General features: G+C 46.6%; 6 protein-coding genes across 7 annotated transcripts in view; 5 read left to right on the forward strand and 1 right to left on the reverse strand.

Annotated features, from left to right (window-relative positions):
- The first annotated feature begins 27,559 nt into the window (after nt 1–27,559).
- On the forward strand, nt 27,560–163,900 carry TANC2 (tetratricopeptide repeat, ankyrin repeat and coiled-coil containing 2). The gene is made up of 28 exons (XM_066336714.1): nt 27,560–28,270; nt 36,813–36,912; nt 49,920–49,991; nt 54,015–54,194; nt 70,177–70,284; nt 87,499–87,647; nt 94,266–94,452; nt 102,236–102,499; nt 105,967–106,092; nt 108,878–109,159; nt 111,895–112,028; nt 119,463–119,694; nt 120,962–121,128; nt 122,149–122,756; nt 134,120–134,228; nt 138,499–138,621; nt 139,649–139,885; nt 141,732–141,917; nt 142,808–142,901; nt 145,923–146,056; nt 146,647–146,770; nt 149,008–149,183; nt 149,955–150,087; nt 150,641–150,670; nt 151,557–151,648; nt 153,133–153,279; nt 154,264–154,364; nt 156,310–163,900. The coding sequence occupies exons 2-28, from the start codon at nt 36,846–36,848 to the stop codon at nt 158,297–158,299; spliced, it is 6,252 nt and encodes a 2,083-aa protein (XP_066192811.1). The 5' UTR covers nt 27,560–28,270; nt 36,813–36,845; the 3' UTR covers nt 158,300–163,900.
- A 993-nt stretch (nt 163,901–164,893) lies between these two features.
- On the reverse strand, nt 164,894–166,619 carry CYB561 (cytochrome b561). Its single transcript, XM_066337002.1, has 5 exons — nt 166,404–166,619; nt 166,127–166,225; nt 165,953–166,056; nt 165,712–165,869; nt 164,894–165,107 (listed from the first exon to the last, which is right to left on the reverse strand). The coding sequence occupies exons 1-5, from the start codon at nt 166,603–166,605 to the stop codon at nt 164,909–164,911; spliced, it is 762 nt and encodes a 253-aa protein (XP_066193099.1). The 5' UTR covers nt 166,606–166,619; the 3' UTR covers nt 164,894–164,908.
- A 9,551-nt stretch (nt 166,620–176,170) lies between these two features.
- Nucleotides 176,171–193,100, forward strand: ACE (angiotensin I converting enzyme). Its single transcript, XM_066336977.1, has 25 exons — nt 176,171–176,410; nt 179,717–179,884; nt 181,184–181,271; nt 181,514–181,657; nt 181,914–182,105; nt 182,250–182,347; nt 182,881–183,053; nt 183,316–183,539; nt 184,880–185,024; nt 185,330–185,428; nt 185,614–185,736; nt 186,255–186,466; nt 186,963–187,099; nt 187,386–187,544; nt 187,945–188,032; nt 188,237–188,380; nt 188,608–188,799; nt 189,140–189,237; nt 189,490–189,662; nt 190,082–190,305; nt 190,541–190,685; nt 190,884–190,982; nt 191,385–191,507; nt 192,037–192,224; nt 192,463–193,100. Exons 1-25 carry the CDS (start codon nt 176,201–176,203, stop codon nt 192,657–192,659), a joined length of 3,843 nt encoding a protein of 1,280 aa, XP_066193074.1. The 5' UTR covers nt 176,171–176,200; the 3' UTR covers nt 192,660–193,100.
- A 7,834-nt stretch (nt 193,101–200,934) lies between these two features.
- On the forward strand, nt 200,935–232,984 carry KCNH6 (potassium voltage-gated channel subfamily H member 6). The gene is made up of 16 exons (XM_066336931.1): nt 200,935–201,016; nt 204,080–204,310; nt 212,129–212,284; nt 214,852–214,961; nt 216,699–217,011; nt 218,539–218,750; nt 222,942–223,370; nt 224,094–224,493; nt 224,714–224,913; nt 226,919–227,171; nt 227,597–227,790; nt 228,586–228,685; nt 228,919–229,206; nt 229,561–229,741; nt 231,119–231,317; nt 231,669–232,984. Exons 1-16 carry the CDS (start codon nt 200,941–200,943, stop codon nt 231,954–231,956), a joined length of 3,630 nt encoding a protein of 1,209 aa, XP_066193028.1. The 5' UTR covers nt 200,935–200,940; the 3' UTR covers nt 231,957–232,984.
- A 775-nt stretch (nt 232,985–233,759) lies between these two features.
- On the forward strand, nt 233,760–250,627 carry DCAF7 (DDB1 and CUL4 associated factor 7). The gene is made up of 7 exons (XM_066336923.1): nt 233,760–234,378; nt 240,709–240,867; nt 241,172–241,283; nt 242,318–242,436; nt 243,001–243,210; nt 243,784–243,901; nt 244,410–250,627. Exons 1-7 carry the CDS (start codon nt 234,241–234,243, stop codon nt 244,580–244,582), a joined length of 1,029 nt encoding a protein of 342 aa, XP_066193020.1. The 5' UTR covers nt 233,760–234,240; the 3' UTR covers nt 244,583–250,627.
- Nucleotides 250,628–255,361: 4,734 nt separating this feature from the next.
- MAP3K3 (mitogen-activated protein kinase kinase kinase 3) overlaps nt 255,362–284,311 on the forward strand; it is a 34,985-nt gene continuing 6,035 nt past the window's right edge. For both annotated transcript variants that reach the window (XR_010745466.1, XM_066336905.1), the window contains exons 1-16: nt 255,362–255,605; nt 262,238–262,359; nt 262,863–262,952; nt 265,759–265,799; nt 268,782–268,881; nt 269,469–269,582; nt 272,527–272,647; nt 275,739–275,872; nt 276,665–276,726; nt 277,121–277,188; nt 277,416–277,508; nt 278,338–278,529; nt 280,078–280,226; nt 281,973–282,104; nt 282,767–282,896; nt 283,599–283,776. Coding sequence is in view for 1 of the 2 variants with exons in the window: in XM_066336905.1 (XP_066193002.1) it covers nt 255,602–255,605; nt 262,238–262,359; nt 262,863–262,952; nt 265,759–265,799; nt 268,782–268,881; nt 269,469–269,582; nt 272,527–272,647; nt 275,739–275,872; nt 276,665–276,726; nt 277,121–277,188; nt 277,416–277,508; nt 278,338–278,529; nt 280,078–280,226; nt 281,973–282,104; nt 282,767–282,896; nt 283,599–283,776 (1,730 nt within the window). In the remaining variant the exon portion in view is untranslated. The remainder of the gene's footprint in view (nt 255,606–262,237; nt 262,360–262,862; nt 262,953–265,758; nt 265,800–268,781; nt 268,882–269,468; nt 269,583–272,526; nt 272,648–275,738; nt 275,873–276,664; nt 276,727–277,120; nt 277,189–277,415; nt 277,509–278,337; nt 278,530–280,077; nt 280,227–281,972; nt 282,105–282,766; nt 282,897–283,598; nt 283,777–284,311) is intronic.

Genomic DNA, 284,311 nt, shown 5'->3' on the forward strand with positions numbered 1-284,311 from the left:
AAGAGAACTAACAATTTCTGTGTCCTCAGTCCTTTGCTGCTGTTGTGCTGTCCTTCCTGGTGGATTGTGCAAGGCAGCCTTGAGAAATGTTTTCCTCTTTAACTGGCTATTTTCCTGTTTAGAAACACAAGTCTCAGAACTGAAACCTGCAGTAGGTTTTGAAGGCAGCCAAGAGGGAACTTAATGGTTCTAATGGATGCCATCCAAAACCAATTCCCCTAACTCCATCCTGTAAAGCCCCACAAGCTATTTCCAGGGACGTTGCAGGTAAGGGATGATAATTGGAAGGTCTGCATTAGTAATGCTTTTGAAAGGTGACATTAAAATTTTGAAGTGTAACCTTTTGCTGTACAGAAAATATATCTAAATCTCAAACTTATTGTGTCAGTTCTTTTATGTGTTAGCTTGGGCCCAGCTATTGTACCCTGCTCTGTGTCTTCCCAGATATTCTAGGACCCAGTCATTAGGATAGACATGTCCTTTCCCAAAGTGTGAGAATGCTCTGACATGCTCAAAAATGTAATAAATGGAAAAATATTTAAAACTCTAGCAAAAACTGGCCCTGTTTTTTCCTTGGTCCTCTCTCCCAGTTAATCCAGCTTGGGCTCCCTCAACTTCCTTCCAGGGTCTCCCTGTCCTGCTCCAGCAAAGGAAAATCATCTCCTGCTTCAGTAAATGACTGTTTTCCAGCTGAGTGGGGGTTTTTTTTTGTGGGGTTTTTTGTTGTTGTTGTTTTTTGTGGTTTTTTTTCTTTTTTTTTCTTTCTTTCTTTCTTTTTTTTTTTTTTTTTTTAATCTGAGATGATTTTTACATTTATTTATTCTACAATATACTGAAATCACAGCCTATTCCAAATAGGAATTTTCTAGTTCCTGCCCAAATAGTGCTTAAGTACCATTTCAGGCTTCTTTCTTTCAGGACCACCTTAATTTTTTTTTTCCCTTGAAGTTAAGTGTTCTACAATTGATTTAACTTTTATCTACTGCACTCAAACTTTTTCAGGGGAGCCCTGAAGTTCTTGCTCTGAAAGATGGAGGATAAGGTTACTTGCGCCCATCGGGTCACAGTATTGACACTTTAAAAAGTCAATCATTAACTCAGTATTAGAAGGCGAGGCCCTTCTGTGAAAATGAGTGTCTGGCAGTAGGACAGCTCAAGAGGCGGCATAGAGACCTGCTGCAGGCACTGCCCACAGCAGGGTATTAATGTTCCAGAGGGCTGTTCTCCTGGGTCTCCGATGTAAGGACTCACCCTGACCAGCTCAGGGTCTCGTTTCCAGTGGCCTGGGCCCTATACCTGCTGCTCTGCAGCACAAGAGTCTTCTCAGCCTTTCCCTAACACCAGGGGTTTATACATTTCCTGTTTGGTTTTGCCTTGCTCTTGCCTTTTCCCCTGTTCCAGACTCTGCCTTTGAGCTGGGCATGTTATCATGGAGTTCATTGTTTTGATACAGTCAGCATTCCCTGTGCATACAAATCAAGAGTGCTGGTAAGGACAGCCGGGGCAGCTCGATGCTCCTCTCCCAGAGCCTGGATGCTGCAGTGAGAATGATCTCCACCCCCGGTAAAAGTCAGTATAACAACCCAAACTGTCCCGGGAATCTGTAACTGTGCCCATTCTCACTAGAATAGTGATTTTTTTTTAACTCTTTATAATGACTTCAGGAATGTTCCCATGGTGATACTGGTCATGCCAGGCAGGGAACTGCCATGTGAGCAGAAGGCTGCATGGACTTGTCTGTAGAGGCTGGTGCTGGTGGTGGGGTTGCCAAATACCTTCACCCAAGAGCTGAAGCTGCTGCAGCTCCTTTCCCAGGTGCATCAAGTGCACAGGCAAGCAGGGCTGGGGACCTCATTAGGTCCCTGAGGCTCTGCCTGTCCATCTCGCTCTGCAGCTCTCTTTCTGTGTGAGATGAGTGTTCTATAATGCTCATTTTTACAATGTGGAATAAAAAAGGCCTTTGCCTTTGACAGGATGAGAGGTAACTGTCTCAAGTTGTGCCAGGGGAGGTTTAGATTAGTTATTAGGGAGAATATTGTCATAGAAAGGGTTGTAAAACATTGGTGCAGGTTGCCCACGACAGTAGTGGAGTCACATCTCTGGAGTGCTCAAAAAACATGTGGATGTGGCACTTGAGGATACGGTTTAGCCGTGAACGTGCTGGTGCTGCTGGGCTGACAGGTGGATTCAATGATCCTAGAATCATTAAAGCTGGAAGACCTCCATGATCATCAAATGATCTGAGAGGTCTTTTCCAACCTTAATGATTCCCTGGCTCTGCAATTTTATCACCTAACCAAACAGTGTCTGTGCAGAGATGCAGAGCTGTTTGTGTAAGTGAAAAGCACTTGCTCAGTCCGTTGCCTGCTGTATCAGGGTATCCATGGTCAGAAGCACGACAGTAAATTCCTGGCTGGAATTGCATTGCCCAAAGAGTTATGAACCCCTGGCCTTTTTCATCTGCTCAAGTCACTCTATAACCTCCAGCAGCTCTTGCTGCCTCTCTGCTTAGAGAGATCCAATCACTTATTGAAAAGATTTAGTGGAAGAGTCAAGAGCTATGTGATCACTGCACATACACTGAAATCTTTCACAGGAAGGGGCTGTGGAAGCTCGAGCTATGCCAGGAGCACCAAGGACCCAAAGCTGACCAAACGTTTTCTGTGCTTTTTTTGCTGTGCTTTGCTTGAGTAATCAGGACAATTCTCTGTTAGGCATAAAATGAAAGTAAATTATTAGAATAAAGATGTGCTGAGCTACATGACAAGGTTTGAATACAGGGTACAGAATCTGTGGGTGTTTGGCACAGCCCCAGCACTGCAGATATTTTAGCTCCTGCTTATTTTTGATTCTGTTCAAATATGATTTACCTTAAAAAAATTAGCTGCTAAGTATCTGCTGTTACACAACAGATATTCATAAAAAAATGGCATACCAAAGCTCTAGGCATGAGCTGGAAGGTTCCAGTGGTGGTCTGAATTATTCTGGCTTGAACTCCTTCTAGAGGGCCAGGCAGTCCTCGTTTGTGTACAGAGTGGTTTGGTCTATCACAATCACTCTCCTTCAGGGAAGAAGCCCCGCAAAAGGCTCTGGAGTGGCACAAGCCACACAGCCACACTATCACCAGCTCCTGTCACTTACTGTCCTCTGTGGACTTCAAAAGCAACAAGGATGGGTTGCTGAGGAAAGCAATATTATTTCCATAGGGATTGAGGGAGGTAGAAGAGTATAGATTTAGAGGAAAACATTGCTGGAGGATTTCCCTACTGTAATTTGTTGTTTAAGTGCTTGTTGCACTGTTTGCTGCTATGCCGCTCTCCTGTGAAGGCAAAACCCAGCGACTGCACTGACAGATGATGTGGATGACAAGTCTGCATTCACTCTGCTCCCAGCTTCATTCCAGAAACTTGGCATCTTGTTCATCGGTTCTGCTACAAATATGCATAAAACCTGAACCAGAGCTCTCTCTGGGTTTCATTAACACTTCCTAGGTAGGATTCTTTCTATTGCAGTTTATTTCTCGTACAAGTCATTTTCTTGACTCATAGCTGAAGATTACCCCGTTGCTTAATTTATTTGGTGATTAATTTGGCACTGTAGACAGATGTGATGTAAAGCTCTTAAACATTCCAGGGTGAGATGGAGGCAAGCAATGCGCACCCAGAAGGTTTCATGATGCATCCATCCCAAGGGAGTGGAGATAATTTAATTAAAGGGAACATTTTGTACTGGACTAAAAAGATTATTTTGTTGACTAAGACATAAATTTTAGTTTTTGTAAAGGGAAATACCCAGTGAAAACCTGAAATTCTGTTTACCATATATTTTTATTGTGCAAAAAAAAAAAAAAGTTTTTCGGTTTGATGAGAACCCCGGATTTCTGTCAGTTACATTTCATTCACACGGACAATTAAGCAATACCAGGATGCTGACTGGATTTCTGGTTTCAGTGGGTACTTTACACTATTTAGGTAACTTAAGTAAATGTTTATATTAGCTTTAACAGGTAATACAGCATTTTCTGTGTGTTCCTTGTGCCTCTGGTCTTCAATTGTGATGATCAGTAAAACATTTTGGTTTCCAGTTATTATTCCCAGAACTATAATTTCTTAAGAACCCATGGAAGTCAGTGAGAGTGTTGCCACACATGAAGAGGTACCTGGAGGAGGACACGGGCACCAGGGTCATCGTGTTCCATCACATCATCACGCCCAAACATCCCTCTGGCAGCCCTGGCTGAGCAGTACCTGCAGGAACAAGTTCAGTCCTCAGACATGGCTTTGGTGCGTTGGCTCTGTGTGATGCTGACAGAGCCTGGAGCTGCCAGAAGCCTGGTTCCTGGCCCCTGGAGCTGCCCTGGGAAGTGTTTCCTGCTCCTTGCCTTGTGGGCGATGCTCCCTGCAGCTCACAGGATCATACAGTGGTTTGGGTTGGACGGGACCTTGAAGACCATTCAGTTTGAAGCCATTCCCCCCTATCCTGTCACTCCAGGCCCTTGCAAATAGTGTCTCTCTATCTTTCTTGTAGGCTGCCTTCAGGTAGTAGAAGAGGCCATTTGCTCACCCCCGGTTTCTTCTCCAGGCTGAACAATGCCAATTCTCTCAGCCTTTCCTCAGAGCAGAGCTGTTTCTCCCCTCTAATTATCTTGGTACCTTCCCTGGACTCCCCCCAACAAGTCCATGTCCTTTCTGCGCTTGGGATTCCAGGGCTGGAAGCAGGTCTGCAGGTGGGGTCTCACCCGAGAGGGGCAGAGGGGCCCTGGACCTGGACCCGGACCTAGTTGCAGAGGCCACTCAGGATACACGAATCAGCTTTCCGGGCTGCGAGCGCACATGGCTGGGGCACGTCCCGTCTCCCACTCACAGCTGCCGCCGCGTTCCCCCCTCCTCAGCGGATCCCGCCCGGCTGCCTCCGGCCCGGCACCCGCCGCCGCCCCACGGGACCCCGCCTCCCGCCAAAGTTTCTGTCGCTGGCCGGGCACGGGCGCTGCTCTCTCGCTCCCGGCCGGTGCTGAGTACAGGCGCCAGGGTGTCAGCGAGGCGCATCCCCGCCGCTTCCGCAGCCGTGCCAGGTACGGCCGGAGAGGAAGGGGTGGGGAGGGAGAGGAAAGGAAGGAAAGGCAATGCGCGCAGCATTGCGACAAGCAACCGCCCTCAGCGCAGGCTGTGCTCTTAGAGGACTGTGGCGCGCCTGTTTTGTATAGCCGTGCCCTCGTCATGAATCCGCGCTTGGCCGCGCCCCTCCGTGCGCTCATGGGGGGTGGTGGGTAGGGAGCCCCGGGAGCGCGCGCGCCAGTGCGCCGCTTCCCTTCCCCGCCCTCCGCGGGTTCCCGTGAGGCGGCGGCGAACTCGGAGCGATCGAGCGAAGGAACCGGGGCAGGGAAGAGGAAAGGGGCAGGGGAGGACCGGCGGCTCCCCGGGGAGGCGGCGGCGGGCACGGACGAACGGGCGGAAGGGGCGCTGTAGCGGGCGGTGAAGGAGCCGCCGAGGAGGGGCGAGACCGGCCGCCCCCCGTCCCCTCCCCTTCGGGCGCGCGCTCGCCGCGGCGGCGGCGCTTCCCGGCGATGCGGTGAGAGGGAGGCGCAGCCGCGCTCTGTAACGGGCCGCCGGGAGCCTCCCGCGCCAGGTAAGGGCCGCCAGAACGCCGGGCGTGAGGGTGCGAATGAACCTTGCGGCCACAGAGGGGGGGTGGGATGCTGGGATACGACGGGGACATATCGTGAGGGGGCAACGCCCGGCGGTGTGGCGGGGGCTGGCGGGGGGGGGGGGGGGGGGGGGGGGGATAGAGAGAGATAATTCGATTCCCGCCACGCCCCTCCCGCGGGCGGGGATCAGGGCCGAGGGGACCGCAGCAACAGGGCTGAGGGCTTCCTCCCCGCGATTCCCGGGCAGGGCGAACCGGCGCCTCGCTAATACGACTGGGATGAGGCGGCGGCGAGCGCCGGGAAAGGCGGGGTCGGCGCCAGCAGCGGGTTTCCTAAAATTCTGTTTCTGCAATGAGAATTTGACTATTTTGTTTAAAATGAGATGGACTGTTTTGTTTAAAAAGAAAGCGGCGTGCATGGGTAAGTGATCGGTGTTTATTCCGCCCTGCGGAATGCCGATCCGTCCCCTCGGGCCCGGAGGAGGCTGTAGGGAGGCCGTTTTTCTCGCACCGTGTTTAGCGGGAGGTGCCGCAGGTACCGCACTCGTGATGCGAACACACACCGCCCTCGCCCCCGATGCTGCGGGGACCGGGAGGGTTAAACCCCCTCCCTCTGCGCCCTCGGAGGGGTGAGTAAGGCGTGTGCAGTCTAATGACACACTGTATCTCTCCGTTACAGGCGTGGGTTGGTTGGTGGGGGCTAAAATGCAAAAAAGCAATGCGAGATGATGAGGCAGACGGCGCTCAGATGGGTGTTTTGGAAGAAAAAGGCAGATTCTCATCCCCATTTGTGTTGGGAAGTTCCGGAGCTAGTGTTGGTGAGCCGGTTTAGACAATGATGAGCCAGTGTGGGTTTTAGGCTTTTATAAAGGTGAAAAATATTGCAAGGAAAATGAAATATCTAGAGAATTTAAATAAATTATGAAGGCTCATTAGCACTGCTGGGGAGTGCAACATAGCTACAGTATAGGAACGAAGACAATTTAGTGTTGGCTTGGGAGGAGAAGAAGGAATACTGCAAACGTGCTGTGGAGAGGAACAACATGGCCAGGATACCCTGCCAGCAGCATTGCTCGGGCTGGAGCATGGAATGATTCCTCTAAAATGCTAAAGGTTGGGTGTTGTCTATTTTCCTTCTTTAATCCTGAGAACCTAATTTCCAAACCTGCACCTGGAAACATCCATTTGTTTGGTGTGAATTAAAAAGGAAAAAGGAACTGGTGTAATATATATTAGTGCCTTTTGGTGAGAATGTTTTGAAGAGGATTTGCTGACGACAGTCGCATGAGGCTTTTTACTGCGTGGTGAGACACCTTAGATTATGGGCAGTTGGTGCGGAGGAATGTTTACCTAGGAAATGCATGATAGACCTGTGGTTGAATGAAGAAAATGCAATATATTGCTAGTTGCCGCAATCAAAATCTCGTTTTTTGACTCTGCAAACAAACTGTTGGTGGAAAGAGAGTGGTAATGCTTAGGCAAAGAGCATCTTCACCAGTTTGCCTAAGGGCATCCTACACAGTGAAAGACTGTGTTCTCAAAATTTACCCCAATTTCATTGGAGAGGCAGCGTCATATCCTGTTTGGATCTCTGCTGTGGCCGTAGAGCATACTGGCCTGCGATGTAGACGTGTAATTGCCATGTGAATTACTGGTTACATATTCAGGGTAACTGGATGTCTAATATCATTTTATAAAATAAACTCCTTATCAGTATTGATTGCCTTATAGCAATTCCTCTCTTGTTCTTATCTTTCTGTCTTTTCCGTTGGTTTTCCCAGGATCCTGTGTGAGATTCTGAGTTGTTTTAAGTTTCAGGTTGCATACACTAGATTTACTTTCAGTTAAACCTTTAGAAATATGAGTGGTATGTATGTTGATGTTGAGAAATCTATGAGCATACCTGTTATGTGCAGGGAATTTTTTACAAGACTAATTTTTTTTTGATATTGACAAGCATCCCTAACTTCCTGATTGCAAATTGACACTTATTAATATTAATGACCATAAATGCAAATAGTTTTAGGCCCAAATATGTATCATGCACAGCATTATGCACTCTGTACTCTGAGTTTTGCAAGTATGGGTTTATCTATATTTCCAGAAGAATACTTTGGTGCCAGGCCTGCTTGTGACACATTTAAGTTATTTATACTATGTATTCATTGGTTTATAATCTTGTAATTTTTTCATTTCAGGATGCTTGTTAAAATTCGCAGTAGTATATATGTATATTTTTTTTTGACTGCAAAAGAAAAACAATAAGAAGGAAGCCAGAAAACCAAGACAACTCCTTGGTACATTGAAAACAAACAAGTGGAGCTGTGACGCTCCCAAATTTGTGCGTGGTTTTTCTCATTAGAAAAAGAGAAGGATTATGTCCTTCCTTATATTTTATCAAGGTTTGCCTTTTCTAGTGGTGGTTAAACATCAGATCAGCTGACAGCCTGGTAACATCTGTAATCCCATGTTTTGCAGTAATAAAAAAATCCTCTGCTTAGAAATTTTTTCGAAAGCAAAATCCTTATTTCTTGTCTCTTTGATGTATAAGCATTGATTCTTTCAACTTTTGAGGATGAATTTTCTTTAGAGCACAATGGTTATTTCCTTTGACAGGGTAGTTTCCTTTGACATCCAGACAAGCAAATGGCTTTGAGTATTGTTTCCTGATGAGGTTAGGCAGATTTGAAGAGGTGATACTGAATCAGTAACCTCCCATCCCTGTTCCCCCACCCACAGCGTTATGTGCCGTGTGCCATGTGCTGCGTTGGACTTTCGAGCAGCTGTTGTGTGAATGACAACTATTTATTTTGTGGAGTTCATTTCATGCTGGGTCAACAAATTGAACTTGACCTGTGGAACATGAAAGTGATGGGAGGGGGATGCAAGAGTAGGATATGGTGTGACTGAGTCTGTACTTTATGGCAGCCATGAGCGCTCATGACTGGTTGATGCTGGTTGGGAACTTGTGTCTGGTGTATCGCACAAGGCCTTAAAATGGCACCTTTTGCTGTAGAGGAAGTGAATGGTTTGTATTTAGTACTCCACAAACATTCATGGTCTTGCAGCCTTTGCTACCAAGGATCATTGGTTATAACCTTCGCAGTCAGCCTGATCAGTAATTTCAGGTTGTCTTGTGCTTTGTTTCCAATGTGATAAATATGTGCCCATCTCTAGGAATTCTTTCAGCATCCTTAGGACATGTGAGGCTCTGTGGTGACACAAGACATGGTGACATTGCCAGTAAGGGTTTTGGGAGGTTACCATGGTCATCAGTGGTAACAGAACTGAGCCCACTGGTTATTTTTTGACTCTTGTGGTTTGAGTCTTCAACCAAAACATGGCCCTGTGTGAGCTACTGTGAAGAAAATTAGCTCCAGCCCAGTCCAGAATGACTTAATTTTAACTTGAAGGTGGAGAACGTGCCTGTTGCACTCACTGGAGATGAATTAGTGTTTGGAGCTCACTGCACCCGCAAATACTTGATCCAGTGAACTGGGTCATTTGTCTCTGGTTTATTTTCCAGCTAGACTTTATGAGCTTGGAAAAACCAAATTCTAATTATGTTCCTTAGAATGGTTCCAGTACCATTATTGTATGGGGTTAAAATGCAGTTGTTTGTTTTACATTAATTTAAAAAGTAATTATTTTAAATACAAACCCTACATTACTTAGAGGAAATAGTGCTTGTTTTATGGACTTGCATTAGAAAGGGAGAAACTGGGAATTTAGAGTACAGTCTTGTGAAGCTGTCGCATCTCAGGGTCCTCAAGTTTCTACTTCAGCAGCCTGTGATGAAAGGATGTAGTTTAGCAAGGATGATGGACACATTGGAGAGGAATTTAGCATGGAATTGCCTGTGGGATTCTGATGAGCAGAAGTTACTTTGCTAGGTTGTCAATAAAAATGCTGTATTTTCTGGGTGCTGTGGTAATGGGTAATGCTGTGGTATTTCAGCTCCTCAGGAAATCTTTGAATAATCTGTTGAGTTCCCTGAGCAGCCTGGCTTTCTTCCTGCGTAGTATTTATTCCCTTTCTTTCCAAAATTCATCAAATAACAGAATTTATACTGTGGCATGAGAAACTCTATCTTGAAGAATACTCTGTAAGAGAACATTAATTAGTAATGATAAAATGTAAAAAGTACCATGGGCTTATTTGTGCCATGGTGCATCATTATTTGATTTTTAAGGAATCATTACTTATTCATGGCTTTTATAAAATGTATGTAATTGTTGGGTTTCTATGTATTCTGCATAAAGCAAACTTTTATCTAAGTTTTGCTTCCTCAGTAATTTTTGGAAAATTTTGGTAACGTGTTTTTCCTTCTCTGAGTGGAGGGCTTATTTACTAAAAATGTTGCTTTTTTTGAACTTAAAATTTGAGTAGCTTTTTTTTCCCTTTCCTCTCCCATCCTTCCTGTTGTAATGTAAAGATGAGCATTGTTTAGCTTTACTGGGGAAGTAACCTGCGGTAGGAATCCTTAGGAGCCAATTTGGCAGAGGCACATGTAGATGCTTGAGGAACATAGAGGATCCCCGTGAGTTCACCTTACTATTCATGTTACTGTTCCTATATGAGCGGGTCTCTGCATGCTGCCGGAACCCTGGTGCTGCTGAGGGGCGATGTTGTGTGAGCTAATGGCAGGGAAGTAATCTGGGAGAGTGGTGTAGCTTGAACTGGCATCACTAATGAACAGTGATGAATCGTGCATGTTGACGCTTTAGCTCTTACCAGTATTTGTTATTTATTTGTCCTTTATGAAAAGAACGTATTTGTGACCGAAGGAGCATCTTCCTGAGCAGACTGGGAGCTCTGCAGGGTGAGGGCAGGCTTGCTGTTAATTTCGCTGTTCGGCTGTGGAGGGATTTGTTGTAAGAGATTTTTGAGACATGTAATTTCAGAGTCTTGGAGCAACTTGATGCCCATTAGTTGTTCACTTGTACTTACTGAGAAGGAATCCAGTGGTATGTCCGGAGTGGAGGTCGTGGGGTAGATGAATGATCCTTTCTTGCATCACAAACAGTTCCATTCATGGTGCTCCATTTCACAGAAGTTACTGAAAAGTCATCTGATGAGCATTTGTGACCTTACTGTGCCGATCAGCGAAGGAGCAGGCTCAAAGCTGTGTTTGTTCCTTACTGTGCTGCAAATGTATGCAAATACCAAATGTGTGTTTGCCATTATGCTGGCCTTCTCAGAGCTTGGAAGAATGGAAACAAGCCTTCTTGCTGCTCTTTCCTCGAGTTTTTAATTTGTAAATTTGTGATCATTTCTTTTAGAGTAGGTTGCATGTGAGACAGCAGAGGTCTGCTTGTCACTCAAGATAGTTTGTCTTTACATCCAGATTTCGGTATGTTATGTTTTCCTGCCATTGGAATTAGCTGACTTGGTTTTCAGAGATCAGATTTGCAGATTTCCCTTTGTAGATTTCCAGTGTGTAAGAGTTGAAGCTCATATCATACCACTAATGAAATTCAGCTAACTAGTTGAACTACTCTTTTACCGTCATGTGCAGGGAACATTCTTAAGATTAAAATTCAGAATAGCTTGACAGTTGAGGAAAAATTCCCAAATAACAATGAACAGGGTCAATGCATTGCTTTTCTCTGAGCTCCTCACTTCGTTGGTGAATATTCAATTGTACTATTTTTGCTTACATCAGCTGTAATTGCTAATTATGGTTAAATTGTAGTGATCTCAAATTTAAGGTTTGTAATGATCTCATTAATGAAAGAAGTGTTTTGGATAGGTGAATCATTATTTGCAATGCAAATGACACTGAGTATTTGTTATTATTTAAGAAATGTGAGAGAGATGGTGAATTTATATTTTATTGATGGAGAGCTTCTTGCTTACTTACTTTCTTTTTAAATATTTTGGGTATTTATTTGATTTTCCCCTTCATGTCTGTATGATTTCCATGGCAGGTACAATAATATATGACAGATTGCTGCTGGTTTTCCGTGTTCAGAAAGCATTTAAGCGAAATGCTTTTATAAAGAAATCAGTAGGAAACACCTCTGCTGCAATTTATATTTTTTATATGCCTTAATGAATAAGGCTTGTATATGAGTGTGAATGATTTCCTCCTTTTTTGTGTTCTCTTCAGGTGTCTTTCTTAAAAATTTGTGTTTCCTTCATAGTTTGGATGAGAACCTCGATGAGCACATATGAAACAGAGAAGCCATCAGTGCATATGAAAAATACTAAAATTAAAGAATTTAGTGTGTAGAATATCCTTCAGAATGGGAGGTTAAATATTTGTAGTGTTGGTGGTTCAGAAAGCAGTTCTGCATTGCCTCTAATAGGCTGAAAAGCATTAACTGATATTCTTGAAAGTGTCATACTGTGTTTAATGTGGAAACAGTTATGGTCTGTTCTGTTCCTGCCTTGTTGGTAATCCGGACTTCCCTGGAGGTGAATTTTCTGTCCTTGGATTGTGGAATGTGAAGCTCATTGAGTTGGATCCTGTGGTCAGTGTTTTAAACTTGGCTTAAATATTGGTAATAATACAAATACTTTATTGATGGACTCTGACGCCATAAATTGCCAGTGGCCTGCCTCTGGCTGAGGTTATGAAATACTATTTCCAGTGAGGTTAAGGAGAAAATACAAGGAAAACTGGGAGATGACAATGGAGAGAAACAAGTGTGAATTGATTCCTGGTCCTGTATCTGGAGGTGTAAATATTGGAGGATGTATATTCTTTCTGCATTTGTTAGATTGAATGTTGCCTATTGGCTTTATTATTTTAGAGAAGCAACACGAAAGAAAATAGGGCTTATCTTTTATTGCTCTTTGAGGAGGTTTTGCCTGCCCTGTCCCATCATCCAGCTGGTGATTCCTGGGGAAAGCTACTGGTTTCTCACCTGTGCTGAACCAGATGTCTGGGTGTAAGGTAAAAAGAATAATCACATTTTACTGCCTTCCTCCTGGTGTTCTTGCCCTGAAATTGCTCACTGATAGGGCTGATCAAGTGGAATTGACAGTCCTGTTTTGTCCCACCAGCCTGGCACAGGAGATTCTGGTGCAGCCTTTTTCCATCAATAAAAGTGAGCTTCTGCCGTTTTAACTTCTTGGTTCTCCTATAGTTGGCATTTTTAATGAAGACATATAAGAAAGTGAAAGAACAATGTGCAGAGAGTGTGCTGAACAGTGAAGTGTGCATATTCCAGTGGCCGGTCCTTTTCTCTCCCCCTTTAATAACAGATAATTTTCCCTTTTGCCTCATCCTCCATTGTCTTGTGTAGGATTATTCTCCTACTAGAAATGATTTTTGATAGCAGGGTATTTCGATAGTAATGGTCCAGATAGCGGTGTGAAGAGGCCTACTAACAAGAAGATAAAGGTAAAAAATGCTATTGTAGAAACGAGTTCCATGTTTTTAATGCTGAGAGGTATCAGTGGGAAAGCCCGTACGTTCTGTAGTTCACCAGGAGTGGAGGATGGCAGCATGTATTCATTTATTTATTTAGGGTGCTTGAAATTTGAAATTGGTCAAAATGAGTTGATTTTTCTGGCCTAAGACCCATGTGCTACTCCTGTTTCTTCGGGCTCCTTCAGAGCAGGCATATTCCTGGTTGCCTGTCTCAGCTCTGCTCAGTGTCTGAGAAGAAGATCTGGGAGCAGAAGGGGTCAGTGACTGAGTAGATAATTGGAATGGGCTTAGCCAGGCTGTTCCTGCAAGTGCTATAGAGGAAAGTCTTCGGCAATGAGCAGTTTAGCAGGCAAACAGATAAACAACTTTCTATCCTTCAGAGATTTGATGGAATAGAATATGGAAGGGTTCTGAGAGAGGGAAAACCAAAGTGGAATAGTGAGGATAGATTTTTAGAAACTGGTGATGCTTGGAGAAGAGAGACAAAAGGATGTGTGTGTGTATGTATGTAACTTTCATGAAAGTTGTTAAACTGAGCCTATGGAGAGATGCAGATGCAAGTGGATAGCGTAATTTGAATGATCAAAATAGATGCTTGTGCGTGCAGATTTTGCTGCCTTATCCCAGCTTGTGGGTCCTGGTGTTCTTCATGTGACTTTATATGTGAGGATATTTGCAAAATAATCTGGGTTATGGCAGGTATTCTGTGTGTGTAGCTGTGTGCTGCTTCATCTGTTACTTTCTGTCCAAGTTGGGGTCTAATGCTGATTCTCTTTCCCAGCAGCTTTTGCAGTTTGCATAATCTAAGTTTAATAGATAATTTATATTTTATTGAGGGACAAATCCCCCATTTTCTTACTTAATGGGTTTTTCTCCTTTACTCAAATGATTTTCCTTTTTAATTTTCAGTGTAAGATTTGATTAAAGTACCCCAACTCAGTTTCCGGCTGCTTCACACAGTTGTTAGTATGAGATACTCAACTTCACAGCCAGAACATCTGTGTTTGTTTGAAATCTTTCTGATCAGCTTTTCATTGGCACCAGCCTTTGGTTAATACTTGCGTGGAGGCCATGACATCCCTTGTTTTCTTGTCTTCAGAAGCGGGGATTTAGTGTAACAAGCACCATGAACGAAAGGACTATTGTCCTTTGAAGGCAGAAACTGTAATGGAGCTACATGTGGCCACCTGCTTTCTCTTCAGACTGGTAATATCATCTCCATCTTGATTTAGAGAAAATGAAGAAGCTGTAATGCTGACAGCAGGCAGTGCTGCTCCACCTCCTCAGCAGAGGTGGAAAGGACCATCTGGCACTACGTGGGTAGCAGTTATCCCAAAAAGTAATAACAGTGGGAGTTCTTGCCAGTTACAAGTTGTGATCACAGGCCAAACGGTGTCATTCTAAATTGGCGTACCTTTTCAAAGAGAAAGAGATGTGAGTGTTTATTTTTGCCAACTTGAGAAGTATTTTCAGTCATGGGGGGCTCTGCTGGGGTTTTAGTTGCTGGCATTTGAGAGAGTGTGTGAGGGGAGTAAGTCAGAGGAGTATGGCTGTGATGCCTGCTAGACCACCTCCTAGGCGCTGAAAAAAGTTGGCTTTTTTTGTATTATGTAAGCCTCAACTTGATTAATCCACGAAACTGAGGATTTTTTTTAAAGGCTATGGAATGGAGTGGTCTGTTGATCTGATTTAGACTTTGCCCAATGGGGGCTGAAGATCTCAGTCCTTATCTTTAGTGCTGTTGACTAGTCTTGAGCAAATTGCTGCTCTAAAATGATAAGAAAACTTTGTAATGAGATGAAAACTCTCTGTCTTGCTTTTAGATGCACTTTAATATGGTGGCCTGTGGTATTTTTTGTTCAAAATGTTGGATGTGGCATAACCAGAAGTGCTGTACAGTGACTGCAGAGCTGGTTAACAGGTGCTTAGTAACCTGGATGGAGGAATTGAGAGTGTACTGGTAAAACGTGTGGATGGCATTGGCTTTCAAGGGATAGGAAGAAAGGATTAGATCCAAAGGTGTCTTGAAAACTGGAAGCTTAGAGTATGAACAAGGTAATTTCTCAGCGTTTATTCTGAATAAAAATGGTCAGCACTATAAATACAGAAGAACAGGAGCAACATGAAGCGCTGTAAAACATTGGAAATGAAAATGGAAAAATATCATTTGCATGTACACAGAACAAGGGAAATTTAGGAGGAATTTGTGAATTTGTGCCCTTTTTCAGACCTGGGTTCTTGTTGCAGACTTTCTCAGACTGTCAATACTGTACATCAGTGTGGAGAAAATTTCTGCACAGACAGAGGGCTTTGGTCTCTATCAGATTTTCTGGATAGATGTAGCTGCTTGTGGCAATGTCACACAATGTCAGTGTACGTTGCCTGAGCACAGGGACTTTGCCAGGATCTTTCTGGCCCCTGCATAGCTGTAGCCACAGGAATCCTCATGAAGTGTCTAAGCTTTGCTTCGGGTTCTGATTTCGGTGATTACTTTGTGCTTTTCGTGGTTTTGTTGTTGTTCTTGTTTTGGGTTTGGGTTTTTTTAACTGCTTCTGCCTTTGTAAATGTCCAGAGAGCCAGCTTACCAAATTCTGGTCAACAAAGATTCTGTCCGAGCCTATGGAGTACATCCCTATTCCTTGCACTGAGTCAGTTTTCCATGTTGTGTTACTGTTGTTTGTATCTTCGAGAGTAGAAATCAGAGTTGAAATTTGTAGATACATGTGCAAATTTTTAAAGTGAGTTAACAAATATTATTTTGTAAGTGTGTGCATGTAGTTGTTTGATCTGTTTACCAAATTATTTCTATTAAGAAATAGTTCAAGAAACAGTTAAAGAAACAGTTTAAATCAGATATGAAGGTACCATTTTGGAGTAGTCACCTAACTTAGTTAATTTTTGTGACAAGTTTCAGCACTCACATAAACCAAATCCATGGTGCAGCTCGTTAGGTACCTGATGTAACTATATACTGTGTGTTCTCTAATGTTGCTTGGTTACAAATAAAATTTTGCACTAAGGAAGCCATTATAATTAACTGAAACTTTTGTGCTGCTTTTGTCCTCACAGACAGGCAGCCGAAAAAGCAGATCAGGCCCTACGGCGAGCTGGCTGTCACCTTTACTGGTGACATGTGCAGGTGTTTTTGTATAGTCAAAGTTTTTGACTCCAGGATAACCACTAAAGATCAGATGCAAGTAAACATTCTTCATGAAAGGAGGCAAATGAAAAACCTTTCCAAGTTTGGATAAAACAATCTTTAAAGGAAGATTAAATCATATACCATAAGCTTATTTAGTGGTTCATCTTTATCTGGAAACTGAGCAACCATACAAACCTTCCAAGTGATGAGTTCATCTTTAGGTACCGTGTGCTCTGGGTTGGTTTTCCTCAGTTTATGAGTAATGTAATATGCAGAATAATCTTGTAGTATTAATGATTACTTGTTTAGCTGCAGATGCAGTAGAGCTGAGTGTGCATGTGGAGGTTTATTTACCCTTCTCAGATGTCACAGTCTGCCACCTGTGCTCTTGTGTCTGATGGACGTGAGTGCTGGCTGCAGTGTGAAGTTCTGGAATTTAGGCAGCTTAAACCTCTCCTGTCAACCATCTATACTATAAATTCCCAGATTTATATCTGCTGGCACTTTGCTTGTAGTCTATACACTTGTGTTGAACTTCTGTGTAAAGCCAATCCTGCCTGCTTACATTCAAGAAGCATCTTTCTGTATTGTATTAAGAGCTTATCCATATGCTTCAGGCTTGGAGCGCAGGAAGTCTGCTGGCAGCAGGCCTGCTGTTCCATACTGCGCCCAGGCTCTTTGTGAAAAGTCAGGAAGAAAAGAATAAAAAAACAACCGTAAAGCATGACAAGTTGTTGGCTGATGAATTTCTAGGTAAGTTTTGCAAGAAAATTTGAATAAATGTTAATATTAGGTGTAAGAAATGTTGTGGTGTGGCTAGTTGTGGTGTAAATGGTGGGATATGGTTAAAAATGAGATTGAGCAGTGTATAGGAGCTGGTTTGAGACAGAACAGTCTCCACCTAGGCCTCATTCATTGTGGTTATGGAGCAAACAATGGCTGTTAATTGGAACAGGTTTCAATGCCATGAAAAACTATATATGTATATATTTCATTTTTACACTGGATATGCTTGGTCATTTATCGTTTATCATTAAAAAGAGCATCTGGTCTTGATTTTTACAATTAATTTGGATCAAGAGCTATTTTTTATATATTGTTCTATTTTGGAACTTTTTATGTACAATACGTAATGCTTTTTAACAAAGATTCTGACTTTTTTACCTCCCAGACTCTCTTCTGAGAAAACAATAATTTTGGTTCCACATAAATTGTATATAGTGACTATATACAGTTCTCTATAAGAAAAAACCCGAATCTCCTTGAAGCTGAGTCTGTCAAAGCCTTGGCTATAATGAAGTACTTGTTTCCTGACTGTCAAGGCTGGCTTTGTTTGTGAGGTTTTCCAAACCTGGGCTGAACTTTCAAATGCTTTGGTTTTCTGAGAATCTTCATGACACACCAGCAAATAGAATATCCAAAAGAATATCCTGAATTTTGTAAGCAACAAGAAAGGGAATAAATTCTGGAGGCTTTGCTAACTCTCTGCAAGGGCACAGAGTCAGGCTCCGTCACTTTGGCGTATAATAGACGCGACTAGACCAAACTCAGAAGAAGTTAAAAAATAAGCCCTCACTAACACACAGAATTTTATATATAAGTTAATCTTTGTGGGTTTTGGGGGAGAAATAGCTTTTTGTTTGATACAGTCCATCCTTGTGTATCTTAAGGCAAACAGCGTCTTTTCAAATGTTCTGGAGGGCCTGTGTTGGAAGAGAAGTTCAGTCTCAGCCTGGAATTATTTTGGATAATTCAAAGGAACTACCAAACTGTTATGTAGGATGCCCGTTGTATTTTTAAGATGCTCTGTAACACATCATTCACATATTCATCAATATAACTAGGGAAAGCCCAATAAAAAGCTCTTTGTTTCCATTCTCCCTCTTCAAAAAAACCTGTGTTTCCATTCCTGGTGTCAAGTTGTTGAATCTGAAGTGCTCATGCTAGTGATGTTTGATCCACTGGGGTGTTTTTTTTTTTTTAATTATGAAACCAAAACGGTGAATGATTTTTGAAATTATAAATACTTCGTAGGATTGAATTGTATTATTTTCTTCCAAATAAGAAACCAGTTAAAATATTAATCACTTCAGTCACGTGTTAATGTGCCTAATTTGATGGAAAGATGCAATATTTATAGCTGTTTGCCTTTAGATAAAGATGTTTCCAGATTTGATATTGTGTTACTTGTACCTTTGGGAATTCTAGATTTTTCTTGAGGAGATGCATTTTCTGTGTGCAGCTTGCTAGTAGAGATTTGCTAAATAACATGTAGAAATACTGTAGGCAAAATGTGGAAAACCCTGGAAATATTGTAGGAAAGCTCCAGAAAGAACCTGGTATTTTTTCAATTGTGTTTTGTTTGTTTTCCTCCAAAAGTTGTTTTTACCCAGTATAGATATCAGATGGTGAGCTTTTGCATGTTGCTCATTAGAGGAACATCAGCGTGGTTTTTCCTTCCTTTATTTGTGCTCTTCCTCCTCCTTCCCCCTTCTCATCCTGCTGTTTTATCTTTGTAGCAGTGTTGATTGAAGTAGCAGGGCCAGGAATTGATCTCTGGTCTGTCCCTTGGGTGCAGAGCGAGTTGTGGGTGGGCAGCAGAGCCTTGGGCAGGACCTGCTTGCACAGACACCATTGATTTCCCTTCTGCTCATGTGTGCTCAGATCTTCTGAAGCGAAACCATTTGTTTAAAGTGAACACCTCTTCATGCTTAGGTGATTTTTATAATTCTGCTCGTTAGTAATGGGAAGGATTGAAGTAAAGAGTCACACAGAGAGAAGCTCCTTCCCACTTTCCTCTTCCATCAATGTGCAAACTTTTAAACAATTTTAAACAGCCATGGGAAAGTGTTTCTACCTAGTCTCGAGAGATTTACACGTATGTGACAATTAAGTAAGTGCATGAGAAATTATTCTGCTTCCAAAGGGTACCAGTCTGTGCTAGTGTTCAAGACTGAGAGTCCTTGAGTGGTGTGTTTGCTATTTGCAGTATCACCTTCAAAACACCCTTGGGCTGAGCAAATCTGCTTGTCCTTCATCCTGTGAGCTCTCCCAAAAAGATGTCTGGTTGGCATCCCTATTCTACGAGTCTGTTTTCTGGGAACTCCAGCTTCTGCTCTGTGTCTTCCAGTAGGCTGAAAGAAAATCTTTTTCTAGGATGGCAGTATCTGTATTTTTCCAGCATCCCTGGATACTTTTTCCCTCCTGAAATGTCCTGCCTGTCAAGATGACCAGGAGCTGCCTGTGTGTGAGAGTAATATTATTCTCCCTTGCTGTGAATTGCTCCTGCAGGTGCACGTCTGTAAATATTTCTGACTATTGTTTTTGTGCATCCTGAGGGTGAAGGAAGATGAGCAAATAAATTATTGGAGAACTCAGGTAGTGAGGATGACATTGAGGGAGAGAACAGCAACAAGATCTTTTTTAAATTTGTAAATGTGTTTCCTGAATAGATAATTGCATATAAATAAATATGCGGATGGGCTGGTGGGAAGAGTAACTGGGAAGTGGTGAACTTAGTAATAATGTATTTTGAAAAGCTTGTGTGAAAAGGCTCCCAATCTCCTAATGGAGATTTTGAGAGAACAAAGTTCACCTGAAGATTCAGACTGACTTGGTTGACTGTACGAAGTCAAACACGATTTTGACACATTTATACTGTGCTACAAATGCCGGTCAACATCCTTCTGAACAGAATGGATCATTCCACTTGGGGTGACTTGCTATCAGTGACGACTGAGTGTGCAGCTGCCTTTTCTCCTGGACTGCACATATATTGCCCTTTCATGGCAGCTTGGATCAAAGGTTTTAAATTTATTATTATTTTCAAATAAATGTGAGGAAAGGAATTTAAATTTTATTTAATATACTTTTCACAAGAATTGTTAGCATTATGTGTGTGGAGGAGCGTTTAAGGGGGTGGGTGCTGTTGGGACTGAGCTGTAAGGAATGTAGTTGTGTATTTTTTTCAGATGAAAACTGGCTGGTGTTACAGATGCCTCCGTCTTATACACAAGGCAAGAAAGGCTTGAGACCGAAATTGCAGTGAAAATCAGCATTATTTTTCTAGACACCCTCATAGTAAAGATTATAGGTACCTTTTGCTCTAAGCAGCATCTTCTCAGTGGATGTTTAGTGGGTTTTCACATCTTTAATTCATTAGCTGAGTATTGGAAGCTGGCAAATTTTCATGACGCTTTGCCCCCAAGGTTCTTCTGAATTTACCGTGCTGTTTATGATGTATTTGTAATAAGGTCTTTAGGATTTGGTGTCTTGTTGACTGCAACCTTTAATAATAGAGAATTCTATATGGTTTTTCTTTTCTTAACAATTTGATATATTCCTTAAAATCTTTCTGTGTGTGTTATAAATAGGCCAGGAGACAAGCTCCAGAGCGATTTCAGCCTTTATTAAAATAACAGGCTGGGGAGGGGGCCCGGCGCACACCACCGCTGCTCCCAAGACGACTCGGAGGCAGTCAGTTCTGTGGCTCGGCGTCCCGATACGGCAGAGCTGGGTTTTCCCAGCTCCCGGGAGCCTTCAGGGTCTGGGGTAGTCATGCTCAACTCGTGGTGGCGAGGCAAGGAGCTCCAGCAAGTAGCCCGTTGTTTTTCCTGTTCACTGGTGTAGTTTGGAGTTCTGTCTGGGTAATGGCTCGCTGGCTCTAGGGGTTTTTAGGTGTCCGCTCCACTTCCTCTGCGCACTGTGGTCCGTGGCAGTTCTCTGGTTCGCCTCGGGCGGTGCCGTCGCCGTTAGGGGCGGGCGGGGAGCAGCGGAGGCAATGCCCGACGGGGAGAAAACGGTTACAAAATGGATGGCGCGAGGGAATGGGGGATGAGGGAGAGGGGTAAAGGTGTACAAATGAACTTAGTCAACAATATTTAACGAGTGAACTTGGAACGATAAGGGATACAAATGAATAAGTCTGTAACTTAGTAAACTTGGAACAGTAACTTATGCCGGGTACGGAGTGGATGATGAACAACTAGGAGCATTAACAGTTGATACAAACATTTACAACCGTGAGCAACAGTGATGACTTAAGTAGACACCTTAACTCGTGAAACATTTTAACAAACAACTATGTAACCCAGCATTAAAGCACGTCATTAACCCTTTGAAACTTTATTTCCTACAGTGTGTATGTGTGTGTATGTGTTTACAGCCATAATTTACACTCTGCAGTAGTCTGGAAAAATGTAGCAAGAGTACATTTAGAGAGGACTGAGTAGCGTTTCTTAGCTGGTAGTGGGGAATGAGGTAAATTACTCTTCAGTATTCAACATTAATCTAATTGCTGCCTGAGTTTTCTACAGATGTTTTAAGGCAAGCTAATAAAATGTGCCCTGACACAAATGGTTTTATACAAACAAATATAATTGAGAGTTAAAGAGGAGGGGTGTTGTTAATAATATTGAAATTCATTCCTTATCTTCCTCTTTTAATTACTTCAGGGTTGTAGTTATTTTAAGTTTACTTACATGGATTAAACTAAGCATGCAACTCAGTTGGATATCCAATATAGTGTGAGTACTTAAAGCAGGTGGAGTTTGTAGCAAAAACAGCCTGTGAAGAAATTTCTTCCTGAACCTGGTGACAGATCTTATTTATTAACTGTTGCAGTAGTCATATAGTAGTGATTCTGTAGCAGTAATAACTTCCTAGAAGGATTTCAGGTTCAGACTCTAATTCTCTACTGCCAAATTACCTAGAACTAATGCTGAATCTGTATTATATTTCCTATATTGTTACATGATTCAAACTGTGTTGGAAAAGTAGGAAGCCTCTTTATTCTGGTGCAAGTGGAAGAATCCTTGTTTTTCTTTAATGAGCAGCATAGGGACTACAACGAAACATCACTATTTGTGCCTGTGTCTATTAGTGTACTAAAAGTAATTATTATACAAAAAGTCATTCATGAGCAGAGTAACCTTTTAACAAAAGAGACCTCAGCTTGACACTGAAAGAGTAATTTTAGGTTCACTGTTGACTCAGTTGAGATTTTCTTATTTTAGTTTATTTTTTGGTCATTGGTGCTCTGTGAATCTCTCTTGTAATGGGCTGTGGGAGCAGTGGAGGAAATGGACTTCATATACCTGGAAGACCAAAGACGAGTATATGCTATCGGCTCTGCAGAATGAGCATGCTGGGAGAAGGAATATTTTTGGGTTTTTTCTTCAGGCTTCATTTACTATAATCTTAATTGCCTGGGCTTTATAGAGGAGAGAAATGATTCTTAGTCATCATATTTCCTATGTTTTCCCCTTATTATTTAAATAGTTTCACCTTAAAGGACTTTCTGAGATCTATATCAGTTGTTACGGAGGGATGTTGTAGTGGCTCAGTGGTTTGGTTAATAGAAAATGACTTGTAAATAAACTAAACCAAGAAATTTCCTAACCGTCACTTTTGTTCCTTTTCAGTTGTTTTGTTGGAGGTTCAATGCTTAATGAATTCAGAAAAATTCTGCATTTGTGAGAAAGTGCACAGTACCACCAGGTACTGTAACAACAAGACAGTAACAGCTCCTGCCCAGAAATAGCTGGGGAAAAGATGGTAAATAGGTATGTTTGTAAATTTTGATAAATATGATTAAGATGCTGAAAAGTGCAATCCTTCCTTAATAGGTCGGACCTATTTTTGAGCAGAAAAAAATGGGAGCTCCTTATAATTTCATATAAAAGCAGAAGTCTTGAGTTGTTAAGAGCAGAATGTGGATGTCATCTAGATTTAACACACAGGGTGGCTTTTTAAGGCACATGTGATAAGCAAAAAGATCTCAATTTAATGCATGGTCAGTTTTCTGATTTTTGTAATTCTGTTGAGGTCTGGATGCTTTCCCGTAGTTATTTAGAGTGATGACCATGAAGAAGCTATTGCCAACTTAAAATATGGTAGAGTGAATGCTGTTGAAAATCAGCCAAGAAGTATCTAATTCTGGACTGTAGTGTTATGTTCTATGGTTTTTTTGTGGAATTCTTGATTTATCAATGGTCTACATTCCTGTGTAATGAATTGTGTAAGTACAGTCATGATGTATGGTAACATATGATTTAAATCTTAGTTTTATTAGAGAAATATGAGGTTAAGAAGACAAAATCCTTGTCAAGATGAAAACAAAGACTTGTTTTCCAGATAGTCCCCAGTAAAATTAGGTCAGTCACAACAGTTACTGACAATAATTTAAAGAATGTTGTCATTTTCCTGATCTGTGATTTGTTACTTGACAGACATCATTAAACCAACATTTTGCTTAAAAATTATTTCAGACAAGTTAGAGTGGAATCAAGATTATTTTAGTCAGTATGTATTTTGTTTCCAGCATGTATATGTGCAAAGAATTTTAACTGTGATTTGATTTTAGACTACCATCCAAGCTTATTCAGTTATCAGATGAATACCAGCTGGTACATCTGACAGCCAAAATTAGAAAAATAACCTCATTTAAAGATGGAAATCCCTATTCATGAGACCATTTCAGAGCCTTTACTTTCCAGCAGGACTGGTTGAGCAGCATGTTCTGATAATTGGTGTTGTTTTGGTTTTCAAGACAAATGGTCACTGTGTTTAATGTCTGTATATTAATAATATAATAATGTTGATAAAAGTAGGGACTAAGTTGATAATTCTCTGGGAAAATATAATTAAACTGTCAAGATCAGGATATGTGTGACCTGTGCTGTGTTTGGTCCAGAGGCTTCAGATTCAATTAGCTTTGCAAATTATGTGAATTTTACCTGCTTGCTTGGATAGAGGGGAAGAAAGTTCCTTTGTTTATTCTAGGATGAGTAGAAAACTAGTCTTATTTAAAACTAGCCTTTTATTTGGATGTTCTCAGATTCAAGAGTTTCAAATATAGGATAGGTGGTATTCAGCTCAAGATATCTCAAAAGACTTCTCAGACTTGTTGCTGTGAAATCAAAACGTTCTGGTATGATTTCAGACTACGTAGTCAAGTTGCTGTGGATAGCAGCTTTTCTGGATTTGCCTTGAATCTTAAAGCTTTAAAATCTTTTTTTCTTCATGGATTTTAGCCTAACAGGAAATATTGCAACTACAATGTGTGTGTGCTGTAGCTGAAACTGTTAATTCCTTATATAGGCAATTTTCCATATTAGAGGGACAGGAGGGTGCTTAATTCTGGCAGCTGAAAGTGTCAACAATATAGGGATTTTCTTTTCATAAACCATTTTTACCTGTTTCAGTAATTCCTACATTAGGTAGGAGCCCCTCTCTTGGGCAGTCACTCAGCTGGCTTTGATTTCATGCTTTTTCTTTGGTGCATTCATGCACTAGGATATTTTAAACTGTGTTAATTTTCATGCCATGTATTTAAAGGCCATAAGAAAAGGTCTTTCTAAGAAATATTTGAACATGGATATGAACGATGTTAGAGGGGTGGCAAATGTGCAGCTTTTTGCTGTTTTACACTTCAGTTGTTTTAAACACATTCTTCTGCAGAAGAACTCAGTGGTTATTACCTACCAGAGGTATATAAGCAAGAAATTATTTGGAATTGCAGGATGACTAGTTTGTGTCTGAGTTACTTAACTACCTCCTCTCCCGAGTGTGTAGTTTTAATGTGTTTGCTTACTTGGCTTTGTGTCATTATTACAACTTGTACTCTTTAATCGAATTTTTTTGTTCTATCTTACTCTGGAAATTATATAATGTCGGTTTATTCTCAACTGTCTGAGTAGCTCTGTCCATGATAACTTCATTCAGAAATTGTCTGAAGCAGTGAAAAGGTCCCAAACATAGAGAATTATCAAAAACTGTTTAAATTTCATTTCTGTTATAGTGATGGATGTGAATGAAGTGACGGATGCACTGAACAGTAAACATGCTATAAGGAACGTAAGTTAAATTGATTCTGTTCAGGGCTGAGGAGTGGTTCAGAAGAAAAGGAATCACCAGTTGATAACAAAGTCAGTAAAAGGATCCATGGGCGAAGTGTGTTTTCCTGCTGTTCTGTATCACAGGAGGGCCTTGTGACACTCAGTGGGTTTTCTTTCTGTTTGTGTCGTTCCTGATGTAATTACCCAACTCTGTTGGCAAAAAGCATTCATTATATTATTGTCTTTATGGTAGACTTGGGAATATTCCTATTCCATGTCATGTTATACATTTGTAAACCTGGATGGCAATTTGGAGTTGAGCGCTGGCAATTTCTAGCTAGATTTTGTGGGCAAAAATCCTGCTTGGCAGCAATTGGCTTCATGGGCAAAGGCAGAAAGAGTCTGAAGACCATAGCAGTTCAGCAGTTGGCAAGACAGTGCCCAGCAAGGGACTGTGTTGTCCGACATCCACCTTGTGCCTGGGAAAGAAACCAGCAGAGCAGAGAGCTAACTTGTCAGTTAGTGTTTTGGGAGGGAAGAGTTAAGATGTTGGACTGTTCGTTCTCCCTGCCAAGTCTAACAGAATGTGGGAAAACAGTGCTGATATAATAAAAAGGAGTATTTTTTTAATGTTTTTTTAAAAAAATATTATGACTTGCAACCATGTCACAGTCCAGAGGTTTTAACCCTCCAAACTTATAATTATCTTCAGAAAACCCTGACTGTATGTTGCTTCTGATGGAACCATGACAGTTGATGATGTGTGTGTTTAATCAAGAGGGAATGATTCTAAAAGTGATTCCCTGCCACCAAAGCTGTTTGTATATTAGTCTCTAAATGTATTTGTTGTGATACAAGGTGTCAGAATTTATAACTTTCATACAGTTCAATAGCAGAATTTACAAATATTATTAGAGGGGTTAAAGGCATTTAAAGAATAAAAGCACTTTAATGACACTCAGTTTTTATTGACGGCCCACTAATATCTGCTGCATTCACATAAAGATTTCTAATGTAATCCTGTGAGCAAATAAAAGCTCTACTTTTTAAAAGCTCAGTGCAAAGCAGATTTGGTGGATCCGCTTGTGGAATGCAGATGAGGAGTTCCTGAGCAGATGATGGGTTGTAAGTGCTTGTTTGCAGCTCACACATCACAGGCCATTCCTGCTCTTTGTTTTACAGGCTATCACATTAAGAGCTGTATTAAGAAGATAGATGGCAGTAAACTGAAACATTTATGAGGAGTTATTTGTAGTTATTCCATTAATGCTTTCCGCTTTCCAAAAATTGTAACATTGCTGCTTTTGAAAGAAAAAATTCTTCACTCACCTGAGGTGTTGGCAAGTACCCAGATTTGGACTGTTGCGGAGGATGCCAAATATATATTTTATGATCTAGGGGTGTTTTTTTGTCTACTTAGGATGTAAGGAATAGAGGGGTTTTTAGAATCAGAGAATCTCAGAATGGTTTGGAGTGAAATGGATCTTAAAGCTCACCCAGTTCCACACACTACCATAGGCAGAGATACCTTCTGCTGGACCAGGATGCTCTGAGCCCCATCCAGCCTGGCCTTGGACACTTCCAGGGATCCAGGGGCAACCACAGCTGCTCTGGGCACCTTGTGCCAGGGCCTCACCATGCTCACAGGGAACCGTTTCTGCCCAGTATCTGATCTAACCCTGCCCTCCTTCAGCCTAAGGGCATTCTCCCCTTGTCCTGTCACTCCATGCCGTTATGAAAAATCATCATTTAGGTATTTAAATCATGTAAAGTAGTATCTAATAAAACTCTTGCTTGAGCTGAACCTGTTTGGTTTTAGGTTCCATGCTGGTCTTGTGCTCTATGATGGTGATTGGACACTGAGAAATTTGTAGCTGAGTCTTTCTGACCAGATAGTTTCTGCCAAGGCTAAATGCTTGGGCATTCAGGAAATATGGGACACAGGCAGTTTGCAGAAGCCAGGAAGGGAATTTGAAGAAGGAACACCCTCTCGCAGAGCAGCAGAATGCAGTCGGTGGGGCAGAGCCCAGGGCAGGGCTGTGCGGGAGCTGCGGTCTCTGGCAGAGGCTGTGGACCTTCCTCCTGTCACAGGGATCCCCATTAGTGCTGCAGGATGAGCTGCTTTGGAGGTTTTCTTGCTTGACTGAACAAAACCTCCCTGCTCCCATGAAAGGCTTGTGCTGCTTTCTGGCTCTAGAGTTGTTTTTCCAGAGAAATGAAAAACTAAAAGCAGGGAGGTAATTGGCAGCCCTGAGAAATAAAATAAGATAAGATTTTTGATTAATTTATGGAATGCTTTACAGTTCTACATACAACATTATTAATCTAAGACCATAGTAGAAGTTGCTGTTAGGGTTCTGGGAGCACCATGAATCCCAAGTAAAGCTGTCGATTACTTCTCAGTATCCTCTTGCAAGAAGACAAAAAACCTGACTGATGCAATTGAACACTTACTCTACTTTGCTTTAAACTTGCAAATACAAAGTGGCCTCAATTTACTTTGATTCTTTTTGTTGTTGGATGACAAATGAGATATGTCTGTATTTCCTTCTAGTTGCTGGTTCTCAAATGAGATTTCTGAAACAACAGATTGGTGAAGGCTGTAATACAATATCATCAGCACAAATAAAACACAGGCTGGGAATAAAATAGCTGCTCTCATCTTTTTCAGTAAGTGGCAAGAAATATTTCTTGCGGCTTTTTGTTGATGAACTTCATGTACATGATGACAGAGCAAAAGGCCAAGTACTGAACTCTTGATTTAGTGCTGGATCCCTCTTGGGAGTTACATTTATGTAAGGATTGAGTTTTAAAAAAAACACAGTGGGGAGGTTGTAGGATTTTAGCATGAGAACTTGATAGGATGAAGGGAAAGACACTTGTTAAATCATGTACTATATGAGGTGTGTCAAAGAGCGGTATATCTGCTTTTCTTCTCCTCCCATCTGAAAAGTGGTGAGAAAGAAGAGGCAAGTGACCGAAGTTAGTATCGGTTAACGGTGATTTAAAAGCAAGAACATTCACTTTTTAAATGTAAGGATGAAGAATCTGCCTGATGCTTACACAGTAATATTCTGGAAAAGTTGTGGGTTTATTCTTGGGATGGGATTATTGTAGCTCTGTGTGTGCATTTGGACAGGGTGGGGCACAGAGGGTGCTGAGAAGATGCCGCTAAATTCTGTTGTGTTTCTTTATGTCTTTCAGGAGTTGCAGTGAATGGAGGAGGACACTGTTTGCTGAAGATCTAACTTGTCAAAAGATATCAAGGTAGGATATTTTTTCTTCCTACAATCCCTTCTGTTCTTTGCAGGCATGATTGAATTGTTTAAATAGAGTTACAGTTGTCTTCTGTTGTTTCATTGTTAATGTGTGATCACCTGAAATTGGAACAAGTACACTGTCTTTCTACAACAGTTTTACCAGTTCTTAACCTGATTGTATTTTAGAAAAAGATGTAAGAGCTTTCAGATATTAGTGTTCAATCATTCTCTTTTCCTACTGAAGGTAGGAAAGGAAAGAGTGAATGAGTGTAATAAAACAGTATGTGGGCTTTCATGTTATTTCTTGAGTTCATTCTAACTGCTAACTAAAATATTGATTCTTTTTTGTAAATGCAATGTGTAACAGTGACACTGCATTCTGTAAAAATGTACTTTGGTATTTTAATTTTTTAAGGTTGGCTTTTTTTCAATATAAAATCCAAAATATTCCATGTTCTGAAAAAATCTCCAGTGCTTGCCAATGGATTGCCTATCTCCAGTTTCATATTAAATATTGTTGCAACTTGAGTAAGTTTGCAGAAACAGCTTACAGCAGCTCCTTAATTAGGTCTGTATTTTAAGATGTATTTTTGATTATTTAAAAATAAAGAAGTAATTGCAGTTTCCCTTAATCTCTTGGAATAGATGAGTGCTATAACATTTTCTGACTTTATACATTGCCCATTTTTTTTGTTGTCATTTTCTGTTGTACCAGTTAATCTTTAAAAGTAATTTCAGATTGATAGGAGCCTCAAGCAGAACATCCAGTGTGGGGATGGTGTGATTTTGAGTGACAGGTTTTTGGATCCTCCATGTCACAGCCAAAAGCCGAAAAGCAAGAAGCTCTCTGCACTTCAGTCTTCTGGTGGTTTGGGGCAGAATCAGAATGATGGATCCTGGCGCAGTGAAGTTTGTTGATTCAGCACAGGAAGGACATGGAACTGAGTCCCAAGGAAGCGCCAAAATGATCATAGGGATGGAGCAGCTCTGGTCATAGGGACGAAAGGCTGGGAGAGTTGGGATTGTTCAGAAAACAGAGGACACCGGGGTGACCTTATAGCAGCCTTTCAACACCTGAAAGAGGCCTGCAAGAAAGATGGAGAGAGACTATTTACAAGGGCTTGGAGAGACAGGACAAGGAGGAATGGGTTCAGTGTCAGAGAGTAGGTTTGATTAGATACGAGGAAGAAATTGTTCCCTGTGAGGGTGGTGGGGCCCTGGCACAGGTTGCCTAGAGCAGCTGTGGCTTTCTCTACATCCCTGCAAGTGTTCAAGGGCAGGTTGGACACTGGGGCTTGGAGCGATCTGGATAGTGGAAGGTGTCCCTGCCCATGGCAAGGAGTGGGACCGGGTGAACTTTAAGGTCCATTCCAGTCATGGCCATTCTATGATTCCAGCTGTAGGAAGTGCCCTGAAATTTCTTTCAAGACAGTTTAGCAAGCCTCAGCTTGTGCACAACTGTGCCACATTTTATTTCAAGCTTAAATTCACATTGGTTGTTGATGGAGGCAGCTACTCTTAATATTTAAAGCCAAAGCAATAATTTTAACAGTTATGAGCAACACAGAAGACACTAAAAGCAGCACGGGTGAATTGATGAAAGTGAAATGTAGAGGGCAGTTTCCCCAGGGAAAAAGAGAGCCCTGGAAAAATGCCTTGAGAAACCCCATTCTTAGTGCCATAAGCAGAAGGCTGATTGACATGCTAATTGTTACCAGAAAGTTCTCAGTTCTCTGTGTTATCACAGGTTGATTTTTGGTGCAGGAATTTTGATATTCTTAATTGCTTTTCCCCATTGGACCCTTCCTTCAGACCCCACCTTAACTTCCCACCCACACTGGGGTGTATAACTACCCCTCTCTGCCCCTAGACTCCGCCTTTGGCCTCATGCCTTTTGCCCCTTGTTACTGCTTTGTCTGGTTGGGTCCAGTACAGTGGACGCCTTATTGTTTGTTGTTTTTGTATTATTAAAAGTACTTTTCAGACAATTGGATCGAAGCTGTCTCTTTCCAATTAAGTCACCATTAGGCTGAGTCCCCAGGAAACTCAAAGGGGGCTGCTAGTATGGGCCAGACTCTAGGAAGTTTCAGTGAGGTGATGGCATTTCTAACTTTTGGTTGGTTACCATTTTTCTCCACGGCTGGATAATTATGACACTGTATATAGAGAATGGAAGTGTCCTTTGGGAATTCAGTCTGTATCATTAATCTAGAATTAGAAACCAGGTTATGCAAAATGACAAAGCCTGGTTCAAATTAAATTTTCTGAATTTCAAGGTCATCACGTTTTCATGTTGAGGAGAGAACTGACTTTTGGCTTTCTCCTAGTGAGTGATTGCATTCTTCCTGCAGTGTTTCTGATCGCATTTCAAATAGGTGTTAAATGTCTTAAACAAAGAGTATTGCTGGATAAATCTTTTTCCTAGAAAAGTAAATTCAAATGTTGACTGAAAAGTTACGGTTACAAAGTCTGTTAGCTAGTATTCTGTGGCTGGCCGGGTTGTCTGATGAAGATTGTTACTGTTTGAGAGTAGTGAGTTTCTCTGGATTCAGAGTCAGTCATAAGCTGTCTGTCAGTGCAGTCTTTCTCTGAGAGCAGCCGTGCTTTTATTCTCCTTTGTCCTTTTTTGAAGTATGACTGTATTCCAGACAAAAGGAGAAACCATCTCCTGTTAGCAGAAGGGGAAGCTTGAGCCTGGGATTGAGCATTGCACCTTCCTGGTGGTGTACTTGTGCCTCACAGCTCCAGGTACAAACAGCTTCACCCTCTGGAAGTGCTGTTTTCCAAGCATAGCACCAAAATTAGCTGTTCCTCTGCTAAGTTATGTAGGTTTCCATAATAATACAGTGCCTGTCTCCTTCTGCCCAGGCTGTAACTGTATAAAAATTACCTCTGAACATAAATGCCACGGACTTTGAGTGAACATAATTTTCAGAGACTCATCAAGAAATTTGTCTGGCCACGTCACTTTAGGGATGTTGTTGGGAACTTCACAAACAAAGAGGTACTACTTTGTTACGCTCTCAAAATTGCTTTTTAACTGGAGCATTAACAGCTGCTTCATTTGATAAAATAAAAGCACAGATTGAGGCCAACCTCCTGCTTCCTTGTGAAATATTACATTGACCTGCTGCACACATTTTTCCGGTGGAAATACTGGTAGGTGTTTTACAGGTGTATTTTATGTACTTCCATCAAAGGTAGTTGGAGAAGCAAAGACAATGGGGTTGTATCAGGAGGACAGGAGAGAGCACAAGTACAGGGTCTCTAGGATTATGGGAGTCAGTGCAGGGTCTGTAGGAAAGGCAGCCCAGAAATCTCCAAGTATTTTGTTTAAGAGCGATTGGCACATTTGCCTTCATGTCAGGCCCCCCATGGTGGTTATTAGTGGTCAGGCTTTTGTGGGGAAACATAACATCAAACAATTAATTTTGTTGTTCTAAAGCCTATTAGAAAACTCTGTTTAATAAACTCTTAATTGCTTAAAGACCTCTACTTGGTAGGTTTTAGTGCTTCTAATACCTTTGTTGTTTTCCTATTTCCAAATAATCCTAGAAGTTCTTGGCAAGCTTGCTGGGTCATGACAGTGCTGTTTTCATTTCTAAAGTTCCTGGAAATATTTAATCTCTAAACTTAATCTCTAAATTCTATTGCTCTGTGTTTAAATGTGCCCTGACCAACCCATGAATAAACATTTCCTTTGACTTCACCGTTGTTGTAATAACTTATTCCTACCCCTATATTAAGTCAGAGTTCTGGGAGGCAGAGTTTAATGGATTTGATTGTCGTGGAGTTCATGGAGCTTATGCTACTTCCTGACAGATCCCAGTGATGACTGTGGCCATCCCAGTCCTCCTGTGAGCATCGAAGTACCGCTTAAGCCTTCTTTAGTCCTCGTCATCTGGCTGTCTCTCGAAACATCCTCTGGAATTTCAGGGCAACTTGAAATAAGAGTTCAGGTTAAATTTCGAATAATTAATTGAGGAGCTAGAGAAGTTTCAGTCTGGCAGTAGTTACAGGCAAATGTGGAACACATATGTTTACAATACCCATTATATGCATGGAGTAAATGTTTGAAAGTCAAGCCCTGTTGTGTGTTTTATTTTCATTTTTCAATTAATTTCATCGTGTGATAATTAGTTTTATAAATCTGTCACTTGTGTAAAAGAAGTCTGTTACCGCTTCCTTCTTGAAACTTAAATGCTCTTTGAAAATGGTTTCACTAATTTCTGAAAAGTTAGGTGGTTTTTTGTTCACAAAATAGTCTTTTAGGCTTTACATGTCATTAAATCCTGAAAACTAATATTCAGAAAGGATCCTTTTTCTGGCATATACTTGTTACACGCACTTCTTAATTTCTACTGTAGTGAGTTCAGCTTCTCCCATGAAAACAGCTAATCTTGTGCTACCGGGAACCTTTGAAATAGAATATTTTATGAGTGCCAAGCTTTTCTGTTACTTTGCACAACTGAGTATATTTTCCTTCAAAGGACTTCTGAGTGGTTTTTTTTTTAAATGACCCTTTAAAAACAACTTTCTTTCCATTGTCCCTTTGGGAATTCAGGGAAGATGTACTGAAGGAATGTGATGCATCAGGGTCTTCTGAGATGGAAAGAAACTGATAAAGGGATAAGCAGTGAGACTCATATTGAAAAATGTGCTTTAATTGAAGTTTGCAAGTACTTCTACTTTGTAACATTAAAATTATTTGTAACATTATTATTTATAACATTATATTTAATCTATTAACATAATGTATTGAGATTTTTTCACTCCGTAGTTTTTCACTCATAGCTCATAGATTTCTGCTGAATATTAAATAGTTTCTGGAAGTAAATTCTGTCTTAATTTGCTGCTACCTGACCCAGAGAGTGGGGTAATGGATCTACGAGCTGGCACAGGCTTGTACTTCACTTTGCAACTACAAATTCATACCCAAATAGGTAGCTGACAGAATGATTGAACCACCTCCAGTTTGGCAAGATGTTGTTTTTCTTTTTTCATTTTTTGGGGGGTTGTCTTTTTCACCTGTTCAGTTAAAGCTCTGCAGTGGCCACACTCCGGCTGTGCTGCTGAACCCCGTGAGCATCACTGTGGTGCATAGGAAGCCTGACTGCTGTGTAGCGCTGTCTCCTGACTGAGATTTGGTACAAGGATAAAGAACTTTGTTTCTTTTAAAGTGTTTGTTTGTAAGACTGAAATGTTTGCTGTGGTTTAATTTCCTACAACCAGTTTTTCCAATGCTTGTGCCTCTACATGGGTATTTTCACTGCAGAGGTGAGGAAAGAACTGAACACTTGAAGGGGAAATTATATTCTTAAGAGATGTGCATTGCACATATGACTTAGGATGCACTCCCCTTCCTCCTTTTCTCAGAAATTTGTCTTATTGGAAGAAACACGGAATTCTAATCTTAAGATGTACGTTTAATAGCTTCTCACTCTGATGTGCGTGAAATGTGCCAGCAATGTTTGTACGACTCACTGGACATCAAACACTCTTTTGAACAAGAGCTTAGCTTTGCTAATCAGCTTTATATACAATTATAAAATTTAATTTTTGGTGGGGCGAACAGAGAGGAGGAGAATACAGGGATCTGGTTGTTCTACTGGTTGTATATAGGCAAAAAAAAATTGCTTTAATCTCAAAATTCTGTGTGTAACAGACAATATCTTTATAAAAAGGAGCAAAACTGATTTCTGTGGGCTATAATAATGTGTAGCCACCCAAAAAGTGAAGTGGTGCTTGCAGCCTGTCTACAAACTCTGTCTTAAACTTAAGAAAACACTGAAATAGGCCTTAGTCTTCCCAAAGAATTTAATGAGATGTTGCTGATTTGTTCAAGCTTAGCATTTGGTGTGAGTTTGCAGCTTGCAGAGCTCAGTCTACCTCTACTCCCTCCACTTTACCTTTTTCTCCTCATCATATTTGTACTACTGCCTTCTCATGCTCCAGAAACTTACTAATGCTTGTGTATTTCATTGAAATTTAGTTTTGTTAGAAGATCAGACAACATGTGGCAGAGTGTCTGGACATAAACCAGGAGATTCTTGAGCTGTTTTTTCTAAAAAGGCTACATAGAGATTATACCTTTTTTCTTAATCTGCCGATACTGTTTGGAGCCTTCTGCTCATACAATGTCTTCATTTTGTTTGGTAAATTTACAAATGACAAGATAAAGGACAAATCAAGTGTACTAACTCTTGGTTGCCCAAATTGTTGCTAGAAGCATCATGTGTCAGTGGTGGTGTGAAGGATCCCCATCACATTCCTGCAGCTTTTGCTTCTGCTGACAGAGCTGCTGCTGATCCTGGAAAAAGGCATCAACGTGCATTAAAAAGTTCACAGGGTTAGGATGAAAAATTGTCTGCTCCAGCTCTTCCTAATACTGTAATTCTGTTTGCTGTTTAATGCTTCTAATTCCATGAACGAATACAGCCAACAGGATTTTTATTTAGAGTGCTTATTCCTAAATATTACTTCTGACTTAATGGTGTTGGCTGAACAGAGGAAGAGCTGTGACCATGTTTGCCCAAAGCCACAAAGACATGCAATTGTGCATGAAAAGGAATACCAGCAGCTGATTTTGGCCACCTGCTCCTATGTGATGTGAACACCTTAACTAATCAGGATATAAGTCTAATGAATGCTTACACTTAGAATACATCAATATTGTGTATGCTACAACGAGGAACCGTGTCAGGAATTGCAGCTGAAGTAGAGTCACAGAATCACTGAGTGGCATGGGTTGAAGGGATCTTAAAGACCATCTAGTTCCAAATCCCCTGCCGGGGGCAGAGTCATCTTCCTGTAGTCCAGCAGTCCCTTGACAGCTTGGAATTAGTCCTTGGGATCTCCCTTGGCTGGTGACCCCAGGTCTTTATGCAAGACATCAGTTCTCTCTCCACTCTGGGGGTCTTAGGAGCAAATTCCTGGAGGCCCTGTATGTGCCCTATGCAGAGCCTTAATTCAGCCCTAGTAGCAGCACAGCACTTCCTAGCCCTGTTTGCCATGTGCAAGATACAGGTAAATATAATTATTATCAAACTATCAGGCTCACCTTTGACGTGGCCTAGGCACAGGCTAGGTGATTTCTTTGACAGAATTGGTTGAATTCAGTTGTAGCTCAGCACTGGTGGCATAGCTGTGCGCAGTTCTCTCTGTAGTGCAAGCCAGCATGGGAAAGTCCCTAAGCAATTGTCTGTGTACCCAGATGGAATTTTTTTTGATAGTAATGTTAACAGTGGAATGCTCTGAAGGGGTTCTGAGCCTCATTGGGAGTGAGCCTGAGCACCAGCTCCTTGTGTTTTGGTGGCAGAAGGGTGCCAGGGGATGCTCAGGTGATTCATAAATGCAAAGGAAATACCAATTCCACAATTTAATATCCATCCACGCATGCCCACAGACTCCCAAATCTGTTTGTGGAATCTGGTAAGTGAATGGGAACTTGTGTCAGGAAAAGCTACAGTTGCTGTCATCCCTGTGTGCCTACTGGGGCTTGGAATGTGTGTGCTCTGATCTGCTGCCCTGGAATGCTGGTGTCTCAGTAAATGAGTAAATCATATTAAAAGGACTTTTAGTGCTATATAAATATGTGTAAAGCTCTTTGACCTGGACATTATTGTATTGTTAGACTTGAAAATATCAGACAAATGTGAAGAAATGCAAAATGGCATTTACTGAGCATCCTCTCCAAGAGGAAACTAATATTGTTACAGGAAAAAAAATCATTATTTATTTTTACAAGATTAATGTGTTACCTTGTAACTATGGAGTATCATGTGTACAATAGAAAGAAAATTGTGGTTTATTGTATGTACTGATCAAAGACTCTTTACAATTCTTTTGGTCTGGTTTGTACTGCTTTTGTTGTAGGTGTTTGGATGCTTTACATACTTTAATAAGTGGTTGTTCCCGAGCATAGGCTGTCAGTGTGGCTGGTGATCCCAGACACTCTTTTATCTTCAGCAATATTCAGACAACCTTTTTTTCCCCCCCAAGACATATACAGCAATGAAAATATAAGGATAATGTTTCTGTTTGATTTTTTGCATCAATTGCTCTGGGTTTGAGTGATTTGTCTCCTCATGACAATTTATTCAACTTGCAGGAGAATTTGACAGTCAACCAGCCCAGGAGCCGCAGAGCATCTGAAGTTGTGGCTGGTGTCAGCAGGGTTGATTTTCTGAGCAACAGGAAGGGCAGGAGCTCCTTCTGATGGGTTTGGCTTTAATAGCAATGGGAAATGGAGGCAGTTTGCTAAATGCTATGTCTTTCCCGCTTCTGTGTGATGATAAATTATTTGGCAAAATAGGTTGGCTCTACCACCAGCCCTGGAATTGTGTCGTCCTGGAAATAAAGTCTGGATAACTGAAAGCAAACTTAATGCTAGGCTTTATGTGGATGTTGTTGTTAGGAATTGCACTGGCAAAATAGTTTTTCGTCATTTTATCTTGGCAATAGTGCTTCTTTACCTCTTCTCCATAATGGCTTCTTCTTGTCCAAATGGGAGTGTTGATTTTATATGTCTGTTGTTCTGCTTTCTGTAGTGTTCGCAATAAACCAAGTGGAACAGGATAACCATGTTTCGAAACAGTCTCAAGATGCTTCTTACAGGAGGGAAGTCAAACCGCAAAAACAGGTCCAGTGGTAAGTAATTGTCACTTCCTCATGCATGTGGAATACTGGCACTTTTAAACCCATTCCTTTTATGTGTGTTTTGGTTTTAGCAGGACTTTCTTCTTGTTAATGAACAGATGTACTCAGTTGATGATCTTGTAGACTCCAAACATCATTATGCTTCATTTTAATATCGTGCTGTACTTTTAATTTGAAAATAAATGTATAGTTATTTTAAAATGTATGTAAACCATCATCTGGTTTTATTGGGGAGATAAGACGCAGGGAAAACCAAATAAGAGTTCTACATAATCTTGCAGTAAACAAGCATCAAGGTTCGCGTTTTGTTTATGGAAAGTAAGAAAATTTTCTTTCTTCTGAAATGTCTGTCAAAACTTGTGCCAGTGAAACCTGCTTGATTACAGCCAAAACTTGTGAGAACAGCAGCAATTTCTTTTAAGCTTTTATTTTTAAACAGGAGGGAGAGAGTGGAATGGAAATAGTGGAAATTAAGAGAGAGATTGCCTTAATTTAGTAGTCATTTATGTCAATTTTGTTTTTCCACCATCTCAGGAAAGGAGTTTACGGTTAGTATTGGTTCCTGTGGCTTGGCCTGTTTCATCCACGACAGAGATTGGGGGAGATTGCAATTGTAAAACAAAACATTGCAAAAATATTGATAGGCTTTAAAAACATTTTTTATTTAACTTCCATAGTTTTTTCCAAAACTGAGTGTTGGCAGGATAACAACTTTTAATTAGACCTTTCGTTTTGAATTTTAAAGCCATCTGGCAGCACATCTTAAATATTTTGGGATACAGTGTCTATTTGTGCTCATGCATCTGTGTTAATGTGGATATTTATGTTATGAATGTTCATATGGATGTTCCTTGAGAAACCACAGGTGAGGATGGGGAGACAGTGGTAAAGGCAAGTGGGGAAAGTGAGCTCTTTTCCCTTGGTTTAAGGAAGTTGTTCTGTGTTTCTCACACAGCCAGAATTTGGCCATTGTTAATATCTTCCTTTCCATGTTGTATTTGGGGGAGAAGGTTGTGGGGGGCTTTGCTGTGGGGCAGCACTGGTGCCTTAGGCAGCAGTGGTCTCTTACTCCAGTGTCGGGTGACAGTTGCAGGGTGTTGGTCGATCCTGAAGGTGCTTGTCCTGGGAAGTTCAAGCATGCATCATGGTGTTGTAGTTGGTGCAGACCTCAAAGCAGGTAAAAGTCTGTTTTGCAAAGGCACTGTACACATTCAGGCCTGAGGTGGTGGCTGTTCGTTGCTTTCATGAAGAAGATTTCCTTCCCATGGGAATGCCTCAATCTCTTGCAGCAGGAGTGGTTAGTGTGAGGGAGGTATTCGCATGAAAAGACAGGTTTGGGGAAAGACATGTGAGCAGATGGCTCCATCCTCTTGTGATTTGTGTCACATTTACTGTTTGAAAGTACAAGTCCTTTGATGATACCTTTAGAAAACTGTACATAGACAAATCATCTTAAATTGCCATTTCTATACGGAGCCCTCTCTTTGTCAGATGTGCTGCTAACAGGCCGTAGTATTCCTTTTGGCTTATCTCCCAGAAGCAATATTAAGGATTTTGTATATGCCAAGCTCTGCAAATACGTGTTTCTTCTTTTGTGAATGAAAAATGTCAGTTCTGAAGTACTGAGATTTGACAGTCTGATTTTGGGCAAAGCAGAAGAAGAGATGGGTTTTCTTATTCATATATTGAAAACTAATATGATGGAATTGAATTGATGAGGTTCTCTCTAATCCCTAGTGACTTAACTATATGTTTATTTACTGCAATTCTGCCCTTGAAATAAGTTGCTTTCTTGAGAAGTTCTGTTTGGCATCCTTCAGGGCAAGAGAGGGAATGGGAAAATGAAATTATCAGGTTTGTTATATTGTTTGTGACTAAGTGGCAAACATCCCTGCATAATAATTTTTCACATAGTTGCTCATCTTCCAAACTCTTGCATGACATTAGATGAATTTAATGCTTTCTAGATTTTTTTAAGATAAATGTATTTAAGTCTGTATTTCTTTGCAACACAGTAAGGAAAAAAAATCAGTAAATCTTCTGTGTACGTTTCTGTGGTGCACGCAGTACTGTAAGCCTGAAACTTGCTATATTTATTTGCTTTGCAGTTCTGGCAAACTACGAATTTGGTACTTTCAAAGCAGATTAAAAGGACAGGAAATGCCTTTTCTATATTATTACCTAATAATATAGAAAAGGCATTTGTCACCTTGTTGCTGACAGGATCTTGATGAATCCTGCCATCCCCTTGAATAAATCCCAGAATGGTTTGGGGTGGAAGGGAGCTTAAATGTCTAGTCCCATCCTCCTGCCATGAACAGGGACACCTTTCACTACACCAGATTGCTCCAAGCCCCATCCAATCTGGCCTTGGACACTCCAGGGATGGGGCAGCCACAGCTTCTCTGGACAACCTGTGCCAGGGCCTCACCACCCTGACAGTCAATGGAACTATCTTTCAACAGCTGGGTCCAGATTGCATTCTCTTGGACATCTTCACATGGTCAGTGCTGTCCTTCAGGTCCCTCCAACAGTGTTGTCTTCACTGGTGGGTTTTGTCTTGGCAGTTTCTACAGGGACATAGGTGGGACGCTGCAGGTTTTGGACTACCGCTTATTCAAGCACTCTGAAAAGATTATATGTTTATTGAAATTAAAAATTTTGGTTATCATTAACGTGATTTAGAATGCTAATGAGAAACTGGAAATTAAACTTCCCTGATGGTTTTGGTGCTCTGATTTGTCTCATGACCTCAGAGCTACACTCATCTCTGAGAACTGTGAACAAACTCAAAATCCTAAGATCTGTGTTGGGAAAATCATCTACTGGAGGTTTCAGGTGTGCCATGTACTGAGTGTGAGTCTTGTGAGTTGGTGACAGTCCACCTAGATGTCTCTGTGAAATTGCACTGTGTCTTCATTTCCTACACTCCAGCCATTTTGCATTCCAGTGTGGGAATAAACCTTTGAAGCAGGGTTAAAGGTATTGTGTTCTTTTCTTGGGGAATCCAGAGGAGTGCCCTGGCCTTTGAAATTCCTGTGCTTTGCTGTGTCTTACATTTGCAGTACCACTTGACAAACAGGAGCAGTGGAGTCAAGCTAATGATTCCTAGATGTGATGTGGTTTTGGTAATTCTTCAGGATTAAAGAACACTGGTAGTGATAGCGGTAAAATGCCTTCCTAATTTTCCTCCTTTAGAAACTGGTGAGCAACTTCTCTGAAAACTGTGGTTAACATTTATTTTACCTCTGGCAGGGTGAGTTTTCCCCCATTGCTGTTACTTACATGCTACATACATTGCTGTTACATGCAGTTTCTACTGCAACATCAGCCTGTGTAATTTCCTGTGATTAATTCTGGGTGTCTAGGTGTCCTTTCAGAGCTCCAGTGCTGGGGTTTCGCAGTATGTGCTCTGGACACAGAGTGCTCAGTGCATATATGTGTGCACATACTTAATGTCTTAAGAAAAATTCTCCCACGACTCAAGAGCACTCAGAGTGGTTTCCAGTAATGCCTTGAGGACACAATATGCCTGCAACAGTGTTTTGATTAGGCTGGGGTTTTTTTCTGATATAAATGGATATTCCATAAATCTGCCAGATAGCAGCATCTGTGGTGCTGAAATGGGATCTCAGTATAGTTACAGATTACCTTTGTTTTTCCAGTGTAAATTAACTCAGAGATACGCAGACATACAAGCTTTCTGATTCATTTATATCCAGATCTATATTGTGTAGGACATGTTCATTTTGGAGTGAAAAAGGACTGTGTTTTTCTCCATCCTGTTATTCCTTCTAGATGAAGATCCAGCAGGATTGTTGTGGCCAGAGCCCTATGGCCAGGCCTATCAGGTGTATTAACCTGCAGATAGGCAAACCTGCTTCTGCTGCTTGTAAGAGCTGTTTGTGGCTTCTTCCCCCCTAATTCAGTTCCTCCAGGACAGTTCTGGTCTCTGAATCCAGAGACTAAGAGGTCCTCTGCTGCTTTCACTTGTTTTTGTCAAGGACCTGTCTCATATTTATCTGCAGTTTTCTTGCTTGTATTAATCATTCCTTGGTCTGGCTGTGTATTGAAGTCATGTACATCAAATCAGTCCACTTGTATTCATTCCAGTATCCTGATAGAAAAATAAGTCCGTAAGTAATGGATCCAGTCATTCCACCTGTTACAGTTATCCTTGCTCTTTTCTGAGCAGATAAACTATTTCCCCTCTTACATTATCACATTAAATTAATGCTGCTGTAAGAATTTGGATTCCCTTTAGAACCTGGTAAAATTCAACTGCAAAACTGCATATTTTGTTTAGTTTTGTATTTCCCTTCACTTTGAGAGGAGTAAGCCCAAGAATTTGTGCTGTTTATTTCTGACAGAGGCATAGATAAATGTAACAGTAAACAAAACCAGGGGAAAAAAAACAAACCAAAGAAAAAATATCCCAAACAAACAAAAAACGCCCCCTCACACACAGAAAAACAAAACCAAACCCAAAATAAGTACTCTAAAATCTGAGTATATGAGGCATTTAATCCTTAGGCCAAAGGGTCTGCTTTTCCCTTCTGAGTTAGTTAGGAATTACATCTTGCTTGTTCTTAACTATGAAATGCACAATTTTTATCTGGAGTTTCCCAGCTAGGAGCCCACCTGTTATTCAGAATATTTTTGGTGCAGGGTTTTAAAAACCTCTTCTTCTTTCCTGGTTCACAGAAGACCCAATTACTTCTCACTTGCAATGTATTTATAGGGCTTTTGGGAACCTGCCGCTTTATATTTTAATTCCGGGACTGAAAGGGTCCCTGTCAAATGCTCTTCTCCTTTGATTCCTGCCTCTCAAAGCTAAAAAGCATTTCTGTGAAGGTTTCATTTCTTCTTGGCCAGATCTCTGTGCAGTTTCTCATCAGTCTCCTCTCTTGTGGAAGTCTGAGGATAACTTTTAACCCAGAAGAGTTTGAGGGTCACAGTTGCTTTTTCAATTTCATTTCTGAAAGAAATTGCTGAGTGGTGAGATCCAGCTGGTTCGTCCTATAGATGTCAGGTAACTTAATTTAAGAAAGTGCTAGAGGTATTAAAAGACCCATCAGGTCTTATGGTCCTGAATACTGTATCCACATGCTCAAGGTATTCCATTCCAAATAATAATGCAGATCCCGTTCTTCCACAAAAATGGCTAGTTTTTCATAAATCCATTTTTAACAAGGCTTGAGTATGTTGGCAAATCCTCTGACTATGGTAAAGTTTGTCCTTGAGTTTGTTTGAGCATGAACTGGCCTTTCCTGAAAGTTTGTTTTGCATTTATGTAATTCAGTGTTGTCCTTCTGAGGAAGGCAATGTATTGGTAAGATGTATATGCACACAGGCATGCTGTTTCATTCCTAGTATTCTGATTTATTTTGATCAAAATGTGTCTTGTTCATGTATCAAACTCTCTTCCCAGACAAATACAAGATGTTTGGACAATGAAGCTTCTGCTTCTCTCCTGCATTACTATTGCAGAGGGAATTTTAGCAGCCTATATTAGAATAAATGTATTTATTTCCTTCTGATTCACAAATACCAGACAAGATTTTCATATGTGTGACCATCACTGCTTCTGAGAACACGTGCAGAGCCAGAAGGTCCCCCCAAGCTTCCTTTTCTCCAGGCTAAGCCCCTTTCCCAGCTCCCTCAGCTGTTCCTGGTGTTTCAGACCCTTCCCAGCTCCATTCCTTTCCCTGGGGAAAGGACATGGTCTTTCTCACATGGTCTTTCTCGTAGTGAGGGCCGCAGGACACAGGACTCGTATTTTGGACACGTGGGATTTACTGACAGATTTGTGATGAAATATTGGTGCCTTACTGGGGCAGAGCCAGTAGAGGGAGCAGGAGTTTTCCGTCAAAGCCCACCGAAATTCCTGTGCTGATGTGCAAAGGAGATGAAGTTGTATCTTCCCACATCAAATGACTTTGTCTTCTCTTATTCAACATAAAAAGGTAGTCTCATATACAATTCAAAGAGAATATGCACACTACTTTCAAAGGAAATAATATGAATTTGAGGGATTTGTTCAGCCAAACTGTCGGGAAAGTGGAATGTTCCTGTTCACTCATATATGTGGTAGGAGCATTCCCAGACAAAATGAAACAAACCCTACTTTACGTGGTGTGTGTTACCAAGCTCCATTTTCATCACATTCTCCTCAATATAATTAATCCCTGTTAGTCCTGATGTGCCTTTACTTAAATCTCCACCCAAGATGTGAGATTTTTCCACATTGTGTTTTTCCTCAGTTCCTCAAGATAAATATTATTTATATTCAGTGTTGCTTGTCCCTGGGAAGTGTTAGTGCAGATTCTTGCAGTTGTTTATTATATTGACAGAAGTTGAATCCATGCTGATCCATTTTAGGATTATATTCCAGGTATGACTAATTTTTTTATTTTTGAGGCGTTTTTTACGATCGGCACTGTATATGTGAAGTGACTGTGTTTCCAAGACACGTGTTCCACTTGGTTCACATGAAGCATTTCTTGGCTGCAGGAAGTACTTGTACCAGGTGTGAGGGATGACTCTGCAATTCCATCATTAAATTCTCTTTCTGGAGTTGCAGTTTCCCTTCCATTTTTCTTCTTTTCCTTAAGGAAGTGAAAATATCTATAACTTGCTAATACTTTAAATGGAAAAAAATCATCTTTTCTTTGTGAGAGGACTGACTTTTAAGCTGCACCTTTTCAAGAGTTTGTCCTCTTCAGCCTTTTCTACTGCTCACACAAACTTCTCCTCTCATCATGTCTGTGAGGATTATTTTTTTTAGTATCAGATATATTTTTAGATAAGTCATGGATAATTTTTGCTAGAGCTTCCATCTATAACTGACCTATTTGAAGGAATTGTGGAAATTTTTGCTGCAAGATCTTTCTGAAGTAGGAGGATTTATGTTTCCTTTTATATAATTTTCTTTTTGAGGATGGGATCAGTATAGAAGCCGACCCATATTCTCTAAGCATACGAAAAACCCTCAAAACCTAAGCAAGTTATGGATATGATTTTATTAGAAGCTTTGATAAGGTGTCCGGATCTCAGCAGAACATACTTTTTTGTCATCTAAATAGGTTTTAAAATTAATGAATGAAATAAACTGTATAATTTCAAAATACTATTAGCAACACAGTTTTTATTCCATATGTTTTTTTGTAATGATGTCATCTTCCCGCATCAAAATAAAAAAAAAGGAAGGGTTGTTGGGTTTGATTTAGATACTCAGTATAGGTGTCTCTGGATGAAAGTGTCACTTGATGTTAATAGAAACAAGGGTGCCGCATTTTCTATATGAAATAGGTGAGGTGAATCAAACCCCAGATTAGAAGTACCTGCTTTTTTTCCAGTGGCAAATAACAGCTTCTGTGATGATGAAGGTACAGATCTGTGTCACTGATATCTGAACATATTTAGGATTCATTCTGCTTGAGAATAACTCAGGTGTTGGTGTATATGATTACCGATTTCGCATACGTGCCAGGGGAAAAACCCTGTTTTACTTGTGTCTGAAATTCCTGGGCAGGAATGCTGACAATGTCTCTTGTAGGAATAGGACTTACTAAATTTATTATGACAAGGGTATTTTCTTGCTGTGTTTTTTGTACAAGCTGCCAACCCAATAGGGCCTTAATGGAATGGAGCTGGGAAGTGTCTGGAGCCCCAGAGTGGCTGAGGGAGCTGGGAAAGGGGCTCAGCCTGGAGAAGAGCAGCTCAGGCGGAATCTTGTGGCTCTGCACAACTCCCTGACAGGAGGGGACAGTGAGGGGTTCGGGCTCTGCTCCCAGAGAACAGGGACAGGAGGAGAGGGAATGGCCTCAGGCTGGGCCAGGGGAGGCTCAGGTTGAACATCAGGAGGAATTTCCTCACAGAAAGGGTTCTTAAACATTAGCAGGGGCTGCCCGGGGAGCTGGTGGAGTCCCCATCCCTGGAGGGGTCCAAGGAACAACTGGACAGGGCACTCAGTGCTCTGGGCTGGGTGACAAGGTGGGGGTCAGTCACCGACTGGACTCGATGATCTTGGAGGTCTTTTCCCACTGTAATGATTCTGTTGTAAGGGATTCAACATGTTGGAAAGTGATTGGGGAGCTGAATTTTAATGATACACTGGTTAATAACCCAGGTCTGTGCTATAGTTGCATCAGTAAAAATATTCCACCCTCAACACCCACAACCATTCCTGCATGCCTCCCCTGCACCCTGGCACTCCTACGAGGGAGTTATTTTCATGGGGGTAGATGTTTTATTCCATTTGTAATTTAATGCAGTTCTGTAATATTTTTAATTATCATAATTCATATCATACTGATTTTAATCATAACACTGCAATAAAGCTATTTCTAACCATAAGACCCATTTTTACCACAATAATAATTTTATAGCAACAACAATAATAATAATAGTTTTATAATAGAATTAATCATATAATAATAATAATAATAATAATAATAATTTGTGATGGTGGTGCATATTGTTTTCTGAGGCAGAAAATACTAACATACTAAATAATCAGAAAAGACTTTTGATTAAAATAATTGTTTTCAGTGGCAGAATAGGCTCGTTCTTCTCTCACGCTCTGTCTGGGGAACACTTTGCCCCTTTCCAAGCACATCTCACCCTGGGAGAGCAGCAGGCAGATCATGTGGCACATGTCATTTCTTACCAGGCTGGAATCCATCGGGAATGCTGAGAACAAGATTTGCAACTCCCTCTTCTACGCCGGCATCGCTGCAGCAAGTTCCAGGGTCGGACTCAGCACCGGCTCCTGCAGCAGCAGTGCTGGCAGTTTCAGGATCCTCCTGGTGGTCTCTAGCCCTGGAGCTGTTTGATTTATTTATTCTGAGGGTTTTTTCCCCTGTGTCTCTATTTTGGGAGCACAATGGCACTTGGGAGCCGCATCTCCAGATGCTGTGCCGTGCACACAGGGACACTTCTGCATGGATGCTAGGCTGGGCTGGATTCAGAACCTTCCCTAACGGCTTGACTGGCTTTGTGTGAGTGTTCCACTTTTTCCAGATACAGTTTTGATACGGTATGGATTTAAACTATTGATTTGTCAGCTCTTGCGGTGGAGTATGGTCTGCCAGTTGATGTGAGAGCAGCAGCATATCCAATGCAGTTGGTTCCTGCTGCAGATTCCCTAGCATGCGTGGAGCAGCCTCACCTACCCTTGGATTCTGCTGCCTTAAAAACTGCTTTGTCAGATCAGAGATCTTGAGAGAGATTTAGTCACAGTGTGGGTTTTAAATGCCTTTTAATTAAAGAGGAAGCTAGAAATATTGGAGTGCTGGCACTTGATATTGTATGAAACTTGTTATGTTTGCCTTTAACGAGAATACCTGGCAGAAGGTGCTGACAGAGGTGATGACAGAGGTGCTGTGAGATTTACTGACATCAGATGTGCTGGTGCAGATGTATCTGACTCCTGATTGCAGCCTCCTTATGCTAATTGTGGTGCTTTGTGCAGGTGATTTGTTTAGGAATGCTTAAACCTTGAGATTTTCTTTCCCTGTCAGAGCAGTGGGTTCAAACAATCCAGCTGTGTGTATTGGGGAGGATTTGTTATGTCATTGGTTTTAATGGAGAATTGGTGGAATGAGATGAGGGGAGGAGAGGAAGCAGGAGTGTTTCTCAGACCTGGCTACATCAGAAGAGGCTGCTCCGCTGATCTTGTGACTAATCACGATCTTCGAGATCCCTTAATCTCTTTGTAACTGAGAGAAAGAGTTAATAGCCGTGACTCTTTACTTTGTTCTTGCCACAGAATCAGGCACTCAGAAGCCTTGTCAGGTTTCTGACCTGTGTCCAGCATCCCAGAGGGACAGATGCTGAACACTGATGGGACAGCGGCTTTCAAAAACTAAAATAATGTGTAAAGGTTAATGTATTTTCTCAACACTGAGATTTTTTAAAAGATCACAGAAGTTTTTCTCCCTTTTGTAGTGAGATGCAAGGGAATATGAATTACTGAGTCAATATTTACAATATTATTCACTTCCCTTGTGGCATTTGACTATTTTCTCTTTTGCATGACAACTTCTGTAAAGCTCCTTAAACAGGTTCATCTCGGTCTGTGCTGCTCTTCATTTTAAATTAACACAGCTAGCTGTGTTCTTTAGCAATGATTTTACAACTGATTTACTTCTGGTGACCTCTTTTAGCTGTTGCATTGAAGGATTGTCAATAACTTTGGTGTTTCACCACACTGGCAATCATTACAGCAACTGAGTTGATTGAACTGCAGAAGTGATACTGTCCACAAATGTTGTCTGAATAGTAGATCATGTCTATAAACAATAGCTATTGCTAAAGCAAATACTAACAACTACCTAAAATCACACATAAAACATAACTAGGGAGTGTTGTCACGATGACAGGGTCCGATGCACCCCAGAGGGTGGATGTAATACAAGCACTTGGAAGTATCAAGAAAATATGAGGATTAATATTCCCTCAGAAACACTACATCTCCCATTTTTTGCATGTACAGTGACATAACTTCATAATTACATGTGGTACTGTTCCCTGCCAACCTTGCTCCTCCACTGCTGGGAGCAAATTGTGCTCAACATTTTGATTTGTAGTGAAGAGAAAAAGAATAAATAGTTCAGTTATTCAGCTTACTGTGACTATTCCCTTCATCCTTCGTTTCCCCCAAGCTCCTCTTGCTAGCAGCCATATCAAATGCAGCAGCAGTTGTGCACTGCCGAAATTTAATATCTGCTGAGTCATCTGATTTATTTTTTCCTTTCCTACCCACTAACTGCATTTTGGAAATTATTTTACTGTGAGCTTTCTTTCCCCCTTAATATGTTGCATAACTTGCAGGGAGATCCATCCTAGACTCTTGACTCCTATTCCTCTTCTCCAACCCAATGGCTTTGGCAGCCTGTTGCCACCGGTTTGTGTCCCACCATTGAGTGCTAGAGCTTTTTGGGGAGCGGACCTGCTGCCATCAGCCCCCTCACCCCTTGGCCATGACTTGTTCTCAAGGAAGGGTTTGTTCTGCCTAGGTAACTGTACAGCAGAGGTGTTGTCTTTCCATGGATTGATTCATAGGAGGAGGTTGATTCATAGAATCATCAGAGATCTCAGGATGGGTTGGGTTGGAAGGGACCTTAAAGCTCATCCAGTTCCACCCACCGAGCCCCATGTAGCTTGGTGTTGAACACTTGCAAGGATGAAGAACTTTCAGGGAGGGAGTTTGTCTTTGCTGATGATCCTGTGTCTTTGGATAAATACAGGGGTTAACTCCTGATTTTATACTGAGACTTTCTTGTCTTTGAAATGTTTTGTCTTCACAATTATTTGTGTTTAGATTAGGTTCACAGCTCAAAAGGATTTTATTTTCTCTGTGACTGAGCTTGTCTAGGGGACTCATAGCCAGGGCCATTAGGGATGATGATGATACTGATATCCATGTGCACAGCCAGTGGCCAAACCAACAGTGGGTTTTTCTAGCATAAATACAGCCAGGGCTCGCTCTGTTAATGCTGTTGGAAGATTCAGTGCAGCTAATTCCAAGAGGGCATCTCCAGGCTAATGAAAGCTCCTACAGGCATATCCCGGGTGCAGTTGTATTTGCCAGTGTATTTGCAGACATCCTTCTGGCAACCAGAATGCAAAAGGGAACGGGCAAGTGTCATGGTCTGTGCCTCTCTGGCACCTGGGCAAATGATGGCTTATCGGGGCAGGTGCAGCTCATTTAAAATCAGGATTATGGGCTACTATGGCCAGATGACCTTTGCATGCCAGCTACTGTGTCTGCAGGGGAAGGATGCAAAGGTAACAGAAATGGCCTGGCTGACATCTGTTCAAGGTTACCTGAGCATTGCTTCATGAAAACTGAGGGTTGGGAGCTTTTCACCAAGGGAAAGAGGGAACAGAAAAACCTCCTGCAGCCTGGCCTGTGGTTTCTCTCCTTTTGGGTGTGGGGATAGGCTGAAATTTTTACTCTCCATTTTAGTTCTGATCTTATCCTGCAACTCACAACTTCCCATCAAACCAGACATAGCTCACATGTAGCAGGAGTTGATAAAGTTAAATTATGGCATAACAGGCCCCTCCGACAAATAACTTCTATAGAGCTATCCAGAGATACAAATATATCAAAATGCAGTTGCTTTTACTATTGTCGAAACACATCAATCCTAACCAGCTATTGAGTTTTTAAACAGCTATTTAAGAATTCAGTTCTTTCAAAACTACTTTTAAAGATTTTAAAAGCTTCCCCTTCCCTGCCATAAGGGGTAAGAACTGCTGAAATATAGCCTGCATTTGAAATCCCTGGGCTTGCTTTTTCCCAATCTGCAAAGATGGACTTCTTTTTACTCTCAGCTGCCAGAAACTCCATGTACTCAAGCATCTGTATTGATGGGTGTATCTATTGTTTCTAATCTGGTCAGTTGATCAATGAAGAGCAGCCTGTAATTAATTGAATAATACTGTACACAAATTCCCACTCTGCATTTACCCAGATGGATTGGGGATTTGTTAACTGTAGCTGCTCTCCTAAATAATTTCAAGAGGATGTAATCAGAGGTTTTGTTCTTCCCAGCCTTCCTGATTTTTAGTGGACAACTTTAAAGGGGCACAATTTCAAATTTCATATTTCAAATATTTTTTGCTTTTTTTCTGGATCTCTTTATTCCAATGCTTAATATTTTATATTTTGATATAACAGTCCAAAGGGAAGGGACTCTTTGAAGATGCACAACTTGGTTTTTATCTCATTCAGATGTCTGTGGGATCAATAGGAACAAGTAAAACCTTCCTTCTATCCTGAGGACTTCATGGATTTCATTGCAGTGAGCTGGGTCAAAGGTAGAAAGAGCAGCAGCGTCAAGCAGCAGTTTCCACAGTTTCAGTCTGCCAGAGGGACCTTTTGTCCTGCTGTTCCTCTGAGATAGGTGATGGGACTGAAGGAAAAGTTGCATCTGCCTGACCTGTCCAGTATGATGTTCTACTTGTGCTGTTTGGTTCTCATGCAGATGGAGGGAACGAGGAGCCACCAGACCGAAGACAGGCAAGTGTAGACTCCCGTCAGAGCCGAGCTGGGCAAGGTAAAACCTGAGTATTGTTCTGCCTTGGGGACTCCTCTCGTTTGTTCACCTTTGATACCTCCCACATGTTGTGTTCCTCATCAAACTGTGTGACCTTACAGACTTTGTAGTCATCGTTACTATCCACACAGCTGCCAACGTACTGAGATTCACAAACCAGACAATCTTTGAGTGGCTGAAGGAGTTTAACCTAATTCCTGGCACAGCAGAGGGGAACCTGCAGAGAGCACAGCCATAAGGGACAGTGTTCTTCTGTTGGAGCTGGTGGTACTGGAATTCTTGAGCACATACCAGTCCAAATCAACATTGGGTTTCCAAGTTTCTGCTTGCCTTCCTCCTGATGTCAAAGGGGCAACCTGGGCAGGTTCACCATAACCAGGTTATCCTTCCCCAGGCCCTGGGATGCAATGGAAAAAGGATCTGTGTGTACCTGTCTAGGGGCTGAACAGCCCTACATTAAATCTTATGCTTTGGTTTGTTTCATCCCACAGGAAGAAGACAAAAGGTCCAAGGAAGGAAGTACTAAAAACAGGGTTTATATTCTTTAAATAACATTCCAACAGCCTCTTTTGTTGAGTATCCATCACTCAGAGTAGGTTTGATGGTTGGTTAACACTACACAGAGCCCTGTAATGGGGATTTGTGTCCCTGATAGCAGCAGGTCTTACATCTGTGCTGGCTTACGTTTTATTAGAAACCGACAATCTAAGCAGGTTTACTTAGTTTTAAGCATTTTCTCATTTGTGAGGGTTGTGAAAATGCTATATTCTCACACAGCTTTGAGACTGAGCAGTGTTTTTTGGAAGTCGGGCTCTAGTAGGTTCTGTGCACATTGACTTATTCTCTCTTTGGGATTGCAGCAGTAATTCTCCTTTCATTAAGGCTCAAGCCCGTTGTTGTCATGGTGTCCTAATGACTTATTATGGGGACATTTTCTCCAGAGAATTGTCCTTTTTTGGCAGTATTCCAGTGTTGCCTGGGTGAGATGATTTTGAGTGATTGAAGCTGATCAAAATTAGGGGGATTAGAATTGGTAGCTATAACCCTGAGGCTCTGAAGTGTCAACTGCTCTTTTCACATAGGATCTTTCAATTGCTGTATTTAAATTTATTATTTTGAATTTTATTGTTTTAAAGTAGAGTCAAAGTAAAATTAGGAAGTAACCAGGGAATTTTTAGATGTACATACCCCACGGCAGCTTGCATATAAAGAGAAGTGCTTTGCTGTTCAAAGGGTGGTTGTTCTTTCCCACTCTGAGCTCAGAAGAAGTTGTTGCTGTGTAACTGTGTGCTAGAGGCTTAGCTTTGTTCTGCTGTGGATCTCTGGCATGTCCTTCTCTGTGTTTGGGTTGTGTCCAATTGTTTCTTGTGATGGGACAGAGCAGCTCAGATGCAGCCACTGCTGGGAGCTACCTGAACACATTCTATTCTCTCAGGTTCCATTTCAACCCGTCTATTGTGGATGTCTGCTGCTGTGGAAAAGGCATGGATTTTGGCAAAGGAAGAGGGGACTTTTTGGTTTTTTGCAGATCCTTGCCAATACAATAATCACCCATCTGTACCTCTTCACTTTGGTGACTGTAACTAAAGGAACTGCAATAACTAGCAAGGAGTTTCAGTGTTAGAGAAACTAGAAAGGGAAAAGTTTGAAAAGTTTCCAAGTTCTTGGAGCAACAAGCTTCTGAGCTAAGTATTTCCATTTGGATCAGTGGATGCAATTGTAGAGGCAGGCTTTCTGCAGCATTGAAGGAGAAGTCTTTCTGCTCTGTAGAAGCATTATCTCTAACTTCTCCCAGCTCTGTGCTCATCACTTAAAATCTGTCTGCACATGCTAATGGGTATTTTTCATGATGGTGGATTAACGAAGTTAATCATCCTTGCATAAAGCATCCAGCTGAAATGGGACGGTTGTCTTCCTGCTGTCTCACCTTCCATGCTACCGTGTGTGATGCCCAAGTGTCTTCAAAGCTTCATTGGCAGGACAAGAGGAAACAGCCTCATTTATTAGTTCAAATATGCACTTCGCAGTGACATTTTATTTAAATGTATTGTATAAGCAAACTGTTAAAGTTCCAGTTCAGCCATCAATGTACCCTAATTACAGGGTTTGATAAGCCAAATATTCTTTCTGATCAAAACAAATTTCAGACTGTTTCAGGGGTTTTGTTTGTGTGTTTATTTACTCTGCCAAGGAAGAGAGAGAATTTTTGATATGAGTGAAATTAAGGTAGTAACTTGTAGATGTTTTGTGAGTTCACTGTGTTTTTGTAAAGCATTTGCCATTTAAGAGGGAAAACTTTGCCAACCTGTAATTACTTTTATTTCTATATAAGATACTTTCTTTGATTTTAAGTAGATTGATCAAAGACACTGGGAACTTACACGTCAATAACCAGTGAAATGTCGATAGACTTGTAAGTCTTTCCCAGACTTAAAGCTGCAGGAGATGCCCGTGGTTTATAGTTCCCTAAAATTTAACCTGAGGCAATTGAAATTATTTTTAAGAATCAAAATCATTGGTGGCAAATCTTTTCTTTCATGCCTGATGCCAAATGTATTTTAAAACCCATCACAGGTTGGCTTTTTGGATGCTAGTTCAGGATGCCATGGTGGTTTGTCTTTCCTAACAGTCCCAGTGAGCCTGGCGGGGCTGGCAGAGCCTGCAGAGAGCTCATGGTAACTGGTGAGTGATGAGCAAGCAGACACTGAGTTGTGTTTTGAACTGTCAAAACCAGTGTGGGTGTGAAGGGAGTCAGTGCTTATTTGGCTTTCATGTAAAGAGCAATACAAACTGCTGAGAGACATTCCTGAATGCTGGCATCAGGAATGGATGAATTTTAGCCACCGGTGCTGCAGCCTCCTAGAACCCTTCAGGAACTGGTCCAAGATTTTTGACAGTTATTTCCACATGGGTTTTTCTGCTGATCATAAGCAATATGTTGGGTTGTTCACATTGTACTTTGAATATTGGGAATACAGCTTGTCCATCGTCTCCTCTGAAGTACCATGCATTTGAGGCTCTTACCCTTCTGTCTTATTCCCGCTCTTGTCCATCTCCCTTTCTGTCTGGTAAACATTTTCTCTTTTAAACACACTCTCACAAGCCACTGAGGACAGCACAGCTATCCAGTGGAAGTCCAGTGAGGAATGTCTTTATGGAGGGAAAACATCGGCACCCAATAAGTGCTAAAATCCATCTTGTAGCAGTGTGACACAAGTCTAGCCTTCTCATATTATTGAAATATTAATGAAAAATTAGTGAAATATTAATGCTAACAGTTTGGGTTGGTTTTGCATATGAATTATTGGTTGTCTGGGTTAGGTTGTTCATCTTACTGACAAGATTGGAGGTCCAGGTGTCCTTGACCCCAAGGTTTCCATATCTGCAGCTAATAGGAGGAACCTTACGATTCCTGACTCTTGCTGATCTGAAGCACCATCTCTTCAATGTTCATTAATATTGAATACAATTAGCTACGAGTCCTTTTATTGCTCTATCTTCACCTTTTCTCATGCTATTCCATGTATTCCATTGTGGATCTGTAGTGATGCAACCCCCACACGAGCTTTATGTGTCCTGTGGAAGAGTTGGAGCTGGTGGCTGTTTCTAGAGGCATTTGTTCTTCATTTTATTTTTTTTTTTTTATTTGGGGTTTGCAGGGTTTTTTAGGCTAAAAGTCCTCCTATTGAAATTAAATTTAGCTGGGAGGAATTTTATTAGAAACCGACAATCTAAAAACTATGGTCATTATATTGAAAACTGATGACTGTAAGACTCTGAAAGACAAATTAAGAACATGGAAAGAAATTCTTCATGGTTCTGCTGGTCATCATATAGAGAGGGATACTGAGAGCCTCTTTTAAATTTCTTCAAGGAATGTGTCACGAGTGTGCAAAGGGAACAAGCAGTTGGCAAGTCAGCTCCACACAGGTCTCCCTCCAGCCAGCCCTTTTGGAATGATGGAAGCAGGATTCTTTGCCTTGCATTCTATCCAATTAATTTTTATTTTCCTCTCCTCATCAGGCACCTCCACAGAGAACGACTGTGCTTTTGAACCTGACTACGCTATTCCACCACTCCCAGTGACCGAAGGTATGCAGCACATTCGGATAATGGAGGGCATGTCCCGCTCCCTTCCATCCTCCCCCTTACTCACACATCAGTCTATCAGTGTTCGGCTCCAACCTGTGAAGAAGTTAACTGGTAAGGACTTAAATAAAGTTCACTGGGGCTTTTGAGGTCCATTGGTGCAAAAATCTGTAAGAAAAAGCTTTGAACAGTTTCTGTATCGAAGTCATCCCCTTGTTTATTACAGCATCTGCTTCTGTCAAACCTGGGAATGGATTGGAATTTTGTGTTGGCAGAGATATCTTTCTTTGCTGAAAAGAGTCTCTGGTTTACAAATACGCTCTACTTTTTGAGAAAGTTCTATCAGAATGTGTTTTAATTCCACTTTGTGTTGCTGTTTATGCACAGTGGAAGCATTACAGTGATTTTAAAGAAGATGATGCTTAAATTTTGAATGTTGAGAGAATATCAGGGAAATTATGAACTTCTATAGCAAAGTCTTTTTTTTTTTTTGGTTCATACATATCTTTAGATACCACTTTGCTTATCTAATCTGTCAGGACTGTGGTATGAATACCTAGAGATGGTGCAGTAGTGTGATTTTCAAAAGCACATGGCATCCAACATCCATATAAAAGCCTGAAAAAAAAGTATACTGCTGGTAACAGATTTTGAGAAACTTGCTTCTTGCCTAAAATCTGACTGCGCTCTGTGCCCTGGTTTATGGTCAGCCAGGCTCCTGTGCTTGTGCTGAAGGAAACCTCCAAAAACAGCTTTTACTGGATATAATCTGACCTATGTGTACAAAAGGGAGCTTTGACTCACTTGGTGCCTTTTGTTTCCTTTGCCCTCTGGTGAAAGGAGAACTTGGAAAGGATGCGGGGGAGACATTCTGAGTTGTGACAGAGTTACAATTCCATAATTGGGCAGGGCTGCTCTTTGGAGCCTATCACTAGTTCCTCAAAAGTCCTGGAATTCCAGCAATGGCCATTGCAGGTGGTAATTTAAAGAGAGAGACAGGAATTCCTACAAACTTCAGAGGTTGGGAGCTCTCTAGAGCCTGCACTCAGAGCCACACTGCAGGTGTTCACCTGGTGAAAATGCATATTCCTGTCAGTGTGGTTGGGAAATTATATGCCATGAAATCTAGACCTGAACAGATTGGGTACAAAACAGGATGTCAATAAAATGCTGATAACTGTTATTGCACAGAAGCAAGAGAAGAAAAGCGTAGTTTTGTTCAGAGGTTTTGTTCAGAGTTTTGTTCAGAGGTTCAGTTTGGGGTCACGCAAAACTCTTGGAAATGGACTGGGAAGGTGACTACATTTGTCTTGTACCTGCAAACTTTGCCTTTTCTATCTGCTTTGAAAATCCTGTTCAGCTGGACCTAGTCCCATACTCCAGGCAAACCCCTGCTCATGCTTTGCACATCCTTGTCTTGATGACTCCAGAAAAGCTGCCACTTAGAATTCAGGACGTGTTTCCATACATTGGAGGAGAAGATTTTTTAAATTATTAGTTTAATTTACTGTTGGTATTGTAAACAAAGGTGTATATTTATACATCCTCCTGAAATCATGGTATGAATTTGTTTACTTTTATTAAGGTGACATGGAAAGGAGCTGGAAGAGCAGTGCTTCTGCTCTTTGTAATTCACAGCATTTATCACATTTCCTCAGCTATTCCTGTTGTCTGTCTTTTACTACGAATCTGAGAGATTTAAAAATAATATCCCTCGTCAGCAGAAAAAATCATTAAAGCGTGGAATATCCTGAGTTTGAAGGGACCCTCAGGAATCATCCAGTCCAACTCCTGGCCCTATACAGATAGCCCAGAAATCCCACCCTGCCTGAGAGCTGTGTCCAAATGCTCCTGGAGTTCTGGCAGCCTTGGGGTCATGCCCGTTCCCTGAGGAGCCTGGTCAGTGGTCCACCCTCTGGGGGAAGAACCTTTTATCCTGGTATCCAGCCCAAACCTCCCCTCACACAGCTCCAGCCATTCCTTCAGGTGAGAGGAGATGGCTGTGAAATGACTGGCCATTACTATATGAGCAAATAAAAGGTTGGGTTTTTTTTTTTTTTGCTAGGGGACATTGACTGGCAGTTGGTAAAGATCCTCCCCATTTTAATTCTTTAGTAAACCAGCATATTCTATAAAACAAAGAAAAATTTGAGTTAGTACTAGGTTTGTGAAGACAACTTCACTGCGTTTTGCTATTTTTTGATGTATTCCTGGCCAGTTTCACCCAATAACCCTCTCTGGTTTACAGAAGCCTTGTAAATGCTTGTCACAACACACTGAAAACCTGGCAGAATTGAGATGTGACCTGATTCAAATCTTCACGTGACTGTGGAGCTTTCACATAAAACCAAGGTACCAGGAGCTGGACAGTGAATGGCCAGAGAGATTTCACCAGGGCTTGCTGGCTGTGAGGATCCTTTTGGGTCCCTTCCTGTTCAGGATATTCCATGTTTTCTATAATTCTGTGATGACTTCCTCCTGTGCTCTGTCTCGTTCCACTGATACAGTCCAGTGGTTAATCATACACAGTAACAGCAGTGATTTCTGTTGGAAAAGGGGTGAAGGTGATTTTGGACAGCTGAAGTTAAAAGAGAGGCTTTTGTCCAGCTGACAATTGCCACATGGATTTTTAAAACTGACCTTTAGAGCATGAAGATTGCTGAGAAATTACCTAAATGTTGGGGCTTTTCATCTCACAGGGACCATTTGCTTCACACAGACATTTGTGTGAAACTACCCTGTTCCTGTCATAATTCCGTATCTGCAAAGCGGTGGGTGAGCAGATGTGACCCCTCATCCTTATTTTAATTATATTAAAATTATTATCATTTAATTTATTTTTTTTTTACTAAAATTTATGTCCTAGGACCATTTAGTAGATACTCAGAGCAGTCTTCCAGTATCTGAAGGAGCCTACAAGGAAGCTAAAGAGGAACTTTCTGTTGGGAAGTGGAGTGTCAGGACAAGGGGGAATGGGTTCAGACTGTAGGAGGGAGATTTAGGTTGTATATGTGTAAGAAATTCCTGGCTGTGAAGGTGGTGAGGCCCTGGCACAGGGTGCCCAGAGCAGCTGTGGCTGCCCCTGGATCCCTGAAGATGTCCAAGGCCAAGGTTCGACATTGGGACTTGAGCAACCTGGGAGAGTGGAAGGTGTCCCTGCCCATGGCAGGGGGTGGGCTTTCACGTCCTTTTGAATCCAAACCATTCCATAATTCTATGATAGTATTTTAAAATTCTTAATCTATCTGATTTGGAACCAGGCAGCTTTTCATCCACAGAAAAGTTAAATGTCCATTTTTGGTAAAAAGCCTCAGGAACACATTCCAGAGTGAGAGTTTTCTACTCAGAGGAACTAAGGTCACTCACATGTTGATATCTGGGTTTGCTGGGTGTGAAGACTTGGCTGGATTCAGAGGGTGATAAATATTCCATGTGAGTGCAGCTTCCACTCTGCAGAATAGTCTGGTGATTAAGAAAAACTACGATCATTGTGGCTCCAAGGAGTGAAGTAATAGTCAGCTTAAGTAATCAGGTCTCCCCTCCTGCCTGTGTCACTTCTTGTTTAGCACTGCCTGAAAACATGCTTAAATCAGCACGTTCAACCTCAGTTTGTGTTATTTAATTTTTTTGTAGTAGCGGCTTTATTAAAAGAATAGTATGAAAAATGTGTAATAAAGGAAAATCTGCCACTCTCTCCGTTCAGGATAAATAATGGAAGACACCATTTTTATTTGTGTCTGCAGTAAGATTAGCCCTTAAAAGTACTGTTCTTGCTGCACAAAGAGCAACTGCTGTTTAAACAATGAACTTAAATATGTTACTGTACATCAAGGGTGTGTTATTGCTGACTCAAAGCCATAACTGTGATGAGAATAATTCAGGTGCTCTGTATACTTGCCTTGAGGACAGCAGTGCTTTCCAGGAGGATGCTTAGAGATGAATGTGTATGTAAGTGCTTTTGGGAATCAGTGCCAAAAATGCATGCATTAGGTAATAAAGGAGATACTGGGCTGAAGACCCAGCTCAGGATGCTTTATTCCACTCCTGTGGAACCCACCATGTGCAGAGGGTTTGCACAAAGCCCTGTGCTGCATCCCACTCCTCCTCTAGAAGGAGCGTTCATTTACATATGTACATTTATATGCACAGGGATAATTTTATTCATCACTGTACTTGGCTGTTGCTATTTTTTCTATTGAATGACAGATTGCAAGCATTGGGATTCTCTTAGAGCACGTGTGTGAATGCCTGGCAGAGAGTGAGGAGGGGAGAAATTAGCAAGAAATTTAGGAAAGAAATCATATTTTTCTAACAAGAAGCTGGCCTGATGTTTCGGTTTGGATTCTTAGAGGTCTGATTCCTGCTGTATCCAGTGTGAATTAGCTGCTTCAGTGTTTTCAAAGACACGGGCCTGGGGAACTGGTTCATTGCAGATCCCCTCTTTGAGAGTGTTCCTCCCTGATGTTTGGGGAATGTTATTCCCTAAGAATAAAATTCATATCAGTAGGAATATTCCTATAAATCAGTGGGTCCAGGCAGTTAATAGCAGCCTCTTTCCTACAGAAAATGGAAATTTTTTCACTAGATCTTTCAGAGATGGTAAGAACAGGGCTGAGCAGGATGGAGGCTTGCTCGTCTCAGTGGTGCCAGTAAGGACCCACCACTGTGGTTTTCAACATCGTCCAGGTTCATCTGGGCTGGGGACCTCACACAGAACATTCCCTGTGCCACCATCACCCCTGTCACTTGCAGTGCTGGGGAGAGTGCCATGAGAGATGGGGAGAAGACAAGACCCCATCCCCATCTTGCATCTCTTGGGAGTAGCCACGAGGAGTGTCACATCTCCCTTCTCTATATCTTCAGCAAATGGTTAAATATTCTTTGATGATAACTGTAATTGTTGGATCAAAGAGCTCAGATCTCTCTACTTGAAGACTATTGTTTCTTGTTTAGTGGTGATGAGTCCAGATTAATGATTGCAGTCCCCAGGACCCCTTGTTCTCTCCAAATTGTACCAGCTCAGCTGGGTGGGAGCGTGAGAGATGATGAGGCACAGCTTTAGGGTGGGAGTGCTGGGGGGAAGCTGTCAGTGCTGGCACATGTGGGAAGTAGTGAAGTCACTACTCCTGGATGTGCTCAAAAAATGTGTGGCTCTGGCACTTGACTATACGGTTTAGTATGGAATGTGATGGTGTTGCAGGGTTGATGATTGGATTTGATCATCTTCAAGGTCTTTTCCAACCATAACAATGGTTCTGTGATGTGAGTGTGGTGAGGCCCTGGCACAGGTTCCCAGAGAATCTGTGGCTGCCCTGAATCCCTGGAAGTGTCCAAGGCCAGGCTGGATGGGGTTGGAGCAACCTGGAACAGTGGAAGGTGTCGTGCCTATGGGTACGGCAGTGGCAACTGGATCTGATATCCCTTCCAACCCAGGCCATTCAGGGATTCTGTGTTTAAAAATAAAATAAATCATAAATGGGAAGGATTTTTGATTGTTAAAGTTTCAGTCGCTGAGCCCAGGCTCCAGCACTGCGGTATTGTGGTTTTGCTGGGTGCCCTCATTGTGTATTGTCTGCTTGAGCACGTGCATTAAGTGAAAAGTGGCTGATGATGGTTCTGGTGAATAATGTGTTTTATCCCAGTGTTGCACATGGAATACAAACCTTGGCCTTGCTCACACTTGTGATGGCAGTGTGTGTGAGCTGGATTTCTCTGCTCTGCCATACCTGAAGAGGCTGTGGGGGCTCTGCCAGCCTCCCTTGCCCGGCAGTGCCTGGGTTATGGGTTAATTTGGGGATGTTCTCCTGTCTCTGGGAGGCCTGGCAGGATCTGTAGTGGTGTCAGTGCTGCTCAGGCACTCAGCCACCTGATGGTGCTGCAGTTTGGCTCATCTCAGCCTCGCTCTGTAAAGACAGAGCTCCTCACCTATGTGGGGCTGTGCATACCTGGGGGTACTCTGTTTTCACAGGTGTTAGTTTGGGTCCTTATTAGTGTCCAGCCGTTTCCGTTAATAAATTATTTCAATTATTTCAATTCCAGTTATTTGCAGACACTGCAGAATCATGTTGTTTTGTTGCAGCTCTCCCGATGCAAACGTGTCCGGGCTGGATGCAATCCCATCAGAAATTTGTGCCAGCTGCTTCCATGTGAACAATGAAACCTGTCCCCAACCAAGGGGGTGCTGCAGCTTTAAAGCATCCTAGGGCTTACAGCCTTTCGGTATAAATTGTTCCCAGAATCCATGTCACAACTCCTTATATGGTGCTGCCTTTTTTTTTCTTTTCCTCTTAGTTGCCATGACAACAGCAGCACTGCACCATTCATCAGCTCTGGTCCTGGGCTGCATCACCAGCCCCTCAGCTTACTCCAAAATGTTTGGGAGAGCATCCATGAGTCAATCACTCTGGTCTCCTGATCCATTATTGCCCTGTTCTTTCTGCAGTTTGCTCTAGGAAAGGAGCAAATTAAGCTGCGCCACAGAAAGAAACTGTAAAAAATCCTTCCTTTTCCCCCCAAGGGAGACGTAGAGGCTACATTTGCTGCAGCGTTCTGGTAGGAATTACAGCAGCTCTATAACACTGGGAGATTTGACGAAGAGGGAAGGCTGTGTGTCTGTAAGCTTCTCTGGAATCGTCCTGGAGACCGCCTCCTGGCACCCAGAGGATGTTCAGGTGATCCTTGTAGGGGCAGTGGGCGCTGCAGGGAGACGTTGCTTGTGATTTTGGGAACAGAGCTTGACATCAGCAGCGGGAGGTGTCACCTGTAACATCACCCTGACGTGGGAGCAGCAGGATGGAGCCAGCGCTAGGGAGAGGGAGGGATCAGAGGAGGATCTGTGCCAGAGTGCTCTCCAGGCAGCGGTAGCCCTGAATTCCCAGCCTGGCTGACTGCACTGCCGGGCTGCATGCACAGGGGATGGGAAGAGCAAGCAAAGCCTTGTAAGTATGTGGACAATGTGTCGTGCATGGTCTTTGATTGGGTTTTGTTTGGCATTCCTCATCCTCTAACTGCAGAAATCAGTGTTTCAACAATAAGGGATCCTGGTGCTCCTAGTTGGTAAGGAATCCATTACTAGGAGGGAGTTAGTGTCAGATAGAATGATGCTGCTGGTGTTTATTGTCTTTTAGTTCTTGCAGTAGTTTTACATAATCTGAGTTTGTCATCTCCTTCTCAGATGTGCCGAATTTTCATATGAGATGTGAAATGAATGTACAATGAAAAGAATCAATTTCTGAGCGTAGCTGAAATAGAAGTGCTGAGGAGTGAGTTGAAAATGCTACAGACACCAGGTTGTTTGTTTTCAAAATGTTAGAACAATGGGATTGAGGTAATATTTTCCTTCTGTGTTCCAAAATGACCACAAATTGATTTGAGTGGGTTATAAAACCCCTTTGTGCTGAGGGAAGAAATACTTGCTTTTCATTGGAAGACTGAGCTTCTGGAAATAAAAGTAAATAAGCAATCATTACCAAAGTAGAATTTGAGGAAAAGCTGTTGAAGTGCCTTATTGCTCATGTTGAAGCTAATTTTTGAAGGATATTGTGCTTAAAATTGTTGGTGTCAGGAGAGACTTTTTAATGTATTTTTATGCCATAGTGCTTGCAGTAGGCTTACATTTCTTTCATTGAATTCTGTCATGCTGTCAGCATGACACTGATCTGAAATTCCTGTTCTGTGTAGGCGTGGAGGTTGGGTGGGAGGCACTTCCTGTGTCTCAGAAGGCATAGCAGTGCCAAGGACCCAGTTACCTGGAAAGTGACATTAGATTTGGCGAGTTTCCAGGCGTATAATGTATTTTTTCTGGGCCAAACTAGCTTTTCATTGAAGTTTCCCTGATGCCTTGCAATCTCTCTCTGCCTAGAGGTTTCATGAGTAGAAAACTTGTGTTTTGTTACAATTGCTGACTTGTCCCTCTTTAAAATATTACCTAAAATACATACAGCATTTCACTGCGGTTAGGCATCTGGATTTTCAGTCCTGTTCTATGCTCTTAATGTTGCAAGCCCCAATGTCTCGGGAAGAATTTTTTCATGGAAACGGTGGTGAGGCAGTGGAAGGAGCTGCCCAGGGAGCTGGTGGAGTCTCCATCCCTGGAGGTGTCCAAGAAATGACTGGATGTGGCACTCAGGTGCTCTGGACTGGTGACAAGATGGGCATCAGGCACAGATTGGACTTAATGGTCCTGGAGGTCTTGTCCAACCTTAGTGATTCTGGGATTCTGTCTCCAGCAATGACATTTGCTGGAGAAGGAGGATCTTTGTTCAGTTGCAATAACATATGCTGAGTATTTTTTTCCTTGTCAGTTCTTAGTCTCCATTTTGGGGATTTTCATCCATGATTTTGGGACCTTGTGATTTGTTTTGACAGGCATATACTCAAATGGAAACCATTTGGGCTTACAGAGATGAAACAAGTGGATGAATGTGTCCCTGCATACTCACAGATGGACTTCTATCTCTATTAAACAATGTAACTCTTCATGGGAAAGGGGAAAATTGCTGATCTAAATTTTTTGGAGCTGCAAAACTCCCTGAAATTTATGCAGATAAATAGTGTGTCTATTTGTAATTTTTGGAATTAACCAAATCCTGCATTGAAGGGTTTTTGTTTGCTGGAGACTTGTCAAACTCATGATGTTTCTGCATTAGTTTCAGGACAGTTTGGAGGTAATTTCTATTTTCTTAAATAAAGGGAAGGAAAAAAAACTGGCATATCATATTTATTGGCTTTTGAAAGACCCTTATCTGTTCTAGCATGGATTCTCTTCAGTGCTGTTTTCAAGACAAACCCTGTCTGTCTTATTTTGACACCCAGCTGTCTTTCATATTGACAGAGCAGAAATGCAATGAGAGATACGCAGGAAGTCAATCCCATGTTTTCCCCTTGATGCTGGTGTGAGATTGTTGCAGAACCATTAGAATTTGCTCTTCTCAAGGATATTTTATTTGCATTGAGGCTCTTGGACTGCTCAGCCTTGCAGAGGATGTGGTAAACATGTCATCACAGCAGTGGAGCTGGGAAAAGGTGATAATGGCTCTGCATTTCAGATAATTGTGTAGATGCTTCAATGGAGGGAGAACCCCACAAGTTTCTTAGTGTAGATTGTGTTTAAAGGCAAAAAAATTACCTTGAAACTCCATGGGTTTCAGAGGACTCAGAGAAGAAATTGTCCTTATTTCACACTGGGGCTGCACAAAAATGGAGCATCTGTCACGATTACACTTCTGGCGTGTGAGAATTTTTAATTTTTAGACATAGCTAAGAGGTTTCTATAGCAGGAGGAGGTGGTGTAGAAAGCCTCCTGTGGAGTTAAATCAGGGCATCACTCTTCCCTTGCTATGTCTTTCCTCCTACTCCTGGAACGTGCCTTCAGAGATGTCCTGTGCACTTGAGAGGAGAAAGGCATTCACAGGATAATCATTGGAATAAGCCCTTGTGTTCTCCTGGGTTGCTCGTTTTTTTAAGGAAAAGCCCTCATCTTTAGCTGGGCATGTTCTCTGGTCCTCTCCTACTTCTGTCACAAACAGGACACCTCTCTTGGAAACTTCTTCCTGTGTGAAGAAGGAATGACACATGGGGGTGTTGGATTGGGTCACTTCCCGAAGACTGGGCATTACTTTTACAGAAGTTAATTGTGATGTGATTTGTACCTGGCTGGCTCTAACCTTGCAGGAAGCTGTGATCAGGTTCAATTAAACTCACGGTCTTATCACCAAGCTGGGGATGACGCCATGCATGAGACATTCCAGCACAACATGAACAGGGTCCTGTGGGTTCATTGCAGGGCCACATGTCAAGTTTTCATCATAGATCCCTGACCGATGCTCAACCACAAAGGAGGTGAGGATTGGGCTGGATCTTTGGCTCTGGACCATTGCTTTGGCACTTCTCTTTCCTTGCTCTGTGGCAATTTTTCCTGGTATAGCTGTTGATGCTCAGTAATTCCTAGATAGCTAGGAGCTAGATAAATTCCTAGATTCCTAGATAAAGGAGCTGCAAGAAGATGGAGAGGGAATTCTTACCATGGCTTGTGGTGGCAGGATAGGGGAATGGCTTTAAACTGGCAGAGGGTAGGTTTAGATTGGATATTAGGAAGAAATTTTCTTCCCTGTGAGGGTGGTGAGCCCCTGGCACAGGATGCCCAGAGAAGCCGTGGCTGCCCCTGGATCCCTGACAGTGTCTAAGACCAGGTTGGGTGGGGCTTGGAGCAGCCTGGGACAGTGGAATGTGTCCTTGCTCATGGCAGGTGTGAGACTGGGATGATTTAAAGTCCCTTTGAACCAAACAATTCCTGTGATTCTATGATATATTCCGTTTTAAGGCTATTAGAGTTCTGTCAGAGATATCTTTGGCCCAACCTCAAGCTATATTCCAATATACTTCTGCACCTGCTGTTGCCAGAAACTTTCACCAATGGTTCTTGCATCTCAAAATATGCTACAGTATAATCTATCCCTCTTCCATGCACTTCATTAAGAAATAGCAAATTGTTTCTTACCAAAATATGATTCATTTCAAGTACATATTGTGTGGATACACTTCTGAACAACCTGCTTTCTTATTCCAGCAGCGTCATCTTCTTTAATCGGCAGAACAATCTCCCTCTAAGCACCACTTTGTTGAGTGCAGCTGATGGCCTGAAGTTTAATGCTGCAGGTGGAGATGGGCATTTTTTTTGTATCAACAGAGGAAGAAACATCCTACAACTAAACGAAATGAGAAAACAAATTACCCAAACTAGTTTGAAACAGTGGTTTCACTAAAGAAAAAAAAAATCCTCATTTTGAATATTTATTTGGTTCAGTATCTCAGTATTTATTTAATCAAATATTAGGGTCCTGACATATGCCATGTCTTGACTGAACGTCACATATCTGACAGAACCCACAGGTATGGACTGTCTGTCATGGTCTGAACCCTGATTTTTAAAGGATTCCTGTGGCTTGTTTGTAGCTCTGTGTGTGACAGCACTACAGATGGCACTGAGCCTAGTGCCTCACCAGGTGCTGCTTTAGGTCTCAATAGTGAATTATTCTTCAGGAATTTTAACACCCTGTCTTAATTTCCTAATCCCCTTCCTCCATCCCCCCAGTCAGAAAAGAGGCTTTCGGGCTAGTGTCCCATATCAGCCTGGTCATACAAGCAAGAGACAAGGCAATGGGAATGAAGATATTCTGAAAGATTGAAACATTTCTAAAATCTTTTTTAGATTTTGGGGGTGGTGTTGTTGTCTACACAAGAGAAATAAATAATAATAATGTGAGGAAGGGCAGTTGAGGGTGCAGTGGGACAATGCTCTGCAGCCAGTTTTGAGTCAAGTGCATGTTGCAGGATTGCCTTGTGAACGCAGCCCACTCTGGAGTTCACTGACAGGCACCTTTATGTCTGATACTTCCATTGTAATGTCCTTCTCCAGAGTTTTCTGTGATGGGGAGAAAAATCCCTCCGCAGAGCAATGAGGAGCAGCCGCCACGCCCATGGTCTCCAGCAGCACTTCACTGTCAGAATTGGACTGTCGCTCTTAGATTACAGGCTGATTTTTTTTAATTTTACTTCTTCTTCCCCTGCTTTAAAAGTGGCACATACTGGAGTTTGATTCTTCTCAGGCACACAGAGTCATCTGAGGCTGTATTTTTGTAAGTCCAGGTAGCCACCAATGTGATGAGACTACGATGGCTGCGTCATGGAGCCATCAGGGCCCCTTTGGTTGTGGGATGTTTGCAGGTTGTGGAAGGCTTATACTTGAAATTCTACAAGCATTTTCTCTGCAGAGATGAAGGCAGGATTAGGAAAATACAGGATTTACCCTGTTATGCTTTTCTTTTTATCTTCTCAGTCATGGAAGTGAGTAGGTGTAAGTGAGAAAGTTGTTTTTGGAAGGGAAGTCACCAGATGGGTGTGTTTCTGTCAGTGACTGGTCTGGCCTGTTGCGTGTGTGCTGTTGCTCTTTCAGCTTGGAAAGGGGTCCTGTGAGTGCTGCCTTCCCATTATTTGCACTTAAAGGACTAGACCTGACCCTGGAACATGGTGCTGCCACAGGATTTGTGTGCACCAAAGCCTCAGAGAGGTTTTGGGTCTTAAATTTCCTCGTGATGATTAGCATGGCACTCCCGTGTCAGTGACAGTCTGCTCCAACCATTTGTGTTCACACAAATAATCACGTGGCTATTAGATATTTCAGTTAAATCCTTGAGGCATGCTACATGTCCTTGGCCCTGCTCCTCTGTGGAAGGTAAGGATGATGACCCAGTCATCACTCCTAAAAACAGAAAGTTCTAACGGCTCCTTGAGTTTTGCAAGGAAATGAAGAATTGGAAAAGCAAATAAATTACTGAAAACTACAGGTGACTGAATTAGCAATTTTCTTAGTTAAAAGCCACCTTGTAAATGCAATTAAAACAGAAATAACATCTCAGCCATCAAAATTGAAGTTCCTACTTCAGTAGTAGCAAGTCAGTTCCTATATGATGTCAACATTGTGTATGTCATCAAGCCATTGTGCACAGGACTGGCCTGTGAGGTGGACATAGATCATGGGCTGCAACCATCGGCTCCTGGACTGTCCTCAGTCACAGGTGGTGGGACCCCAGGAATAAGGTTCTGACCTTAGGCTCCAGGTAATCAATATATTTTCTGAATTAAATGCTGGTTTTGCAGTTCTAGAAAGCCAGCGTTGCTAGTGACTGCCATCTTTACTCACTCTATTATATTTTTATAACTGGTTAGTGCAGACATCCTTTTTACTGGTGTTCTTGGAAGATGTAATTCTCTCTGCTCTAAAAAACTGCAGTTGTGTAACAGGAAGGGCTATTTTCATGCTGTTTAAGGCCTGGAGTTCGTCAGTTTCATACAGAAAATCCTTACAGGAATAAGGGGCCTAAAAGACTCAGCAGGTACAGAATACTTCAAATAATTGTTTCATGCTTTTGTTAGTTTTTGTAATTTGTGCCAGAAGCGCATCCCATGACTATGATCATAAGATTTGCCTTTGCTCTCAGGGAGGAGTTCAGGACCAAGAAAAGCTATTGTGCCTTGAAAAGCCACTTTTATGAAAAAATCTGTGTTAGCCATTAACATTTGGCTGTAGAGTGTCAAAACAGATTTGAGAGTTTATGACGTTTCCATTTGTTATTTATTCCAGTAGAAAACTAATGCCCAAATCTGAATCTGTCAGGATAATCTTCATTTGAACATGAGTCAGAGGTGCTTAATTCTTGTACGTGAAAATCCTCCTTTCTTGTAATCGGGTTATGGGTGAGTTAAGAGGAGTTTTTGTCTTTTCCACATTGAGGATATTTGTAATAACAGAAACTCTTCCTTCTGTTACCTTTCGCCACCTGTATTTACATGGAGACGATTTTATTGACTTGAGCCTTTTAAAGTAAACTGTTGTCTGTGAGTCATGGTGACATGATGTGTCTTGGCTGGTGGAAGGCGTGTTTTAAAAGCTCAAGTCATGCTTTTGAGGGAACAAAAACAAGATAAAACAGATGCCAGGCCAGGCTGGACAGTGCTCTGAGCAACCTGGTATGGTGGAAGGTATCCCTGCCCATGGCAGGGTGAGGAGCTGAATGAGCTTTAAATTCCTTTCCAACACATCCCAGTCAGTGATTTTGTGATGCCATGAAATGCATTAAAATTATGTGTATGGTTGAACTTGCAGTGTATGGAGATTTCCACTTTGGTGATATGATGTTCTTTATTGCCCTCAAGGAAAAAATGCTGGATCAGTTTGTTCAATCCATGAGCCAGTCATGTCTGTTGTCATCAGTCCATTCTATGAAGAAGGCAGGAATTAGTGGGGCAGTGGGCACCTCAGTGAAGAGTAAAAGAGATACAGAGTAAGTGTAGAAATAAAACCTAATGGAATGGGAGATTGATTCTGTCCTTACAGGTGAGAGATAAACTATTAAGTGCTGATCTGTCAAAACATGCAGGTCCTGCATCTTCCACAGACCTGTGTCCACACAGCAAGTGGTATAGTGATCGCATTGCCCTCTCTGTGTTTATTAAAATTCTCCTTCCTCTTTTTAAAAATAATCTTTAGAGTAGAACCTTTTAGTGACAGTCCCATCAGTCATTAACATTCCTTGAACTATGAACATTCTGTTAGTTTTGTATTTTAGAACACAGTGAGCACTGCCATGTGCATGGAATGATATAGGGTCCTGGTGTCTGCCAGAAATTATAAAGAAAGACAGGCTATTTTAATAATATTATAGAAATGACTGTTATTGCAGTCAATGAGACTGTGGTAAAATGTATTTATTAAAACTGCAATTAGAAATGAAATATTAAAGGGCTGACCAGTGCAGAATTATTATTCTAAACAATTTTCAGGCCCTAGCAATGATCTTCTCAATATTAAAATGTTTTCATTACATCAGGATCTGGCACAAGATTGTTACTGGGAGTGATTTTTCACAGGTGTTGGCCAGTCTGTAGCTGTGGGGTGTTTGTGTGTGCACGTGGGATTTTTTCCAGGGGGGATTATATAGAATTGAGTGCAGGCTTGTGGTGTTTAACATCAGATTGTATGTTTGAGTGGTACTGCACATCCATGAGCATCATGGGGTGAGGGGAGAAGGGGCTCCAGGCTGTCCTTATCTTCCTGAGTCTTTCACATTCCTCCTGCCTGGCACGGCTCCTGTTACATTGGCCCTGATGGGCTTGTAGGGAGTGTGCTGGCAGTATGCCTCATAGTCATTCAGGATTTTTGTGTGTAAAATGGAAATGTGGTACCTGTTTTCCCTCAGCACATCTCCTGAGATGCATCATGAGGGGGCAGAGAGGAGGGCTTTTAGCACACCTGTTTTGGTGCAGAGGTGGGGGTTGATTCCTTGCCTTTCTTTTGCTTCACAGGGACTTTCTATTGGAAAATGGTACCCCAATCTTCCTCTCTGTTTTGCACACTTCTTTTTATGAGAATTATAGAATTGCTAATGTGTAGCTCTGATGTTTAGAGTGATCTGGTTGTGCATTATCTGTCAGGCTCCCCATCCTTGGACCTTCTCAGCCTATCTCAGCACTATGGCAACTCCCTAAAACCAAGAGAGAGATTGCTCCCTCAGAGATCATTCTCTGACTTGTTGAGCTTTTATTACAGGAGATACAAAAGAACAACTTCCCAATCTTTAGTTGCAGATCCCAAAGTTAATTAGCAAGATGGAGAACTATAATTATAAATTATGTAAATGGAGGGGCAAATGCCACTGACCCCCAGAATCAGTGCTGAGGGGCTTTTAAATTAGCCTTTCATTGTAATGAGCCATGAGAGTTTAACTTGGAAATGCAATATGACAATCTCTGTATGTAACTTATTCTCTAGCTCTCTTTCTCCGGTCTGGAATATATTTAAAGACTTTTACTAACCCATTTTATTAATTTTACACCAAAAAATGTTGCACAGAATTGCATGTCTTTCAGAGTTCAGACTGTTAAAACATGGACAAAAATCCCATTTTTCTAGCACTAGTGGTCAGTGCTGCTTTGTTACAGACACTTTTACCTTTTCCAATACTCTATTACATCTCTTGATCTTTTATGGATTTGGAAGGATAAAAGTGGGTGCTTCTTTTTGGCTTGGACAGTGTTAGCTTTGCTCTGCTCTTTGTGGTGAACATCAAACCTGTTTGGTCCAACATTTAGACTGTCTCAACATTGAAATTTTATGTTCAAGGAAACAATTACTGAACATAGCATTTATGTGTTCAGTTCAGATATTTACAGTTAAATATCTTAAAACCTGATGGGCTCTGTGTATCTCTCTATGATTTGTGCTTTTCCACAGTTGCTGAATCCAGAGTCATTTGCTTCCTGTAAATATTTTTTTAAAAGTAGGAGGAAAAAATGTTTTAGAGTATAAGGAATGTGTCTCAGTGTTCACACACTTTAAAGTCAGCCTGTGCAGTTTGAAAGTTTAACCAAGAGCCATCTCCTTTGTAAAGAATGCAGATATTTTTTTTCTGGAGGGGAAAAAAAAAAAGGTAACCTGATATGAGTCTGACAGTGTAGTTTAGTTAAGTGCTTCCATCTGTTGCTTGCTATTTCCCTTACTCATGACCTCTCTTTTTCTCTCTCCTTACTTCTCCTTTAGCCCCTCTGAGGAAAGCAAAGTTTGTTGAGAGCCCTCGAATCCCAGAGTCTGAGCTTGGCTCCCCAACCCTCTCTGCCCAGAAGCTGGATGTTGATGCATTCTGCCCTGGTAAGCTGCATGCGAAGGCTCTGTGTGAACAGGGGCAACAGGCAAAAAGTTTTTTTTAAATGTATAATATGGTTCCTTTGGCTAGATGGCTGGTTGGACCTACTCTAGCCAAGTTTCACTGTCTTGGAAAAGTGAATAAGTATTAATTTCTGATAATTGCCATTTATGTTTGTTTCTTGCAATATTGCATGTGGCTGCTCTCCCCACAGAATAATTTAGGAGGTCTAGAGAGCTGCTTTTGAGAAGATAAAAATGAGCCAATAAACATACTGCTTTAAATTTAATTTTTAATGCTGGTCTGCAGAGAGGCTAGAATAAAACCACATCTCAGAAACATAAATCAGCTAAAGCAAAACTGAGGGACCTTGTTACCTGCTTTCAAGAATATTGGGGTTTACTTCTATTTTGTTTTTAAAGAAATACCTTCTAATTTGTGTATCCTGTAGTAGCTGCTCTGAAATGTATACATGTTGCTTGAGGCCTCTGGTTGAAAAATAAATAGAAGTGGGTCATGTCTCTTCCTGGCTCTGTTCATGTCTGTCAGCTTGGGCAGGCGTTACCTAAAGCCCCCAAGCCCCAGCAAACACAGCACATGTGAATGCCTGGAATCTGCAGCTCAGTATCATTTGTCAGATTCTTCCTCGCTTGGAAGTGGCAACCTGGAGAGGGCTAGAGACTATGGAGGTGCTGCGAGAAGGCTGAAAGCAGCAGAGTTTTCATGGATTTTGTGCTGAATTCTGCAGTTTCTTCCCCTGATTTTCCTTGATTATGAACCAAAGGGATCCATACTCACTATAGGCTTTGGATGGAAAAAAGAGTGTTTAATATGTTGAAACGGTGTGCAAATGTGTGACATCTGCCTCTGAAATCTGTAGCCAAGGTGCTATTAATAAATGATAGTGAAATCAGGATGCTGCTTATTTCTGTGTCTGATAAACCTGAAGAAGAACTTGTAGAGTACTCAAGATTGGAGGGATTAATTGAATGTTGTCCAGATTTTGAATGTGGACTTTCTTGAATGTGTTTTGTCTGAAAGAGAAGTTGTCTCAGAAAAAGACAGTTCTCATGCTTGGCAGTGCCTAATTTGAGACCACAGTTGCCTTGAAAAGTGCTTCTCCTTTATCAGTCATTATGAACTACAATTAAAATTGTGCTGCTGCAGCCCTTTTTTCTAACTGAACGACTTCAACTGTCATGTTTATAATTGTTAATAATTATAGACTTATTATGATTGTATCCACAGAGAATTATGATTGCATTGTAACATTAAAAAAACCATAAATTCCACATTCCCACACCCAGACATGTGCTTCCCCTCCACCAGAGCTTTGGAGGGCAGGACCCCTGCCAAGCCCAGGGATGGGCTCTGACAATGGGATCTTCAGTTTCTTTAATTTCTTTTTCTGCTATTTGATCTCCTTCTCTTGCTGATAGTTTAGTGATCTGAAAGGAAAAGTGGAGTTTTGTACTGCCTTGAAGTGTCATTAAAGGAACACAAAGCGTCATTAAGGAACAAAAAAACGACAATGGCAGAGTTGTCACAGTGGTATCATGGCACCAGTAAGGTTGGAAAAGCCCTTTAGAGCTACTGAGTCCAACTGTAAACCCAGCCCTCCCAAGGCCACCATGAAACTATGTCTCCAAGTGCCATCTTGGAATAGCGAAATGAGATAAGAACAGAAGAGTACATGCCAGGGAAGAGCACGGACTTGGAGTCAAGGTAGAAACTTCAGGCTAGGGTATCAGGTTGTTTCAGTTGCCTTAAGTGTGATCCCAGGGAGCTGTTGGGGAGCCGCTCTTCATGTGTGCTCAGGTCCGGGGACTATGGCCAGGTTTATGTTGGCAACTGGGACAGGCAGGGGAAGTGAGGAGGATAGAATCCATTGGGGAAGGATTTCTGAAACTGTTCATGAAAGAAACTGCCCAGGTTTCTAGATCCTTCCATGAAAGCAGCAGTAATGTGGGGGCTGGAGATTTTGCTGGTCTGGAAGGCTGGATTAAAGGAGCTGGAGATATGACACCTTGGAAGAAGTAGGTGGTTGGGAGAGGATCCTAGTGTAAAGAGGGAAAGAAAGAATGAACAAAGCTGTGGTCAACTCATGGGGACCAAAGGGGACATAGCACCCAGCTCCTGATGGGAAAGTGGAAGAAGAGTCCTACTTTAGATCATAGCAAAGCTTCAGGCGCTACCTGGAATCAGTTTTCCAAGGAAATGCAACTCCTCTCTTCTGTGCTAGGCTTACATTAGCTCTCTCTAAAACGTGTATATCCTGTGAAGGATATAGCACACAGTGCTAAATCCTGAGCATTTCCAAGAATAATGGTGTGAGTTGAAAGAAGGAAAAAAATAAGGCTGATGATCTACCTGGCAGTGGAGGGGAGGTGGAGTGGTTTTTAATGTGATTCCTGACAAAAAATGTAATTAATTACACACTTGAAAGCAGTTTAAAGCACTAAATAGCAAAGAAAAGAGAACATTACCAACTCTGCATATGTAGGAATAACAATTTCAATTTGAGATGCTGAGAGGTGAAATTTTGTTCAGTATCAAAATGTTTATTTTAAGGCTTCAGGCAAATTTCAGCACATTCCAGGGAGGTGGTTTCCTGAGCAACTGCAGTGCCACTGCTCAGCCCCTAATGCTGCTGGGGGGAAGATTTGCTTGTGACATCTTCAGTGTGAGTCAGTGTGGGGGAGTGACATGCTCCGACGTTCCTCCTCTGAGGAAGGAGAAGAAGACCACGATTCCAAGTGTCTTTTGAGTGAAGTTCTAATACCAAGCATGAATAGTAAAGTTTTAAGCTTGGTCTTTTTTGGTTTTTTTAAATTGCATTCATTGTATAGAGAAAAGAGTGTAGATATTTAAAAATGAATCAAATCTTACATGAATTTAGAAATTGGCCCATATTTTGTAGTTGTTGCAACTAGATGATGGCAAAAAAAGCTGTTTCATGGCTTTGAAAAACCTGTTTCTACCAGAATTATCGCAGAATCACAGAATAAGCAGAGTTGAAAGGGACCTACAAGGATCATTGAGTCAAATTATGTTTCTGTAGATGTTTTTGTGGTTCCAGAGTTTGTTCAGGTTTCAGTCCAGCACTTCTTGACTTGAAGTGTCCCTGGTGGATAAAGAGTTCTTCCTTGTCTCTTCTCTGTGTGGGTAGTGAGGTCCTGGCACAGGTTTCCCATCCATGGAAATGTTCAAGGATAGCTTGAAGGGGCTTGAAGCAACCTGGTCTAATGGAAGGTGGATGGTGGAACTGGATGAGCTGTAAGTCTCCTCCAACCCTGACCATTCTGTGACTCTGTGACTTTGCAAAGACTTTGTAACAAGGGTCTTGGAAGGTTTCTGATCCATCTTCCCGTCTTGTGTCTGCTCCAGTCCTGCAGACGCTGTTCAGCAGAGGCATTTGTGTTTTCCCTCTTGTCAACCTTCTGAAGGCAGGGAGGCTGGATATGACACCCTCACATGCATCATTGCTCTTCAAGGAGGATAACGTAGAATAGCAGGAACTGACCTTCAGACCTCTTTTGTTCAACTGTCAAAACGTTTTCTGCAGTGATTCTGGTGACTCAGGTTAATATGTAGGGGTTTTCCCTCACTTTATCACACCTTACTCCTGCCAAGAGGCACTGCTTGTGTGCTGTCCTGGCTTCTTGGTTCTTAGTTGTGGTCACAAGGGCATCTTTCTTTGAGCTGGTTTTGTTTCTCATGGTACCTAAAACATGTTTTGACTTCTAAGTGCTCAGAAAACCTATTGGAAACTTTCAGAGATGGATGGTGCTTTCAGGTAATGACTTTTTGCTGCAGATTAATGTTTGCAAGTTGCATTTTATGTAATTTATTTCCTTGTCGATGTGTTCTAAAGGCTAAGTCCGTTATGACATTATCTTATAATTTGATTAACTCCTTCTTCAGAAATTTTGGGACACGAATCTTGAGTGTCTGGTTTGCTTGTTGCACATTAGGCTGGCAAGCATCTGTTTTCATCCTTGATTGAGTTAGCAATCACTGCAGTGCTCCCACCACAGACAGGGAGGGGAGTGATTTACCATGGCAGCAGCACTTGTGTTCATCTCATCATTCCTTTTTCTCTTCCTTTGGTTAAAGAATTGCTGAGCTTGACATCTGCTTGCTGCTGCTTCTCTCTATCATGTAAAATGTGTATTTTTCATTTTACGCTATCCACGTGTTTCTCCTAAGCACAACAAGATGCTTCTCATGTCTTCGAAAAAGCCCTTTAAGAGGGAATGCAGGAACCAGCACTGCTCTCTGATTTTTCATTGTGAAAATACAGCTGCTGAGCCAAAAAAATCCTACAAAACTCCAAACAAATTTAGCCAGCAGGATTCTGGTCCAGCCTCTGTCATATTAAATGGTGATGAACTGGGTGGAAGGAGAGGGAATAATCAAACCAACTGTGATCTGACAAAAGATTTTACTGCTGAATCTTGTGGTTGTCTCAGCACTGTCAAGCCTACTGACCTGAAGGGAGTGGGAAATCATTGTGATCAGCCCTAATTGCAGAAGAGCCATAATTTGGCACATCAGTTGCTATGGAAGCGATTGACTTTTCTTGCACTGTTCCTGGGAGGATGCTGCTGGTTCCTTCTGCCGTATCAAGAGATGGAAGCAGCTTCAGAATAAACTCCTGTATTACCAAATGAGCCCCAGTCCGGTCTGAAATTCTGGATCAGAGGGAGGAATGCTGAAGGCATTGCTAGATTTCCAGGTGTGAATCCGTTTGGGATTGACCAGTTGCCATTAGGTGTCATCGAGTTTGCTTGAACTGAAAGTTGCAACTTGGAGAATAGTGGCTGTGTGCAGAGTTTGGGGTTTATTGAATCTTCTTACCAAAGCCAAGTTGTTCAAGATTAAAACTAAAAATAATATGAATCCCATAGATTATTCCATTAAAACATAGATATGTTTTAACTGTTAAATAATTGGAGATAACATGCTTTTCTTGAAGCTTCCTGGTGCAATCTATTAATAACCAACCCTTAAAACCTAGGGTTTGGGTTCATGTACCTGGAAGAGAAGAAAAAAAAATGGAAAAAAGGGGAAAGGCTGTAAATTATCCAAATTCTGTTTTGTGATGAACTGCCCAACTTTTAAGTGCTGTGACTGCTTTCAAAGATGTAAGCTAGATGGCTCCTGAGCTGTGTTTCACTTCAGCAGCAGCAGCCTAGCACTTCTGCCTGCCCCATCCGGATGGATCCCAGGGAATCTAAGGAGTTGTTTTGCCTCAGGAAGCAGCAGTGCGTGTTTTCAACTGGCCTGTTGGGAAACAGTAACATTTTGTGCTAATACTTTGGCTTTTTGGATATTTATAGCTTTCTGCCAGTGAATAAATATATACATAAGGAAACCAACCCTGATGGTTTTGAAGTTGTCAGTGATGGGTCTGTGAGGTTCAGCATAAAACCTTTTCTTCCACATCTGAGCAGGTGGGGCAGATTTCTTATTGATTGAGTGACTCTGGCAGAGGAGTTTCCTCTTCTAGTGTATTATTTTTTGACAAGAGCAGCCCACACTGATTCTCTCGAATCACAGCAGGGTTTGGGTTGGAAAGCACCTTAAAGATCATTCAATCCCTCCCCAACGGCGGTAGGGACAGCTTCTACTAGAACAGGTTCCATTCTGCCTGTCCTTGAACACTTGCAGGGGGAGGCAGCCACAGCTTCTCTGGGCAACCTGTTAGGAAGTGTGTGCTATCAGGCACAATCCCAGCAAGTGTCCATCCTCTGCTCTAAAGAAGTGGAAGTTTTTGTCATAAAAACATAGCTGGAGGAGAGGGTAAAGAATGAAAGCCAACTTTTTCAAAATGCTGAGGCATTTTAGCAGTTCAGTCAATGGCTGATGCTTCCCTGGATCCATGTTGCAGCTCCCTCAATAAACCAAACAAATCTGTAATTGTTCACCTTGGGTAGTTCTGTTCCTTCTCAGCATCTGTCAGGCTGGATTAGCTGTGTGTTGGCACTCGGTGGGTCCCAGCACAATGACAATGGGACCTTGTCAGTGATAGCACCATCCCAGTTGTGCTTGGGCTCCTGCTTGTAATGCCCTTGATGTCTTTACACAATCTTCTTTCTTCATTTCCTCTACACAATTTTCATTCCCTGTTTTCTTTAGGAGGTCTTTAGGTGGGGTTTATTTGAAGTTAGCCTTTGCCTTGTGTTTATGCCTGCCCTGAGTGGAAATAGAGGTATTGTAAACAAGGCAGGGAAGGAGATGGTGGTTGCTGGAGGTGTTGCTCATGGTTCTGCTGATTAGTGACTAGAGTGACTAATCAGTCCTCCCTTTTTCCTTCTGGGTCAGACATTTATTCCCAGATACTTTAGAGTCTAGAGGAAGAGATCGATATTTCTACTTCTTTTTTCCTACAGTGTTTTGGAATGCTGTTATTTTGTTTCACCTCTTTATGGAGGCAACCCCCTCAGTATTCATTTTACCATTATTGTTAGCTGTAACAATAGAAGAAGGGTGGCTGCATTTGTAGGAAACTGCTCCGTTCTTTATAAGCCTGGTTTCCATGTCCCAGAGCCTATGAATGAAAGTCCTTGAATTTCAGTGATGCTATGGAGAGCTGCCCATAAGTGTAAATACGCAGTGCTCTGAAAGCCACATCATGACTTGGGCTCTCTTGTAAGTTGCTGTGACTTCCTCACCCTCCCCAGGACTGCAGAACAAGAACTTCTTTATTCTTATCCAGCGTGACTGTTGTTCCGCTGGTGAAATTGGCTTCAGTCGTCAGCATTCCCTCTGCCCCATCTGCTCTGTTCTCCAGGGCAGCACAGCTGCCCTTGGACCCTGAAGAAAGAAGATCAATTTGCGCATAGCCTCCTGTAGTGCAATAGATTTTCCGCTTCATTAAGCAGAATTTTTGACGCTTTATGTCACTAATTTTTTGACTCCAAATCACTAGAAAATAATTACCTTGAGTCCAAACATGACTATTTTGGTCAGCTGCCAGTTTGAAAGTGTAGCCTTGCTTGGAAGCACTGGTTGTACCAGCCTGGCTTCAAGTTCCTCCAGTGCCCTGAAACTTAGTGCAGGTTCCAAAATCCTTGTGTTTGGACTGAGACTGTAGCAGCCTTCCTCCCCAGCTCCTGTACTTGCTGGTTTTGTTTCCTCAGGGTCAAGTCCCCACTGGCTCTTCCATATGTTCTCATGAGGAGCCCCATCCTTGTGGGGAAGCTTTGTCCCACCACATATGTTCAGCACTTAGAGCAGGTCACTGCTGCTGCTCTCCACTCCTGGCTGCTGGCAGAGTCTGCCTGGGGTAGCATTCCTGGGCTCCCTGCTCTATTCCCATGTATTTTTGGCATCTGTCTTGCCTGTAATTTCATCCATAGAATGCAGGGGTGAGAAACACTGGAGTACTGAAGGGGGCAGATACAGGTGACAGACATGCAGTTAGCTGCACATTTCACCAGAGCTCCTCTTGCCTGCTTCTGCCATCCCGGCGCTGCTCCGAGGTTCTTGCTGCAGCCCGTTCCGCCACCCATCCCGCCCGCCATGGCCGTGTGGAGAGAGGCAGCCATGCTGGCGCCACAGCGCCCCTGCAGCCGGGGCATCACTGCACTGCCCCACAGCCACAGCGCCCCTGCAGCCGGGAGATCACTGCACTGCCCCACAGCACAGCGCTCCTGCAGCCGGGGCATCGCTGCACTGCCCCACAGCCACAGCGCCCCCTGCAGCCGGGGCATCACTGCACTGCCCCACAGCCACAGCACCCTGCAGCCGGGGGATCGCTGCACTGCCCCACAGCCACAGCCACAGCGCCCCTGCAGCCGGGGCATCACTGCACTGCCCCACAGCCACAGCGCCCCCTGCAGCCGGGGATCGCTGCACTGCCCCACAGCCACAGCGCCCCTGCAGCCGGGGGATCGCTGCACTGCCCCACAGCCACAGCGCCCCCTGCAGCCGGGGGATCGCTGCACTGCCCCACAGCCACAGCGCCCCTGCCGGCTGTGCCGGGAACTGCACCAAGGAGGAAGGTGCCTGCAGCTGGGAGAAGGCCGGGGGGCTGGGCTGGTCTGTTTGGTGTTAACGCCATAGCTGTTCTTTGTTTGCCTTCTTACACGCACACACTAGTAAAGAGCTGCTGTTCCTTTTCCCATATCTTTGCCTGAAAACCCTGTAATTTCAGAGTTACAATAAATTGGAGGGAAGGGGGTCACATTTGCTATTCCATGGGAGGTTCCCACCTCTCTTGGTAAACACCCTGTCTTTCAAACCAAGACACATGCCTAATATGGCAAAATAAAAACGGGATTTAGCAAACACATAGTATTTAAGGAAGTGTTTCTTCTTCTTTTTGATAGTAAAAATGCCTTCTGCATCAATAAGAGTGTAATACACTACTCTCAAACTTGTCTGGAATAAAAGGTCAGTTTAAGACCTAAAAATAAACACAAACAACTTTACTTATCAGCCAAGGCCTTTGATCAGTCAGTGTTGGCGGTCCAGAGCTGGAGCACAGCTCCATATTAATTTTTTTTAGCTGAAGTGCCAAAAACTGTAAAGGAAGACCCAATTTCATCTCTGCTTTCCGTCAGTGGGAAAATTACTGCTTCCGTCCTGGTGCCTTTGATTTTCTTAAAGAGCTCAGGAATATTTTCAGGGATCAAAGTGTAATCCTGCTTCCATGAGATACTCCACATGTCCAGGCTCATATTTATGATAACTGGCCTTTTATATGTATATGTGTGTTCAGTAATGAGTGCTCTCCATTTCCCCCATTCTTTTTTCGTTGGTCCTTGATAGGGAGCTCAGTTCTAGGAAAATTCATCCCCAATGTGCATGTGGGGTTTTAATTTGAGAACATGAAATGCAGTGAACCAGGTCCTATGATAGTAGTGAAGTTACACTCATTAGCTGCTCCGGCTCAGAAGGGTTTGAGATTAAAAAATAACTTTCTGACCATCCATTTGAAGGAACATTAAAGAACATAATCAGGAAAAGCATTGGGAGGCAGTAGTGTTTATGTGCTGTGCTGAGGAGAATTTCTTTTGTTTGAGTTTCTTAGAGGAAATGTCTTTGGAAGGGGTGCAAGAGGCTGATGATGTGGGATTAATGGTGGAAATTTGTGCAGTTTCTGGCAGAAATAAATGGATGGAATGGGAGGCACTGAGGGGAGCTGTAGGAGCACAGGTCAAATTGGAGGTGCAGATTAGCACCTCCACAGTTTGGTGTGGGGTTTTGGCTGATGAGAAGGCTCTGATGTCATCTGGGAAGAATATATTTACTTTGCCACTTCTCTGTGGTGGGATTTACTTTAGTGAGACCATTTTCCATTGCTGCCACAGATTACTAATACTTGATCCACAGAATTGTTCAGGTTGGAAAAGACCCTTAAGATTAAGTCCAACCGTTCCCTCAGCACCACCACCATGTTCACCACTAACTGTGTCCTCAGGTGCCACATCCACACATTTTTTGAACACTTCTGGGGATGGGGATTGCACCACTGCCCTGGGAAGTCACTGGACAACCCTTTCCATGAAGAAAATTTCCCTAGTATTCAGTCTAAACTTTTCCTGGCCCAGCCTGAGGCCGTTCCCTCTCCTCCTGTCCCTGTTCCCTGGGAGCAGAGCCTGAACCCACCACTGTCCCCTCCTTGTGCAGAGGGAGTTGTGCAGAGCCACAAGATCCCCCTGAGCCTCCTTTTCTCCAGGCTGAGCCCCTTTCCCAGCTCCCTCAGCTGCTCTGGGGCTCCAGACACTTCCCCAGCTCCGTTCCTTTCCCTGGACATGCTCCAGCCCCTCCTTGTCTTTCCCAAAACTGACTCCAGGATTGGAGGTGCAGCAGTACAAAAATTGACATTTATAGAGATGCATATAGGGCAGCCTTCATCCCTTAGTGGTTAATTTTTTTTAAAACTCTTCTTGATGTAAACAAGACTAATGAAAAAAATCTTCCATTAATTCTGAGATTAGGGGGATATGCAGAAATGGTCAAGGACATTTTCCAAATACAGCTCAAGTGTATCCAGAATAATTTAAAGCAGATGTACATAATAATGGGACAGATTCAGGTCACACGGATGGAGAGGGCTTGTTAGATAAAATTCTGCAGTTATGTAATTGAAGATCAGGATCCTAAATGGTATCATTTATTTCTGGCCTTCCATAGATGCTCGCTCTTTGCACATAATATTCCCTCTTTTTGCTTGCTAATTCAACAATTTTTGATTTCCTTAAGGTAAATCAGTATCAGGCAAATTCAGGGACAGGTGCCACTAAGGGAACTGTTACCCAGTTCACACACTCACTGAAATAGATTTCAGATGTTTTGAAAGTAAAAGTACAGCCATTAAACCAAAATATTCTGTGAACTACAGATGCATTGTTAATGTCTCCCAGGGGCACTACCCTCTCTCATTTATCTAAAATTAGATGATGGTGGCTATCAAACCAGTCACAGAATTACCAAATAAATCATAAAGAAATTTCATTTGCTTGTAATCATTTTCAGCTGAAATACGTTGCAGCTTTCATATAGGAATTGAAAGGAGGTAACAGAAGCACTATTTGAAAATGACAGTATAAAAACATTGTAGGTTTTGAATGGTTTCTTGAAAAGAGCAAACCTAATAACTCTGCTGTAAAATTATATATTTGGTTTTCAAGGAATACTCTGAGCATTAATGAGCACTTATGAACTGCATCCTGCTGCATGTCATGCCAACAGAGGTGATAGAGTTGACCCCTTCAGAAATCCAAAGGGTATTTGCAGATAAGACATCTGAGAAAGCTGCCAGGCTATATGAAATTGCTCCTAAATGGCCTAAATCAGCTAAATTCCAGGGTGAATTGCAGAGATCTGCTGACGTATTTAAAGTGGGTTGAATTTTTTGAAGGGACGATCAGAGGTATTAAATTGCTTGACAAGCTTAGGTTGTATTCTCTCCAATTTGCATTTTTGCGGTTCAGTCAAAGAAAAAGTCATTAACTTTAAAAGGGGCAGAAGTAGATGGAAAGCATGGAGGCGTTCACTGCTGAGATCTGCTAAAATTGGTTAAAATAAAGAGAAAAAGGTATCTTTGTGAGTCTTAGGTACCATCACTCTTTCTGAAATGTCTAAATAATTGAATGTTGGATTTAATTATTGGTACTAATGACATAAGTGTAATATTTGAAGTTTGCTCTTGCCAGTATCAAACAGGTGAGGGGCACTTGGGGAGGCTCATGATGGAGCTGCTCCGTGCCCTTCTGCATCCTGGAAGCCCCACTGGTGTCACTGTTCCCACCCCTGGTCCCGGCTGATCAATCCATCGATCTCTCCCGTGTCTGCCTCATCGGGCTTTCCAGCCTGCCCTGCCTTAGGCTGCACGTGCTCACCTTGGAGCAGTGACCTTCTAGCATTCCAGGCCCCTGATCTAATTAACCTTCTGCCATCTCCCTGCCCACCCAGTCCTCTTGTGGCGTCTGTTCCAGTGTAATTCAATCCAGAAGCAAAATAGACAGTCAGGAAAGAATCATCGTTCTCTCTTCCATGAGGAGTCATGTCCTCAAGGGCTAGAGCTGGAGAAATCAGATATTCTAGTTTCTTTTACTTTCACAGATCATGGGATGCTTTAGGTTGAAATGAACCTAAAGCCCACCCAGTCCCACTCCCTGCCATGGGCAAAGACACCTTCTGCTACACCAGGTTGCTGCAAGCCCCGTCCAGCCTGGCCTTGGGCACTTTCAGGTATGGGGCAGCCCCAACAGAGCCCAGACTCACCTTGTCTATAATCCCCTTTAGCCAGAGATGAAACCACTTCCAGTGACATAACCTTTGCACACACTGTTGCATTTACTGATCTCACATGGAAAAGGCCTTGTCTAAACCTTACTAAAAATAATTTAATATAAAAACTTTTCCCCATTTGGAATTCATTGTGGTTAATTGGAAGGCAAGTGCTCCAAACCTGCAGTCAACAAGTCAGGTACTGAAGTCAAAGATTTATGAGCTCTTTGCAACCAGTCCAAGGACTTCCATCACAGATACAGCCTGCAGAGCACAAACAGATTGCAGTGAATTGCTTATTTCTAATAACATAAATAAAAATCCATGAACAGCTCCAAGACAGATGAGTCTCCCAAGCTGCAGTCTGGTTGGAAGCAGAGGTAATTTGTCCAAGAAGCATAGGGATTTTTCTTTTTTTTTTTTTTTTTTTTTTTTTTTTTTTTTTTTTTTTTTTTTTTTTTTTTTTTTTTTCTTACAATTTTAAGAAAAATGTAAGCAATCAGCGTTACTTTGCACTGCAAAAACAAAAGAAATCAAAAATAAGACATTTAGATTATTTGTAGTGAGCTGTACAGAAATTAAATGTATCTTCTGAAAAGTGAAAGGTAGTACTCAAAAGATTACATGAAATTTGCAGTCAAATTTTAGGTAGTCAGTAATAGCTGTGCTTCTTTCTTTAATCCTTAATCTTCAGAAAAGCCAGGTAACTGCAGGATTGCATGTCAGAAGAAGCTAAAAGTTCTCAGAGAAATGTGAAACAGGCTGTCCTTTCAGAATAAAATACTCCCTGTGTTCAGGTTATCTGGCATTTTTATTAACAAGAGCATTAAAATGCTGGGAACAGGAACTCAATGGATGCAATGCTGCTGCATGCAGAGATGATTAGGAAGGGGACAGACAGCAGGAAAACCAGGAGGGTGAGAGCCAGGGAAGAGAGGGAATCACAATCCAGCCCCAGCCAGTGGGCTCCAGTACCTGTGCACAGCACTTCTTTAGGAGAAATCCCATCTTCGTGATAATGAAATAGTTGAAAATCCAACATAAATGTGACTTAATTCTCTGATGGCCTTTGAAGCTCCCTTCCAACCCAAACCATTCTGGGTTTCCCCTTGGGGCCAGGCCACATACCATTGGGTGCAAGGCTGGATCACACTCTGGTGGCTCTGGTGTCCTTTCCAGTGACATTTTACTGCAGAGGGGTTTGACATTAAGCTCTCTTGCTGACAACCAACCAAGGCTTGTTGGGGTCCACCAGTAGAGGGACAGAATGGGCTCTGTTCTACTGGGCAAAAACCAGAGCACTTCAGTATTCGAAATTCCGTCATGCCAACAAAAAAAATTGCCTTTTTTTCATTTTCCCTATAGAAGAATTGTTTCCCCTGTTTCATTAGGAGCTGAATTCAGCCATCCCTGCCATGGTTAAGCTGGTACGTAGTGGCTTTAACAGAAATTTAGAGGTATATTCAAGATGTGTCTACTCTAAAGCAGTTGAAAGACCTGGACAGGCAAATGTAGCTGACTTGGAGATGTGACAGTGTGCTGGGATACAGCGTTTACCTGGCTGCAAAATGTTGGGAGATTGGTACTGAGTGATTCCATGAGACATAAATGACAGGAACAGCCAAGTAAAGCTGTCAGCTGGTGTGAAAACCCAAGTTACATGGTTTGGTGGCCAAGAGGAAGCTGACAGAGACCTGCCTTGGTGGGTAGCTTGTGGGGGGGTAGCTTGCTACCACCAACTGTGGTGGTAGCTACAGTCACCTTCCGGCACAACAGCACACCAACTCCCAAGAACCCTTTTCCTCCTGTTGCTTTGTATGTTTTATATAAAAATATAAGCTTTCTGCTGGACATAAAGGGATATCAAGTTAAACAGCTCATAGAACTCTTTAAAATACTAGTGCACATAAGCTCATGTAAGTGCAGCAGCTTCAGAGCATCAGCATTTGGGCTCTCTTTAATCCATTGTTTGGCTTTGGGTTTGCATGTACACAACTGGGCAGTGTGTTACGGGTTATTGATATACTCTATTATTGGAGTTGACTGGGGGGTGTGTTAAAACTGTTGTAGCTGGTTATAGCAGTGGTGTCAAAACAGTTAAAAATATCTCAGGCAATTTCTGTTATCAATTCTGTACTCGAATTTCCTGGTGAGAAGGGAGTGTGCTGAAGTGAGTGTAAAGTGTGGTTGCAGCACCAACTGGATAACATACGTGGGAAGGGAGAAAAAGCCAGTTATGCCCTTTCACTGAACTTAGGAAGGGAGTATTAGGTCTTACTGTCAGCCCTGAGAGGCAACTTACAGCTTTTTTCTATAATACCCATTCACAGGCACCTCAGAGCTGCTACATCTGTTCTTTGACATTCCACCTATGATTCCACCTATTTTTTAAGACTTAAGGAAGGGATGATCCAGTACAGTGGAGCTTTGCTTAAGTTCAAAGTTATCTGTGCTTTGAAAGCCAGGTTATAATAAAATAATGGGTAGTTCTGTATGAAATATGGGGGTCTTACAGCTCCAGTGCTGTGGTTCAGCTGGTGATACCTTGTATGATGACCAGCATCTTGCAGGGAATGAGCATGGAGTAACAAGACAAGGCAGAAGAACTTTAGCTGAAGGAGGTCAGAGTTAGATCAGATATGAGGAAATTATTCCCTGTGAGGGTGGTGAGGCCCTGGCACAGGTTGCCCAGAGAAGCTGTTGCTGACCCATCCCTGGAAGTGTCCAAGGCCAGGCTGGGTGGGGCTTGGAGCAACCTGGGATAGTGGAAGGTGTCTCTGCCCATGGAAGGGGGGACTGGATGGGCTTTAAGGTCTCCCCCATGCCATCTCCCCATGCCAAACCTTTCTGTGATTCTGTGAATTGCAATCACAGACTGGTTTGGGTTGAAGTGACCTTGAAGATGATGTGGTTCCAATGCCCTGCCAATAGGACCATTATCTAAGCACATAATTATTATCCGCACTATCTTCAATGTACCTACACAGTGACTTGGGGTAAGCTTGTAGTTTTCTGTATTTTACAGATGAAAGCCAGGTTCATGCCCCTTGGAGATGTTTTAGGGGTAGTTTAAGAGAAAGGGGGTGGGGTTAAGGGCAAGGTTAAGCTCAACCTCCAAGGAATGAATTTTGGTTGGGAGTTGTTCCTAGCACTAAGGCAAAGGAAACTATTTGTGCCCAGTGCCCTGCAGCTACCTCGCCTTGGCACTCCTAAATCCTAGCAGGTGAGCAATGCAGAGGTAGATCCAGCTGTTCCTTTCTGCGCAGATGTGTAAGTCAGCATCACTTGAATATTTTTAATATCGTGGTTGTGAAGACAGAGTGGGGAATGCACAATAAGCTGTGAAGCTGATGCCCTAAGTTTTAGCTTTCATATTTCCAGATTCTGTACTGCATTAGTATATAACTCTGAACTTCATATAAACAAACCTTTTCCAGCCCAAGAACCGAGGACACCCTTGCAGCTTCAGGCTCAAGAAGTGTAGACAATAGCAAATTGAGGAGGGCAGTCTGGGAAGATAGGACTTCATAACCTGAAGCTGTAATTGGACAATAAACCCCAATATGTAAATGGACCAAAACTTATAAAAATGTAAAAACATGTGACCCATTGTCCATCTTGGGTGTATCCTCAGTCGGGCTCTTGTATTGCCCAAGGTGTGTACTTTGAAGGCCTTTTTAATAAATACCTACTTTATTCCTTTAACACTGTCTAGGCTCTGTTCTAGGTAACTTCTCAAGGCATCAGTGCTACATCCATGGAATGGCTTTTACCAAAAAAGTCTACCTTTAAAAAGGTAGTCTTTCTTTTCAAAGAAAGAAACAACCCTGGAAATAAAAGTCTCTAGTTTTCATTTTACATAAATGTCTGTTCTGGCTTGGGCTCCTAGAGCCAGTAAATGCCCACAGATTGACTGTGGGTGGTCAGCAGTTCCACAAATTGGGCCATCCGTCTAAATTTGTCTCAAATCTATCGGATTCACGTTAGCATTGGTTCAAGCAGTACAATGGGGATTCAGTAACTTAGACAGTTTATGTGGACCTACTATAGCATCCATTTTCATAACAGTGGAGCCGCTGTGGAAGCACAGCTCCAGATGCTCAACTCCCAGAGCTGATGGTGCTTAGGAATGCAGCCATGGTTGCATGGGAGATGCTCCCAGGTTTTTAATTTGCAGTAGTGCAGATGAGACATCCAAAAATTGCTGTAAGCTTCTGTGAGCTGTAAGCTCTACGAGTTTAATGGGAATTTCTGGAAGCAACTGGCTTAAATTTTTTGATGTTTTGTACATATCCCAGATTCCATGATTTGTGGATTTTGGTTACAGTTACCAAAAAGCAGTATTTTATTGGAAGTAGCATCCTTTTACTGCTGCTGCAGGCTGAGTGCTGGAGGAGCCCAAACCAGGACAGACCTGGGAAATGGAGATGGGCTCTTTTCCAGATTGTACATTATCAGATGAATAATTAACTGTCGACTAATTGCAAATCCTAATTAGTCTCCTATAACTGCACTAAGCACAGTATTACTTCAATGTAATGTGGTAAGAACTTGACCTTCAGGCTTTAACCCTGCCGCTGGTGTGAGCAGGAAGGAACTTCACTTTCAGAACCCAAATTACACGTGTGATACTACAAGTCAAAAACCTCCACAGACTTTTGTTGTAAAATTAAAAGGATACAGAAATACATCCTGGTGTACATGCCTGGCCTTTTCTTGGTGTGCATTGTTAGCTGAAAGCCTATCTGTGCTGCTTTCCCTGCAGATGGTGGAAAAAAATTGAAAAAAAAGTTAGGAATGTTGGTTTTGGCCTGTTTTGTTGACTTGATGGGGAATTGTCAGGCAGGCTACTTTGTGGCATGGCCCATAGGGTGAGTGCTGAAGGTGAGTTACATCTGGAAATACCTCGATCTCCATATGACCATGAGTGTGTTGGGGATAGCAGGTGACAGTGGAAGTTACACATGTGTTTTCTGTCCCGGTCTTTCCTGTTAACTGCTCAGTAGCACAGGTTTGTTGCCCTGCAGCTTATGGAGCACCCTCCAAATGGCTCTCATAGCCTTGTCTTCTGTGTGAGTAATTTGGAGACAGTTTCTGTATCTCCAAAAAAGGGAGGGAGGGGAGCAAACACTCTCTCTTCTCCAATGCTTGTCCAGAAAATATTGTTCCCTGGTAGCTCTGGTGCTTCTGCTACAGGGACAAGATGCCTGGGTGTGCTTCCATGGGAGGGGCTGAGAAAATAATGAGCAGTGAGAGGAGAAGAAGCAGTTAACACTGGAAAAAACTTATATCTTTGGCACATAAACTAAAGTTAATAACCAGCATGGAATGGTAAAACAGACTTGAATAATGTGAGTAACCTGAAAACCTGGATGCTGAGAGTACACAGCAGGTAGCAGTGTTGTGTTGGTAAAGCCCCTAAGCAGCAGCCAAAGTAAACAATTCCTGTCTGAATCTGGTTTTCTCCTCTTTAGGTGATACTGAGCAAGAGCTGGGACCCCCTCCATCTGTAGATGAGGCAGCAAACACACTCATGACTCGCCTGGGCTTCCTCCTTGGAGAGAAAGTCACAGAGGTTCAGCCAGGGCCCCAGTACAGCATGGAGGTGCAGGACGAGAACCAGGTATGACTCCCCCGCTCCCAATCCCAAATGGCATGGGTTGGGATCACTGTGGTGTTTGGGAGAGGGTGGTTATTGTCTAATTCTGTGGCAATGAGGTGTCTCCTACTGATGAAATAATGGTGCTGAGGTAAAGGTTGTATTCTCCTCATCACACGGTGACTCATCCTTACAGAACAGCAGGCCGTGGTTCAGGGATCAGCCATGTGAGACAGCTTCTGTTGTTTTTTTGTTTCTGCAAATGTAGGAGTGGGCAGTGTTTCTAATCAGATTATAGTGACCAAAATAATCTGTACTTGCCTGGCATCCTCTCTGTGATTTTTCAGAAGAACTTCAGTAGTGTTACATAAAGACTCACAGTCTCTGCAGAAGGGAGAGGGCAATAGTAATAGCATGATTTTACAGATGGTTACAGTTCTTGCTCGTATTTGCCCAACAAAGTGATTTCATGCTTGAAAACAGATAAAGAAGGCAAATCATAAAATCTTTAATGTGATGGAGCTTGTTACACCCTTGGCTGGCTGGAAAGCTTTGGGCTGTGATATAGATTTTGTAGAAATTGTCTGAGCCTGAGTTTCTCCCTCCTTCTCATCAGGTATGGACAATTTGCAGTTTTGCTGAGAGTGAAAATAGGAGGCCTTTCCCCTCCACCCCATTTTGTATTTAAATTCACAGACAGATAGTCCAGTATGTAGCAGAAGAGCACAAACCTCAGCATCCACTTGCAATTCTCTGTTGTTTTAATTGCCATTGGGTGACTCTGCATGGGTCACTCAGAAATTTAACATAAATGTCATTCAGAGAACCTGAATTCCTTAAGAACAGAATCAGTGAAAAGTGGCCTGTCCTCAGCACAGAACAGATGATTGTTGGAGCAAGTCCAGAGGAGGCCATGGAGTTGGTCCAAGTGCTGGAGCCCCTCTGCTCTGGAGCCAGGCTAGGAAAACTGGAATGTTCAGACTGGAGAAGAGAAGCTCCAGGGAGACCTTAGAGCCTAAGGGGCTAAAGGGGAGAACGGGAGAGGGATGTAGGACAAGAGCCTGGAGTGACATGAATGGCTTCCCACTGCCAGGGAGCAGGGTTAGATGGGATGTTGGGAAGCAATTCCTCCATGTGGGAGTGGTGAGGCCCTGGCACAGGTTGCCCAGAGAAGCTGTGGCTGTCCCCAGATCCCTGGAAGGGTCCAAGGCCAGGTTAGGTTGACTGACTGACACAAGATGCTTTTGATCTCCTGTGTGAGCTAGTCTTATTGAGAGCCAAGTAATGTGATTTTGTAAAGCTTTTGTCTTTAACACATATGTTACACTTTTAACACTTTCCATTCAATTTTCTACAGCAAGTCCATTTAAAATGGACTATACTATACACTGGACTAGAAAATATCCTCTTAACAGGTGGCTTTTTCAACTGAATACTTCAAAGCCAAACAGGGCTTTCTACTATAAATGGTTCCTTTTGTTACCATTTGACAAAATTTAAAATGGCTTATTTTCTCTAAAACCAAGGATGTCTTTGGTGAATAAATAGAAAAAAAAATCTAAAGAGAAATAGCAGAGGCTTGTCCTCTAAACTAGATTGGTATCTTGGGCTGTGTGCTAATTTTTGCATGAAAAAGTTTTTTCCACAGCCTTTGAATGCCATTCATGTTCAGAAGATAAAGAGAGGCTGGTTCCTCAATTACCAAGTTAATTTTTTCTGTCCTCTGTAAGCATCTCCTGATGTCAGCACTTGCCTTGATACTGGGCTACTCAAGGTTGGAAATGACCTCATGAGGTCAACCATCCATGCACTCCCCAGAGGCAGGGCTGGCTTCAGGCAGGGACCATGGTTCTCAGGGCTCACCCAGGCAAGGTTTGAAGATCCCACTGACAGAGATCAGTGGACTCTCCTGACAGCCTGTCTTGGGGCTCACCAACTTTAACTGTGAAAAACAGTTTTCTTCTACCTAGTAGAAAATTGCCTCGGTGGAACCTGTGTTTGTAGCTCCTTGTCCTTTCCACTTCTGAGAGGAGCATGGCTGTGTCTTCTCTCCAGGCCCTGCAGATAGTGAAAGGGTGCAGCTGTCCTTGGATCCAGTGTTTCTGTAGGCTGAATGAACCTTCTCCATCAGCCTCTCTTCCTTCTCTCCATCAGCCTCTCCACCTCAGCCCCAGCCATCTCACATTTCTGGGGCTCTCCTCTGACTGCCATCTCTCACTGGCTGTCTCAGCAAACAAATCCAAAGTATAGCAGCTTGTCCAAGGTATAGCTGCTTCCAAATTGCAGCAAATTTTGGGAAAATCTCTCCAGATCTCCATCCCAAACTGAATTTCTTCTTCTACCCTGCTTCCGGTCATGTTCAAAATCATGCAATGAGATATTTATGGGATTTGCAAAGAATAATTCTTCTATTAATCATTGATTAATTAAAATCTGATTGAGACTTTGACCAGTAGTTTGCACTTGAATCTAAAAATAGAACAATCTTCTGGGTTCTAATGTGTTAATTTACATGAGCTGAGCAAAGAAAACATTCTTTGTATCAAAAGCTGCTTCTTGTTATTCTAGCCATGCCTTGTCTTCTCAGGCGAGACAATAATTTTTTGCCATCTCACCAGTGCGTAAGCTGAAAGGAAGATAAAGAATGGGAGTATTTGCACTGAAACTGCCCAATCTCTACATTACCTTTTCCCCTAGTTGCCTTATTTTGAATATCCAAGGATATATTCTCTGATTCAGATTGTAATAAAATAGTATGTTTTCTGTGCTTTTAATTGGGCTTTCCTTAATGGGAGATCCCAAATGCTAAGGATTGAATCCTTTCTCTCCTACTTTTTGGAAGATTCTTTCTAAGTGTATTATCTGCCAGAGCAGCACAAAGGACATTGAGGCTCTGGCAGAACAGAGTAATTTTTCAAAGTTCAGTGAAAATGTGACAGATGAAACAGCAGCAATAATACAGAATGTTCTGTCAGTGGAAATTTATATTTAAAACTCACACAGAGGAACATTCTTCTGTATCAATACAAAAAAAAAACATGTCAATCAATGCCAAGTGATATACTGTGTTATTTCACAATTTCCAGTTGCAAGGAGCTTGTTCTTCAGGAGCTGCATTGATAACACAGCAAATAAAGGAACTTCTACCACTTCTGGCATTTCATGAAACAATAGTTTTATCAGCTGGAGGGAAGATGAGTGTACCATCCTTAAACTGAATTTTAATTTGCTCTAAAGTGCAATGATTTTTGTGTTTTAAAGTTAGTGGATGTTATTTTGCACTGAGATAAGTTTCAGTGGGAATTTGTTTTAAATGACAGGTAAAACAAAGACACAGAAAAACTCCACCATAGAGAATTTATAATAGTAATAAAGATTTATATTCTGGAAGATCCCATATGTAAGGTGATAGAATTTTTAGATGCTGTAGTTTGAGACCGGTAGGCACTTCTGGAGATCATCTAAACCAACCTTCTGCTTCAAGCAGGGCCAGCTGAGACTGGGTTGAGGTATTCCCCACCTGGAATTCTCTGTACGATTCTGGTGCCCCCAACATAAAAAGGACATGGCACTGAGTAGGGCTGGACAGAGAAGAAGCATCACCTCCTTCCCCTGCCAGCATGACTCTTCCACATGCAGCCTAGGATACCCTTGGCCTTCCTTGTCCAAAGCTCCCCAGTTGTATTACCTTAAACTTGATGCAGTACATTGGACTGTCAGTGAGGTAAAAAAAATATTGGGAAAAGCTGATTAAATGGCTCAGGTGTGCTGATGGAATCCCATCAGCTGCAATAAATCAGTAGATGGTTCCATTGTGATGGATAGCTCAGTGAAAACACCTGTGTGGCACAAGCCAAAAAGAGCCCTGTATTAGGTTATATTAAGAATAATAATAAACCTCATCAATTTTAAAAGGAACAAAATAATGGAATATTTTCACTGAATATGACACACAAGTAGTTTTTAATTTGGCCACTACAATGAATGGCCTAGAAATAATTTTGTAAAATTAAAACCAGATTTAGACAAATCAATTGTGTATTTAGACATCTGAAAAACTTGCAGTATGAGGCGATGGAAAAGGTTCGTGGAGAGAGAAAGCACATGACAGGTGATGTAATGAATGTGTGAAACCAGAATATTTAGAGAGCCAAAATTACCAGAGCAGTCAGCTTGCCTACAGTTCCTAGAAGGCAGTGGGGAAAAAGGAGAGGTACTTGCCAGTGCCTAGAACATGAAGGAATGGAAAATAACAATAAGTGGGATTTACCAGTGGCACTTTAAATTGGATGGAGAGAGGACAGTATTGCTTTGCTTGTCCCAGGTACTTCAAGAGAGATGACCACGTGTTGGCAGCCACCACGTACACTGTGGGTATTTTAGAATCACTGTATCGTCAAGGTTGGAAAAGGTCTCCAACATCATCAAGTCCAACCTTTGACTGAATCCAACCATGTCACTAAACCATATCACAAAGTGCCATATCTACTTGTTGTTTGAATGCTTCCGGGGATGGTGGCTCCACGACTGCTTTAGGCAGCCCATTCCAATGCCTGACCACTCTGTCAGTGAAGAAATTTTCCTTGATATCCAACCTGAACATCCCCTGGCCCAGCCTCAGGCAATTTCCCCTTATCCTGTTGCATTTTGCTTGGAAGAAGAGACTGACCCTGATGGACACCACAGGGAGATTAAATTAACATGGAAATACTCACAGATCATTTTCTGCTGTGTTGGGATGTCTGTGTTAATACACAAACCCGCTGGCAGAGCTGTGACATTGGCACTGTGTCTCTGGTTTGCTGGTGTGCTGATCTGTGTTGGGGATATTCTGTAATTAGGCTGAGATCGATTCTGCTCCCTCTGGCATGAGAGCAGAGCTGTGGGGTGGTCAAGAGGCTGCCCTGTCCCTCCTGCCAGGGATGCTCTGTGCTGTCTCCAGCACCAGGGCAGTTACACTCTGAGTAGGGATTTTCACAAAACCCATGGGGATGCTTGGACAAAGTAGGTTTTATCCTGGTAGCTTCACATGGTAGCTGCCTCCTAATAAAAAACGTCATGTTCAACTTAAAAAAAGTCCTTCTCAGACATTTTTTAAGTTTCAAATATGGACTAGGGAGGAGGAAAAAAATTACATGTCAAGCCTGTTATGCAGTTTGCAGGTATGATGCTTTCTGTTTTCAAATGCCGCAGAGGAGGGGATACAAAAACACACAGTTACATGGGGATGGTCACACAGAATAAAAGAAATCTCATTTAACGAAATTCCAGATGGGGAATAAACCTGTCCTGTTCCTTAATTGGGACCAGGCTCATTGTACAGTGCGTGAAGTGCTGCCTGCTAAGCCTAGCTTCAGCCAACAGCAGCAGTGCAGAACTGGCTGTGCACTGCACTGTCCCCTGAGCCAGGGAGACGTTGTGTCACCTCCCTCTGCAGAGCCCTAAAGATGAACTCAAGGGAGGATCACCTGCTGAAACTCTCATTTTTTAATGCTTCATTTTTGCCCATCCTCAAGGGGCGATGGACTGACTCTTCTGAGGGTGTGGCTCCTCCAGTGCCCACCCTGTCAGTGGGTGACTGTTCTGTGGTCAGTCCTGTCCAAGTAAAGTGTTGAAATGGCCCATTTGTTGAAAAAAAAATGCTCTAAAGTCCAGTGTAAGAGTGATGAAGTTGGTGTGTTGAGTACACAAGAAGCCACCTGTGCCTGCTAACCCCCTTGACCCTGCATAGAAGTTTTATCCCCTGCAGATGCTCCAGGATGTATCTTCAGCAGGGAGGACCTTTTTCCAGGGGAGCTTCTGTATTCAGTAGCCCATGGTTAAAACAAGGGCTCTGTCACACATTGAATTGTATTCAAGAATGATTTTGGTTTTTTTAGTAAATCCATCTCCCTGCACAGGATCAGATGGATAAACTCCTCCAGGTCCCCTGGACACAGTATCCTATAGAGTCTTACCAAAAATCACTTTTAAAACAGCATGTTCTTTATTTTCCATATTATTAAGGGTTTGTTTAAACTTTGTCTGGTGGGGAAAGCATGCCTGGGCAGGAAAGGGCCATCTGGTATCTGGATAAGGGATCGCTGTTGCTTTCCTGTAAAGGAGGAAGCATTTATAGAGCAAAATGAAAATGGCAGCCCCACAAGGATTCTGAGCAGATGGAAATGGCCCAGAGGTCTTTGTAGGATTTCTGGGATGTGATGATTGTAGCTGTAAGTAAAGGTGAGATCACACTGAGTGCTTCCCGCCCCAGAGCTATCCAACAGAGGCACGGGGTTTACCTTTCTGTCATGGTTTTTGCTTATTTGTGCTTTTTTCTTTTAAGCTTTCAGTTCGATACTAACAAAACAATCAAAACTCCCGATCAAGTATGGAATCAGGCTTTTGATAAATACCACTATTTATGTTTCCTGTGGCTCCTATTGAACATGGAGGCTGGGATCTCTGAAGCGTGAAGGAGAAAATGAGCCCAGTGTCTGCCATAGGGGGGGGGGGGTGGCCTAGCAGATGTTTTCATTTCCAACTGTACAGCACTTTCTAACCTCACCAGACAAAGCAAATCCTCAAGTGTGAACTTTAGAAAGACTCTCCCCCTTGCAGTGCCTGTGGTGAGTGATGTGTTCCTGCTTCCCCCTTTTCCAGAGCTCCGCGGTGACACAGCGCATCAGCCCCTGCTCCACGCTGACGAGCAGCACGGCCTCGCCGCCGGCCAGCAGCCCCTGCTCCACCCTGCCACCCGTCAGCACCAGTGTCACAGCCAAGGACTGCACCTATGGGGCCGTCACCAGCCCCACATCCACACTGGAGAGCAGAGACAGTGGCATCATTGGTGAGTGCTAGGCTATACTCCTCCTCTTCCTCCTCCTCCTCACTGCAGCTGGCTGAGCCCTGATGTGCTGGGCTGGTCTAACAAGGGTTGGTCTATAGTCAGAGAATCCCAGAATGGTTTGAGTTGGAAGGGATCTTGAAGATCATCCAGTTCCATGCCCCTGCCATGGGCAGGGACACCTTCCACTGTCCCAGGTTGCTCCAAGTCTCATCCAGCCTGGCCTTGGGCACTGCCAGGGATCCAGGGGCAACCACAGCTTCTCTGGGCACCCTGTGCCAGGGCCTCACCACACGTGCAGGGAACAATACATTCCCAATACTTCATCTAACCCTGCCCTCTGGCAGTGGGAAGCCACTACCCCTTGTCCTGTCCCTCCAGGCCCTTGTCCCAAGTCCCTCTCCAGCTTTCCTGGAGCCCCTTTAGACACTGGAAGGGGCTTTAAGGTCTCCCTGGAGCCTTCTCTTCTCCAGGCTGAACAACTCCTGCTCTCCCAGCCTTACTCCAGAGCAGAGGGATTTCAGGCATGTCATCAACTCAGTCACCTCCTCTGGAGTCACCCTAGCTGTTTCATGTCCCTTGGGGACCCCAGAGCTGGATGCAGTGCTCTATTTAGATAATACTTATCTGTGTTTAATTAGGGGAGTGGTTTTGCATTATTCAGGTTAATACTGCAAGTGACCAAGGTGATCTGTACCCCTCCATCTTCCATTCCTCATAGGTACAACAACAGTAGTTGGGGAAAATTAGGATGTATGAGGTTGATAAGTTTGCATCAATTAATTTACTTTTGGAACTTGCTTAAATGGTGCAAGAGAATGCCTTGGGCAGGAGCTGAACTAAATTTTCTCAAATTTCAGTGAATTTCTGTAGGTGCTGTAGCAGGTTTTTCACTTGAATGATCTGTGGGTTGCTGGTGTAAAGAATCTGGAGAAAATAACATACACAGATTAATTCTGTTCAGTAACTGTACAGGCACAATGGGAAAACATTAATGTTTGTATGACATCAAACAGAATGGTTGTCACTTGGGTGTCTTTCCCACATGTTCTAGGTTGAGTATTTCCCCAGCTTCAGAAGATTTTATTTTGCCAACAATTTATGTAGTGTTAAAAAAAAAAAAAAAGAAAAGAAAGGCAGGTTGAAAATTTAGGGAGGTTAGTTGCACTAGTGGTTAACATTTTGCTTGGCTGATCAGGGAATCTAGGCTTAGTTCAGCTCTTGGATGCCACAGCAACCCTTGCAGCACTTCTGCCTGCGTGATCTTAAAATGCAATGGGTGAGCTATTCTGAGCTGTGTGCTGAAGTAGGTTAATGAATCCTGGGAAAAGTCACTGCAGGATCCCACCCCCTCACTTCTCTGCTCACCATGTCCCACCATCAGAGCTGTACCTTCTCCCACATCCAGCCCAAAAGTTGGGCTAGGCTGGAGGGGTCACAGTGAGTAAAAGTGGATGTTTTATCCCAGTTGGGTCATGCCTCTGCCCAAGCTCTCAGTCAGTTCTAAGAGCTGAGCAAAGGTTGAAAAGATAAAAAAAGTTACAAGGTCCAGATCTTCCAATTCTTTATTTGAAGATATAATAGAAGAAGATATAATCTTCTTAATTTGAAGAAATAAAGATATTCTTTATTTGTAAAAGCAAAGCAATGGGGAATGGGAGAGAAGGTGAGCCAAGAGGTGAAGCAGGAGCAAGTCAGCCCTTTCTCCTGGATGCCATGAAATCCTTTCCATGTAAAACAGAATGGCTGGTGAAAATCCTGACCTGACTGTAACCTCTGAATAGCTTCCAGGATTTTTTTGGCTCTCACTATGTAGAAGCAGCCAAATGTTAATGTTCAAAAATCTGCTACTGAAAAGAAAACTAGTCAAAGAATCATGTGCTGCTCTGGGGGAACTTAGCACCTCATGGCCCCTCCAGTGTGGGCTTGGAAGCTTTGCTGCTGGAATGCAGCAGAATACAGGAAAAACTCCACCAGTCGTAGCAATCCTTTGAAATAACCAGCAAATTTTTCTTGCCAGTATACAAAGCTTATCCAAGTGATGTTCAAGCAGCACTTTATTTCTTTAGCAGCAATCTCCTAAGTAATGGCTATTCTCCATGTGGCATCTTCCTGTAGAAGTGTGTTCATATACCCCAAGTTGAAATGGAGCCACACTTTTTCCCTGTGACTGTCTGCACTCTGCTCCCCACTGAATTGTCAGGGGATCATCCTGTGCAGGTATGAGGAAAAAGCAGCTTAAAAAGGAAAGCAGTGAGCAGTGTAATCCTCTGGCCCCACTGCTGCAGTGAAGTGTACAGGTATGGTACAGTAAGGACCAGATGTCTTCGCTTAGATTCTGTGGATTATTTGATGGAAAATAACATAGAAAAGAGCCCTGTCCCCTCCTGGTAGTCCCTGGCCTGTAGCTTCTTCCAATTACTCTTTTTTACTATTTTTTCCTCTTATTGCTGAGCTTTTATCAAGATGCTTTCACAAATGTATGTGTTTGTAGGTTAAAAAAAGGTTTCTTAATAAATTTGCCTAAGTGTCTGCTAAGCAAAATAGATGCTACTAAGCAGAATAGATGCTACTGACAATGAAACAAGATGGATTTGTTTCCAACTTTATCTACTTTGAGAAGGGAACAAAGAGCAGCTCAAAAGGCACATCAAGATAAATTTAACTCAGTTTAAATATTTTGTGATCTTACAGTTAAAGCATTTGAATTTTGACATTCTCGTCAGTATTATGAAATGTTCTGTTCATAATGAGTAACATTTGTGAGAATTATGGAATTTTTTGAGTCTCAACACCTCATTCCCCAAAGAGGAGCATCCTGAAAAATGTCTCATCTCGGTGACTTTTTTAACAGATTTCATTCATGTTCACAATAGTGGACTCTGCTTTACAGCATTAATTACCTTGTTTCTGCAAGTAATAAACTGCAGTTTCTAAACTGAAGCTTTGCTGAGCTGTTCTGTCTCACAGTGCTGGCAGGGAGTTGGACTCCGGAGGTGGGAGGGCCTCACTCTGTTGCAGTGCTGTTTTACCCAGACCCTGCATTTCTAGCCTGAGTAGCAGCCAGGATAGAGCCCTGCAACGCAATCATCTCATTTGTTATCCCATTCTTTATCCCATTCCCCCCATTCCTCATCCTGCTTGTCAGCTGGTGCAGCAGGAATTCTGATCTAGCACAGAATGGATTTAGGGTCAGGTGATGCTACTGTAGAGGTATTTTTCATTTCATTTTAAGACCTTTTGCGTGCTCACCATGATTTATAACACCCTCAGGCCCGACACAGAAATGGCTTTACCTGTTTAATCTCTGTCTATTTGCAGGATTGTTATATGAATTAAGCCAGTGATCTTAATTTTTTTTTCCCTTAATTGAGACCATTGCTGAAAAAGGAGTTAAACATCCAGGAAGTGGTGTGGATTTTGAACTCAAGCCTTGATCAGGACAGACCTCGGGGTTTTGGGTTTGAGTCTTTTTGCGTGGATATGCTGTAAACTCACTGCCTGTAGTGTCCAGCAGAGAATAATGTTCTAAAGGTGCACCAAGGTTGGGGCACAGACCATGTGTGACTGCCCGAGGCTGCTGCCCTCCCTTGGGAATGGTTTGGACTTACACTTTCTGCCTGCCAATTTTTTCAGTTTGGCAGCTGGAGCGGTCTGGGGTGATGTGGCTATATTTAGGTGTATCCTTCTGTGGCTGAGTTTATGAAGGTTTATGTAGATTAGGGTAAAAAATTTATTTCACTCCTTGCCAACTTGTATGTGTTAGCTGGGACATCTCTAATGGAATGAGGCAAGTGGTGCTGAAATGAAATGAGGTTAATTCAGGCTGAGTTTGTAGCTCGTTGCAGTGCAGCATATAAAAGCTCATTGCTTTGCTGCAGTTATTTCTTTAAATCAACAAATGCCCTGTTTCTTACTTGAGGCACTATGAATCTTTACATGTAATTAATGTTGCAGCTGTTGGTCATTGTCACGTGGGACCTAGAAAAACTGCTTCTCCACAGTTACAGTTGGAAGGTGAATGTAAAGGTTGATGTTTTCCAGACATGGTCTTTGTCTCGAGGAGAATTGGATGGAATGGTGAAAATTCCATGAAGTGTTTGACTAGGGACACGTTCAGTTCTCCCAGGGCATAGGCCAACTTGCAACTAAATGAGAAGTAATATTTGTGATACAAAAATTGTAAATACACAAAACTGTCTTCAGAAGCATTGTGCTGTCTGTAGTCCTCAGGTGCTGTTTTGGGGGGGGCTGCTGCTGGTTTGGTACAGCTCTGTTATTTCTCTAAAGAAATAAAAATATTTCACCCATGTTATTTGCAAGAAGTTCAAATCAGAACTTCTGTTTCCAAGGGGAACAAGCCACATTGGCAAAGGAAGTTTCACAGAGGAAACACAGGAGTAAATCTTGAGTACTCAAAGCAGGGTGGGATTGTGAAGTGACTTCAGCACTTCTGGAGTGTATTCCCTCCTAGCAGCACAGTCCGTATGCCTGCAAAGCTGCTTGAAGCTGATGCAGGTGGTGCTGGTGCTGTGGGTGTGTTGGGATCGTGAGGACAGAGATTCAGCAAATCCCAGGAAAAGCTGCAGACAGGATTGTGACGGGCACTGCACTGCCTGCACGCTCATCCAAGGGGCTTTCCACATTCATTATGGGTTTTCCAGCAGTCAGATGATCTGGAGACTGGAGATACAGCTATATATCTATAAGTATATAGATCTATATGCACACTTGTCTGTATTTATGTCACTGTGGTATTACTTTGGTGCTATGGAGAACCTCAGCTGTTGTGCGTGTCGGGTTTCTCCTGTTCGTGTGTGACTCACACACTATCCCATCCTTCCCTATCCCTCCAGTGTCTTGTTTGCTCCCAGCAGCTGCCAGAACACACTGTGGTCGGTGACCTGATGGAGCAGGGCCCAGGCATGGCAAGATTTTTTTTCACCAGGGTTGTGCCTTTTTGTCTGGAATTAAGTAGCTGAAGAGCCTCAAGGGTTCTCCCATAGCCTCTTGCATGCCGGTGGGCTCCTGCCCTGGCACCCCTAGCATGTCCCATCTGTGCTCGATTGTGCTGGGTCCCTTGGAGAATGGGATTGAAAGATCTGCCTCTCTGCAGATGGCTTAAGGCAAAAAATTCCTGCTCTTTGATAGATTTGAGTTCATCAGTTTATCTCTTCCCAGTTTAGAGAATGCTCTCAGTTAAAAGGTGCATTTTTTAAACTTTTGATTAATGAGGTGTCCTTGTGTTTAAAAATCATAGAATTATAGAGTGGTTTGTGTTGGAAGGGGCCTTTAAAGATCAGCTAATTCCAGTCCCCTTGCACTGTCTCCAGGTACCGCATCCACATGTTTTTTGAATGTTTCCAGGGATGATGTCTCCATCACTGGCCTGGACAGCCTGTTCCAGGGCTTCACCATCCTTTTAATGAAGAAATTTTCCCTAATATCCAACCTTCACCTTCCTTGGTGCAACTTGAGGTTGTTTCTTCTCGTCAGAATGAATGGAATGGAATGGAATGGAATGGAATGGAATGGAATGGAATGGAATGGAATGGGAAGAAAGGGAATGGGAATGGGATAAAATTGGATGGGATAGGATGGAATAGACTAGACTAGACTAGATTAAAGTATTTCAGTCTGAAGAGACCTACAATGATCACCTGATCCAACTCCCTGACCATTTCAGAGCTGCCCAAATCTTTGCACTTTCAATGTATTTATCTGCCACCTTGGCATTCACAGCTTCTCTCCCCTGAATATCACTTTGCATGTTAGTAGTTGGAGGTAATGAAAATTTTCTGGAATTATCTTTCTGAAATATGCTTCTCCAGTTGTCACTGTGAAGGTGTAGTGTCTGAGCAGCTGTGGGGTCACACTATGGGAGGTACGCTCACGTATCAGTTCGTGTTGCTGACTCACAGCCAATCTGATGCTTTTGTTTTTTTAGCTAAAGTTAAAATTATTTTGGTTTATAATGGCTCCTTGAAGAGATTAAATCCATAGAGCCATCACTTCATCATGTGTAGCAGCATTTAGATTATCCAGGGCTTTTCAGCAGGTAAATTAATCCACAGAGAACAGTCCTAAATACCTGATTCAGTGACGAGTTTGCACATAAAACGGCTTTAGTGTAAACCAGAGAAAATTATGTTTAAAATGAACACAAATGGTTGATTAGAAAAAGGGGCAGCAGGACTTAATAGCTCTTTTTCTTTTTTGTTGTTTCACTTAAAGAAAACTTATTTTGACACATGGTTATTTTGTTTTTCCCTTGGTTTGATGTGTTGAAAGATGACTGATGTCAGCTGCTGATTTGTTTCTACAAAGACTAATTAGTCACATACTGAGATAGGCTTTTAAAATTAATGGATTCTAATGGATCAATGAGGGTTTTTTTTCTGTGAATAGAAAACATGGCATGTCTTGCCCTGCAAATCCAGTCTTTGAAATGGAGTTTTTTATAGAGAATCATTTCAAATGCATTTCTTAGACAATATGAGGGAGGAAGAGAAGTGTGTGAACAGTGAGTGTGTGAAGCTAATTTTCTTATTCTAAATCATAAATATGTTTTCCTGACAACAAGCCTATGTATAAACCCCAATAAATAAATGCCAGTTCTTAGCAGATGCATGTGTTGGTTTTAAATCTCAAAACACATTGCAAGTAACTAAATTTTTGGAACATTTGATGGGATGCGAAGATACCAAGCCCACTCCCTAGAAAGAAAGCCAGTACTGACCAAGCCATAGAAATAGGGGTGAAGATTGAAGCTGTTGTGGAGTCTGTTAGGATGATAAAGAACAAGTTTCCCAGAGAAGCTGTGCTTCTAAATTCCACTATCCCAGGTTGCTCCTGCCTTGTTCCTCGAAGTGTCCAAGGCCAAGTTGGGGATACAGCCTGGGGTAACTTGGGGTAGTGGGAAGGTGTCCCTACCCATGGCAAGGGGTGGGACTGGATGGTAAGGTCCGTTCCAACTCTAACCATTCTGTGTTTCTCTAACACACTCAGATAAGTTAGTGTAAGTGTTGGGTCCTTGTCTCAGTGACTGAAATTATGACTTGAATGAATATATTGGGGGACTAAAATGAGAGGGTGGTCAACAGCCCAAAGGGATTTACAGCCAGGGGCTAATACAAATGGGGAGAATGTGGGGATGTTCTAGATCAATTGAGTGTTGTCAATTCCCAGTAGGAAGTCAATATAGCTACGTCCTCATCTGTAAAATGAAATAATATAGGGGAAACTGAGTGGTTTACAGTTAAAGCTTCATAGAAAACTGTCAGTCACCATGAGGTAAGGGTTCAGTTTCTGAACCAAACTCACCCATGGGAGCTGGTTGTTCAGGCAGGTCAGTGGAGGCTTCTTAGTGTCAGACCTTGCAAGACTTGCAAACTTCTGCAAACATTTCCTGGAAATGGAAAGGTAGAAACTATTATGCCAATTGAAAGACATGAGAACCATGGTAATGTTCCTCCTAAATAATTTCTGTTTTTTTCTGGAATGGTGTATTTGAATACAATGCAGCACAGAATTTTTAATACTCTTTGTAATTACAAATGGCTTTTAACAGCATGAGCCAAAACATGAGAGCTTAAATGTTCTTTTAGAAGTCAAAAGCATAAACACTATCATTAAACTAAAATCCATAATCTCTGATTTATGTGGATGTGGAAAATATGATGAAGATCATTTTTGGCTCTTGCATGGCTCAGCTCAGCATTGAGCAGTGTGTGTTCAAGCCATTCTTGCTTTGTTACTCATTTTGTTTATAATTTCTTCCCTCAAGCTACGTTGACAAGTTACTCTGAAAACGTGGAACGTACTAAATATGGAGGGGAAAGCAGTAAGGAACTTGGATCTGGGGGAAACCTGAAACAGTGGCAATCCCAGAAATCCAGCATGGACTCCTGTCTGTACCGCGTGGACGAGAACATGTCGGCCTCCACCTACAGCCTCAACAAAATCCCCGAAAGGAACCTGGAAACAGTCCTGTCCCAGTCAGTGCAGTCAATTCCTCTTTACCTTATGCCACGGCCGAATTCAGTAGCAGGTAAGAAATTCATGTTTGTGCCTTTAGGTCAGAGCCAGACACAGCATGCAGAGCCACAGCATTTCTTGTGCTTCCTTATCCAAGAAGAAATTTCCTTCCTGGAGTCATCATCCTTAAGAATGACAAAAAGTGGGTTTTTTTGTTAACTTACTGGTTCTAAATGGAAAATTCTTCTGTGGAAAACTGTTTCTGTTGGTGGTTAATGGTTAGTATACATATACATATACATATACATATACATATACATATACATATACATATACGTGTGTATATATATATATACATATACATATATATATATATACACAAATACATATACATATATATACATATATATATATATATATATATATATATATGCCTTTTTTACGAAAATTGTACTTTTTTACAAACTGTCCAATGAGGGTTACAGGAGAATATGTTTAAAAACAAAATAACAGATTCTTACTGTCATTACAATGCAAATGTCTTGGATTTAAGGTGCCATTTCTACAATTTCAAAGATTGATTGCAAGTAAAATCAAGTGTCTGATCTCTGAAGAGTGTAAGGGCTCTGGAGTTAAGAGAATGGTGGTACTTTCTGTCTACAGAAGATTTGCTCTGAGTCCCATCTCTCCTGGTGAACTGTGACCCAAACATCTCACACCTCACATCACCTGGCATTTGCTAGTGACTGACATTTTTTGTCTTGGCATAAAATCAACATTATTTTCATTTAAATTCATGTCTGCTCTTTGAAAACATTTCTAAATGATGCTGTGCCATACCTTATTGATGTCTTTTACCAGCCTGCTGAGTGTTTCCCCTGAAGCTGGTAACAGCAGGGCAGAAAAAAGTGATGGAATTAGAAATATTAAAGCTTTGCTGCAAGCTGCTTGCCTGGAATTACTTCTATTCCTTTATTTTTCCGTATTTTTTTCTTGCTGGATAACTTTTCTGGGGTAAAACGTGTTGTCTGTGTGTCTGTGTAGACATGTGGAAAGATCCACACTTTGAATTCTGAGTCCTGGTGGACGCTGCTCTGAAAGCCCAGAGACGATTCTGAGAAGATACCCCAAAGAGCCTGGGATATTGTCTGTTAAATCAGCATCCCTTGGTGAAACCAGGCTGCATTGCATAACTGGATTAGTTATTCTTTTTAATCCCACTTTGGCCAGTCACAGACCTAAAAGCAATGTAGAAATGAGATTTATAGATGGTGAAATACAAGCCCAGAACATGGAGGTGCAAGAGAAAACCTGAGATTTCAGACTGAAGAGAGGGGATAGAAAAAACTCGAAAACTCTGTTTGCATAGCCTGCTTGCTTTAGATGAATTCCTTAAAAATGACAATGTGCAAACATCTTCCAAAGCAAACAGAGTAGGCTGGGCACCATAATTTAAATGTGTGTTGATTTAATTGTCTTTGGAAGTTGTTGACTTGCTTGGTGCACTTAGAGGCAAATACTATTTCTGGAGGAAACTATCTATCCAGTAAAGCTCAGGAACAACTTTTCCTTCTGGATGTTTATTTTTTGATGGAGATTTTGCTGCTTTGAAGTACTATATCAGATAACACAGTTCGTGTCCCTGGTTAAATCGTGGAAGAAACTATGATGAGAATTCAAGATTTGGCTTAACATTTATCATCAAATTATCACATATCAGCTTCTATATGCTTATGGCACCAGAAAATTATGGGTTTAGGTATTGGATTTATATGGGTGGTTTTCCCCAAGCAGTTTAATCTCATTATCTTTGTGCCTGAATGACGGGAAAGGGAAACCAAGTGTAGTTTCAGGGTTTGTTTAAGTCTGTCTGTAAATGGGACATTGCTCAAAGAGTTAATGCTGAGCTGCCAATTCCATGTCCTTGCTCCAGTGACACATGTTGGATGACCACTTGATAAACCAGATTAGTTGACTAATCCAACTGAAAATTAACCCACCAGCAAATAAGTATATTAATTTTGAGCCTCAAGGTCATCAGTGTGGAGACAGTGTAGCTGGGAGTAGGGCAAAAAACTGCCCTTCTTTTGGTGATATTCCATGGTATTCCACATTTTAAGGTAATCATGAATTCACAGCTTTGCTAAAACAGGCTCTTCTCTTATTGTTTTTCAAGTGCAGTTGAATTTGTATACAGTCTGTTCTTGGGAAGCAAAGTATAGCAGCACTTACATTTTCTGACTTTTTTTTTTTTCTCCTTTTTTTCTTTTTGGCTTTTTTTTTTTTTTTATGGTTCTCCCCAAGTATCTTCCAAAGCGGCATGAAAATACCCATTTTTGTAGCAGTTTACAAAGTGCAGTCACTGAATGTAATGTGTCCCTGCTGTCACTTAGCAGTTTACAACTGGGAGCAGTTCTTACAACACGTTCTTGCCTGTGAGAGGGGTGAGGCCCTAGCACAGGGTGCCTGAAGAAGCTGTGGCTGCCCCTGGATCCCGGGAAGTGTCCAAAGCAGGTCTGGACAGGGCTTGTAGCACCTGGGGATAGTGGAAGGTGTCCCTGCCCATGGCACAGGATGGGATTGGGTAGGCTTTAAGGTCATTTTCAACCCAGACTATTCCATGATTCTGCAATTAGTCTCACCTTGCACTTTGTTGCATAACGTAAAGGCCAAAATGGACTGGTAGATTTGGTAGCATACATCTGGGTCATGGTAGATCTCGGAGATTGAAGCATTAGCACTTACTATGCACTTTCCAGAAGCCCAGTTGTGGGGGCAGCAGGAGCACATCTTGCACACCAGCTCCTTATGATGAGCAGTGCTGAGTTACTACACAGAGTATGCTCTTCGAATTTACCACCTTTTAAAACAACTTTGTGGCCAGTGTTAGCTCTTGTCTGCCCCAGCTGTGCTTAGCAGTGTAGTGATGGCATCTTCAGCAGAGACCAGTAAAGTATTCCGATTTAATCCAGCATTGTAAAGAAAAATAAATTCTCCCATAAGCAAGTCACATTGGAATAGTAAAATTATCTTAATTAGTTCAGATAACATTTTCCTAATTTATTAATGTATTTTTGCTGGGCTGTTGAAAGTTCAGGTTTTTTTAACGACACATAAATGTTAATATCCAAAATAAATACCTCTGAAATCAGTGAAGAAGAGATGGTGGACTTCAGCATAAGCTGCAGCAGTGAGTTGTCTTTCACCTATAGGAAATGTTGAATGTCTCTGTCAGCTTTGCACAGACATGACTGAGTGTGGTTGGCAGAACTGAGATCAGTCTCTGTTTTTCCATATATCTTCTTTATTTGAAAACGCCAACAGGAGACCAGACCAGAGCAAATACCAATGAAACATCAGAAAAAGGCACCAAAAACACTTTACTTCCTCTTAGGGGAAACGGTACTTGGTTCACGTCAGCTCTGTTGTCTCAAGGTAGTTACATCTCTGTGTATTTTCATTAAAAGCTGAAAAATACAATAACCAGAGTATGAGATCCAAAAGCCAGGTGTGATGTACTTCTTTGCTTTCTCCTGGCAGCCACCAGCTCAGCCCACCTGGAAGATCTGGCTTACCTGGATGAGCAGAGACACACTCCCCTGCGAACATCGCTGCGGATGCCACGGCAGAGCGTGGCCAGCGCCCGGGCACAGCAGGACCTGCGAGGTGGGAGCACAGCGGGGCCCTGGGGGCTTCCACCCCTGGGGGTATCTGCGTGGGGAACTCGGGCTGCAGCCACTTCATCCATGTCCGTGTGAAAACCAGAATCGCAGGATGGTTTGGATTGAAAAGGACCTTAAAACTCATCCAGTGCCACCCCTGCCATGGGCAGGGACACCTTCCACTGTCCTAGGACGCTCCAAGCCCCAGAGTCGAGCCTGGCCTTGGACACTTCCAGGGATCCAAGGGCAGCCACAGCCCCTCTGTGCACCCTGTGCCAGGGCCTCACCACCCTCACAGGGAATAATTCCTTCCCAATACCTCATCCAACACTGCCCTCTGGCCATTCTTCTTGTCCTGTCCCTTCAGGCCCTTGTCCTAACTCCAGCTTGGTTTGCTCCATGTCCTTGGGATTTCAGCCCACCCTTCAACTTACATCCCTCTTTCAATCTGAGCTCAGTCTTCCACCACGTCCTTAAGCTGTCACTGTGACAGTCCTGGGTCTGCAGCACATCACCAGGCTAATGCTTCAGCCCCATAATTTTTTGTTGCACAGATGAGTAAATGGCCGAGAAAGCTCATTTGGGATATTTTCATGTTGCTTCTGTGCCATGAGACTGGTTTATTCTCCCCTGTGCGTAGAAGAGGGGTTTCTTTTGGCCATACATGAAAATTCCCTGTTCTCTAGGGGTTTTTTTGAGCCCACCATCTTAGGGTGAGAGGAACTGGGGAGCTGTTTTTCACCCCACATGCTCAACCTGGTACAGCCTGACTGGGCTTTGTACCAAACGCACGAGCTCCCAAAGAGTGGGTTTGTGAGCTTTGAATGGCAGTCTGTAATGAAATCCTCCTGGCTGCTGAGCCAGTTCTAGAAAGTGCATTACCAGGCAGTAAGTGAAGAAAGCAAAGTTTGACAGACCAAATTTCCATATGTTCGGAGGCAGCAGCTTGCCAAGGCTGTGTAATTTGCAGTGATTGCATCCAAAACATTCAACTTTATTGTAGGAACAGAATCAAATTGTTTTCCAGACACACTTGTAAAACCCTTGTAGCACTACATATTTTGCTTTTGCGTTTTGGGGTTTTTTTTCCCCGTTTTTATGACAGTTGCATTATAATAGCAGCAGTGTTTCAATTTTTTAAAATTTGTTTCTGATCCTACCTGAGGTGCTGTGCTGTTTTTAAAAAGAGAGGGAGAAGAAGATGTGAAAAAGGAAACCTATCACTATTTGGAAATATTTTCATGTCATTGCATATGCAAGGGGTGATACTTTCCTGAAATGCTGCATTTTGCAGCTATTGCTGTGAAATTGCATTAATCTGAGCTGTTACAAACAGCAGCTCTTTGTTGCATCTGGAAATCCTAAACCTGTGTTTAATTTTAATATCCCTAGTCTTGGCAGTGGGCTGAAATAGTGAGGACATTCCTGGCCCTGTGCTAGGGGACACATTACAGCCCACTGTCTGTTCCCAGTGTTCCAAAATCCCAGTGAGAGAGACTAAATGGGAGATTATCTCTGCTATTTTTTGTTAAATCAATTATTTTAAGCAGGGGAGCAATAGAGGAATCCCAACACTCTGAGTGTGATGGTTCATGCCAGTGACAGGTTTTTAATAGGATGGGGAAGGCAATTTTTGCATTCCCTATTTTCATCCCTGGAGATTTGAGGCTGTTCAGGTTTCTGTAAGCCAAGGCACAAGCTGATGGCTATGATGTACTGTGCATTTTCTTCTCCAAAAAGCAAATGTCAGCAGTGCAGCAGGATGGGAAGAACCAAGATTTTTGGGTGAGGTTTTGGATAGAAGAGAGGCTAGTTCCCACTCCCCCAATATATTGCAGATCTGTATAGGTAATAGGCAGTGGTATGCTTTTCTTAAGTTGTTTTTATAAGCGATTTTCCTCACCGTATGTGTTTAATACTGTTGTGTTATGGGTAAGAGAGTTTCATGTGCTTTAAGTGAAGAAATTTTTCCTACTATCCAAAAGTTGCAGTCTAAAGCAAGTAAAGGAAATAAACTCAGACATTTGCTCAGTTTAACATAATACACCCAGATCTGGGTTGCTTGAATTGAAGTTTTCAGCCACAGGAAAGGCCTGGCTGCAAATGGTGGTCAGTGTTTCAATTCAGTATTTTAATTTGTTGCTTGGGCTGTACAGAAGTTGTACAGTATTTCATCAGCACCAGCACACATGGTCTGTTGGGGAGGTATTTCTTGCTCTTCTTGATAACTTTACAGTGCTTTAAAACACCATTTTTCATTGTGAAAAGAGAAGATGCTTTAATTGCCAAACGGGAACATCCTGTCAGCAGTCTGGTTTAACTCATTTACTTCAGAACAACTGAAATAACTTTGCTTAGATTGAATTATTTTGCTTAGATTGAACACTTTCAGGTGCTGAGATTGTGGGCTCATTGGACTGAACAGGTGAACACACATTGTGTGTCTCTAGGTTGAACCATCAGTCCTGTCTCCCAGGAGGTGCTGTGCAGAGTGCAGCATTTTGCCCAGGGCCTTTAACTGTGGTGGATTTAAGAAGAAAATTAATTTTTCCAGACACAGTTTTTCCCCAGCTCTGAGATACTCCCTGTAAAATCTTCAATGCCTTTGGTGGAAAATAATGTGGATGAGACAGATGCTTTCACAACAAACCTGTGGATGAGACAGAATTGTGTTTTCTTTTCACCTTTTGTAATGGAAAGATTTCTGTGTGAGATAAACATCCATTTCCAAACTTCGCTTTCCCCCTCTGGCATGGATGTTGAAGTTCTTCCCGTGTCTCCCTTTCCAGTGCGCTTCGCACCCTACAGACCCCCCGACATCTCCCTGAAGCCGCTGCTTTTCGAGGTGCCCAGCATCACCACAGAGTCCGTGTTTGTGGGCCGGGACTGGGTGTTCCACGAGATCGACGCGCAGCTGCAGAGCTCCAACGCCAGCATCAACCGCGGCGTGGTGATCGTCGGGAATATCGGCTTCGGCAAAACGGCCATCATCTCCAGGCTGGTGGCACTCAGCTGCCACGGCACCAGGATGAGGCAGATTGCTTCAGATAGCCCCCACGCCTCTCCAAAACGTAAGGACAGCAGCACGTTGGTCTCCAAAACTCAGAGAGCTTTCACATTGACTTTTAGAGTGGTCTTGGCTGAAATAATCCCATTTCTCTTCAGGCCCAAAAACTCAGCCTAATCTTTGTTGTAAAGCAAAGGAAGGAGCTTTGAGAAATATGTCATAGAAGCCCTGAATAGTTTGGGTTGGATAGGACTTTAAAGGTTGTCTCGTTCCAACCCCCTGCCATAAGCAGAAACACTTTCCATTATCCCAGGTTGCTCCAACCCTTATCCAGCCTGGCCCTGGACACTTCCAGAGATGGGGCAGTCACAGCTTCCTTGGGCAACCTGTGCCAGGGCCTCCCCACCCTCACAGGGAACAATTTCTTCCTAATATCTGATCTAAATCTGCCTTCCTACAGCTTGAGACCATTCCCTCATGTCCTATCACTCCATGCCCTTGGTGTAAAGTCCCTCTTCAGCTCTCTTGGAATCCCTCTAGATACTGCTACAGGCAGTTTTTATACTGCTCCTGTTCCAAAGGTGCTTTTTGAAGAATCAGAATAGCATCTCTGACTTGTCTGGCTTAGAAACATCACAGACTTTCTCTGACTGAGAAAACTCCAATTTTAGAATCATAGAATCACAAAATGGTTTGGGTTTGAAGCAACCTTTAAAGGTCACGTATCTGACCTTTATGTATCTGACCCTGCCCATGACATCTCCAGCCAGATCAGGCAGGCAGTATTCTGTGATTACGAATCCATGCCAGTGCATTCTTCTTCCCATATGAATTGTTTATCTCATTGAATCATGGTATAAATATTACATGCAGATCACAAGCCCATGTAGGCTCAGGACCCAAGATTGCTCTCCGTCCTCTGGTCTCAACCAATTCCTATCACTACTCGCTGGCAGGTTTGCTGGTGGAGATGACAGCATTTTAAAATCACTCAGCTCTCAGTAAGTAAGACAGGACTAAAAATACTGAGTTAGGTACATGAAGGTATCTTTAAGGATGTAGGTCACTGTATCTCAGTGAAGCTGTCGTTAAATCTGTTTACTGAAATGCTGTCCTCTAGCCCTGTCGGAAGAGCTGAAATGTCACTGAGGTTGGCATGTTGAACAATGTCACTTGTCATAGCTACATGAACAATGTGTAATGAAAGGCAGGGCTTGTTTCTATATTTTAACTGCAGCTCTGCAGTGCACCAACTGCAAGTGTGTGTCCTCCATCTGCTTAGGGCGATGGTGGACATTAAAGAGATGACTGTGCTTAACTCCTTCTGGACTAAAAGCTGGATTTCTCACATGAGGTGCCCTGCACCCTTTGCCCACAGATGATGAAGATCCTTGGTTCCACCTAACACATTGTTTAGTTCACTCTGGTGTGTCCATAGAGTTGAAAGCTGAGTGATTCCTCAGTTTTAATTATTAGGATGGAAACCTTCAGAATCAATAATTAATTTGACTTGATTTCCTGGAGAGATCACAGGTACTAGTCTAGCTATAGAAGATAATAATTATTCTACAAGATCCTCGTGGGTCCCTTCCCATTCAGGATATTCTGTGATTAATCTCTGATTTTGTGATAAATTTCTTTGTAATTTCTTTTTCCACAAGCTGAAAAAAAAATCTATTATGCTTATTAAATCTATGCTAATTAATACATGCTAACCAGGTGGTCTGACTGCTACAGCAGTTGTGCAGTCAGCTAATTAAACTGGCTTCGGTAGAGCCACATAGTTCTAATCCCTCTCACATAAAATTAATACAGGTGACAGTGGTGTTATGCTCAGAATCAAAAATGTGTCTCATTCTAACACATTCAGGTTCAATTATGGAGGCAGCAGTCGTCCTGCTCTGTTGTTTGCCATTAAATGGGTCATTGTTTGCATGATTATTTCCAGTCTAGCTCAGTCTATTTCCAGTCTGCAACAATCCAGTCAGGAAAACCCTCTGCCAGCACAGAGTGGTGGTGTTCTTAAAATAATCAATAATTAGACATCCCCAAGTGCTGCATGTTGTGGTGTCATTCAAAAATCCTCCATATGAGTACTTAGGAATGAAAATAAAAATCATTTGTGAATGTTATCCACAAAGGCCAGGTGGAGGAGCTTCTTTAACAATCTGCTGGTAGAGCAAATTTCTGCTTTATCAGGCGAAAGAAGAAGCTAAAATGCACTAGAACACAGTAAAACTTGCCAGAGATGATTCCAGGATAATTTATTATTTGCTTGCAAGCCTTTTCCAGATCCTTGTGCTACTCCTCTCCGCCTGATTAAATTAATGGACTTCAGATGGCTGTATTAGCTGGGGTGCTTCATTTATTTATATTAGAAAATAGGCCTGTAATTCAGAAAAATTGGCTGTCTGTGCTGAAGGAGGACTTGGAACCAAATTAACCAGCGATTGTTCGTAACAAGACAGGATGTGTTGGCAGAAGTGCAGAGCAGGAAAGCTCTGCACTCAAATCCGCCAAACCTGAAGGCAGAGCCTGCCAGTTTGCTCCATTATGGTCATTATTTTAAAGTCAGTGAAATTACAGTGAGGAAGATGAATAAGACAAGCTCAAGGCTTTTTCTTAGTGGTCCTTTCCTGCCTCCAAAAGAAGTTTCTTGAGAAGCCTCTGGCCTGGAAATCCTTGAAATCCCAACCAGAGTATTTGTGGGAAGTATTTTAACTGTGATGCATAGGAAACAGCAGCTGCATGGTTTATAATAATAACGTTAGTGCTTGCCTTACTTCTTTCCTCGGACAGACGTGGATGCCAACCGAGAGCTGCCCTTGGCGCAGCCGCCCTCTGCCCACCCGTCCATCGCCAGCGGGAGCTGCCCGGGGACGCCCGAGATGCGCCGGCGCCAGGAGGAGGCCATGCGGAGACTGGCCTCGCAGGTACGGCCCCCGGGCCTTTGGCCTTGAGAATGTCCCATTTAATGGGACTCCTTGGGAGTTCTCCTGCTTGACAGACCCCCCCGGGGCCTTTGGCCTTGAGAAATGTCCCTTTTAATGGGATTCCTTGGGAGTTCTCCTGCTTGAAGTCACTCAGAAAATCCCTGCCTTCACATGCTTACTTGGGGAGCCTCGAGAGAGACTTCTGGAAGGAGTTTTGTTACCCAGGAAAATTTATTTGTATAAAATGAAACTCTCACTACATCAAATACACTCCCCTCTTACTCTGAGGGTTTGTCTTTCACAGCCACCCTACTTTCTCATTACAAATGTTAGGATATTACACAATTACTGAAATAATTGTGTTTTTTCTTCAGCACTGAGAACAAAATTGCCCAGTGTTTGAGCGGTGTTTTGTTTGAAAAGGGAAAATACTGTACTTGGGAAAGGCACTAGTTGAGTGTTAATGCTGTGTGTGCACTTGGGAATATTTCAGAAAATTCTCCAAAGTAGACCATAGCCTTTGGAACAATACACAAATCATTTGCTGTTATGTCAGGAGTGGTTTGTATGGAACATATGGAACATTGTCACTTATGGACAAGATTTACAGCTTGAATTTTATTGTATTACTGAGATTTAACCCTAATTCTGTAGTGGTGAGGAAAGTAGCAAGAAAAGTCTCTGTTCTAAGTTATTGCCAGGACATGTTTTGTTTGGCTTTTTGTGCCAGATGCTGTATTGTCCTTTCTGCTTTCCTGCTGCACCCAGAGGGCCAAGCAGGGAGCATGTGCTGTGTAAATAAATACTGAGATTTGATACTCTCCTATTCCACATGGAGTTCTTGAAAGGAATGCAATGCCCAGGTCTGGTTTTGTTCAGGATGCATTAGTCATTGTATTTCTTGCAAATCTGAAGCTCTGCAGACTACCAGAAAGGGCAGTAAAGTGTGCTATCTCTGCTTAAAATACCTCATCTATCACTTCCCCTGAGTGCTTAAGTCGTCCTGCTGGGTATGTAATTGATAAATGGATGCCGTTTTACCTTCAGTTTCCTCCTGGAAAAGGTAAGGAATATGGCTCTTTCAAACACTGTGTCACAGCCATGACATAGATCACTCACTGAAGCTTTTTTGGCATCTCTGATCAATGGAGAAAGAGGTAAAAGCAATCCTTTTAAATTAAATTTAACTAATTGAAATTTAATTTTAATTATATTAAAAATACAATTTTTAAAATTAAAAATCAGAGTAAAAATTAAAGTAAAAATAGGTTATTATACGTTGGCTGCAGACTCTTTAGGAAGGGTTTTAAGGTTGTTGCTGTCAGAACCCAACAGCTGAGGTTGGGAGATGTGCTGCCCATAGTGCAGGATTACCCACTGGGAGCAAGATCATTAAGATCCCAGTAAATCTTCACTACTGTAAATGGAGGCAAATTCCAGAAATAACAGTCCCCAGCTTTCAGACATCAGCCCTTGATGTAGGGATCAATGCTAAGGCTGATGAGTTGACCTTAGAGCACTTGGAATTGATTCTTACGACCAAATTGCTGACACAGCACATGGAAATTACAAAAAGCTCCATCGTGTTCAGCAAACAGTTCCTGGGATGACTCAGAGCAGTGCATGTCTTGATTCAGCATTCAGAGGCCTTGGGTCTGTTCCCAGCATTGCTGTTAGCCTTTTTGGGATCCTTGGAGACCAGCATCTCATCTCCTATCCCCTGGCTGGCAAAGGAAAAGCGATCACTGGAGGTAATGGTCCTTGAACAACTGATGCTAGAAGGGACATGTAACCAGGTGTTAGTGGTTTGTTATTTAGGAAGAGTGGGTGACTTCCAGGTGTGTTGGATGAAGACATCCACATGCTTAAATTCTCACTCAAAGATTCATTTCCTGCCCTGAAGGGAAATTGTTCTAAAAAAATAGGCGTTTTTTTGTTTTGTTCAATTTTGTAATTAATTCTTTTGAGCTCCATGTTCCTGTTCACATTCTTTGTCATAAACAGCAGTTCGGTTTATTGCATCAAAATCCTTTCCAGAAGGGCTGTGCACCAGACTACAAACAGTGAGTTTGATGGATTATCAAGCCTCAGGAAGAAAAATAAAGACAAATAAAACGGTTAAGGATGTTTGTCAAGCTGATAGCTGGGAGTCATGTGCGTAGTGCACTCGTAGTAGCCTCCTGGGTAGCACAACTCAGCTTCGCCACTGAGGAATCCTTGCTGTCAACAGCAGATGGATTGATTTGTTTGGAAAGAGCTGTACCATGTGATGTCCTCCTCGATAAAACAAACACTCCCTGTCCTACTGCAGCTGTGGGATTTGATGTCTCTTAGTGACACTGGGGGAAAAAGCATTACTGACCTGGCAACAGAATTGGAAATCTGTTAAAATAACAGCGTGGAGCTCTTCGTTGTCCGTGCAGTCGCCTCCTTCAGAAACTTGATCACACATCTGTCTTGCCTTTGAGGCATCATGAGAATTTTGAGGCTTTGAAAATGCTGAACTCTTAGCTGAGGAAAACCACCAAATGGCTACTAGACAATAATAAAACTAGATGGTTAAAATAATTCAGCTTCTAAATGTGAACGTCTGATGCCACATTCTCCAACAGGCATTCGTGGGTCAGTTTAGGAAAACCTTCATATAGATAAGCTAAAGGCTTTCCAAAATTTAGCACAAAAAAAGAAAAGAAAGAGAAAAAAATACTAAAATGTCCTTTAGTGCTGGAGGGGGAGAGGAACAGCATATTCCTGCGTCAGTAGCTATGGAATGAAAAAAGAGCTGCTGATGGTCTTCTTAAACAGGTTTTGTCCAACTGGCTGAAGGAAAAAGAGCCAAAAGAAGGGAAGAACCCTTTGGTCAATCTGGGTGGAAAAGTATTTCTTGAATGTGTGTGTTTTATAGTCGCATTTACACTAAAGTCAGAATTGAAGTACAGAAGAAAGTGTTGACAGTGATGGACAGCCACAACTGTCAGGGTTATTTTAGGAGCTAGATGAACCATATGTGAGAAGCTGGATGAAGCTGTGTGCAAATGTTCCACCTCTGCCTGCACTGAGCAGAGCAGGATGTTCTCAGATTGAGCTGAGGTCACTGTGCTGGAGAAATGCAGATCGTTACAAAAGCAGATTAATCAATATACAAATAGTCTTAGGTAATGGCTGGCGCAGGCTCCAGAATGCTGGTGGGAAGCTCGTTGTCCTCTCACCCACTCCCTTCCCTTTGAAAATGTCACTTATCCCAATATTCAGAAGTGGTGTATCTATGATGACAGAAATGAAAGGTGAACAAGCAGTTGCTTTTCTTCCTCTGGATTACTCAGGGTTGTATTTTTTAGCCTGGTTTTTCTACAGTAAATTCTTGGGGGCAAAGTTTGCATTTAGCTCTTAATGTCAGAGATGAACAAATCATTAATTTTAGAACTAAGTAACTGCTGACTGGCAAGCAGAAGTTCGACTCAGTCCTGCCATGCTGGCCTTCCATTTTCCCTGAAGGTTTATCCTTTGCTCAACAAAGGATTTTTAATGGATTGACTAGCCAGTTTTAACTAACCCGTTGAACAGCTTTATTCTTGGGGTTGCTGGATGCTGTGTATAGCTGGATGCTGGCTTGTGGTAGCAGCACTTAAACAAATGGACCTGAAACCCAGTTCAGCTGCACTAATGGGTTGTATCCCATGCAGAGCAGCTGGTGGAGGAGCTGCACATCCATTGCATTAGTGCATTTTGCTGAGGCTGAACACAGCTGGTGGCCTCAGAGGCTCTTCTCCCCATCCTCCAAGCCACATGCAAAGCATCACTAACATTGCTGCAGGCATATGAAAAGAGAATGCTTGTACCTTTACACAGAGGTGGACAGATTCATTGCTGCTGAGCCTTGATGCTCTGGACCACTAATGAGTTCCAGAGGGCATTTAGCAGCATACTAAGCTTTGCAAAAGTAATGAACCTTCCCAATAAACTGGGTCACCACATGTCACATACTGGGTCACAGTCATGTGCAGTGCTGATGGCCATTTCCTTATCACAGCCAGCGTTGTGCCTGGAATGTGGCGTAGTGGCAGGTCAAAGTGTTACACTGCCTTTCTTTGAAGCTATTTTGGATGGGTCAAAAAAATTATCTTGTTAAAGGTTAAAATGCAGTGCCAAAGCCCTTTAAGGGCTCTGGAGGGAGTGGCTTGGAGCAACAAGTAGTTGATTGCTGTGAGCTCAGGAATCTGGGAGGTTGGTCCAGGGAGGGTTGGCTGTCCTTGCGCTTCCAGAAGGAAGCCAAGACGCACCACAAAGGAGGTGTGATGGCAAAGGAATGCTGCCTAAATGGAGCAGATTCTGTTTCAGAAGTACTGATGGAGAACTGCTTAAAGTTGGCCTGTGCTAATAATTAAAAATAACCTATTTCCCTTGAGCCATCTCCACATCCTCCCACTCCTTTGATGTTCATGCTGTCCTTCCAGCCTTTCCTGCTGTTACTGTCATCTTCTCCCTTTCCTGCCATGTCACTTATTCCCCTTCTCTTCCTTTTCTTGTCCTCCCTCACAGTTCAGTCCATTCTCACCCCCTATACTTGATGACTGATACACAGTCTCTTTTGTGTCTCATTTTCTCCCTCTCCTTTGCCCTCTCACCCTCTTCCTCTTGCTCCATTCGTGTGGCTTTTGCCCGCTCATCCACCAGTGTTTTCCATTAAGCTTGGAATAGCTGTTTTGCTTTTTACATCCTTCATCCAGCAACTGTTTCCCTTGGACAGCAGGAAGGTGAAGGTTACATGAGGCTGGATGAAGGCAGAGCTGGGAAGTGATTGTGACAAAAAAGGGAGACTGGTGTTGGAAGGGTTGGGAGAAGAGACTCCTGAAGACCTGGGTTAAACACCTAGAGAGAATACAACTAATGTCTTCATCATTCTGCTTTGGCAGTTACAAAGATGAAGTCATGATTAGAACAGAGAGTGGTCATTTCAGATGCTGAGCAAAGTCTGGATGTGGTTGCCCATATCTTAGAAGAGAATCCTTAGCAGTGAAGCTGGTGATCCATCCCTCTTCCTGGAGAAATTTACCTTGAACAATTAATGAAGTATTTAAGGTGAAATAATTGGAATGGGACCTTTCCTAGAGCATTACTGGCATTCAACAAATACAGGGTAGAAAGAACAGTCTGAACCTGTTCAGGGTGAGTTCCATCCACATCAGCCCTTGGCCATCCTGGAGGTTCTTGCACTCACTTCTCACATTAACCTTGTCTCATTCTCAAGAGTGGAACAGGATTGGAAACCTTGAAAAGTTTTACAGTGTGAGAAAACTGCTTCCCACCCAGCTCCATGTAAGTGAGGAGCCTGATTCCCAGCCTGATCCCCAGCACTGGGCTCCACTCACAGCATCACAGCACTGGATTTTGGCAGCCTCTCTGTGATTTGAAGATAGAGAAAATGTCACAGAGAATAAATAACATCAAGATGAAATTCTGGTTCAGGTTGCATTTTCTGAGAACATTAATCTGCCTTTGCTTTGGTTGACTTCCCAGAGTCTTCCTTGCTTACTGCTTTAGCTTCAGATCCACCCATTAAGCATTATGTTTATCCTACTGGTTATAAGGCTTAGTTGATACATCAGTAAATCGAACACAAGGATGAGGAATCATGGAATCATAGAATTGTTAAGGTTTGAAAAGACCTCTAAGATCATCAAGTCCAACTGTAATGTATGGGAAGGGGCTGAAATTAATTGTGTTGTAATTGCATTGTGTCCCAAAATCTGGTGGTGACCATTCCCATCAAGAGTATTATGCACAACTCATTTTCCATGACAGGACTCTTCAGATTCCTGGAAAAAATTAATTGGCCTCTCATTTAAAGCGACTTTATTTTTGTGTCTACATACCAATTGCATAGGAAATCAGAGTAATTTCTGTAGTGGAACCTGGTATCACGGAATGGCAACTTACAAACTTCATTCTGTGAAATGCAAAAGTTATAATCCCCAAATATATAGGATTGATGAAAATAAATCATTACCTTTATAATTACTTTACATGGTGCTGTTCTCTAAGGGAATTCATTATATTTTAACTGGCTGGTAGGAAAAATTCTGCAAGGAATTTGGAGGTATCCATTAGAACTTAAATACATGTATTAGGGCTTGATGCTGGAAATAACAGTCCAGCTTTTTCATCACTGCATGTGTCACACCTCGTTTTGACTGGGAAAGGAAATTATTGCATTATACTCCATTGGTAATTTCATATTGAAAATTAAAAGCCAGTGCTGAACCAGCAGTGTGTGACCACCCCACAGCCTAATGTGTTCATTCCTTGGTACCATCCTTCACTGCCCTGGTCACCCTGGAGTGTCCCTGCAATCCAAGGGATAGGTATTGCAGGTGGAGAAACAGAAAGCCTTCATCATGTCCAAAGCCATGGGCGCATTTTATCCCAGCTGCCCCAAGCTCCAGGGGAGTGCAGTGTCCTCAGCTATATTGTCCTTCCCAAGTTCAAAAATGCAGTTTATTTTGTGACATTCTGTGCTCCAGGGCAGTGGTGGTTTTGGTACAGAACTGCTCCCACCTGCCTTGCTGGGATATTTTTGGATACTCAGTTATATTTGAAAAGAAGACCAAGTCCAGAATGGGAACTGGAGAAAAGCTTTGTGCCCTGGCAGAGTCTCATTCCAAATGGGCATGCAGTGCCTGAGGCTGGAGGCAGCAAGGGAGCAGGAGAAGCTGAGGTGGAGTGGTGGCAGAGCAGCCTCCCAAGGGATTCACAAGCAGAGACAGATTTTTGAGGGCTTTTTCTATGTTGCAAAAGAAAACAAGAAAGCTGGCAGCATGGCCTGAGAAGGTTTTCTGCTTATTTTAATAAGTGGGCAGAATGTAGCAGGGTTCTAGCAGAGTTTGCTGAGCTGGAAAAATCAGAGGAAAGCTGGGAAAAAGGGAACTTTTTTTAATTTATTTGATTTTTTGAATGAAGCGTGGGATCACAGTGTATGAGTAAAGTACAGGAGCCTGACATCACCCGCATTTCAGGGGAATCTGTACTTCTGAGGTACTGCCTCACTGTGATGGACTCGGAGAGTGCTGTCTGTCCCCTTCCACAGAGTTTGACGTGTGGAAACAAAGCAAATAAAGAATAAGTTCAAGAAAACAATCACGAGTTACTACTCGCACCAAGTCCTTGACTGCTCTTACTGTCTGTCTCTGCAAACAGCTACAGCTTAGTTTAATTTATTCCTCTAGTGGGAGGTCCAGTCATTTTTCAGGATCAGTGCCTGTTTTTACCAGCTGATTTGTCTGGATTCTTGTCATGGGTACTTAGCACTCGCTGCTCTTAAAGACTTCACCTGCCAGAACAGATCAAACTCACCAAAAGAAAAAGTGCTGCTTTTACAGCTGTCCCGACGTGGCTCTGATGAAGACACTAAGTTTTTCATTCTTTTCTCTTTGCTAGGTCGTAGCTTATCACTACTGCCAGGCTGACAACGCCTACACCTGCTTGGTGCCCGAGTTTGTGCACAACGTGGCCGCGCTGCTCTGCCGCTCGCCGCAGTTCGTGGCATACCGGGAGCAGCTGCTGCGGGAGCCTCACCTGCAGAGCCTGCTCAGCCTCCGCTCCTGTGTGCAGGACCCCATGGCCTCCTTCCGGAGGGGCGTCCTGGAGCCCCTGGAGAACCTGCACAAAGGTATGGATGTTCCCCGCGCTGGCCCCAACCTCCCGTGCACCTTCTTTTATTATGGTTTTAAAAATTACTCTTGATTGGATCTGAGCGTTTAAACAAAGCAATGGATTAATCTGTCTGCATCGCTTCTTGAGCTGAAGAGAAGAGGTGGGATCTGGAGAAGCTGGGAAGACTGAGAATCATGAAATGGTTTGTGTTGGAAGGGACCTTAAAGCCCTCTCCAACCTGCCTTGGGTGCTTCCAGAGATCCAGGGACAGCCACAGCTTCTCTGGGCAACCTGTGCCAGGGCATCCCCTCCCTCACAGGGAGGCGTTTTTTCTCAATATCCCACTTGGCTTTCCCTTTTCTTGCTTCTTTCATATCCTAAACCTGTCCTTGCAGTTCTCAAGGTGAAAAGAACCAGTTCTGTTCACAGCACTGCTTTCAGCAACATGCTCTGATTTATTTCTGTAGAGGTGACTTTTTTCCCTTTCTCTGCCACTATTTAGCAGGCTTTGGAGAATCTGAAGCTTTCATGAAAGGACTGGTATCATGAAAATCACACCCTGTGTGAAAGCTTGGGGGGGAGCTGGTGACAAGCCTTGTCCTGATTACAGAATTAGAATTTTTTCTAATACAGCATTGATTTTGTCTTCTTTTCTTTTTCCTCTCTGCATATTATAACTAATTCATTGTGACAGTCACTAAATTTAAGATCTTTGCTCGTTGCCATGAAAACTGTCAGAGCACTGCAGAATTCAAGACTGTTGTCCTGCAGAATCATGTTTATTGCTGTGCCTGTGCTGCATCTTGACTGCAAAAATAGTTAAGATAATTTTGTTACCACCCTACACACTACAGTGTAAGATCCAACATGAAATAGATGCAGCTTCTGCCAGATTCAAAGTCCTGATGTTCAAATCAGCTCTTTAAAACTGTGTCCAAGCTCTGAGCAGCAGCATCTGGGTCCAACCTGCCCAGTTCCACCAGGCACAAAGCATATGTAGAGCCAGCACAGCATGACAGCAGTTGGTTTTCCTGGCATGGGGAAATGTCACTGTGGAAGGAGCATGGTTGCTCTTTCCTATTGTCACTCATTGCAAAAAGAAAAAGGATACATTTAGGAATGTCAATATGCCATTAATGTATCATTTAAAAAGTGCTGCTACTGTGGGTGTTTTCTTGTTTGGCAATATCTGGTCATGGTTTAAAACTCTCTAGTGATGTTGCAGTACATTGTGGTTTTGTGTCTGTAGCCTTTTCAATAAATGCTTTTTCTCTTTTTGTCAGAGAGGAAGATCCCTGATGAAGATTTCATTATATTAATTGATGGTTTAAATGAGGCCGAATTTCACAAACCCGATTATGGAGACACTATAGTATCGTTTCTGAGCAAAATGATTGGAAAATTCCCTTCGTGGCTGAAGCTGGTAGTGACAGTCAGGACAAGTCTACAGGTATGTTGAGACCCAAAACTAATAAACTGTGTCATTGTCATGATGGGCTCTTGTAAAGAAAGGGCAGCCAGCCTCCACATAGTCCCTGTCCCTAGTAATGGCAGCTGCTTCCCAAGATCCAGGAGAGCACAGACTATTTGCTATTCAGTGCTGGGGTCCATTTTTTGCTCAGTAGTGGAGTAAATTACATATAATTTGGAGAAAATCTTTTTTTTTTTTTAATTATAAGTAAATTGCATCCCGGTGGCTTAAATTCCTCATTTAATTAGGGTTTTTGCATCCCTGAAGTCTTCACTGCAGTTTGAGTTTGCACTTGTGCTCTCCCTCTCTATTTTGTTGGAGAGCTTCTGGCTTTTCTGGAGTTGGCCTTGTACAGATCTGTTGCATCACTTCTCCTCTCCTCACAGTGGCTGAAAACACATGAGGCAAGAATTTCTTTGGAGAGGCCTTTGATATTCTTTGATTTATGTTGCATCAAGGAGTTCAGTAGATGAGCATTCCCTGAGTGCAGTGTCCTGCAGCAGACAGACATAGTTGCTTTGCACTGGAAAATACACACTAATATCTGTCCTGATACTTCCATGCATCTGTGGATGTGGAATGCAGAAGGATGGTCCCAGGGAAGTTCTTGGCCCCAGCTTCAGCAAATTTCTTGTGGCCTCAGATTTGCCATCTGGATGTCCATTCCCTCTGACAGGACAGCAGAAGAGATGAGAGGTCAATCCGTGATTGGGAGGGATAGGAATAACAAGGGCACTGCTCTGTGTGAATTTACCACCCTTTTCCATGGATGTACTGTTAGAAATAGTGTTCTTTGTTTTTATTTGTCATGTTTCACACACAACCTGCTTGATTACAAGGTGAGAGTGTGAGGCCCTGAGGGCACAAACTGTTAGTGTTTTTGCCCTGATGCAAGGTCTTAAAGGAGTCTCAAAGGTGCTATTGTAATAGAAATTAAGTTTACTTAATGAATGGTAAACACTGCCAGCATGACTATCTTTTTTTTTTTTTTCTTTGTAGGAAATAATTAAGCTGTTGCCCTTCCACAGAATATTTTTGGATAGACTGGAAGAGAATGAAGCCATCGACCAGGACCTGCAGGCATACATCCTTCATCGGATACACAGCAGCTCGGAGATCCAGAACAACATCTCACTCAATGGCAAAATGGACAACACTACATTTGGCAAACTCAGTTCTCACCTCAAGACCTTGAGCCAAGGGTCCTACCTATACCTGAAACTTACTTTTGATCTCATAGAGAAAGGATACCTTGTTCTAAAGAGCTCCAGCTACAAAGTGGTCCCAGTGTCCCTGTCTGAAGTGTACCTGTTGCAGTGCAATATGAAGTTCCCAACACAGTCTTCCTTTGATCGGGTCATGCCTCTCTTGAACGTAGCGGTGGCTTCTCTGCACCCATTAACAGATGAACATATTTTTCAGGCCATTAATGCAGGTAACATTGAGGGCACTTTGGAGTGGGAGGACTTTCAGCAGAGGATGGAGAACCTTTCTATGTTTCTTATCAAACGTAGAGACATGACGCGAATGTTTGTTCACCCCTCTTTCCGAGAATGGCTTATTTGGAGAGAAGAAGGTGAAAAAACCAAGTTTCTTTGTGATCCAAGGTAAGAAAATGCTCTGAGAAATCAGAGCTTACCAATGTGTTACTCTACACTGTTACCTGAATCATTTTATTTTACGAGATTGCACATGGCTGCAGTTACCCAGCTTTGCTCTGTGTACACTGTAGGTCTCTCCATTCTGTACTGATCACCTGAGGTCTTTATGTTGTTCATGGAAAGAAGCAAGCACCCCTGGGCACACACCTGACTTGGCAAACATAACAGTCATCTCTAGACTGAGATGAGCTGTTCCTCAGAAGGCCTCAGGCTCTCTAGTTCAGGTATCACCAGGGGGAGGTTACTCCTGCCAGGTCAGTCCTGGAAAAGGGGAATCATTGTCCCTTTCTCCAAAGGTATCAAAAGCACAGGAAGTGGGAGATAAGAAGTGGAAAGATGAGTAGTGTGGATACATCTTTTGCAGTTGCTTCTTTTTCAAGTTGTGCTCCTCGTAGTTCTACTAGATTTTTTTTGAAAAAAAGTAAAGAGCAGAATTGTTCTGTCATGATTTTGTCATGTAAATGCATCTGTAATCCCTATCCTGACAGCAGCTGAGTTCCTGGTTTAGCTCACAGGGAACAGAATTTGATCACGGTTAGATTTATATTCCCTAAGCAAAATGATCTCTATCAACAACATTACTTCTGTTTCTAGTGACAAGTGGAAACAGACAATCTGACAATGATTCTCATAGTTTATCCTCATAAGTTCTTCTCCATTTTTCTGCCCATTTCTTAAAATATGATCATAATAATCAGGGGAACAGATTCAAGGATGTGTCAGTAAGCCAGTGGTCAGTCTGAAGACATTCTCATGGTATCTGCTGGAGCTGGAAAGCACCTGGCTTATCAAGACAGCTGTGGCTGTTAGTGGTGTCAGAGTAATTTACCACTTTGAATTTTGAGGTAAACAGGCTGCAGTAGAAAAATATTAAATAGCTGCTCCCAATGGGCATCTTCTTGATTTTAGTGGGTTTTGAGAATATTCCTGTTGAGTGAGCCCTTGGTAAAGTATCTCACAGCAGCAGGCACCTTCAGATCAATCAAAGAATTATTTAATATCCTTACTTGGAAGTCACTGAGTGCTTGTTACCATGTAACGCTGTTCTGCCCTGTTTGTTGTGTCTGTGGGATGCTTGCTCCAGTGAAGCTTCCTCCATCCCAGTCACTCCCACCTGATGCTACTGGTTTTGTGTGGCCTGGCTGCAAGAGAGTTTGCTATCAGCTGGGTGAGGGGACAGCAGCCAGTACTCCTGACAGTTCTCAGGATCACACAGCACCTGCCAGAATGATCCCTAGCAAGAGCAACTCAGAAAAATCACTGCTTTCCCAATCACTGCTTTCCATCATTACCGTGAAAATAGAATCTAGGTGCAGGATGCTTCCCTGTCGGGTGAGGCGTGTTCTGGGTGCTGTGGGTGGTAGCAATGCCTGTGGCTGGATAACCTGGGGACTGTGGGCCCAGAAGTTCTCTTCATACTCACAGTGGTGGAAAGGGCACTCTCAGAATATTGGATTCAGAAGGAAATTCAAATGTGCTGCATTTTAGATGGTTTTGCACTGAAACAAAGTGTGTAATCAGCACAAAGGTACAAATAAGACCATATTCCCTCAACAAGTCACCAGAAAGATTTTTGCTCAACATTTGGGTTTGGTGCTGCCTTTCCCAAGCATTAGAAGCACATCATGCTGCCCTCAAGACTATTTAGAAGATTTCCAGGTATCACTTTCCATCTCATATGTGCCGTTAATGTGAGGAAATTAATAGTGACTTTATGGGGACCACTCATGCTCTGTGCAAGCAGAGTATCCCCACAGAGCTGACCTGGCTTAGCTCCTTCACACAGGCAAAAAGAAGTTCCAGTGCATCAACAGGGTCTCACTACCATGAGCGTGAGTCCATACATACTGGAGAACCAATATATATCTCTGATGTGTGCACTAATTGCGTTATGCCATGATGGTAACTAATGAAACCAGATACAACCCAAAGATTAATAGAGAGGGATTCCTTAAATTCCTTCTGTCTTCATACTGAACTCAGAGAATGGGAAAACTGAGCAGCAATTAAGAGAAGTAATGATTTTTCATTTTATTTCTTGGAAGAGAAGCAGAGCTGGCCACAGACAGAGCTCACAGCAGTAGCCTGTGAAAATTTGTTTGCATCTGGTTTGTTCACAGCCAGATGGATTTCTTTCTGCTCACTTGGGAATTGAGAAGACATGACAACTGTACAGAGCACTCCTCGGGGTTGTCATAGGTGGAGCAGTTTGACTGTACCATGTCAGCATGTGAATTGTAAGGTTGCTGAGGCTGATATTTTTCCCTGCGAGAGGAGCTTTAAAGTGAAATGTGGGTTTGTGAAGCTGCTTTTAATTGACTAACCCTGACAGAGTGTCCAGGTGTGAGGCCATTACGGAGGAAATTGGGATAATGGGCCTCGTGTCCGCTCATATCCCAGCACTGCAGCTGGGATAATCTTCCTGATTTCATTAGTGAGAGTGAGTTCTCCCATTCTCAGAAGCATGGAAATGAGGGGAGGGGAGAGGGGGAACACTAAGTCCAGGAATTAACACATTTTTCCATGCTTTTAAGAAAAAACAGCAGGTCTTCACCCTCTGGGGTTTTGGTTAGCCTGTTGAGATACCGACCCTCTTCTTTGAACCCTTATCATGCATTTGCTGTCCAAAGCAAAGGCTAATTGGCTCTGAAGAGTAACGTTCTCACTGCTGGTCTCCCCAGAGAGGAACCCCTCTCAGCCTCTCCATTTTTTAACACAGGGCTCCACTGAGGCAGTTGTCAGAGTGCTTAACCAGCATTGCAGTAACGACCTCCCCAGCCTGTCAGGCCAGCACATCAACCAAGGGGCTTCCTTGACAAATAACATAAAACATTTTAGAGAAAGACCCGATCCTTTGTGACTGGTGCATGGAGAAAATGGTTCTTACTGCACATTCTTCCTACACTTGTATTTCTAAACCTAAATTCTGCTCTAATGCAGTGCTTCTTTCTGCCCAGACTTAATCAGAAACTACTATGCAATTATTTTCCATGCTTTTACAACACTAATAAAATCTTTTATCCTTGTGCTGCTGCTGAAGGGGCTGTGAGTGAGACAGAAATGAAGTAATTTGCCCAGGCAAGGCAGTAGGAGAGCTGTAGTCAGATATGGACCCCAGAAGTGAAATTACTTTATCCAGGTTTAAGTGTAAGCATCTGAGTTATTTGTCTAGACTTGCTTTGTAGTCAGAGGAGAAAAATTAGAGTGATTCATTTCCTCCTGAGCTGACAGGCTGCAGTAGGTCAGGTGAGGAATGCCTGGGAAGCATCTCCTCCAGCTGAGTTTTGAGGAATCTCAGGATGATGGGCTCCCCAGGCAATGCCCCCAGTATTGACAAGGCTGGATGACATGAATCTCTCCAGGCTGCTCCTCTACCCACACACAGGGCTTTGAAGCAGATTCACAGATTTTCTTTTCCTCTTCATGAAAAAGATACTCTCAGTACTCTTGCCAGTATGAATATCCCAGTTTGGGCTTTTGTGTCTCAGGGTGGCACTGGACCAACCAATGTTGTGTGTGCTGGTGACTGAAGGAAGAGGCTCTTTGTGCTGCATGGGGGTGTCATAGCATCCATGGGACCACAGCAAAATGAAGCATTTTAGATATTCACCTCAACTGCTTCACCTCTGGCTTGGTGAAGCAAAACCTCAATTTTAGGAGCCTGCCATCCAGGTGTCTGTTGCTCAGGCAGTCACTCCCATCTCCTTGGAGCAGTTCATCTGGCCTGTTCTGGCTGCTGACTGAGGCAAGCTGAGCCCCAAACCCCAGTCCCTGGGCTGGCCTCAAGGGTCACTGAGGTGTGAACACACTGCCTCAGGGAGGTGACCTGCACGGGGCTGGATCTTGGCAGAGGTGGTGCCTTTGGCAGGGCTTTGCTCCTGATTGCTGATCTGAGGGCAGTGGGTTTTGAAGGATGTGCGTTTTATGAACCCTCAACAGGGCCATTTCCTTTCCTCTTACCTCCTCTTCTACATCCATAAACCAAATCTGTTCCTCAAACCTCAAATCAAGATACACTGCATGGATAAATGTGCAGCAGCAATCCAGGCAGGAGGATACAACTCTCATCTAACACCCAAGTTGCCATGGTTTCTGGCAGAGCTATCTTTTAATACAATATGCTGTAGGTATTTTACATTTTCTTTTTTTCTCTTGGGATCACATTGCAAGTGGAGACTTTTTCTACGTAAAATTAATGTTTTATGTATTACCCAGCAAAATCATGGAGTGAAGGCTTTAGAGGAAGATCAGGGGTTTTGTTTTATTTTGATGGAATGCTAAATCTGATTGACAAATAACAGTCTTCAGTGTAAAGATAATTAATTTAGAAAGTTGGGAAAAAAGAAGTTGGTGAAAGTTTTCCAAATTGATTGGCAGTCGTGCCAGCTTTCAAGGAGCTGCCATCATTATTTAGCACTGCTTTACACTTGGAATTACCTCTCTTTATGTCTTTTTCATTGCTCCTGAGTGCCAGTTTTGTAGCTCTGCAAGTGTTGTAGCTCACAGTGGGCTTTCTGAGTGCCCCAGGTAGAGGTACAGGCTGCACTCACCACGTCAGCACAGCCACAAAGGACATGTTGTTGGTTGTTTTGCCATCCCCAGCCATGGGCTGGGTGCCACATGCCACTGAAATATGTGAGGTCAGGTTATTTCCTGCTGTCTGGTAATCTGCACTTATGCAAGGCCTGTGCTCAGTTAATGCAATGAATTACTAGATCACCATGAGATCTGGTTGTTTAAGACCATTACCACAGCTCTAATTTTGGTAGAAGTGTGGAGTGTGGTACAAGTGGTGCCTGAGCTGTCATTGGGGGCAGAATTTCCTCTACACACATTGCATGGGAACGAGAGTACAACATTTATCACTCTTTTAATTTACCCCCAAGCCATATTTAGTGAGTGCCATATTTGTGAATCACAGAGATGAGTCTATCGTCATGTCCTCCAGTAAATTGGAGAGGCAAACCCAATCTGTTCACCAAGTATGGAGTGCTGACTCTGAGAATACAACTTTTAGGCTTCCCATATGTCTTCCAGAGTAAAGTTTTTTGATTGCATGACTTGGAACACAGAACATTTTGAAATGTAAAAAGAATGGGCAATAACTCAACAAAATGAGTGTAGGAAACTTACTGTATGCAAATTCCACATCTCCAGCATCTCAAGACATGTCTGACTCTAGTCAGAGAATCATGGAGTGATTTGTGTTGGAAGGACTTCAAAGCCCATCCAGTTCCACCCCTGCCATGGGCAGGGACACCTTCCACTAGACCAGGTTGCTCCAACCCCCATCCTGCCTGGCGTGGGACACTCCAGGGACGGAGCAGCCACAGCTTCTCTGGTCAGCCTGTGCCAGGGCCTTGCCATCCTCACGGGGAACAATTCCTTCCCAATGTCCCATCTAACCCTGCCCTCTGGCATTGGAAAGGCATCCCCCTTGTCCTGTTACTCCAGACCCTTGTCCAGTGTCTCTCCAGCTGTCTTGGAGTCCCTTTCTAATCTCATGCAGAAGTCAGAGGTCAAAAATAAATTACTTAAGCCACTGGTAGCAAGCTGGGGATCTGTAACAGGGATTTAGCAGTGCAGTGAAGTGACTTTTCTGCAGGTTTTGCCCTGAAGTGCAGTCAGAGCTGCAGCTGCAGTGTCAGTTGGAAGAGACAAGGAGAAAAGGCAGACAGATTATAAATTATGACAGATGAGATGGAGAGCAAATGTGATAACTACCACCATAAAGGACATGAGTAGAGCAGCTCGTTTTAACTGGCTCATTAGACATGCAAACCTCAGCACTGGGATGCAGCGGGGGGTTGAATATATTTAGTATCTTAAGTTACTGTCCTCATAAAATCTGCTCTTGTTTTTTTCTTCTGGACATTAAACTTCTGTCTGCTGGGCCATTTTCACATCTAAATGGAAGAAAATATTCACTAAATAATCCATCCTGTGGCACTGAGCCACCAAGAAGAGAGGAGTGGAGTTAACCAGAAACTGATCAAAGGAAGAAATGGTAGTGAATTTCTTCCTGTTATTTTATTTCTCAAGTATTAACACTCACTTTTAGAGCAAAATCATCTTTCAGCAGTGCAGGAGAGAGTAGCCTTTACTGTTTTGTTTTAATTTTTTATAGTGTGAATTCCTTCCAAGTTAATTTGCAATTATAACATCAGAGGGAAACTACATTAAAAAAAGTCAATAAAGCAATTTAGGTGATAAACTGTTCCTTTGGGAGGGGCTCCTGGAGCTGAGCTTGGTCTTTCTGCAGGACAGACATGAAGATATCCTTCTGCAAGAGAAGAGACTCTGGGCTCTGTCAGAGCACACATTACTCTCTGCACTGCAGTTATGACATTACACTTGGCAGAGCTGAATAAAATGTGAATACATGTCTTTTGAAGACCAGATTCACTGGCACATTGTCAGATCTCTTGAATTTGGAATGTTTTCATGGGATTATCTGGAAGAAGGGAGATGTGGGGGTAAATCAGGGAATTTGGTCTTTGATAGATTCAGAAGCGAACAGGACTGATTCTTGTTTATTTTTTTGCTTGTCCTTTATTCTGGTGCTGCAATGTCTTAACACTGAAGTAATTTTATACCCTTTAAAATCTTTTTTACCTGAGAACTGGAAGGGTTTAGATGACACACAGATCGGGAAGCTTTTAATATTTTCTTTTGTATTTAATCATTCTCCTTCACTGCTCTTTGGTCACACCAGTATTTATCAGTGAGACTTTGTCCTTTTCCATCTGTGGCATGAGGAATGGGGTCACCTGGGTACTGTGCTTAAGGCACCAACATCCTGCTCTGCACCCAGAACTGTGTGTGACTCATGTTTGGGTGGAGAAGGGACCAGTTGTGTAGAGATCAGATCTAGCATCTATTTATAAGTGCATGGAGTGACAGGACAAGGAGGAATGGCTTCAAACTAACAGAGAGTAGGTTTCAATTGGATATTAGGAAAATACTCTTTCCTGAGAGGGTGTTCAGGCCCTGGCACTGGTTGCCCAGTGCTGTGGCTGCTCCACCCCTGAAAGCGTCCAAGGCCAGCTGGACAGGGCGTGGAGCAACCTGGGATAGTGGGAGGTGTCCCTGCCCATGCCAGGGGATTGGACTGGATGGGCTTTAGAGTCCCCTCCAACTCAAGCCATAATTCCACATGACCTCATGTGCAGCTTTCCCTTACCTTCCTTAGAGCTGCTGTAGGTGTGCACTGGTTCATGCTGTGTAGGGTGTTAGAATGATTAGAGATTAAATTTTTATCTTTTTTACATGTATAACTATATATATATATGTATGCTTACACATATATAATTATGTATCCATAGTCACACTGTATATATGCACATACATACACACACAACATGTATGTGCCCACCTAGGCAGACTCCTGACCATTATAGGAATTGATACAGACGTGGAGAGCAGATTAAAGCTGTAGGAGCTGAGCTGGCAGGGCTATTAATTTTTCACACACACAAAAAAAACCCAACTTACATTAAAAATAGAAAAATCTCTGATGATAAACTCTGCAGTGGTGAAATTCAAAGCATATCATTTCACTGAGCTCCTTGATGTAGAAATCATTACTGCCACTCTGCTGCATTAAAGAAAAAAAAAATAAAAAGGCCTGTGCTGTTGCAGTCTGGTTTTGTTTCCAATTAATGTTGACAGAACACGTATTTATCAAGCAGCCAAAAGCCAAGGTCTGGGAAGCATTGCAGAGGTGATGTATTACTCATGAATACTGTACTTTATTCTGGAGTAGTTCGTACATGCCTTATTCATAACACCAAAGTCATGTCTATAATTAAATTTAGGTAAATACCCTTCCAACTGCAGCTGAAAAGCAATTTAGGAGCTGACTGAGGAACCTGGACTGGTGTGTCAGGTGGGAGCTGCACTTCAGCTCTTGCTGCAAAGAACAGGCACCTCAGAAGCTTCTGGATTTTCAATTCATGCTTAGGATTAATGGAATTACAGATCCATTCAGAGCCTTCCTAAAAATTCTCAAAGAGTTTTTCACCAACAAAAAAACCACCTGCTACTATTTGCTCTTTTGGGACGTGGAACACAGAGGCAGAGGGGCATGGCTGAAGAGTCCTTGCATGCAGCCACTTGCAGTCTGGAGCAGAAAAATGCAGCTCCTGATCCACTGCCTGAGGATCTCCCCAGAAAGGGAAGGAGCTGATGGCTCTGAATCATAAAACCTTAGAATGATTTGTGTTGGAAAGTACCTTATAGGCCATTCAGTCCAACCTGCTGCCATGGCAGAGACACCTTCCACTAGACCAGGTTGCTCCAAACCCCATCTAACCTAACCTTGGACATTTCCAGGGATGGGGCAGCCATAGCATCTCTGGACAACCTGTGCCAGGGCCTGACCACCCTCACAGGGAGGCATGTTTTCCTGATGTCATATCTATACCTACTCTCTGTCAGTTTGAAGCCATTCCCCCTTGATCTGTCCCTCCAGACCCTTGTCCAACGTCTCTCTCCAGCTCCCTTGTCAGTGACCTACAAGTTCTTGAACTTGCACCAACCTTTGGGTGGAGATGAACACCTTGGCCCCTCTCAAAACCTGTCACAGCATTGTGAATCTGGTGACTTGTTGGGATGGACTGAGTGTATATACAGCAATTAGAGATTTTCATAATCTGACTGAATGGGGCCAGGTTCAATCCAGCAATTGCTGTTCCACTTGACTTCCAGCAGTACCTGGCAACACTCCAGCTGTGTTTCCTAGTCACTCATTTCCTTCTGATCTGTTTCTCCTTCCTTCTCATGGACATTCCTGGAGGTTAACAAGTGTAATGAGCAAATAAATGCATTTGCCTCTCTCCTCTAATAGAAGACCTGAGGTTCTTCTCCCATTCCAAAGAGGGGGAGAGCCAAAGGAAGGCAAGGCAACAAGCTGACTCAAGGTGCTATAACCACTTCAGGGCCCTTCTGTTCCAGCTTTTTATGTTCTGGCCCTTCTGTTGGTGCTGTATGGAGAAGTCTCACAGCACAGATGCGTGGGATCAAAGGCACTGCCCTGTGCACTAGGGCATCGTGATGGATTTTCAGCACTCAGCTGAGGCATCCAAGCTGTGTTGTGATGGGCAGAGTCACCATCTGGAGAGGCTTTTCCTCCAGCCATGGGAAGCATGGAGCAGTGGGATCCTGGCATGGGCCGTGTGCCAGGCCAAGGTGTGGAGAGCAACTTGACAGGCAAAAAATGGGGTTTTCTTCAATTTCCTTTTATGGCCAAGTCACTCTAGGAGAGAAAGTACTGTCAGTCGATAAAAACATTTCAGAAAACAGTTGCTTGAGTTGATGGTGCCTCTGTAAGCAGAACTGCATTTTGGAATGAAGCACAACAGAATTCCCCACCAGTCCAACCTGTAAATGGGATGTGGTGCTCTCTCACCTGTCCAGACCTGGGTACCAAGGCCTGCCTCATAAGAAAAATATGATTTGTTTTTCATCTCACTTCTCCAGTGTGGCAACTGAGCTAGCTGAGATAGATAATACCTTAGCCCAGGCAGCCCGTGCAGAAACCATAAACCCAAGACCATGGGAGGTGAGATATGGAAATTGGGATGCAAATGGCATAATTCCAAAATAGGTCATGTCTCCAGTTCTGGTTCTCTGTTGGTTCAGGTCCTTTGACATATGAAGTCACACCCCTATCCCCTGCTCGGGATTGGACCCCTGCCCCCAGATAACCTTATCTGTTAAGTTAGCAATGCCCCTGGGGCTTTGGATGCTGCCTCCCAAACCATGTGGTCGCTGCACCATTAAAGTTCTACTTCTGGGAACACCATCATTCCCATCCTGTTTATTTCTGCCACGCTCTGCCCGGACCGGACCCGGAATCACAGTGCCAAATGTGATACTCCAGCAGGCACATTCCTGTCCTCCCAGCACCATCACTGGGCTCTGCTCACACAAATCCATGTGTTATCGATCCAAAAGGTAGTTCATTGGCAGGGCTCAGGAGGTACCTTGCCAAAAACCTGGCCAGGGCATTACAAGTCATTCACCTTTTTTTCTGAATTTATTTTGATATGGACAGTAACTCACCCTGAATGGGGATGAGCTGGTAAATCCCCACTGCTATGAAAGCTTCTGTTTTGTGTAATATTTACTAGATGTTTGGCCAGCCAAAGTATTTCTTCGCTTTACCAGACAGGGATGAGCTAATAACATTTCCTGTCCTTAAAAGCCCTTTTAAAGCCACAGCTAATACCATATTTTATTTTCTTTGGCTGAAAGGGGCTTGATTGCTTTTAGTGCAGTCACATTTTTATGTACTGCTAGGAATGAAGTGGCTTAAAAGGACTCCCTGGGAGCAGCCAAGGGCTTGAGGAAGAATATTTTTTACTGTAGTTTTGTTGGTAAAACCAACAAAAAAATCACACAGACCACTGTGGTCCCAGCATGGAACCTCTTTGGCTCCTGCTCTGCTGGCTGCATCTCCTGCTGTGGCATTCACATGTGCATGGGGCACCTGCAGGAGTAGGTATTTGCTGATCTCACCCAGAAATGGTATTAAAACTTCACAGTTTTGCATCATGTGTGTTTTGTGTGTCTGTGGAGAGTCATCTTCTCACATCTTTGAGAAGATTCAGCCATGTTGAACTTGCAGTGTTACAAGATGGAAATCTGCAGATGTTTAATGGTTTAAAAATGTCAGTAAAAATCACCTTTAGCAACTGGAGTTATTGTCTGTTTTATTATATTTTGCCTAGAACAGGACTTGGTGTGTATTTAAGTTAATTTTCTGTCGTTGTCAATCTAGTAGGGCATTGCCAGGAGTATCTTTATTACAGAAAAAGCTGGAGAATGTGTTTAGGAGTTTTACAAAGAAATAAAGTTGTTTCACTCCATGGGACTGTCCACAGGGTAATGAGTGCAGGTGTCATTTAAAGGACATTATATTCAAAGTGTGGATATTTTAAATATGGCATTTTCTAGTGGCTTCAGGTTGGTTACATGCTCTGCAAATGTGGTTCTCCTCTGTGAAGTGACTATAAAAGTAACAATTCAGCTGTCATGGCATTGTACCTCTGGTGTTTCTAAATTTACATCTGCTCATAGAAAATATATTTGGGATGGTTTTTGCTGCCTGCTGATGTCTGGGTGGTTTTGAGCTATCAGTGATCAACAGTAATAAAGGATGCAATTAGTTGTTGGTTTACAAGTGCAAATTCAGCCAGCTCTGTTTCCCAAAGCTGGGTGTGGTTGGAGGGTTAGCATTTTTGTCCCCAAAAGTTGTTTTGTTGGTGTAATAAGAAATACTAACATACTTTTTCTTCCAATTTTAGGAGTGGCCACACACTGCTTGCCTTCTGGTTTTCCCGACAAGAAGGAAAATTAAATAGACAGCAAACTATTGAACTGGGACATCACATTCTCAAAGCACATATTTTTAAGGTAACAAAAATTCAAATGAAGGTTTACACCAACCTCATCCAGAGCACTGGCAGCACTTGATCTCATCTTGTTGTGGGGTTGATGTAAGAAGTGTGACTGCTTGAGGCTGCTGAAGCCTGTAGAAGTGAGCTTTAGAAAATTGGCCATGATATCTAAGAAATCCTTAAAATTAAACCCTCCTTCAGATGGTAAATTCAGCAGGATAGCCTCCTTACCTAAAATTGGTCTTCTACCATAAGATGTTTCTTGCCCTGAAAGATGAGTTCCTGTAGCAGCATCTAGAAAAAAGGAAATCTTTTAAAAGGAGTGGTTTTAAAGAATCTAATCTAAAATTTAGGTTGCAATGGGCAAATCCAATGGCTGTTGAAATTGGCTGATTGGTCCATCTTACTGTTCACACAGACATTTAAGACCTGGGTAACTGAAAGGGAGACTGGATGTGAGTATCAATATGACCCATAAACTAAGTATCATTCTTCCTGCTGGCCTAGGCACCAGAAGGTGGGAATGAGAGGGTGGATTTGTAAGGTCACAGGAAATACAGGTTTTCTTACAACTGTTAGAACCTGTGGGTGCTTAATACTAGTAATAACAAGGCTGTATTTTCATCCCTTCTCTATATGATTTTATAGACTATGGGGCTTTGGCACTTCAGTTTCTGTTCCTAGAGCAAACAGGTGATTTCTACCTTGTGTCAGTCCCGTTGGATTTATTTATTGTATTCCTATGTCAGATTCACCATCAGGTGTAGCAGCAAAGTCTCCTTGTTTGGGAAGATGATGGCTGGAGCCAAAGGGAAGAACCCCAGATTGGTGCATTACCCCTCAGGGTATCACTTTCACATTTTCAGTTACATTCCCAAAGGCAGATTCAGCCCTGAGTTTACTGTTCAGCTGCCATTTACATCTGAATCTGGTTCCAAACCTTCTTCATTTCACATGTACATAGTGGTGACCAATAACAAGGATTCAGGAAAATGACAATTTGCATTAAGTGGACAAGTTTCCTATAGATTCCAGTTTTAATTTGGCGATATTTACAATAGTAGAAAATGCCATTTAGCATATGACAAATGTCAGTCCAGCCTTCTGTTCCTCATCACTCAGCAAAATCCCTTCTTTACAACAGGGTTTACAACACTGCAGGAAGACCAATGTCACAGTGACTGATTAGCATAACAAAATGTTGCTTACAAGTACTACAAAATTTTGAAAGGGTTTGAATTAGCTGGATTAGAAATTGTAACTTAGTATTTTGCTTTTCCATGAATAGATCTATTTTTATTGCTTATTTTAACAAGTGTTTACTGAGGATTTGTGAGTGTTTACTGAGTGAAACAAGAGCTGCATTCGTTTCTGAAGGAAGCACTAGGTTGGAATATTGCAGACCATATTTAAGAGCTCGAGTGTTCTTTAAAGAAAATATTTCCAATAATACATGTACAGACTCTTTGCCAATTGTTACCAATTGTATTTGTTTCTAAACAAGCATTTTTCCCATTCAGGCTTTTCATTCTGGCTGATCTTTTGCTGAAGCCATCACCAGTGTGGCCATGGGCTTTCTGCCAAGTAGGGAGCATGTCAGGTCATCAGTTCAGGGTATTTTTCCTCAAGTTGCCTTGTTACAGCAGCAGGCACAAAGATCTTTCTGCAGACACAAAGATCCTAATTTTGAAGGTATTTATGGAGGCCTAGTGCCATTATAATTCCATTTTATGTACCCATCAGGAGGCCAGGAGAATATTAGACTAGAGCTAAAGTGTTTTGTCCTGCCAAGGAGCACTGAGAGCTGGATATAGAGGCAAACTTTGATAAAACAGAGCAGAAAATGTATTTATCCTTCTCTAATCCTTCCTAGTTTGAATCCACTGGTACCTTAGCAAGGTGATGATGGAACACTTGGAATTTCCAGGTGTAAAAAAAGTTAGTGATGCACAGACACAAAGTGCTGACCTGGCATGTGGGTGGGAAGACATTTTCACCTTCCTATCTTCACTTGCTGGCTGAGATCTGATGGTTTTGTCTTCTCCTTCAAACACAATCATCCTCAAATAGTTTAGGGGGAGGAAAAGTACAAATGTTTCAGTCTTTTAAATCAGTTACAAGTCTTAACAGGAGCATGTAGAAAGCCAACTTGAAAAGCCTGGCATAGAATAAAAGGACACAAAATGTGCAGTTGTGATACAAGAAGACCCAAACTTCAGGCTGACATACGTTTTGCAAATCAGCCAAAGAGAAGGCTTTTCATTTCATCTTAAATTAGTTAAAATGTCAGTAATACAGAAGTGGGTGATGCGTGGAGCAACCTGGTCTAGTGGAAGATGTCACTGTCCGTGGCAGGGAGATGGAATGAGATGGGCTTTAAGGTTCCTTCTAATCTAAACCAGTCTGGAATTCTGGGATTCTGTAAGGTGCTGATGGCCAAATAGCAGAGGAGGCAATAAGGCAAAAAGACAGGACAGGAAAAACCAACTGTTCAAACACTGGAGTTGTGGAGGCTGGCAAAATTGTTCAAATTCTCAGGCCGTACACTGGTCTCATGTTGGTTAGATGGTCCCAATGGAGTGGGAACCACTGATGGTATTTTGGTTTGATGTTGTGTGAAGCTGGGATTTGTGTTTGCTGAAGGATTCACTCTGCTCTACAGTTCTGAAGAGGGAATTAGAAAAGGAAAATATGAACTGTAAAATGAGAAATATGGCAGGCTTTTTCCTGAATGGCAACTGAATGATAATGGTGTTGAATGCACTTTTTCTTTAAAGCATTAATGTCACCTTTTATGTCTTGCACTAATATGTAAGTATATATATATATATATTCCAAGGCAACAGTAAAGATTTCTATAGCATCTGTGATTATCTTCAGAGGGCTGTTCTCAAAATATCTACCATTTTCCTTGGTCCTGATTGTGATTCAGGCAGCTTATTTATGGGCTTGATAGTAGTATAACTATTTTTAACTTATTTAAGCCATTTATTATAAAATTGCTTTCCTTTTCCAATTTCACCATCCTGAGTTCATGAAATTTAATATTGACCTCTAATGTCCTGTGTTGTGTCATTTCAAAAGCAGCATTTAAGAGGGGCTCAAATTCCTGAGCTCTCTTTTCCTCAACACAAGCAGGTATTTTTCTTGGTTTAGCTCCCTGAATTTTAAGGAAACAAGTTCATGGCACTGTTATTTATAACACTTTGTCTAATCTATTGCTTCTTTTGGAGATAAAATTGTTTCAAGTGACAAATCTGTTGATGGCTAGGGAGATGCTGCAGATTATCTTTCACACAGAGGAATTAGAGGTTGCAGCCAAGTCCAGCAATGGGTTGGGATGATGATTCCCACACATCTTCCTTCAGAGGAAACAAACCCCACCTTGTGCTGCTGGTTTTGTTCCACCAGCATCATCCCAGTCCCAGTCACACAAACTGGAAGTGGGACCCTGCTGTTTTGCAGGTGGAGGTGACCACCCGGCATGCAAGAAAGCAGAAATCAGGGTTTGCATATCAAAACAGAATTAAATATGCCATTAAAGATGCCTGTGCAGTTTCCATGGAATCAGCAGGCTTTCATGGGAAATCAGTAGCAGAGCAGCAGCATTCAGGGCATACTCACGGCATGGCTTCTGCTGGAGTCACCATCCCACCCCTCTGCTCCTCCATCCAGCTGTTCACTCCCATCTGTTTGCTATGGAGAAATTATGGTTCCTTCCACAGGAGGGAGAAACCTGCTCAACTATGCTCTGCTAGTTAGGGATGCTGGAAAATATGTCAGACCTTCAATGTATTATATACAACCTGATCATGGACAGCAACTAGAAAAGTTGGAGTCAATGTGGTACAAGATACCTGCTCCAGGCTGTGATTGAAAGTTGCTGAATTTATCTTATTGTGAACAGATACTATGTACTTTATTTAAAAAAAAAAAAAAAAAAAAAAAAACAAACAACAACAACAAACACACAAAACCCAAAAAACCCAGCAATCTGTGCTCCTTAACATGGCATTTTGTGAGGGTGTTGAATGGATCTGGTTGCTGGTTGCTCACAGTTAAGTCCTGCCTTTTTTAGATCTTGGAGATGGCCACATTATCTTTACAAGTAATTTTCTGCCAGCTTATTAATTGATTGTGAAGGTCAGATATGGCAAATTTTCACATTATCTTGGGTGTTGTCATTAATGTCCTGAAGCTCCTTTGAAGTCAAGACCCAGGAGGATCTGCCCAGTGCAAGTGAGCAGATTTGTAAGCTTGTATCTAAGTTACTTTCTCTTTTTCAGGGTCTGAGTAAAAAAGTTGGGGTATCTTCCTCCATCCTGCAAGGGCTTTGGATCTCCTACAGTACTGAAGGTCTTTCAATGGCTCTGGCATCTCTGAGAAATCTCTACACCCCAAACATAAAGGTACTGGAGGAGGATGGGGAGAGCCAGGGGGTTCAGAATTCACACAAGAAGCTCCAGCAATGGGCAGTTACCATGCAGAGTATTATTCACTGGAGCTGTGTCCAGTGTCCTAGCCAGGCTGAGCAGCTTGCTGTGTGTTTTTCCTGAGCCGAGGAGAGGTCTTCAGGCAATTGAGACTTTTTTACCATTTGGGATAGTCCATCAACTCTGCTACTTTGACCAGGGATGTCCTTTTCATTGCTATGGCCAAATAGTGAGTTTGTGCCTGTGCAAAACAGGATTTTTCCTTCCCAAGGATGTGGAATGCAACAACTAATGTTGGAACTTGACATGTGAAGGGCTTTGGCTTAGACAGGCATGAACTCTGAGGTGACATCAAGTCCAACAGCATGTGCTCATGTTCATGTATGGTTCAGGCACTTCTTTTGCAGTTGTAAGATGAATGTGTTGACTTACATGAGCTCATCTCTACAGCAGAAAGGATTTCAGACAGAGATACAGGTTTGGAAATGTTTTCTCACATGGAAGGATGTTTATCCCAGGTCCTTCCCACCCAGGCAATGTGAGTTCAGTGTCTGTTGCCATGTCCCTTCCTTGTCACTCTCCAGCATCAGGTTTTCCACTGAGGCCAAGTGCAGAGGGAGCCGTGCAGTGGGACAGCCAAACCAGCCCTAGGGAGGAATCTTCTGGGAAGCATGCTGAGTACAGCCCTCTCCAGCTGTGTGTTTTGATTCCCCATCCCCGCCATGTCCCTGGTTGCTGCAGCGGAGCTGGAGTGACTTTGTTCCAAAACAAAGGGTGCCTTCACCCTTCAGACCACTTCCTAGCCACTTGGGAAATTAATAAACTGCTCCATCTGCATCAAATGGGACCATCTGTTGGGCAGATGTTTTTAGTCAGCATTTTATGTCCTTTGCTGTTTGCTGGGAGATGTGCCAAGGGCCCTGGTCTCTGTTGCAGTGTTGCCCTGACCATAAGCTCCCGTCTCCCCATGAAGCTCAGCCAAAAACTCTCCTTCCCTGTGCAGGTCAGTCGGTTGCTGATTTTAGGAGGTGCAAATGTGAATTACCGGACGGAAGTTCTGAACAATGCCCCCATTTTGTGTGTCCAATCTCACCTGGGATATGCAGAGATGGTGGCTTTGCTCTTGGAGTTTGGGGCCAACGTTGACGCTGCCTCAGAGAGCGGTCTGACCCCGCTGGGCTACGCCGCTGCCGCCGGCTTCCTGAGCATCGTGGTGCTGCTGTGCAAGAAACGGGCCAAGGTAAAGGAGCCACACTGCTCAAAAGTTGATCTAAAACTGCTCCACGCTTGCTCAAGGCTGGGTAGGAGCTGCAGGCAGGACATGGAACGCTTACTAGGGAACATCCTCCAGCAGGTGAAGCCAGGATGCTGCTTTTGGTGGGTTTTTTTCTGCTAAAATGTAGTGGGTTTAAAAGGCCCACATTGACACCAACTCCTGAAAGTCAGTAACTGTTGTCTGGAATTCAGGTCTGAGGTAGGAACTGCCTAGTGATGCTGTGCTGGTGACCTGCATAACGATGTTCTGGAGAAATCCTTGACCCTCGCAAGGTTAAAATGGCAACACTGCTTTTCCAGCACAAAACATTCTTTAAATATCTCCCTGAGACACACTTTCCAAAAATTTTCATCAGACTTGTCCCAGAAAAATCCCCTTTGTTTAGCTTTGTGATGAGTGTTTGGAGTTTTAATTGTATATAATGAGTCAAGTTGAAATACTTTGTTAAAGAAGAAAATTATGCTGATTTTTGAAGTGGAGCCTCCTGGAAACAATTTGTGGTTTCTCTATATCTTTAATTTCAGTTCAAAAGGCAAAATATGGGTTTGTGTAGTTTTGGTATGGATGTCAGGATGACTGAGGGACTGTTTAGATCTTGCTGGTTTGTGTCATCTGTAATAATATGAGGACGGTATGAAGGAAAAAAAGAATTTTGCTTTTCTTGGCTATTTTGAGAGAGTTTAGTGACAGAAGTCCTGCCACTTGTAGTTTTCCTTGAATATCCCTAACAGTACAGAGGAAATATCTCAAAACACAGTCTGGTGCAGTTTGAAGACTGAGACATTTGCAGAAAACTGTGATACTGATTATTGCAGGAGATGAGAAAGGAGAAATATTCATATATTATTAAATTGAATATGTTATAATATATTAAATATTTCTCATATGTAATTTAGTGGTCAGGCCCTGGCACAGGGTGACCAGAGCAGCTGTGGCTTGCCCTGGATCCCTGAAAGTGTCCAGGGCCAGGTTGGACAGGACTTGAAGCAACCTGGGACAGTGGAAGGTGTCCCTGCAAATGGCAGTAGAGTGGAATGAGATGGTGTTTAAGGTTCCACCCAAACCATTCTGTGATTCTATAAATTAATATTAGTAAAAATATGTTAATATAATAATTATTTAAATTTTTTATGATAAATACTACGCTGCAGACCACAGAAGGGGTCAACCAGCAGGAGAATGATAACTGACCTGCCTTTCTTGTGTTCTCCAAGTATCCCTGTTGGGATAGTATCTAGAAATCCCAGTTGATGTATTCAGGCATTAAGTGGAAACCATGCCCCAAAATACAACCATATAAGTTCCTCCAGGGATGTCAAGTACTGTCTCTAATTCCTATTGATTGTCCCTGCACTGAGTTCGTGTTACAGTGTCTGACTGCAAGCTGGGGCACTTCTGGGACTCTCAAAAGAACTGAAACCTGGAAAACAAACTGGTTTTCCTTTTCTAGATATGCCTAAAGGAGATAATACCAGTGTGTATGATTTCAATGCACAAGAAAAATTGAATGCTAGAGTTCAGGACACAAAGAAAAAAATATTTTTGTAGCCTTTGAGTCTGAAGAAAACAGAAGAAACCTAAAAAAGTAATGATATCTTTCCCAAAGCAAACATTTGTGGCCAAGATAATGCCAGAGCCTGGGACATAGCTTTGGAAATATTTGGTTTCTGGTTATGGAAGTGATAGTTTACCAGAAAAACGCACATTTTGCACATGTGGCATTATTTTGAAATTGGGATTGGAAATTCTGAAGAAGCAAAGATATGTTGATCATGATTTTGTTTAATTGTATTTTTCATCTCTTTCCAAGGTGGATCATTTGGACAAAAACGGGCAGTGTGCCCTGGTCCATGCCGCTCTCAGAGGACACTTGGAAGTGGTGAAGTTCTTGATCCAGTGTGACTGGAGCATGGCTGGGCAGCAGCAGGGAGTGTTCAAGAAGAGCCACGCAATCCAGCAGGCCCTGATTGCTGCTGCCAGCATGGGTTACACTGAGGTAGGACCTGCTCTGCCTCTGCAGGGAGGGAAACCAGGGGTTGGCCTTTTCCTGCCCACTGCGCAAAGAATGTCTGGAGGTGGAGTCCAGAGTGCTTCTGTCCTGCTCTTCCTCTCTGTCCCATCCTAGTGTTCACAGATCCCTTGGCAAACCCTGTGGTCTGGGCAGACTTCCAGGAGAGGAAGAATAACAAGCCTTTAAGCTCTCAGAATAAAATTTTGGAATAAACTTTTAAGCAGAGATAAGATGGATGGCCACATGTTACCTACACCACTCTTCCAGCCCGGATGGGGAGTGTGAGAACACATAACTTAGGACTGTGTGTCAGGGTAGGGAAGAGCTAGAGAGGTTCCTCCTGCCATCCTGACGAAGATTTATGGTGGAGAAAATGACATACAGAATAATTTAGGTCGGACAATACCATTAAGGTCATTTAGTGCAACCATTGACCCAGTGCCAAGCCCACCACTGCCATTAGTCCCCTCCACAGAGCCCCAGTGACCCATGGCAGCCCCTGTTCCTTCTCCTTTCCTTGAGAATGAGTTCTTTCTGATCAAATACCTCCTTTCAGCTTCACCTCCTCCAGGAGATGAATCCACTACACACACCAGGTCATCTCCAGCTGAGCAGACATAATTACAGGGAACTGACCCTACCAAGTCCCATCACGTGCCTTCGTATCAAGACACTTGGTTGTGTTTTTCTGCTTATACAGAGCAGCAGGTTCAGTGGTTAATCTCAGGAAGAATATTTTCTTGATCTCAGGGTGCCAGGCAGAGACTGTTCTCTTCCTTCAGTATATTCCAAGCAGCTCATGTATAGCACATTGATGTCAGCAGTTCCTGTATAACACATTTGAGTTCATGATCTGACACATCATTTTCTTTTAGATTGTCTCCTACCTGCTTGATCTTCCAGAAAAAGATGAAGAAGAGGTGGAGAGAGCACAGATCAACAGCTTTGACAGCCTTTGGGGAGAGACAGGTGATTTCTGTAGAAGCTGTAGCTTCCCTTCCCTTCTCTGTCCTGGTTAGTTCTGACATTCTCAGCCTGCTTGTTTCCATCTCTGTTGTCCCACACCTCTGCCCTCCAAAAATGCCAAAAGTTGGACTAACCAGACGTCGGGGAGTTTCTCTATCAGAGAGGGGTTTCTGAGTAACTGGGAAAATTTGGAGCCTGGATTTGTGATTGACAAATCACACACAGACTGGGAGCCATCTCAAAGGAATATGCACTTACACATTAAAATTTGTAGTAGGTAAGATGGGAAAATGAGCAAAAATGAGCCAACCACCAAACTGAGCAGCCTTTTGTCTACATGAAACAAGTCTGTAAGTTCATATAAAACTCAAGGCTCTCTTTTATTTAACTGTATTATTATTACTACTATTATTTTCTGAAAAACAAATGGAGAGTTTAAATAAATTTGGAGACAAGTGCAGGTTTCCACCTAAAAATAGCAAACTGCTCTGAAAATCTGAATCCTGGCTTGTCTAGGTTTTGATACTTGTTGCTCATGTCTCATCTTCCACAGAGCAGAGCTGAGTGCCTGGCTCGATGATATCACAGCCTGATATCATCCAAATGGCAATGCCAAGTGACATCATAAGTTTAGGAACTGCTGACAGCACACTGCAGCCAACTACAGATGGACTATTTCCCCCTGGGACAAAACTAATATCAAAACCCAGCAGAAAAGTGTCTGAGTCACTTATGCTATCTCCATCAGAGTTGGAGGTGCAAAAAGCATCTCCATCAAACTGTTTGACTTGCTGCCAGGCTGTGAAACAGATACACGTGCTGGATAGGAGCCGTTTAATGATTCCTTCTCCAGATAAAGTTGTTTTTTCTACAAGAAAACAAGCAGCAGAAGCAGAATAAAGCTGTTGCAGATCCCCGGTGTAGGAGGCGGTGGTTTGACGTTGCTTGCTGATGGAGATGGGCACTTCCACACCTGAACCCCATCTCTGGCTCTGTTTGAGCTGTTTTGAGAAACACAGCAGCTGTTGTGTGGTGTTTATGCCAAGCCTTGGTTCTTGCACGGTGAGTAGTCCTTCTGGCACTACATCCTCATGGAAAAGCTGCAAAATGAAAATTCCTGTTTACCAGTGAAGGATCCTGGTTGCTGCTCCTTGCCTGGGTTCAGTGGACTTACCTTGCTTGTGCAGGGCCATAGGAGCTCTCCAGCACAGAGTAAAACTTCAAAGCAGCCCAGTTTCATCCTCCTTAGTTCCTCCTGGAGGGGCAAGGTCTGGTTGCTTAGTAGCAGAGGAGCTTTTGTGCTTCCCTTGAGCTGGAGCTGCAAAGGACAGGCTGGAGCCACATACCCACACCAGTTGCTTGGACCCTGAGGAACAGAGCAGCAGAAAGATGTATCACTGCAGGCAGAAGGGATTGCAAGGGAAAGTGGAGAAATCATGGATCAAATCATCCTGTTGCAGTAAAGTCTTCTCCAAAGAGCATTTCCTGACAAACACCAAACACTGGAGTGATTTACAATATGTTTTATTGTTGCAAACATAAGTAATTTTGATGTAAAATACCTCAAATTAACCTGCAACATTTCAAGTGCAGGCAGGTTTAGAAGTAGAACCCAGCAGCCCTGCATGCCAATCCCTCTGCCTCCTTCTATATTTGTAGCTTACGTTTAAAACCCACATGGATCTGATTATAGATTTTGCAGAATGTTCTGCTTGTAGCAGCAAAATGATTTTTCTTTTAACTCTTGGTGTCTCTCAACCCCAAGAGAAGAAAATTCAGCCATAATATGGAAGAGAATTGAGAATTAATTAAATTCCCCAACATTAACAGTGTTGCAGTTGGAAACCCATCAACACCTTGTAATCAGCCAACCCACAGAAATGTACTTCAAAGAAAAAACAAGCGACATCAGTCAGAAATAGACTCCCACCTTCTGCTCTAACTCCTACCAGAAGCAGCAGAACGTGGAGCCAATGGGGCTGTGCTGAAGTGCACAGAAAGTTAGGAAGAGGGAGGAACCAGAATGTCTAAAATTAATACTGAGGCAAGTCACCGGCAGGTCCTGAACTTGGAACTATTTTCAGACTGAATATGTGTTCTCTAACTCATCCACACTTCTGAGTTAACAGAGCACATTTTGTCATGGAAAGAATTCTCAGGTGTTGCTTCTACCCACCTGTAATATCATGAGCATATGAAAATGAGAGATATTTTTGGGTTTGCACAAAGGCCCTAGCTGGTAGTATTAGCCCTGGCCAGAAACAAAGCCCAGAATAATGGTTTTTTTTGGAAAACAGGTGAACAGATTCATCCTATTTTGCTTTCCAGTTGTCTCCCTGGTTTCAAGGATCTACAGACTAAAGTGGGATATGGAAAGTAGAAGTCCTCCTGGATTGCACCGCTCTGTGCTTGTTTGGACAAAGGAAAGCCACAAATGTGACTGACATCAGTACCTGGCAGGATCTGTCAGTGCCTCCTGCTTGATCCCTCACTTGCTTCCTTGTAGTCATGGCGGGATGAGGCAATGACAGGTTGCAGAATGTCTTGTCAAGTACCTACCTGAAGACCTGTGTTTTCTCTGGATATTGTGCCCCTACTCAGATACATAAGTCCTCACAGTCTATGGCTTTGGCATTAGGGAAAACAGTAATGGATTCATGATCACATTTCTTTGCAGCTAAACCTGAACCTCAGTCACAAGTGCCTGTAGATTATTTTATACTTATTTGGATTCTCGTCCCATTTCACTGTTACTTGCAGAAAGTTGATTGTCTCAAACAGCCTCGTTCCATGACATTATGTAAACTTTTCATGAAAGAGTTGATCTTTGAGGTAACTAAAATGACAAGAGTTGAAACTGTAGCAATCCAGCCCATTTTCTTTGTTCGTTTTGCCTGCCACAAGATAAGTTTGGCATTTCAGGCCCCATCACTTTGGTATCCAGCAGAAAGACCCGTTTCCAAACAGGAAAACACTCCGCTGAGTCCGTGGCTCTTTCCCTGACTGCTTTCCTCTCTTGTGCAGCTCTGACAGCAGCGGCAGGGCGCGGGAAGCTGGAGGTGTGCAGGCTGCTCCTGGAGCAGGGCGCCGCAGTGGCGCAGCCCAACCGCCGCGGGGTCGTCCCGCTCTTCAGCGCCGTCAGACAGGGACACTGGCAGGTCAGTGGGGTCCTCACGCCCTGGGGTGGCCAGAGGTGGTGGGTCAGGCCATCGCTTCCGTCTTGCTCGAATAGGCATGGAGAAGACAAGGCCCAGCTCTTTTGGGGAATGGTCAGAGTGAAAAGAAGTGATACTGATGATTCTATCGCCCCAGGGTCTGGCTGGCTACAGGCAGCTTTGCTTAAGTCCTGTGGTATCAGAGAATCATGGAATGGTTTGGGTTGGAAGAGATCTTAAAGAGACCATCTAATTCCATCCCCCTGCCATGGGCAGGAATACCTTTCACTATCCCAGGTTTTTCCAAGCCCTATCCAGCCTGGCCTTGAACAGTTCTAGGGATGGGGCAGCCACAGCTTCTCTGGTTATCTCACCATTTGAGAAGCAAACAGGATGCTCATCACTTGCAAGAATGTTTTTCCTGTCCTTATACCTCCCTTCCTTTTCATAATCCTTAATCATCCATTCAGCAAACCGTGCCTGGAGGGGTGGGAGTTTTTAGAAAGTGGGGTCTGCTCTGCTCTTCCTTGGCTCTGGCGTCTTCTTAGCTGTGTGTCCATGTGTAACCCATGCTCTGGCTTTGTGTGTTGCAGATTGTGGATCTCCTGCTCACGCATGGTGCTGATGTGAACATGGCAGACAAGCAGGGCCGGACACCGCTGATGATGGCTGCGTCCGAGGGACACCTGGCCACTGTGGAGTTTCTGCTTGCACAAGGTCAGAGCACGTGCTGGGAAGTGTTGGGGACCAGCTGTGGTACATCCCACCACACCAGCTTGTTCAGAGGAGTTGAAAATAATCTGATCTGGGCTGTGTATATAATGTTTCTCTGACTCTTTGGATACTGAGAGCAAAAAAAAGTCAAAAATATGAAAATTTTTTACTTTAAAAGGTCCATTCTTCTAAACTCCACTTCACAGACTGTAACACATGGTCCTGAAAAGTTAACTCACGCCTGGGCAGAGTACAGTTATATATGGCACATTTAATTAAAATGGCTCTGACAATGCTGCTCAATGTTTCATTAAAATCAAAGTGTGTGAATCGTAAGCCATAAGCATGAGTTAGCATGTTGCGAAGCAAATCTCATATGACTACTTGATTAACACAGTCAGCATTTGTAAACATATTTTATTAGCTAAGTTGCAGTCATTAATCAATTTAAAACCCAGAATTTTGGAGTTACCTGTGGCTTAACACCCAGAAATAATGGGTATGTGAACAGAGAATTAAACTTCCCTGGTTGGAGCTCTGGCAAAGCTGATATTTATACAGACCTGTGTTACACAAAGCAAAATAATTTCTCATGCTTGTTCCATTTGGCAGGAGCTTGATTCTGAATCTCGCTTTCCTGCAAAAATCAATCCCTTGCTGGTTTTCTACCTGAGCATCATCCTTTGGGGTATCCCATCCTGCCTGGGCACTGCAGCTTTGGGCACATCCTCTGTTCAGAGCACATCCCACATCCTGACCACTCCCTGCAGCTTTTTTATGCTCCAGCTGTCAATATTCTCTTTTTGACTTGAGCTGGCTCACTGTGCCTTCTGGATAATTGATGGAAGCAAGAATTTTTTTATTGTTAGAGTGGTGAGGCCCTGGCACAGACTGTCCAGAGAAACTGTGACGGTCTCATCCCTGGAAACGTCCAAGGCCAGGCTGGATGGGGCTTGGAGCAACCTGTGTAGTGGAAGGTGTCCCTGCCCACAGCAGGGCATGGGACTAGATGGTGTGATTCTATGTTGTCATCCCTGAGCCTGTGCCATGCAGCCTGTGTCCCACCTTGGCATTCCTGATTGCCCCAAATGCTGTTTGCCTCCTGCCTCACTGACACTCCACACTGTGTTGAGAGCTCTGGCTGGAGGGTTCTGAACACGCCTGGAGCAAACATTCCTATGCTATACTCCTCCACAAATAGGTTGTGCCAGCAGAGAGACCTCAGCTGGGCAACCTGTGCAGACCAGGAGTGTGTCAGCTGGGATGAACAGGAACATTTAGGAAATTCACATCACTCCCACATTTGCTGAACATTCTAGAAGCAGGGAATCTCATGCTGGGAGGTTGAGAATTTGCCTCCAGAAGAAAAGCACTGCAGCAGCAATTCATTCCAGCTGCTGGCAGGAGCATCCCGCAGGTAGCTGCAGATCCTTGGAGAAGCAGAACTGATACAGATCATCTCTGCACACTCCAGAGTCAGAGCCATGGCTGTGCCATGGCAACAGGAGTTGTCTTCATGCCATGAAGTGGAGTGTTCATTTAAAGCTGCTGTTCAGCTCTCCTATCGGTATCCATATGCTGTGTGGAGCAATACTGACCTGTTGGTACGGCAGCGCCATTTCCTCATCCAAGAAAACGTCAAGTCCCCCTCTCCTAGGCTTGTAGTTGGCAGTAGTATATCCCACAATGTTATATTTATATTGGGTAAAGTTCAGGGAGAAATACTGCTGGAAACTGTGTACTTTTGGGTAAAGGGGAGGGGAGTGAAGAAGGGAAAATATGTGCTTTTTTAGAAGAACTGAGCTGAATAGACTTAATTCCCCATGGTGACCTGCTGAAACAGCAAAATAATCTTCATTTCTGACTCACACAGGCTGGAATGGGGTTAGATTAAGTAAAAAAAAAAAAAAAAAAAAAAAAAAAAAGGTTAAAAAGATGATGTCTCAGATGAGCGAAGTCAGATCCACTGTGCTGCTCAGATGTTTGCCAGGAAAGCCCACAGAGGTAGGCGTGAAAGCGTTTGCATCTCGGTGTGAATCAACTTATACACTAAGTTCCCATCAGTGTATTTGAAGTTTCCACAGAGGGTGGGATCTGTGGTGGGAAAAACATTAATAAAGGAATTAATAATTATGTACAGAGCTCTCTGAAAACAAGCTGTCATTGCTGAGCAGGTGTTTTGTGGTAAACCGTGCTAAACAACGTAGAGCTCTGAAGTGAAGTGCTGCTTGTTCTTTTAGGTGCCTCCATTTCTCTGATGGACAAAGAGGGCTTGACAGCCCTCAGCTGGGCCTGCCTGAAGGGCCACCTGCCCGTGGTGCGTTCCCTGGTGGAGAACGGAGCAGCCACAGACCACGCAGACAAGAACGGCCGCACGCCGCTGGACCTGGCAGCGTTCTACGGCGATGCTGAGGTGGTGAGTGGCCTGGGGATACCCCACAGAAAATGGGCACTTGGTGTAAAATACATAAAATCCTACAGTTCAGTTTGATGTAGCAATAAACACGTGGAGTCCTGGCCCTCCACGTTGGAAGGTGCTTCCCCAGAAGCTGATCAGAGAATCCCAGAATAGTTTGAGTTGGAGGGGGGCTTAGGAACCTGGCCTTGAACACTTCAGGGGATGAGACAGCCAAAACTTCTCTGGGCACCCTGTGCCAGGGCCTCACCACCACTTCAGGGACAGATTTCTTCCCAATATTCAGTCAAAACCTACTTTTCTTCAATTTAAAGCCATTCCCCCTTGTTCTGTCATTCCAGGCCCTTGTCTAAAAGTCCCTCTCCAAGCTCTTTAGAGGCACTTTAGGTACTGGAAAGGGCTCTAAGGTATTCCTGGAGCCTTGCCTTTTCCAGGCTGAACCATCCCAGTTCTCCCAGCCTGCTTAACAGAGGTGCTCTAGCCTTTGGAGCATCTCCGTGGCCTTCTCTGGACTTGCTCCAACAGGTTGATGTCCTTCCTGTGCTTGGGACTCCAGAGCTGGATATAGCCCTCCAGTCTCACTGGAGTCCAGAATGGAGTAGAGGGACAGAATTCTCTCCCTCAACCTGCTGTCCACAGTTTACCCTCAGACCCCATGGAGGTGCTTTTGGCCCAGGCAGTAGAGAACGAGCTTCTGCTGATCCTACATCCCCACCAGTGTGTGGGGGTCTCACCCAGGAACAGAACTGACTGTTGGGCTTCTCATTGCAGGTTCAGTTCCTGGTGGACCATGGGGCCATGATCGAGCACGTTGACTACAGTGGGATGCGGCCCCTTGACAGAGCAGTGGGCTGCCGCAACACCTCGGTTGTCGTCACCCTTCTGAAGAAAGGGGCAAAGATAGGTAGGAACAGGGGGACACTGCCATCGGCTCTGTGCTCAGGCAATACTCAAGCAGTGAGGCTAGTGTCCTAAAAAATACAATTATAACCCAGAGGCAGCTTCAGCCCTAGCCACCGCTTCACACTTGGAAAGCAGGTGGCAAGTCAGAACTACTTGGTTCTCTTTAGTAAAATGGGGAGTTGGTTTTTTTTCCTGTCATATTACTTAGCAAAAGTTAATCAATAAGCAACTGTTTCTTTGGCAAGGTCTTTCCTCTGGTAATGCTTTTTCTGTCTTTACTAGTCTGAGTTGCCAGGTGTACTCTGTCCATGCCTTGCTGTGAGCTGCTGCGTTCACTTGCTCTGTGTATGCTTCCAGACCTCAGTGTACCTGCACTGCGCCACACAGCTGCTCACGTTATGTTTTCCTGTGAAAGGGGATTTTGCTGGTGCATTGGCTTCCTCGCTGCCTGCCTCTCACAGCTGCTTTTTCCTTTCTTTTTTTTTTTTTTTCACCTTCATCCATTTTTTTCCCCCCTCTCTCCTACAACTTCTTGTTTTTTCCTTTCTTTGAAGGTTGTCAGACGTTACCGAGTCGCCCACGAGGTATATCTCATTGCTGTCAGCATCAGCTTCGATCTGATAGCTTTGTCAGCCTTGCTTTCTCCTGTTTGATTTAGCCTGCATGCATCCCCAACACCTCTAATCTTTTAATTTACCTCACCTTCAAATAATTTTTTTATGACTGTTGCAGAGAATAACTTGAACTCAAAAACTAACCTCCTTCCCCCAAAATGTACTGAATCTATTTATAGAATATCGTTGACTTACTCTTCACTGACACTAATGAGCTGTCCTCAAATTTTTGCCACCCCTTCCCTCCCAATATTAGTCCTTGAGATACGAGCTGGCTCTGCAGGGTGGCCCCTATGCAGAGCCAGTGTCCACAGCCCAATGATGCCTTTGGCACCAGCAGCACTTATATATGACCTTTCCTTTGTCATTTTTTCTGCCTTAATGGATTTTCTACTCCAGTGTTTCACATCTTGTGATGCTGAAAACCACAATCCACTTAACCACAAACCACTTATCAATAGTCAAACTGCAAATTCCCTAGTACACTTCCAGAGATTTCAGTTTAGAAATGCTTTTATGTAAGCACTCTGATTTTTCCTTTAAATACAGTTTGTTTCCCCCGTCTTAGCCTGTTCCACATTCAGCACTGCCCTCTTGTGGAAACGGCTCCATCCTTTCCCAGACCATTTGGCTTAGCCTTAATGACTGCAAAAAAAAACCATTGCAAAGGGGATGACATTAATTTAGGTATCAGAGGAATTGTCAGCTCCATCCTTTGGAGCACTCTGCCCTTTGACCATGCCAAGTTGTTCTCTCCAGCAGAAATTCCCACCCCAGGGTATTTTTTTCCACCCAGCTTCCTACCACCCTTGCATTGTATGAGTTCTTTACCCATCATGCATCCTGTACACTACAGGTCCAGCAACTTGGGCAATGGCAACCTCCAAACCAGACATCATGATCATCCTGTTGAGCAAGCTGATGGAGGAGGGAGACATGTTTTATAAGGTGAGAAGGGTGGGTTTGGAACATGGAACAGATGCAACTTGCAGCATCACTTGATGTGAGGTTTTGGCCATGTTAGGTCAGTAGTTGGTCCTCCTTAAATGGTTCTGTGATTCTAATGCTGCTGCCTTAACCCATGGCAAGTAAAAGCTCCCACGCACAGCATCCCTTGTGTTCTAAACTTTTTGGTTTTGGTTAGTGGGGCTGGTGAAGGGGGAATTGCTTGCCCAGATCTGTAACAAAGCTGAAGCAAAGCCAAGTTGCTCTGGATTTGAGCCAGCACTTCATTTCCTCTTTAAAAGCAGCAGGACCTAAGTTTTTGTTGGGAGTGCTGCTGCTATTGCATCAGGTCTGGCAGTCTTGTCATTACCTAGCAGGCTCACTGTTGGGGATCAAGGCAGTGGGATAGAATATCCCAGAAAAACTCCTGGAATAAACTTCATGCAATAAAAACGGATTTTCAGGATACAGCTGACTTTCTCATGTCCTTTGGCTCATGAGAGACATTCCACTATTACAGTTGGGGAGTCTTTTTTTGCTCTGTGTTTGTGTTAAGCCTATCTTTAAAACCTGGGGATTTGCACACACGTAGAAAATGTGCAAGTACAACAATGATTCACTGTGAGGCTCTAAGGGTGAAGTAGAAAATATGCAAAGCTGGCATTGTAATAGAACTTATGTGCCAGAGATACATGATACAGCTGATAAACCTGAGTCTACAGGTTTTTAAAACTCCCTATTCGTAGCTGCAAAATTTATGTCTGCATCATGAGGAACTGTGTGTGTCCTTGATCCCATCCTGCCCTCTTTCTCTCACCCTGCCTGCTGGCTACCCCCCCTCAGGGTGCACATCGTCCCATCCCAAAATTAGTTGCCCAAAATAGCAGAGATGAGTCACCTTTGAAGGTGACTGTTGCATACCAATAATTATAAATGAAACCCAGTTAACAGACTTAGATGTAGAGTTTTAAACATCTGAAGTCCAGGGAGGTGAATCTCACCCTGTTTGTCCAAGTTCAGAGTCACGGCAATGCTGTAACATTTATCTTTGCTATTGCAGAGGCTTCTCTGAGCCCCAGAGCTCCACCCAAAGTCCCACAATTTGTGTTCCTTACCCTCCTGGATGTGTATCAAGCTTTGGGTGGAGAGTGTTTTCCAGAAATGGGTAACTGATCACCCAGCTCAAAAGACCATCCAGCCAAGAACCAGATGGAGTTGTATCAAGTTAACACCATTTCTCCACGTTTCCTGCTGTAGTGTGACAGCTCTGTATGAAGTGGGAGATCTCAACTTGCACAAGGCATCTGCCTTTCCAGCTCAGGTGTTCCCTTGATCAAATGTTTTGCCCTTCCTTTCTAGGAAAGAGCTAAGTAGTGAAGTTGTGCTTCCTTAGCCACCTAAAACATTGGTGGGGCTGGTGAGTGAATTCTCTGCAGGAAAGTAAACTCAACCCAAGGACAAGTTTTGACATGTTTTTCTTCTAATAGAAAGGTAAAGTGAAAGAGGCTGCCCAGCGCTACCAGTATGCTCTGAAAAAATTCCCCAGAGAAGGGTTTGGAGAAGACCTGAAAACCTTCCGTGAGCTGAAGGTGTCACTGCTCCTCAACCTCTCCAGGTGTCGAAGGAAAATGAATGTAAGTGTCCCCTCTTTTCATGGCCTTAAGCAAAACTCGACAGCTTTGTGCCTCTGCAGAAATATGTCCACCCCTAATCGTGCTTTGGCCTCTCAGATCTCTCCTCTCTGTAACCTGGTCGTCCTTCACAGATCACTGACATTTTATAATTCCAAAGCAGTAGTGATTTAGTATGCATTTCAGATTATTAAAAATTCATTGCTATGTTTATAGCTCTTTGAATATTTTATTACTCCCTTTTGATGATGATGTTCACATCGTCACATGGGGGTGGAGGCATTTTCCAGATTTCTGGGGCAGCAGTGAGGAGGAGCCAGGAGATGTGCTCCTTTGAATACTAATTAATTTCAAATGAAGGAGCATATGCTTAGGGGGTTAGCACTTCCCCAGGGCAGTGACTCATCCAGAAACACCTCCACAAGACTCCCTCTCATCTCAGAACTTCCAGATCCCTGTCACTCTCCCCACTGCAATCTGGCAGCATCCAGCAACCAGCTTGTGCAGATCCCTGTTCTGCCAGCCTTCCCTGGAGTGCAGGGGCTTTCAGTTCCACAAATTAAAGTCCTCATAAACTCAAAACGTGACATTGCTGAGGTCATGAGCCAGCAAAGGTTACCCTGGAGGGGAAGGAGCTTTTGGGACACATTCATTTCTTTTTCTGTGAGAAAGAAAGATGAAAAACAAGGGGATTAAAATCTTAATGCTGGTGAACAAACACAGTTTGGAGAAAAAGTGTGAACCTTCTCGTTAAATCAGCCAATATACAGCTAATCAACTCCAACTCATCCTATGTTTTAAGGACAAGATTTTTGGTTTATCATTAATGGGGGAATGGCAGGTTTGAAATATTCCAAGACCATCAAGTTTTCCATGCAATATGGAAAAAAACTAAGTCCATACTAAGTTTGTTTTATTCCCATGATGCATATATTTTTATTTCTAAATGTATTCAGTTACTTACCTGTACACCTATTCAAATGACAGGATTTTGGAATGGCGGAGGAATTTGCCACTAAAGCACTGGAGCTGAAACCGAAATCTTACGAAGCTTACTATGCAAGAGCAAGGGCTAAACGCAGCAGCAGGTGAGGAGGGACAGAGAGAGGAGTGTGAGGGGCCAGCCTCTGTGAGCCTGTCACATCAGGTGTGGGCACCCACCGAGCAAAGCCAGGCACTGCCCCCATGGGAAGAAATGGCCAAGGAATGTTAATTAGTGAGATCACTTCCTGAACTCCAAAGTAATGCCCTCCCCATTTGGTGGTTTTTGAGTCCAAATGTTTTGAGAGGTTTGTCTTAGTGGAACTTTGGACATCTTACAGCACTGGAGACCTGTGCACCAAAGTGGGGTGTTCTTTTTCAAAGTACACTTTAGTTTGACCACAACTTAGACTCAAAGCAGAATATGAGTCATGGTGTGTGTTGTGCAAGAGGGAAGACTCATTCATCACAGTGGTCTCCCCTAGCCTTAAAATCTGTGCATCTCTGTCCTGCAGCCCTTTCAGCCCTTTTTCTACTGACCAGATGGACAGTGGCTGCAGGCAGGCACTGGCCAGGGAGCCTCCAACCAGAGCCTGTGCCCAGGGCACTGCAACCAGCTTATGGAGAGCTGCAGAAGAGGGATCTCCCTTGTTCACCTACCTCCCTGAAGGCTAAAAGATGCAAGATTAAATCCATTTGCAATTCCTAAAGGGCAGCAGGGCTGCTTGGGAGTCCTGTTCTCAAGGACTGAGCACCTAGCCATTGCATCTCTGTTTAATTGGCAGCCAGAAATGTCTCACATGGCAGTGCAGGTATGTGAGCCCCTCTGTGCAAACTTCCCAGCTCAGCACACCACCACATACTGGAGGAAAGTGTGGAACTGGGCCCCTGGCCCAGCTGGTGCAGGTCCACCAGGTCTTGATGTGAGAGGTGAAGCTATAACCTTCTGTTCCACAGAAGAGCCCTGCAAGCTGAGCCATACACAATCTCATGCTTTTCCTTTACGGGTTTCCTTTCCACTGTTGCCAAAACATTATGAGGAACCTTAAGACCCATGTTCCTCTCCAGATAATATCAGCCTCCCACATACCAGTGTCCTTTTCTCCCTGGGTCTCTCAAGCAGAAACTGTCACCACTTTGGCTTTGCTTCTCCCTGTCTTAGTCTATGCCCAGCAGCACCCCTAGGGTCACACAGCTGGTAGAAGAGGAGGCCTTTCCTTATTCCACCTGATCTTCGATGTACAAAAGATCAAGCTGGTGTTGGGAGGTGCTGGGGGGGATCACAGATGGAGAGCTTCTCCCCCATCTGGGTAGGTTTTCCCAGATCACAGTCATGTTCAAACACAGTTTTGCTCCAGAGTGAACAGTGTCCCTGTAAATGACAACCCCCTTCCCAAACCTCCACCTCCCTCTTACACCTCCTAGGCTGGCCTTTCCCTCACAAAGGCTTCCCTGGGCTCACAGCCTCTGGCACATTGCTTGATTGTTTCATTCCAAAGATGTTATCCAAATCCACTGAAAAATTGGAGAGACAAGCCTTGCCCAGAGCGCTGACCTATGGGAGCCCCTGAGCTCTGGAACCAGGCCGGGTGCTGTGTGGTCTTGGCATCAGGCAAAAGTTAAATTTTCACTGGTGTAAGTGGTTGTAGCTCTGTCAGAGCTTGTTTACAGCAGTGGTGAGCTGGACTTATGGTGATCAATGCATTGGTGTCCCTTTTGCTAAAGCAGAGGTGAAGCTCATGGTGATGCTCGGGAGAGTAATTAATTAGCCCCTAATGTAAGCTGCAGAGGCAGCCGTGTTTGCTAGTCTGTCTGGGTTGTGCCATCCTGGGGCTGTGTTCCCTTCTTCTCCAGAATTTTCCCACTGTTCAGATAACATAAATCCAAGGAGGTCCATAAGGCAGTATGTGAGAAGTGCAGCAAGTAGTAGCAATCACAAATCTCTCCTTCAGTAACATGCACAAGCCACTTTATTCCCCTGGAATCTCTGAAAACGGCTGCATTCAAATCCAGAGTACTTTCAGTTCTCATCTCTGTTCTTTTGTCAAACAGGCAGTTTTCAGCAGCCCTGGAGGACCTGAATGAGGCCATCAAGCTGTGTCCTAACAACCGTGAGATCCAGCGGCTGCTGATGCGGGTGGAGGAAGAATGCAGGCAGGTGCAGCAGCAGCAGCAGCAACAGCAGCAGCAGCAGCAGCTGCAGCAGCAGCAGCAGCCACCACCACCACTCCCAGCAGAGCCTGAACCCGAAGCCGAGCATGAAGAGCTATATTCTGTGCAAGATATCTTTGAGGAGGAGTACCTTGAGCAGGATGTAGAAAACGTTTCCATTGGCTTGCAGACAGAGTCCAGGCCAAACCAAGGGCTGCCCATCATCCAGAGCCCACCCCCGTCTCCGGCTCACAGGGACTCCGCTTATATTTCTGGATCGCCTCTTGGCTCTCATCAGGTCTTTGATTTCAGGTCCAACAGCTCTGTGGGTTCACCAACCAGGCAGGGGTACCAGTCCACATCTCCTGCTCTGTCTCCAACACACCAAAACTCACATTACAGACCCAGTCCTCCACACACGTCCCCAGCCCACCAGGGCTCCACTTACCGCTTCAGCCCCCCTCCCGTTGGAAGCCAAGGGAAGGAGTACCAGAGCCCACCACCGTCTCCCCTTCGCAGAGGCCCCCAGTACCGTGCCAGTCCCCCTGCAGAGAGCATGAGCGTTTACAGGTCCCAGTCCGGCTCCCCGGTCCGTTACCAGCAGGAGCCCAGTGGGGTCACGCAGCTCCCCGGCAGACCCAAGTCTCCGCTATCCAAGATGACGCAGAGATCCTTCCAGATGCCCCAGCTCCCCGTAGCCGTGCCACAGCCAGGGCTGAGGCTGCAGCCAGCCAAGGCACAGATCGTGAGGAGCAATCAGCCCAGCTCTGCCGTCCATTCCAGTACTGTCATCCCAACTGGTGCATACAGCCAGGTTGCCCACTCGATGGCCAGTAAGTACCAGTCATCATCAGGGGACATGGGGGTCAGCCAGAGCCGGCTGGTCTACCAGGGCTCCATCGGGGGCATCGTGGGTGACAGCAGGCCCGTGCAGCATGTACAGGCGAGTCTCAGCGCTGGAGCCATCTGTCAGCATGGAGGGCTGGCCAAAGAAGACCTTCCACAGAGACCATCCTCAGCATACAGAGGGGGGATGAGATACGGCCAGACACCTCAGATTGGGCGAAGCCAGTCCGCCTCCTATTATCCAGTGTGCCACTCGAAGCTTGATCTGGAGCGTACTTCCCTCCCCGCCAACCAGCTGGGCTCTCCAGATGTGTCTCATCTCATAAGAAGGCCCATCACAGTCAATCCCAGTGAAATCAAGCCTCACCCACCAACTCCGAGGCCTCTACTCCACTCTCAGAGCGTTGGCCTCCGCTTCTCCCCTTCCAGCAATAGCATCTCCTCCACCTCCAACCTGACTCCCAACTTCCGCCCCTCTGCCTCGATTCAGCAGATGGAGATTCCCCTCAAGCCAGCCTATGACAGATCGTGCGATGAGCTGTCTCCAGTCTCGCCCACGCAGGGGGGCTACCCCAGTGAGCCAGCCCGCTCCCGGACCACGCCGTTCATGGGAATCATAGACAAAACTGCTCGGACTCAGCAGTATCCCCATCTCCATCAGCAGAACCGGACCTGGGCTGTGTCATCAGTGGACACTGTCATTAGTCCTACATCTCCCGGCAATCTGCCCCAGCCGGAATCTTTTAGCCCACCCTCTTCCATCAGCAACATTGCCTTTTATAACAAAACCAACAATGCACAGAATGGCCATTTGCTAGAGGAAGACTATTACAGCCCCCATGGGATGCTGGCCAATGGGTCCCGGGGAGACCTCCTGGAGAGAGTCACCCAAGCTTCCTCGTACCCCGACGTCAAGGTGGCAAGGACGCTGCCCGTGGCACAGGCCTACCAGGATAACCTGTACAGGCAGCTCTCCAGGGACTCCAGGCAAGGGCAGACGTCCCCAATCAAACCAAAGAGACCATTTGTGGAGTCTAATGTGTAAAAGACATTTGTCAGAGTGAGACCCTCATGTTTTCAGCACACACTTCCAAGCTTGATTTCCATGCATACTATTATAATTATTATTATTACTATTATTATTTTTATTTCTCTTTGATAGCTACATGATCAAGTTTCTCCGGTACTTTATGTGGTGGTCAGACAGCCATGCACGTGCTCCAGCCCTTGTGTTCCCCAGCTGACTGTGAAGCCAACATCAGCCAAGCCAGTATCGTTTGCCCAATTCCAGCAAAGTTCCTACCAGGATATCTTAGACCATGGTGTGGGTTGGTCCAGAGATATCCCTACACAGCAGGAGGTAACCAGCTCTTTTTTGAGAGACAATTGCCTTGGATTTAAATTGGTTTCTTTTGTCTCAGTGATCTCTTATCAACTGTGATGAGAATTCCTAGGGAATTCCACAGGAGCCTTTCAAAAGGCTGCATCCACAGGTCCCCGTGCCAGCCAGGTGGTTTGGCTCTTTGCCCCAAAGAGCAGATTACCCTCAGTGATGTGATTTAACACCAGTAGCTATGCACAGCACCCCCAATACCCATCCTGATTCTGCTGGTTTACAGCACTTTCCTTCCTTATTTAACTTGTCATTGGCTGGAAGGGTTGGGGATCACACAGCACTTTGTTGCTTTCCAAGTACCTGTCATGTGCCCTCCACTGATTTCTTTGGCCTGGGGCATTGTACAAGCATTGAGGGATTAAGGTTGGCCCTTTATTATGTGTTTTAATCAACAAAGGGAATTAGCCAGGAGCCTCTTGTGCATTGCACCAACTTCTTCACACTGTTGGCAGACTGCACCTCACCCACAGCATTTGCATGGGACAAGTTAGTGTTGGGAACTTCTTCTGAGGGGGCTTTATAACTTGAAAGGAAGAGCAAAAATCTGACTTAGGAAATGGTATTCAAAGAGGAAAATTGCAATTCTGAATTTGTTTTTTTACATTCTTTTATTATGAGGATGTAGAACATGGCATGGTGGTCCCAAAAGAGGAAGGGTCCTTCTGCAGTCCCAGCCATGCAGCATCCCTTCGCTCTGGCTCAGTTCTGCCAGGGAGCAAGGGCTGTAGCAAGGGCGATGCTCCTCTAAGATCCTCTGTTCCCAAAATCCTAGAAAGGGACGCCATGTTCCATATCAGTACATGGTATGGACCATGTTTTGCTTTTTGAGAAGGTGTAGTTAAGAGAGACCTATTTATAATTTATTTATGTATCTATTTCAGGACATTTTCCAGTTCAGGTTGGGTTTTTTCCTATTATTTTTAGTTTTGTAATCAAATGTAAGCCACATCAAGACAACATGAAAAGCAGGGGCCGGTTCCAAAATCCTTTTTATAGGATTTTCAATAATCTTTCAATTGTTTGCTGAAAATTTCTTATGAGGTGGGGGCAAGAACTCTTTTAACGATTCCTTTATTCCTGGTGGGTTTGTAATCTGCCTTTTCTGTTCCGAGGGTGAAGGGTGGGATGACGGGAGGGAGAGTGATAACACTGTAGCTTGTTTTAAAGCAAACTAGTGCCTGTTGCCCAATGCCAAACCTCACTCATATCAACTCTTGGGAGTGATTCAGTGCTGAGCAGGGGAGCGATACCTCCAAAGGGCTACTGTGAATCGACTGCAAGATTTCTTGAACCAAATCACGGGCTCCAACCTCTGCTGGTGTGAGTGAGCATATCCCAGTGCCATCACTGCAGCTGCACCCATTCACATCAGCTCAGGACAGGGTCCAGAACTCTTTAAGCAAACCCTGGCTTTGATGGGGCTTTTTTTTTTCCCTGTGTGTGGCTCAGCACATCTTACTGCTATTTCGTTGCCTAATTTGCTCAGAGCAAGCTGGGACATGCACACATTGGGCCAGGGGAGGCTTGTGTCTTATAGACACATGGAGAGCATTTAGAAGCGGGGGTTCCTCTATGAGTTTTGGCAATTTTGGGGCTCTCTTGGGCCATTTGGTCTTTGTCATAGCCAGTATTTGGACTGAGGTTGGTGTTTTCTTCCTGGAGGTGCCACCCAATGCTGACTCTTTGTTTTATCCCAGGGCTCTGTAAAAGCAGGACGCTGGCTGGGACCCCTTCAGTGGGGCAGGTACCCCATGGGGATACCCAGCTTGGTTTCTCTCCTTGCAAATGGGGTGTGATGGTTTTCCTTCTTCCTCTCATTTTTTAAATAACATGCTGTGTATTGTAAAGAATAACCAATTTCTCCTCCACATCCTACACGCCCATAGCTGGGAGATGTATCCTGGGTCTGGAGCAGCATCAGTCACTTTGCTTAGTGCCTCCTACCCTCCAGCTTTCTGCCTGAGTGAGTGGCTTCCTATCTTTAGTTGCTTCTTTGAAAGGAAAAAGTAGCCCAGTTCAGCCCTGTCCCTGCTTTATCTAGCCAAGTGAGACATGCTGTGGGTGGCTCCTCTCCACTGCAATGCCAACAGGGTGGTCCAGGAGCAGTGCCTGGAGAACTGCCCATGCTTTGCTTTCGCCACTCGATGCCTTGTGCTCCCAGTCCTGTCCTTCAAAATATCCCCCCACAGCACTCCTGTGTGTAACTTTTCAGTTTCTGAAGATGTTTTAAGGGAAGAAAACAGCTCACGCTTATAACACAACCACAAAGCTGAAGAAAGCTTGAAACACTGCAGCATGCAGGTTTTTTCATGATTCCACGTGTTACATTTTCCACAGGATTCTTGCACTAATGGTTTTCCATCTGTTCTCTCTGTAAATGGGTGCACTTTACTGTTTGAATTTGTTACTATGATAAATACTGGATATTTAAGCGTGAGTAGTGTCTTCATTAGAAAAATAGCAAAACAGCTCATGTAAAAAAAAGAGAAAAGAAATTAAGCAATGAATCTCAACATTTATAGCACAAGAACTGACTCCTGTATATAAGCATCAACAGATTGAGTAATTTTTGAATACAAAATTATTTGCAGTGGTTTTAAAGCACTTCCCCGGCAATTCTCTTAGGGACAGTCGAGGCAGGATGGCTGCTGTGGCCACCAGGTGGGTAGGAAGCACATTTCTTCCTAGAAAAGCTGTTCTTGCTCAGTCTCCTACGTCTTCAAAGTTGTGATTTGGTCTTTGCATGAGGAAAAGCAGAGGTCATTCTGTGTTGTGCTGGCATGGCCCCGTTGTGCTTGGGGGAGCACAAGGTCAGATCTCACCCTGAGGACCCTTCATTCCCTTATCTTAGATCTAGGTCTGACAAGCCCAGGCCACGCTGTGGGATCACACTCAGTTTCAGACAGTGAACCATCCTGTACATCTCTGCTATGTATTTAATTACTTTTTGAGGAATAAAGATGCAGAACAATGGTGCCAGCTGGTGCCTTCATGCCCTCCAGATGCAGTGGTACCAGTGGCAAGCCCCATCTTTGAGCAAGTAGGATTTTGGGTCCACTGAGTAAAGCAGGTTCTTGATGACATTGAAACTCCACTTTTCATTCTTGGAGTGCACGGGGAGGGCAATGCCAAAAGTAATGCTGAAGCTGACCCCTTTCTTTAGCCAACCTTCCCACCAGGTGTTTCTCATCCTCACCTGTGGCTGTTCTGAGACCCAGGTGTGCCGCCACAGATCTGGAATCTTCTCTCCCAGCATCAGGTGTCTGCCCCATCCCTCCATGGGGGTTCATTGGCTCTCACTTTTCTCCCTGTGGTCCCAGGGGAGGGGACACCCACATGTTGGGGGGCTCTGCAGGGTCCCCCCAGCCAGTTTGGGAGTGGCATCGGAGGGCTTTGGACATAGCCTTGAGTGAGCATCAAAGTGCTTAGGAGGAGGAGGAGGGTTTTACAAAGACAGATCCTTTGAGATCTGTCTCCAAAGAAGGCACAGCCTGAGCTGCCTTCTCTGTGTCACTGTTTGGGAGGACACTGACAGTTCCAACAGTCTGAGAGGTGTCTGTCCATCTGTCTGTCTGTTGTGGCACCAGTGCCCAGCTGAGTCTGTCCGAGCACTGAACTTTTTGGTTATTTTTTTTTTAAACCTGGCTGTGAAGAAAACCGTGTGGCTGGTGTGAATATGTGAGCATGCGTATGCCAAACACCGGAGTCATGCTGGGATAAGGTCTGGAACCAGGGTGGGTAGTAAACTGGGAGCGATTCGGTCTCCTATACAAAGGTTGCTGTATATTCAGGGTTACCCAGGAGTCTAGCTAAAACCGAAGTACCAGCTCTGCCTTATCTAGAGAACCAAGCAAGCCAGCGTGCCTGCTCGTCCTCCGCCCTCCTCGCCCGCGGGGGTCCATAGTGAGCTGCCGCGAGCTCCTTGGTGCTTGTACTTGGTGTGGTACCTTGGGAATTCAAGGTAACTCTTCTACCGGGTTATCAGTGTTTACCCAAGGGCTTAGGGAAAGAGCTGCTGTACCTGCTGGGGCCTCTGCAGATCAATGCCTTCACCCCATGCCAGTTGCACTGCGCAGGCTGCTGGGGGGAGTGTTGGACACAAAGCACAATGGTCGAAAGTGAATCTGCGGGGTTTTTTCAGTTTTATGCGAATAATTGCTGGATTTTCATTCAATCAAACTCTTTTTTTCTAATACAAACCACTAAGGGCTCAATTCTTTAGCAAGATGCGTTCGTGTCCAACTCTTGACTATACAGCTGGATCTCACCATAACTGGTACAGACCAACCTGAGAGGTCACAGCAAGCACGGCCATCACGGGGAAGGCCAACAGACACTCAACCCACCAGCCGTATCCTGCCTCCTGCTCATTTTCTAGTGTCATAGTACTGGGCAGTCAGCAGCCAGGTCCCATCTGATGGGATCACATCCTGTGCTTGTGAAAACAGAGGGCTGCTTTGCCAAAAGACTTTGTCCCTTTGGGTGATGCTGTCCATGGACGGCTGTGGGGAGGCAAGTCAGAGTCAGGATGGGTAGGTGGGAAAGCCTCATGCCCATAGAGCTGGGTCCCCACAGGTCTGCCTTGCTGTGCACTGCTCAGCCAACCACTGAGAGCAGCACTGTGTACTACATAAAGTCCATTGTGCTGCTACACCAGTAACCCAGACACTCATGTGGACTCTGCCAGTACTGCAGGGCTCATCCCTGTCCAGCCTTTTCTTTGCCATAGTGTTGCATTCAGCATCCCATCTCCTGTCTGTCTTCACATCCAAGAGGATCTGAGTTGGGTACAAACACGTCCACTGCACCTGCCTTGTACAACTCCCCGGTTGCTATCCTCTGAGACACTTGCTGGGAAGATCTTTAAGACACTTAAATTTTCCTTTAGCTTTTCTATAATTCTGATGTAAAGGACTTTCTCTCTGTACAGTATATTATCCAATGCATGTTCTGTTCTCTCTGATATATTGAACACCACACAGTTGTGATATTGTGCAGTGGGAAGAGCAGCCCCTGCCAACAGCAGAGGCCTTCGCCTCTCATCTCTAAGGAAAGAAGAAAACATATTTTTTCCTTTGCTGTATTTGCTTGAGCAGAGTTTTCTTGTCTGTACATGTGAGCTGTGAGATAGATGTGAAAAGTTCAAAAGAATGCATTTCCCCTCCCCAATGTATACAGATTGTAATCTGTACAATGAAAACTGTATGTATGAAAAAATGTACTTATTTATAAATGGTTAACACTTGGAAAGGGTGTCTGGGCTGCTGTTTTTCCCACACTGGGGTCAGTGAAGGAGTGTTCTGATGCTTCTTGGTGTGGAAATGTTGGTGTGAGGGTTCGATCTCAAAGTCACTGCAATGGGGATGGGGACAGGGACCTGGGAACCATCAGGTGCAGGAGGCAACAGAGGCAGCGCTACTACTGCCACCAGCAAAAGGCATATAGTAATATAGTGGATAATAATTATAACACACAGGGCATGGCTAGACCTTGGAGATGTCCCCATGGGGTCCTCACACAGCCCCACTGAGGTCTGCAGTGCTGGATAGAACAATCCCACCCCTAACGCTCACCCACCCCAGGCCCTCAGGCAGTTCCTCTCCCAGCTGCCCTTGGCATGTGGGAACTCGAGGGTACCACAGAACTGTGATCTGGGGGGCAGAGCCAGGAGGAGAACAGGGTTAGCTGCAAACATTTATTAGGTCAGGAGCATCCACTGAGCAAACACATCATGCATGGGGAGAAAACACTTCAGACACGAAGCTGCTGAACCTGCACAGGCACAGGGTCACTCCGAACCCCCAGGGAGCCCTTTAGGGTAGCCTCTGCCAGACGTGGCCATGCTGGAGGGTGAGGGGCTGGCAGTGAGTGGGACATCCCAGTGGTGGCAAACATCCCCTCTGCCCGTCAGCACTGGGAGCAGGCTTTGGCCATCCACAGTGCAGAAATCTCTGCTCCCACTCCACCCCCAGAGCAGGGAAGAGCCTGGAGCCCCTCTCCTTTGTGCCCCTGCCAGCCCCTGCCCTGCTTACAGCACTGCCATTCCCACAGGGCTGGGGCGGCTTTGGGGGTCACCAGGGGCTGGACAGGGCAGAGCTTAGGGTGATTAAGGCCAAGCGAGGCCAAGTCCAACATTGCACCAAGCACGTCCTTCCCCAGCTGTCCTCATCACCCTGGGCTGGGCAGAGATACAAACCACCAGGGACAGGATGCACAGGAACATTTCAGACATCAAAAGGAGCCCAGGAGCTGGGGATGTCACTGGCTGCCACCACCAGGGCTCTCTCCCTCTGTCAGGGTCTTGAAGTCCATGGACAGGGCCAGCTCCTCTGCCAGTGGTGGGCGCTTCCACTCCTCCCGTGTCAGCACGTAGCCCACCACCAGCCCAAAGGCCACCAGAAGCACCCCCAGAGTGTTGGCCAGGATGCCCTCAGGCACAAAGTGGCTATAGGAATCACTGCAGGGATGGAAAAGGATGCTCAAGCCTTAAGAGATGGATGGCCTGTGCCTGTCCTGGCTGAGACCCTCTCCTCATCCTCATCCTCCAGGCACACACTGTGGGAAAGGTCCTTTTCCCCAAATCCCCAAATTAGAGCAAGAGAGGAGTGTTGGTGTTTTGCTCACTTTTAAGAGAGACACTCGGTGACAGCAGATGAAATATGGTGGCAGTCCTGTACTGGGGCCATAGGCAGCCCTGTACCCTCCCGGCTAAAGGTGCCCCATAGCCCTGTTCCCACAGTGCTGGGGCTGGAGGTGACCCCAGTGTGCAGCTGGGTCATCACTGTGTCCTCCAGCTGCAAGAGTAGAGGCCACAGAGACATGAGTGTCCTGAGTGGATCTGCAAACACCTAGGAAGTGGCACTGGGCATTTTATCCACATTCCAAAGAAAGCTGCTGCAGGGTCCAGCCCCTTGTCAACATCATCTGGTAAGTGACTCAGCAGCAGCAGAAATAAAGGCCTCGAGGGGAGATTTAAGAGCCACAGATTGAGCAGGGACAGGGGCATCCCTCTGCTGCAGGTTCTGGGGGGGCCACTCCCTCACCCCAGTTCAGTCACCCACCTGATTTTGAAGAGGAGCATCTCAGTAATGCCCAGTAAGCAGGAGGCAATGGAGAGGATGAAGAGGGTGATGCCAAAGAAGATGTGCTGGGGCTTGTACCACCCTCTCAGCGAGAAGGAGGCACTGGGGAACAGAAAGAAACCACAGCCCAGGAACCACTGCGGGGACACAGGGATGTCACAGGCACTGCAGAGTCCCTTCCCTCCCGGGGTGGGGGGGTCGGGGGCTTCCCACCCCTTACCTGCAGGAGGTAGAGCACGAAGGTGGCCATCCCACACCAGGAGTGCAGGCTGTACATGTCAGGGATGCCCTTAGTCCGGTGTGACTCGAAGACAGCGATGATGCCTGTGGAGAAGAGGCCATCAGCAACAGGGCTGCATCCTGCCCAATCCACCCAGCCCAGCCCAGCACTCACCCACGAGGGCAATGAGCAGCGCCAGGCCGTGGAGCAAAGCATGCAGTGCCTTGGTGGAGCGCTTGGCTTCATGCCTGAACACCCGATACACCAGGAGAGCTGCACAGAGAGGGGACATGAGCATCCTCAGGAGTCACCCAGCATCGCCCGGAGATGCGGGCACACCTTCCCCGTGTCCTTGGTCACCACTTTGTCCCCTTCATTCCCTGCCCGACCACAGCTCCAGGCTTTGGAGGCTGCAGCTGGGACAGGGCAGGTGTCCCGCCGTCCTGCTCACCGTCTCCTTGGAGGAACACCATGCCCAGGACCATGCAGAGAGGGTGCGCGTTGAACTGCAGGGGGCTGTGCCAGGCCACGCCGCCCCGGTAGCGGCCCAGCCAGGCACCTGTGGTGGCCAGGAGCGTCAGACCCAGCAGCTGCGACACGGCCACGTACGCCGAGAGCCCGGCGGGGCTGGTCGGTGGCGGGGCCCCATCCATAGCAGCCTGCAGGGACAGAGAGGAGGGGGCAGCGAAGCTACAGTGGCCCCAAGCGACAGCAGGTCCCCGCTGGCCGGAGCTGGGGTGGGGGTCCTGCTCCGAGCAGCGTCCGGCACCTCTGCTCCACCCTCACCTGCCACAGAGCCGGACGCTTCCTGGTCTCGCTGCGTCACCCTCACCTGGAGGTGGCTCCCAGCCGCCACGGCACACCCATCCCCGTGCTCCTGCACCTCGTGCCTGCTCCTGGACTCCTGTACAATCCTCCTGTCCCTGCCTGCCTGCTCTTGTCCTTCTTTCCAACCTTCCTGCCCCTGCCACCCTGCTCCGGTCCTTTTTCCCAACCCTCCTGCCCCTGTCTATGCCCTGCCTGCCCCATTCCTCCTGCCCCAGCCCTCCCACGACAACCGTCCCTGCATTCATACCCCTCCATCCTTGTTCTTCTGTGCCTGTCCGCACCCCATCCTTTTCATCCCCATCCCTCCAACACTGTTCCCCCCATCCCTCCCACTCCATGCCCATCCCATGTCCCACCTTTGCCCCCTCCCCAGGCCACCCACTCCCAGACCCCCACAACAACCCCCAAACCCTGAGAGGAAGGCAGCACAGGGAGAAGCCAGGGACCCCCTCCATGATAAAAGCAATGGCCCTTGGGGATGTGGGGCTGAGTGAGTATCTATGCTGGTGGAGGGGACAAACACATGGTGTCACCCAACCACAGCTACACCAGAGACCCTTCCCATGGCCCCCATAACTCACCTGCGTTATGCTTTGTGCTGGGTTATCCCTCAGCAGATCAGAGCCACCTCCACCACTGTCACAGCCACCTCTCCTCTTCCCTGTCACCTGGAGCCAGCAGATCCTAGTCCCCAGATCCAACGTCCCCCCTCTGCCCTGGCCCCCTCTGCACTGCCTCTGGGAAGGAGGAGCCCCCTGCCAGCTGTGGCAGATGGACCCACAATGCTGCCAGGACTGGGGGAGCGTGGAGAGGGGGAATGCATTAAGACCACGCACACACTTTATTCCCAGCCACCTTTATTGGATCAGCCAGATAAGTGGGTTAAGGGAATTGGTTTATCCCATTAAGTTGCACTGCAAAGGCCGCCTGTGTCCAGCCTCACTGCCTGGGGCCATGGGGTGCTCTGTGGGACGGTCAGGAGGACCAGGCTGGGAGGGCACAGAGAGAGGCACCGGCTCCCCTCATATCACAACAGCCAGCCCCAAACTCTCATCACACCAAGGGGCTGCTGGCACATTTTGGGGGCTGCAGATGAGGACCCAGATAGCCCTGTCCTGCCCTCTCACCAGAGGCAAATATCTGACCCTGCTGGCACTCACACAGGGCAAAGAGTCCCCAACAGCACTAAGGATGGAGGGACAGGGAATGAACACCCCCAACCACAGGGCCTGGCAGCAGGACACAGGAGATGCCTGTTCAGGAGCAGGATCTTCCGAATTGCCCACTAGCCACCAAGTGCTGGGAAAACTGGAGGTGGCTGGACTCTGTCAGCAGGAGCCGCCTGTTCCCCTCCCAGCCTCTGTCCCCACTGCACCTTCAGGCACATCCCCAGTTCCCTGGGGCATCCCAGGGCAAATCACGTGCTCCTTACTTTTGGTGGGCTGTTTTCTCTGGTTCATCTGGTCAACCCCCATGCCCTGGGCAGGGAGGATGCACATTCCACAGCCCGGCAGCCTCTCCCTATGGCCTCTGGCTGGGACTCCCCAAAATGCCAGGGGGGTCTCAGGGACTGTCTCTGCTCTCCATGGGGCTAAAGGTTCATGCAGGGGAGGGGATTCTCTCCAGTTCATAGCTGAGGGGGGTCTGAGTGACGTTTTGGGGGGTGGAGGCAGGCACCCACGCGGCTCCCCCATGTCCCCCAACCTACCTGCAGATGCCGTGTGGTGCTGCCTGTGCCAGGCCCAGCGGTGACAGTGCCTGAGCAGGGACAGGGCCACCGTTGGCACGGCAACAGAGCGATGACAAAGCGAGGGGGAGCTGCACCCTCAGCACCGCTGCAGAGGGAGGGTGTCACTGCAGGCAGCACTGGAGGCAGGGGGGCATCCTCACCAAATGGGGTCTGTGTATTCTGGGGACAGTCCCAAGGAGATGAGTCACTAACAGTGTGTATGACATCCCTCACCCCCTAGCTGTTCCAGGCACCCACCTGAGCCCCTGCACCCTGTGACAGCCCAGCCCCAAACAGGCCAGGATGCCCCAGGCCCTACAGGGTCAGCCCAAGGACTGTTCCCTGCACAGGGGCTTCGTCACCATTTAATTTGTGTTTGGGCCTTGCATGGGTCTGGCTCATCCCTGCACACTGCAGCAGCGCTGGAGTGACATCCTGGGAACCAGCATCCCTTGGCTGGGCTGGTGGATCAATGGCAGAGGGGTGACATGAGCCCCCGACCTCCAATTGCCCCACCGCAAGCTCTTCCAGCACTCGCTATGGAAAATCCCTGAGGGAGAAAAGGCCTGCAGACAGGCTATGAGCGGAAATAAGGAGAACTGGGGAGAGAGCAGGGTGTCTCCATCTCAGCTCTTCCTGGCCGAGTGCGGGCAGGTCCCCGCGGGTACCGCTGCGCATCGGGGCGAGCCGCACCCGCGGGCCACCCACACCCACGCCTCCTCCTCCGCGCCGTGTCCGTGTGTCCGTGTCCCTGTGTCTGTCGCGGTGTGTGACACCACTAGATGTCACCAGGAGCCCGCGGCGCGCAGCGCCCTGGGGAGGGACCGACCGCCCAGAGGCTGTGGAGCATCCTCGGCCCTGGATTCCCCGCAGGACGCAGAGAGACACCAGGCACCAGCGGAGGAACGGCAGCAGCCTTAGTGCTGGACCGCCAGAGAGATCCGGGGCATCCCTAGAGCCAGAGCACCCTCGGGAACCAGCACACCCCTATTCATGGCGGTGTTGGCAGCACCTTCTGCCCCTGGACCACCCATGGGAGCTTGGAGCATCCTGGGACATGGAGGGCTGGTGGGATCTGGGGCTCCCGTGGTGCAGAAGATCAGGTGTAACAGCCTCTATTGGCGTGGAAGGTTGCTCCCCCAGCCCTTCCCTTGGGCACTCGGGTCTGCTCTCATCCACACAGGGACCCACACAGTCCCAGCTGAGACCCCCACCAACATCCCCATTCCCTTCTCTCCCCCCGGCCCCCCAGCACAGACCTGTGCTATGGGGCACAAACCCCAGGAGCTGGGGACCCACAGCTGCCACCACGGTCTGATTCAGCAGAACTGAAACCCCAGAGCCTGATGGAGACCTGACACAGCAACAGCAAAGTCCAGGCCCTGCTGCAGCCCGGGACAGAGTCCCAGAGCCACCACCCGGGGAAAAGGGAGGTGAGGTACAAGATATGGGGTAAGGCGCTGCCAGAGGACTCACTGCCACCACCCGCCCTATGCCGAGGCTTTATCGCTGGCAGGAAAATTGTTTACCTGCCAGTTTGTTTACTGTGTCAGCTGCTCAAGCCATAAAAGCCACCATAAAGTGAAAACCTTCGGCCATGGGGCTGTGTCATGCCTGGGATGGGCTGGGCTGGCCGCGGGGCTGGGCAGAGCAGAGGGACTACTCCTCTCACCGCAGCTCAGGTCCGACCCTTGGAAAATCCACAAAGGGGATGAGAGCTGGGGATTCATCCTTTGGGATACTTGGCAAGACACAAAGCTTTGCCCTGATGAGAACAGCACTGTGTAACCCAATATCAATCAGGTTTAGAAATGTTTATAAACATGTGTCCAGCTGAACTATCTCAACTTCCAGCAGACAAGGAGAGAGAACAGTCCTTAGTCTTCAGGATTAAACAGAGGTGGATCTTGTCCCAGCCGTACAGCAGGAACGATGGCAGTGTTTGCTGAGGGGCCAGGGTGGCAGCCAATCCAGGGACAAACGAACCACTTCACATTGCCGAGTTCCTCTTACCAGGGAGCAGCAGCCATTTGTAACGAGCTCTTTAATTAAAGGCATTGCCAGGGGCATAATGGCTTTATTAAATCTGCCTGAGCTTTCCCTGAGCTAGAGGTAATGAAATCCTCCCAGCACTGCTGGGATGGGGATGTGTCAGGGACCAGAACCTGTGCTGCCTGTCCTGGTATGGAGCTGCAGGTTGAGGGGATGTTTGGGACTTATTGGGCTGCTCAGGGCTGTCCAAGGTCTCTCAGGGACATTCAAGGCTTCTCAGGGCTGCTATGGAGTGTTCAGGGATGTTCAAGGCTGCTCAGAGATGCTTGGGGGATGTTCGGGGATGCTTAGAGGTGTTAAAGGCTGCTCAAAGCTGTGCTTGGGACTGCCACAGCTTCCTTCAGATCAGTGAGTTAAGTGGCTCTGGAGATGCTGCTCCAGCTACCCAGCTATTGGCCGAGCCTGGAACACATTCCAGGTTTGTCCTAGGCTATCAAGAACCCAGGGATCAATAAGAACATAATCAACTAATAATTCATGGAAAAAACAGCACTTCTTGTCCTCGCCCAACTGCGCCTCCCACCTTGGCACAGGTATCTTCCCTGTCTCCACCAGAGATTATTAAATTACCATTTTGCTGATCTAACTTCTTTTTGGTTGGTTTCTATCTTCTTCTTCCTAAATCAAATTTTTATTGCTAAGGAATGCTAATTTGCAAGTTGTCTACCCAGAGGGTTGCAATTCAAGAGCCCAGCTGCCTTGGAGAAGCCAAGGTGCTGCCTGTAACAACCTCAGCTGCTGCTATTCTATGTGAAACTCCAAACCTGGGGCTAAATTAACCATTTTTCACTAAATATAAGAGAAAAAATAACAGTCATGTTGTAAGGTTCAGTGGCTGCCAAAAGGGTGGCCGAGGGGTGGCTTGGGATTAAACACACATCGAAAGGGTTGATATCTGGTTCCCTGTGATGTTGTAAAGGCTGAAAAACAGGTAATTCCCAGCTGGGACAAAGCTTCCTTCCAAAGGACCTGGATCCTTCCCAGGCTGCAAATCAGCTGGAAAAGACTCTGGTTCTCCTCCTGGCAGCAATTAAGCCACCCTGTCCTCCTGGCCAGGAACACAACTTTGCTGCGTGGGATGGGTGATACAATCAGCCCAGCGCAGCCCTGCAAGCACTTCATCTCCTTCAGAAGAGGCTAAGGCACGTTTATGGCGATTTTTTAATAGCAGCTTGGATAAACAGCAGTGATAACCCATGCCGGGCTCCCAGAAGATGATTAATGCTCCCGGAACCGTCACGCTCGCTCGCCTCAGGGCTGGGATTGTTTTCATTTATTAAAAAGAGGGGCAGGGGGGGCGGAAGGGAATAATGGACTTTGCCATGTATTATTGGGTTGATTGGTGCAGAGGGAACACGTTGGCCTCTTTGCTTACCCTGTATCATGCCCAGCTCTGGCTGAGTGGCAAAGATGGGGGATGGAGTGATGAAGGACAAAAAATGAGGGATGAGAGATGAAAGATGAGAAATTAAGGTGGAAGGAGGAGGGATGAAGGAGGAAGGACGAAGAACTAGCAATGATTTCTGGCCAGGTTTTTACTTCTTGCCCTGTGATGTTCGTGACTGTGTGCCTGGCACTGTGCACATATCCTGCACTGTGGCTGGAGGCTCCCCAAGGGCTGGACTATTACAGTCTTACATTTGTTTAGGACCCTTTCAAAACATGGGAATCATTTAGGAGCCCTGAGCCCACCAGTGCCTTCAGCACTCTGCATATTCAGGGCCTTGCAGTGTCACAGCACATCCTCGGGGCTGTCTTTGCAATGGGCTCACCCTGGGCTGCTGGCACTGGTCCCAGTCTGGGAATGAGACTGAGGATGGTGAAAAGCACATCTCCATCCCCTTCCCACTCACCTCCAGCCTCACTGAGCCAGCCAGCAGGGGAAAACACATGGTCCCTCTCCAGCTGCCCCATGCAGCCAGCCCAGGTCACAGGCATCCCCACACCTGCACCAGGTCCAGGCTTCACAGGACAATAAACCCTTGTCCTAGGGCAGGTATGTGCTAGAAAGGGTTTTTATGGGGTGCGGTGGAAATTGTGATAAGGTGCTTTCTGCTGCGTTCCACTGAGTGTGCACTTTGAGTGATAGAGAAACACTTGCTGTCGTGGGGCCAGAATGAGCTCCCCCACAGCCCATTGCCCCCCATTTCCACTCAGAGGGGACACAACAGGCTTTCAACGCACCTTAAATCTAGGGAAAAGCTGGAAACAGCCCCACAGTGCTGCCAAAACTGCTCAGCAGAGACCTTTTGCAATCAGACAGCAGGAGCAAGGACTTCTGTGTCCCTCTTGGCGTTACAGTTCCCAAATCCAGGTGACATTGAGGGACTCCACCAGCCTCAACACTCTCTGGAAGTGCTGAAAATTGTTTTAGCAATCAGAGGTCTGAAATAAATGGCAAAAGGCCTGATTGCTTGGGGCATTTTTTTTTCTTCTTTTTTTTTAAGGATGAGGAAAAAAAAAAGCTGTTTATTTAGATTAAAATTTTGGACTGGAAGGATGTGTTTTCCCCTCTCCCTCACAACACCATCACCACAGCTGGGAAAGCAGCTTAGCGAATTATACACTATGATAATTGATTGAATTAATCAGTAAATAAAGCAGCCGCCTTTAAACTCAGGGTCTGGAAAGGGAGGAAAAATTCTCAGTGAAGGGGTTTGTACCAACAGGTGCAGGAGTCGTCATGCCCATGAAACCACAGCCACCAGGAAAAGTGACCCACAGGGCTGCACTCTGGACTTAAAAAGCTCTTTCTGGGTTTAAATAAGGAAGGAATGATTTCTCTACAAAAGGGAATCCTTTCTCTCACCTCCAGAAGCTCCTCGGTTCTTTAGAGAGATGGATCAGACAGAAGTTATGAAGCAACCTTGAACCCTTTGAGAAATGGTGGGATGGAGAAGCCAAAAATGTGGTTTATAGTAAAAGAAGGGCAAAATAAACTTGAGCATCCCCAGCCAGAGGTCTTAGGGCTGGCATATACCCACATAAATCACCAAATCCTTCTGGTCAGTACCAGGGCCATTCCCAAATTCCTGCTCCTTTGCTCCACCACAGCTGTTCACCATCTTCCATCACACCACCACTATGGACACCTTGCAGCTCTCCCAAGAAACATGTACTGACAAAACTCCTTATTTCTTTCTTTTGGGAATTCTGGGCTGCACCACTGGGTGCCCCTTCCAGCACTGCTGACTGTGGGCAGGGAGATTTTGCAGGTCTGGCAAGTCAAGGAACCGACCCAAAATGCTGAGAGCAAGTCATGCTCCTTCATGTGTGAGGCACCGCCACCGTGTCACCACCGATGTGCTGTGGTGACAGTCCAGCCATCGCACACGTGTCCGCTCACACGTGCCCCAGGGAGGGGGAGGACAAAGTCCCCACGGAGTGATGATGGCGATGCAAACCGATGGGAAGCATCCTCTGGCCCAGGGCAGCTGCCGCGGACATCACGTCCCGCCCAGCGTCCCCCAGCCCACGTCCCCGCGAGCAGTTCCGCATCCGTCTCCGTGGCAACGCATTTTTCACATTCCTCAGCATCTCCTGCCCCTCTGGGCTGTGGCGCTGGCAGCGCCGGGTACCCTGCAGCCTGGGAGCAGATAGATGTCCGTCACCCACCCCAGCACCCCTGAGAGGGGCGGGGAGAGCGGGGACTGGTCCCACTGCTCCACAGAATGCCCACAGGTGACTCTGAACCTGTCCTTGGTGGCTGCTGAAGCACAGAATGGATTTGGGGCAGCACAGAGGTAGCAACAAGCATCTGACAGCTTGCAGGCATCTCTCCTGCCTTCCTGGACCAACAGCCACCAGTGCTCTCCTTTATGTGGGATATTTTTCTACCTGATGCAGCAGGAGTTTTATAAGATAGGGTGACAGAGAGCCATGGGCATTCTTGGAGATGTAGCCTTAGAGAGGAACTTCTCCAGCAGCAGCAGCACCAGCCTCTCTTGCACCAACCTTGGAAGATGCTCTGGTGTAAAAAGATGGAGCACTATCCTTCTCCTGCAGGATCCTCCATTGGACACATCTGCCTTGGAAAAGGCCTCATATGCTGGGATTTCTGGGTACCAGTGACATTACATGGACTGCTTCAGCCTCACTGCTCTCCTGAAACTCCCACTGGTGCCAGAGGCTGCACCACAACCCAGAGCTGGGAAAACCCCTCCCTGGAGCAACAGGGAACGGAGACTGGAGGGGGGCAGGAAATCTCCATTCACTTGCGCTTGGTCTCCAGCCAAATTGGACCAAAACCAACCAATTTTTTTCCAACTTCCCAGTAAACTGGACTTTCCAGAGAACTGTGACTGGTGGGGAAAGGGGTCATCAAGGGGGGCTAGAGGCAGATGCTGACTTTGCCTCCAGCTCTATGATGTCCAGTGCACTACCACTGTGGGGACTCCCTCATGGGCTTAGGGTCAGGGGGATGAAAGGTTTTCATGTGCCCACACCAGCCTGTGCAGGTGGAGGGTGCTAGAACAGGGTATGAAGTTGGGATTTTTGGAATGAGGTTTAATAGACATCTGAGGGTTGCAGTCTTTTAAGTCCATTTATTTTCAAATGGCTGTGCACGCCCCTTAGGGTCCGCAGTGCTGACAGGAGGACTTGTCCCTTTTTGAGTGGCCACACTGTCCCCATGAAGTCACCCCACTGACTCACTCCAAGGGGCCATGATGGTGTGTAGCTGCTCTGCAGCTCTCAGCAGGGACAGAAGGTCAAGGGATTTCCCTTTGTTCCCCCCCAAAGATAGTCTCTCTTGACAGGGATTCCCAGTGTGCCTGTGGGGTTGTTGCTCCAGGAAGGAGTAATGAGGTCAGGCAGCCCAAGGCCTAAGTTCAGCCCAGGCAACATTCCCAGGGCTGAGGTCAGGCCGTGGGGAAAACTGATTTAGTTGATTAAATAGAAAACAAAGCAAAGGAATTATCAGGCCCACCAACATGGGTCTGGTTTTCATTTTGAAGGAACTTTTTGTTACTTGTTTGTCGTCAGCATAATTCTTCCAAGTCCAAAACACTTGGTGTGATGTGATTTCCTTCACAGCCAGGAGAAATACTGTTTAATTGAAAAATGAAGTTATGCCGGGAAGGGGCTCACTTCGGCAGGAAGCAGCGTGAGACAGACCTTGGCTGCGTCCCACAGGAACAGTTTCCCTCCTGCACTTGCCCTTGCTGCCCACCGCAGGTGGCCGGGGTGCTGCCGAGGGGCGTCTGTTGCATGATGCTGGCACGGGGAGATGTCCTGCTAAGGACCAGCTGAGCTGGGTCCCCCTGTGCAAAGTCGGGAGGAGACTGGGACCCTGCAGGGATGGAGCCGCATCTCACCTACCCCATCCACCCTAGCCTTTCTCTTTTCTCTTTTTTCTGCCTTTCCCTGGATTCACCTCCAGCTCCTTCCCCTTCCCTCCCGACAGTGCCAGGAGCCAAAAGGACTTTGCACCCCAAGGCAGCACTCTCTCCCCGCTCCTTCCCGCAAGCCTCGGAGCCGCCGAAGGGAGGACAGAATACTCCGCTCTTATCTGCGAAGGGAGGCAGGCTCGGTGGGCAGGGTTTGCGCGAAAGCTGCTGGCTTATAAGCAGCCGGCAGCGGAGGCAAAGCCGTCTCGGAAGGCACCGAACGGGGCCCGTCCGTGCCGCGCTCCCGCTGCGATGCCCGCGGCGCTGGGGCTGCTGCTCGGGCTGAGCCTGGCAGCTGCCCTTCGGCCCGACCTCGAGCCCCCACAGCGGGACCCCACCGAGGAAGGGGCCGCCCTCTTCGCCAGTGACTACAACAGCACGGCCGAGATCGTCCTCTTCCAGAGCGTCTCGGCCAGCTGGAATTACAACACCAACCTGACGACCGAAAATGCTGCTCTGCAGGTGGGTGGCGGGACGGGGGGGATGCCACCGGGGGGTGTCCCCGGCGCTGGAGACTGGGGGGCTGGGTCACTTGGTGTGCTTCCCTTCCTCCCTGCGGGCTGCTGTCTCAGCACCTCGGGGTGGCAAACCAGGGCTGGGACATGTAGTCCAAGGAGCCGCAGGGGTTTGCCCCAAATTGGTTTTCAGAGAGACTCTGCCCCAGAACGACAGCTGTGGTCCCAGAGCAGAGTCAAGGTTATTTTTAGAGGTGATTACCTCCTCCCAGCACCTTCCACTTTCCTCTCTTCCCAGAGCTGGGCCAGGTGTCAGTTGTCCCCGTCCCCATCCCTGCCTGGTGTCACCACATCCCAGTGCTGAGGGTTTTAGTTTGGGGCAGACACCAGGAGCCCAAAGTGCACAAGCAGCTGGGTGGCATCGGGACTGAGGGCTGCCACCTCTTGTTCCTGCGTCCCCAGCCCAGGGGGACAAAGATAGTGGTGGAAAAGCACTCCAGGCTATAGAGAATTAGACATCAGCCCAGGTACACACGGCAGGAGCCTCTGCGGGGAGCAACCCTGTGTGCATCCCACAGGCACGTATGTGTTTTCTCAGGGGTTTGCATGTGTCTGCGTTGTATTTAGCGGAGCAGGGAGCCGGAGCAACCCCGGGTCTGCTCTCGGTTGAGTGAGCTGCAGCACAGCCCAGGCCAGGGGATGGCAGTGCCTGGGCAGGCTGCCGTGGTTTCCCCGGCCCCAGCCGTGCTCGGGGTCACGGACAGTCACTGCATGCAGCTCAGGGTACATTACAGGTGCGCCAGGGGCAGTGCAGCCTACACCTGACCACGGTGTGTTCAGCGATCCCAGTATCACACAAGAGCTGCCACACAGAGCCCTTAACCCTCCAGATCCCATGGGGATGGGAGCACAGTGTGCCCTGTGCAGGAAGGAAATGCATCTTCCTGCGTAGGGGAAGATCACTGCCAGGTCTGGCCACTGCCAATTTGGCAGGACACTCAAGAGGGCCCAGGTGCCCTTTCAGCCTTTTTTTTCTCAAGCTGACGTGATGGCTGGGCAGGCACCCAGCTCTAGCTGCAGATGTGGTGGGGCTGGGGATCTTGGGACAGAGAAGAAACACCCCAGCTACAGAGTCCAAAATTAGAGCCAGGAGAGCACTTTGCATGGACTTCTCAAAAAGCATTTCCAGACCAGCTTCCCCCCCCTCCCCCTTTATGTGCTATTAATTATATGAGGATCATGTCCAGGAGCTCCCTGCAATGTCAAGGCTCCTAATCCAGCCCAGATAGAGGAGGGGATCTGAACCCCTGAGATCAGCCCATGATGGGGCAGCAGGGAGGTGTGGTGGGATGGGGAGTCACTGACTGCTAAAGGAATAACAGCTGGCCAGCAGGACCCAAAAGGTTGGATTTGGGGGATCTGGGAGAGCATTGGGCCAGGCAAATCCTATACATCCATAATGCAAGAGGGGCTGGATCAGGCCACCCGGGCATAGGCAGCTCTGGGGCCTGCCACAAAAGGGGACCCTGTGACAAAGGGACTTGAGAGCAGAAGGTCAAAGGCAGGGGCAGAGATGGACAGAGGGATGCTGGACAGACAGATAGATGTACCATCTTTTGCAAGCTGGGACTCTAGGCAAGAGGCTGGCAGTGGGGCTTGGGGGCTGCTCATGTTTGGCTGCAGAACTACTGCAGATGCCTGGGCCAAGACAGTCCCAGTGTCCTGAGCTGAGTCTTCGCTGTGCACCCACAAGCAGGGAGGGACTGGGGTGGAGGTTTTGGTAGGGAGGCTTTGAGCCTGTGGGTGTCAAGGGGCTTCTGGGCCCCCCACAGGGGCATCCCCTCCAGAGAGACATCCCAGATGCAGGGGTGAAGGGCCAGGACTGGTGGGCATGGCAAGAGGGTCTCAGGCAGCACCACTGGCTGCAACTCACTCCACAGGAGCTGTCAGGAAAGTTTAGGGTACAATTTGCCTGACCAAACACAGGTGTCTGTTCAAGGAGAAGAAAAAACACAGCTAAACTCTGTTTTCTCCAGCTCCTCCAGCTCTGCATGGGGTCTGGGAAGGGGTAAAGGTATATCATGTTTAGAGCAGTGATTCAAGAGCAGGGTGTCTGTGGGGCTGGCATATCCAGGCACATTGAGGGATTGAGGCCAGTTGATACCAGTGATGCTGTGGGCACTGGGATGTCCAAGGGGAGTCGTGGGAGCAGTGCTGGGTAGCCAGAGGCACCTGGCACTTTTGGCATTCCCACCCTCATGTCCCACAGCTGCATGGGTATCTGCCCCGGACAGCCTCCGGCTCTGCCACATCACTACTCCTTTCCTTCCCTGCTGCCTGCTGAGGGAATGTGAAAATTAAAATAAACCAGGCGTGTTGGAACCAGGCTAAGAATGCCACAAGTCACAGCTAATGAGCTCCATAAATCACACCAGGATGGTACATGGACTCTGACCAGGCACTCTGCACCATCTCACTCCACCTGCGCTGGGCCAGGACACTCTTAAAAGATCAGTTTCCCAAAAATACTGCTGACACTGATCAGGCTGGGATACAACCATCTGCAATGCACCCTGTCCCAAAACCACAGCCACAGCTCCAGCTGCCTAAATAACTCCCCACAGTGCTGGCAGCTAACTGCTAGCCCGTGGCCCAGGAAGGGAGATCGGGGCTGGAAGGACTTGGAGCACAGTGAGGCACCCAAAACTGGGGACTAAGAGCAAATGGGTGAACCCCAGATGTGGCAATTACAGGGTGCAGACAGCCAATTGAGAAAGGTATAGAAACTGAAGTGTACAGATATAGTGAGGACATACAGGAAGGAGAAAGGTGAATGTGGCACATTTATAGCTATCTTTTGGGCTTCTGTGAAAATGAAAACCAGCAGGAATAGAAATAAAATTAAGCCAGACCTCAGAGTTCCTTCCAAAACCAGGGTCCAGCAGATGTCAAAGCCAGCCTAGGAGCACCCAGACACCCTGACTGTATGGCCCGGACACCCAGTCCCATCATTCCCATCTCATATGAGACCCTGGAGCTCCCTCCAAAACACCCTCACAGGCCACCCTAGTGGGTGCTCATGGGGAGCTCCAGAGGCGAGCAGGGGCTGCAGACACTGCTGTGCCAGATGGAAGCGGCTGTCTCTATCCATGGGTGCCATGGGCTGGAAACATCCCTGCCTGTCACCCCATGTGCTATCACCTCTGACTCCCACAAACCCTCATGACTTTGCCCCTGGTCCCCACACCATTGCCAGGGTGGTGACATATCCTGGGGCTGGTCCTGAGCCCCCATGTCCCCTTTCACCACGCAGGTCCAGGCATCATTGGAGGAGCAGAACTTCACAGAGCTATGGGGGAAGAAAGCCAAGGAACTCTATGGCGACAAGTGGAATAACTTCACTGACCCCCAGCTGAGGAAGATCATTGGATCCATCCAGACCTTGGGACCCTCCAATCTACCCCTGCCAAAGAGAGAGCAGGTAAATGAGGTGGCAGTGAAGCCCTGGGCATGGCTGAGCTGCTGTGAAATGCCTTAGAGGGATATTTTTTCACAAGCATCCAGACTCTGCTGCTGACCTGTTGCATTTTGGAGGGTGTCACTGCCTCTACAAAGTGATTGAGGAGAAGATGGAGTGCTATCTTCAGGGGATGTGGGGTGCTTTCTGGCCCTATTAGTGAGTCCTAACCTTATCTTGGAGCTATCCCAGCAGGAACTGGAGAATTCCTGCTTACACAGAGCAGTCTTGGGCATCACCTGGACACCAGCCAGGTTGTGCCCATGGCTGGAGCCAGCTGTCCCAACCCCTCTGGGCTCATCAGGTATGCAGCCTACTGAAAAGAAGGGCTGATGCAGCCACCTGGCTCCTGAGTCTCCCACAAGATAAGAAATGCTATGCCTTGATGACACAGTTCCATGCTAGGGACACCAGGACATCCTGAGCCTTCCCCATCAGGGTCCTGAGCTTTCAGAGCAGTTTACCTGAATTTTTATTTCCATGCATGAAAATATCGCCCAGGCTGAGGCTGGCAGCCACTCTGCTCTACATGAGCACAGGGACAGGCCCTTCCATCCTGACCCACAGCTCCCTGACAGCCATTCCCAGCAAAACCCTGGCAAAGCCTTGTGATGCAATCCCTTCCGGAGAACTGTCGGCCCCAGTTCCTTCCAGGAAACCCATCCCTGCCTTCTCCCAGATAACAGGCAGCATCATGTCTCCTCCCTGCACATCAGTCATGTCTTGCCCATCCCTGGGCAGCTCTAGCCCACAGCCACCATTGTCCCCATCTCCATCCCCTCTGCACAGCTGGAGCAGAGGAATGGGAGTGGAGAGAGAGACAGAGCAGAGGAATTTCCTTCCCTTGGAATGGGCTTCCCAGGCATGTTCCCGGAAACCTCCTGTTGCTATTGTTTGCTGCAACTGAAGTTCACAGAAACAAATACCCCTCAACCTCCTGCTTTTCTTCTCCTATTTTTTTTTTTTAACCCATTTAGATAAACAGCCTGTGCCACGGCCCCACTGACAAACAGCTTTATAAACAGCCCCTCTCTGGAGCGTGGCTGTGCAGGGATTGTCTGTCCCAAAGAGCATCCCTGCTCCCACCATGCCAAAACCCTGAGCGATAACACACTTATGTCACCAAAACCATGCTGTATGAACACACCAATCCTTCTCCACATCAGTCTGGACACACAATCCAGAGCTGGGAAGCCTGTAGATCCGTTCTGAAGGGCTGTTCCTTGTCCCTTTGCTGCCCAAACATCTTTTCCTTTCCTACAGTACAACACCATTCTGAGTGAAATGGACAAAATCTACTCCACGGCCAAAGTGTGCCTGTCCAATGGCACCTGCTGGGATCTGGAGCCAGGTATGGCCTCTATCCCCTTGATCCTGCCAGCTGCTGAGCACCCCATGGCCATGACTTTGTCCTGGTCTCCACATCCTCAGTGGGTTGGGGTTGGCATGTGCCACTCATATTAATTACGATTGTCCCAGTGTGAGGATGGGCACTTGGGTCTGGCGTGGCAGTGGTGGCACCTCTGCAGAGCTGTGGCAAATGCCTCCCTCTCCAGCTGCCTTCTTATGTTCTGCTTGTCCCCTTTGTCCCAGACCTCTCAGACATCATGGCCACCTCCCGCAACTACAAGCTGCTGCTGTACGCCTGGGAGGGGTGGCACAACTCTGCAGGGAACCCGCTGCGCCCCAAGTATGAGGAGTTTGTGAAGTTGAGCAACGAAGCCTATTTGATGGATGGTACAAACCCAGGGGATCCTCAGCCAGGGGGTGGTCTGGGACCTGGGGTTCAAATCAGGACTGGGACATTGGGATGCCCTGCTGCTCTCCCCATCCTACATGCAGCCAGGCATCCAGCTTGTATTTCCCAAGTACTATCACTTTGGGGAAGGGGGAAAAATCCTGCTGCTAGTCCCTGGTCCCACCTTTTGGGGATGGGTAGTCGGGAGCAGCCTTCAGGGTCTGGAGACAGAGGTCTTCTCTGTGTCCCTGGAAGGATTCAATGACACAGGCAGCTACTGGCGCTCCTGGTATGACTCAGACTCCTTTGAGGAGGACCTGGAGCGCATCTACAACCAGCTGGAGCCACTCTACCTCAACCTGCACGCCTTTGTCCGGAGGAAGCTGTATGATCACTATGGGCCCAAATACATCAACCTCAGGGGTCCCATCCCTGCTCACCTCCTGGGTAAGAAATTGGACTCCCCCAGCCGGTGCCCAGGGGTGCTGGTGGTGTCAGAGGGGCACACACAAGGCCAGAGAGGTCCCAGTTATCACTGTGTTTCTCTTCTGACCTGTCACCAGCTCTACTCCAGCTATTTTCTCTTCTCAGGGAACATGTGGGCTCAGCAGTGGAACAACATCTATGACCTGGTGATCTCCGACCCTGATAAGGGCAACCTTGATGTAACGAGCACCATGGTGGAGCAGGTGATGGGCTAAGGGACTCATTGGGGGGTACCAGGGAGAAAAAGCAGGAGATGTTACCAAGGCTGGCCCATGACATTGACCCCATGGTAGTCATTTCTCATACTTGTATAAGAGACAGCAGAAAATCCATGTCTGGGATGGGAAGCGACAAAGAAATTATCTTGCTCTATCTCTGGCAATGGCCAAAGAGGCAGCAGGTGGACAAAAGTGGGCAGTGCACTGGGACTGCTGCCAGTCCCCAGGCCAGGGGCTGTGTTGCTGTGCTCATACCATCACACAGCTCCAAGCACTTCTTGGCTATCAGTCCTGCTCCCTTCTCCTGCCCCTGCTGAGCTCCAGCACCATTGCTCAGTGCTTTTTAAGGATGTTCACACCAGTTCTGGAGCTAGGCCTCCCCATCACAGAGAGAGGGGCAGGACCTAAGTCCCTGGGAGCAACTCATCTTCCCACAGTCCTGGGGGAGCATTGGAGGCCAGGCCCAGGGCACAGGCAGCCCCTTCCTCAGCCATAACCCACTGCCTGCTGCCCACCAGGGCTGGAATGCCACCCACATGTTCCGGGTCTCGGAGGAGTTCTTCACCTCCCTGGGGCTTCTGGAGATGCCCCCTGAATTCTGGGAGGAGTCCATGCTGGAAAAGCCGACGGATGGGCGGGAGGTGGTGTGTCATGCCTCGGCCTGGGACTTCTACAACCGCAAGGACTTCAGGTCTGTGGGGACATGCAGGGACCCAGGGCTACAGGGCAACACCCTTCCTTATTGTCCTCAGTGATCACCCTTTTGGGTACCTCAGCCCAATATGGCACTTTCTGAGGTGAGGTCTGGAGTGGCAATGCTGTCCTGTCTTCCCCTCCACTTTCCCTTACCCTGTGGAGTGTTGCCACCCTCTCTGGGAGTCCTTCCCACTAAGGGGTGCACAGGCAGCCAGGGTCCCTCACTCAGCTCAGGCAATGCTGTTTTCACACGGCAGGATCAAGCAGTGCACATCGGTGACCATGGAGCAGCTGTTCACAGTGCACCATGAGATGGGCCACATCCAGTACTACCTGCAATACAAGGACCAGCCCGTGTCCTTCCGCAGTGGGGCCAATCCTGGCTTCCACGAGGCCATCGGCGATGTCCTGTCGCTGTCTGTCTCCACCCCCAGTCACCTCAAGAAAATCGGTCTCCTCAGCAGTGCTACTGAGGATGAAGGTATGGCAGCCAGGATCTGGGTGTCCTGGAAGGCTGTGGCACTGCCTGTGGCAGTGAGAAGGGTTTGAAACATGCCAGGGTGGGTTGCAGTCTGGACAATAGAGCCCAGAGCTGCCACAACCCCTTCTCATCTCCATGGGTCCATGCACAACCCTCTGTTGTCTCCATGGGTGCAAGTAGAGCCCTTCTTGGCTCCATCGTCTTCACTGCTGAGGCAGGAGGGATGCTCTCCAGAGCTTGTCTGTGCTTTTTCCTTCACCAACAGAGCCCAAACTAGAAAACAACCTTTTTTTGCTTGATTGGCTTTGACCTTTCCAGCATTCCTCCCTCTCTCCCTCAACAAGAAGCATCCACCACTGGAGCTCCCAGTGTGGCTCTGTGGAGGTGGCACCAAGCACTGACATGCACAGTCACGAGGGCGGTCAGTGGGTGACAGTCCAGCTGCCAGCCAGCACGTCAGGGCAGGACTTGTCCCTGCAGGCACTGCCCAGCTTGTCAGGAGCCTCATCCTCTCACCTGACATCCCTCAGCCGACACATCAAAGCAGATGGCGGCAAAGGAAATTGAGCACTCCCAGACTTGCCCCAGGTGGCTGCTTGGCAGAGGAGGGACAGTCCTGGGATCCTCCTGCCGTGTCATTAAATACGTTTTATGACAAGAAAGACATCACAGCAGCCAAGAGCATTGGGCCAGTGCTGCATAAACACAACGAAGCAGATGGTCTCTGCCTCAAGCCATTGCTACCCAACTTGCCTGCCTTTGGCAGCCAGGCCACCATAGAGATGGCAGCCAACAGCCCGTCAGGGCAGTGCTGCCAACCCCTCTCTGACCCCACAGCTTCAGCTGGGTCTCCAGCAGGTCCTTCTCCAAACTTCCTTCCCTGGGTTTCCTTGAGGGGACAAACAGATGTCGCCATCCCCTGTGCTCCTCATGATATGGTGGTGACTGTCCTAGAGTTCACTCTGGTTCTGGGTCTAAACCATCAGAACCTTTGCAGTGGTGTGACTGCAGATCAAACTCCCTCAAACCCCCTCACCTTGAGGTCCCAGGAAGAGTTGCAGTCACCAAAGACCTTTTAACTCTGAGACCTGGGCTAGGGGCAAGGGGACACCACACTTGTCACTATCATTGTCCCCACTCAGTAAAAGGCACATGTTGCCTGAGGTAATAACTGTATCTACAGAAACCTCCTGCATCCTACAGTAGGAGCAAGGTTACATGGTGAAATGCTATCCCCATTTCTCATCCAGATCTGCCCACTAAAATTCTAATGCCTCCAGAATTTTAGTGGTGTCTATGCAGACTCCTTTCCAGCCTGGTTCAGGCTCTGTTTCATGCAGAGAGCAATATCAACTACCTGCTGAAGATGGCCCTGGAGAAGATTGCCTTCCTGCCCTTTGGCTACCTCATCGACCAGTGGCGCTGGAACGTGTTCAGTGGCCGCACGCCGCCAAGCCGCTACAACTACGACTGGTGGTATCTGAGGTAGGGGACAGTCACCAAGGGGGGATGGGGGTGTGGAAGCTGGGGATGTGCAAGGAAGGGAGGCAGGGAAGAGGAAAGGAAAGAAAAAGCATAAAAGTAGCCATGGAGATGGTGGGAGAACAATGGAGAGATGGGTGGGTGAGTAGGATGGATGGATGGATGGATGGATGGATGGATATACATGGAATCATGCTCTAATTGTGCAGATTTCTTCAGTACTGTGCCAAGCCTTGCCATTCTTTGACTAGATTCTTCTGATCCGTTATTATTCCCATGCTCATGCTGTTGTTCTCTGTTTTCCACAGAACCAAATATCAGGGTATCTGCGCTCCGGTTTCAAGGAATGAAAGCAACTTTGACCCTGGAGCAAAGTACCACATCCCAGGGAACACTCCTTACATCAGGTAGAGGAAGTGTTGGCAAGGGGACCAAGGTTTGCGATGCAGTGGGTGGCGGATCACCTCTGTGAGCTCCTGTTCAAGACATAGAGATCTCCCAACACTTGGGACCACAAATGGTGGGATGGAGCTCTTGGACTTGTCTGCTTCCCCTTGTCCCCAGTTCTGACTTTCATGGGCTTCCTTGGCAGGTACTTTGTCAGCTTCATCCTCCAGTTCCAGTTTCACAAGGCACTGTGCCAGGCAGCCAACCACAATGGTTCCCTGCACACCTGTGACATCTACAGATCCAAAGAGGCTGGAGACAAACTCAGGTGAGGACAGAGGAGGGTCAGGAAAATCGACATGAGCAGATGGGTGCAAGGAAGCTGATGGTGTGCAAAGGAAGGAAGGAAGGAAGGAAAAGGAAAAGTAAGCTGGAGAAATAGCTTTGCAGATGGATGGATGATGGATGGATGGATGGATGGATGGATGGATGGATGGATGGATGGATGGATGGATGGATGGATGGATGGAAATACATGGAAGCACTGGGGTGGGGTGAGTGGATCTCACTGGAGTATTGCTATTGTCCCAGTCATGAGCTCCCACTCAGACAAGAGGTCACTAAAGCACAGTTGGCTCCTGTTGATCCCCTGGGTGTTAAATGCATGAGTGTGTGACAGGGAGTCCTCAGTTTCCACATGCAGGGCAGGCAGTGGCTTCCCAGGCAGGTTCATGTCCCACTCAGGAACAGCATCTTCAACCCTTAAGATGCTGGGATACTATCACTGCTTCTCTCCCATCTATCCCATGGCCTCATGCTGGCTCTTGCTGTTCTGCTCCTGTGCAGGGAAGTGTTGAAAGCTGGGTCCTCAAAGTCGTGGCAGGATATCCTCTTGAATCTCACTGGCACAAGTCAGATGGACGCTGGTGCCCTTCTGGAGTATTTCAGCCCTGTCACCAAGTGGCTTCAGGAGCAGAACAACCAGACCAATGAGGTGCTGGGCTGGCCTGAGTTTGACTGGCGTCCACCTGTCCCTGAAGGCTACCCTGAAGGCATTGGTAAGGCTGCAGCTCCATCCCAGGTCTGGGGAGGGTCAGGAAGAGGTGCCCCAAGGGACATCATTAATCCACAGGCAGAAGCAGAAGGAGGTCTCTGCTCTGGGTGTGGTGGTCCCCCTACAAGGAAAGAGAAATACCCAGCTCCAGTGAAGTCCCACAGGGTGTTGCCTCCCAGGAGGCAGGTGCCATTGCCTGAAGCTGTGTAGTGATGTCATCAGTCATGTTGTGGAGTTTCTCTTCTCAGTTGTATTGTTTGTGGTCAAGCGGGAGAGTCTAGGGCATGCAACTTGTCCTGTTATCTGGTCCTCTGCCCAATGGGACACTCCAGCAGAGCCCCTCTTCCACCATTTCTTAGCTCAGCCTGCTCCCAAATTGTGGCACCCTTCAATGGACCTGCAGTTCTGGGAAAAGCTTAACAACCACTTCTCTATGGGATAGTGCTCTTGCAACTCTCCTGACCTTTCTCATCTCTTCCCCCATTTATTTCCTTCTCTAGACAAAATAGCAGATGAGGCACAAGCTAAAGAGTTCTTGTCCGAGTACAACAGGACAGCTGAGGAAGTGTGGAATGCCTACACCGAGGCATCCTGGGCCTACAACACCAACATCACCGACCACAACAAGGAGATCATGGTATGGGAATGACCTTGGGGCTGTGCAGGGAGAGCCAACAGCCAGGGAAGACAGCTGGTACCCAGGGCACATTTCACAGAATCTCTGAAAACCAGGGCAGCCTCTGCCCCTCATAAAGGGATAAGGTTCTCAGCCAGGAAGTGCATTTTCTTTGAAAACCCTCATCATCCAATGAGATACCCACAAAGGCAGCTGTGGGGAGGATGTCAGTCATGGGATGCCACATGGTGTTTCTAGTAGCGGCCTGTGTCTTCCCCCTGAAGTAACCCTCCTTCTCTCATTGTAGCTGGAGAAGAACTTGGCCATGTCCAAGCACACCCTGGAGTACGGCATGAGGGCCAGGCAGTTTGACACCTCTGACTTCCAGGACCAAAGTGTCACCCGCATCCTCAAGAAACTGAGTGTCATTGAGAGGGCAGCCCTACCTGAGGAAGAGCTGAAGGAGGTGAGTGGCAAGGGGACGGAGCAAGAGAGGGTGTCTCTTGCCATCATCCTGTGGGAAGACACAAGCTTCTCTCAAAATTTAAGAAATGTCACTGGGCAGCCACCATCTGTCTTGAAAAAAGTGATAGCTGGGTACCTTCTACTCAAAGCCAAAATCCTTATCTTCAGTTTCCCACCCAAATGTTGCCTATCCCCAGCTGCAGTGGGGCCTGGATGTTTGGGTGACAATGGCACACTGCTTGTTGGCCCTAGGCCCTCTTGTATTGACCCCATGTTGCGTCCCTTAGGGTCACACTGATCTTGGAAAGGACCAGAGTAAAACACACAAAAACCTCGATGGGCTGGGACATCCTCCAATATCAGGAGCAAGGATAACCAGTTTACATATTCTGATTTTGCAGTATAACACCCTCCTCTCAGATATGGAGACCACGTACAGCGTGGCCAAGGTCTGCAGAGAGAACAATATCTGTCACCCACTGGATCCTGGTAAGATCTAGCCGGGTATCCTGCAGGGCATCGGCACTGGCCTAGAAGGGAGGGATTTTTTTTTTTAATTGGGGCATGAAGAAAGGCAATGAAGGGTTCTTTCACCTTCTTTGTGATGGCCCCTGCGCAACACTTTGGTTATAGAACCATTGCACCTGTTCAGCCCATCCAACAGGATCACAGTGGCTTCATTTGCTCTCTTAGACCTCACAGACATCATGGCCACCTCTCGGGACTATGATGAACTCCTCTTTGCCTGGAAGGGCTGGCGGGATGCTTCTGGGAAGAAGATGAGGAACAACTACAAGCGATACGTGGAACTGAGCAACAAGGCAGCTGTGCTCAATGGTCAGTGCCCTGCTCCCCCAGAGCCCACCATGGCTTTACACCCCCATGAACAGGGGATTGGACCCTTCAGCCAACTGAGGGTCAAAATCCTAAGGGTGTGGAGGTCTCACTGACTCCCAGGAGATCTACTCTCTCACAGTTATGGAGGGGCCTGGAGTGTCTAAACAGCACGACAGAGTCTTGCCCAAGGACAGTGTCTGACAGCTTCTGCTCTTGCCCTGCCACAGGCTACAAAGACAATGGGGCCTACTGGAGATCCCTATACGAGACACCCACCTTTGAGGAAGATCTGGAGAGGCTATATGTGCAGCTGCAGCCCCTGTACCTCAACCTACATGCTTATGTACGCCGAGCTCTCTATAAAAAGTATGGTGCAAAGCACATAAACCTGAAGGGTCCCATCCCTGCCCATCTGCTAGGTAAGGGCTCTGCTTGAGCTAAGCTGTGTCTCCCACCAGGTGTGGCTGTCTCTGTGCCATGCCAAGAGTTAAGACTGCTCTCTGTTCAGCTCTGGCTGAGGGGAAATGTCCCCTGGGATGGGTCTGTGGAGGCCAGTCTGCCCCAGGGAAGGGCAGCATGCTCAGCACGACTTGACCTCTTGTGCATGAATGGGCTCCTGCCTACATTGCCCTCATGCAGACAGGGCAGGGACCAGAGAAGGCAGGGAGCAGCCAGGGTGATCTACCTGTGCAGGAGGAGGGAGTAACTCTCCTCTCCCTGTCTCCCTCCTCACATGTACTGTCCTTCTGCTCTTCCCAGGCAACATGTGGGCTCAGTCATGGTCCAACATTTTCGATCTGGTGGTACCTTTCCCAAATGCCACCAAGGTGGATGCCACCCCAGCCATGAAACAACAGGTCAGTGATTTTCTAGGCTGCTCTGGGGAAACCCCTTGGGACCCAGGAATCTTTGGCTGTTGCCACCACCTGTGTTGCCGGATGTTCTAATGTTTCCAAAAACAATCCATGCCTCATCTGTATTCTCCCTACCTTTACATGCCAAGACCTGGATCCAGGCCTAGCTGACTCCAGGAGATCCCCTGTCCTCCCATCATTCCACAGCCTCCAGCACCCCCATTGCCCCTTACCAGGTCTCTGCTCTTTCCCCAGGGCTGGACACCCAAGAAAATGTTTGAAGAGTCAGACCGTTTCTTCACCTCTCTGGGCCTCATCCCAATGCCACAGGAATTCTGGGACAAATCCATGATTGAGAAGCCATCGGATGGGCGGGAGGTGGTGTGCCATGCTTCAGCCTGGGATTTCTACAACCGCAAGGACTTCAGGTGCCCATGGGGAGCAGGTGGTGGGCACTGCTGATGTGGTGCTGGGGCAGAAAGCGTCTTGTAGAATAAGGGGACATGGGCTGATTCTACACCAGTGTATTCTACACCTTGCTCTGTGGCTGTGGCACCCCAACTATGGCCCTTCCCTTGGTCCCCAAGATGCTGGCAGGAGTCCCCATGGTGAATGGAGGGCAATCCATGCCGGCCCTGCCCTGTCCTGATGAACAGGGGCAGGGTCAGCAGGAGATGCAGGAGGAAGAAGAGACCAACCCAGTGGAGTAGGGCCAGCCTGGCCTGGCATCAGATATGGGGAGGGGGCACATAAAAAGGAAAAATAGCACAAGGGGATGTGATGGTTCCCGGAGGTTTTCATGCCACCCTGCCCTCCCTTCTCCCGTAACCCCTGTGTCCTGACACAGGATCAAGCAGTGCACCGTGGTGAACATGGACGACCTCATCACAGTGCACCACGAGATGGGCCACGTCCAGTACTTCCTGCAGTACAAAGATCAGCCTATCTCCTTCCGTGACGGGGCCAACCCTGGCTTCCATGAGGCTGTTGGGGATGTCATGGCCTTGTCTGTCTCTACCCCCAAACACCTGCAGAGCATCAATCTGCTGGACCAAGTCATGGAAAATGAAGGTGAGCTGGAGGGCCACATAGCAAATTTGGGGATGCTGATAGGAATAGCTGGAAATGCAGACGGTCAGGAGGGGCTGGGCAAGGGTGAAAGGCTCAGGGATATATATGGTGGCTTTGCCCCTTTTTAGAGGGGGCAGGATGTGTTGGGGACACCCAGTTCTGGGGCAGAATGACCCACAGAGAGAGGAGAGGGGGATACAGCACTGTCTTGCTCACATCTTCACGCCTTGGGCAGAAAGTGATATTAACTACCTGATGAGCATCGCCCTGGACAAAATCGCCTTCCTGCCCTTCGGGTACCTCATGGACCAGTGGCGCTGGAAGGTGTTTGACGGGCGGATCAAGGAGGATGAGTACAACAAGGAGTGGTGGAACCTCAGGTAAGATTGAATTCAGACTCCTCTCTGGGACAAGGGCCTTGGCTATCATCCCACTGGGTGTTTTCTCCTTGTGATCCAGTTGACTGCAATGGGAATGATGAGATATACAACCACTCCCTTTGTCTTCACGCTGCACTATGTTCCTTCCCACTTTACCCCACCTCCTCCTCCCCAAGCTGACTCTCATCTCTCACCCAGGATGAAGTACCAGGGCTTGTGCCCACCAGCAGTGAGGTCTGAAGATGATTTTGACCCTGGGGCAAAGTTTCACATCCCTGCCAACGTCCCTTACATTAGGTAAGGAAGCAGGGCTGGGGCATAAGGGACACCACTTGGATATAGAAGCAGGATCCCCAGGTCAGATGCCAGTGATGACACCTTTTTCCATGGCTGGTGGTACCATCCTGCGTGGGCTGGGCAGCTTCAGAGACTTTGGACAAAGCTTCAGAGAAGAAGTCTGGATTTAGGGGAATTTCTCCCTATCCAAGGACGATGAGCTCATCCACTCTGAAAAAAAGTGTAACACATTATGGGAGAAATGCCCTCAGCAGGTTGAGCTGACCTGAAGCAGGTCTAGCTCCAAAGCCAGTGATGCTCCTCCAGACTGGGAGGGTGCAACCAGAGAAAGAGGGGAGCCACATCCTCTCTTGCACAGGCATTATTAGGGTCTATTCCCATCTCTTCATCCCTCTCCACCAGGTACTTTGTCAGCTTTGTGATCCAGTTCCAGTTCCACCAGGCACTCTGTGATGCAGCCAACCACACGGGTCCCCTGCACACCTGTGACATCTATCAGTCCCGGGAGGCTGGGAAGATCTTGGGGTAGGTGTGTGGGCAGGGTAAAGCCAAGGCATCTATTTCCCCAAATAACCTCAAAGGCAGCCCAGCAAGACAGGAGGCACACAGCCCCTGGTCATGCCTCCCATCTCATACCTGGGGCAGGGACACCTTGGGCTGGGCGCTGGGGCTGTGATTGCAAAAGCAGCCACTAGATGGTAGCTAGGCCCCTGGCAGGGGGAAGGCTCCATCGTCGTCCTCCTCCTCCTCCCGGCCCACAGTTCCTTAGGGAAAACAACCCCCTTGCTTCAAGAAAAGCACCTGCAAAATTAACCCTTTCACCCAGGGACTGCTCTGCATCAGGCTGGATTCACTGGAGGGTTTTAATCCATGAAAACCTCTCTTCCCTCCAAGATAAATGTCCTTCCCTGTTCTCCAGGCTGGCAGCCCCGTGGTTCTGGGGGTTCAGACTGTACCCAGGGATGCTGATACCAAGAGCCCCAAGGGAAAGGGAGGGGTTGGCAGCCAAGAGGGTGATGGGGAACAATACTGGAGCTGATTTCTCCTGCCACAGGGATGCCCTGAAGCTGGGTTTCAGCAAGCCGTGGCCCGAAGCCATGCAGCTCATCACAGGGAAGCCCAACATGTCAGCAGAGGCCCTGATGAGCTACTTCGAGCCACTCATGACGTGGCTGGAGAAGGAGAATAAGAAGAACGGGGAGGTCCTGGGCTGGCCCGAGTACAGCTGGACTCCTTACACAGGTATGCAGGGCTCTGCCAAGCACAGCAGGTCCACGAGTGGCCAGGGTTCAGCCCTCACCGGGATCAGAACGAAGTGGAATTCTCTTGGTGCCCCTTGGCCACCCCAAAAACCACAGTGTTTGGATGCTTCTCGTGGAGCTGGGGCCAAAGGCATCGAAGAGACCAGCAAGGGTGATCCCACATACCACAGCCCAGGACCCCCAGCAACAACCATGTCTCTCATTTCTCTCTTTTCCAGCCACTCCAGCCCAAGATGACTCTGGCAAAACTGATTTCCTGGGAATGTCCCTGACCAAAAGTCAAGCCACAGCAGGTAGCTGGGTCCTGCTCGCCCTGGCACTCATCTTCCTGATCACCACCATCTTCTTTGGTGTCAAGTTCTTCTCAGCCAGGAGAAAGGCCTTCAAATCCAGCTCAGAAATGGAACTGAAATAAGGCAGCCACCAGCAGGGCAACACAAACAGGGTGCAAGCGTGGGCATTTGGCCAGGCTGGCAGCCATGCCATGGGCACACTTGCCAAGGAAGCCATGGGTTTCCACAATCCAGGATTCCTCTCTCCTATCAGGTCAGACATTCCTTTCCACTATGCAAGAGCCAGGGCAGAGAAGAGCTATTTATTTGTCAGTGTCTGAATCAGGGGAAAGAGAAGTTCAGGCTCCGGCAGGCACGGAGCCGTCACAAGCTGCCCCTGTGCCCAGGGCTGGAGCTGGTCCAGCCTGGTCACCCACCAGCCAATTCTGATCTGTGGGCAAAGCCACAGAGACTTGGGTGACAGAGGGCAGTTTGGGGAGGGATGGAGCACATCCTGGTTTGCCTGCTGCCAGGCTGTTTGCTTGCATGGATGAAAAATAAACCTATGTCTTGTCACCCTTTGAGCAGCAGCTCAGCTTCTTCTTGCATATGGGCTGGGGGCTCTCAAGCAGGAGCGCTGCCACCCCAACCCAGCGTGAACACAAATCCCTGGGGCCCAGCCTGGCTTTGGGGCGACATAACTGCAGCACCCATCTTCCCCCGTCCCCATCTGAAAGATCAGCATCCCTTTGCAGCATCTCCATCCTCCCCTGAATCGCGGCTCCCGTCAGAGCTGACAGCCCGTGGGCTCACAGCGCAGCACGTGCCCAAGGGAGGGGCCGAATCGGGGCCGGGAATCCCCAAAGTCCAGACAGGAACTCTTTGAAGGGCTGGGGGTCGGTCACCAAGCCCAGGCTGGGACAAGGTTGGAGCTCCCGACTGCTGTGACTCCAGCACTCGGTGACACATTTACGTAAGAGGCGGCGAGGGGGGTCCAAGGTCAGCGATCGCCTCCTGCCCTCCAGCTCCTGATTATCTTGGGATCAGCCGTGCTCGCGGCCCACCGTCCCCCCCGTCCTCCCTGTCCCCGGCCTCTTCTTTCTTCTGCTTCTGTAAATAAAACTTCCTATTTGTTCTGCGGTGATTAGGTGCAAAACTAATCCCAGGCTGGGGATTATTGCAGCCTTAAAGAGCCGTGATCTGCTGCAGCCCGAAGCAGCAGGGGAAATGAGGGGATGTGGATGATGCACCCGCCCCTCTCCCATCCGATGGCCTCTGCCCTCGGTCATGTCACACTCCGGGAAGCCGAGGCTGGGGAGCGGCTTACAGCACCTGGCAGACGAGCAGAAGGCAGGTGTCTGCCCGCCCACGCTCGGGTGTTTGTTTGCTTTCCATCCTCCTCCAGCACAGGACGCCCACGGCGAGGTGGACCCGGAGCGCTCCTCTTTCTGCCGCGGTCCCCAGATCCCGGGAGCAGCAGCCCCAGACCCCGGCGCTCACAGTGCCCTTCCCTCGCCACATCCTGCTGCATCTGCTTTATATCCCGGCACACCAGGCTCCCTCCTCGCCCCCCTTCCCGGCAGCGCGTTGCTCACGGAGCAGAGACCTGGCACGGGGAGAGCTGAGTTGGAAGCCAAGTGTATTTTCAGCCTGGGAAAGCAGGCTGGTGCAGGTGTGCTCCATCCAGCTCAGTGCCTCACTGGTGATTCTGAGCTCCTTGGCTCCTTTTTGCCCCCTTAGTAGAGGAAAAGAGGTCCCCAAGATCATCAAGATCCTGCAAGTTTCATGAAAATGGCTTTCTGGAGAAGAGGATTTAAAAAAAAAGAAAAAAAAAGGGCCACACAATGCTGTCACTCAGGGACTGCAACACACACTCAGCCTTAGCTAGGCATCAGAGGAGCCACAGAGGAGCTGAGTTTGTCCTACCATGGACACGAGGGTGGATGATGGGTGCACTGAGCTGTGTCTAGGGGCAGACAGACAACCCAGGCCCACCAGCCGTGCAGAAGACAGACATCAGGCTCCTTCAGCACAGGTCCAAGCTCTGGGCAGCAGGTAGGATTGGACACCAGCCAACCTTCCACACGGGGCCAAGGTCCACACAGCAGATGGGATGGGGTTGGACACCAAGCTACCTTCAACACAGGTGCAAAGTCCACCCAGGAGATGGGGCTGGACACAAGGTTATGCCCAGTCCAGCCCAGGGAGAGGCTGAAGGTCCCACCTTGAGCTCAATTGGAGCTTCTTGGCTGAGATGGGGGGTCTGGGTGAAACTTTTGAGGGCAGCAAGGGCAGGCTGGTGCCCCGAGGGCTCTGCCAAGCCGGCAGCAGTGTTTTACAAGATAGCTTTAAACCGAGGATGATTTCCCTTCCCCGTTGTGATAACATCTGGAGAGATTTTGCTGCCTTCTGGTTTCTGCATCATGCTTGCAGCTGAAATTAGGAGGCTCAGCAAAATCACTCCCTAAGGAGAAAAAAGAAATGTAAAAGCAGAAAAAAGGAGGAGTTTCCCCTCAATTCACAGAACTCCTAGAGGGGCGCTCAGAGGCAGTAGGTACCAGGATTTGGGAGGTTGCTTTGCAACCCCCTGCCTGTACATGGAGCTTCCAGAGAGATTTGCTTTAAATCACATGAATGCAAAGCAAGAAAGACTCTGGGTTCCCTTCACCAGCACAAGGACCCTTTGGGCATCAGAGAAACCAATTTTTCAGTCTTTTTGGTCCATTATCCCCCACAGGAAGGTGGCTGGGGATTCCCACACCCTATGGCCCCTTGGTGCTGGTGGGGCCTGGCCAAGGCAGGTCTATTCTTAGCTGACGGGTGGCCAGGCAGGAGCACAGAGGGTGCACAGGGCTGCGTTCCTCACATTCCCCTTCCCCGGGGACAAGGAGTGCCTGGAAACACACAGCCACAGTTTGGCAGCAGCTGGGGGCCATCGGAAGGGGCCACTGTGGGCAGAGGAGAGGGATGAGGTGGTGTTGGGGGGTCTCAGGGGACAGCAGAATTGGGGATGTAGTGAGCTGTGGTAGGGACTGGGAAAGCTCTGTGCCTGCAGCTCCTTGTCCTTGGCTTCAGCCCCTGTGAGCTCTGGTCAGCACCATCCCTCCCTCCCCACTGCTCAAGCAGGGCTGAGGGGCATACAGGTGAATTTGAGGGTGAGGGGCAAGACCCCATATTCCCCCCTCAAGCAAGTTCAGACTCCCCCCAGCCCCATGGCTTAGCTAGAATTTGCTACCAAGGGGGACAGGGCTAGATCCAGAAAACCAAATGACACGTCAACCGTCCCGATGTCCATCCTTGATGGGGGTGTCATCCACACCTGTGTCTGGATGCACTGGGCACCCGGTGGGGTCCCATCCTCATGAGGGGGTGCATCCAGGGCTGCCAGGTGGGCTGACTGCCTCCCCAGCCCCACAGGGTCCCTACCCTGCATGGGCAACATCACCCTGTCTAGGGGTCCCTCAGCAGCAGGACCCCAAAGCAGGCTCTGCCCATGTCCCACTGCTGGTAGGGAACTGTCCCCACCCCTCGGGGCTCCTTCCTGAACTGACACTGTCCCACAGAAGCATCTCAGGTGACAGGGAGAGAATTGTCCCACACCAAAAGAGCTGGAAACCTGGCACTTAGTTCCTATCCCCCCTTGTCCAGGAGAGTTTCCAGTTAGACAGAACCGCTGCCAGCACCCCCTTTCCATGGCTGCATCCTGCCTTTCCCTGCTCTTCCCTGCAGCATCACGAGTTACTGCAGCCTGCAGGCCCCATCCATCCTCCTGGCAGTTGAGTCACGAGCCTGCCCTGTGCCTCAGTTTCCCCTGCTGTGCAGTGAGGACAGGCAGGGTGCCAGGGGGATGTCATGAACTGAGTGGGGCATGTCCCCGAGCAGAGTCTCCGTGGCTTTTCTTGCCACTTAGAAGTGCAAAGTGGCTTTGTGAGGAAACAATGTCTGTGACTTGCTTTAAAGTCACTGAGTCCTTTCCAGATTTGCAGTCTCCCAGGGCTGGGAAGGCCCAGGCTGATGAGGGTTCAATTTGGCTGCACATTTTACCCTTGATTTGGGTTTTTTTATCCAATACACAGTGTGGTGGTGAGTACGTCAGGATTTGGAGCGGTGAGGCAGAGAAAGGAGCTAGGTGGAAGGAGCATCCTTCCACCTGCAAAATAAATTTATGGCCCCAGTTCCTCCCTCCCATGTCACAGCCGTAGAGCATCCAAAAGTAAAGGGCAAAGCAGGGACATGAGCCATGCCAGGCAGAAGGACACCCAAGAGTGTCTGGGGACAGCCCTGATGGCTGGAAGCAGCTTTGGGGGCCATGAAAGTCCTGCCTCTCCCTCTTGCCAGCTGTGTTTGCAGTGTGGCTCTAATTACAGAAATATGGAGAAATGTCGCATCTGGGTTGGCAAACATTTCTCCTGGCAAGCGCCAGCCGACAGCTGCCATGCTGGGATCCAAGTGGGCTCCCATCCCCTCCATCCCACACCTCCCACCCCAAATCCATACCCCAATTAAGGCTGCATCTCCTTTCCCAAAGTGCCTGTGCCTGCCCAGGGCAGCCCCTCACTGAGTAGGTGATAATTTCCTGCACAGATTATAAATTCCCTGCGCTCCCAGGAGCAGGGAGGGGGAGGACACCCTTGGGAAGCACCCAGGTCTCCTCTGCCCTTGGAAACCAGGTAGTTTCCCACTGATTCCCCAGGGTGTGGGACGGAAGGGAAAAAAAAAAGGCGGGGGGGGAAGGAGTAAAACCTCAAAAACATTCAGTGAGGAGGAAGAGGAGGAGGAGGTGGGGGGAGAAGTAGAACTGAGTGAGGGAGGAGGAGGAGAGCAGGGCAGAGAGAGAGAGGATTACTGTTCAGTTAAATTAGAGGGAGCCCTTCAGCTGACTTGAACAGCAGGAGAATTTGCCCAAAGACCCCAATTTTTCCAATTTGGGATAAAATGTAAGCACGGGATTAACTACAAGCATATGCTTAAAACCCAGGGAATTGAAAGAAGTCTGGGCATAAAGTGTTCCGAAGAGGGCAGGGAGGCAGGGCATGGATGGCAGCTGCATGGATGACCTGGCTCCACAGGGATGCACTGGGGGGACTGGGGAGTTGTGAGAGGACTGGAAGAACCAGGGGTGCACTGAGAGGCTCCTGGAGCTTAGTGAATAATAACCTGAAAGAGAATGACATGACTCAACTCCATATGCAAGGGCTGTGTGGGGAAGAGGGCTGGTGAGAGATGGTCCAGCAAGGGCTTCCACCAGCCACGTGCTGGAACAAGACACCCTGCTTGGAGAAAGTGGGGTCAAAGGGGCCCCAGTGCTGTGCCTGGAGCAGGACAAGCCTTTCTGGGGTCATTGCACAGCCCCAGCTCTGGCAGAGGGGCTGGGGGGACCGGGGCTGTGCCCTGCCCCATGCCCAGAGCTGTGCTGGGGCCCCCACACTCCACTCTGGGGACCCCACCAGAAGGGCTCTGAGCCGGCACGCGCCCTTTCTGTCAGACACATCCCTGTCCACGTGATGCTCCATGAACATCCCGGACTGATTTATGGGATGAGAGGAGGGCAGGAGGCCAGCCTTAAATCCTGACTGCCTGGTGATTAATAATCATAATTACTATCATATTAGCTGTAGTAGTAATAGTTTGCTTTCCCCTGCAGAACTGGTCATCCAGGAATCTCAGAGAGGTTTTACCAGGCCAAGTGACCAATGTCCCTATTTTCTAAAGGAAATTGCAGCACAGAGCTGTCTCCCTTGAGTCACACAGTATATCAACAAGAAAACAGAGAAGGCAGGAGTCTGGACTCTGTGTCCCTCTCCCTCCCCCATGCTATTAAGCTGCATCTGTGTAATATAGAGCAAAACATCCTCCACGACTCGCAGTAAATCACGGCAGAGGCAGTGTGCAGAGTGGATGGGGGGAGATAATGGGTTTTTCACCCTCTTCAACAATAGAACAAGTTTTTCTGCGTTAGGGAAGGCTGACTTCTCTGAGAGATGGAGATAAAAACAGCACCGAGGCTCTGAAATGGGCCTGAAAGGGCACCTGCCTCACCCACTTGCATTGCTGGCCCAGGGACAGGAGGCAACCAGGGCAAACCATGCTGTGGGTCAAGTGCCCCACTGGCATGGCCTGGTCCACATGGGCATTGCTGAGGTGCATTGGAATATTAATTGAAAATCCCAGCAAAACACTTCTGCTGATGATAATGGACCATAATCCTCTTAGACCAATTTCATGCCTGAAAAACCATGCATAACAAAATAATAATAGAAAGCCCCTCAGTGGACACTGTCCTTAGCAGTGGACACAGGAGAAGAGGGTAGGCCAGAGCAGATTTCTCAGGAAGGAAAAGGGGCTGGTCTCCTTGGCCTCCACCTCCAAGGTGGGCAGAAGAACTGAATTAGGTCTGGGTCTGAACATCTGCTATAGCAGTGCAGCATCAGTGTGGGACCCCAATGTCTGACAGGACCAGGGGACCCACCAGGGCCCCCGTGCTCTACAGGGCCCATGGGGCTTTCTGTGACCCCAGAACCCTGGAACCTCTTGTGTTCCCCATGTCCACCAGAGCTCCCAGAATGCCCTGGACTCTCCATGTCCCTCAGAGTTCTCAGGACTATCGGAATGTTCCTCAAGGGTTCTCCGTGCCCGCAGTGCCCGGCACCAGGCCGGGTGGTCCCACGACAAGGCCCCCCCGAGCAAGCAGCCAGTCCCCCCTCCCGCCTGCCCCTTCAGCACCACCTCGGCTGGACAGCGCCAGGTGCGGGGCCCCGCGGCACCCGGCCCCCCGTACCCCGGTACCCCAGTACCCCAGAACCCCGGCATCCCTGGAACCCCCAGAACCCCCGGTATCCCTGGAACCCTGGGACCCCGGCACCCCCGGGACCCCGGTACCCCCGGCACCCCGGGACCCCAGTACCCCGGCACCCCGGGACCCCGGCACCCCCGGGACCCCGGTACCCTCGGTACCCCGGGACCCCGGGACCCCGGCACCCCCGGGACCCCGGGATCCTCGGTACCCCCTGCACTCCCGGTACCCCCGGCACCCCCGGTACCCCCGGCACCCCCGGCACTGCCGGCACCTCAGCAACACCCTGACCTCCTCCTCGGAACTTCAGGGAACTCTGGGAGCACCCTGACCTCTTCCCCGGCACCCCCTGGCATTCTCAACATCCCGACAAAGCCCCCGCCACCCTTCCCTTGCACCCCAGTTTCACCCCCCGGTACTCCCCACTCGGCCCCCTTGCGCCGACCGGCACCCTCTCCCCTGCTGCACCCCTGAGCCCCCTCCTCAGCACCCTCTCCTCTGCTCCTGCACCCAGCAGCACCCGCAGACATTGCCCCATTCAACCCCTGCACCCAGCAGCAGCCCCTCTTCTGCCTCTGCACCTCTGCATCTCCTCCCCCGCACGACTCCCTGCACCTCAGCACCACCTGCACTCCCCCCTCCACTCACCACCCCTGCACCCTGCCATCCCCTGCTCTGCCAGCCCCAGCACCCCTGCGCTCTTCATCACTCCCTCCTCCACCATCCTCCTTCACCATCCCCACCCGTCAGCTGCCGGCACCCCCAGCGCCTTCTCCTCCAGCACCCCTTCCTTCACCACCCCTTCCTCCAGCGCCCCCAGCACCCTTCAGTTGCGCTCCCACCAAATCCCCGCATCCCCAACACAACCTCCAGTTCCAACACCCCAATCCTCCAGGACATCCTTTGCCAGCACCCCAAGGACCTCATCCCCACCTCCTCCAAGCACCCCCCATCCCAGCCCCATAGGAAATCTCAGTCCACCCCTTAATCATTCCCCGTCCGAGCACCCCAAAGCCTCCTCCACTTCTGAGCACCCCCTGCCCTAGCCCCTCCAGGACCCCACCCCTGCACCCTCAGCACCCACCTGCGCCCCCTCCCCGCCCCGCCCCGCCCCGGAGCACCCCGCCCGCGGGGCCGGTGCTAGCCGGGGCCGTGCGGGCGCCGGGGCCGTGCGATGCCGGGGGTCCGGGGGAGCCCCGGGGGCTGCGCGCTCCCCGGCCGGCAGCTGTTGCTGCTGACGGCTCCCCCGGAGCCTCCGGCTGGCCGGGGCAGCGGTGACTAAGCACTTTGGGGATTTCTACTCATATTATTTTATTCTATTATTTTCTCTCGCTTTCAAGCGTGTCCTCCCCCCTCTCTCCCCCGCTTCCCCCTCCCATCCTCATCCTCCCCGGCCGCCCCCGCCCGGGGCCGGGCGCGGCAGGGCGGGCGGAGGGGTTCCCCCTTCCGGCCACCGGGAGCATGGGAGCCCCGGGCCGGCTGGGCTCCAGAGCTCGGTCAGCCCTGGGGTGAGGCGGAGCGGGGCCGCGCCGTGCCGGGCCGTGCCGCGCCGCTCCGGGGCCGGGCTGCGCTCCCCGCCGCGCCCGCGGCAAGTTCCGCTGCTCCCGGGGCGCGCAGAGCGCAGCGGAGCGATGCCGGTGCGCCGGGGCCATGTGGCCCCCCAAAACACCTACCTGGACACCATCATTCGCAAATTTGAAGGACAAAGTGAGTACTGCACCCTTCGGTCCCGCTCCGCTCCCCCCGCGGCCGGGGCGGCCCCCCAACTTCGAAGCACACCCGGGAGAGGAGGGGGGGAAGGCAGGAGGGTGTCCCCGGGGACACGGAGGCGCCCCTGTGACCTCCCGAGGGGGGAGAGGGGTGGGCGACAGCCAGGCAGTGTCCCCGCGGATATTTATAGACAGCGCGACACAGCCATCCCAGGCTCGGTGTTTCCCGGGGGCCGGGGACACCGCGACCCCCGCCAGTCCCCGGGCTGGGCCGGCGTGTCCGGGCTCCGGGGAGGGGGTCCTGGCCGGCTGCACTGGGGGACAGGGGGCACCCCAGAGCAGTCGGGCTCGCTGCCTGTTTGCCTTCAACTCCGCGCTCTCGGCCACCGCCGTCCCTGGTGAAATGTTGCCATTTGCTGTTGCTCCGAGTAATCCCTTTATATGAATATTTGGGCTGGTTTCGTGTCAAATACAGCGAAAAGTCCGTGCACATCGGGGAGCACTGGGGTTTGCGGCTGGCTGGGTGGGAGCGCGGGGGCTCCACTCCCACTCTCTGGGCACCCCAACGGAGCTGGGTCCCCCCTACAATGCTGGGGATGACGAGAAGAGGCCAGGGGACTGGGGTCCCCCAAAAACTGAGCTCGGGGGGCTGCTGTGGGATGCCGGGGCTGTGCACCCCTCACTGTCCCGGCTCATTTGGGGTTTTCTCTGGTGTCCAAGCTTCCCGAGTGGGCAAATTCCCCGGCGCTGCCATCCCTGCCGGATCTGCCTTTCCTGGCCTGGCAGTGACTGACGTGACCCTGGGGATGGAAAGTGGGAAAAACTGTCCCTGGTTCCTATCAGTTCCCCTGGGAAGCGGCGGCTGGGGAGCAGCGGGGCCACGCGGTGAGGCGTGACAGCGAGGACGCGGCCAGGCCCCCTGCTCCCTGCCCGCTGTCTCCCTGCACTCTGCCAGCCATGTCGGGCATCGGCTGAGTTCTGCCGAAACATCACCCCACGCTGCCCCGCGGCAGTTTCGTGCTGTGACTGGTGTTGGGAGACACCAAACCAGCACACCTAATACATCTTTGCTACAGGCAATGAGTTCTTCCCTGCCTGTGGGTGTCCTCACCCCAAACACCACAGCTCCCATGGATGTAGCTGCTCCTGGTGAGTCCCCGCTGCAGCCAGAGGGGCCCCAACTCTTCCCTGCCATGGCTGGTGCAGAGCCCTGGTATTGTGGGACCAAGGGAAAATCTGCAGGTGAAGGTACGGCAGACAGCAAACTGGGGGTGAAATAAACCCCAAGGAGATCTGGCTCTGCGGCTCCTTCCCATCCTGGTCTTGGTCACATCCCTGTGCTCAGCACAGCCTGCTCCGGCGCCCTGCCAGCCCTGTAAATCCTGTCTTGCGCCAGCCCAGCCGGGATCCAGACTGGATCCAGTCCACGGAGCTGACACTGGATGGGGAAACTGTTCATCACAGGTGGGGAGTGTGCCCCAGGAGTAGGGCTCTGGGAGATGGTCCCCTCCTTGTGCTATCTTCCAGCTGGCAAAGCAATTTGGATATAGAAGGATCGGGAAGAAGGAACTGGGAAACATTTGTTTGTGGTGGTTTGTGCTGTTTGCAGCATCAGCACCAGCATCAGCCCTGTGTGGGAAAAGGAAAGGTGCCAGAGTGGGAGTCCCCCACAAAGGGCCATCAAGGGACTGTCAGAGGGTGGGATGAAGCAGGAGACTTGAGCAGCATCCCGGGGGACACTGGTTTTTACTGGGAGGCATCCTGCAGAGCTGGGACTCTGCAGGTGCCATTGGGGAGAGCCCTGATGTGCCTGGGAGGGGTCCCCCCACCCCACTGGGTCCTGGCACTTGGTGCTGCAGCTGTGCAGAGGTTTCTCTTGCATTTGGGTAAAATTCCTGGTGAGGCTGGGGTGCAGCAGGGTTCTGGAGCATGCAAGCTGCAGATGCCATTCCTGGGTAATCCAGGAGATTAATTAGGGTCTGGGCTAGGAGGCAGCCTCCAAATGGACCCTCTGCTCAGCCTTGCCTTCAGCTCCAGCCCGGAGCTGATGCCAAATGCTGAGAGAGATGGTGTTGGAGGGGACATGGCATCCACCACATAAGCATCCAGACCCCATCACATGCCAGCAAACCTGTCCCAGAGCCCAGCACTCCCTGATATCCTTAAAAAAACCCTCGTAAATCAAACCAAATCAGAGCTCACCCCAAGATAAGGATGGAAGTGGCTCTATGTGGGCTGGATGACGTGGGCTGCGCAGTGCTGCCACATTCCCTGGCAAGACAGCAAGTCTGAGTCTCACCCCAGCTCAGCCTTGGTGGCTGCAGTGCCAGGAGGGAATGGGGCAGCACCACTCCCTGCCTCAGTTTCCCCTTTCCTTCACTTGAGCACTTTACTTTTTGAAAACAGGTGTCACAAAGCCCAGCAGGGTCTGGATTTCACCTTCAGCCCAAAGGCACAATTATCCCATAAAACATTAGGAAAATCATTAATGTGATGGGTTTCACCCCTGCTTCCCATGAAGCCAAGCCTCATACTCACTCCTCCTCTTGCCCCTTGCCTGACTTCAGTCAAATCTGAACAAGGGTGGAGGGAAAGTCTCTGAGGTAACTTAACTCCCTGATAAGCTCCTGGGAAGGGACAGTCTGCAGCTCTCCCCTCTGCCTGCAGTGCCGGTCAGGGACAGATTGCCCATTAGTCAGCAGAGAGTCCCCACATGCCAGTGGTGAGATGTCAAGACTGCAGAGACTGGCCAATCCCAGCAAAACTGGCTCTGCTGAGAAACGCCCCTCTGGGTCCCCCTGTCCCCACGGTCACAAATTCACATAAAACTGGGGACACTTTCTCTCTCTGAAGAGCAGAGCAGTACCTGGGATGGTGTGGGCAGAGGTCAGCCACTCTCCCCCAGACCTGTCACCAGTGTCCCCAGGGAGCCTGCCTCTGCACAAGCCCCACAGCGGGTGACATCAAAAACCACAAGCTCACCCCCTGCACCCGGGCTGTCCCCAGTCCCTGTGGGTCCCCACCACCCCTCTAAGGCTCCTGCTCTCCTGCCTCCCTGCAGACCGCAAGTTCCTCATTGCCAACGCCCAGATGGAGAACTGTGCCATCATCTACTGCAACGACGGCTTCTGCGAGATGTTCGGCTACTCCCGCGTGGAGGTGATGCAGCAGCCCTGCACCTGTGACTTCCTCACCGGCCCTGACACCACCAAGAGCTCCATTGCCCAGCTCACCCAGGCCCTGCTCGGCTCCGAGGAGTGCAAGCTCGAGATCCTCTACTACCGCAAAGACAGTAAGAGTCTCTTTGTGGGGTGATCCAGTGGTGGGCGGTGTGACCTGCCCCGGATTTGGGCTGTGAGAAGCCAGTGATGGAGGCAAACAGGATCTGATGCTACCAGGGCATCAGGATTGCACCCAGGCTCAGGGCTTTGCTGAGAGCAAATCCATAGTGGCTCCTGCTGTGATGGAGGCATCTCTGCTGTCACGGAGCACATTGGGACCTTGAACAATAGAGGATGTTGCCAGATTATTTGGGAATCAGGTCATTTGTGAGCCCTTGGGGATGGCTCAGAGCTCCTGGGACAAGCTGTGTCATTGCTTGTGGGATCCCTGCACCAGAAATGAGAATCCAGTGGGAAGTCCATGAAGAAGCCAGGCTGGGACACAGGTCTTCCAGTCTGTGCTCCAAGATGAGATGAGACAGACCCCTCATCTCTGCTGAGAGTGGGTGCAGCCAATGGCCTCAGAGCTGCCTTTCCAGTGAGCAGGATGCGGCTGTGCGTGCACAGATGGAATTACGTTAAGATGAAAATGAAGCTTTCATGGAAAATACGAGTGATTAGTTCTAATACGGCAGGAAGTTAAATAAATATTCAGTGCTTGATGCTGCAAAACAGCAGTGGCCAGGGCTCCCAGGGGCAGAGAAATGCAGGTCCGGTACTCATGGGAGGTTAAAAATATGAAGTGATTCCTTTTTTTAACCTGTGGAGCTTTCCCATTGCTTCAGATTTTATTGATGAGGGCTTGGCCTGAGCACAGGGCTGCACCTCATTGCTGGCAGCTCCCAGACAACCAGTTAGAGGAGAACCACTGGAAGCAAAAGGAACCCTGGCTCCCAGCCCAGCACCCTATCTTGGGGGCTGGCACCCGGGTGTCCTGGCCTCCCTCCAAGACCCTATCTCCCAGGCTGGCATCCAGGTGCCAGCGTATCGGCCCCCAGAGTTATTCACTGGCAGCACCTCTGCGTGTTAACCTGGCCTTATCCCAGCGGGACCTGACCCTGTGTGGTGCCAGGATCAGGCCACTCGGTCGAGGCCCTTCCTGTGGGGCCAGTCCTGGCTGGAGAGGGGCCATGAGTGGTGCCAGGTCTGGGTGCAAGTCCCTCCTTTCAGCAGTTGCAGAGCCTGGCTGGAGCCCAGCACAGTGCTAGAGATCCACAGAGAAGCAGCACACGCCATCCCCCTGCTCCCATCCCAGTGCGTGGCCATGCACTGGCTGGGGCAAGGACAGCAAGTGCAGCCCTGTTCCGTTTCCTCCCTCAGGATAGTTTCCCATTCTGTCCCTGGGGACTACTTGGCTTGCGAGCCCGATCCATTGCCATGCTCCCTGCTTTGAAGCATTCCTGCTGGGCTCACGGGATGCTCGGTGCTGTCCTCAGAGCCCTGCTCTTCCTCTAGGCCATGGGGAACTCTCATTGCAGCTCTCAGCTGCTTTCTTCTCTTTTTTATTAAAAAAGAGGGGAAAAAAATAAAAAAGCCCAGAAGCAAACCCTTCATGTCTATTTTTAAAACCCAACCCCACCAGCAGTATGCTTTCCAATTGTTTCCCACCAGCACTCAGCCTGCGGCCGCTCGGCCCATTATAAATGGGTCTTATCGGCAAAGAAAAGGCTTTTGCATTATGGGGAGCTGCTGCTTAATTAGCCGGCGGAGCTCCGAACCTGCCTGTCCTCTTTTTCATACCAGCAGCACCAATCTCCAGCCTCGACCTGCTGTTTATTACTGCGGTACTCCCGGCTCTGCAGCTCGCGGGGTTGTTTCCTCGCTTTTCTGGCTGACAGAGGCAATATCATACCCAAAATCTGCCCGTTGGAGACACTCGAGCAGGGCCAGGAAGGGATGGATGGAGGCAGGTAGGAAGGGGCCGCCCAAGGGTGTCTTGGCCAGCGGGCTCTGGGGTCAGGCAGGATGCTGAGTGATGGGGGGATGAGTGTCCCTGGGGACAGCCTGGCTGCTCCGTCCCCACCTGGATGCTCATGCTGTCATCACCTAATTATAAACAGAGCCAAATGAGCCAGGAATGCCAGCAGTGAGCCCAGCTCCCAAATAGAACCAAGTACCTGTGGGGGAAGGTGGGACCAGTCCAGCTAGGGCACTTGTCCCTCCCTGCCACACCAGCCCCAAAAAGGCCTTGGAAAGAGGGAAGAGCCCGTTGGCAGCGCGTGTGGGCTCTAATCCCCAGCTCAAAGCTGGGAGATCAGTGAAAAGTTAATTTCCTTACAAGATGCTACACAGCTGGAACTGGCGCAGACAGGGGGGTCAGCACGGGATCAGCTCCTGCTGCAGCGAGGAGCAGCCATGGCCTCTAGCCCTGGGGACTCACTGTCCACTGTGGCCAGGGTGAGTTCAAATCCTCCAGCATCCCCTGAGGACAGCACCAAAGAGCTGAGCTGCATCCAAGGTTGGGTTTATTCCCTCCCCAGAGATGATGTGCTTTGCAGTGAAGCCACTGGCCAGGGCTAGCAGGGTCCCCAGAGCAGAGGGTGGCCCCAGGTGCTGAGTGCCACAGTGCTATAGCATGGCCTGAGCAGCAGCAGCTGGTGGCACTCGCTCCACTTAATCTGCGTGAATGTGATGCTGATGAATATGAAAGGGGAGATGTGGCCGTGACAGCTGGAGCAGCTGATGGGGCAGCCCCAGCCCCTCCATCCTGTTCTCTCCTGGGCAGAGCCCGCAGCTTGTCCCCTCCAGCAGCAGTTCGTGTCAGTTCCCTTGGAACTGGGATTAGGGTCTGGGATCAGGCCAGCAAACTCATAACACTGGTGCAGAAGCCAGGATTTTCTCCTGGGAGGTCCAGGACTGGGAGGGTCACAGAGTGATTAGGGTGCTCCACGGCACACAACATATCCCCCCAACAGGTCCCCATGGGGGCCTGAGCAAGCAGCCAGGCAGGTGTGGGTTGGGAAGTGTCACTGCACCCAAAGGGGCAGGGGCACTCACATGACATGTCCCCTCTGTCCCCAGCCCAGGGCACATCTATGGTACTGCATAGATGTCTCCAGCAGCTGCTGCCAGGAAGTCTGGTCCTGGAGATCCTGTTCTGTGGAGCTGATTCCGCCATCCTTGGCAGAGCAGTGCTGCGTCTCCAGGCACCCCCATTGCCCTGGCTGTGCCCCAGGGCCAGTGTGACTAGGGCAGAGAGCTGGAAGAGACACATTTTTCATCCTCTGCTGCTCCACAGATGCTATTTACTTGGATCTGATGTCCTATGAACAAAAGGACAGGCCCAGATCATCCCCAGAACCTCCAAGAATGCTGCATGGAGCAGGCTTTTTCCTGAAATCCCTGCTCTGGCAGAGTCCCTGATTTCAACCCCAAGCTCTCCATCCTCATCCTTAAAGACTGTTGTATCCCCAGTGGGAGGAAGCCCCATGTGCCATGGGAACGGGGCTCTGGGATGGCCTGACAGCCCCAGGAAGCACTGTCAGCATTTTAGCTTTGTCCCACTCTAAGATGGACTGATTCCTGAAGCCAGTGGGATTTAGCAAGGGAAGGACTGAGGCCCTAGACATGGCCACTCACTTTGCTTGCAGAGGAAGTTAAGATGCATTTTGGCAACCCACTGTATTGTTCCAGGACCTCTTTTGACTTCTGGGGATCAGAGCATTTTTCCACCTGCACCCAAAAACACCCTGCTAGGCTTGGGTCTTTCTTGTGGCCACATTTTGGTGGGTACTCTCAACCACCTGACACCCCTGGTTTTCCTTCTCCACTCCTGCTTTCAGCCTGTAAGGCCTGGAATTTAAGAAGAAGCCTGTAAGCACACGAATCCCTGCCCTTCCTCACTGCACAGGGGAACCTCCGTCTCGCTGATGTTACTTAATAAGGTCATTTTTGCTGCCCTGGTGTCCTGGCGGGTTTCAGTCTCCTGATGTGGGGAGAGTGGCCAGGGCAGACCCTATGTTGTACATTCCCTCGCTGCACAGGGGATGCAGACCTACAGGGGCATCCCCCAGGTCCCAAAAGTGGCCAATCTCCCACTAGCTCAGACTCTATCTCCATTTTTTTTTCCATCCCATCTCAGGGATTTGCTTTAGGGCTTCCCAGAAATCTGCGCTTCCCTTTGAAGTTCTACCCAGCCCCGACACTGATGGATCCCAGGATGGGAGCACAGCTTGGTCGTCCAAGCTTCTCCCTGGGCATGCCAGCCATCCCCAGAGCACAGCTCTGTTCCCATCGCTGTCCCCGTCCCCTCTGTGCCCTTCCCAGCCCCTCTCCTCTGCTCCTTTATATAATACCACTATAGATTTAGCCACTCTGCAATGAGACCCTGCAGATTAAATCTCCTGGCTGGGGGGAGGGCAGGCCTGGGTAAGAGCTCCAAGCACAGATTAATAGCTCACTTTTTTAATATTCATAACAATACTGGCTTGTGTCCGGCTCTCGGAAACCCCCGTGTCTGTTGATTAGTTTAATACTGATGATACTGACAAATGCACCGGTGGCTGCAGGGGATAAGAGGGACAGGGAGGGAGGGCCCCCAGCAATGACATTTTTAATGTTATTAAGTGTTGGCTTTTATCAAGGTCAGAAGGCATGGTGGGTGAGAAAGCACAAACCTCCAGGCACTCACTCAGCTTAGTGCTGGAAGATCAAACCCGGGAGTCTGGGGAATGAGCTGGTTTCCCCAGCCCGTACAAACCGACGACATTGGCTGTGGGACCCTTCAAACCAGCATCCATATTGTACCCCACCTGCCAAACCCTTTGTGCAGCCCCCAGACTGGGTTTCACCTCAGATGGGCACAGGCATCCTCATGCTGGTGGCCACACAGCACAGGCAGGTTGTGAATGCCCTGAGGGCTCCTCCAAGAGATCATTTGGTGGCTGGATAAAATTAGATGAATGGAGACAGATTAGCTGAACAGCTGAAGGAAGAGGCAGTCAGATGGATGATCGAGGAGCAAGGATGGGAGGGCAGGCCTGAGGGTCCCTCTGGGGCTGGCTCAGCCCACTGGTGCTACAGCAGGTCTGGAGAGGCTGGTTTTTGTGAAGAAGGATGGGGAGGCTCAGTGTTCAGCAGAGCCCAGGCTGGCTCACCACAAGGAAACTGAGTCAGGGCAGAGGGTGCCATGGCTCTCCCAGCTGCAGCCTCTCCACAGAGCTGGGGGTACTCCAAATCACAGCAGCACAGAGACCCCAGATCCTGGGGGAAATGCCCTGTCTTTGGGCCAGGCTTAAGGGAATCTGCTGCTCCCATCCCTGTCCCTGATACTCCCTCATTCCCTTCACACCTCCATGCTGTGCAGTGTGGGTCTGAGCAAGGCACTGAGTTCCTGGGAGGCAGGGCTGTGCCTGTTGGGGCAATTTTTTGAGGGGAATTAACTTTTGGCCCATCCAGAATTGGCCAGGCAGTTGGACTAGATTATTGCTGTAGTTCCCTCCCAACAGAAATAGTCTATTTTATTTAATTTAAGAAGGGATCAGCGAGGGGCTCACAGTGACATTGGCCAGGGCTGCTCAAGCTCAGCACCTCCCAGATTTGCAGGATCAAACCAGGCACCAGCTGCCACCCAAACCCACCCCCAGCCACCTCCCAGCTGCTCCTTATATCCCTCAACTGGATGTAACTGGGCCCAGTTTTCAGCTGTTCAGCACTGGCCACGGGATTAACCCTTTCCCATGCCACATTGGGCCTCCCAGGATCTAGCCCCCCTGAGAACAGCTAAGAGCCCATCTCCCACTGCTATGGAGGAGCTCAGGAAGGAAACATGAGGCAGTGAAGGAATGCAGGAGGGCAGAGCACCTGAGCCAGGACTGGGCTATCTGGATCAGAACTCCCAGTCCAGGGGGAAGTTGATGGAGGAGTTGATGGCTGCCTATGCCAATGAACCATGTGGGTTCCAGGAAGTTACTGATGCTTCAAAATCACCCCTGGGGTAAAATAACTCCTCATTTTATAACAGACCAAAGGAGAAAGCATCCCTGAGAGGTCTCCCCTGTGCGCAGGGGTGCACACACTGGTGCCAGCATTGACAGTGGCAGAGTTGTGGCATCCTGGGGATGGCATGGCATCATCCCACCAAGCCCGTGCCACCCCAGCACTCACTCAGCACCACTGACAGAGCATGTCTTGATCTAATGATCCCTAAGAATCCTGACAAAGGGAGGGAAAAGAGTTCACTTCTTCCTGCTCCACACAGAGGTAACCTGCCATGTGCCATGAAGCCCCCAAACAGCTTTATCTGTCAAAAATCCACTTCCTCCTCCCCAGCTCACATATTTAAGTGGATTCCCTCTCCTTTGGTGAGGAGAGGAGAGGAGAGGAGAGGAGAGGAGAGGAGAAGAGAGGAGAAGAGAGGAGAGGAGAGGAGAGGAGAGGAGAGGAGAGGAGAGGAGAGGAGAGGAGAGGAGAGGAGAGGAGAGGAGAGGAGAGGAGAGGAGAGGAGAGGAGAGGAGAGGAGAGGAGAGGAGAGGAGAGGAGAGGAGAGGAGAGGAGAGGCGAGGAGAGGAGAGGAGAGGAGAGGAGAGGATGAGGAGAGGAGAGGAGAGAGAGGTCATGGCTGCTGGGGTCTTTAAACAGATTTCACCATATCCATTTCTTTCCTGTTCTTGTGCCCGTGTGTGTGTCCGTGTATGTATACATCCCTGACGTCACGGCAGATTTTGAAGTTGCCCGATGCCGGCCATCTGCTCCTGATTACGGGAGGCCCTGAGCTCCTTAAAATTATACGCAGAAAGGCCGACATGCCCCTCCCGGCTGGAGCGCGGCCACGGCCGGAGCGGGAGCTCTGGGTCGGGCGGGCAGCACATCCCTGCCCGGGCTGTAATCCCTGCTGATCAGAGCACGGGGAGAGGAGACACCAGCGAGCAGCACGGGGCAAAAACGGCCAGGCAAGGAGGTGGCTTGGCTCCATATAGGCTGGAATGGTGCCTGGGTGCTCCATCACCTCTAGGAGTTTGGGGATAGGAGCCCAAACTCCTGGGGATGTTCAGGGGGTTTTGCCAGAGGGACCATGGCATGTGGCTTGGGGGGTCCCGCTCTCACCGGAGCCAAAGCAACAGCAGACAGCTCAAGGAAGGGACTCAGTGATTATACCCTAAGGCAGGGTTTTTGGAGGATTTGGTGTGAATAAAGCTGGCAAAGGAGGTGGGAAACCACCTGCATCCTTCACTTCGTGCTTTGGAAAAGACCTGCAGTTGTTTTCAATTGCCTCTAATTGCAGACTAGTGTCTGGCTGCTGCACAAGCAGAGCCACACGGTCGAGCTGACATCCAGCAGGAAAATCCCTATGGACATATCTGGGGTCCTCCTCACAGTCTCCATCACTCCCAGGACACTGAGGCAGTCCTTGTGCCCCCTTTGTGCCTCAGTTTCCCCGTGGCAGAACAAGACAAGGCAATGCCTGACCACTCCATGCCTTTAGGGAATTGTCCTTGGGGACCATCACACTGATCCCACCCCATCCTGCTGCCCACGTGGGCTCACCCCCATTGCCTGCATCCAGTCTCCAAAAACTGCCTGGTGATTGCAGGGCAATTAACTGCAGCGTGATTACAAGCAAGATGCTTAATGAGGTTAAACCACTACCTGGGACTTCCTGAGTTCTTAATTACTCACTCTTTAATTGCTGCTCTCAAGTACATTAATATAAATGACTGTCTGGGACAGAAAAAAGAGATGTGATCGGTGTGATTGGGATGCTTCAGGGATATGGCCCTTTCCCAGGGCTCAGATCATGTTCCATATCCTCCACTACCCACCAACAGGGATTGCACCCATCGAAGTGCTCAAAGCCCCCACTTTCCTGCTAAAAGTGTTTGGTGCTGAGGGGAGGGGGCGGAGGTCAGCATCTCCTGTGCAGCCCCCCTAAGCCTGTCTCTGCTCGGCAGCATCGTGTTTCCGCTGCCTGGTGGATGTGGTGCCTGTGAAGAACGAGGAAGGCGTGGTCATCATGTTCATCCTCAACTTCGAGGATCTGGCACAGCTCATCGCCAAGAGCACCGGGCGGAGCCTGCACCATCGCCTGTCCAAGAGCTGGAGCAAAGGTGGGTCCGGGGGGGCGGCGGGAGAGCAGCGCCTCGGCCTGGGCTTGGCCTGGGAGCACCTGGGGACTGAAGGATGCGCCTGTGTCTGGGCAGGATCCTGCACGGGAAGAGGTTTGTGTCTTTGCACAGCCGCAGCTCTGCCTGGTCCAGCCAAACCCCAGCTGGATGGGAAAAGGTTGTTTGAGCCAGCTGTGCTCCCCTTGCGTCCACAGCTGCCCACGTACCCTTCCCGAAATCCCAAAGAGCTGGGGAGCAGAGCTGGGGACTGACCCCCTGCATGGGAAGGTGCCTCTTTGAGAGGAAGTCTTGCTGTGAGTGCAGCCCCCTCCCTGAACACCCCTCGCATTGCTGGATCTTGTCCATATTTAACACTGCCTTGGGCTGGAGGTGCTGTTATGGGGCAGGACCTGTGTGCGGGGTCACCAGGAGGGCCAGGGGACGTTTGATGTCACCAACAGCATGGCTGTGCTGTGGGGATGTCACTGCAGGCGAATGGCACAAGGATGGCTGCACTTTGACTGCTCAGCCTTCCCCAGCTTTAGGTTATTCCCCACTCTCTTAGGCTCATCCCAGGGTTTTGGAGACAGTGGAAAATTCAAATTCCCTTTTTTGGGAAGACTGAATCAAAGGGAAGCTGTGGTGAGGCTCTCGAGGGGATGTGGATATTTGGGGATGCAGATGTTAGACTTGACAAAGCTAACAGAGCTGTAACTTCTAAATCTCCTCCTTCCATACAGCCCTCAGTGCTGGTCACCTCTACTTGAGTCAGGGAAATAATCCCACATCTGCCTTCATGACAACATTTCCTAGGGGTGCTCTTGGGCAGGCCTCAAAATAAAGCTGTGGGAGCAACATGGGTCTGTCCCCCCATGGCACATGGGGTGGCACAGCATCACCAGGATCAGAGCCAGAGCCACACCAGGGAACAATGGGGACAACTGCCCATTGAACTGGACTGTGTGAGACTCAGCGCATATCTATATTCTGGAGCCATTCAGGTGTCTGTGTATGGCAGCAGGCACCAGCAGAGTTTTATATGGCTTTATATGTGCTCAGGCCAGACATGCACACAGGAGGCTCGTGGATGTGTGTGTGTGAATGGACAGATCACTGTGCATGTGTTTGTAGGTCTGTGAAGTGATGAGATTCATGTTTTTGATGGATTGTTTTAGTACCAGCTACCCTCTACACATGACCTGCTGAGGAAATTCCAAATTCCAGAACCAGTCTTGCTTTGCAGCCCCCAGCTCTCAAAATATCTCAACGTGTGATGCAGCCATACCCCATCCCACCCAAAGACATACTTTAGCAAATCAAGAGTACCTGTCACTTCCCTGCATGTTGGATGTTGTGTTGTGCATCCCACGGGTGTTTCTTGTGTTTCCCACTCTGGTGACAGGGAGTGTGGAAAGGCCAGAGGTGCTGGTGCCAGTCCAGATTGGGCCATCATGCACAGGTTTTCTGACTCAGTCCTTAATTGCATAGCCATAGGTGGCTGCATTGCTGGTCATTGGTGTGTAGGGAAAGTTGGATGCCTTGCTTCTTCCAGCTGAAAAGCTGCTCTGGGCAGTGGGGATGGGTTGAGCAGAGGGAACCCGTGTGGTTGGTACCCCAAGGGCAGGGGCATTTCTGGCAAGCTGGGACCCTGCCCATGCAGCTCAGTGGTGTTTTGGGGCTGGATGAGGGAATCTAATCTTGCCAAAACTAGAGAGCTCCTCGATGTGCTGCTTTTTTCCAGGGGACCATGTCTTTGTGGAGCTCATGCCACATCCCATGTGCCCCAGGATTTAGGCCACCTTTCATGCAGTTAGGGAGCACAGTTGGTGCTGCTGGATGAGCTTCAGGGCTGACCCAGGCCCCGAGGGTGTGAACCTAGCTGCTCACATGTACTCTGCAGTAGCAAGTGACCATGGTCTCCACTAGGAGAGGACAAGGGACTTTGCATTGAGTGTCACAACCAAGGAAATTGGACCCTCTCCACATCTGGGCTCTTCCTCTCCTGCACTTCTCTCACAGCTCCTAGCAGCCCTGGCTGCCCTTGTCCCAGCCCCAGTCCCTGGTGAGGTGGTCTCCTGGTCCCCTGTGATGGCAAGAGGGGACCTGTGTGGTCCAAATTCCCTCACTGAAAATCCAGGAACAAAATTACTAGAACTACTTTTATTTCAATGTCTTTCTAAATTACCATCTCTATTGTGTGGGGTTTTTTTCCTTAAGTTTCCACCAAGGAGATTTAGAGGCTCGATTTCCTCCGGGTCCAAATCCGTTAAGTGGCTTTAACCTCTTTAATTGGCTTAGGGGTGCTCTGCACCTTTCCTGTCTCACATCTGCAGCTGTAGGGAACTCTTCTCCAGCTCAAAGGAGCTTGCTGCCAGGTCAGGCTCTGCCTTGAGCACACGGCGATGTGATGGCATGGGAATAGCAAGTGCTTTGGAGAAGGAAGGGCCACACAGCACGTGGGTCCCCCAAAGCCACCCAAAATTCCTCCGCCCTGTCCCGCCCCACTCCGGCCATCACATGCAGCTAGGTCACATCTTTCTCTCTTGTGTTTTGTTTTTCTTTTTAACAAGGTGAAGGTAGGAGTTTGAAGTTTAGTCTCCCGTCCCTGCGGCGACTCAAAATCCAGCGGAAATCTCTGCCCACCAGTGAGTTTGATGGAGTAGCCATTGACTATGGAAAGGTAACCGTAGCCTTTGTCTGATATAAGCCCACAGGCCAGGTCCCAGCGCTCTCCCTGGCTGTCCCCATCCCACCCCCCTTGGCTGCTGTGGCTGGGGCCATCTCTGGCACGGGGCCGGGGCTGGGCGCTGGCCCTGCTGAGGGCTGGCAGCGAGCGCGGGGCTTCGGCGGCGTGGGCTGCAGCTCCACGGTGCTGCTCTGCACATCCCATGGCTCGTGGGGGGAGTGGGACGTGGGCCAAAGTGGGGAGGAAGCTCTGGCTCCTTGCTGCAAGTTGTCCAGGATGGTGGAGCTCCAGGGAGTTGTCCCTGCCTCAAGGAGGGACATGCTGGTGGCTGTAGGAGCATGGAGCAGGTGTGCTCTGAGCAGGGACTGGCAGGCTCGTTTCCCCGTGTTTTCCTGGCAGTGACCAGGCAGCACAGGCAGGTCCAGATTCTCAGCCATCCAAAGACTGTTCTTCCCATGATGGAGGATGTTGCTGTCACCAACCTTGAAAAACTGTTGGTGAGGCCTGTTTAGAGATTGCTGTTCTCTGACTGTCGATAGTGCTCAGGGTACCTCCAGTCAAAAGGGTTTTTTCTTGTTGTTTTCTGAAATGCTGCAGCTCAAGGCTGTGAGCAGGAGGCTTCTGCTCTGCTAAGGCATCTCTAGGTGCTGGAATCTTGCTGTGTGGGGTGAATCCAGGCAGCCTGGATAAATCTGCTTCCCCAAACCATAGATGCAATGAGATGGAAGGTGCCTGTCTTCTCAGAGGTTGTGCTTATGGTAGCTTGAAGATGTGTGTAGGGTTATCAGATGCTTTGGGTACATCATTTCTATAGGCACCAGCACTGCTGAAAGCTCTGAGTACCCCCAGGCTGGAGCTGCATGGGGCACTGCAGTGTTTCAGGGCACACACATGGAAAATGTGCACTGAGGACAACCAATTGATCCACCATTTTACTGGAGCTTAGTCAAGTGGGCACAGCCCTGCAGGTGCAGGGCCAGCCAGCAGCCAGCCTCTCCAGGCACCCATCCTAAAACCTGCCCTAAGGGCCTTAGGGATGGTGACAAGTGCCACAGTCCCTCCTGTGGGCATTACTGGTGGGGCACAGTCTCATAGGTTTCTGCTCCAGAAGGTGATTGCTTTGCACACCCCATTGCAGAAATTAAAGTCTGGAAATTCTTCAGGTCTCCAGGGAAAAAGGTTTAGCTATGGTTAACGGTGGCTGTAGGAGAAGGAGAGCCAGTATGGCCAAATTTGCAAACCCAGCAGCTCCTCCAGTGCTTCCTGGTGCAGAGCACGTCCTCTCCCACAAACACCAGCACAGGGCCTGGGCACTGACCCTCGGTGGCAGCCTGAGCTCTTACAGCAGGTGAGGGAAGGGCAGCCCCAGTGAGCGGACATAGGGACATCTCAGAAAAACGCATGGCACAGCAGGAATTCCAGGCAAGCCTGTCCCTAGGTCTCCTCTTCTCTTGCTCTCACCTGCTTCCAGCTGTGCAGCATTGCCTTGCAAACCTCCTTGCGGCCGCTCAGCCTCAGGCGGGAGCTGGTAGGAGGTAGGAGCTGCCAAGTCCCCAGGGACTCGGTCGCCCCACTCCAAAGCAGGTCCTGGTCCAGGCTGGAGATGACCTCAGGAGCTGCAGTGCCTCCCAGCCCTCTGCCTCTCCTCTTACCCACCCTGGCTCCCTCACCTTCCCCCCCAGCACGCGGGGATTCCTTCTAATACAACGCTTTCTCCTGGCTGTCTTAAAGCCTGGTGGTGACTCCCTGATTTTGAGGGACTTGAAGACTTCGCCCAAGGAAAACTGTATGCAGTCAGAGACTGAATCCCTCCTGGAAAAGGAGCGGAGGCCAAGCCTGGAGGCCGACCCCACCTTACAACACTCGTCCCCGAAACAAGAGCCTCCTGTGCTGGGCCCACGAGGGTCGTACCCTGCGTGGGGTTTCTTTCGGTCTCGCCCTGGGGGCAGCTTCCACAGCCTCCGCAGGGTCTCCTCCTTGGACAACTTTGAGGCTGCGAGGTCTGAGTTCCAGAGAAAATTCAGGGAAAGGAGGGCAAACTCAGGTAGGGAAAACCCCGGAGCTGTCGGTTCTACTGCGGGAGTCAGAGTTCTGGCAATGGCCTCAGCACACCTTGGGGGGGAGGTCTCGGTGTCTTCCCTCTGCAAAGTGGGGATTATCTGTGTCTTCTCCCCAAAGCCCACTGGTCTCCCTGCAATTCCCTGCACAGGCAGGTCCTGCTCTGTAGGTAGAGCCATCCATGGTTTGTGTGTGAGATGTGAGACCGTGGGAGGTTGCATTCGGCTGCCCCACACGAGGGGCATCCTGATGCCACCCCACCTTCCCTGGAGGGAGGAAAGGGGTCTGCAGGCATGTGCAGTGTGAGCTGTGTCCTTGAGTTGGAGGTGGGTGAGACACCAGCCAGGCCACTCTGAAGGGCTGGAGGGAACAATCCTCCACCGTGCTATCCACACCCAGACCTCTGGTTTTCATGACAGTGATGGTGACAAAGTAGATGGAGGTCAGGAAAGAGAAGCCTCTCAGCTGGGGATGACAGCGATTGGTCTGTGGAATCTGGCTGTAAAAATGGGCTGGGGGTTCATGATCCTCCAATAGTCATGGACCCTCGGGAGGAGACACAATGTAGAGGGAGGGAGGGGGAATGAGCAGGGAGAAGGGTGGCAGCAGGATGTGTAGTGCTAACTGGGCACCTTCACAATGTCTTCAGACACCTCCTGCCCACACCACCACTTGGATCAATGTCAGAGTGCAAGTGTTAGAACGGGTAAAAAATTGAAAATACAATCCTGCCCTGTCTGTAGGAGATGGAAAGGTTGGTACACACTGAGAACAGTGCCTGGGGATCTTCCTGGAGCCCTGGGTCTGGGTACAGGTTCCCATTCATGACAACACACTGCCAAAAGCCTGACCATGAAATGACCACCTACACAGCTTCCTCCCTGGTCCTGCACTTGGGTCACCCAGAGGCAGCTCCCCAGGGAGACATATCAGGATCCACCCCCACTACAGCTCTCCTTCTGGAGCAAGCTCTGACCTCCCTACCTGGAGCTGGGGGTGGAGGATATATCCAAGTGGGAATATCATCCAGCTCCTGGTTCAGTTTGGTGGACAAAATCCAAGACAGCAGCTCTGGAGCTGTGTTTGTCAGGCTGAAGCAGGCAAGGTTGGAGGAGAACGACCTCCCTTGTCTGTTTTCATGCCAGTTTTGGCATCTCTCCCTGGTGAATCTCAGCGGGTTGGTCCCCAACCCACTACAGTCATCAGGGTAGCGAAGGACACTGAGTGTCTCTGTGTTTTGGCAGCTGGTCTGAGTCCCTTGAAGGAGGTTTAATGGTGAAAAGATGGGTGATGTGTGGGAAAAACAGCCCTCTCTCAGGCATTCCAGGTTGGGCATCCTACTTCTGAGCCAGCCTGAAGAAGCCAAGCCTTTATGGCCAAGCAGACTTTGGCACCTTTTGGTGGCACCTTGTGGGGGTCCCCAGCTCCTGGAGGTCCTAGACAAGGTCAGGGCTCTGGGGATCTGTTCCTGCTCACACCGCCCTTCTCAATGCTCCTCTCCATCCTCTTTCAGAGGCTTCCCATGTCAAACCCAACCCCCCGAACTCCACCTCGGACTCGGACCTCATGAAGTACCGGACCATCAGCCAGATCCCCCAGTTCACGCTCAACTTCGTGGAGTTCAACCTGGAGAAGCATCGCTCAGGCTCCACCACAGAGATCGAGATCATTGCTCCCCACAAGGTGATGGAGCGCACCCAGAACGTCACTGAGAAGGTCACACAGGTATGTGGGCGGTGAGATGCCACCAGGGCAGTGATGGAGGGCTGGTGCTGCTGCTGAGGGACAGTCACAAGCACTCCAGTGGCTGTGGGAGGAGAGGAGAAGAGAGGGCAGTGACACCTGGAGATTCCATCCCAGGAAGTGCCAGTATCCCTGTGTTTGGTTATGCCTTCCTCTGAATGGCTGAAATTCTCATTTTAGTCCCCTAAATGAGTATTTCTGGTAATTTGTGGCTGGGCAAACACCAGCATGAACTGCTTGTAATGGTGGCCTTGAAGGGGATACGTGTTTGCATGTTTGTGTGTCCATGTGGCTTCTTTTGGGGGAAGCTCTGGCCTTTTTCCTGCCCCCCAGCGCTGGGAACGGAGCCCCTGGGGCACCGCTGGCCCCGAGGTGCCCAGCCAAGGACCCGGCCTGGTGTCAGCACGCCGAGGGCCACAGGATCCCCTGGGAGACAGCAGGTGGCACTGCGCTGTCACCAACACGTGTGGCACCGCTCGTCACTGCAGGGGACACTTAGGCACTGTCACCCAAAGGGACGCGCATGGAATAGCACATCCCATGGGAATATCAGAGTGCGTGAAAGATGCTGATGTATCCCACAATCTCGAGTAAGGAGCGCTTCTAGCTGTGGGGAAACTGAGGCACGGGAGAGCCTCAATGTACGAAATACATCTAAGGGCACCTCCCACTGTTGCCAGCAGCAGCCCAGGTAAAATTTAATGAGAATGCAGCCATGTGACCCCAGAAAAAGGCTTGGGAGTTTGCTCCATTAGAGTGGGGTGCTATGCAGGATTCTCCTTCTGTCTCGGTGGCAGCAAACCTTTATCTCCACAGCCTCCATGCACAGGGGCTGGGCTCCCCACTTCACACATCATGGAACAGTTCTTACGCTTGTTTTGCCCCTGGCTTGTCCCTGTCATTAGTCCCTCTAATTTGGGGGTGACCAGTGACCCGGGATTAGCCCCTGAACTCCCCAGTGCGACAGTGAGCAGCCCCCATGCCCCGGTCCCCACCACAAGGAGCACACCAGGGATCAATGGTCACACTGGGGTGACTGTCACAGTGGTGTTGGCCACTCTGTGTAGGGTCAGTAGCTTGTAGAATGATGGGATCAAAGCTGGCAGGTGGTGGCTGCAGGGTCCTGCACTGCAGCACTCACAGACTGCAGAATCTTCCCTTCACTTTAAATCTCCAGATGGGATAGGATGCAATGGGACAGGACAGGATGGACCTCTCCTCCCTGCCTGTCCCAGGGAGGACCTGCCTGTCGTCACCCCAATGTCCCTCACACCTCCTGCCCAAGCCACAGCTCCCTGCTTCTGGCTGCTAAATAATTCATGGTGAGGCAGAGACGGCGGCGAGACACCATCTAAAAATACCAACGGGTGGGCAGGGAGTGGAGACAGGGGCTGTTTGGGATGGTCTGGCCCTGCAGTGAGCTGGCAGAGAGGGCAGTCCACAAGTGCAGTGAAGGTCTCGGGCTCAGCTTCATGGGGCTGTGGCTCTGGAACAGAGCTTGGAGGCACATGGGGATGCTGTGGGGTTGGTGTCGCCAGGCTGGGGTCCTGTCTGCAAGGTGGCATGTGTCCCAGTCCCCCCATCTGTCCTGCTGGGCAGGAGGGTGCTGGAGACAGGGATGGGAGGCTGAGCTGTTTCAGTGTACGTGCTGGGAGGGACACAGGGTCATTGCCAGCTTGCAGCCAGCACCATGGGCCTGATCCTGCCCAGCCACTTGTGCTTGAGGCTCTCCTGGTGGTTCTGGAGTGTCTCCCACCTCAGTTCAGTCCCCTTATCCCCAGGCAAGGGATAATGGGGGACAGCTGGGAAGGTGATGGGTGCCGAGCACCACAGGGCATATGCAATGGCCTGGGTTAGCCACGGTCACAGGAGCCTCTCCCCTCTGTCACCCACAGCCCACACACACCCTGCTCCCTCCCACTCCTCCTTCTCCCTTCTGCACTCCCTCGCTGGCTGCAGCACCCAGCACCCCACACCACGAGCCTGCAGCTGCAGCTAAAGCAGGTAAGTGCAGGAGGAAGGGGACAAAGGGAAGGGGCACCCAGGAGGATCACCATGGGCAACACTGGCACTGCCACCTTCAGAGACTCACAGGGCCACCCAGGCCACCCAAGGCCACCCATCCCTTAGGGGCAGAGTGGGACAATGCTGCAGCTGCTCCCTAGCTCAGTGTTGGTTTGATGCTCCTCTGGGGGTTGTTTCTTTACCTTTTTCTGCCTCAGATCTTTGGGGCTGTGTTTTTTTATTCACTTCTGCCTGGAAAGCAAGAGGGCTTAACCTATTCTTGCTTCTGCCATAAGAGTTAGGTGCCAGGAACAGGGACAAAGGGCAGGGCAGGTGCCCCAGCATAGGGAACAGTATTGGGTGACCTGAATTCAGGACTGGCCCCACAGAGCTGTCTGCAGCCAGGCAGAACAAGCATTCAGCTGCTGAGGGTGGGAGCATTGCTGGTTTTCCCAGGCACAAGGTGAAGGATCCCATCTCAGGTCTTCTACATGGATCTTAGTTTCGTGATCAAGCGTTTTATCAGTGTTGCCTTGTCCCCATCCCCACCGTTCCCACAGGAGCCGGTCCTCAAGCCCAGCTGGCGCCTCATCCCCTCCAAACGATTGTGTTTGGGTCACTTTTTCCAATCCCTCCCCTCTCCGTCCACCAACGACGTCGACGGCTCCCGCTGCTCCATTGGCGCTCCTGTCCCCACGGGGGCCCCAGCATCGACTGGGTTTGATTAATCTGCGCCGGGCTCCCGAGTGCCCTTTGCAGCCGCATGTCTCCCACCCGCCTGGCCGAGTGCCTGCGTGCCTGCGTGGGCAATGCCACGGCCCGAGCGCTGCGCCCGCCGCGCCGGACGCTGCCGGGGCCCGTGGGGCTGGGGGCCCCCATGGTGGACACCCGGACTCCGAGGGTCAGCTGCCGCCTGGGGCGCAGGGCCAGCTGCAGGCAGGTAGGAGCAGGGGGCACCTCTGGGGCACGGCACCCTCCAGTGTCCTGGGGCTCTGGGATGTGGGAGCGGCTGCTTCTTGTGGGATGGGGCTACGGAACCTTGGACAAGACGGCTGTCAGAGCAGGAGGGGTCAGACCCTTCCTCCAGATCTTCTTCCAGAGCCATGGTGATGCTAATCACTGTCGCCTTGGGATATGTGGATCCTCCTTTCTCCTCTCTCCTCTCCTTTGCAGCCCAGCAAAAAGCTCCCTTTTAGCTGGGGGGCTCAGTGCCAGGAGAGAGAACTGAGGTGCCCCTCACCCTCCTCTGCAACTGGCACTGGTCCCAGTACCACAAGGACACTGGGGGTCAACGGAGCAGCAGGGGCAGGAAGGGGATCCCGCTGCCCCCAGCTCCAAATAAGCCCTTTCATGCCACCACCCCTCAGCACCCAGAGCAGGGCAGTCCCTCCTCCTGTACCAGGTGCCTTGTGTTGTGTCCCTCCGGTGGCTTTAGAGCCACCAGGAGCTGGCATTGGTCCTACAGGAGGAGCTGGGCCATGCCTGGGTTTGTGGGGAGTTCACTGGTGCTGTGGACTGTCCCCACGAAAACAGAGAGCCATGGGGACACATGACAGAGTGGGAGGGTGCTTGCACCATCTCACCACTCGAGATGCTGTTTGCACATTGGCGGTGAGATGGGAAATGTGCATTGCCTGAGGCTTTGCTGCAGGTGGCCCGAGCTATCCCTTGGCTTGGAGGACAACTGTGCCAGAAGGACACCCAGGGGAAGATACCTGCTATGGCCAAGAAAGGCATGGTGCAAGGCTTGCAGGATGCCTGATGTGCTGTCACCCTTGAGTGGCACAGACATGGGATGGCATCTCCAAGCTGCTCATCCCATAGCCGTGTGCCAGGTGTGCCCAGCAGCTCCTGAGTAGGTGGCACAGAGCTGAGGGCAGGAGGAGGCACAGCAGCAGGCACTTTCCTCTCTGCTGGGTCAGAAGGACATAAAGCAGGTAAAAAGCTGCCCCAAGGGTGCTGTAACCATCAGAGACAGACAAGGACCTTGGTGTGAGCCAGTGGGCAACTGGGCAAACACATATGCAACCTACAAAGGTGAAAAAGCTGTAGGAAACCATTGTGTGCTCCTCGATGCTCTACCAGCACATGGAAGTTCCTTGCCTGGTTCCTGGCATTACCCAGCCTCTCTCCTGGTCTCCCATCCTTCTCACACCCCTCTTCTGGCAGGTGCTGTCCCTGGGCGCTGATGTCCTTCCCGAGTACAAGCTGCAGGCGCCGCGCATCCACCGATGGACCATCCTGCACTACAGCCCCTTCAAGGCCGTGTGGGACTGGCTCATCCTGCTGCTGGTCATCTACACTGCTGTCTTCACCCCCTACTCAGCCGCCTTCCTGCTCAACGAGGAGCAGGTGGAGGAGAAGCGCTGGGACTGCAGCTACTCCTGTGACCCACTCAACATCATTGACCTCATCGTGGACATCATGTTCATCGTGGACATTGTCATCAACTTCCGCACCACCTACGTCAACATCAACGACGAGGTGGTGAGCCACCCCGGCAAGATCGCCATCCATTACTTCAAGGGGTGGTTCCTCATTGACATGGTGGCTGCCATCCCCTTTGACCTGCTCATCTTCCGCTCTGGCTCTGATGAGGTAAGAGCCATCCCTATCAGGACAGGAGGGGGCTCGTGGATGGATGGGGAGAGATGGATGGGAAGGAAAGAAAGTGCTGTGGATGGTTTGACGTAAGTGGTGGATGGCCAAAGCCATGGGGAGAGGGATAGCTGGTCACAGGGTGGAGAAGGGTGTCTTTACAGGCTTTTAAGCAGATGGGATCTGGGATTTCATTTTTTAGGGCCAGGCAGTGCCTACTCTGAATGTTAAGAGTGGATCCACTCCCCTTGCTGAGGCTGACCCAGAGCAGGCTGGGGGCTCAGCTTAACAGCCGGCCCCACACTCCAGTGTGGGTGAATTTGCACTGCTAGCCAGACTCAAAATGTTGGCAGTGGGATAACCCTGTAGTTACTCTACTGGTTGGAGGCTCCACATCTAGGAGTGAAAGGTAGCTCTTTTGGGAGCAAGGGCTGGCAAGGTGAGGACCCATGTAGGAAACACGGACCTGGCCTTGGCTCTTCTCACTTGCTCACCTCTAATCCCAGAGCTTGCTGCCTTTATGGTCAGCAGAGGGAAACCACCCTTCCCGTGCTGTGACTCATCTGACCTAGTTCAGAGGTCACCTCCAGGACAAGGTGATTCACACTCTAGAGATGCATTCTTATCCTTCAAAGGAAGTACAGCTCAGCTGGTAACATGCCTTTGGAACATGCCATATTTATCCTTTGCTTGTCCCTGAGGTCTCTCCCCTCTCCCCTGCAGACCACCACTCTCATTGGCCTCCTGAAGACTGCCCGGCTGCTGCGGCTGGTGCGCGTGGCGCGGAAGCTGGACCGGTACTCGGAGTACGGCGCGGCCGTGCTCTTCCTGCTCATGTGCACCTTCGCCCTCATCGCCCACTGGCTGGCCTGCATCTGGTACGCCATCGGCAACGTGGAGAGGCCCTACATGGAGCACAAGATCGGCTGGCTGGACAACCTGGGTGACCAGATTGGCAAGCGCTACAACGACAGTGACCTCTCCTCTGGCCCCTCCATCAAGGATAAATACGTCACCGCCCTGTACTTCACCTTCAGCAGCCTCACCAGCGTGGGCTTTGGCAATGTCTCACCCAACACCAACTCCGAGAAGATCTTCTCCATCTGTGTCATGCTCATTGGCTGTGAGTGCCTGCGCAGTCCCACTGTCCTTGTCCCTGCTTTGGAGGTTGGAGCCTCTCCCTCTGCCTGTGCCTGTTCCACACAGACAAATGGACGGCGTGATAGAAATACGTGTTTTCGGGTCCTGGCAGATATGGGCTTTGGGACTCTGCTGGTTCCAGCTCCAATGTAGCTGGACGTGCATCTCCCCATGTCCCGCTGAGTCCTGCCCTCTCATTTCAGCTCTGATGTACGCCAGCATCTTTGGCAACGTCTCAGCCATCATCCAGCGCCTCTACTCAGGCACAGCACGCTACCACACACAGATGCTGCGGGTCAAGGAGTTCATCCGCTTCCACCAGATCCCCAACCCCCTGCGGCAGCGCCTGGAGGAGTATTTCCAGCACGCCTGGTCCTACACCAATGGCATCGACATGAATGCGGTGAGTACGGGCAGGTAGGCCCTGTGTCCTCACAGCACTTTGTCCCGAACAACACGGCATTTAGATCTGGGTCCACTTCCATCCTTTTCATCACGACAGAGGCAGGAGACTTGGGAGGCTGGAGACAGGCTCCATCCCCTGCATTTTCACCAGCTGCATCCCCCTTTCTCTTTCTCTCCTTTATCTGCCCATTGCTTTACATCTACCCAGAGGTTTTCCTGGGTCATGAGCACATTTCCTGGCCAGAGAGCAGGTTTGGTGGGGAGCTCAGAGTCCCTGTTGGCACTGAGCACTTTCAGGCTGGTGTCTGTTGGTGTCACAGGAGTGGAGCAGGTATCGATCCAGCTCCTCTCCACACCACCGGTTGCTAAGCAAAGTGCATCCTGCTCTCACAGCAGGGAAAGGAGGGCATTTAAATAAACCTCGATCCATTTTAATTAGAGCCCAGAGAGGCAGCTGTTTGTTAGCAGAGGGGGATCAATGGCGGAGCTGTGCTGGAGAGGCGCCGTGTCTCCAGGCCTGGCAGCAGGGCTTGTGCTGAGGCGCCGGGGCTCTGCACGGATGAGGATGCGGCTCGGCTGAGGGGTTCTGGGCTGGGGGCTGGAATTCAGTGGACAGACACGGTGGCTTGGCCAGCAGCAAGGCAGAGGAATGAGCAAGGATAAGGCAAGGAGAGACATGAAACCTCATATTCTTGGTCTCTCAGCCCTGGGCAAGTTGTTGGCCCACTCATTCCCAGCTGATGCTCCTTCTTTTCCTTAAGATTTGATCCTGAGCAGCATCAGGACCACAGATTTGTAAGAATCCCTCCAAAGCTGCTGCTGCCACATGAAATAAGTGGGCAGCATTTGGGGGCTCGCTGCTGCGAGAGCTTTGGGTTAACCCTCTCCAGTGGAGGAGACACCCTGAGTTGGACATCAGTGGCAATAATGAGAAGCAGTGCCATGGCACCCTACCAAGCACAGGTGCTCTTGGCTTAGTACAAACCCAGGTCACAAATCCCCTGTGAGAGCTGAGCTTGTGGCTCAGCCATGCCACCGCTCACAGCAATTCCTGCTGGGTGCTGCAGAGACACAGTGTGATCTCATCAATCACCCTACAGCCTGATCAATTCGTCCACCCTTGATTTCCCAGTAGGGAAACACTCCTGCTAGCGTGGGAAATCATGATGAAGCCACGAACAAGTCGTGCTCACCAGCCCCAGCATGGCTGTTCCAGATTTAGCCACCAGCAGGGTGTGAGCAAAGAGGACAGCAAGGAGGACCCCAGGGCCATATGCTGCTCTTCAAAAAAACTCAAATCCAGGTGGTTTTCACCTTGGCACTGTGAGTCATTGGTGGCAGCAGCTTTTTCCATATTGTGAGTTTTACCTTGATGTCACCTTCAGATTCAGCTTTTGTTCAACAAGAGGTATTTGCACAGGTATATTTAGCTGTCAGTGCAGACAACTCTCCTATGCTGCTGCTTCTTGGCATTCAGGCAGGTCCTGTTTAATTAAGGTTTTTGTGCTCTTTGTGCCAGTTTCTGGTCTCATTCATCCAAGATTAGTGGGTGTAAAGATGAAAAAGGGGATATGCCACCAGTGGGTATAAATAGATTGAACTGGTTACTTTTATTTATTGCTTGGGAGTGCTGTTGTCCCCAGGCACAAGCAGTAAAAGCCAGCGACAGGCAGAGATCCACCAAGGGAGGATCAAAAGATCATCGAGATCACAGAATCTCAGAATGGTTTGAGGTTTGAAGGGACCTCAAAGCTCAAACTGTTCTGCTCCCTGCTATGGGCAAACACATCTACCACTAGACCAGGTTGCTCCGAGCCGCATCCTGTCAGTCCTTGAACACTTCCAGGGATGGGAAAATGTCTCCACCTTCGGCTTTCTGGGTGCACAGTCTCCCTGTTTGGCCCCATTGCTGCATGCTGAATGTCATACAAGCTCTCAGTTCTGTCACAGCGTTCCCTCCCAGGGACAGTGGCGTGATGGCATCTCTCCCTGGCTCTGCACAGGTGCTGAAGGGCTTCCCCGACTGCCTGCAGGCTGACATCTGCCTGCACCTGAACCGCACGCTGCTGCAGAACTGCAAAGCGTTCCGGGGAGCCAGCAAGGGCTGTCTGCGTGCCCTGGCCATGAAGTTCAAGACTACTCACGCTCCGCCTGGAGACACCCTGGTGCACTACGGAGATGTCCTCACCACGCTCTACTTCATCTCCCGGGGTTCCATTGAGATCCTCCGGGAAGACATTGTGGTGGCCATCTTAGGTGAAAAAGTCCTTCCTTTTGCGAGGGGTGATGGGCAGTGAGCAGTGGACAAAGGGTGGCAGGTGAAAGTAAAGAATGTCCCCATATATTGGGGAAAGGAAGGTTATTCCTCAGCATCTGATGGGTCCCCACACCAGTGGACAGAGGAAGGAGGATCCCTGGGAGATGCCAGGGAGAAGCCACAAGGGAAAGAGAAGAGCAGGGCATGGCTCAGCAGTTGCCAGCCATCACTGATGACCCACTGCCCTGGCTTGGTGTCACCACCAGTGATGGCTTTCACAGTGTCATCCCCAGCACACGCAGTCAGGGTCAGGGTTTCTGGGCATCCCCTTATTCATGAGCCCCATAGTAAGGGGTGCTGGACCAGAGTCTCTGGAGCAGTAGTGGGTGCCCACCTCTCCATAATGAGCTGTCTCTTAACACAGGGAAGAATGACATCTTTGGGGAGCCCATCAGTCTCTACGCCCGCCCAGGGAAGTCCAACGCTGATGTGAGGGCCCTGACCTACTGTGACTTGCACAAGATCCAGCGTGAGGACCTGCTGGAGGTCTTGGACATGTACCCAGCCTTCTCTGACAACTTCTGGAGCAACTTAGAGATCACCTTCAACCTGCGAGATGTGAGTGCCAGGGCTGCCCCAGGGAGCAATGTGCTCAATGCTTATATTTGGCAAGTGGGAGGGCTGAAGCAAGGATGTCAGCAGGTGCAACAGCCACATTTCCCAGGGCATTCTCCAGGGAGTTATGATTCCCCCACAGCAGGACATGTCTACTGTGCCCTGCTATATGTTTCTGAGCTCTTTGGAAAAGCTGGCACCACAAGCCATGCCAATGGTACTCTGCTCTGCAGCACTTGTAAATTCTGCACAAGGCTGCTTCAGCCTGGGCAAATGGGTTGCACAAGTTTTGAGGCTGCTCAAAGAAATGAGCAGAAATATTCTCATGCTTCATTGAATTGGCTACCAGGTTCCTCTGAAAATTCCTTTTTAAATAATCAGATTTGCAATCCCTGAAAGGCTTGAAGCATTTCTGCCAGTGCTGTTTGACTCTTTTATAGTGTGTGACTGAACTTTGTCCCTTCCTGACTTTTTTTTTCAGAGACCTGAAATATAGAAAAGAAAGTCAAATTCCCTCCATGTCCTGTCCCACTCTGGGATGTCCTGCCACTTCTCAGGGTGCTCCTTCCCTCCCCATGGCCCTGACACCCTTACCTCAGTCTCAGAGCAGCAAGGACAGCCTCAGGAATCCCCCGAAATCGGAAACCAGTCCAGGAGGCATTGGGTGGGACAGGGCAGTGGTGAAAGGACAGAGGTAGCTTCACGTTCAGAGGACGTGGAGAGGGCTGTAGCCCCCACGGCACACACGGATGGGACGTGGCACCCCTTCCCTGGTGACCAGCCCCTCTCTCTCCTCAGGCAGACAGCGTTCCCCGCTCACCGCTCAGCGAGGAGTACGACTGCACCTACCGCCGGGCTCGCCGACGAAAGCCCTCCCTCTGCCAGCCCAACAAGCCCGGTGAGTCCCACTGCAGAGCCCGGCCTGCAGGGCGGGAGACTGGGACCATGATTAATTACTGCCCTGGCAGGTGCCCCAAAGCAGAGATTGCTGGTGCCTCTGCCCCTGCAAACCCAAACAGCCTTCCCGGCCTCCCCTTGGGGTGCCCCAGCCCGACGGGTATCCCGAGGGAACGGGGGCTGGTTTTTTCCTGTGTGGTACTCCCCAAACTGAGCTGTTGTGCTGTCCCCCAGACCCAGACACGGGCATCTCTGATGCAGAGCAGTATCACACCTACTCCGAGCTCACCAACCCGCAGGACCCGCTGAGTAAGGACCAGTGGGACGACCTGGGCAGCAGCACCTCTCCCTGCTCCCAGGCCAGCGACGACGAGGCCAAGAGCGGCAGCCCTGTGAAAGCCGAGCCCTTCCCCACACCCAAAAAGGATGACTTTGCTCTGCCCTCGCTCAGCCTCATCACCACCAGCGCCGGCGACACGGAGGGCAGCAAGCAGGTGGCGGAGAGCAGCCAGTCCTACACAGGTACCCAGGGCTGGCAGGAGGCTGGGCAGAGACGCTTGGCTGTGGTGGCCTTGTCTTGGAGCAGGTCCAAGCTGCTTGTGTACACTTGAGGGGAGCCACACTCCAAGGCCAAGGGTCTTTGCTGCCTTTTGCCCCCATCTGGATCTGCCCTGTCCCTCCTGTGCCCCTCCTGTATGTCAGGGTGATGGCTGTCTGTGGGTGTGGGTGATGGCTCTCCACGTGTGTCAGTAGTGGCTCTACATGTATGTTGGTGATGACTCTCCATGTACGTCAAGTGACAGAATCTGAAGCACCTCCATGCCAGTGGGGCTGCAGGATGCAAGACAAGTGCTGAGATGTCTCCTCTCCTTCCAGCTACTCCCCTGGATATTCCCAGCATGTTCACCTTCTGGGAGGATCGACAGCCAGCCCACCCTGCGGAGCCCTTGCAGCACATCTCGCTGGTGCACAGCTCACAGGACATGCCCCTGCACAGTGACTACAGGCCAGGGCAGATCGAGTCCAGGCTGGAGCTCCTGCAGGCCCAGCTCAGCAGGTGGGCAGGGTTGGAGAGGACCTGGGGGACTCTAGGCCATCACCTTCTGCTTTCTAGAGGTGGCCACAGTGGGCTTTGTGTACAGCAATGCCAAGTCCTGACCCCTGGGACTCTGCATTCCTGAGGAGAGGGTGGGAGTGCTCTGCAAAAGCAGCTTCTCAAAGGGCAAGTCCTGACCCTGACTGCAGCCCACCCCCTCATCTGCTGCTGTGCCACCACCCTTGGCATGTCTTCACCCCCAGATCTCCCACAGTGCCACCTGAGATCTGTCACTTTGCCATGGCTTCCAGACTCAGTGCGACTGCAGATATTAAACCATCCACAGGCACTATTGGAGCCCTTTGCAGGCCCCCTCTTCCTGCTGCAAAGAACTACAAGCATCCTCTTACTCAAGCAAATGAGCCTCATGACCATCATTGCCCTCTAAATAAGAAAACATACATGATTTTTTAAACTGACAGAGAGTAGGTTTAGATTGGACACTAGGAAAACATCCTTCCCCGTGGGGGTGGTGAGGCCTGGTGCAGGTTGCCCAGAGCACCTGTGGCTGCCCCATCCCTGAGGTGTTCCAGGTCAGGATGGATGGGGCTTGGAAGGTGCTCTAATGGAAGGTGTCCCTGCTCATGGCTGGGGATGGAACTGGATGAGCTTTAAGGTCCCTTTCAACCCCAACTATTCTGTAATTTTTGAAGGAGAAGGAGGAGCCCACACTGGAGGTGCAGGTTTAAGGTCCCCAGGCAGCACCCACATAAGGGGCTGACACTGTGGGCTCTGCTACCCTTGTTGAGCTCATTTCACCACACACCTGTGTTTAGGTGTCTCTCCAGTGCACCATCCTAGCACTGGGGGATAGATCTGCCTACTCTGGAAGTGATGCTGTGACTGTGTCCTGCAAGCAGGGCTGTGCCCACTCCTGCCAGAGCTGTTCACTTCAGTCAAGGACAAGGCAAAAGGAAGAGACTTCTGCTTTTCTGTTTCCTTCTGTTCTTGAGTTAAAAGTGGTTGGCACTAACCTGCCTTGCTCCATCTGTCAGGACAGGCAGCTGGCCTGGAGAATTGATCCAGATTAAAACTAACCATTGCAATTTTTCCCCCTCTAGGGTAATTTTAGCTTTTTTTTCAAATCCCTGCTCCAGATCCCAGTTTGGCTCCACATAAAATTGGGCAGAGGATGATTGAGTGTGGCAGGAGAGAGATGGTAGGATTGATCTCTCTCTGGCAGTGCTGGTTTGAAGCTCTCTAAAAACCTCAACAAGCAGCAGGCAAAGCATCACCGCCCTGGGGCAGCGGGATCGGCACCTCCTCCCAGTGCCTCCCCTGCCCAGCTGCGGGATGCAAACGGGTTCCTGCGCTAACGCCGGGCTGCTCTGTCCCCAGGCTGGAGTCCAGGATGTCGTCAGACATTAATATAATCCTGCAGCTCCTGCAGCGCCAGCTGTCCCAAGTGCCACCCGCGTACAGCCCCATCTCGCCGAGCTCCCACAGCCTGGCCATGTACGGCATGGTCCCGCGGAGCCTGGAGCCGCTCGGCCCCTGTGCGCCGCCGGGGGACCAGGAGCTGCCCGCCCAGGAGCAGGTAAGGTCACTCCTCCTGGCTCACATCCACCGGCATCCTTCTGCCCCAGACCTGGGTTCTCTCCAGTCAAGGCACAGCCAAACACTCACGGGTCTCAGCAAATGGGTCTTGATTTGGGAGCAGATCAGGCCAGTGCCTCACTGGTTTTGGGGCACAGCTGCCATCCCCAACACTGCCAGGTTGCTCCATCAGTAGGGAAGGAAGTGGGTTCCTCTGCTCTGAGGCTTCCTCAAATGAAAAGTAACATTTTGGGGCTTGAAGCCTGACGAGGCCCCAAGGCTGATGAGGAGAGAGTGTGGCTACTTTGTTTTGCATTTACCATAACCCATACAATTCTTCATTTCCCACCAGAGCCCGAGCTACACGGAGGTAGAAAAGTTCCACTTGAAATCCAGGGACTCCTTGTCAAGTGGGATGCAACTGTCTGTGTCATCCGACAAAACCATGACCGTCTACTCCGAGCAGGAGCACCACTCCTCACCCCTCCCGAGCCCGGAGCCTCCCCACCAAAGGGCACCAAATACCCAGGGACTCCTGCGGGGCTCTCGTTTCCCTTCCCTCCCTGAGCACTTGGAGGCATCTTCTGAGCACCAGGACATTCAGAGACACCTCTCCGACCCCGTGCTTCCTGGGAGTTAGAGACGTGGGGGCTGTGGGGTGAGTCAAGAAGAACCTCAACTGCAAGCCCGGTCAGTTGATGTTGATTTTGACTGCAAGGGTAAGACATTGGACAATGCCATTGGCTCAGGGGTTTAATTTGTAGCTATCTTCTGCCACCGTGACAGGAAATATAGAGTGGCTGGCTTCCAAGGTCAACGTTTTCCAGCGGTTCCCATAGAGTAGATTTCATTTGCACATTAGAGTGAACCTAGAACAGTTCTAACAGCCACCATTGAGCTGGTTAGGCCGCGTGGTTCCCACCACCTCCTCCTTGCCAAGGCTTCCTCTTGAGAAGGGCACAAGCCAAGCGGACCACAGGAGAGCAAATGCACGGCTCTGGGCTGTGAAGCTGCTGTGCTGGAAACCTCTGGAGCAGGGCCCACTGTGTTGGTACAAGGCTCAGCCCAGCAAAGCCTGCAGGTATTACAGAAAGGGTGCTCACCAGAGATCTCCGTGGTGTGGTCCAGGGGAAACTGCAGGTGGCAAGCCCAGGACAAGGACAGAGGACACAAGCTTTTCCTACTTGATTGCCACTGAGAAGTGAGAGGCCAAGAGCCCCTGCCACCTCAGCCTGCTTCAGCAAGAGTCCCAGGGCACCGACTTCTCCAGCAAGGCTGATCATGCCTTGCAAACCCCAACACACATCCCACAAACTCCCCAGGTAAATCCAAGTCGTCAGTGGGCTGGGCATAAAGCACAAAATTCAAAAGCACAATCCCAGAAAGCTGAAAAGCCCCAGATACCCCGTGTCCAGTCCTCCCTCCCAGCTTCTCTCTTTTGATAAAGGTTCAATAGGTGCTTCCTCCTGCCCTCTCGTCTCCCGGCAGACTCCGCAGCATTCCCATAGGAGAAGCCCACGTAGCACTGCCGCCGCGCCGCTCGGGTAGATGCTGTGATAGTCCTAGGCCGCCAGCTCAAGTAATGTATCGAGCTCCCTTTGAGAGTAGTCAAACTGTGAGCGTCTCTTTCTCTGGAGTTTTAGTGTACACTTTGCTAATAAACATGTTTTTGGCACCTAATGTGAATTACAGCTGTGTTCGTTGGGAGCATCCGTGAATTAATCCCTGCGGCCAAACCCCTGTTCCTCATCCAAGGAGCGTGATGCTGACCGAGCCCATGTGCGGTCAGGTCAGGGGTGGAGCCTGCAGGGGCATTCCCGAGCAATGCCTCCCGAAAGGATGCAGTCGAGGCTCTGCAGTCATTTGGAAAAGCTTGTCTAGAAACCCAGGCAGCTGCGTATAAGGAATGATCTTACAAACACAGCTCAGGCCACGAGTCCTTGCGGCGAGTAGGACCTCAAGGAGCACAGCGCTGGCTGCTGCGCGGGGCTGGAGCGGCGATCAGACATCACCGACCCCGGCCGGTCCCCGCGCCCCCAGCACGGGATAAAATCTGCCTCTTTCGGCTCCAGCGGGAGGCCGGGCACAGCAGGGAGCTCCCTAGCGAGCCACCTGCACCCCTTCACCCAGTAAGGCGCAGAGCACTCGCCAGTGCTGCTCTCGAAACTAAACACCATAATTAACCTCCCCTTAATTAGACACAAGCCCAGACCGTCCGCCACTCGGCCGAGGCGGGACTCGAACCGGCGGCACCGTCGGGCGCTGAAGTGGCCCCACCCGCCTTATGCTGGCGTGACTGATCTCACTTCTAACCAATCGATCGGCGCTAAGGGCTCAAGGTCCCACCTCCAGTCACTGCGACCCCGAGCAGCCAATGAGATGTCGCCAAGGAGCCCCCCCGCCCTCCTGGGCGGTGCCAAGCGCAGCCGTAGGTTACCCCGGCCGGAGCGCGAGCGTGCGTTCGGAGTGAAGGGAGGAACGACCCATAGAAAGCCGGATCGGGCCGAGCGCACAGGCACGTCCTCCAATAGGCAGCCGGCACTCTAAGTGACATTCAAGGCATCCAATCCGCGCGCGCTGGGCGGGGCTCCCCGCGTGGCTTCCGCTCCCGTTGTGTGAGAGGCCGAGTCCCAAACGGCCTCAGCGCCGCTGCCGCCGCCGGGTCTTGGCCGGGACCGGGGGCCGAGCCGGGGCCTCCCCGTTCCCTGCCGCTGTCCTGCGGGCCGAGCCGAGCCCTCCCCGCCGCCCCGAGAGCCGAGCCGAGCCTTCCCCGCTCCCCGACATCCAGGGGGCCGTGCCTCCTCCGCTCCCCGTCCCGGGGGCCGCGCTGAGCCTCCCCCCGGCCCGCCCCGCCTCCCGGCTCGCTTCGGCCGGGTCCCCCCGCAGGCTCCCTGGGCCAGGCCCGCGGTCCCCCCGGCCCAGCCATGTCGCTGCACGGGAAGCGGAAGGAGATCTACAAATATGAGGCGCCCTGGACCGTGTACGCCATGAACTGGAGCGTCCGGCCCGACAAGCGGTTCCGCCTGGCGCTAGGGAGCTTCGTAGAGGAGTACAACAACAAGGTGGGCAGCGGTGGGCACAGGGCCTGGGGCAGAACGGGGCTCGGCCCGGGGTTGAGGTGGGCGCCCTGCCCGCCCTGTCCCGGGCTCCCGGCGCTGTGCAGAGCCCTCAGGGGCCTCCCCCGAGGGGCAGCGCCGGACCAGCTCCGGGCTGGTCTCGTTCTCTCGGGCCCGGAGGTGAGGGCACGCTGAGGGGCTGCGGGGGGAAGAGCTCTGAGGGCTGCTGGTTTTGGGATAACGCTGCTGCAGGGCTTCTCGTGACCTCTGAGCTTCGGGAATAACGATTGTGTTGACTAGAGTCACATAAGCACCACGTGCCGTGAGTTCTCTGCGGTGTAAAGAGCTGGAAGCTAAAGGTGTGAGTATGAGGTGAGTCTGGATGCTGCTGCTACAGAAATAAAACAGGGTCCTCCGGCTTGGGCATATCTGGCTTTTTGGTCAATACAAAGGAAAGTTCGTGGCCAGGACTGAAGTTTGTACTTCAGTTTGAAGTTTGTATATCTATATATATAGATATAAAAAAGTTCCTCTTAAATCTGAGGAGGAGCTTCACTCCATTGAGGGTGGCAGAGCAGTGGAACAGTCTGGTCAAGCAACTTGTAGAGTCTCCCTTTCTGATGACAGTCCAAACCCACCTGGACGTGTTCCTGTGTCACCTGCTCCAGGTGACCCTGCCTAGAAAGGGGGATTGGACTGAATGAGCTTGAGAGGTCCCTTCCAACCCCAGCAATTCTGTGATGTACAGGGTGTCTGGGATCATGGAAATGCACTATTCTTATTGTGCTTTCTTGCTGTGGAGGACTTCTGTGATAACTTTTTAAACTTTCATAAGTATATAAACCCCTCTCAGTGATTCCTCAGTACTTTTCCCTGAGAGAGCAAGGGTGTAATGAGGCATGAGATTGTATCTTCAGTGTTTCCCTGCAAAGTGTAAGTGAAGAATGTCACACTGGTAATAGAGAATGTGTGTTCATCTCTCAGAACACATGGAATCACTTCTGAACAGCCTTCAAGGTGCTGGTCTGGTATAATGAATTACATAGAAATAGAAGAGGAACGAGGAGATGGATGAAGTTATAGAGCATCCTGAAATTCCTGTGAAACTGTAGTTTTGCCAGTAAGAGCTTGATTTATTGCACGTAGCTTCTAGCCTTGTCGAGGTGTTCAGTGGAGATTGTGGGAAATGCTGTCAGAGAGCTGGCGTTGGGCATGGGGCTCTGTGCAAAGGTGTGGTGACAGGGAGTGGCAGGGTGACATCTCCTAGAGTGGTTAGATGACTGCCCTTGCAGCAGCCTTAGACATGGGCTTTGCTGAGTGAGCATGCTGAGTTCAGGCAGCATGAGCCCTGTGTCAGAGTTGTCTCCTTTTCCTGGAGAGCATTGTGCTTCTGGGAATGCTGCTGGGGACAGGCAGGGCCTAGCCTGGAAACTTCCACTTTGTTTAAAGACCGACTTGGAAACATTTGTGTAGTCTGTGCTCTGAGAAGGTAAAATAGCAAATCTGCTCACAGTTGTGCCACAATTGGTTAATAAGGGGCTTGTATTTGTGTTGCCTATACCTCCTTAATTTTGGAGCATTCCCTGGGGTTGTTCTCTGTTCCAGTGTGGTTAGATCTGCTGCTCAGCTCAAGCTTCCAGTGTAAACCCACTGAGTCAACTCCTCTCTTCTAGGCTTTACACTCACAGTTGTTGCAGACAGAAATTGTGTAGGACTGTGTAAATTATCACTGCCTGTAAATATTACCCGGGGCTTCTCTTGGCCTGTAAGCTCCAGGAGTAATGGTTCTGTTGACTTCAGTCCATTTAAGCACCACATGCTGAGAGGTCTGTGTGGTGTAAAGAGCTGGAAACTAATTTTGTGAGGATGAGAAAAGTCTGGATGCTGCTGCTGCTATAGAAATAAAGATGATGTATGATTAAAAATTAAACCTGTACAATCAGTGCAGCGAAATATAACCTTCATTTGCTGTGTCTCTGATATTTCAGAGTGATTTTTTTCTATTTTTGTTTTCTTGTTTGGTGCTTTTTGTAGGAAGACAGTTAACAGAGAGCTGTCTTGGCTAATTGCAAGTGTTGTTATTGCTGAGTATTGATGTTGTCCCCTTTACTTTGGGGACTAGAATACTCTTGGGAGTGGTGGTTCATCTGCAGAGTTTTAATGGTGCCTTACTATGACTCTGTCAGCTGTGCTGAGCCCTTTAGAGGTTGGTGAAATATTCAGGGAATAGTTTCATGCTCCAGATTGGAAACTCTTGGACAGGTACTGTAAAACTGTGCTACCTGCGCACTAGTTGTAAACTCTTCCAGCTCCTGTCCCTGTACATGGTATAACCAAAGGGAAAAAACAGAAGCTCCCATTTAAATAGTCCATGATATTGTGCAGCAAAGGGCCTAGAGCAGTGGGGTTTTTAGCCTGACTTCTAGAATTAACAGAAATGTAAGATTTTTTACAGAATATATGTGAAGTTTTGTCCTTCTGCATATAATTTGTCCTTCATGGTTGAGATGTTTTATATTGCAGCTTCTGTCATCAAAACACGTTTATAGGTGCAGCTGGCATTAATTAAAAGGATAATGAAAACTGATTTTCGTTTTGGCTTTCTCTTTGTACTCATGATCTTTGCACTCTCCTCTTCAGAGGTTTCTGACAAGGTCCCAATAAAATTTGTCTTCCTGATATTGCAATAGTTTGTTCCAAACAACTGGCTTTCTTCCATCGTAACAAAAATGGTTGGGAAGAGTATAGATTGGTTAAGGTCCAACCAAATAAGTGACTGTACCTTTTCCTTATTACTCATTTAGGATTTCTTTCCAAAGACTCAGTGCCCAAGTGTTTGTTGCAGAAGTGCTCACTGGAAGGGAATTAGGGGAAAGAGTGGGAGATTTTTGTCTCATTTGTCTCTGGTTTTCTACTTCTGTAGAAATTGCCAGCATTTGAAGTACTACAGCTTATATGAACTGTCTGTTTACACCTCTCTTTTGTGGGGAACTCAAACCTCTTGGCTGCCAAACCCTAATTTACTGTGGTCCCCAATTCCCAGACACCTCTAACCCTGTCAGCCATCCATTAATGGGCTCTGTGGCACAGACTGGAGCTGCCATGACCTGTTTGAGCCCCAGCGAGTTTTGTTTCAGCTGGTACACCCTCAGTGATCAAATCACTGCTACAAGAGGGCACATGCCTTGCTCTGGTTGGAAGAATTAAATAATTGGAGGTGGTGTTTCCTAGACTTCTTAGATTGGGAAACTGCAGTCAGCTATTGTAATCCTTCATGGATCAGCATCATGATGGGAGGGAACAGTGTTCATAGGTCTTACTATTTAAAATGTTCATGGCTGTGGCTTCATGGGTCAGGAATGACCTGTGGAAAACCCTGGGAAAGGCTGATTTTTGGGATCTATCTGCAGGACAAAACTGCAATCCAGTTTAGGAGTCAGTAGCAGTTGTGCCATACACAGCTCACTCCCATCTCTGGAGCAGACAGGTTCTGACCAGGTGCTTCCCAGGTTCCCTCCTCCTTCCAAGCAGTGCCTCAGACAGAGAGCATTTGGGGCAGTTCTTCTGCCAGAAGGTCATTTGTTCTGTAAGATCTAGCACTGCAAAGAAAAATTGATTGACTGCTGGAGATTAATTGGTGCAGTGACATCTTTCTGATTATACATGACCCTAAAATAATTGGGAAATGTCATTTTGGGTAGTTACTAATTAGATTAAAGGGCTGTAGTTTTGGAGCTTTTCAGACTTCTGTGAATTTACTTCACTGTTCCCCCAACCATGTAAGAAAAAGAATCTGTTACCAAATTCTGCATCATTTAGTTATGTCTGATTCATTTGGATCAAGTTGGAGATGGGGTTTTTTTAGAAGTTAAGGAATGCTGATGAAGGGCACTTCTTTACTGACATGCACTGTTGCAATTAGGATTTATGTTCATTAGTGCTTGGATTATAATATGCTAAAATTAGATGTGGACTTTCCTATCTTGAAATGTTGAATAAACAAATTAATTAGCATTCCTAGCTACTGTCATGTCACAGTCGCAGAACTAGTTGAGACTAAACACACCCATCCTTATTTCTTCACTGGAGAGACTTACAGGGAGATGTAGAATGGTTGAAATAGTATCCAGACTGACAGGTACTTTCCCATGGCATCACCTCAGTCTTATCTGGGCTGGACCTCAGGCACTCCTTTGTGCAGCAACCTTCTTGCCTCACTTGCAGAAGGGAGAGTCAGGGCTCTGATATAATCAGCATCCTAGAAATAATTCCGTGTTCCATCCCCTTGTGTCCAGCCTGCACAAGAGGACGAGTAGAGGGGTTCTGCAATGACTGTGTGTGGTCGAGTCCAAAGAGAAGAGTAGCAGCTCTGAGTATGCAGAGCTTGGAAAGAATAGAGCTTCTCAAGCATTACTCCTGGTCTGTGCCTCCTCCTCCAGCTCCTGCCAGCTGCTCCAGCTCCGAGGGCTCTGCAGGCACCTGAGCTGCAGCAGCCCTGGTGATGATACAGTACAGCTTCTGTTCTCTAACCCAACCTGCACCTAAACATGTCAAAATCGGAGATATTGGACTGCTAAATTGCTTCCTCCTAAGGTCTGAGGAGGGGTTAAATGTGAATATGCAGTGCAGGAGTATTTACATTAACACCAGTGCAAGGGGATCCTTTGCTGTTAGAGATTCTGGTGACGAGGATGTTGATTGCTTTGTGTAGGATTAATATGCTCATGTTGAGTGAAAAGCAGCATAAGCAAAGGAGAAATGATTAGAGGTCATTTGTCTTCTGATCCTAACCTTGCAACAAGATTTTCTATTACCAAGGACAATTTGCTTCCTTTGTAAAATCTGCTTAGTATTTCTGATCCCTAAAGGAGTTAGAAAGCTATTTTGTCAATCACTTCAGAGGTCTGGGAGATTTTTGACTGATTTATACTAGAGTGTGAAGGATAATAAGGAGTAGTTGTAATAAAGAAAGGGCAAGACAGGCTGTGTTTCACTTTTTGGAAGCATACTTGGCTGCATCTTTTTGTTATGGGATGGAAAGGATAGAGCTTCTCATTGTGGAGGGGAGGAGGTTTGCATTTAAGAGAATCTCTAAATGAGCTCATACGACAGCAAATTAATAAGATTTTAAGATCCACTGAAGCATTTGTTGCTTTTCTGTTATGGGAGAAAAATATGATAGATTTCCTGTCTAGTTGAAATGTGTAGTTTATTAGACAAGTTGCTTATCCCAGAATAAGCATAAATTTTGGATTTTTTTAGATGAACATCCTAGAAAAAGTCCAGTAAGCTACTATTCTCAGGAGGAAGCTGCTGTGTGGAAAGTGCTAACTGTGAGCAGCTTATAATCGAATTGTAGTGAGCCATCCCCATAATGTTTGTGTTTGAGCAGCATTTCACTTTCATCCTGTTTGGGTCCTGCAGTCACTGCAGGTTAAACAAGTCCTCCCAGCACCTTTTGTTCTCTGCACACTTTCTGACATGTCAATATTTTTCTAATAGCATCATGTCTGAGACTTCAAACATTTCTTCAGGTGTTGTCATGACCAGGCTGTGTAGAGATAGTTTATTGTTTGCTCTGTTTTGCATCATTCTTCCAGTGGGACAAGTTTAACCCTTCCCCCTGACACATCACTGTGCAAAAAGTCTAATTTGGAGCTCAGTTACCTGGAATCTTTCAGCAGAGCTGCTTTCTTGGTCTGTTCACACAAAACGTTTGAATAATTATGTAACCATTTTAGCTCCCCAATTGTTTTTAAAAAATTTGAATTCTGTTTTACTTTCTTCCTCTCTAATGTGATTAATTTATGAGTTTTTTCATACACTTGTGACAGAACATTATGGGTCATGTGGTGCTGAAAAAGCTTGCCAGCTACCTGACATGATCCATCACAGTCTGCAAGGTTATGGCCAAAAATTCCGTAATACATGTTTTAATTGTGCAAACTACAGCTTGTTTTGCTCTCTGAAGATGACATTGTCAGCATCAGTTCAGTTAAGGATGAATTACAATAATGTTAGTGCAGTTTAAGTCTGTGATTTAAACTGGGCTTTGCAGTGTGGAAAAGAGAAGGGTGGTCTTTAATCTTTTAGGATTGGATTTCAGTTCTTTTGGGATCATCTCTTCAAATCAAAGCACTGTGATGATTATGGATACTTCTCTTTACTTAAATGCCCCAGCAGCACTTCAACAATTTCTCATTTCATTGACATGATGATCCTTTTATGTTGTCCTTGAGGTGACAGAAAATGTCCTGAAACACACTCAATCTTAATGCTGTCATTAGAAATTAGTATTTTGATAAAATGCTTTCTTTTAAATATGGTTTCTCACAGGTGCAGCTTGTTGGTTTGGATGAAGAGAGCTCAGAATTCATTTGCAGGAACACTTTTGATCACCCCTACCCCACCACAAAGCTGATGTGGATCCCAGACACCAAGGGAGTTTACCCAGACCTGTTGGCCACCAGTGGTGACTACCTGCGAGTGTGGAGAGTGAGTAAATCTTCCCTAGAAGATGAACCATGACATGAATTGTGTTATATATACAGTGATCTCTTTTTCGTTTGAGACAAGGTTTTCTCCACTGCAATAATGTGACTATAAGAGATGCAGAATTATCATGGCAATTGCTGTTTTAATCAGCTTATTGAAAATCGAGGTGGTGGCTGTGTTTTCCAGAGCTTTAGGATCTAAAGCTGAGAGGAAAGAAACCTGGGATTAAGTCCTAATGTTTTGTGCCAGTGGAACAAGTCAGGTGATGTTGCTTTGTAAGTCAGATGTTCCATTTTCTCTAAAGGTGGGTGAAACTGAGACCCGGCTGGAGTGTTTATTGAACAATAACAAGAACTCGGATTTCTGTGCTCCACTGACATCATTTGACTGGAATGAAGTGGATCCTTACCTGTTAGGTGAGACTAACAAAATGTTATGGTTTTGGCACACTTTTGGATTTAGTCTGATGAAGTCTGGGCTGTAACTTCTGCTGTGTCACTGCATGTCCACTGCTAATCTGATAATTAACCAGAGACTGCTGCATCGTAGAAACTGCTGGTGATTTACATTAAAAAATAAAAACTATTATCTCATGGAGACTTTTTTCCCATTGGAAGATGCCCTGTCCAGTGCAGAATGGATCACTCAGGTTGGACTAAGGGTATTTGGGAATAGGGACTCTTGGCCTTCAGGGCTGGTAAGCTGTTGTTGCAGTGCTGAGTAAGGATGTGCATCAGCTCTGTGACGTTTTTCAGAGTCTTCTGGAGTGGATATAAAACTCTGCACTGAGCTGTCTGTTTTTTGAAGCCATTTCAGCAGCAAGAGGAGAGCCAAGAGTCCTTAGTTCGGTTGGAGGAGGGGGCTGAACACTTAAGGTTTAATTACAGCCTGCTGGGCAAATTGTGAATCCAGGATGACTGATGCAGAGGTTTCTTTCCCAGAAGAGAAGAGCCATTTATGTCAGGGGGATTTGCCCAGAGATTAACAGTGATAATATGCCACAGTAATTATTTACTACATGATTTATTTTTCGTTACATGTCTCATCTCTTAAGAGCTTTACTGCTAACCCCACCTTCAGCCCACAGCAGTAATCAATTAATAATAACATGCCATCAAAATACTGATTGAATTTAGGGTTTGGCGTGCACAGGAGACGTTCAGGATCAGAAAGTTGATCTCAGAGTTGCATCAGGTTTCTGAATAGATTGAAGCAGACATGAGCTATTTACACTTTATTCCTGTGTGGAAGGCTATTTCTGCAGCTAAAAGGTTTGGGTCATTTAAATGCATGGAAGACTGCTGGCTGTTTGACATTCTTGATTTTAGTTCTATGCTGTTCTCATGGCTGTTTTGATCCGTAGACATTGGGGGATGTTACATTAACCCAAAAAGTGATTAAATAATTTGTGACAATATTAATTTTGCTAACAGAAGTGGTTTTGTTTCAGGTACCTCTAGTATTGACACAACCTGCACTATTTGGGGTCTGGAGACAGGACAGGTTCTGGGAAGAGTAAATTTGGTGTCTGGCCACGTGAAGACCCAGCTTATTGCACATGACAAAGAGGTAAGGGAGGGGGTTGATTCTTTACATTACATCTTTTTAAAGCAGTAGAAAAGGAACAGACCTTTTCCTTTTTCTTCCTTTTTTTTTTTCTTGGAACAGTTTAATGATTCAAAAAGATCATTTATGTAAGTTTGTATACAGTTTTTCTAAGATTATATACAGTTTTGAGTACCTAAATACTGTTGGCTATCAAAACAATTCTTTTTACTCATCATAGACTCTTGACTTAAGAACATGCTTGTTTTAACAGATTGTGCTCCAGAATATTGTAGAAAAATGAGGTAAAACATCAAATTAGACTTGAAATCAGCTTTATATCAAAGGCATTAAACAGCTTGCAAAATTCTTCCATTTCAACATTCTGCTTGTCAACAACTGATGTAAAAAGCCCCAAGTCTGGGCAATCAATACGTTTTACTTTCAGTGAGCGGTGCTGTAATTCCACAAACACTGGTTTCCCCCTGTTGGCAAGTGCAGTAACTGGGCCGGGGCGGGGAGCAGGAGGCGCTGGAGGGGCCGTGCTGTCCCTGCCCGCAGGTGTGAGCTGTGCTGTGCCCTGGGCAGGTGTACGACATCGCCTTCAGCCGCGCGGGCGGCGGCAGGGACATGTTCGCCTCGGTGGGCGCCGACGGCTCCGTGCGGATGTTCGACCTGCGCCACCTGGAGCACAGCACCATCATCTACGAGGACCCGCAGCACCACCCGCTGCTGCGCCTCTGCTGGAACAAGCAGGACCCAAATTACCTCGCTACCATGGCCATGGACGGCATGGAGGTGAGGCAGCAGCTCCTCTCCGCTCCCTGCTCGCCGTGATTTTCTGGGGGAGGTGGCTTGGGACTAGTTTATACCCAGGTGTTTAAGGTAAAGGGGCAGGGTCAGTACTCCAAGGATGATTAAGGACCAGTTCTTAGCGCATTAAGGAGTTAAAGAAGTGACTTTGGCATTATAAACTTGAGCTTTATGGCTTGTGTATATTCCAGGTGATTTTTAAGAGGAGTCTGTGAGCAGCTGGGCAATAATTTTCACCTAAAATCTTAACTGCAGGTGTTTTAGTCATCTTGTTCTTTCCCAGGCTAGTTTTAATTTGTTACCAAGGCTGCTTCAGGGAAGCACAATTTGTTTGCTACTGTGGCCTAAGTCACAAGCCCCCTGTGAGGTCTGACTTCTTTTGAGACACGTGACACACTGACCAACTGGAAGCTGTTGTTTAGCAACCAGGCTTGCTTGCCAACCACATCCTTTAGGAAAGAGCCATGCTTATAGCCGTACCTCAAAATATTTTGAGCTTTGAATAAATTAATTTGTAAAAATGCAATTTATTAATGTAGCTGGTTTTTGTTTCTGAAGGTTGTGATTCTGGATGTCAGAGTTCCCTGCACCCCTGTTGCCAGGTTAAACAACCACAGAGCGTGTGTAAATGGAATTGCATGGGCACCTCACTCTTCTTGCCACATCTGTACAGCAGGTAAGTGTGACCTACTGGGGAATCTCAGAGTTTCTCACTGCATTTGCAAAATCCTCTTCATCCTAAAGTTTATGCAGTTCTCTGCCTGCCTTTTGCTAAAGAATACTTGCAATTTAGAAGCCCTTTATTAGTGACTTTACTAAAATCTTACAAAAATAGACACCTACTAGAGTTTGTGTGGAAGTGATGAGCCCAGTACCCAAACTGTGCATTGGGTCTGGCTAAGCTCCTTTTATTTTAATGCTCCTTAGCTTTTTTTCAATCCAGTTCTTAAAAGTTTTCTACTGTTGTAAATTTCACTGGTCATTTGTTTATCAGCTCTGCCTTGGATAATGTATAATGATCCAAGTTTATTTTGTTGGAGCATAATTGTGTTGTATGTGTATGAATATGGATCAGGACTGGAACAGCCGTATCTTACCTGGCTCCTTGGCTATAGGCCCGTAGTAAGCAGGTATGGAGATACTGTTGCACTCTGATTGTACTTGCATTTCTTGTCTGTGTGCAGCGGATGATCACCAGGCTCTCATCTGGGACATCCAGCAAATGCCTCGTGCCATTGAGGACCCGATCCTGGCCTACACAGCTGAGGGAGAGATCAACAATGTACAGTGGGCATCCACCCAGCCAGACTGGATAGCCATCTGCTACAACAACTGCCTGGAGATCCTCAGAGTCTAACTTTGCTGCTTCATGCACAGTGAGGCAGGGCTGTGTCATTCCCTCTCCCCTCTAAAGTAAGAACACCACCAGTCAAGTGGCCAGTATCTATTGTTGCTTTGCATCTACTGTTACAAGAAACTGTTACAAGAATCGATGGCAGGGGTCTCCTGTCTCTCAAGACTCTAAAATGCAGAGACATGCTGAGCCTCTTGGACCTTCTGGGTTCTGGTTTTCTTGTGAAATTCTTTTTCCCTCAGTAAAAGTTCTGTATATTTGTTTGTTTACTGTATTAATAAGCTTGCAGGCTTTTAAGTTGCTGCATATGTCCATGTGTTTGTCAGCCAGCTGAGGCAGCACATCCACCAGTTTAATAGATGCAGGTGCAAAAACAAGGTGGGGGGGAAAGACAGTGATGTTAACGGCCACCTTGGCAGGAATCTTTATCATTCCTGTTGTTGCTGCCTCTAAATTGTTTAAACGTTTGTATGTTTTTTATATATTGGGCTAACTTTCTATTGAGTAAGGTTTTTCTCCCTAATTCTTACTTTTGATATGTGATTCACTTCCATATGTCCAAAGCAGGACCTGTTCATGGATACAAACCACAGTAACACTGCAGGCTCCCTGGCAGTAAAGATCTGCCAGAATTAACTGTTGCCTTGGCTCCCTGTACCTGGTGACCTGGGCAGAATTTTCTGGTGCTGTGAAGTACAAGTACTTGTTGCACAATTTCTTTACACTTTTCTGATGCTCAAGGCAGTTGTTACTATGGTAGGTCTTATTTTTAAATTCTAACTGAGTCTGTGTATCTGCAGTCGTGGTAGCAGACAGAGCGGTGATAGGTTGAGAAAGAAGATCCATGCATGACATGAGCTCTCAGGAGGTAAGCAACTCCTGAAAAAGTGTATTTGTAATGGACTTGGGATTGACACTTCCAATCAAATGATTTCCCCTCAGAAGACTTACCCTTACCTAAATCAAAATAAAATGGTTTCACACTTTGTAGCTTGCTTGATTGGCAAATAATACGAGCAAGATTTTGTGGTTAGGCTGTACTTCAGAGGTTGTGTTTGGCCTGTGTTCCTGGGAGGTCTTGAAGGCGGTGCAAAGCAATCTTTTTGTGAAGCGTATTTGCTTTGTACTGCCAGGTCTTGTTGAATGAACAAGACAAGTCGGAAAAGCTGGTCTGCTATCCAAAAGAAAGCTGGTTTTTTGGAACAAATTACTCCCTAATGTGTTGCACAAAGGTGGATTTAGAAGGAAAGAAACTGCCATTGAGACCGAGGTTTGACATTTGTCATCCTCCCGACTTTGGGGGATTTGCCAGAGGGCCTCTGTCTGGAATAGTGGATCAGTCTACAGTAATACTGTTCAATGAAATTTGAGTGGAATAGGCAAGATAAAAATCTTTTTTGAAGTCTAACTGTAACACAGGTCCTGTGCTGAAGGCTCTGCAGTGCTCTCTGATGAAGACATGACAGCCATGTCTGGAAGGGTGTGCAGCCCAGTTTCCATGTGAATGTCAGAAACCATCAAAATTCTTTCCACCTAATGAGTATTCACCTGTGACTGGAGGTAGATTATAAATAGGACACTTGCAAACTTGCATCTTGTCAGTTTATGCAGGAAAGGCAAGTTGGGAAAGCAATTGCTGTGGAACAGTGAAGCTGACACCGAGAACACTGTCAAATACAGAACAGAATCTGCAAAGTTTTGTCATTTTAGACATAAAGAAATACTCTTCTGCAGGCTGCTTCTCACTGTGGAGCTCAGAAAAGCATTGCCTCAGGAATTTGATAGGAATTCATTAGGGACAGCTGTATTCCATCACTCCTTTTGATAGCAGAGAACCAAGAGACTAACACTGTTCAAGCTAATGTTTTGTCAATGACACTCTGTGTTCAGTTGTGGGATTTCTGATAAAGCTTGATTTGACTTGAAGGTAAATTTTTCTTAGTAGCAGCAGTACTGAGAGTAGTGTGTTCCACAGACAGGGTTTAGCTAGATGTCAGAGCAGTGTTAGCCAAACAATTAGTTATCACTTTTTACAATAGCACTTCATCTGAAACTGGAAAAAAACTTACATAGAATGAAGTGAAAATTGAGGTTTTCTTACCAGGAGTAGCTAATGGCATTCACAGCTTTAGGAGTCATCTGAAATAATGAAATACATTCACAGGCTTGTCATGCTCTGTTTAATTACAAATGGCAGGCAAAACATGCTGTTACTAAGAGGGAACTACCTGCAATGTTAGTACTTTCTATGTCCCCTTTTAGCTTCACAGTTTATTCCTGTGCAGATGGCGTGAGTCAAAGATGAATGCTGAGATGGTGAGAAGAGAGTTTGTATAAAGGAACTCAGTCAGGTAGATTCTGATTCTGTTGGAAAGTAATCCTATTAGGCCTCTGAAGGGGATCCAGTGTCAGTTCTTCCATCTATGAAACTGCTTGAAGTCTATTTGTGGACTTGTGTACTTATTCCAAACGCATCAAAAGGCAAGTGAAGGAATCTTGGAGGCTCTAGTGGATTCTAAATAAAGCCTATATCCTGTTTTTTTTAGCCAGTTGGGATACCTTCTGGATCTACAGCATATTGCTTTGGGCATAATCCATTGTCATTAAATTATGAAATTACATTTTATAAATCACTAGTGGCTGTTTTGCACAAGGAAATGATACTTAAAATAACTTCAAATATGTCACTTGAAAGGTTAATGAGTAAAAAGACATGAAAATCCTCATGGGTGAGATGTTCTGTAGTGCAAGTGGCACGTCTATATAGACAAGGAAGGGAAAGACTTGGTGCCCTTTTGCCAGAAGCTGCTGACCCAGTGACAGGGTAGGGAATGCTCTGCTGGGTGGGCCAGGTTCATCTGCAAGAAAAAACAAACCCTGACACTTGCTGCTGGAGCCTGTGAATGGAAATAGACAGTTTATTACACTTCCCCTGCTTGACATTCAATTTTCTTGGGTGTAAAGCCCCCATAAGCATTATTTTTCCCCAAAGTTCATGAAAGGAAATACTTTGAAATTCAGTTTGTTATTTGGTGCTTACTGCACAAACAGAGGATGCAGAACAACTGTTTGCAAACACCTCATGCTTTTTGAATAGAAAGTCACACTAAGGGAAGAGCTAACACAGGTGAGGTGAGCAGAGCAGAAAAGCACGTGCTGTTGTTGGTAGAGGCCAGCCTAATTCTGGGACAGAAATACTTCTGAGTGAGGTAGTTCTGTATCACTGCTCCAGCTGATTAATTCAGACTAAACTATTGTTTGGTTGTTACATTCTGTTTAAACCAGGTTTTCCACAGATTGCTGGTATTATGTGGGCAGCCTGCTGACTCTCAGCCAGGAGATGTTGACAATGTAAAACTTGTTAGTGAGGTGAAAACCTGCAGTTAACAAGTTGAATGTTGAATTAGCATGTAGCGTGCCAACTCTGTGAATTGTCTAAATGAGGGGGGACTATGGTAGCTTGCATCTATGGGAATTGTACTTATGTGTGCAGGGATTTAAAAGACAAGGATTTGAGTGCTTTGACAATCTATTTAGAAAGAAAACACCGTGGTTTCAAATAATATGAAAGGAGACTGCTAAAACAGGTTGTTTCTTACGGAACCTTGAAATGTGTTTAACAGGGGAGGCATTGCCTCTCGTGAGTCAAAGTTAATGATCCTTTCAAAACTTTGTGGTAATTACTCTAATGAATGTTCTGGGTAATAGTAAAAAGCTCTATTTTTGCCTCATGGTGCAATGAGAACCTGCCTCAGTCTCAAGTGTGGATCACAGCATTCCAGAGAGCAGGTGAGGGAGGAGTCTGACGTGCAGAATTCACAGATGTTCTCTGCTTGTTGTCAATGGAAATGAGGAGCTGAGTGTGTCAGTTTTGTTCTCTTGCAGATGGCACTTTAACAAGTATAATTTTGGTAATATTAGGAGGAGAGTCATCTTTTCCTCAGCCCTTATAGGGTAGACATTTGTCTGTGTTGTGTAGAAAATGTTAAATAATGACCATCACCAAAATCCTAAAGTGGAGACATAGTGGACCCTCACTTGTTTTTACTGAAAGCCAAAAATATGAGCACTTGACAGGGCTGTAAATGTTAAACTGAAGCTTCATGTTCTGAAACTGCCACTGTCGTGTAAGGCCAGCCCAAGGGATGTAGTGTGCCTGTCCCCAGAGAGTGTTTTTTATTGTCAAACTTAGTGGTGTTTGGGAATCCTCTTCTTTACCATTGGAACATGACGGTGGCAGTGCTGGGTTGGTTGTATAGGGATGTGCCTGGATTCTTTGGATAACTTGAATTTTGTGAGAGAAGAACTACAGCTGCTGCCTGTAAATTCACGCAGCCTGAAACATTGAACTGGCCAGCTTGTTAATGGTGTTTTAACTCTTTTCAGACACACTGGAAAGGATGAACAGCAGCACAGGCAAGCTCTGGGTTCAGCAGACTGCACAGTTTCAGTCCCATCAAAGTATTAAAGGGTTGAGTTTTCCTACTGCTCGTAGCAAAGTGGTTCCACCAGCTCAAATGCACACTGTTATCCTGTCAGGTTACACAAATTCTCTCTCAAAACGTGTTTCCTGCTTTCTACTCTCAGACCAATATTCCAGAGCAAGCCTGTACTTACTGTTCTGTGGGCATGGAAAGCAAGGAGCAAGGTACTATCAACTCTGTCCCAGTTTCTCTTGATCTTTGCAGAGAATCCAGGGAATTAATTGTATGTGGCACTTAAAGAGCACTTTGAGATGCAGCTGTACTTCCCCTGCTTACCCAGGAAGAGTCAGAAATGTTTAATTCTTGAGGGCATTGAGGAGAGTTTAGGATGCCCCTGACTCAGTTTGTTTTCTGGAAGAGATCTCCAGAACTTCCAGTCAGCACCTTTCACCAGCAGTAAAAAGAACAGTAATTAAAAATGCAGCTAAATGGCAGTCACTGAAGGCTCATCTAGTGGCTCATGGCAGACCCTGATGCAAAGGCACTTGTGAGAGTTGCTGCTGCCTGTTTTAGGTGGTAAGTGTCTGCCAAGGACCTCAGTGGCCTTTTGTGCAGCCTCTGATACTCAGCATCAAGAAAGAATCTCAGTAGTCATTAAAATAATTTAAATGTCAGTGGCTTCCATCAAATTTGTTTCTTTTCAGGAAATCTAACAAAGTTAAGGAAAAAAGCTATTTCCTGACAAAATATTGTGGCCATGTGCAGCTGTAAACCCGTGTCCAGGTCCCATCCCTTGGAGTTTGCTTTCCACGTGCAACACATGCAACTCCAGCCCCCTCCTAGTGCTGAGGGTGGGTCTGTGGGATCTCAGCAAGGCAGAAAGGCAAGAACCAGAGCAGGACTGAGTTCCAGTGCAGCTGGGAAAAGGTATGTTGCTTTTTTTGACAATTTGAGAAATTATGAAATCTACTATTTAAAAATAACCTTTTTTAACCCTTGGGTTGCTAGCAGTGTAAAATGTAATTTAAATCCATTGCGCCAAAGCATTTTTGTTACCAGTAGCTGAGTAGGAGATACTTTTAGGTGTGTTTTCCCTTCTGCTCTTCCCATTCATAGTCCCGTGGTGGTAATTTCCTGAAGGTGTAATCTTTGTAGCATGATTGTACAAACATCCATATGAGATTCCTGGCTTCTTGTTCTCACTAGAGTATGTTAAAGCAATAGTAATTTTACTTCTGTCCTTTTCTCCACCTGCAACTTCACTACTATTCTGTCCTAGAGGAATCCCAGTATCCTGCTATTCAACAGACATGTATTGTTGACATGGATAACTGCAGTGTCCCTATATTCCTTTATTTTTATGGAGAAAATGTAAAAGGGTTTGTTACAATGGATTTTAACACCTGAGTCATGGAACCATACTGTTGAAACTCTGTAAATTTTAAGGCAATTTTCTGAACTCGCTTGAAAGTGGAATGTTGCATCCTTTTATGCTATTTCCTGCTTCCTATGTAGTTTTATTCAGATTTTTTAACCTTCTTTCTAAGTTTTGGCCTCCGTGTATTAGGTACAGTATTTTCTGCCTTTCATACTTTGTAATAAAAATGGAACATTTGTAGATTGACTGCAGTTCACTGTGTGGTGAGTGAAAACCTTGGGGGGAGCTGGGAACTACAAATGAGCTTCATTTCTTCTGTGTGGAATTTGCTGCTGTAAGAGAAGGCTGATTGCTTTGCCTTGTCTCTGCAAAGCTGGTGAAGTATATTGATCCCTCATCCTACAAATGCCCAAACAAACTTGATAATTCCAGCAACTCTTCAGTTGTTGCAGGTTTCCCCAGCTAATTACATTATTATGAACCCAGTCACGACAGAACTCCAACGGAATGGTTAATGCAGCTGTACATTAAATATTTGCTTTCTTAAAAATCTGCTGTGGGGTCCCTGTATTCCAGTGTTGTTTTTGCTCATGTTTCCCAATGATTGTTCCCTGCACAACAAATGGGAATTATCTGCTGTGTGGTTTTGTTTTTAAGATGAGGGGAAGAAGGATTTTTTTAGAATTCAAGTAATTAGTCTCTGAGGGTGTTTTGAATACAGGCAGAGTGAAAACAAAGCACTTGGGCACTTCTGTAGCTTTAAGTCTCTCCTGGGCAGGATCACCTCTCTTAAAGGATGTGTTTTCCACACACTGAGTCGCTGCTGTCATGTCTGGAATTGAGACCAAGAAGGGAATAGGGTGGCAGAGCTTGGAAATTTGTACCTTAGGCCTTGGCAAGCAGGACTGATGACTTCCTTAAGTATTTAGATTAAATCTAGTTCAACTAAACAGCTGGATTTCTTTCTAATTCTTTGTGTACTGGCTTTGAAATAAAAGCTTATTAAGCTTCATCACCGCAGTGGAAAGAGTTGCCTGCAAAGATGCTGTGGTGGTTTTTAAGCTATATATGGACTTTGTGTTAGTAACCCCTGCTCAGAAAAAATACTTGGTTTCTAAGAATTGTTTGTCTTTTACCCTAGAAATGCATTTGTATCCTCATAGATTATTTTCCCCCTTGGAACTGTGCTTTGGAATACTGCAGAAAAACTTTCTCAGCTACCACTACGGTGGAAGGAGGCAGCTTGTGCAAATCTGAGCAGCACAAAAAGTGATGGACTGGTGAATGATGGGGGAAGCAGATTGCCTGTCACTGTGGCAAAACAAGTGCCATAAAATGATGTAGAGGACCATAGGTAGAAAAAAAGATGAGAGGGGCTCTGCCTTTCGTAAATATTATGGAATGGCCAACATCTGGCACAGCTGTCTTGCTCTGTGACAATGGGAAAGTCCCTGCTCTGACACCAGCTGTAAGTGAGAAGCACATAATAATCAGCAATCAGTAAATGGCTCAAAAATATTTGAAAGAAGGCCTCAGTGGTACCACAGTGCTCAGCAATAGCTGTAGAGAAAGTGGTCTCAGATTATTCTGGGGCCTGTGCCTGGGAGAAGCATTTAATTTGAGCTTTTTCATTTGTGATATTTTAGAAACAGTCCAGACTGTCAGCTCAGAGGAAGTAATGATCTAAAAACATAATATTTTTAACGTTCTTCTTCCCCTTCCTTCTCTAATTTTGCCATTCCAAAGGCAGAACAGCTTCTGGTTTTCGACTAGCTTCAGAGCCCCCTCTGCTGGAATGCTGTTGGCAGCCAGGCCCAGCCTCGGACAGGACAGGTGCAGGGGCAGCCTGCTCCTGCCTGGGAAAGGCTGTTTCAGGCGTGTTTTACAGGAGATTCATGTCTTCTGCTGGGGGAGAGAGACGTTTGAGCCCATGTATATTCAGCCCTGCTGTCCTAGAGTTGGACAATGATGATAGTGTTCCATTCACTTTGTTTTCAAAGCTGAGAACACAACAAGAAATTTTTAGGAGAGACAGAACTGCCTGGGATTAGTGATACTGCTCTTCCATCTGCAGAAGACAGTGCAGAACCCTTTCATGCATGCTTTGAAGACTGGATCCCGCATCCTTGGAAGTGTCCCAGGTCAGGCTGGACTCCCAGGCTTGGGATAACCTGGGACAGTGGCAGGTGGCATGGATGTGCTCCAAGGTCCTTCCAACCTAAACCATTCTGGGACTCTCTGGTTTTATTTACTGTGTCTCCTCCTCACCCCCTTCTGTGGCTGTGGAGTCCAAGATGTAGAATAAGGAAGTTTTGGCATGGGACAAATCCCAGCCTGGAGCCTGCTCAGCTCCCCAGGGAGGATGTGTCTACCTAAACAAGAAGGGAAACAGGAAGGAAAGAAGAAATAGTACATCTGATAGTGAGGGAAAGGGGCTCTTTGAGTCAGGTATGCTTCAGAAAATGGAACTACTACCAAAATAGAAAATAAAATGATGGCATAGTGATTAAGCCACCAGGAAAAGATGCCAGGAGTCAAAAATCCAAAAGTCTACTCCAAACTTCCTGTGTAACTTTTAACAAGTCACTGTCTTTCTGTGCAATGCCCTTAAGTCCCTAAAATAGGGATTGCACTTCCTTTTCTTAGTTGATGCTGTGTGACAGCATTAAACAATTAAGCCTTATGAAGTTCCTTTAAAACAAATGGGCTGACTGGAAACACAGGAGCTCCTGGAGAGTTTCTGTGAATATCTTTACTGATGATTTTACATTAAATGGCATCAGACAATCTGAATAAATTCAAGAATTAAGTATGTTCTGCAATTGCTGTTTACAGGAGAGCTGCAGCTCTGGAAGGATGTGGGCAGTCCAGGGGGAAAAGCAGGGAATATCAGCTGGTGTGAAACAACCTGATCCTCACCAGGAACTGTAATGGCAGGACAAGGAGAACTGGATTCAGACTGAGAGAGAGAAGGATTAGACGGGATATTGGGAAGAAATTTCTCCCTGAGAAAGTGGTGAGGCCCTGGCTCAGGGTGCCCAGAGCAGCTGTGGCTCCCCTGGATCCCTGTGAGTGCCAAGGCCAGGCTGGACAAGGCTGGGAGCAGCCTGGGACACTGGGTGGACTTTAAGGACCCTTCAAACCCAAACCATTCTGGGATCTGTGATTAAGTACAAAACCAGTACAGTCTTAAGTACACAGCAGAAGTCAGAAAGGAATTACTCTCTTTTTTTTTTTTTTTTTTTTTTTTTTCCCTCAAGTTACACAAAAAAGGGGTACTTACTTTGGAAAGAAAGTTGGATTCCAGTTCAGGAAGGATTTACCAGCTTGTCAGGAATAAAAAAAAAAATGGTGCAAGGGTCTGTAGTGGTCCAAAAAAAGTCCTGCTGGCACTTGCATGTAGATAGTGATGTGAGAATGTCTGTAAAATGGGGAAACCACACATCAAGTGATAAAATTATTGGTTTACACATTAGGCTTGACAGGTGGGTGAAGTGATGAGCTGTTAAGGACAAATCATTCTATTTTTGATTCGTTAAAGGAGGGGGGAAAGCCTCAGTGAAATCCAGACATCCTGGGCAGTTGGAGATGGGAAGAGTGAGTTCCACCAGGGTGGGTGTCTCTTACCATCTGCCACGAGCTCCTGGCTCCTGTCACAAGCTGCCACTCGCCGGTCTAACATCTTTTGGACTCAGTAAACCGAGTTTCTACACAAAGAATGTGGAATCATTCTCAATTAGCAGGACTTCAGCTGAGAATTTTATATGCAAACATGTAGGAACTTCAAGATAGGCAAAAATAACAAATGGTGAGATGATGATGATGGAGCAGTTTGAATTCAGGGCTGATGGAGTAGGAAATTGATACTAAATTTCAGCTTCCCAGGCATGGAATGGGCTCTTTCCTCTCTTAGAAAAAAAAAATTTTATAATGATCCTGGCACAAAGAGTGAGCATTAAAATCAAATTTGGTGGTGGACAAAAGAAGGTTCAGATTCCTGCACTCGTTCACACTTTTGAGCAATTTCCCCTTCCAGTCTAGTTCTGTTCTCTGTGTGTCTTCTCCAGGTTCCATAACCCCTCTGACATTGCTGCCGTGTTGTTTGTGAGCAAAGCCACTCACAGAGCACTGAGCTTGCTGCCAGATTGAAAAGCAGCAGCTAAAACATCTGCTCGAGGTGGGTTTCCCAGCAGCAGGTGGCCCTAGCCACCACAGGGAACCAGGGCTGGGCTTCTTTTTAAAATAACAAACTCCTTCTGCTGTTCCTTTTGTGGAAAAGACGGTATGAAAATACCACCCTGCAGGTGGAATGGGCACAGCGGCTGGATGTTGCTTTAAAAGGTATGATTCGATTTAAACAAAGCCCGTGGCAGGGGCTGAAATGACATGATCCTTAAGGTCCCTTCCAACCCCAAGCGTTCATGATTCAGAGTTCCTGGGTCAGACGGGTGATCACAGTGGTGTGTGAATGGAGTTACACATCAGTTGCATCAGACACAACCTAGCATGACTTTTTTATTATAGCTCATTAGTTTATTTTAAGGGAACATTTCTTCTAACGAACCCTGTGCATTGATTCCCACAGGTGCTTTACTGCACATAAGCACGGGCAGAGGGACAAAACTCGATTTTTCCTTTCCATTCTCCTTTCTGGACCCGGCCCCGCTCCAGCCCGTGGGCGGGGCCGCCCAGCCGTCCGTCATTCTGATTGACAGCAGCGGGGGCGTGGTCTGGCCTGCTCGGCCCCCTGTCGGGCGAGGGGGCGTGGCGCTGCCGCGGCGCGACGGGGCCCCGTGATTGACAGCCGGCTCCGCGGGGAGGCGGGGTGGGCGGTGCAGCGGCTCGTGCGGCCATTGGCCCTCGGCGCCGTCGGGCGGGCGCCACGGCGGCGCCGATTGGCGGGCGGCGGCGGGTGCCGCTGTGATTGGCAGGAGGCGGCGGGTGCGCGGCGGCCGCCGAGCGGTTTGTTTTGCGGGCGGCGGCGGCGGGCCCGGCCCGCACGGACCGGCGGCACCGGCACGCACCGGCAGCGCCCGCGCCGCTCCCGCCCCCGCCCGCCGCTCCCGGAGCGCGGCCGCCGGGCGGAGGCGGCGGCGCGGGGCCTGGGAATGTGGCGGCGGCGGCTCTGAGCCCTCCCCCTCAGCCCGGCCGCCATGGAGCCGCGGCGGTGACAGCGCCGTCCCGCAGCGCCCGCCGAGAGCGGGGCCGCCGCCCGCAGCCATGGGTGAGGAGCGGCGGAGAAACCCCGGGAAGCGGGGCTGCGTCACGGGCCGGGGCCGCCGGGTGGGGACGGGGCGGCGGGGCTCGGCCGGGCCTCCCGGGACCGGGAGCGGGGGCTCCGGCGGGCCGCTGGTGCTCGGCTGCGCGGCCCGGGCCCGCCGGGCGGACCTGCGGGGCTGTCGGACCGGCCGGGGTTATCGCGGACCGGCCGGGGCTATCGGACCGGCCGGGGTTATCGGACCTGCCGGGGCTATCGCGGACTTACCGGGGCTATCGGACCGGCCGGGGTTATCGGACCTGCCGGGGCTATCGCGGACTTACCGGGGCTATCGGCGGGGAGACCTGCCGGGGTTATCGCGGACTTACCGGGGCTATCGCCGGGCGGTCCCGCCTTCGGCAGCGCCGCGGGGAAATGGTGCATTTTGGAGGATTTGGTTAAAACGGGGAAAAAGCGGTTTACGGGAAACGTGCGGTGCCCCGGGCAGTTTTAGAAGTTGGCCGGGCAGAGCCGGCGGGGATCAGCCGGTCGGGCTGAGCTCGGGGGGCACTTGGAGCCTCCAGGAGAAGCTGGCTCTTCTTGAGACGGGAATTGTTGTGCTCCAGCTGAATTGGAGAAATTTTTGGTATTAAGTGCAGCCTGGGAGTCCATCAAAATAGATTTTCCTTTATGGAGCTCACCCCGAGTTCTCATTTGCCATTCTTAGCCCAGATAGCAACATGTAAGAACAAGCAAAGGAGTTGGAAGAACTCTTTTTTCAAGAGGAAAATGTTGTTGTGAGGAGTTGCTGTGACTGATTTGATTGATTAATTCAAATTAATTTGGATTTGGACTGTATGTCCGATATAAAGACCTGCTTATGAAGGCGGTCTTATGTTTCCTACTTCATTTTTCAGCTTAAAGAGAGGTGCTGGAATTAAACTTTTAATTGCTCTAGACCAGAATTTACACATATTTGCATATTGGCAAGGAAATTCCTGATGTTCTAAGTCTGGGCTTTGTGGGCTGCAACTTTAATGTTTCTTCCCTACAACCAAGTTTACTTTTCTAAGACTCTCCTTCATTTAGTCTGTGTGCATAATTAGCTTTTATACTTTAAATTCAAAAAGCATTGCGAATGTTATTCTACAACTACTTCATTACCTCTTTACTCTGTTTTGATTTTGTAAATACAATAAATTAATGCAAATCCATCACTAGATTTCTCTGCTACAAAGAGAGGAATAGTGTAGTCCACTCTGTTTCGAGCAACAAGGTGGTTCATAAACTTAAAATGGTTTAGAAGTAGGAAGTTGGATTTCCCTCAAAGTGTCTTTCAATGACAATTGGACCTGTGTTTGTAAACATGTGAGTGCAGAATGAAAAAATACAATTTCATGGCCCACTCCACCATAGCATTGTGTGTACCATGGCACAGCTGCAAGCAGAGCCCTTTGTAATGGGAAAAACACAAATACATTCAGCAACTGTGGTCCAATAATCTGATTAATAATGGATGATGGGCTGTATATCGTACTCTGATTTTCTTTAGTCTGGTAACCCGTAATAACCCACCTGAAGGACACGTGGGTGGTGGATGTCAGAGTTTGCAGGAGCTCGGGTGGTTCTGCTGGGGCTCACCTGGAGCGGTTCCCGCAGAGGCAGGACGATTCCCGAGGTTTGTTTCCCTGCAGACACTCCTGGGCAGGGTCGAAGAGCTTTGCCTGCCGGGGCCCTGCTCCCTCCAGCCTTCCCTCATCCACTCGCTTTTCCTGCCTGTGTCACTTCCTTCCCGTGGCTCTCAGCACCCGCTGACAGCCGGTGACAGCCGGTGACACGGAGCAGGGCTGAGCCAGAGGGTGAGGGTCTCCTCACATCCCAGATCCCAGGGTCTGCCTTTAACCTGTCACTGAGAAGAGGGACCCTGAATATGTCCCGCAAGGATGAGCCTCATAAAGCTCTCTGGTTTTTCCTCTCACTCTATGAACCAGGTGTTTGTGATTTCCTAAAGTTTGTGCACAGCAGCGTTTTGGTACCACCACAACAGTCCACAGCAAGGGACTCGATAGGAGAGTCATTGCAAGGTTGCTTTGAGACCTATAACTTAGGTATCATGTGTCTAGAATTTCCTCGTTGCCCCTGGATCTGCCAGTCGCTCACCCAAACCAGCTTTGCTGTTGTGGTGGTAGGTAACAAATACACAGATGTATGCACTTCTTTCTCTTTTTAAGCAATCTGGCATCATGTGTCCCACTAGAGCACCATATAAAACATGATTCTGGTTAGGGGGGGTTCACAGGCTTCCTGTTTTTATACATGAGCAGATACTTTCACTCTTCTAACTTTGTGATTTTTTTTTTTTCAAAACTCTTTCCATTTCTGACTTGTTCAGACCTGTGTAACAAACCACAGATTGGTTGAAGTAAATGCTTTGTGGAGAGGCATAACTTTCTCTGTGAGCAGCAGTTCACTTTTATCGAAGTTATAAAAATCCTTGAGTGTAGTTTTTAAAACATGAAAAGCATTTCCTGGACAACATCTTTCCCGCACAAAGCAGAGCTGTGTTTCCCAGACCTACTGGAGACCAGGCAAAACAGGGTCTCTCAGTGCTCCAAAAATTGCTTCGTTTTCATTTGTAGCAGCTTCTGCATTGTGCCATTAACGTAATGCTGCTCCATGTGCTTCTCCAAGTCAGTCTGTGGGAATCCTCTGCTTGGATGGAAATAAAAAATGCTTCTCAGCATTAAATCCATCACAGTGCTGTCCTCACCAGATACAATTTTTCCCTACACAAGCTCAGATCAATATTTGAATTTATTATATGCTCTTAAGAGATAAGTACTCTGTCATGTCCTACCTCATCATCATAGGGATGAATTACAGGGGGCATGGTTTAGTAGTAGAGAGCCAATCGCTCAGCACAAGACTGCTAAAAAATGTGCAAGATTTAAAGTCACCTGAAGTTGTTCATCCCTTTTGTTAGAACGTTAGCTGTTCCAGTTTTATGAAGATAAATAATATCTGTGTTAGAATGGCTGCAGTGAGTGAGATACAGACTTTGCAGGCAGTAACTGGAGTTTATAGAATATCCTGAGTTAGAAGGGATCCACAGAGATCGTGGAGTCCAACTCCTGCTCCTGCTCAGGGCACCCCAACAGTCCCACCCTGTGCCTGAGAGTATTGAGCTCCAGTGTTTGCCAGATGCTGCCCTTCAGAGTTTTCACAAGTTGCCTCTGCTAATAAATAAATCCTGTTCATAGCTGAGGTACAATCTGTAGTGAGGGATTGATGTGATAGGTGAGTTGGCTGGATGTGTCCTCTGTGCCACAAGTGAGTGCTGACTCCACAAAGCCTGGAACCCGGGATCAAACACCTGTAGCCAGCCATTGCAGCCAGTGATCTTTGTTTCCAGTGATGGAACTGTTTAGAGAAGAAGTCTTATTCCCAGACTTTGGTGGACTTGATTTCTTGTCATGAGCCCTCTGTTATAAACTGCTTTCAGAGCTCGTTTGCTTCTTGCCCAAAGGAACTCTGCCAAGACAAGCTCTTCTTCGTCCTCCTGGTATCTGGCCAAACCCAAACTGCACTGTAGTGGAAAACTTGTATCCCAGCTCTTCCCTGAGTGTTTTGGGTGGTAGGAACCTCGGGGATGTTCCAGGCCATAGGCTGGAGTATTTTGTTGTGCTGGGTTTCAGCCTTTGTCTTCCAGGTGACTCCAAGGCTGTTCTTAATACCATCAATATGAAAGAATACCAGTTAATTGGAGACACTCCAGTGAAGGTAAAAGGTTAAATTGTAAAGTTGGAAACTTTAGGGAAAAAAAAAAAAAAAGAAGAAAAAATTGTGCCATTACCTACCTGGAACTTTAGCTTCATTCACAGCTGTTTCTTCACATTTTCATCCCACAAGGGGTTACTTAGTGCTGAGATAGATCCCAGCAATTATTTCCTTTGGCTGATGTGCTTCTCAGAAAGCAGCCTCTTGCTTTGGTTGTGTTACTTACACCCCTTGCTTCTTTTACATGCAGTTGGAATGTCAAGGAGTGCTCTCCCTTCTCCACTGCCACAATGTGGTTATTGTCTCATTTGGCTTGTCTTGGACAGCAGAGATTTGATGGGTTTTGATTTGGATTTTTTTATATTCTCTGCATTCCTTTGTTAAGATTTTTTTTCTGTAATTAACACCTTCTGCAGATGCAGTGGGAGAGTTCTTTTCATTCCCTTTCATGATCTGATCTAGGCCTGATGTTTCTGGCTTTTGGTTTAACATTCTGGAGTCCACAGGGGATATATCTCAGATGTTGGGTGCTCTCAGGACCGAGTTAGGATTCACCTGCCAGTACCTGAGGAGAGGCTGCAAGAAAGATGGAGAGAGATTTTACAAGGGCTTGCATGGACAGGACAGGGGAGAATGGTTTCCCACTGCCAGGAGGCAGGGATAGATGGGATATTGGAAGAAATTCCTCCCTGGGAGGGTGGGCAGGGCTGGCACAGGGTGCCCAGAGCAGCTGTGGCTGTCCCTGGAGCCCTGGCAGTGTCCAAGGCTGGGTTGGATGGGGCTTGGAGCACCTGGGACAGTGGGAGGTGACCCTGCCATGGCAGGGGTGGCACTGGGTGGCTCTGAGGTCCCTTCCCACCCAAACCATTCTGGGATCCTGTGAAAGCTAAAACAGACCTGGGTAGAAACTATTGGTTTGAGCGAAGATAATCCTAGTGTGACTTCTCTTCTGACTGGGACTTCTTCAGATGGTTTCTCCTTACAAAGAGGTGTATTTTCCCTGTTTTGTTTTGAACTTTCAGCAGGATTCGCTCTCTGCGTGCTTTACAAGCCGTGTATGTCCCACATCTGTCATCTTTAAGCATTGCGAAAATCTAGTTTGTTATTCAGACATTGATTAATTATGAAGCCAGTCTTCTGCATAAAACATAAGCTAACTGATTTGGAGAGACTGGTGAACAAATGCACGACATGAAATTGCAGAAACAAATAGTCCCACTGAGTCCCTTTTACAGAGAAGTACAGATGTGAGTCAGTCCATCATTTGATGTTCAGCAGCTGTTCCCTGGACAACTCTTCCAAATGCAAGTGATTACCTTCAAACCAGTGCCATGAATCAGGGACGAGTGTGCAGCCATGGTGGATTCTTAAAATTAAGTTTTGGTTATTTCTGAATCAGCTTCAAAAATGCTCATTTCAATTCAAACTCCTCAAAGTGACCTAGTGAGGGAGGAAAGGAGGAGCTGTGCATATCAGGCACTGCACACCTGACACCATCAGGTTGAGTAGGGCTGTGATAGCCTCATCTGGTTCACATCACTTCTGAAAGTCACAACTATCTGAAAAAAAGCTTTACATTCAAAACTGGGGATCAGGTCCTCCTAGACTCTTGTTAGAAAGGGCAGATTCTCCTGGGCATGTCCAGAGTCGATAAAATCACTGCTTCAAATTCCATGCCTAAGTAATGCCTTAATATCAGAAAGGATTTACTGAGTGTATTATTTGCCAAGGAAACAACACTTTACCCCTAAAACCTTTGTGAGTCTTGATCTGTGAGACAGGAGCCAGGCAATCCAGAGGGCAGGAGTGTGCCAGGAGCAGAGTGGTGGCATGAGGTGCTGCTTTGTTAGCTGTGGCACAGTGCCTGGCAGCCAAGTGCCCAGAGCAGTCCCATTTTGGACAAAACTTCACTTGGCACCTTCCTTTGCCTTCTGCAGTAACATGGATTTTAGGGTCGTTATCCTTGCTTGAGTAAAGGATTCATTTCCCTAGCTTTTAGACCCTCATCTGCCAACTCTGAGCGCCCAGCTACTGTGCATTTCTCTCCTTTTACATCTTTGGTTTTTTTCAATAAACACAAGTTCTGCTCAATGTCACTTCTCAAAACTAACAGGCACTGGGAGAGAATACTTTAAATTGGTTGCATCAGGAATCTTCAGAAAGTAATTCTTAGTCAGTGGAACATCCAAAAAAAAATCAATGTGTGTTTTTATATTGCTGCAAGGCAAGAAGCCTTGAATTGAACCTGCTGCATTGTGCTTTGCCAGCAGACAGTGTTCTGAGTGCTGAACAACTTGAACCTGTTCAGCAGATCTTGAAATCTCATAAAATGGTTTGAATTTTATTCCATCAGCTTGTTCTGAGGGAAGAGAGGAATGTGTTGGGACAATCAGTGCAAGTGGGTTTGTGTTCACAGATACTCCAAGATGGATCTTTGTCCAGCTTTTCATTTCTTTTCCTGCTGGCTGTGGTTTGTTCCACTAGCAAACAAGAATTCAGAGTTAACAGGATATATAATGGGGAAGAATAGATCTTTACCAGGTTTTCCTTGGCAGAAGCACATCAGTTTGCCCTTCCTAAATGACTCTGTTGGTTTAGCAAATCTGTCCAGGTTTCACTGTTTGTTGTGAAGCCTTTTGAGTAGAGTTAGGGGCTGAGGATGTTCATTCTCATCCTTCTATGACATTGGACAAGTGACTTAACGTTTATCTGTCAGTTTATTCTGTCATGATGTTCAATTAAATTTGGGCTTTTTTATGACTAAATTAAATCACGGTGTATTTGCAAAGATCCTAGAGAGGATTGTTGTTCTGTGAGCCAGCAGAAGTCTCATGGTTGGTGCTCACCAGACAACTTACTCCTGAAATTCTTGTGCTTCACAGATGAGCAGGAGGCCTTGAAGTCCATCATGAAGGACCTGGTGGCACTGCAGATGGGCAGGCGCCACCGGCTGCCGGGGTATGACACCATGAAGAGCAAAGACCCTGCTCACTCCAACAAACAGGTAATGGGCCAGTCAGTGGGCATCTGAACTGGTGCCCTGGGGCCAGAAGGGACAGAGCAGGTGGGCAGAGGATCTGCTGCCTTGGCTCTGTCCTGTCTCCAGCAGCCAGAGCATCAGATGTGAATTAACCCCTACACCCTGCTCAGGCTGTGGCAAATACAGTAGCTTTTCTATTTTTTATATTTTTATGTGGCATTAATTATTCTATTAAGGATAGTTATTAATGTTATATTAATTATAATATTATTAATAATATATAAACTGTATATATTATCTATTGGATATGCTATATGTTTATATAGTTTAATTATTTAGTATCTAATACATTATTTATGTATGTATATAGATGTATTTGATAATTTGCAACATCTTAGTATACTGCATTCTCCCCATATGTACTTTTTATGGGGTTTGGTCTGCCCAGCTAAAATATTTAGCAAGTGACTTTCTGATTTCAGAGCCATATTTCCATTTCTTAAAGTGATTTTATTCTTTTTTTAAAGAAGAAACACAATGCCAGCAGTTCCCCCCTCCTGGGCAGCCCTGCAATAATGAACCAGTGTGCCTCTGCAGTGGAAGAGAAGAAGATCCCGGTGAGAAAACTGGCTTCATTTCTGTATTAGCAATTAGAAATTAGGAGTCTTCAAGTTATGTGCAGTGACTTTATGGAATTCCTTTAAGCAGGTGAGAGGCAGGGAAAGCTTTTCTCCCCTGGCTCTCTGCTGCTGTGGCAGTGTGTGCACGTCTGTTTTCGGGTCAGGACAAGGGGAAAGGCCTTAGCTGAAGGAGGGCAAAGTTTTGGGATATTGGGCAGGAATTGTTCCCTGGCAGGGTGGGGAGGCCCTGGCACAGGTGCCCAGAGCACTGTGGCTGTCCCTGGATCCCTGGAGGTGTCCCAGGCCAGGCTGGACAGGGCTGGAGCACCTGGGACAGTGGGAGGTGTCCCTGCCATGGCAGGGGTGGCACTGGGTGGGCTTTGGGATCCCTTCCAGCCCAAGTCTGTGACTCCCAAGATGATGAGTGGTGGAGTCAAAGCTTTAAAGTCTTGTTGGGTTCCACACTTCTCTGGACTTTTTCATGGAGAAAACGATGGGATTGATGTTCTGGTAAGAGGGAAGGACAGAATAATGCAACTTTGTCTGGAGATGCTGAAGGTCATTTAAGTGAAATGCTTCAAAGCAAAAGCAACGATTTCAGTCAAAAACTATTTGTCCATTACTGTCATTCAAAATTAAATCATTTTACTGGCAGCAAGACTGACATGAACAGAGAAGTTTCCTATGTCAGTAAAATAACTCTTTTCAGTTTTATTCCTGTTACAGGTTTAAGCTTTTTGGAGCAGGCTTTGAAGTTCATGTCTGTCTTCCTTATGCTTTGCCTGCTCATAATCTACTTGTGCAGCTGGATCTGGGATTTCCTTGAATGTATTGGACAAATCCATGGATGGAGTAGTACAAAATCGCTTTGAAACAGAATTCAGAGATGCCTTAAATCAAAAATCTGTAATTGTGATTTATGATACCACATCACAGAAGTGGAACACTGAAGTGCTAAACTTGGATTTGCCTTTTTAATTATCTCTGAGGATAGTTTATGTGAATTGCTTTAAGAAGTGATGGGTTCACTGCTTTCAAGGAAAGCACTGGATGCTTAGCTCCTCTAGGTTTTCTCTGGAATAGGAACACCAAGATCACTCTGAACACCTTTTCTTAGATCTTTGATGAGTAGACACAATTGGGCAGTGTCAGGTCCATTTGGAAAAATCAAGCAGTAAATGCCAAATTCCATCCCCTTTTTCCTTTACTCCAATTACAGGTTTCAAAGCAAGCATTGGAGTTTAGAAAAGGGTTGGAGTTTTTTGGGTACCAGCAAGTTAAAGAGAGGTTTCCAAAGAGCCCTTGGGGATCCTTTAGTGTTGTCTAATTTCAGCTGGTGGGAGCTGTGTCCCTTGGCTGCTCCAGGGCCTAAATCACATCTGGAGGTCAGAAATTTAATCTGAAAAATGGCGTGAATTCCATTTCATCCAAACTGTCCTGTTTAGTTCCTTTAGACCAGGCTCCTTAAAGTAGTATAAAGTTAAAACAAAACCAGAGCCTTACTTTCCTGAAAATCCTGATATAAAACAATCATTCCTTCATGCAGTATGTCTAAGAACAGCTTTTTGATCAGGAGTTGGCTGGTAGACATCTTTTATAGGATGTTATTCCTGTGCTGTTTGCTGCATTTTTCCTTTACTGCTCAGTTCAAATGGATTCTCTAGAATTCGCTTCATTTTGGAGTGATTCTAGACTGAGTTCTTTCTCTTCCCACATCTGAAAAAACTCCCTTTAAGGTCCTGTGTGAGTGAGCCACCTGCAGCTGGTCATTGCTGGGCTTGGGAAGGTCATTTGCCCTGGTCCATGCTGTCCCTCCAGCACTGCTGCAGGAATTCCCTGTGCTCCAGGGACTCCATGGGTCCTTTTGAACTGCATTCTTGACCACTGGGGCTGCCAGAAACTTCCTCCAGCTAAAGAGCATTTCCTGGCCACGTTTTTTTGAAGTTCCTAGATGTATGATTGCCTATTGTCTGAGGCTTTCACAGATGGCTTAATCTATTCCAATCACATAAATTGTGCAGCAGAAATGATGGAGTCTTATCAGAGCAGATTTTTCCCTTCTATTTTTATCTTTCTCACCTAAATTGGGATTTGAACTTCGATGTCCAGAGTTGAAAGTTCAGCTTGTTGACTCCTCCATGCCACACAGCATCTTCTGACTTTACAGTGGCTGCACAGTCAGTGCTTTTCACTGTCCAGATGGATGGTGGTGATGAGCCCTTTGCTGAAACCTTAGAACTTTAAAAGGTGACACAGAATCACCCTGTTTGTAACTCTGAGTTTCAGGGGCTGCATTTTTTGCAAAAACATAGATTTAGTCCATATCTTTAGAATAAAGAATAATAAATAGGAATAAAAATTTAAATATAGGAGTAGGAATAAAAAAATGTAGCACATTCCCTCTCTTTTTTTTTTTTTTTTTTTTTTTTTTGCCATGCATGCTTTGAGCAAGCTTACAGAAAATTAACTTCAGATTAATAAGCAGTTAGGACTGAATTTTAGATTTTTCCCATGCAGTCTTAAAGATAGACTAATTTTTTTTAAAGTTTATTTCAATATCCTCTGTTTAAGTGTCAGTTCAGAAAAATTACAGGTTAGTTATTTTCCCTTCCCTTCTCTTTCTCCTTCAGCAGTTTCTCCATTGCTCACATGCTGCGTTCATGTATCAGCCACTTGTTTCCACAGTCTGCTTCAGCTTCCAGGGAGAAAATTAAAATAGTAAAATCATATTACAGTGCATTTGTGTGCTGTTGTGTGTGCCAGAGTTTGATTGTGAGCTCACCTCTTGTTCTTTCTCCTGCAGAATGACGTCAGGATAAAGTTTGAACATAATGGGGAGAGACGGTGAGTTGGCCTTCACTCCTTGATTCTTTGCTTAGGAGAGTAATTTAGTCGTCAGGAATTTAGCTTAAATATTTTGTTGGCTTTGCTTTCCTTTTTCTTGAATGGAAATCACACAGTGAAGGCAGTAGCAAACAGGTAACACACAACTTGATTATTTTTAGAGATCAGTGTGTCATAAAACACTGATTTATTTCCGTAATATTTATTTGTAAGTGAACTGCAGCATTTTTAAAAGCTGTCCAGCCTGAAGTAAGTTCAGCCTGAAACTCTTAATTCAGATATGTTCCCATTTTGTTTCATTTAACTGAAACCAAATGAAGCTGATCAAATGAGCGTCATTCTTTTCTAGTTTCTCACTTCCTGATGCCCTGTCATTATCACTGCCCTGCTGTGATTGAGCAATAGATACAACAAGGGAAGATTTTCTTTTTCATTGGTGTAAAAGCTTCTTTGTTATTCCTTCTGATATTTTGGTTTTGGTAAAAGAGAGACATTCTTTTACATGAAAAAAAAATCACTGAAATAGCAGCTTCAGTTTTTACAGCATTGTTTGCAGTGAATAAAATTGCTGGAATGTTTCAGAGTAGGTCCCAAAAAGCCTCTTATTTGCCATCAAATTGAGAGGAACTCTTGAAACATTTAATGACTGATGGATGTGTGAGCACTCAGGAAGACTCTGGGCTTGTCTCTGGGTCTGGTCTCACTGAGGGATAATGTGATCTTGATGCTGGGTTTAGTGTCCATATTTTGGAAGATATTCTTTGGGTTGTAAACATGAATGTGTGTGCGTTCTTCACAGCCACCCTGTGGGAATCCTTTGGTTTCTCCCAGGCCAGGCACATGAAGTAGTTCACGATTTCATGATGAAATGCAAATTTCACATCAGTGGTGCAGGAGGAGAAGTTGTCTGTAGTGACCCTCAAAGCCTGTTCCAGCAGAGTTATTGGCCGAGTTGCTGAAGCTCTGCTATGTCAGATTTTGGGATTTCTGTTAGGAAAGCAGAAGTGTTCTTTGTTGGCAAAGCAGGCTGTGGAGAATTTCTACTCTTCCTCAAAACTTGAACTGTTTCTTTTACTACCTGATGAATTCCTACCTGATGAAATCCTACCTGATGAATTCTGTCAGTGACTTTTTGTGCTGTGGAAGAAATTTTACAGGTAATCATCGCTGAGATTTGCTTCCTCCTTTGTCAGCCAGCTCTGCTCAGCACTCTCCTGTGTCAGGGGCTCTGTGGGGACAACAGAGCCACCGTGGGACATGTCACAATTTCTTGTCACAATTTCTTGTCACCCTGTGTCAGGACAGGAGAACCCAAAATCCTGCCACCACAGCCTTATCATCTGTCTGCTGGGTGCATTTCGGGGGGCAGAAGGGTTTTCTCCTGTTTTTTTTTTCTCTAAAATGAAAAGGTTGATTGTGTGTCAGTGTAATTATGCAGTTGTGCTCGCCTGAATTCCCTGCTCCCAGCACAGTGTGCAGTTCCAGACAGGGAACTTGCACCAGAATGTCCGTGTGTGTGCTTGGTTTCACGGCAGCTGCCAGATCTAACCACAAATATTTAAGGTGGTCAGGCAGGAATGGGCTCCTTAAACCCAGCAGTCCAGGATTTTGTGTTAGAGGAGTGCACAGAGCTTTTAAACTAATAAAATTTGTGGCACCTGAGAACAGCTCTGCTTTTGAAAGCATTGAGTGTAGAATGGGAGCCTTTATGAGAGCCACACTGCGTTTGTGTGGTGCCACAGTACTGTGATTTCATGGATGGGGTTCTTAGGAATATGTGGAAAATGTTATTGTGGGCTGCTTTTTAACAAAGACAATTACATCCAAACAGCTAAATGTTGTAGGTCTGGTAGCAAAATAACCCTTCATGGGAAGGGGCTGAGGAAGCCAACTAACACAAGGGCTAGTTTTTGGTTTTTTAAAACAAAAGCTGCATCTCGTGAAAGGACACCCAGGGCTGATGAATCTGTGTGGATGGATGATTGGGACACTGAGCCTTCTCTCCAAAGCACAGTTTCATCACAGAGTCACAGGATCCCTGATGGTTTGTGCTGGAAGGGACCTCAAAGACCCAGAGCTACCCCTGCCAAGGACAGGGACACCTCCCACTGTCCCAGGCTGCTCCAGCCCTGTCCTGGGACACTGCCAGGGATCCAGGGGCAGCCACAGCTTCTATCTCTGGCCCCTACAGAAAGCCCCTCTCCCTCCCTTTCCCCACAAACTCATGAGATAAGTCAGGGTCTCACTGAGTTGCTTCTATGAGCAAGAACAGGTCTGGAGTTTCCATGGTCCACTCAGTAACTTGGAAATCCAAACAGTCCCTTGATCATTTGTAGTGTGCTGATAAAGCAAATGAAACGAGGAGGAAGATAGATATAAAAAACCTGAAAGTTCTTTGGTTGAAACTGATTTTTTTTCTAAAAGTTAACTAGCAAAAATTGGAAAGAACACTAATTTTCCAGCTGAGGACAGAAAGTATAACCAGATACTATAATAGTTCGTGTGTGAAGAGGATCTTGGATTGTTTAGCCTGGAGAAGAGGAGGCTCAGGGGAGACCTTGTTGTATCCTGTTATTTCTGCCTCGTGACAAGTTTGTTAATTGGTGCTCACAATCCAGCTCTTTGTGGCAGTAACTCATCTGTGCCAGAGCAGGTGGTATTTTTTAAGCCAAGGTGCACAGGGCATTTTTATCCTGTTATGTGAAAGACATTTATTCAAAAAGGATACTTTTCTACCCGGGGGCAAAGGGATTCTATTTGAAATCTCCAGCTGAATATTGCATTTTGACAAACTGTATGGAAATGGGCCAGAGATCAATACTTCTTTATTGAAATAATACATACAAATTTAAATTTGAAAGGTTCACTACTTGTTTGGGGATGAAAGGAGGCCATTCAGGCCATTTCATGGTTGAGCCTTGTGGTTTGATTGCATTGTGAGGTGTATCTCTGAACTGAGGCAGTGGTTCTCTTTCCTCCCAGGATTATCCCGTTTGTCCGTCCCGTGCGCTACGAAGACGTGCAGCAGAAAGTGAAAACAGCCTTTGGGCAGCCCCTGGACCTCCACTACATGAACAACGAGGTGCTGAGCTCTCCATGCTCTCTGCATGACACCTCCTTTCCCCACCACGAATTCTGTACCCAGGAATTTAATTTTCGGGTTTTTCTTTAATAGAAACCATTGTTAATCCCTGATCAAAAGGCCAATGTGCTGATCCTGATAAAGCATCTCACTGATGTCTGTGGTACAAACATCAGCATCTTGTTCCCTTGTTCTGCTGTTGCTTAGGACACTCTCGTTCTACCTGAAACCAAATTTTCATTTGATCATTACTTCTGGATTTATAAGTATTCTTTTCTCATCAGAGGGTCAGGGGCTGACAAGTCCCTGTTCTTTGCAAACAGCAAATCCAGGTAGCAATTTATACTTTTGTGGGTGATGTTTTAGAGGAATTTGCATTAGGGTCTGCCATTTCCCTGACATGGCAGGAAAACCTCATTAAAAAGAACAGTAAGACAGTATTGAAATGAAAATTTGTGGAATAACTGAGCAATCAGAATCCTGGTTTATGGTCTGTATTTTTTAATGTTTATTTAAATACCTATTGTAGAAGTAGACTTTTTTTTCTATCTTTTCTAATGATTCTTTCCCTGCTCTTTATTTTGCAGCTCTCTATTCCTTTGAAAAACCAAGATGACCTGGATAAAGCTGTAGATCTCTTAGACCGAAGCTCCAATGTGAAAAGCCTGAGGATACTGTTGCTGTCCCAGGACAGAAATCATGTAGGTAACAACTTGTGGGACTGCAGCAAAATCAAGGGGCTTACCCTTAAGACTCTAAAGCACAATGGCATCATTACCTGAGTGTGACATGGGTTATAAAATCCTTCTTCCTAGGCACAAATGCCTGCGTTTATCCTCTTTGCATTGCCTCAGCTATAGGTGTCTTTTTGTGTTGGGCTTTTTCCCTGAGTTCAGCAGCTGTTTGGGGGCTAAAACACTGCAGCTTTTTAAGCTGTCATGTGAAGGCCATTTTATATCAAATACCCAGTGGCTGTGGGCAGAAAACACTTGAGTTTGGTTTGCAGAGAAGTTTTATTAGCTTTGATAAATGGCACAGTGTTGAAAATGTGGGGAATTATTTTGCCTTTAGAGTGCAGGTTGTCCTTGAAGAAAAGCCTTTTGCACTTTTTCCCTGGGTGAGAAGCCTGGGGACAGCTTCCAGTGATTTTTCAGCTCTGTAGCCCCAATGCATTGAGTCCAGCCTGACTCTGTGGAAACTGAGTTGCCTTTGCTAACAGTGGTGTATTCAGACCTAAGATGAATTGGATTCTCTTGGTTCACTCTCCTCTACCACAGGTGGCTGTGACAGTGAGTGTCAATGTAATTTGCTTTTTTTGGGTACACAAGATCATAATATGAGAAATAGATCTTTAAGTCAAGCTCCGAAAGATGCCGATTTTGGACAATGAATGAACTGCAAGCTGAAGTAGGCAAAAAGAGTCAGAATTTTCCTTTATTCCTGATCTGTGACTGGAAAACACAGTTCAGTCTAACAATATCTCTATTTTTTTTTTCTTCAGAATTAAGGTCATGCAGCTTTTCAAACCAAAGACCTCAGCAGCTTAGATATTTGATTTGCAAATTACCACATTCTCCTGAAGAGTGTGACACAGAAAGCTGCTCTCTTGGTAGTAGCTTGTCAATCTGGAATGTTCATCCCTATTCAAGTTCTGCAGGCTGGGAGCTCAACTTTTGAAATAATCACACCTGCAATTCTTGGAACTGTCATGATAACTTAAATGTACTTCTCGCTATTTTTTAATTTGATAATCCGTGGTAATGGAAATACAAAGAACTTCAGGAGTGTTAACAGCCTTTCCCAAATGACTGGGAAGGTGTAGGAGGGGATGATGCTGTTCCTTGTCCTGTGCCCTTCCCCTGAGCAATTGTTGCTGCCTGTTGTGTAGACAATACTTGGCAAGAAGGTCTTTGGTCTGACCTGGTGGAGTCAGACCAAAGTTCTGTGTTGTCAGGAAACATCCTGGAAAAGGTGGCCTCAACTTTTGGTACAACACAGTCAGGCAGTGCTCTTTCCCAGCCCTCTGTTGATGTCAGTGCCTTCAGGCTGCAGCCACATGTCAGATGATACCATCTCACTTTGCATAACCAGTAAACACTTGGTAAATCTCACCCTGCACCAGCCAGTGGCCACTGCTGATGTCCTTTTATTAGCTGTTTTTTCCTCTTTTACTCAAAGCAGAAACAAACAGCAAAGCTTTCAGTAAGTGCCACTGTTTCCCCCCTTCTCCTCCAACTTCCTCTCCTGCTCCGTGTTGCCTGAGAGGAGAGCCCTCGGTGGGACAGAGCCACAGGCCTGAAGGAGGTTTCTTGGCTGCATGATCTCATCCCACTGAGGGAGCGGGAAGCATTATTTTTCCTGAAGTACAGGATGCAGATTTTGTTTTGGTTGTACTCTTTTCTTTTTCTGGGGATGGAAAGGTGGCTTTGGCACAAATCTGTACAGAAAGCAAATGAACTTCACAGCAGTAGCAGTGTCCCTTGTACCAGGAACCTGTGTCTGTGAGCAGCACTCAGATTAATTTTCTTATGCCTCTTTCTGCGACTCGTTTCTTTTCTCAGTCAGTTCACCCCTGTTGCCAGTCTTCTCTTTGTGTTCAGAAAATAGCAGGTAGAGCTGGTGAAGTTGGAGCACCTGCAGTACCAAAGCCAGACTGTCCATCAGCAGGGTGACCTCACCACCCTTTACCCAGCTCCCATGAACCTGCCCTTGGTGGATTTGGTGTGACTTAAATCAGGCTCTCTCCTTACTCCTTTCAAGTGTGTGTCCTAATTAAATGAGCAACCATTCAGTACTTTATTATGGAATTAAAGTATTTGAATTGTCACACCTTGTCGGCCTGTCATGTTCAAATGATTTTCCTTGAGGTGTTTTGGTTCTGTTCTTCTCAAACAAGATAAATTCTGTAACTCTAGAGGAAGGGAATATTATACCTTGTAAAACGAGGTGTGTTGGGTCAAGGTTAAAATTGAAAGTGCCTGTACATATTGAGCCCCTACTTTAACACAGGATCTCATTGGCTTAGGGGAGGTTTCATGTGTCTCATGCTTCTTCCTGCTTTGAATGTGATGAGGGCTCTGAGGAAAAATTACCTTTAATTAGATAATATCTATGTAAGTTCAGGGAAGGATGAATAAATTCATTTTGGCATCTCCAAACTATTGGTGCTATTAAACTCTCCAGAATTTATTTTTACTTAGTCTGAATTATGAATTTACTTTTTAAAGGCTGTAGGGAGTCAGGTTGCTTCTGAAACAGTGCAAGATTCAGAATTTATCTCTGCTGGCCGAGGTGGCTGATGGAAATTGTAGATGCTTCTGTGTTCTGGTCTCAGGGTGATGAGAGCCTCTTGTGTTTACCTGGTAGTGTCAGACACTGAGACCTGCAAATCATGCACTTGAGTTGAGCTACACTTGTTCTACAAGTTCAGGAGTTCTCTGACTCCTGTTTTACACCATCATTGTAAACTTGGCTCTTTTGCTGCCTTTTTGTTGGTGTTTTCTGAATTAATAAGATTTCAGGCTCTAGAACGGTTGCTCAGCACTTTCTTGGTACTAAGCATAATATTTTTGGCACTGTGGCCAGACTGCTTGAGCTGCTTCATCTCACTTTATTTTGTTTGATTCTTTTCATTTTACCCAACAGACCAGTTCTTCACCCCATTCTGGACTGCCCAAGCAGGTCAGGATTAAAACTTCCCAATCTGTGGGGGATGTGAGCACACCCTATCAGCAGCCAGAACCCAGGAGTAGGCATCTGTCTGTCAGTGAGTATTTTTGCCACTTCTACACGGGTTTTGTTTGTTGAAATGTATCTTTAGGGCACTAGTGTTTATGGTACAGCACTTAGGAGAGCCATGAGAAATTGAAAGGTTATTTTGGGACAAGGCAGTTCATTTTCAAAAGTTTTTGATATGTTTACAGTAGAATGTTTCAAAGTTCCTTGCTAAGTTGTGGGACAGCTGAGGAGCTGCTAAAGGGGATGTCCTAAAGCCAGAGCCATTGTGGTTAGAAGTTTGGAAAGCTGATGTGAGTCTATTAAGCTTTTTATTTAGATTGGCAATTTCAGTGCATGAAACCTAGATTTGATTTTTTGATGTCGGGCTTTGGAATCTGTCCTGACTCCTGTAATCAAGCATTTTACTAGGAATTTCTATTGCATATCCAGCTAGTGTCCTACATTCTGAGTTGCCTAAACTTTCACTCTTGGAATTACCAGGTGAGGAGAGCACAAGACAAAATCAGAGGTCCGCAAAAGATAAGGAAAGAAACAGAGTAATATGTACCCTTCTGTCATTTCTTTGGGTTTCTGTTAGCTCAGTGAACTCCTGTTTGGGGGAAAGGTTCATGTAAGACTTCTGTAGATTTTATGACTTCCATCTCTGGCAGATTTGTCTGATTTCTCCCAATTTCTATGTTACAACTGTGTAACCATGCAGCACAATTCAAATCCATTCTTGAATGATGCTCAAAACTGTAAACCTTCACATGAAAAACTAAAACATGTAAAACACCTTCAATGATTTTTGGGCCCAAAAAACCCCCAACAAGTCTGTGGTTTAGGATTTGACTCCTTGGTGTGAAGCTCAATGAGGAGTGAAAGTGCAGGAAGAAGGTGGGAGTGTGAAGGCCAAAACATGAAATGCTGCTCTGTGTTAACTATTTCTGCTTCAGAAATGAGAGAAGGTAAATTTTGCTGGAAACAGAACCAGAGGATGACTCTATTTGTTACAACAGCTATTTTGGGGCCTGTCACAGCTAGTGCCTGAGGACAGGTGATGCAAGTCACAAGGGCAGTACCAGGAGCTGGGAATGTCAGAGTTTGTTTTATTTGAAAATTCTTCACTGTGGCAAAGGAGCGCTTCCGTTTCAATAACTCAGAAAACTTGAGGCAGAATTATGACGTGATTTTAGATCAGTATTTGAAGTGCCAAGTATTAAATAATAAATCAGCTTAAACCACAACAGTCTCCATACAGGGGGTTGAAACCAGAGTTGGAGCCACACTGTTCTGACCAGAGGTAACTGGGACAATGAGCTCAGGGCTAGAGCAGTAGTTCTCAGTGTGGGACTTGTCTAACAGACCTGCGTGTGTCCTGTGGAGAGTCTGCTGATCCCCTTCTGTACAGTTTGCTTTTGTGAAGCAGCAAACAAACAAAGAAGTACTGAAAGCTTGTGAAGTACGTGACTGAAATGGGGACAAAAAGACTTTTCCCATCCTTCCTAGTTTGAAGTTAAAGTGCATAAAAAGAGCAACAATCCTTGGTCCTGAGAGGTGGTGTCAATGTATGTCTGAACACCAAGTTTCTTCTATAATAAATTGAATGCCAAAATTATTTTATTTAAAATGTATCTACATATATATTTCTCTTTACTGACATTCTGAGGTATCCAGATAATAGTGCCAAAGCCAACAGACTGTCCTGAGTGTCTGTCATGGGTATACTGTACAGTAATAAGGGGCCCCTTCTATTTCCCACTTACACACTCTTTCTTACCCCAGCTTAGGGGTGCTTTTTGAATAGCTTGTCATTCATCAGTCAAGAAACCACTGGTGTTATTTTCTGAGCATGTCAAAGTACCAGACTGTTACATTATGAAGAGGTGCAGAAGAGTTCCAGTTGTCAGAGGTCTGCTGGTAATTTGGCAATAGCTCAGTCTTGCATCAATTTCTTCTTCCTTCTCTTTTCCTGTCCTTGGTTTGGAAAAGGAATGTGCCCTGTTGCCTGGTGTTTCAGGCATAGAGACTCTCCAGTTCATACCATGTCATGCAATTAAAGTGCAAAGCAGTGTTGAGCTAAAGCTTTTTGCAGGCAGGTGAAGGACCTGTGTGGTTCCTGAGCTCCAGACAGCCTCGAGCCTGTTGTCACCAGCTCAGAACTTTGGAAGTAAAGATAACTTCTATTAAAAAAAAAAAAAAAATCTGCTAAGCATTCTGGCAGGGCTTGTGTTTTTTCCACTCACTTCCTTTGATATACATGGATTTAGTGCCGACTTCCCTTTCCTGCCCAGGGATGGGGCCTTTCCACAGCAGCAGCTGGGCTGGTGCCAGCGGCTCTGGCCGTGGCATCTGTCGGAAGCAGTGAAAGTGCTCCAGGGCTGGGGCACACCCGGGGCTATCCCACCCTCCAAACGGCTCCAGAGGGCACAGGAGCCCTGGGAGCCGCCTGAGAAATCAGCTGGGAGCTCAGAGCAGTTAGATTGATGTCCTTGCTTCGCTCTTTATTACAACTTCTATAGAAAATATTTTCCTTGGGAGAATATTTGCTGATCTTTACCCATCTTTCCTAGCACCTGAGTACACACAGTTAATTAAAGACAGTGTTGCGAGGAGCTCAGCTTGAGACCTGATCTTCCACCTGCTGCCTCTGACTTCATGTGTGACCTCAGGCGGACTGGCTGGACCACAGCAGTTCTTGGAACTCACAGTGGGAATTGGTGGCAGCTGCAGGTGGATAGGTCACTGCAAAAAGGGGATTTTTTTTTTTCTTCCTGTATCTAAAGTTTCATCTTCTTTGAGATCTGAAAGGAAGAAATGCACTCTAAGGGTGAAGTTTCTCTCGGTAGGTAGCACAAGAGAAACTCTTTAGGCAGTGCCACAAACGGATGGTTAAACTGGAATTACACTCAGAAGGTTGAGTAGAGGAGGTTAGAAATAGGTGAGTTCTTTGTCAAGAGCTTCAGCAATAATCATGTAGCATCTAAAACACCAGGTGTACATCAGTTTGGTTTTCCTGGTTCCCTGTGTGTCCAGACCGGGGGGTTGGCTCTGGAGTCACTGTGCCGGGGATGGAGGTTTGGGGTCGGCGGGGTGTTGTGGTGGTTGTGTGCAGCAGAGTGATGCTGTCCCTGTCACAGGCTCCCAGAGCACGGGCCGCAGCTCTCCCCCGCCCGGGTACGTGCCCGAGCGGCAGCAGCGCATCGCCCGCCAGGGCTCCTACACCAGCATCCACAGCGAGGGCGAGTTCATCCCCGAGACCAGCGAGCAGTGCGTGAGTACGGCCCTGCCGGGGCTTCTGCTGGGCTGGGCCCTCTTGTCCTTTCACAAATATTCACTGGACGTCATTGCATCGACACCTTTGTGTGGTCAGACACAGCTTGTCCAGAAGGTTGTGGCTGCCCCATCCCTGGAAGTGTCCGAGGGCAACCTTAGAGCAACCTGGTCTAGTGGAAGGTGTCCCCGCTCGTGGCAGGAAGTGGGATTGATGACCCTTAAAGTCCTTTGCAGCCCAAACCATTCTGGGATTCTAAAAGTGCTGCTTTGTGCATTTAAACAGCTTCAAATTATAGCCTTTCACATAGAGCCTTTGTTGGGCTGCCAGAACATTGCCCCTCCACCTCTGACTGAGCAGTTTTGGTGCTGTCACACACATGACAAGGTTTCCTATTACCAGGTTTGTGTGACCCTCTTGCTTTTGAAACTCTGCTCTCCATTCAAAAAGTGGGAAGTGAGGCCAAAGGGCAACTTGCAGGTGGAGGCAGCAGCATCAGCAGAGACTGTTCCTGGAGCTGGTTGGGATTGAAATGCAACACAAGGCTGCTAAAGCTTGCATTTTTCAAAGCAGAGTCTTTCAACAACTAAAGCAGTGCTTCAAATTTTATACAAACCTAATTTCTGTGGGAGATAAAGGAAAATTGTACATTTAAATAGTCATAGACTCACTTCTTCAGCTGGACATCCAGCTGTGGGCTGGCAGGCAGTTGTGGGCTCTGCTCCTCTGGCACAGCCTCTCCTGGGCCCTGGACTGCACTGATGTTGCTGTGTGGTTTCTTCTGTGTTGCAGATGCTGGACCCTCTTAGCAGTGCTGAAAACTCGGTGTCAGGAAGCTGCCAGTCCTTGGACAGGTGAGCAGCCAGGTACAAATGTACAAACTGGTGAGAACATGCGTGCTCAGATGGAAATGCCAGTTGTACTTACATAAAATCCTCTTTTCTATCTCATACATTTTCCTGGAGAGAAACAAGAACTTACTTCCTACCTATATCCTACTGTATTTCTTAAAGAGCATTAGCTATGTCTCAAGGCTGTGTTATTTTCTGGCACAACAAACTGGTGCTTCAGTAGTTTTGTGTTACAAATACAAAGTTCTGAAGTGAGCAGCCTGTGAGGAGCCACCCCTCTGAGAACATCTGGCTGCGGGGTATTTAAATCTCTTCTATTTTTTATTTTGAAAAATGAAACAACACAGAAGTACCCCAAACAACAGCAAAACTTATTCTTGCCTTCTTTCTCTAATAGTCCTTCTTTTCGGAAGTCACGGATGTCAAGGGCACAAAGCTTTCCTGATAACAGACAGGAGTTCTCAGGTATGTCTTTGGTCCAGAGGTTATTTGATCCAGACATTTTCTGCTCGTGGCTGGCTGCCTTTCCTGCTTGCTGGGGTTGTATAAATAGAAGAACTGGGGATATTTTGATAGAAAAGCTATGAAATTATTTATTGCCTCTTCCTAAAAACCCTCTGTTGGAGGAAAATTCTGTCATTAGAAGTTAGATTTTTTGAAGGAGCCTCACTTGTCGTTGCTTCTCCCCCCAGACCGTGAGAACCAGGTCTATGACAAAGCAGGCAAAGGGGGGACCTACCCCCGGCGCTACAACGTCTCCATGCAGCACAAGGACTACAACGAGGGTGAGTTGGTCTCAGACCTCCCATTCCAGGCTGGGGAAAATGATGGGCAATGGCAACCTCTACACGAGTGTGACTCCTATTTGGAGAGCCTGGAAGTGCCCTGGTCCTTGCAATTAGTGCTGAGGTTGATGCTGCTGAGCATAATGGCACATTTTCATGGAAACCAATGGTTGCTGTTTGTAATTCTTTGTTTACTTTGTAATTCTTCATTTACTTTGTCGTTTCTGGGGTTATCCAGGCTGAGTAGGGGGATTGTGGACAGTTGTTAGGCTTGGCTGTATATAAATAGTTTCCTACCACAGAGATTGATTATACTTTGCTAATTTGCATTGCAGACTTGCTTCTGGATCTTTTAAATATAGCAGGGGCTTAAAGAATGACATCTCTGCTCATCAGATGGCTTTATGCAAATAAATCTCTCAAAATCTCATGAGGTGCAAGTTGGCACAATCTTTGTTTATGGTTTTTATTTGCAAGTCTGGGCACATTATCTAGAAAGTAATTTTGTATGTAGTGGTTAACAAAACTTGGAGCTTGTGCTCAGAGCCTGTAAACCAGATTTTTCCTTTGGAAGGTAAGTTTAGATCTTACAGCACTGAGGGCATTACAAAGTGTTCTCTGCCTTCTGCTTTGGGAGTGATCCAGAGCTGTACTGAACTCAGCTCAGCCCTGAGCTGTTACATTTCTGCATCTTGTCTGTTTGGCAGCAGATTCTGCTCCACGGGAACAGAGCAGAATTTGGGATTTCTCTCCCTTCTCGGTGCTGCTCAGCCCCCAGCCACGACCTTCCCCTCGCAGGCGTTTACTGTAACCGTGACTTTGTCCGCAGGCCGGAGGACGTTTCCCCGGATCCGCCGCCACCAAGGGAATCTCTTCACGCTGGTGCCGTCCAGCCGCTCTCTGAGCACCAACGGGGAGAACGTGGGGCTGGCGCTGCCGGTCCTGGAGGCGCGCGGCCGCCTGCGCAGCGCCGACAGCGACAACGCGCTGGGGCTGCAGGACAGGAACATCGCCACCAAGTGTAGGGGCTCGCTGGGCTGGGGCGGGGAGGGCTCTGAGGGTGGGCTCCAGAACCTGCCTTTAGCCAGCCACTAAAACCACATCGTTCCCTGGCTCTGCCTGGGGACTTGTTTGTCACACCCACAGGACAAGCCTTTTTCTTCTCAGATTCCTTCTGGGAGCTGGCTTTCCTTTAGAAAGCATTGCAAATTCAGCTAAGTAAAAAAAACCCTCCTTGATCAGGATGATCTACAGGATTCTTAAAACAGGCAGACGAGCTTGTTTATTTTCTTGCTATGTTAACATTTTCAGTCAGGCTTTTGAGTTAAAGTTATTCTAATATGAGAGCTGTATGTATTTCACTTGCTCCTTAGTAGAAGGATTTACTTCTGTATTAATGGCATCCTTGAGTTGTTTTGTTGAACAATTTCTATTACAAAAGTAAAAAAGAAATGAAACATAAGTCATTATTGATGAACTTCAGATATCCCATACAGTAATTTAAGGATCAAAATGAAGAATAAGCTTGTAGCAGAGTAAGGAACACACTAAAATAGCAGCTGGCAGTAAATCTGATAAAATTAGACATGGCAAAGCTAATCTCTCAGCTCTTCTGTGTTTTCACACTGTTCAGATGGCTGGTTCCTGTCTTTGCTTTTAGAATTTCTTGTTAGATCCAACATAATTGGATTCATTGCACTGCAGGAATCTGGTAGTGTTGCTTTCAAAGTTGGAGCTAAAGCACTGGTCTTCGAGTAATATGCTTTGGGATTAAGGCCAGTCTGAAAAACGGGGCTCAGGTGTTAATCTCTGGGTCAGGAGACTGCTGCTTATGGAATGTGAGGGCTCCTAATGCCCTGAGTATGGCACCTCTTGCTGGGCTGTTGGAGATGCTGCTTTACCTGGGTATCATGGCTGTTTTATTAAGTCTGACTGTTCAGCAGGTGAAGAAGATACCCACACTGTGGTGATATGGTCCCTACTCTTACCAATGTTTAGTAGGGAATTATGACTTCTAATCTTTCTGGTTAGAGAGGGCCTTGCAGTAAAATCCTTCCCAGAGAGGTAACCCCAAGCTAGCTTGGCAAAGAAACTCAGAATTATGTCCTTCAAGTGGTCCCAGAAGCTTAAGTTATTCCCATCTGGCTGGGATTGATTTAGCAAGGCTGATCCAGCTCTTCTCCATCTGATACATGTGATAACTACAGATCAAGGGTTGGAAGCTGCTCTTCAGTTGCTGCATCATCTCTTAAGATAGTGATTTAGTAGAATCCACCTGCTGGTGGAATGAAATTTCACCAACCCCAAAGAATAACTTGCCTGTAAAACATATTTGCAAGATGCTTTGTGTCATTTTAATGGGACACCAGTCAGCAGATCCTGAGAGTCTGGATGGTTGGATTCTGTTCAGAGCTCTGCCACCAATTCCTTACTCTGGGAGAGTGCCTCGTGTTTATTCAACTGCAGAATACCTGGTTCAGTCCAGTATGATACAGATTGGTCCTTGAAGAGCCTGCCTTTGTTTTTAAATAGTGTGATGAAAAGAGAGCTCACTGCTGTTCTCTCTTAGCTCCAAGTGCTCCCATAAACTGGCGCCGAGGGAAGCTGCTGGGCCAGGGCGCCTTTGGCCGCGTCTATTTGTGCTACGACGTGGACACGGGCAGGGAGCTCGCAGCCAAGCAGGTCCAGTTCGACCCAGAGAGCCCTGAAACAAGCAAGGTAATTCTCCTCTCAGCTTCTAAAACCCTCCAAGGTCCTCTACAATGTCTCTCTCTGTCTGTCCTTGAAAACTGGCACCTTATGTAGTTCGTACTAAGGTTTCAGATCATGTGGAGAAGAATAGGAGTCATTTAAAATTTACTTTTCTGTGTTATTAACTTCAGCCTGAAACTAAAATCCGTTTTCTGGCTTCATACTTGGCTCTCCTTTCTCAGCTTTTTGGGTTTTTGCCAGGTTACTTGAGGAATACTAGACTGCCCTGTGTTCCTGGTTAGACATGGATGTGAATGAAACTAAACCCAGCAAGAGCAGGGGGTTCACTTATTGAACAAAAAAACCTGCCTGCACATGCAAAACCCACTTCTGGGTCTATAGGGTACACCCTGTATGAAGTGCATTAATTACCAATTTTCACTTCCGAATTCTCTGTGTCCTTAAAAACAAATTGAGCTGTGGGGTGTAAATTAATCAAGAAGAGTGATGTGACAACACTTCAGAGACAGTGGAGATGGGATAGACACCTTGTGAAACTGTGGGACAGCACTCAACTCTCTGCACAGGGGATGCAGCTGGAATGTCTTTTGAGTTCTTTGGTAGTGTTTTAGCAATGTACCAGTTTCCCAATATTGAACAAATTCACTTTGAACTACAATAACTGATCCATGAAGGTTTAATTATTCTGAATTTATATGGGATATTAGTGCCAAGATATGTCCTAAATTGGGAAGTTCTGCTGTGTCTGTGTTGTAAATCAGACAGTAATTCTGAGCCAAGGAGGAACAGTCTGAAATATATTTTGAAGGCACTGAAACTCCAAACCTTAAACTATTACTTGGTCTGATTAAGAAGGTTCCTCTGGTTCCTACAACATCCAGGTTCTTGCTCTAAGGTTCTGCATCCTCTCCCAGAGTGAGAGAGCTAAACCTGATACCTTCCCATGGCAGGGCTGGAAAGAGTTAAATGGAACAAATTCTGGGAGAAAACATTATTCCTTTTTCCATAAATCCTCATGCTTCAGTACCTTTGATGTTCCTCCTGTTCAGTCCCTGGATTCAGCAAGAACCTGATACTTTTTCTGAGCAACAAACATCTGTGATTCCATCTGAAATTGTTGGATAACCTCTTTGCCTTTGCACTGTGAGACCCTGTTGTCTGTGGCAAGAGCAAAGCAAAGGATCAGTTTCATGTGCAGGGCTGCAGATTCTTTGAAGTAAATAGGAGAGGAAGCTGTTTGTAGGGTTGATTCCAGTAAATCATCAGTGTGAATCAGAGCAGGACTGGGTGACAGAAGCTTAGCAACTCTCAGCACCTGTTGTTTTGCTCTCCAGGGGGTTGAAGTTCCAGTTCTGTAACTGTATTCATAATTAACACTCCCTGCCCTCAGCTTAGTGGGAGAAGTGAGGTTATACCTGTGCTGTGCATGGAGAATCCCTTCAGCCACCCAGGGTAAAGCCATGCAGCTGACAGAACCAAGGCAAGGAGCAAAGTTATTCTGGTACCATATCCATATATGATACTGCCTGTGTTCTATCAAAGCTTCCACACCAACCTGCAGATAATGCAGTAAAAATGAACGGGAAGCCCTGGTAATGTTTGCTTTTCCAAGAAGCAGATAAATGTCATGGATTACACTTCTCAGTGTAGCAGTGGTCTCATCCTGCCACTGACATGACAAATGTATTCTTTTTTATATTTATTAAATATTTCCTGGGGCTGCAATCTTATTTTCTCCTTCACCATCCATAGGAAGTGAGTGCCCTGGAGTGTGAAATTCAGCTGCTGAAGAATCTCCAGCACGACCGTATTGTGCAGTATTACGGCTGCTTAAGGGACCGAGCAGAGAAGACCTTGACCATCTTCATGGAGTACATGCCAGGGGTAAGAACAGCACAGAAAGGGACCAGAAAGGGAGATGCCTGGGTTTGTTAGCTGGTTTATTAGTTGCTGTCATCCTCCTAACTGTTTAATCTGCCTCAGACCCTCTCAGGGCTGTGCCTTCTCACGCTGGCTCATAATGCCACCACTTCCATTTTATTTGTGCCCAAATAATCTCTTTGGTTTTGTTCCTTAAATGACTTGTATTTGAAATACATTCTCTGTAACAGTCACTAAGGCCAGTTCTTTTCTCCAGCCTCAATTTGTTCTACCAAAGTACCTCAAAGGACTTGAGCCAACATGTAAATCCTGGTAACTGAATTACCAGAATCATGGTACAGCCAGTGAGGTTAAAACTGACTTTCCAAAAAGAGAGGCTTTTGGCCCAGATCAGTCTGCTGAACTATTTTATTGCTTGTCTTCACAACCAGTTGTACCAGCAGACAGAACCTCCTTAAGCTATTTTTGCCATGAAGCCTGTCCTTGCTGTTCTTGAAAAGGCTTTCTTAGGGCAAGATGCTCAGAGAGCCTCCCAGAAAGGCTTTAGCAGAGGCCACAATTCCTCGTTGGGTGTATTACACCCAGGGCTTGTGGGACTTCAATGGACACTGCAGGATCTGTGCTTTTTCACCTCTCTGCCAATCCTTTCTGTTTGGTTTTGGCAGGGGTCAGTGAAGGACCAGCTGAAGGCATACGGGGCCCTCACGGAAAACGTCACCCGGAAATACACACGGCAGATCCTCGAGGGTGTCTCCTACCTTCACAGCAACATGATCGTGCACAGGGACATCAAGGGTGAGGGCAGGCCCAGGGGAAAGAACTCCCCAGCACTGGTGCACTCACTGAGAGCAGAAGAGCTTCATGTGGGCACCTACCAGATAATGGCAACAATGGGGTTCTTGATCTCACTGCAGCTTTGGAGGAAGAGTTGGTTTTGGTGTCTAAACCTCAGTTTGTGTCTACATAAAAGCTAAGCTCCAAAGTTTGCTTTTTCCCTGGTGCTTTGTGTTCAGGACCTCTGACCAAGTAAAGTGGAGATTGACTCGTTTATTGTAGGAGTTCAAAATGGTTTAATTAGCTACATCTGTTACCCAGCTGACCAGAAAGCAATGCTTGCACTCAACAAAGCAGCATCCCAGTAAAATCCTTCTCTACACAGCTCTGTTCTCTCTCAGCCCTTGGCCTGGGGGCCCTGCTAGGCTGGCTGAGCTGTTTACAGGCACTGTAACAATGCTGGTGCTGACTCAGCTCTCATTTCCCTCCCCCCTTCACTTCCTTGTGTTTTTCCCTGAAGTTTTTCCCATTTACAGCCATTAGCAATTGGCTTGTCTACAGCCTGAATTAAAGAAATGATGTTTAGCAGGTCACCTGAGGCTTAACGGGGAAAGAGCCATACCGTGAGCACGGGTATTTGGGGTTGGACATCGTTCTGTAGGCTGCAGATCCAACAGCTGGATCGCATGAAAACAGCTGTCTTCGTTTCTCGCTTCTGTCCAGGTGCCAACATTCTCCGTGACTCGGCTGGGAACGTGAAGCTGGGGGACTTTGGGGCCAGCAAGCGGCTGCAGACGATCTGCATGTCGGGGACAGGCATCCGCTCGGTCACGGGCACCCCGTACTGGATGAGCCCCGAGGTGATCAGCGGCGACGGCTACGGCAGGAAGGCCGACGTGTGGTGAGCCTTCTCCTGCTCTGCACGGGTCACTGCACAGCCCTGCTGCAGCCAGGTCACACACACACCTCCTGCCATCTCGGCGCCCAAATTCACGTCTTGTCTGCCTGAAATGCCTGAGGAGGATTGGAGTCACTGGTTTGAACTCAAGCCGTGAACTTCTGCAGGCTGTTGCAGTGTGAACAACCAACAACTCATTTAGTTTTTCAGGAACAGTTTCCCCTCATTCCTCCCTCAAACTGGTAGCTGGTTTTTTGCTTTCTGGCTGGTGCAATGTTTTCATCCTCCTTATGCTCTCAGGCACCTGGTGGAATTGTTGGGGTGTCCTGTGCAGGGCCAGGAATTGGGATCATGATCCTTTTGTGGGTCCCTTCCAACACAGGAGATTCTGGGATTCTATGATACCCCTTAGAAGAGCAACTGAAGGTTGTTTAGAGGGAGCCCATTCATTTACATATAAAGTGAGAGTTATGCTTAAAATGTACTGGAAATTAATAGAATTTTAGCCTTAAAGGAAAGATGCCTAAACCTGGAATAA

This window comes from Sylvia atricapilla, chromosome 27, assembly GCF_009819655.1.
Source record: "Sylvia atricapilla isolate bSylAtr1 chromosome 27, bSylAtr1.pri, whole genome shotgun sequence".
NCBI lineage: Eukaryota > Metazoa > Chordata > Aves > Passeriformes > Sylviidae > Sylvia > Sylvia atricapilla.

What these genes read in the sequence shown, in the direction of transcription:
- TANC2 (XM_066336714.1), top strand. Translation starts at nt 36,846, where the DNA reads ATGTTTCGAAACAGTCTCAAGATGCTTCTTACAGGAGGGAAGTCAAAC. An exon ending in AGGTGCAGGACGAGAACCAG is followed by an intron (nt 87,648 to 94,265) that starts GTATGACTCCCC and finishes CCCCTTTTCCAG; the next exon opens with AGCTCCGCGGTGACACAGCG. An exon ending in CCCCCACGCCTCTCCAAAAC is followed by an intron (nt 109,160 to 111,894) that starts GTAAGGACAGCA and finishes TTCCTCGGACAG; the next exon opens with ACGTGGATGCCAACCGAGAG.
- CYB561 (XM_066337002.1), bottom strand. Translation starts at nt 166,605, where the DNA reads ATGGATGGGGCCCCGCCACCGACCAGCCCCGCCGGGCTCTCGGCGTAC. An exon ending in GGTGTTCCTCCAAGGAGACG is followed by an intron (nt 166,226 to 166,403) that starts GTGAGCAGGACG and finishes CTCTCTGTGCAG; the next exon opens with CTCTCCTGGTGTATCGGGTG. An exon ending in GCTGCTCATTGCCCTCGTGG is followed by an intron (nt 166,057 to 166,126) that starts GTGAGTGCTGGG and finishes TCTTCTCCACAG; the next exon opens with GCATCATCGCTGTCTTCGAG.
- ACE (XM_066336977.1), top strand. Translation starts at nt 176,201, where the DNA reads ATGCCCGCGGCGCTGGGGCTGCTGCTCGGGCTGAGCCTGGCAGCTGCC. An exon ending in AAGGAGTGGTGGAACCTCAG is followed by an intron (nt 190,686 to 190,883) that starts GTAAGATTGAAT and finishes TCTCTCACCCAG; the next exon opens with GATGAAGTACCAGGGCTTGT. An exon ending in GAGGCTGGGAAGATCTTGGG is followed by an intron (nt 191,508 to 192,036) that starts GTAGGTGTGTGG and finishes CTCCTGCCACAG; the next exon opens with GGATGCCCTGAAGCTGGGTT.
- KCNH6 (XM_066336931.1), top strand. Translation starts at nt 200,941, where the DNA reads ATGCCGGTGCGCCGGGGCCATGTGGCCCCCCAAAACACCTACCTGGAC. An exon ending in CTGCCAGCCCAACAAGCCCG is followed by an intron (nt 228,686 to 228,918) that starts GTGAGTCCCACT and finishes GCTGTCCCCCAG; the next exon opens with ACCCAGACACGGGCATCTCT. An exon ending in AGCTGCCCGCCCAGGAGCAG is followed by an intron (nt 231,318 to 231,668) that starts GTAAGGTCACTC and finishes ATTTCCCACCAG; the next exon opens with AGCCCGAGCTACACGGAGGT.
- DCAF7 (XM_066336923.1), top strand. Translation starts at nt 234,241, where the DNA reads ATGTCGCTGCACGGGAAGCGGAAGGAGATCTACAAATATGAGGCGCCC. An exon ending in TGGCCATGGACGGCATGGAG is followed by an intron (nt 243,211 to 243,783) that starts GTGAGGCAGCAG and finishes TTGTTTCTGAAG; the next exon opens with GTTGTGATTCTGGATGTCAG. An exon ending in TTGCCACATCTGTACAGCAG is followed by an intron (nt 243,902 to 244,409) that starts GTAAGTGTGACC and finishes GTCTGTGTGCAG; the next exon opens with CGGATGATCACCAGGCTCTC.